Here is a 232,828-nt window from a genome sequence, read left to right as displayed (position 1 = left end):
TGGCTCTCAGTTGTTCTTACACTTCGGGGATCGAACCGGTCCTAAACCTGCTTCTTTAAGCTATGGGTGACAGCTGACCCAGCTTCTGGCCTACTTTCCTAAAGTTTGCATTTAACTTAATGTTTAAAGTCTTAATCAAGACTGGTGTCACTGATCTGCAGTGTCATCAGAATACTCATATGTACAGAGTGAGCATGAAGGAACGTGAGCATGGCGCATGAAACCTGCTTGACTCCTGATAATAGTTTCAAATGAAATTTTAATATGAAAATCGCACTCTCTGTGCTGAGGTACGCAGTATCCCCAAATCATCATGCATTTCATCAAGCAAACCCCTACTGAAGGCCAGAGGTCTGAATCGGTATGTAACCTAACACACCTCTAAAGACAAGAAGAGAGTTTCAACATATACCAAACAGCAGTTCTACAAAATTTACATTTACATAGGAAGAAAATATGTCCCAAGACTTTTGGCAGTATTCGAACGCTAGTCAATGATCAGTCAAGTCTTATATCATGCTCTACTGATCTTTTTCCATTAGAACTGTTGATCTGGGAGCATGCCTATGGCCATACGAATGAAGCTGACAGAATGAAGCTGACGGATGCGTGAAGTAATGGGAGTTCCCTCAACAAACACCACGTGTTCAAGGAAAAACCATTAGGCAATTCCACTCTGCAGTGGACAGTAGATAGGCTGTACATTTATGTTGTATCAGCGTCTGTCAGTCAGTGTTATATCACTCATATGACCACTTCATTTCAGATATTTTAGCCAGAAGCAGTCTGCAAGTTGGCAAGCGGGCTGCAAGTGATATTTAGTACACATCTGACATTCTAGGCCACGCAGTGCAACCAGAGAAAACTTGCATTAGCCAAGAAGTTAGACTGCCCTTTTAACATAAGTATGACAGATTATGAGCTCAACTTCATTTCTTGGGTCTATTTGAGGATTGCAGATTCCTGAATGAAATCATGCCTTAAAAAACACTTTGATTTTGCATTTATGTATTTATTAAGGAAAGATATTCAATATGAGAACCCCCCTTGTGTTAAAACATGATTGACTCCTCTCCCTAAATTGCTTTTTACACCCAATTTAGCAGCAATAACCACAACCAAACACTTTCATTACTTTCCCCCCCCCCTTTTTTTTGTTTTGTAAATTGTTCAAAAATGAAAGATTTAACATTAAGAAAAGCTGTATTTCATCCTTTCAGGGTTCTTGGTTTAGCAGCATTTATGCAAGCTGTTTAAAGTTTAGAGGACCACATATGTCTACCCACCACAAAAGAGGGATGCTGGCGTTTTACCAAAGCAAGTTCAGCAGCTATGAGAGCAGCAAATGTAGAGCAGTGTTTGTTTTCTTCAGTTGTTAGAAAATGCAGACCTGCTTTAGCCTAGTGACATTGGTAGTCCTTCAAGCAGGATGTGTACTTTTCAGGTCCTACAACGACATGACAGTAGGGTTTAGGTCAGGACTTTGACATTACAAGTTCAAATGTCTCATTTTTAAACCATTGTTTAAAATATATAGATATAAAGATATACTTGCTTGTGTGCTTGGATCATTGTCTTGATGCATGGCCCAACTCCTTTTCAGCTTTAACTATTGGACAGATGACTTCATATTCTCAAGGACTCCTGTTGGTGTAGCACAGCATTGCCACCCACACTCACACAATGATAACTTATCTTTAATCCTAATGAACTCTTCAATTTGGTTACATTAGTATTAAACTTTAGTGACAATCTCCTGTAAGACTTTTTCTATATAGAATCCACTATGAAATCAGACTAAATTCTGACATAATTAACCCCTTATGCTCAGTGACTTTTATTGCACCCTAAGGATTAGTAATGGGTAACTATAAACAGCAATGCTGGTTGAGTTGATCCTAAGTTATAGAAGTGGGGGAAAAAACAGGAACCACTGGTGGTTTCAAGAAGTTTAAAAGGATAACATAAATAAACTCAGTGTAAATTCAGTAGTCAAGAGTCATATTTTGCTGCTGGTCAGTACACCTTACTTGATATACTGGTTAGAAGAACACATCTTCTCTATGAACTCCAGTCACTGCATGAATTTGTTCAGTTCCACCAGCAGCTCACCTGACTTACTGACTTACTGTAATGAAGGGCCGATTGGATAAATTAGATACTGGATGATAACTGTAAACACTGGCCTTCCTCCAAGAGAGCTTTGGTAATAGTTTTGAATACAGTAACACACTAACACACCTCTGATTACTAAATGTATTTATTAATTAGTTAGTTTTGGCTCTGTTTTCATAGTTAAATAAAACATTTAATAAAATATTTTAAACGCGATCTGTCCCCAGTTTTTTGATAGATGGCATGTTTTATAATGGGTGAATATTTGTACATGTATTAAGCAGTTTAGTGAACCAGAACGTTACAGTGCTAATCCATACATGAAGCCAGCATGCGTCTCGTTTTGGTGTGTCTACATTCTCTCAATACTGACATTGCATTGCAAGTCACGGACACTGTGTATACAAACATAAGCAGGCGATGCTAATAATAGTCACTATTTAAGTTACTCGGTGGGTCAGAAGTAAAGGTGTTGGCGCCTTGTGAGCGTGCTGGTATGTGTAGCCTCAAGGTCATGATTGGGTTCTGGAAGTGTGTGGCGCTTTGAAGAACTTCTGGAAGAAACAGGGGGTCTCACTCCATCGGAGCAAAAGAAGGTACAGTGTTACACTTGGTTGGTTTACATTTCTTACTTCTCTTAATATTAAGCAAATGTCAAGGCTAATACACTAATAAATGCAACTGGCTAGCCTATCTGGGATCTACAGTGCAAAAATTTGTGACCCTTAACTATAAGTTGTTTATTATTCATATTCTGAGCAGTTCCTCAAAGAATAATAAGTGAAAACAGAGAACAATGGGCCTCTAACAAACGTACAAGACATGATAGCCCAACAAAATGGACCTTAAAGCTTTTTCTTAAACTTTGAGACAAGAGAAAACCACACTGCTTCAGATCTGACAGCATCTACATGTGTTCATGTCCACAGGAAGAACTGCTGAAGCTGCTGCTGTTCTCAAGAAAGTATACTGACCACCCCATAGTCCAGACCTCAACATCACTGAATGTGTTTGGGATACCTGGAAGGTAAGAGGCAGAAAATGACTAAACCTCTAAGACTGAACTTTAAGTCTCCCTGAAAGCAAGTCTCCTGAAAAGAATGAAGGCTGTCATCACAACGCCCGGTGTCCATGAACAGGTGGCCGTGGTCACAACAGGATGAGGGGTGGTCACTGACTTGCTCAGTCTCACCTCAGCCAAACTTCAAACTGAGTTACTGAGCCTCATTTGGATCCTCTGCCTGAGTCATTACTTCAAAACCTTCAGCTGAGTATGTGTTTAGGCTACCTTACACATCCTCTGGCCAAGGCCTGAAGCAGGAGACCTGATAAACCAACCACACTTTTAGGCCCCCTCCTACGAAAAGAGCTCTCAGCTGACCAGTTACGGGACCGGGCTGACACACAGATATAGCAGTAGCGGGACATCTCCGACACTCGTCTCAGGGGCTTACGCACTGTGTGCAAGCATACACACGCACACACCAGCTCTGTGCGTTTGTGCTGACAGATTCCCACAGACACTAGCGGTTCAGAATGTCCGAGTCGACGTCCATCATGGAATTCAGCGGCACACATCAGGCTTTCTGCAACCGCTGGGCCAAGACAGACGACAACATGTGCAGACACAGCATGTCTCTCCATCTGCACAACACTCTGAGGAAGGAGTTCTTCGCCAGCTACCTCTACCTGCTGGAGCAGACCCCCCTGGGTAAAGACAGGGTGCTGTGTGAGTGTGTGTGCATGTGTGTGTGCATGCTGTCTCTTCGGGTGTCGTCAACTTCTGCAAAAATACTGACGACTAGTGCAAGATAAAGCTGGCTATGCAATAATAGAAGTCTATGTAACCCAAAACTGTACTAAGGAAGCAAGCTCAGAACAACGAATGCTGTCTTGGCTGATTAACTACATCTGGGATACAAAATGAACTGGGTAAATTGTTTTCCCCCAATTACAGTCCTACGTATCCTCAAGCAATGTAAAGTGTCTCAGCACTATAGAGTGAACATGCTTTGAACCAATTACAATGAACCTAAACTGCTTTCAGCACATCCAATTGGAGCAAGGTGAATTTCCTGCAGTCTGGATGGTAAATCTGGTGTTTCCAATCAGATTCTAAGTCATATTGGATTGGATTTCCGGATGTGCACATTTTTCTTTGTCTGGGTGTGACAGTTGTTGATGTTGGTGGTGTACATTTCCATATTCTTGCTTTAACATAGAGTGTGGAAGCTAGGGATACTCCTTTCCTGTGTATGTTAAATGTAATTTTACAGAGGCTGTATCTGAATGTTACTATAAGAAGAGCCAGTTAACTAGTTAACCAATGCTATCTACTGATCAGTTCAGTAATGTAATGTCCTGTTCTGCTCAGGTTGTGGTTGATGTTGCAGTGCTGTTGTGAAATATGACATGATTGCTCTGTGGGCAAGTGATAGTGAGCTAATTAGATTAGATAAAGCAGATATAAGAGACAAACCTGGCTTCCCCTGGCGTGGCTGAATAATGAGAGTTCAGTACGTGAAAGTGACATCTTGTGAACTTCCAGCACTGTTGTTTCTTCACTGACAAGAATAATTCATTACATCAATAATGTGTACACCCGCAAAATGCATACACACTCAGCCCTGCTAGCCCTGGTGGAAGCTGGTGAAGCAGTAAAGAGTGATCAGCCACTTCGGATGGTGAAGATGGTGTTTTGGTGAGGGCAAGCAAGCGAAAGCCAGAAAAACAAATGGCTATCCGTGCTAGGCTAAAAGCTAACCCTTGCCAAACAGCTTTACCCTCTGTTCAGTTAGCTAATTGTACACCATGCTGCCAGATATCTATGCAGTGCTATGTTCTAGGGGTAGTACATAAAAAGTCTGGCCTTATTTTCAACATAAATTGTTTAAGATAACAAAAGAATAATGAAATGATTACATTTTTAAAAAGTGGGTCATAGGCAAACCCCCAGATATAAAGGAACCAAAATAAACCTATCAGAAGAAAAAAACGTAAGCCCCTCTCTCTGCTTACTCGTAGCCTGTGTTACTATTTCTGTCCTCCATAGCACCTTCCTCACATTTCAGTATCACACTTCATTCATACTGCCAATCTTGTCACATGGGGCTTGTCATCTCTTTGCCAATTTATCTGCTCAAGCAGCATCTGACTGGAACTTGGTTGGATTGTCCAATTACTCCATTGACCCTTTCCTTCGCTTTGCCATGCTTTGATCCACTGAACTGCTGTTCGAGCTGGGTGAGCACTGCAAAAAGATCTGGAGAGCTTCCAGCTGGACCTTGTATTCCTGTCTTAATGTGATGCTTAGAGTGGGTGGAACCTTGCATCATCATTTGGTCTTTGCCTGGCACAGGCCTGTCTTTTTCAGTCACACTTATCTGTTTCCTCCTGGTGTCGCCAATTTAAAATAAACACCATCCTCAAATCATATTAAATTTAAAATGACAGCGATAAAAAAGTGCATTTTCAATTTCCCCCTTACCCCACATGTAGTTGACCAGCCAGGACATGTTTGGTTGCTTGTCTGGTTGCTTGTATAGGGGCTCTGCCACTATGACCTGAGGATCACTGGTCCTTATTCCAGGTGTGGTTATTTAGGTTTTTACAAAGCTAACTGGTGGGGTATAAGCCTTCTTTACTTGCTAGCTACATTAGCCTAATAGCTGTAGTACAAAATTACATTTTATTTATTTATTTATTTTGCATATGTTAAGTGTTTTGTGACTACTAATTTGTTGTGAATGGTTGTATAATTTAATTCTGCTAATGCTCACTCTGATTATATGCTGAGAACAGGTTAAAAAAATAGTCATGGTGCATCATACTCAACAAGGATTTTTCACCCTTAGCAACGCACATATGCCTCAGTGATTTTCGACTCAACAGCCTTCTTGTCTATAGGTCTAACTATGCATTACCGTCAATACCCTGCAAAGGATTAGCTCATAAAAAATGAGACCACATTATAAATCCCCTAGTAGCACCTGACAGCGCTGTGGCCTGACTTTTTCTATGCATTTCATGCTACAGTGAAGCTATATCCTGTGACCTGTGAGTACATCATGGGGGAGAAGCAGTTCTACTACCGAGCCCAGATTTTTTACAAAGGCATTCCAGCATCAGAGGAAGGCATGATGGGAGATTTTGTGGAGATCTCGGAGGTGGACCTGGAGGGTTCCAGACAGTTTTTGAAGAAGTTTGTGGTATGATGCTTAGGCAGTTTTCACTGTATCTGCTATACCATGCTAATTTGCCAAGTCTTTAAGATTATTATTCCATCTGGGCCTAAGGGGCTTGATGAATGTGCTAACCATGTCTGTATTCTACTAACATCTAACATACAGTTGCACTTGAAATTATTCAACCTCAATTTTTTAGGTTAACCTCAATTAAGTTTATTACTAAAATGTACAAACTTTTAGCTGTTTATAATAAACCAATCAAACAAGACCAATTTAAACAGCTCAACACACAACTTCTAGAAGTACTAGAAGTGCTTCCTCCAAATTCAACACTCAATGAGACTTTTTAATGACTACTGTATTTTCAGAATCACTCAACCCCTTGAAGACAAGTGTCTTTAGTACTTTAGTACTAGAACACCTTTTACTGTTATGACCTGCTGCAGACGTGATGCATAGCCAGACATTAGTTTTTAACAGCTTTCCTGAGGAATCTTAGCCCATTCCATATAGACAGTGGCCTCTAGTTTACTAATATTTCTTGTGTTTGCTGCTGCAACCACCTTCTTCAAATCCCACCAAAGATGTTCTATGGGATTCAGGTCATGTGACTGTGACGACCACTCCAGAATCCTCCAGGACTTCTTCTGAAACCAAGCCATGGTGGACTTTGAGGTATGCTTGGAAAAATTGTCCTGTTGGAAGGTCCAATGATACCTCACACTTCAGCTTCCTCACAGGAAGCATTTCCTGATATTTGATTGAATCCATCTTGCTCTTCACACACTGCAGGTTTTTAGTCCCAGTCACTCGAGCATTTTTGACCACCTCAGGAATCTGGTGACAGCATGTGATAGCTTCCTCTTACTTCCATGTCCAGGTAGTGTGGCCAGTGTTCCTTTATTTTCATATTCCATGCAATCAAATGGCATAGTCTCCAAACCCTGAGCCTGTCCAGGTATTTGATGTGATTTATATCAAGCACACCTAATGCAGCTAGCTGTGAGGCCCTTGATTTGCCACCTGATTTGTAAATTATGAGGAAGGCTATTATGAGAAATTCTGTTCAGGGGGTTGGATAATTCTGAAACTGCAGGTGCTATTTAGTATTGAATGTGGAGAATGATGATTTATTTTTTTATAACTATATTCACTGCCAAATAAATACAGCAAGCCTTTTCCTAATTTTATGTGAGTTAACCGCTAACTCAGTTAGCTTGCTTGCCAGTTGATTAAGCTCTGCCCAAACTTTTTTTTAGCAATGAATTTCATGTATATACATGAATGGCATATTATCCTACATATATATGTCATACCTACCACGACAAAGATGTGGATTAGCATGAACTCCTGGATTAACAATGATGATGCTGGAATCTGGGGGTCTGTTCGAAAAGACATTGCCTTTCAGTTTAGTGAACCCTGCACATGAATTCTCTTAGCAACATCAGTGCAACATCAGAGGATTTTTATGATTGTTTTAGACAGAAGATCTTGGTTGTCCCATCTGTTCTGAAAGACATAACTACTGCAACATGTGCATCAGCTCAGCTAAATGTACTATATTCATATTTATTGCAGGATTTATTGTGCCTGCAAAACATCTGCCTCTGAAAGGGGAAGTAGGCCTCTCTATAATTGGTGTTTGTCTTCTTGGTGTCCAGTTGTCTCTAAAAATGTCTCCACATCACAGCTAGTTCTTACTTACTAATCCTCCTGTTCCAATGGCGCATTCTCCATTTGATATGCTTAAGCCTCAGCAAATACTCCCAGATGGACCTAAGAATTAGCGATAGTCAGGCTTACTTTACATAAACCAGAAGTGAAAGGCTGTATGTCAGCATGCATGTGTGTGTACCATGGAGTCGATCCCATATATATCACTGAGTATCTTAAATGGGGCGATATCTTTGAGCTCCAGGGTGACCTCTCAGGATTTAAAAACGGTTTGCTGGGGAGGTATTGCATATCAGAGATTACTGATAGTTCACAGCAGCACTTTGTGAATGCATACTGACAAAGGAAATCCGTTGGTCTAGTCCCCTTATCTTTCCTTGACTCACTTCTAATGTAATTGACACCAAAGGGGATTAAGGAATATGGAAGACAGTTAATTGGCTATAATCTTTTCTATGTGCTCCCCTGTTCTATGACACATTCTATGTTATGTCATATTATAAGGACATGATAGGCTTGATGACATAACTGACATTTCAACAGTCTCCTTCCAAGATGAATTCCTCGCTGCTCCACCTGTGTCTGTGGTTCTTTTGGTTAATGAGTGGATTTTGTCAACCATGCCTATTTTCCACTTGCATCCAACATATGCCACATTTAGCTGTGGGTATCTATATATAATGGGCATCTCAACAGTTGCTTTCAGCTAACATGGCTACATATATACATACTTATGTACACATGCATACATATGTACACATAAATAGCTGCTTACATGGCATGTTTTGAGTTAACTCAGCTTAGTGTGATCAACAGTTCTCCTAAATCTTTTCAAAAATCCTTAGTTAGTTCTGCATCTCAATGAGGTCAATAATACAGAGTGGCACAACTGTCTAACTGCTTGATCATTGGGATACTATAAGTTTGAAACCTTGCAATAATGCTACCCTCCATGTTCCTTATTTTTCCTCTTTGCAAAATCAACAAAGCCACATGTATCAAGTCTGTTAGGCAATGGACAAAGACCTGATCCTTGAGTTCTTCAGCATGTAGAATCTGTATCTGAATAGGTTATGTGATCCTTGTAGGGTCCAGGGAAGGCTAGTACCAAGCGGGCTTTGGACTGTGGCTGTGGTATCGGACGGGTGTCTAAAGGAGTCCTGTTCCCTGTATTTGAAACCATGGAGATGCTCGACATGATGGAGGACTTTATTCTCCACGCTCACCAGTGTTACCTGGGCGACCACGCCGACCGAGTGGAGTCCTACTATGTCTACAACTTGCAGGACTTCATCCCTCCACCGAAGAGATACGATGTTGTCTGGATGCAGTGGGTAGCCTGTGAGTGGCCAGACAAACACACACGTGTGTGTAAAATAATCAGAAAGCATTGGACAGTTTAGATCATGACATAGTCTCTTCTGGTTGCCCTGTTCTCAGGCCACCTGACAGATAAAGATCTGATGGAGTTCTTGAAGCGAGCAAAGGAGGGCCTGAGGCCTGACGGGGTCATCATCATAAAGGACAACATGGCACGGCAGGGCTGCAGGCTGGACCCTGTCGACAGCAGCATTATCCGCCACCTGGACATCATGAAGGGCATTATCCAGAAAGCTGGCCTGACCATACTGGACGTGGAGAAGCAGGAGGGCTTCCCTGAGGTCATTGTACCTGTTTGGATGATTGCCATGTGCTAATTTATTGATTTATCAATTTATTGATTTCCCTTCAGTCACTCCAACATTCAAGTGCATGAGTGTAGTTTCTATGGTTTTGCCTGTGTCGCGGATATAGTATTTATGTATCACATATATTTCAATATATATTTCATATATTTTTTTGTATTATTGGGAGCTTCAACCCCCTAATGCACAGTTACACTGTCTTTCATAACAATTAAAATCATCAATGGGGCTTGTGCAAAAGTATGGACACCCCAAGTGTTCCAAAGACTTATATTTCTTTTTATTGTCAGCTGAATCCAACTTTCCAAACTCTATAAATTCTATGACTTTTAAAGCCTTAAGATATCCAAGTGTTTTAAGCTTTTACTTTTTACACTGTGGACTGCTATTAAGAAATGATTGTGGAGGTAAAAATGAGATCTGGAAGACCAAGAGCATTCACTTAGAGACATACTGCTGGTATGTTGTAAAACGGCTTATTAAAACCCCAGTCAAGTGGGTGGTGGAGTCATAAGAAGGAAGAAGCCTTGCCTATGACCTCAGCATACAACTCAACATTTGAAGCATGATATGGAAAACTAGACAATCCAGACCAGTCTAGACCCCCCCCCCCCCCAAAAAAAACAAAAACAAACAAAAACAAAACAAAAACAAAAACAAAAACAAAAAAAAAACACACACAAAAAAAACACATGAGCTGATGAAGCCAAAATAGAACTCAGGCAATCAGAAAAGATAAGTTTGGAGCACAAAAAGTATGGATGTGGACCTGTCATGTTTTGGATTTGGCAATATTATACAGGTAGCAGGAAGAACAGATTCCACAAAATTTCAGCAAATCATGGACACCCTTAAACCTCGCAATTATCTAAAAGCTGCTTGTGTGGGACAAGCTTCTGAAGAAGACTTGCAAGCTGTGATTTCTGACAAATGTAATTATTTTTTTGTTATGAAAGACAGAGTAACTCTGCATTAGATTTTGCTGAAAATATTGCGTTTCATGTTTGATTAGTTACACAGGCTAAACAAATATTTTATAATAATAATTTATAATATAATATATTATATTTCAACAGATTAAAATATGGTTATTTGAATTTGTAGAGAAATGCAACTATTATATACTGTCAGTTGTGTTATGGTAACTAATTCTCAGTGGACTGCTTAATTTGCAATATCTTTCAAATAATTTCTTAGAAGACCTAACATAAAAAAACATAAAACAGTTTAGAAAACCTATTCAGGGTAACATCAAAAGGTCTTTTATTTTACTTCATTCATGGTTGATTATTTTGTTTGCATCTGCTTTGCTGATGACAACATTCAAGTTATTTTCATGCATTATAACAGTAAACTTCAAATGCAGATGGATGTATTATGTATATAATTCTATTACTGTCTTTAGCTATATTTGCTTTTTTTTCTACATGATACAGACAAATCTTTTAAAAAAATAAAGTTATCTGTTGTTTTTCTGTTGTGCTATTATTTTTTAGAGCCTGAAACCTTTCACTGTAGTAGCACATACACTGTAGTAGTACAATACTAGTTCACACAGCCTAATTCAAAAGTTTGTGCACCCTGATCAAATAAGTATAACATCCTCTGTAGAAAACATTTACATTTACATTTACATTTAAGGCATTTAGCAGACGCTCTTATCCAGAGCGACTTACAAAAGTGCTTCACTATTTACTCAAGAAAAACCTCAGCTAGTTTAAACAGACTAAAAATTCAAAGATACCTCTAAACTTAGACACTACTAAACTCAAGTCAGATCATAATACTCTACTCTTCACCCAAGTACTCCCGGAAGAGGTGGCTCTTTAGTAAAACAGTTTTGCACATTCTTGACAAAATTACTGTTTTTCTGCAAAAACAAAAATGAAACATTAAATGTTATGTGTTCAAAAGTTAATTAAATATGTTATGTATCACTTTTTCCTATATGTTATATTTGGATTGAATAGGATTTCTGTCTAAAAAAATGTGCAGAATGTTTATTTTAAAGTTTCTTCACTGTAGAGGATAAGTTTAAGTTTACACTTAGAAAATCATCAAAATGTGTCATTTGTCCTGGAGTTTTCATATTTTTTTACATAAAAAATCCTTAACACGACCTCAAGCAAAAGGTATGTATCTTATTCTGCAATCTCTTACTATTACTATATAACATCTCAGTTAAAGCAGATACATGTGGAGAGTGTATGTGTGGGAGTATGAAGACATTAGATTTTGTTTGATTTTTTTAGATATATAATATCACTGGGCCAAGGCATCTCTTTTGTTTCTCATTGGTGCTGGTTGGAGTGAAAAGACACTCAACCACAAATACAGCAGTTATGCTTTTCCTGACCTCAAGCTCATCCTTTCCTCATGACAATAAAGAAACAGAGAGTAATCAAACTCTTCCCCCAGAAAGGCTATGGTAACGGGCCAGAGCTTTTTGTTTTCCTTCCCGAACCATGTAAAAAAAAAAACCCCAAAAAAACCCACATTGTTTAGGTAAATCACTCTCAGATGGTCTCTTTTTGTACAGAGACGGAGAATTGTTGGGGATTTTGACAGAACACTCTTTTGTGTTCTCCCTGGCGCCCAGCCAGACCTGTCACATCCTGTCTGCATAAAAAGCATCATGGCGTCGCCTCAAATATTCGCCATGGAGATGTTTTGAGCGGCTCAAGTTGAAAAGCTCCAGCGGTTCCTCCTTCCCATGAATGGACAGTCTGTCGAGAATTTTAAAAAAAAAAAAGAAAAAGAAATATCGAAGCCCTCTCGGCACGAAGCGCAGTCAGACGACGACTAGATCCAGTTGTGTGTCTGCCGTGGAGTGAACTGAACTGTTTCTCTTCTAATTCCTCTCACATATGAGCTCCCCTTTTTTTTTTTTTAGCATGTTACGACGCCCTCAGGCCATAGAACTGTGTTCCAGGCCGATATTTGAGCAAACAGCGGCCAAGTGTCCAGCCACACGTTCAGGAATAGTTAGCGTGCCTGGCAATCTGTACTATCATTTCTAATCTAACTCACTTTCCTGCCCGGCAGCCTGGCAGCCACTGGGCCACATTAACAGAGCTAACATTAATAAATCCAGTCATATTAGCAGTGAATCGGGCCTCAGTCCAGGTATGGAAAGAGTCAGTGCTAACGTTGACAGGTAAGTGTGGTCTTTGGACTGACACAGATAATTAGAGCGATCACTCGCCGTGTGAGCAGCGTTCAAAAGGCACGACAGAATCCAAATTGACAGAACAATCATATTTCGAGGTTTCAGCAGAAGCATTAGATAAGACAAGAATTCTCCTTTGAAACTCGACAGGATTTTAAACCACAAGTAACACACTTTGAATTTAGTGCAGCTGTTGCGCTCACGCGTTCCTGCACAACTGTAGACCGCAGGCTCCAGCAGCTGCAGGTTGCGCCATTAGTGCACTACACAAGCTCTTGTGGCCAAGAGAGTCAGGTTTCTAAAGATATAAAGTCGTGAACATCTCCCCGTAAATGATAATGAGGAATGGTCTTGAGGATTTGGACTTGGCCACTGTGATTGTAAATAGTCACTTTCCTGTCTAAGGAAAGCCTTAAACCTTCTTCCCCTTGACAGTTGAAGGAGTCCTACTTTTTACAGCAAGCCCCCCCCCCTCCACACACACACACACACACCCACACACACAAGCAGTTCAGCTTAGTCAGGCCCTGTGGATTGTGGACACAGTTCACCAGTGGACGCAATTATGACCAGCGGGGTTGACTGATTTCAAAACTTAAGTCAGTTACTCGTTCATGTAAAACATGGATGAATGAAACTACTAAGTCGGTAGGGTAACTTTGACATTGTTAAAAATGTAATCTGTGACCCAATCTATCAGATTATTATATTAACGTAACATAATCAGATTGCTTTGTGTTACTTTTGAAATACTTCAATTTTTAAGCCAAAAATAAATCCAAGACCAACCTCAGTTACAGTAATATAGTAAGTGCCTTTAACTTAAAGTAGCATTATGTAGAATTATTACCTTAAAAAAGCAGCTTCAATATCACTGACCAGTAACAGGGAGAGGAGGATTGCTATCATTGCTACTCCAGAAACTGTACTATGTAACTCTGGTGAAGCAGACAGGACAAACTATTTGTGTAAACTTTGCATTTTTTAGTCTTATTTATGTACAATCCCATCCTGTTACTCTACCATGCCAGTCCACGTGTTTTTTTTTTCACTTTCAGTGACAGTTCTGTATCTCTCAGCTTTTAAAGTGTGTGTTAAAGTGGGTCCATATTGCTGCTTTAACACAAGGCAAACTCCAAAACAACAAAATGTGCTAGAGGCAACTAGTATTTAGTAGTAGGTAACAACACCACCTTTACCGTGGCAGACTAGGGTTCCATTCCATTGCCTGGAAGGCACACTGCACTACATCAATTCATTCACCTATATGTGTAACATGATTTTAATGTAAGCCACACTGAAAAAGAGCATCAGACAAATTTCATAAATGTAATTGTAAAAATTGCTAAAAAAAAAAAAAAAACAATGGTAAATTAGATTTAAATAAGGCAAGTTAAATTCAAGTGGGGAAATACATAAGGTAAAATGTCGTAACACTGAGATATTTTCCATCTTGGAAAAGTGACAGAAGCACAGAGAGGTTTTCCGCCTCATTCACGGAGCTGATATACTTTATAACTATTCACAACTTAACTCACAACAGCTTGGATGTCCATAACCCGGTTTGACCTGCCCTGGATGATGCAGCACCATATGTGAAGGAGCAGCGGTCAAACTAGTCGTTTTAAATGTTTGTCAAAAAGTATAAATTGCTGGGACACAGCTAGTCAATCAACTTGGCTGTTGCAATGCCAATGCCAGAAACAGCAGGACACTCTAAAAACTAAAGGTGCTGTAAAAGGTTCTTTGAGCGATACCATGGAAGGAGCAGATTTTTGTAAAATAGAGATGTGACCTTTGAATTGATAAAGAGGAGAACGTTTTTGGAGCCTTTTCATTCTTCACACTCACACATCTCTATGGCAAACACGGTTCCTAATGGAGCCAATGTGGTTCTTCTATGGCATTACTCAAAGAACCATTTGTAGCACCTTTATTTCTAAGAGTGTAATCAGTGGGTGAGCTGCATTTTTTGCTCTTTGAAAAGTCACAGGTAATTTATATGTGATTTAATTTAATTTATTCGAGTTTGGACATTGTGAAAATACCCTAAGGTTTGATTGTGTTTCCTCTATGCTATTTTCATAAGGTATCTCTGATCTTATTTTTTTTACAGTAATGTACCTTTTTTAATACATGTATTCTGTTACTACCCATCTCTGGAAATCAATTGCATTTTATTTTAAGGCTACTAAGTCCACAAATGATGACTCTACTCTGTTTGGCTGAATGGAAATGTGAGGCATAATTAAATAAAATCCATTTCAATGAAATGAACAATTTTTGCTCTAGCTATACACATAACCTCAACGGCCATGCTTTTAGACGTAAGGTCTATTGCATGTGTTTTGGAGCTGAAATGTCATAACTTGCAGATGCCATTACTCTAATTGAATTGCCATACTGTGCATAATAGTTTCTGGCTTCGAGGTCTGACCAGTTTTAAAAGAATTAGCTAGGATTCGGGTGGATGTCTTGCTTTTTTGCCAGGGAATTTGTTATGTATTTCAGAGTATGTCCCTATTCCAATACCCTGAGTCATGAATTACGCTCATTCGTGGATTTGGCCTTTACAAAGGGAAAAAAGAAGTACGACCAAGTGCAAACGTTTTCCATAATAAGAGTCACGAACGTTTGCGGTTCTTCACAAAAGCTAAGGAGGGCTTCCAGAAGTTCAGCATGTTCTTGGATCTGGACGAACGGAGCAGAGGCTGTTGAAATACAGGCACCTTTTGACCTTGGCATCTTCTCCAAGAAGCAACATAAAATGATCGTTCTAATGGCAAAAAGGCTGTGAGATACAACACTGTCCAAAGTGTGGATAGACTCCAGTCACTGCAGCACCACACTATAACACGCAGAAGGGTGTAATGCTCGGACTGAGCTGTAAACAGTCAGTAGCAGTTCAGCAGCAGCTAAGCAGTACTGTGATTGGGAAGAGTGGAATTATAACCTCTTGCAATCAACACTAAGCCAGAGGTCTTTCCGTAGCATCAGACACTGTGGCACACTGGCACCAGCCTGGCTGCACTTTACCACTGTGGTCAGATGGGCTGTGCAGGGCAGACCGAAGTTATGGTCACGGTCACCGTAAAACAGCCACCGCAAACCATGGCTGCCCCAACAGCGGGTACATGCCCGTGTCTGGCTTTGGCCTGATGTGGTCGGCTGGCCGGTAAGGCCAGACGTCTGCCTTTGTGATTGCAGCGGCCTTTTTATAGTGTGGGGAAATAATGCTTACCACAAGGGGGCAAAAACTATAAACAATGTAAACAGTCTTACATGCTTGCATATGTCTGCGCTTCCAATCTGCCTCCAGCTTAGTGCGCTCGAATGAACATGTATATAACCAGTATGGCTTGAATGTATGACTTATGGCTTATGGCCTATGAGTTTGAGAGAACGGCTCAACAGACTTTGGGTTTTGCCAAATAATTTTGCCAAAAGTCTTCGAGACAGATCCACACCAAAAATAATGTAAACATTGCTTTCATGAAACATTCAGCAATAGAGGGTATGCACTGACGTCACAGTCCACAGGCTAAAACACCGCCCCTTTTGTATTGGGCCGAGTGACAAAACAGGATAAAACAGGAATGACACAAGCAATTTTCCGCTCAAGGTAAAGGCAGTTAAACTCAACAACAATTCAACCAAATTACCAAAGAACCAATGGTCCATGGACAGCGATGTGTAGCCAGCTAACTGGCTAATCACACCCGTTTATCAAGTAGGTGAATGTCTTAGAAGTGTTCTTAGAAATGGTCTTTTTCACTGTTTTCAGTTTTACATTTAGTAGACTGGTTCATCCAGGTGTACTAGCTTTTCCTCTTACTTGAACTTAGCATGTTGCTAAATTCCACAACTACAGTGGGCTTGCTTTCCCCACCTGTATTCACCACTCAGTAATCTCCTGCACGTTTGATGCCTGGATTCCAGTTGTTTCTGTGAATTGCAGCAATCCATTTGTTTCTCTTCTCTTCTATACAAGGATAGCTCAGAATTCCCACTAAATCTGGTTGTACAGTCTATCACACAACAGCGGCATTCACACTGAACGCTAATGCCACCACTGTCTTTTTGCCACTCGGTGGACTCCCGCCACCTGTGATATCACGCGCATACCCTCTATAAGCAAAGGAAACCTTACAGCCTACCTGCAGGTGGGGTTAATTATAACAGATGGAGAAACAGAAGGTGCAAGCTGTAGTAAAATGAGGCATGTCAATGTCAACTGCATTCTAGACTGTTTGAACTAGACATGCTTTCCAACCTGAATTCCTAAATATATCTGCATCCGAACTCATACAATTAGTGCCAAACATTTCACTGTGAGATAAACGTCTATATATCTACAAATCTGATGAATCCATGCACACAAATGGACTAAACTAAAGAACGTTTTTGAATGGATGTGGAGGAGATATGGGTTTTTTGTGGCTAGACTGTTGAAACTAACCCTGCAGTGTGGAGGCTGCACTTTAGCCTGGCTAGCTCTCAGTGTATGTTTATATACTCAGTGCTTTATTACAGCCATCATAAGAGAGATGAAAACAACATAGAAATAGATTGTGTGGATTAAATTCACCGCTAAGTTATTAAAATAATTAAAAATAATAATAAAAATAATAATACAAAGTAAAAAAGTGATGAAACTGTTATGGTTACTTTTTACTTATGTTTACTTAAGTTTTCATCCCCTTTTCCCTGCACAGTTTGCACGTCTGGTGCTCTTGTGAGAGAAAAGAATGCGCTGCCATTCTTCATTCTTATGTTTCGCCCAGCACGACTCCTCTAACAGAGCTAGAAGGAAGAGGAGGAGGATGGAAATTAATTAAAATTAATTCCCCCTAATTGGCTACAGCACACACCTCATTTAATGACATCGTACAAAGTTTACCAGTACAGCCACCCAATTAGATTCAGGGGAAAGGGGGGAAAACAACACAGAACCTGCTATTGAATTTTTTTTTTTTTTTTTTTGGTCTACTAAAACCATGTGGAACCACCTTGTAGGCATTTCTCTCTCTCTCTCTCTCTCTCTCTCTCTCTCTCTCTATTTCTCTCTCTCTCTCTCAGGCCCTGGAAGAGCCACTCCTCATGCTGGTTTCAATTCCCTAACCTTTCAGATCACGGCGTAATGAGCCAAAATGACTCTCACATGCACTTTATGCCCGCTTGAATCATTTTTCCACCAAAGCAATTTAGGCCCGAGATTCAATATTGTTTTCCAAAGCAAGCGAGTCAAGAGGGACAGTTCTGTGCCTGGTTATGTTTTTTCTTTTTTTTCTTATTTAAGACTTGCACAGGACACCCCCCAATCCATTTTTGCTTGAGAGAAAACAGTCCAAGGAGCAGAGTCGTTCCATCAAATCCACCGAGACTGAAAAAACAACCCCCCCCCCCCAAAAAAAAAAAAAAAAACACCCAATACAGCAAGTACTTCCTGTTTCTTCTTTTGAAGCGTAGCTCATTTTCTCCCTGCTGGGGGTGCAGCCAGGCTTTATAATAAGTTGCGGTTTGCTGCCAGTTTATTATTCATATAATTTTTTTTGTGCTGAGAGGGCAACTTTGAAAGCTTCTGGAAAGAAAAAGACATCATGGGGTGTGGGGAACATAGTGGATATGTGTAGCCAGCTTGCCTTCCAGAGCAATGCTAGGTTTTTATTTTCCTTAAAATCCACTCATGTAATCGCTTCTGTCTTTTGTGTGCTCCCTTCCCACCACTGCATCGCCCTTTTCTCTTTCTGCTTTTCTCAGCCCAACCCCAACACCCCCGATTCCCATTTCTGAGGACACACAGATTCTTCAGTTTCATCTTTTCCGTAATTTAGCCAGCTCATTGCCATCGCCTTCCTGCAAGAAAGTTTTGAAGCTTCACACGCTTTTACGCTAACAGGGACATTTGTTCTCAGGCTCGTAACCAGGGCATACTGATTAGATTCACATGTACAATATGTCAGAGATTTCAGTCAGACTTGACTGCAGATCTTTCGTACCTCATATAACCACATAACAACAAGAGAGATTAGCAAGGAAACGAATGAACGTTTGCCCGCCAACTAGCTTTAATATACTAGGCTACACCACAAAGTTTTCACTTTGGCAGTAATTTACTGCAGCACATACTGTACATGTACTGTACTCATACTGTAAAAGAATGCCCCTCTAAAGACCCTCTGTTTGCTACATTACTTAGTACATATAAAGATAAAGGCAAATCTATCTATATAGCTACCTTGTACTGACAGCAAGAGTCCAGCAAGTGGACCAGTGTTGGTGCAACGATATTGCTTACAATGGCATCACACAGTGGTAGATTATTAGGCCCATTGGCCACACATGTTCAAAAGTGTGACAGCACTGGCTGTCAGCCTATGTTAGCTGGAGACCAACTTGCAGTAGCGTGGTGAGGGCTTGGGAAGTCAACGTTACTCAACTACAAGTTGGCCTGCACCAATATCTTCAGAAAGTAAATGCTGTGAGCTACCATTTTACTTGTGGCATTTAATATGATATCAGATGATAGTTGTAGGCTAACATGTCTAGCATTGTACTTCCACTTTAAATATCCTAGTACGGTCAGAATTCAGCTTGTTGAATAAATATGGCTAATTTATACTGAGTTTAATTTCATTTTCCAAACAACAAAAACACCATATACATTATTTACATTATATAAATTAGATGTAATATTCTGTTAAAATAGTTATATGTGCTTATGCCAGCTGCAAAGCAAGCAGTAACCCAATATCTGATAAACTCAAACACAAAACCATTATGGTTAGCATATCAGTACACACAGAAATCTCACTTTTTGACATAATGGGAATCTGGCTTGAAGAATGGAATAGTAAAAATGATTCAAATTAATCATTTTACATTGTTTTTAATTTAAAGTTAAAATTTTTATTCGCATTGACATTTTGGGGACAGCATGACAGCGACGATATGTAATAGCAATTAAAAATAACTCTGTCTAAACCATTGAGTGCTGGAAAGCTCTACCTCATCACTACAAAATTCAAAGATAGGCACTTACTATCCCAGCGGTCACTATCCCAAATACGCTCTGCTAATGATTTGAAAGTCTGACATTTTAACCTACTAGCTTAAACTGCATCTCCCAGAATGCAGTATTGTGTACAGCAATGATTGTAAGAAGCACAGTAAATCACCATGTTGTTTCCGCTGTAAATTCACCTCATGCAATTCCTTACAGTGTAGCCACTCGATTTGAGAGGAATTAGGACACAGCCGGGTCACGCAGAGCAAAGCTCGATTCTATTCGACTAACAAAGATCACAGCTGCCGTGAAAGGCCCGAGGAACGGGGAGCAGGCAGCTCCCCAGCTCATTTTGAGCAAAGTTTACGACCTAAGCTGAGAAATACGACTTTAATAATGGCTACAAATGGCAGGCCGGTACTGAGCCCGTAGCTTTGCGCGGAAAAAAACCTAGGCCAACCGCCTCTTGGCGGCCGAGAGCGTGAAAATAACTTGTGGCGCGTCAGATAGAGGCACTAGCAGAACCCACCTCCATAAACTCCTGATTAAAAGCACCGTCTCGGCGGTTTCTCCACCATTTTAGCCGCACAGTGACAATGCCGCGACCTTGGCGGGAAAATGAGCCGAGGCGAGAAGCCCTGAGATGGCACCGAGCACATCAGACAGAGCGATGTGGCGGGCAGGCCGGGCGTTACGGCTCTCTCCACAGTCTCATGTGGTAAGCTAAGTGTTTTTAAAGACCCAGAGAGAAGAAAAGCCAGAGATTTTAACGCAGCCCCTCGCCTCGAAATCCCCTTTTACTGTTTCACTGGCTGTGCTAAATTTAGAACGTGTGAAAAATTGAGATATACAGCTGAGATGAAACTGCTCTGACAGCTAAGCGCAGCAGGCTAGTTTCTCTGTAAGTTTTAAAACACGAAAAATCAAACTGACAGTTTCTCATTAAAGCCGAATTTATTGTACTGATGTCACGATAAGGCAGTATGTCCTGTTAGCACCACATTTAGTGTAACGATAGTCTATTTTTTATACATCTATCATAGGTTGTTCTTTAAATTTGACTTTCTGCATCTTCTATTATCTATTATTTCATCTCATCATTTAAAAACAGGCTCCAAAAACAAGCCACTTCAGATTTTACGTCTCCTGGCGTCCTCTGGGATGGAGCTGAGAAATGTTGTTCATTGTCACATGACGTTAAGAATACAGACAAACTCGGCTCTCCCCCTCAACACACCTCCACACCCAAAACCCCCTCAGAGAGCAGCCCCCTGCCACTCTCTCACTCTCACACACACATCTTGCCAGCAGATGTGGCAAGACAGCAGACACTTCAAAGCGGCTGCTCCCAGACCTGCTGCACACTCTGACGCCAACTGTAAAAAAAGAGAGAGAGAAAGAGAGAGAGCGAGAGAGAGTCCGGACGTGTGGCGTGGAAAATATGAAACCGTTCAAATAACCGCTGGCCAGCCACCTTGAAGGAGGCTTTTTTTTTATTGCTCATCGTCCGATGCCATCTGAGAGAGCGGAGGGGCTGAAGTGTGAGTCATCGCGGCTCAGAGAGCCAGACAGTTGCGTTAAGGGGCCCAATTGTCCTTGTGTTTTTAAAAGAAAGGCTTTGACGTCGTGTGAGCAGTCCATGTCGGTCAACAATGCTGCACCAAGAGCCCGTTTGAAATGAATTGTTTATGTGAGGTCAGAAAATCCGGTGCATTTACACCGTTAGGCTCCGCCTCCTCATGTGGAAGTTATAAGCAGTGTTTCAGCAAGTCAAAACGACTGTGTAATTTTAATTTTCAATTTTACATTGCTGTCAAAAACATAATAATCGCACTTCGCAGTTGTGCTTCCCAAGATGGATAGATGTACACATGCATTTGTGGACAAGCTGAAGATGACAGAACTGGGGAAAAAATTTGGGATATAGGCTCTTTAACTCCTTAACACTCTGAGGCTTATTGCACACAGGCATATTACTCAGTAACTACAGGGACTTCTGTACAAACTGGTGGGGCTATTCTCTAGTAATCTAGAGTTTCTAATAACACTTTGGGCCCACCGGCGGTCCATAGACTCAAATTTTCCAATCGCATTTTTTTCCTACAACTGAAACTGGTTGTTTTTGTTATTGTGCTTCAAATGCTGACATATCAAAACTCTGTTCTGATTGGCTGCCCTGTACTGTGCCTCATTCAAATGCAATCTGGGCTGAAACACTCTGTGTAACAGTGTGAATGGGTTTGAAGGGCTGCAGACTGAATTGTGAGATTTATGCACATGCCTTGACTTTCATGACAACACAAAAACTAAGAATTAGAAATGGCCCAGGGAGTGTGTGCAAGTAAGTGTGTGTGGGTGCATTTGTGTGCGTTTTGTAAGCACATGTGTGATGAAGGGTAAAGAGACATTGACAGCCTCAGATATAACTCATGTAGTTTGTAGTAACTTTATCTCTCTCTCTCTCTCTCTCTCTCTCTCTCTCTCTCTCTCTCTCTTTCTCTCTACCCTCCCACACACATTATTCTTCTGTGTAATTAGTGTAATTAGATAATCCATTACTGCTGTCGCAAGGATGCGATGTGAAAGCGGTGGGCTGTTGCAGACGAGTTATGGCCCACTGGGCCTTCATTCTCTCCTAGTATTTTTCCCATGAACATGAAATACATTCTGTCCTGCCCATTGAGAGTTGTGTATGTGTGTTTGCATGTGTGTATATGTTTGTGTGTGTGTGTATGGGGTGGGGGGGGTGGGGGGGGGTTGTGGGGGGGTCAACATTTCATCATTTCCAGTCATCTCTGGAGACGAGGGCCTTTAAGTTTGCCATGTGGAATAGAGAAAACTGCTACAATGCCTGTTGTACAAGTGACTGTGGGGTTTGTTCTGCCCTGGGAGACACATGGGGACCCTGAGAAAGCCTCGCTTGCTTCCTAGGCTGTGATCACAAGGACATTCGAGTATCGTTAAAAAAAAAAATAATACTACTAATAAAGCATTGATGTGTGTGTTGCTTCTGTGTTATGCTGCCATGCTATCCTCAAGCTAGCATGGATTCCACTAACATTTAAGTGCAAGAAGCCTATTCATTTATTAGCCATGAGTACGTGTACATGGATTGTACAGATCTGGATATAAACTGACAACAGAGAGCAGCTTTTTTCCACCTTGCCCAACTTTGCTGCGACTGAACTGAAGTGCACGACTGATACACGGTTATGCTGCCATATGTTCTTTAAAAAAATTTACTCTGAGGCTGTGCTGGGAGTCCGAGAGGGCACAACTTGCCTCGTTCTCTATGGGCATATCCAGGATAGGCCTCCTTCTCCTCCTCTCACTCACAATGCTAGTGCAGGCTGTTCTTTTTTTTTTTTTTTGACTGTCAAAAGATAGTTGCATTAGCGGCAGCTCGAAAAGACGACTGACTTCACATGACTTGGAGGAAGCAAATGCTAGCCATGACCCTCCCAGTTTGGTAGCACTGTGTTCGATGGTGGAGACATAGCTAGCATGTGGAACTGCACAGAGGGAGAAAACTGACTAAATGCAAAAATGCAAAAAAGAGCTCGTATTATAGTAATAGTTATAACATTAGCTCTTCGTTGCTTCAGGCACTGTGGGGCTAGATATAAAAGTGTACAATCGAGTGTTTTTTGTGTATGTATATAAGCAATCCACCAGAAAGAGGATAAGTGGAGTGTGAGTACTCCGAGTGACAGTTGATCAGCGGGCGACCAGTCTCTGGTTTCATTCGTCTCTAATAACCTCACTCATCTCTCATGTAGCTGTAATGAGGGAGGCACTCACAAACTGATATGATCTTATTGGTTTAGTGACGGCCACAACAGGTTTGTTGGCCATTACAGCCCAAAAGGAAACCTGTGTAAGTCAACCATCAGAGAGAGGGGCCAAACGCTCAGTCTCTCAAGCAAAATAAGCATAAAATGATTTAATTGGAGGTGTAGAGTTTCACAGCGCAAGGTTCTGTGGCATATGGACATGTGTTTAGCGTGCAAGCTGACTTTCTGAAGATAAGTAGGCTAGCCCTTTATCTCACGTCAAATTGCTATTTTCCATTCATGTTCCATTCCCAAGACCCTAAGGATTTGGTCTGCAACAAGCTCTCAAAAATAATGGTGCCCAAAAGGATTCTTTGGAGAGAAGCCATAGACAAATTAGTTTTAATTCCTTCCTTAAAGAGAACTCAATTGAAACCACTTAACTGAAAGGCTTTTTAGGGAACCAAAAGTGGTTGTCCTCTGGCATTGCCCCAGAGAACCCTCTATGGCAGCACTGTTTTTTGTTTTAGCCATTCACGTCTACAAACCTGCTATTATCACAGCTTCACAACCTACAACTACCCCTAATTTCCCACATATACTGTACACTCATACAGTACACACATCAGTGATCATGTTCCAAAACAGTGCCATGGATATGGACCCAATTAGACCCAGCCAGACAGCGTTACATGCATATTTAGTCATGTTTTGTATGTATATACATATATAACTTGCCCTAAAATAAAGACAGATGCCTTTATTTTTCCCTCCTCCCCCAAATCCAGCCATGCTAAAACAGAAACACATTTGGAATATCCCCAGTCAGCTGTGTACAGCATCTACTCTAAAGTAGCCAACAAGAGGCGAATTAGCTCTCTAGAACGCAGGGCCTCTTTGCCAGTGTCAGCCAGTTCTAAATGTAATGAGAATTGTCAGAGGTTGAAGGATGACTGGCATTAGATCCTCCATGAGGCAGCCAGTGCTGATGACAACATGCCCATCATGGCCGAAAGGGCTGAAGGACAAGATGATTGGCCACCCACAGTTTTGGGAGGCCCTGCTACTGGTTGGTTTAAATTAGCCTTGGGCTGCCATGGGCTGGAAAGACTGAAAAGGACAAGAATGCAGTTGGCTGTTATATGAGAAGCGTATGGACTAAAATGCAAGTGCATAAACAGTTGTCTTAGTTTATTATATCTGCCTTGTATCGAAGTGCACTGCTTGACCCTTTTATCAGATATATATACGACATATTTAGGTAGGATTACATTTACTGGGCCCACAGGAGCAAGATTGCAGGGGTGTTACATATTTTTTAGAAGAACTTCTCCATAAACTCTCCTATGGTAACGATACAACACTGCCATTGCAGCTGAAACAAAGTGGCTTCTGGAGCGAAGACGATGATGGGTGGACATCTACACTCTTTGGGCTGAAAATAGTCTTAGCCTAACAGCTAACCTCACTAAAGTTTTTCCATGTCAGCATTATGCTGTTTTTTATTATGTATTCATGAGCGGTCTGTCTGCACTAAACACTGAACACATTTGAAGGTTTAGCATGCCAGAAAACCTTATTTCACTCCTTTGAGAAGCCGCCGTTTCAGCTCCCTCATACAAGTAAGCATTACACTCTATAATTGTGAGCCTACAAATTGCACCTACATGGTTGGCGTACCCGATAAAATGGGCAGTAAATGTAGGTACAAGGTAGGTGGACCCAATGAACCAACAACCCACTGCAGAGAATACTCCTTAGGAAGTTGAAAAGCACTGATGTAAGTCCTTTCTTGTTGGTTGTATTACTGTACTTTTGTCCCAACGTCTAGAGCCACCCTCTCAGCTTTGCAGCCTTAGGTCAACAGATTGCGTTGGTGAGAAGTAGAGAACCAGAGAAAGCTAGAGCAAGAGTTCACCCACACATTTTTCGCTAATGGACACACCCTTCGTGCTCCTGACACATCACGGAAACCCTGTGGCCTCCCGTAAAAAAGCCAACAACATCTCTCTCCCCCCACAGTAAACCGTCCACGAAACACACAAGCTGCACTTTCCGCCAGCACAAAATAACTGTAAATGTTTAATTACCTTCATAAAATAGATGGAGGCAGTAAATCAGCCAGGGTGCGCGAGCACGTACTGTACGTGTATACGCTGCAAAAAGCGCAAAAACCCCTGCTAACTGCTAGCTTCGGAGGCACAGGGCCATATGGAGCCTGAACGCAACAGCCAGTGCATTTCAGTAAACGTTCCTTAGATTTGGTGTCAGGTAGGGCAGGGAACATATAAAAGTGAGCTTGTTGCTGTGGGTGGTGGCTGCTTTGACTGTGCCAGGTTCCCCTGTAATAAATGCATTAAAAAGTCCCATATAAACTATTTTAGGCCCCCGGGGGGGCTGGGACTGCATGGGCTTGGGAGTACAGAAGGAGAGAAAGAAAGTAAAAGACCAAGAGGGATCTGCTCATTGGAGCTCAGAGCTCTGGCCAATTCCATCCTGCTGATGGTTACACTTCAATAATTATGACCAGATGTTCATTAATGGGTTTTAGGAGACTGCTGGGTAAGACAGACTAAGAGAGAGGGAGAGAAAGTAAGGAGGAATACTTGTAGTATGTGATCTTTGCTTGGCTGGTACCCATGGTTCCATGCTCTTCCAGTACTAGAACAATAGGTGCCATCATGGGGTCTCTACTGCTGGGCCTCCATAGCAACACTTCTGTTTTCTCGTATTTCATGCCAACAGCTCAGAGAGAGAGAGAGAGAAAAAGAAAGCGAGACACAGCACGGAATATGCGGCCTAATGCCGGCTCTTATAGCCCGAGACATGAGAGAGCCATCAACGCAAACCAAATGGTGATGAAAGAAAGCTTGGCCACTGTTTCACAACGCTTCATTTACCAAATAAAGTCAGAGACGAACAGAATTAAAACAACATTGTGGCGGAGCGACCATGGGAGCCACCTCAAAAAAGCATTTCGCTCCAGAGCAGAGCATGACTGTACACATATGGGAGCTTAGTTATATGGCGTGAGACTCAGGAAACATATGCAGCAGTGTCTGAGATCCAGGATCGGTCCTGCAGTCACACTCACTGTGATGGGAAGTGCAAGCACTGATCCTAGATCAGCATTCTGTCTTCACGATGTCTGCTTATCTGACCCTCTCTGTTGGTTCCCACTGCGTTACCGCTTGCGGTTCTTCTGGTTCTGGGATGAGGTTAATAGTCCGTGTCTCTTGGGGACATTGAGTGGTCGGTTGAGTTTGTCTCAGTACTTTTGCACTTAAGGGTCAGAGTTTTCTATGACCTTCTCGGGTCTCCAGAACACAGCACTATTCCCAACAAAACAGATTTCAGATGCTGCATTATGATCATTGCTACGATCTACTGTATATGACATGGTTATTGTATGGCAGATATGACTGCACATGTAAATATATGTCATTACAATGTAAACGATAATATAACGTTCTCCATGGTCCAATCATTCCCCTATGCCAGACAGCCATAAATAAATCCATATTTCAATTATGAAGTCAACATTTGAAATGGACTTGTGTAGATCGTTAGCGATTATTCAAGGTTTTAAAGCATCAAATAACAATAAAAATTAGACATGCCATGAAAATGAGCCCTTTCCCTCAGAGGATTTTTGCTGCTGTTTTCCCAGTCAGTCCACCAGCCAGATAGCAAATGTCTGGATCCATGATGCCTGTTGGAGGTCGAACAGCAACAAGCACTTTAATTGCGTTTACATGAACGATGACCTCTCTGATGACCTACCGTTTTATGGAGGATAATTTGGCTCATTTAATTAGTCTCTGCAGGCCAGTTCCTAATCCTTCTAAATCCGTAGACCAACCAACATCTCTGTGATTGACTACAGCTTTCCGTCACTGCGAGCAAGCCGAGAGTGAATCAGTGGCTTTAAGGGACGGGCCTGGCAGAGTCGTAGAGGGCTAATGCCTCACCCCACATGCAGTTTGGTAATATTACTGTAATGGAATCTTATAGTAATCATAGCAGCAGTGGAATATGAGTTTTAACAGATTAATCCAACAGCCTTGGACATTTATAGTCTGTCGGTAAATCTCCACTGTCCTCCATGTCTGGAATGATCTCCACTCTTGTGCCAGTGATGATATTTAGGAATGGCATTCATTTGCTCTCTCCTATTCCTGTGCTAATTATGTGCAGATGTGGATACACACACACACACACACACACACATATCCAGACGAGAGACAAGAGGCTATCAGACGGAAAATTTGATAATATGGCTGCAGTAGCAAATTAGGAGAGTGTTTGTCAGAGATCTTTAAGGCCACATGCAGGTTTCTTAACCTTCTCTGTCAACCGAACCACAACTGTAGGAAAAACCATTAAAGGCAAGACAAAGACAAGACCAAAACATGGATGCATTATGCCTGATTCAAGACCAAGACTGTGTAGCAGTTGAGTTTCAGTCAAGATCCAGACCAGGAGCATGCAAGGCTGACACTAGATTAAAATAATTGTAGTTTATTTTCATTCATTTCCGTTTTGCAGGATTGCCCATAACAATGACTGATCAATTATAATATTATATATGATAAAGCACTTACAAAATCATTTAATTAATTAAATATTAAATTACTTAAATTACTTTAAGTTTTTTTAATGGTAAAAAAAGTAAAAAAAAAAATTCATAAGGTATGTCTCAAGTAACAATAGTTGAAATATTTAAAGGTATGATAAGACATAATTTTTGTATTTAAAAAAGTACCCTTTAGTATTGAAATCAAGCTAACATTAAATTAATTTTTTATTATTGAAGTGTTATGGCTTTTAACTAAATGTCTAAATGTCACTCCTTTGTCACTAAATGTCTTTTAAAAAAGCTAGCTTGATATCTTGATATCTTGAGAGCTGCTCAACATCTCATTCACTTTAAACAATTAAGACATTTTTGCCTCAGAATAGTATTGAGCTAGCTCTTAACTGTAGTATACATGAAATTGCCTTGTAGTTGCAATGTTTTTCACATGACATGATCAATTCAGCAATTACTCAGCAGACTGTTGTTAACTTCTGTCATTTTTTGTTACAATTGTGTTACAACACAGTTTTAGTTTTTGATTTGATTAGAATTTTTCTTGCAATATTTTTCTTCAATTTTATTTCATTCTACAGTGACATTTCCATCAAACCCCTAGGGACTCACAAACCCCTGATTAGGAAACCCTGCTTTAGACCAGAGCTGTTTTGATTTTCTTTGCAGTAATTGACTTTTCCGTTCAATTTCAATACGCTCCACCATACAGTGAGTCCAAGAAGTATTTGATCCCTTGCTGATTTTCTTCGTTGGCCCACTAATAAAGACATGATCATTCTATACTTTTAATGGTAGATGTATTCTTACATGGAGAGACAGAATATTAAAAAGAAAATCCAGAAAATAAATCTAAGGAATATATATTAATTGATTTGTATTTCATGGAGTGAAATAAGTATTTGATCCCTTAGTATTCATTAGCAGTTCTGGCTTTTACAGACCAGTTAGACACTCCCAATCAACTTGTTACCTGACCTGAAGCCACCTGTTCTCACTAATCACTTGTGTGAAAAACACCTGTCCACAGAATCAGACAGATCACACAGATTTCAAGTCTCCAACATGGGTAAAACCAAAGAGCTGTCACAGGACCTCAGAGTCAGAATTGTTGACCTTCACAAAGCTGGAATGGGCTACAAAAAGATTAGTAAGGTGTTGGATGTGAAAGTAACAACTATTGGTGCAATTATCAGAAAGTTTAAAGAGTATAACATGACAATCAACAGACCTCGGCCCGGTGCTCCAAAGAAGATTTCGCCTCGTGGGGTGGCAATGATGCTGAGAACAGTCAGAAATCGTCCTGCAACCACTCGGCAGGAGTTAGCAAATGACCTGAAGGCAGCTGGGACCACAGTTTGCAAGGAAACAATTGGCAACACTTTGCGCAACAATGGATTCACATCCTGCAGTGCCCGAAAGGTACCCCTGCTGAAGAGAGCACATGTGGAGGCGCGCCTCAAGTATGCCAATGATCATTTGAAAGATGAACCAAGTTATTGGGAGAAGGTTTTGTGGTCAGACGAGACCAAAATTGAACTTTTTGGCCTCAACTCCACCCGCCATGTGTGGAGGAAGAAAAATGCTGCCTATGACCCCAAGAACACTGTGCCCACCGTCAAGCATGGAGGTGGAAGCATAATGTTTTGGGGGTGTTTCTCTGCCAAGGGTACAGGGCTACTTCACCGCATCACTGGGAAGATGGATGGAGCCATGTACCGCACAATCCTGAGGGACAACCTCCTCCCCTCTGCCAGGGATCTGAAAATGGGCCGTGGTTGGGTCTTCCAACATGATAACGACCCTAAACATACAGCAAAGGCAACAAAGGATTGGCTCAAGAAAAATCACATTAAGGTCATGGAGTGGCCCAGCCAGTCGCCAGACCTCAATCCGATCGAAAATCTATGGAGGGAGCTGAAGGTCAGAGTTGCCAAGCGACAGCCCACCAACCTTCATGATTTAGAGAGGATCTGCAAAGAAGAGTGGGCCAAAATTCCCCCTGGTGTGTGTGCTAAACTTGTGGTTAACTACAACAAACGTCTCACCGCTGTGCTTGCAAACAAAGGCTTTGCCACTAAGTATTGAGTGTGTTTGGCAAGAGGGATCAAATACTTATTTTCCTCATTGAAATACAAATTAATTAAAATATATTCTTTAAAATTATATTCTGGATTTTTGTCTTGATATTCTGTCTCTCCATGTTAGAATATATCTACCATTAAAAGTGCAGAAGGATAGTGTCTTTATTAGTGGGCAAACAAAGAAAATCAGCAAGGGATCAAATACTTCTTGGACTCACTGTATATCTCACAACCGGATCTACCCTATAGACGACCTAGCTGACTGCCCAGGGGCAGCTTATGACTGGGAGGTGGGCTCACAGAAGAAAAATATATATACACGTATTTAAAGTTATTTTATTTAGCTTTTCACATAAAATGTGGTTGGCTTTACCATTCAGTCTGTGATTTACCAGTAAGTCTTATCTGTATGCATGCCTTAAGGACAGTGGTGTCAACATGTGAAAAATACAGAACTTGCTTTCTTCATGTTTTTGTTTAGTACTACTTGTAAATGTAAATCCAAGTGGGTGGGTAAACTGTCTTGGCTAAATTGAGGAGTCAACTGTGTAAAAATAAAAATAAAATACTCCCTGATCTTGCTGAAATAAAGTTGTACTATGCAAATCTTATCTTGTCATGTCATATCTTAACATTTTAAATATTTATTCTATATTTATCTATACACTGTCCATACAAGTCCATATGCATTTTCTGTTTAAATATATTTACCCATTTGCCCTACATGAGTTCAGACCACCCATTCATGCTGAAGTTAGAAGCAGTATTTAAGCCTTGAATACTTTTTTGAAAGAATTACAATACAAGACACCACACAACACACGGGGCAGCATTTCTCAAATATTCAGGAGCATCATCAAGAGCGTGATCTTAAACTAGTTGTAATGTATCTCAGAATCAATCAAACTGACATTCTGACAAACTGAACCTACTACTAACCTGTAAAACATAAAATGCTTTTAAAATGGTAACTCTTACATGGCAATCGTTTTACCTTTAACATTTGAGAAATCTAAAATATACTTTCTTGTTTTTTCTGGCTTAAGTGTCGGACTTCATAATGGCAGGTCTCGTTTCATAAGATACAAACCTCTAATTGTGAGGTGTTGATCTCTGTGGAACATTCTGGCCCTAAGTCTTAAACTCAAGTGTTTTTTGGTCTCATGCAGAGTTTGGAAGACAGCCTCTCCTTGGCCCAGCTCTGGCTCTGTTCAACAGCAGTAGCTCAAAGCCAGATGTGCACTGTTGCTTTGCTTTCCAGAGACAGGTAGTTGAAAGCTTGCTGAGAGCTGGAACTGCTTCCAAGCTGAATCTTCTGAACCAATATCAGGACAGAGATAACAGGAGAGGCTCAGTCCAGGCCTGGCAGGGCATTTGCAGCTTATCTTCAGGATACTTGCAGGATCTTCTAATTGTTCAAACACATGCCACTCTCCCACTTAGCTCTGCATCCTAGGGTTGAGCATACTTTTTGGAGAGCGCACTCTCCAAAAAGATGAGACCCAATGTCATTAGGGTCATACCTTGAATAACACTGGGGTGGTGCCCTCAAGGATACATGTTCAATGCCCTTATTAATGTTGTTTTCAGATGCAAAGCACCTCATGGTAATGGCCTGTGACTCGCTCACTCAATTATCATGCTTAGTAATGCTCATGCTTAGACTGAAGATTTAATAGATCATAGAACCTCTCTATTTCACACACAGTGCACTGGTGATTAGGACAGTGAGATGGCCTGGAGCTGTGGGCAGCCGTTCTCGGAGGTCCCTAACCCTTGCCTATGTGTGCATCAGCCATGGATGCCAGTTCAGTTTCTTTCCACACACACACAAACAGTCTGCCACTGATTGCTCTGATACCAACACTGAGATCCACCAGCTCATCACCAGTTAATACTGACAGCAAAAAAACAAAAAATCTTGAAGCAGAAAATCGGACCAAGCCAAATGCCACAATATTGGGCCAGAAAAAGGGGTCTTCAATAACATTGAAAAAAAAGGAATATGAGGAGGAAACAAGAGGGCGGGGCTACAGACTAGACACAGGCAGGAACAAGGAGGAGACTGAACCAGAACAATAACCAAAGCATATATATATATATATATATATATATATATATATATATATATGCTTTATTTATTGTATATATATATATATGTTATTTTTATATTGTATTATACAAAAATAAAATATATAACTAAATATAATAGTTATATATATAATATATAACTAAAAGGTGTGTTATTCTAGATCTAATTACTCACTAGGGCAGTTTAGCCTAGCCAGTTCACCTACCAGTTGGAGGTTGGAGGGAACCAGAAAACCCAAAGAAACCCAAACTGGCAAGGGCAGAACAAACCACTCTTATCTCTACTAATTTACTTACTAACCCGAAGCAACGATCGAACTCACAACACCAGGCCCCTGGAGCTACACAGCCTTCTGAAAGAGCTATTAGACCTGCTCAGAGTTGAATCTGAGAGCAGGCGGTCCAAATCAAATGTCTTCAGGGGCAACACTTTGGGCTGAACTGTTCTAGAGGCATGGTTGCCTAGCTAGTCATGAGTGTAGAGCACCAAGGACACCCAATGAAGCTCTGTTGTTGATGTTAACGCCTACTATTCAGTAACTTTATGAAAACTATGCAAAATGACTGTGTTATTATTATGTAAGATGAATAAAATGCTTTCCTCAGAAATGAACTATGTGGGATGTCACATTTCACAGCGTAAGGTACTTTGAACCACACACAAGAATATCATGGCTTCAACTCTTTCAACATCTTTTTTCAGCAGTGCATGACATCACACTGACATCATCTGGGCACCATTAAACTCTTTGCAGATGGACGACTCAGGGGTCACGGACAGAACCCGAAGCACAAAAGTGAACCACATCTGCCCCAAGGAGGGCCTGGTGATCAGACATGTGGGGGGAGTGTGACCACGTGGCCTTTCCAAAGAGCCATTAGACCTGCCCCGAGTTCAACCTGAGTGCGCAGGACGCCTCTGACCCCTAATCATCCCCAGGTTGACCTCAACCCGGCGTCCCTTCTGGTCGGCTCCCTGGATTGGCTGTTTATCTTGCCGACATGTTTCCTGCCTGATTACGCAAAGTGTGTTTTTATTGATGGCGCCGAGTCAAAGAAAGGGCACCATGCGCACTTGCTCAGCCTTCACTGACTCCCGGCTAATTGCCTTTGAGTTATATCAGGACCTGATTGGTCCTAATGACACAGACCTGCTTTCAAACATCACATCCACCTAAGGCCTGTCCAATGGACCTGAGCTTGGCTTTGTCCTTGCATAATTCACCACTTCAAGACGCATCACATGGGAATTTGTCTTAGTCACGTAATAAATAGCTCTTGGTTTTGGACGCTGCAGCTCTGCGTTTGTAGAAAATATGTTGCCTTTGGCCAGAGGAATGTCCTCTGGCAGCGTTGCACGTAATGCATCATGCTTTCCTATCTGCTTCGCTTTGAGGGAACCACCTTGTATGATTAACGAGCCTACAGTATGTTACGCTCATGAGAACTCTTTTACTCCGGCTAATTTTAGAAAGGCGTGGTTGAGGTGTTGGGTGATGTTACGGCATCGTTCTCATCCGCTTTCTTAGATATGACAGGATCATAGCATGGCATTTCAGACAGTGGTTATATTAATAAAGATGACTGTGGCTAGAAAATCAGTATCACTGTCCCTAGGGGGCAATTTCCTCAGGCAACCTTCTGTAGAACTGTCTTTCCTCCACACAGAACCCAATCCAAACTGCAGAATTTGTTCCACTAATGGACTGTGCGTGGGATACGCTTTCTTACACGCACTTGCCTTTGTTTCCCTCACGTTTCAACTTATGAACCATAACATGGGTTAGTGTACCTCAAAAGGAAACTACGGCCCACTTCTCAGGTCTCTAAGCAAGCCCCACCTCCACACACATGGGGTTAGGTTCTGACCAGGACCTCATTGGTTCGAAGCATTCATAAGCACACAGCAGTGTATGACCGCTCACTCTTGCCATCTGGAGCCCATGCATCAGGCCGTGTCCCTGCCGGCCTCTGTTCGTCCTCCGCAGAGGTGTTTCGCCTTTTAAGTGCACAAATAATTGGCCCCCAGATGGATGAAAGATGTGGCTCTGCTGAGAGAGGGGTCATTATTGTTTTGCTTGCCCTGAGTGGCCTAGATGGGGACTCTCTCTCACTCTCTCTCTCTCTCTCTCTCTCTCTCTCTCTCTCTCTCTCTCCATCTCTCACACAAACATTCTTCACAGCTTGTTTTAGCAGAGTTTATTAAATACTGCTGAAGGATGAATGGGAGGGCAGAGGCGTAATTGGCCTCACTGCACTTGAACTGCACATTACAATCACTTGTGTTTGTGCTTAAGGGAGACCGGCATCCATTTCAGTCGCAGCTTGTGAAACGATTCTGCTTAAGAAACTTCCCCCCTCGCTGGACTGGTCATTAGGGTAGCTGTAATAGGCTGCGATTACTGTTTGTATATATATATATATATATATATATATATATATATATATATATATATATATATATATATATATATATATATATATATAGACATATGTAGTATTTCAAAATAATACATAATTTATTAAATAATATTAAACATCATATATAAGAATCATTTATAACATGTTGGAGTATATAATATATACAGCACTATAATAGTTTATACTGTAAATTAATATATAATATAATTTACTGCAGCACTTATAACAAATACTTAAGATATATTATAATTAAGAATTACAGGTCAGTTATAACAAATATAAATTATAGTAATAATACACAGTAGTAATTAAAGAAGTAAATAATATTAACTTGGAACACATATCTTGCACTGTCATGCAAAATCCTTGTAGCTCCAAAGATGGCAAAGGAAATCCTTCAAATATTTTATTAAATGGACCAATAAATAATTGAAACAAAAAGTTAAATAATGTCCTATATAACAGTCAGAATGTAACTAATAAATAAAATGGATGCTTGAAAGGAGCAGGGGGAGTAAATGAAAGAGATTAACATGCCGTCAGCTGTGCTCTGGAAGCCCTTACTTCCGGTTCCCTGTCCGATGAAGGATGCGTTCATGACAACCCTCCACCTCCAGGGCAAAAAGGGCCAGCACATCAAATGGGATCTGCCAAAGAAGCCTGCCAATTTGTATGAATTAATAGGTGATCGTTACAAGGAAACACTTTGAGAAAACAGTCATGTTTTATGTGAAGTATTTAAAGCCGAGAACAGTGTTGCTGTTGGCAGGTGGAACCAGCAGCTTCAAAAGAGTGGCTCATATTCAAAAGCTTAGTCATTTCACTGAGAGAGAGAGAGAGAGAGAGAGAGAGAGAGAGAGAGAGAGAGAGAGAGAGAGTAGGAGGGGTGCACCCTCATCTAAAGATGGAAACTTTAGGTTTGTTTGGATTTGTGAAAGAAAATACAAATGCCACCCAGTAGTTTAAAAGATATTCCTTCTGTCTACAGTGTTGACTTCATATTTACTGTAGATGTTTAAGCGCTGGTGGTCTGGATCAGTGAATTGAGGTCTTCACATTGCCTCTGAAGGGTCGTTTGAAATGAAGATTGTTAGCTCACTGTCTTCATTTCTTGACATTTCCATGCGGAGCCTCTGTCAGCGGCCCACAGCAGCTCACCACTAATAAAGCTCAACTCACCCAATATGTGCTACTGAATGACACATGGTTATGGTTATGAGGGGGAATTAGGTGCACCGTTGCATGACATTTATCCTCAGCAATTTCCGAACAAAGTTCTTTTCCATGTTGGCTGAAACACAAATGCTCAAAAAAAGAGGTGCTAGAGTTTTTTTACACTCCTTTTGCTGTTTGCAGGATGTCGTTTTGTCCTCTGTGACCTTCTCAAATGTGGCCGTCCAAACGCTTAGTACCATCCAACCGCTTAGAATCACTTTTCATAGTCATTTTCTTTTGTTATGTTATGTATAGTAACAAAGCAAGTACTCTAAGCTATCACTTTTAGGGATCCTCCTTTGGTAAAGTGGTAAAGTATGACACTCATTTTTACATCTCTTTTTAATATATTTCAAAGCTGAATATATGCTTAATACTAACAACAGTATCATATGAATTATTATATTATATTAATACTATGTTAACACTATGTGCGTGTTTTAACAGAACTATTCCATAATATTTACAGAACATCCCAAATGTTTGGCTGTTTTGCATTTATTTTTTGTAAACATAAACAATATAAACATATTTGAGTGTGCAACATTTTCCTTTCCCATGATTGGTTATGCAGGATTATGCTCCTGGCATCATATATGAGCATACTGGGCATGTCCCCACCCCCATTGCGTAGTCATTCCTGTATTCCTGTAATCCAGGCTATCTTCTACATGGTGTACATTTATATTTGCTGCCTGGCCTCAGTGTTAAATGATCATTTTCTATGCTGTCAGTTTTATATATATATATATATATATATATATATATATATATATATATATATATATATATATATATATATATTTTTTTGTATATCTATTGTTTTCATAGTAATGTACTGTAAACAAAACAGTCCATGACTATACAATTTACAGTTTGCTTACTTATACATTGTGACCATATATTTTATGCTGAAATTCTGGCAACCACAGCTGCTGTTTTTTTACAGTGTATATAGAAGCATGACAACTCAAAGAGCCATGTGGATGCTTAAATGCTATCGCTCCAAGTTGTTAAGAACCTAAATACATCTAAATACAAGATGAGAATTTTAGACATTTTAAACATCTGCACTACTGGGTTCTACGTAGTACTGAAAAAAGGGTTGTTCATCCTGTAACAATAGTGGAGCCCTTTTTAGTGCTATTTAGAACCCTTTAGAAAAGGCCTTCAGTCAAAGACAATGACGTGTTTAGCAAATTTGAAGAAGAAAGCATCAGGAAGAGCCTGTTCATAATGTGAGATAATAACTGACCACAAATGGTCGCTCCTTCGACCTCACAGAGTCTGTCTGACATCTGCCTTCCCTCTTGTCACAATCACTGCCGCTCCCCCGAGAGTAAAAAGTGACATTTGATCAGACTGTTTGACGTTTCCATATTATTGGCATGCACGGCACTGTTTACATCGAGCTTTCTGTTTCACTGACCTTCAACCTCTCTGGCCGCAAGAACAAGAACAAGACGGCTGGCTGGAGGTGAAGAGGGGAACAAAAAAAAACAAATAAACGAAATTAGCCACTGGCTCCAGCACGCTGATTTCTGCTTTCCTGTAGGATTGTTTAAGACATAAACATGTATTTACACACCCAAGCACAACATGGCCTAACCTGATCTAGAAACCACTTACGGTCATTGACCTTTAAAGCTCACTTCAGATTGTTAGCACTGAATTAAAGGTGCAATAAGCAACATTTCTACTTACTCACTGCTGCATGGTGGGCCTGGATGGTAATGTTAAAAAAGGACAGACTGAGGAAAATGTTGCTCTGATAAGGCCTGTTCAGGAGGAATTTTAAAGCTGCTAATGAGGCTTACTAATAGAGAACAGGGAAAATGTGCATTATTTGAAAGCCTTTGTTGCTGCACTACTACAATCTGCTCTGGTTTAGGGGTTTAAGTATTGCCTTAGAACCCATTCCACCTATTTATTACCTACTATTACTATTTACAATTTTTTTATCTTATAATATATATATATATATATATATATATATATATATATATATATATATATATATATATAATTTATATTACATACATATATATATATTTATATTACATACATATAAATTACTTTCACTCAAAGCTGACAGAAATATTACGTATTGCACCTTTAAGTTGTCAGCAGGTTAACTTTAACAGTAATTACATAAGTCTTTACATAGTTTAAGAATTAGTGAAGAAAACCTTTAGTCCGGCCCGTGTGTAATATTGTTTAATTTTCATTAACATCATCTTCATCATCTTTAACTATCATTACTCTCATTACTCTGACCATCACTGCCAGGACTATATTAAGTTATACTACACCATGATTATTATATTATGAATATGATGCACACCTCAGCAGTACAACAGTTTATGTGGTCTGGTGACTTTAATCCTTAATTTACTATAATAGTTCTGATCAGAGGAGGGTGGATGGGTCCCCAATGTGAGTCTTGGTTCCTCTCAAGGTTTCTTCCTCCAGCTCTGAGGGAGTTTTTCCTTGCTACAGTCATCTTTGGCTGCTCACTGGGGGTCTTCGATTTTTCATGTTGTTGATTTCTTGTCTTTTACTAATTACTGATTGTGTAAAGCTGCTTTGTGACAACAACAGTTGTAAAACGTGCTATACACATACATTTGATGTGATGCTTTGATTTGATTTTAGCAATGTAATCAATGACAAAAGTATTGTATGGGATGCACAGATAATATAGGTAAATACAGAAAAGAATAGAAGCCATGACTGGATCAAAAATGCTATTGTAAAGCACTCTTACCAAATACTAATAATTCTACAGACACCATATGATAGTATAATCTGTGCAGAGACATTTCTATTCTGACATTTTATTTGACAGCAATGCTAAACTCATCAAACATGTCCTTAGTTTGTGTTTGACCCCTCTTACAGCTGTAATATCTGAGAGATCTGAGCACACATTTAAGTCATGTAAGGAAATGTACCACTTTTGTTACTCATCTTTTATTCCACTATAGACAGTTACTGGATTTGGACTGGAGTTAGTTCAGGTGTGTTGGTTCTTGCTGTTAGGTCAGGGTCAGGAAACACAAAGCTGTGGGGTTTTGTGCAACTGTTCTTAGGCATATGAGAATCATTTATTTACTTAAAACAATAACAGTAGAAAACAAACTCACATTTAAACACAAATTAACATTTAAAAAATGTAGCAATAAGGAAGACTAGTGCTCCGGTGATTGCTTTAGTTAATCAGTGCTAATCAGGCATGCAGCCAAGTCTTGTTCTACCTTTTTCAAAATGTCCTATGACCTATAGCATATATTTATAGGTACACCTGGGTAAGTTAAACTGTAGGTATGATATTCAGATAAGGCTAAAAGCACCATATCAGAAAATATAAGTATACATTGTAGACAAGATTTTTTTGATAAATCACTGAATCAGAGGTTTGTTGACAAATTTGATTAACACACTTTTGAAACACTCAATAATGAGTGAGCTGGGTTGAGTACTTGACAGAAAGCAGAATAAACAAGAGAACATATATATATATATATATATATATATATATATATATATATATATATATATATATATATATACAGTCATGCCCGAAAGTATTCATACCCCTGTCAAAGTTTGACTTAAATTTACTTTTATTTAACCAGAAATTATATTTTTGCCTGGAAATGACACAGGCATCTCCCAGGAGATAACACGATGATGTACAAGAGGCATCATTGTGGGAAAAAGTATTTCTCAGCTTTTATACACATTTGAACAAAAAGTGGCATGTCCAAAATTATTCATATCCTTCTCAATAATTAATAGAAAAGCCTTTATTGGCTATTACAGCAATCAAACGCTTCCTGTAATTGCTGACCAGCTTTTTGCATGTCTCCACTGGTATTTTTGCCCATTCATCTTTAGTGATGAGCTCCAACTCTTTGAGGTTCGAGGGTCTCCTTGCCATCACCCTGATCTTTGGCTCCCTCCACAGATTCTCAATTGGATTCAAGTCAGGACTCTGGCTGGGCCACTGCAAAACATTAATGTTTTTGTCTGCTAACCATTTCTTCACCACTTTGGCTGTGTGTTTTGGGTCGTTGTCGTGCTGAAATGTCCACCGGTTCCCAAGGCCAAGTTTCTCTGCAGACTGCCTGATGTTGTTGTTGAGAATCTTGATGTATTGCTCTTTTTTCATGGTACCATTTACTGCGATCAAGTTCCCTGGTCCATTGGCTGAAAAACACCCCCAAAACATTAGGTTCCCACCACCATGTTTGACAGTGGGGATGGTGTTCTTAGGGTTGAAGGCTTCTCCTTTTTCACGCCAAATGGTGCACACATCATTGTGGCCAAATAATTCAATTTTTGTTTCATCTGACCATAAAACAGAACACCAGAAGTCTTCTTCTTTGTCCAGATGAGCATTTGCAAAGGTCAAGCGGGCTTTTGTGTGCCTTTTCTGGAGAAGTGGTGTCCTCCTTGGCCTGCGTCCGTGGAACCCAGCAGTGAGCAGTGTCCGTTGAACTGTCTGCCTTGAGATGTTGCCACCAGCAGAGTCCAGATTCACCAGGATGGCCTTGGTGGTGATCCTTGGATTTTTCTTCACCTCTCTCACTATTCTCCTGGCCAGCACAGGTGTCACTTTTGGCTTCCGACCACATCTTCTGAGATTTTCCACAGTGCGGAACTTCTTGTATTTTTTAATAATACTTTGCACTGTAGCCACTGGAACTTGAAAACATTTTGATATGGCTTTATAGCCCTTTCCTGACTTGTGAGCGGCCACAATGCACAGCCGCAGGTCCTTAGTGAGCTCCTTTGTCTTAGCCATGACTGTCCACAAACCAACTGCAGAGAGCTGCTGTTTTTCTCCTGTTGAGTTGATTAAAACAGCTGTTCCCAATGAATCAGGGTAATTAGGATGCTTTAAAACAGCTTGGACTATTTGGAATGGTATAGAACTTTGGATTTTCCCATATACTGTGACAGTTTTCAAAGGATATGAATAATTTTGGACATGCCACTTTTTGTTCAAATGTGTATAAAAGCTGAGAAATACTTTTTCCCACAATGATGCCTCTTGTACATCATCGTGTTATCTCCTGGGAGATGCCTGTGTCGTTTCAAGGCAAAAATATAACTTCTGGTTAAATAAAAGTAAATTTAAGTCAAACTTTGCCAGGGGTATGAATACTTTCGGGCATGACTGTATATATATATATATATATATATATATATATATATATATATATATATATATATATATATGCTACACCTTACAAGTGGGTAGGATGGCTGGACAGGTAAGACAAATTGTTGAAACAACTGAGCCATACTTTGAACATTCATTTATAGTACAATATTTTATATATTTACGACCTATGTTTGAAATAAGATGAATATACACATCTTTGTTACACTTACTAATTAATTATTTAAATAAATAAATAAATAACTAAATAAATGAATTTATTAATGAATGAATGATAATAATAATAATAATAATGATGATGATGATGATGATGATGATGATGATGATGATGATAATAATAATAATAATAATAATTATTATTATTATTATTATTATTATTAGACTCAGAATAAATAGAATAAACTTCGTTTGTAATATTTAAAAGCTGACTGTAAATCTTCAACATTTATCAATGGTGTTTATGTAAAAACGTAGTTTATGGTCAGTTTCGTCCCAGATATCAGTCTTACGAACCCATAGGACTGTTGACGATCTCCCAGCCACAACCTGTTGGCTAGACGTGACTTCCCTTACATTGCCAGTCATTCAACACTGGTGCCTTTCTCGCACATAGTTCGCACATACGAATTGACTTTATTTACACATCTTGCATATGAGAATGAGTCTACTAGGACAGCGTACACATAAAAATAAACGAGGTATATATATATTTTGGGGGGTTTTGTTTTGTTTTAGAATGGCAAACTCTTAGGCTTCCTATTCTGGGTCCCGTCGTGGGTCTTGAACGTGGCATAGGCTGTACACAGACATGGCTGCTGAGTGAATTAGTTTTCAGACCTGCATCTTGGTTTTGTAGAAATGTGACACTTTGTGTTCATTTCAGCGCTGGGGACAAGTGCAGCTCAGAGTGAGACGATACAAGTGAGAGATGGCTTCGTGGGCTGGTTTTTCAGACGAGGAACTGCGGAGATTACAGCAGAAAGGCGAGCCCAGTAAGTTCACTGAGCTAAAGCTAAAGCTAACGCTCAGCCCTCTGCGACCGTAGCTTCAGTGAAACCCGTTAAATATACACATGTGTGTGCATAGCTGACTTGTTATTTAACCTTCAGTTCCACCTTAAATGGTGCAGCAGCTATGATCTGATGCAAGTTGGCTAACTAGCTAAGTTAGCTACAAACTCCACCTGCTGTAGCTACCATTTATGGTGGAAGGGAAAGTTGAATGCGAAGGTAACTTCAGCCTTGTTTACATGCTGCCGTTTTGAACACACACGCTTTCCACCGAGGTAAATGCTGTCCCTCTGGTTCTGGTCATTCTGAACAGATGATCCTGCTGTCCGCGCCGCGCTCGGGCGAGGGCGGAGATCCGCTCCCACCAACCGGAGCAGGCAGCAGCTGCAGCGGGAGAGAGCTCTGCAGTTGGCCGCGATGCAGAACGATGAGGGTGGCTCACCGCTGTCTCCTGACCAGCAGCTCAAGCGTCCTCCACCCCCCAGTCCCAGTCCAAGTCCCAGCCCCAGCCCCAGCACAACGGTTCCGAGCAAAGCATCTCAACCTAGACCCGAGGAGCCCAAGCCCAAGTCAGAGACGGGAGCGGTGAAGCACGAGCCAGATCCACGACCAGAGGATCTGCCAGAGATGGTCAAGGAGCTGGACAAAGTGGAAGTGGAACTGTTAGTAAGTCTAGTGCCTTTTCAGAGAGTGACAGAAATGGAGCAAAGCCCCAATACAGAAGTTACAAGATGCACTTGTGTCCAGACTGCATTTTTTTTTTTGGAGTGAGACAGCCAATCAGGATAGAGATTATGTGTGTCAGTTTAGGTTCAGGTATTGTCACCTAGAAGCTTTACAGAGATTTAAAGCTCTGTCCAAGCTCAGAGTGAGCAAGCCTGAGAAAAAAACACCCTGTTTAGGGATGAAGAGAGAGTGGACATTGTCCTATAGAGGTAAATTAGGCTATGAACAAGTAAATAAATGTCATGACCGGTCAAGCTGTCTACCCGTATGCGATGAAGTGCACTTTTTGCAGCGATCATGTGTATGTTTGATGTTATTCCAAAATGTTCTCCCATGCTGGTCTTTGTAGTTTGGTAGATCTCTTCTATAATGCTGCAAAAGCTTGAGGTACTGCAGACATGAAAAGCACTGCTGTGGTATTATGATTGTTGTCCGGCAATAACTACATAACCACTACGTTCTTTATTTAATCCTTTCAGACGGGAGAAGACTCGTCTGCAGCAGCTTCAGTGGGAGCAGCGGGTGATGGAAGAGAAGAATAAAAGGACGAAAGCCCTCCTTGCTAAGACCATCGCTGAAAAGTATGAGCAACACACTAACCTAAACTATTGGCATCCGTTTCTGAGAATGCTCCGGTACCCCAGATGTGCTGGAAACTGTACAGATTGTTTTAGGTTGTTAAGTTGACCTCCTTGTTCCACAGATCTAAGCAGACACAGGCTGAAGCTGTGAAGCTGAAGAAAATTCAGAAGGAGCTTCAGGTTCTGGATGATTCCGTGTCAAATGACATTGCAATCATCAGGAAGCTGATTGAGCAAGCCAGCCTGGAGTACTCCATAGCATGGTAAAGACCCAGTGTTTCTGTTGCATCTGTCTTGGGTTTTGTTGTAATTGTTTTGAAGCAGCAGTATTGCCAGGTAGACTGAGCACAACCCAGCAACCATCACCAAAGACTGCTAGGTTAGGCTGTATGTTGCTTGTGAATACTTGCTGCACTATTGCTAATGCAGGTAGTTGTGAAACGTAAATGAACCTTCATGCACTTGAGCAAACGTTCAAATGAGCATTCATAAACAATTTTATATAATTTTGGATGTCAGGGCAATCAACACACACTCAGTGAGCACTTTAATAAAAATACTGCACTAAACGTCTCCTTTTGCCTCATTGTGGCATGGATTCCACAACATGATTACGTCCCAAAATTAAGGTGTATACTGGATTCAGAATGGGGACTGGGAAGGCCACTGAAGAACACTGAACTCATTGTCATGTTCATGAAACCAGTTTGAGATGACCAGAATCAGTATGTATATACCAGAGAAATGTTTACAACACTTTGTGGAATCCATGCTACTAGGAATTAAGTCTGGTTTGAAAGCAAATGGAAGCCCTGTTCAGTGAATAGTGTTCTTAATAAGGTGCTCTGTGAGTGTGTATGTATGAATGGTCCTGTTTAAATATTGCATTTTAAGGCATACCAGAGTATGCACTTACTGGGACAGTTATTGGAGGTCTAAAATACTGATCTTTGGAGAGTAATCTTAATGTTATGGAATGGGACAGTCACTAGTCACGTGTTGCTTTATACTGGAGATGAAAATACTGCCCTCTAGAGCATACACTGCTGCTTAAATCAGTATGAATATGAAACACTTACAGTCTTTCACATGAAAAGAACAGTTCACAAACTTTGTGCTTTGGTTTGAACTGTACGCAGTGATCCAGATATCAAAGACAATAAGCAGTGATGCAGATCCACATAGCCCATTGACTTTTTGCCTTCATGTGGCCTGTTCCCTTTGTTTTCAAGCTGAAAAATGCTTTGGGTACCTATGAAAATGAATCATTTAAGTGGATTATACCTCACATCCACTTTCTACTGGTACCAAACAATACAAAATGCAATGCTTGCCCCTACTAGTGCTTTCTTGACCACATATGCCTTTTAGATAAACTTAACTTGTTCTTTGTCCCCTGTTGTACGTGGCAGGAAGCGCCTGGAGAAGGCAGAGGCTGAATATGTGGTGGCTAAACTGGACCTGCACAAGAAGACTGAGGTGAAAGAGCAGCTCACAGAGCACCTCAGTGCTATCATTCAGCAGAACGAGCTGCGCAAGGCCCGGAAGCTGGAGGAGCTGATGCTTCAACTGGAGCTCAACGCAGACGAAGAGGCGGTGGCTCCAGAAGGCCACGCCCAACCGACTGCTCAGGATGGGGACAGAGAAAAGGAGAGTGCAAGCCTCCCTCAGCCTGCTGTGGTGAATGGGCCCACAGTAGAAATGGATGAGAAAACACAGATGGATAGCAACGATGTTAGCAAGGACGGTGCCACAGTGGTTCCAAAAACAAACACAGAACAGGAGAGGGAACTGTGTATAGCTACTGCAGAGGGCACGAGTTAGCCCCCACCTTCCCATCCTCCTCTCTGTACTTTGGGGTCTGTTCGACTATAAAAGAGAATGAATACTCTAGCATTTTTCTTTTCAGCCTAATCTCTTATCTACCACATCTGTAGCATATTGCCACGGACAGTAACTCCGGCGTGTTTCTCTGTACTTGATCAAAGAACTATAAACTCGCTGAGTTGAAGCACATGCCCATTAGCTTCCACTATAAATGTGTTGTTTTTTTTGTTGTTGTTGTTTTTTTTTTTTAAACCAGTGGTTTTCTGTTCTTTTATAATAGTGGAAATTGTCTATTAGTTTACTGTAGGCTGCACACACAGCAGGTACAGATTAGGCTGAAAAATGCTGGAGTATTCCTTTTAAATGGGCCTTTTTTCCCCCTGTGGTTTTATATTATTAGTACAACAGCACTACTCTGACTTTGTGAACATATTAAAGGCCAGCTTTTTACACGAGCCAATGTTTTGCACAAGCTGATTACCAAAAGACAGTACAGATAAAGTCAGTGTGTTATTTATTACAATGAATAATGTCTTGGCAAGCTTCACGGGATGCTGCTCTGAAACCTTAAAGGACCCATATCGTGGAAAATCTGTTTTTCCTGACTAAATAAAAATGTCAGTATAATATATGTAAACACAACTGTTCACTCCACACTCCACTTCAGCATGCTTTTAATTCTCTGTTTTTTGTCATCTCATGCAAACCAGTGCCCTTACATGTATCTGCCTGAACAGCCTACAGCAGTTGAGCTCCGCCCATTTACACAGAAGATATATAAAGAGTTTCTGCCCAGACTGCTATGTAAATGAGAGCAGCCAATCAGAAACAAGATTATTTTACATAAATTGCTTGTTTAAGTCAAAGGGACAGGGGGAGGTCCAGCATGTTAATATGACATACAACAGTTTATGGTGATGGTGTGGTGCATAAACCACGGGAATGTTAAATGAACAATTTTATATATAGGGAATATGGGCTCTTTTTAAGGCTGGTTAGTTTCTTCTCCGTTTAATGTATTTGTTTTATTCTGGCTGAATTTGATGTGATCTCATAAAAGCTCATTAGTGCTGTATAATCTTTCTTTATGGATTCCCATTATGTTCTTGAGGTATTTATGTATTGTTTTGCGGCCTGGCATTCATTTTCCCAACTGCTTCCTTTGGGGACTGTATTCTCAGAAAGAACTGTATTGTATTCTTGTGCAACACTAATTATATCTTTGTGTGCATTTCAGCACCATTATAACTTCCTGAAATGTGACTTTCCTTTTCTTTTTCAAAGTAGCAGTTGTGGCAGATGGTTTGGCTGTGTTGGGGAGTCGAGCACACCAGCTGCATCAGCAACCCAGTGACAGTGTTTAGACTGAACACAGCGAAATCTGCAAATGACGGCAAGAAGTAGCTTAAAGCAACTGTGTCCAAATCGATAATGGCAGATTTAAAAAAAAAAAAAAAAAAAAAAAAGTCGTGCAGGCCTGATTCTGCTTAAGATGAAAGCAGCTCATTTTTTTCTAGGAAAAGGGACTTGGCTTGGACAGTGGAGCGAGGGGCGAGTAGCTGTATGGTATAGGCCTATTTTTGTGCAGCAGCACTGTGTATAACGTGGTGGGGTGTTTTTTTTTTGCGCCCTCTCTGTATGAATTATTCAGAAAAGAAAACTCTCAGTCGACGTGCTCCCAGGAACCCGTAGACTGGGCAGTGTGCTCACAAAAATGGTAAGACGATATCTTCTAATTTATGGAGGTTATTCAGCCGGCTTCAAGTGCTGCTGTCAGCTCGTTACTGGCCGGCCGCAGTGATGATGACTGATGTTAAATGTTAGCTCGCTAGTTCTGACAGGAGGTCGGCGCTTTGAGTGTTATAACGGTATAATTAAAGCAGCGAGAGGAAAGGTTATTGGATGTGTTGTAAATGGCGACAGTTTAATGCTTTTTTTTTTGACGTTTCTTGGATGACTAAGATTCGTCACACCTTTTATATCGTCGTTGTCACGCAGAAACGTCGCGTCTTCATTTGTTGCTTTTTTCACTACGCTGATTTTACACGTAGAATCCATGGACCAATAGGAATGCGCCAAAATAACTGCGACGAGAAAAGGATTAAAAATGATTATTTATTTAGAATTTAAATTATTATTATTATTATTATTATTGCTTTTTTATTTATTTTTTTTTATTTACTTTTTTATTGGACACAGTTACCATTTGGAGAAACGAGATGTATGTGTGACGACGACGATATACAGGCTATAGGCGTATTTTATAAAAAAAAAAATTAAAAAAATAAATAAAAAAGCCATGTTTTTATGTTACATTTTACGTTTTATGTTTATCTTAATATTATTTCAAACAGGCTTATTTTTATATCTCACGTTTGTTGCTAATACATCAGTTTGCTATTAAATGTGAAGTTTTTCATCTCCTTTCCTCAGTATCTTATGCTCTTCTGGAAGATTCACACGATGGTCTTACGATCTTCTCTTTCTGTACAGCTTAAGTTGTTTTAGACGGTTGTCCCAGTGTCCTCACGTTCATGTCTCCAGGCTGTTTCCTCTGCTAGGTCGCCTTTATAGCCCCAATAATGAAGCTAATTCATTTCAATCATTTATCTTTATAGGCACCTGGGACCGATTTGTTCGGCTCCGAAATACAACAAGAACCACGGCGTGTTTAATAGAAGTCATAGCAGTAATCAGGATCAGCTCTCTCATTACTGGAAAGACGGAGAGATCAATAAAACAGTGGATTAGGGCCGCTTCTCCACTCCTCAGCGGAGAGGACGCAAGTACGTTTATAAAGGCTGGGAGGTTTTTGGCCACTGCTGCTCATGGCACTCCTGCTCTGGACCCCCAAGACCCCCAGACGGTTTAAAACAGACTGAGTAACCCGAGAGCTGCGGGGGAAACGGCGAGACGAGCTTTTCTTGTAGGTTCTCCCATGCGGGGTTATAGTGGTCACTGCAGCCCGAGGGTCTCCACTCTGAAGCTCAGTGGACGGACTGGGCGCAGCATCAGGTTATTAACTGAACAGGTAAAAGGATCAGTCACTACTGTCTCAGTCGCGTCGGTGAAGATTCAAACACGCTGAATATTTAAAGATTTGTACTTTTCTTATTTCAAATATCTGCTGGGCTTTTTAACCCATTAATGTCCAGATCTGACATTGCACTCTTGGTTCTAGGCTTGTCTGAACGCAAATCTGAGGAAAAGATTTAAATGGATCAAAACGTGGAAAATGTTTCTTAACTTCTTAACAGAACAGGAACATTAGAATTTGGTTGTGTATAAAAGTATCAAAATTAAATGTAATCAAAATAATAATAATAATAATAATAAGATCAAAAAAAAAAAACGAAAATAGTCTATAACTACACAGACAGAACAAATTCTGTGGCCTTTTCTAGCCTGGACAGAAATTATTATTATTATTATTATTATTATTATTATCATTATCTTATTTGCACCATCATAATCTCGAATAACATTCTGATATCATTCGATTAAAAAAAATGAATACACTATTTTTTAGCTTAAGGTTTTCAAAATTCCTAAAGCTTTTTTATAAAGCGGTTGATCAGGACTTTTATCATTTTATCATTTTAAAGCTTTTTAAAATGTTAGTTATTCCTAAAGACCTGCGTTCGTAGTGTAGTTTATTTCAAATGTGTGGTTTAATAATCTCATTAAAATCATTGTTTTTTGTGATTGTCCGGACCTTCATAATTCTTTTGATTACTTGATTATTATTATTATGTTGAATGCCGCGGTCCAGTTATTGTACTTTGATCATTAATCCCTGCGTTTTATATGTATTATATGAATGACTGTCATTTATTAATATGTTTACATTCATAAAAGTCGGCGAACCTAATGTTGTATAAATGATTGTGCGAGTAATAGCTCTGATATTTCGTATGTGCGTGTTTTGGATGGATTTCGGAGTAGATGTGGTGTATTGATGTGTTTTATGAGTGCGTTTGGCAGAGTGTGTCCGGGCCTCTGCTCTACTGACCCCCTGCTGCTGATTAGAGCACCACCGTCCTCCCTTATTTCCCTAATGGCTCTCTAAGAGGCCTGCTGTTCACTCTGCGCTGATTACAGAGGCTTCAGTCCGCTTTACACACACACACACACACTCACACACACACCAGCCATGCACACGCGCGCAACGTCTGCACGGACGCAATTGAAATAGATCTGATAAATTAATGACTGAATCAAAGGTCGGCGACTTTATTCTGGACTCGCGAGCTTTAATCGTTATTTGGTGAAAGCGGTTGAATTAAGCAGAGCTTCTGTGGGACTGAGTGTACCTCGTTGCTGCAGTTTATGAACACTGGTGAACACTGGTGAACACTGGTGATTTTACACTGATGATTTATTTTCGCTTTACAGTTTAAAGCCCCATATTAAAAGCGCCGAGTTGCCATGACAGCACCAAAACCTCGAGCTGACGTCAGACTCTTAAATTCCTGCACCTCCATAAACACATTCTGTACTTCCGTAATTACCTCGACACAACGACAGTTTGTGTATTACAACATTGTTCAAATAACAAAAGAATAATAATAATAATAATAATAACAATAATTAATATAATGTTATATATATATATATATATACGTGTTGTCCTCATATTATGTACTATTAACATATTCTTATTATTTTATATTAGTGGTATTCGTAATATCGTTACATTACTACTACTACTACTACTAATAATAATAATAATAATAATAATAATACTAAAGTTCCCACATTGTCTTTCTCTTTTGTGTCTGATGTACTCTTTGTGAAAATATTAAAATCTCTGACATGATTTAACATGAATGTTAATGTTAAACAATAAGCTGATTTCTTGAATACAAATATTTATTAAAAACTCGTACAACAAAATGTGCATTTATCATGACAGCGATATTAGTAGGGTTTTTAGTGACGTCATAACCAAAGCTAATTTGTTAAGTCATGGGAACGGCGGCACCTGCCGCGCGCACCTCTATTCGCGGTTCAGAACAGCTGACGTCATTCTCCAGATATTACAACTCTTAAACCTGAGTCTGGCTGATATTCCGGGTTTGTCGTGGGACTGATCGTCAACCCTTTATCTGCTGTGAAACTCAATGCCGTGGAGTTAAAGAGGGATTCGTGACATCATACAATTTTCTAAACAAATTACACACATATAACGATATATTTTTTTTAAGTATGTATCTAATATATATAATACATAATATATATTACATATATTACAATATATATATATATATATATAATTCTCTCTTTATGTGTTGATTTAATTCATGAATTATATTTGAGGGTTTATATAAATTCGTTGCTGTTACTGTATTGTTACTGTAAACAATACTGTTATTGTATTGTTTATGTCTTCTGTATTTGTATTTTGGTTTGGCTACTACAAGCCCCGCCAGTCTGCCTGGTCCAGGACCTGCGTAACCCCCTCACATCTACACAGCATGAAACATGCCTGTCCTCTCTGTTTGCCGGCCTGTTAGCTTTGTCAGCTCCGTCGTGCTGGTGCTGGTGTCGCTTCGCTTCGCTGTCAGGGACGTTTGCGCGTTGCCATGACCACACAGTAACGGTCCTTTGTAGTGCGAGGTAGTCAGGGACGGTGAAACGGTCTCTACGGCAGAGACGGAACACATCAGCCCCGCTCGGAGACTTCAGACTCCTTCAGCTTTGTTCAGGGAGCGATGTCGGAGCTGGAGAGGCCCGCGCGCGGAGGAGGGAATGTGGAGAGAAAAACTAATGATGAAAGAGAGAGAGAGAGAGAGAGAGAGAGGGAGAGAGGGAGAGAGAGAGAGGGAGAGAGAGAGTCGACTCCATCCCAACGGCGGCTTAATTAAATACATGGAAAGAACGAAAGCAGCACATCTGGTTTCAATCTGCTTTGCCTTTGATGGCATCAAGTGTTCTTTTCCCAGATCTGCAGCCTGGAGAGCCGAGAGGAGCTCAGACTGCAGCCACAGCGCACTGATCCCCCCCATACCTGAAACACACACACACACACATGCGCACGTTCCTCTTTCCTTGTTCTAAGTTGTGCACCAAAGTTGAAATCTAACACACTTGACGGTGTAACACTTCATGAAGAGTGAAGGCAGGAGGAAGGGCAGCAGAGTCTGAGCAGGTCTATTGCTGTTGGTTTTATGCTCAGAACAATAGTAACGTTTATGACTTAGTCCACTGACTTGGTCAGTCCTTGGTCAAGTTATTAGTCCTAAATAACAGTAATCCTGCAACCTGGCTTTCTTATTTGGGACCCAGGACTAATAATCCAACATCATTACCTGACTTCATTCGGCATGTGTGGCTGAATGCAATCAGATCCTCCCAGCAATGTTCCAACATCTAGTGCAAAGCCTCCCCTGAAGCTGTTTCTGCAGTAAAGTGATGGGGATGGTTGAGAAGGAACGCTCTCCTCCATTTAGACATTTAGGGGAAATGAGTGTATCAGAGCATGTGGTGGTATTCGTTCAAGGGAAACCCAGATAAGATTAGAATTAATACACATAAACAAATAAGCAGTCCAGTGTGATCTGAAGTGTGTGTGTGTGTGTCTATCTAGTTCATCTAATCAGTCCTTCATTAAAGTAAGTCAGGTGAGCTGCTGGTGGGACTGAACACATCCGAAAAGAGCCAAACAAAGCGCAAAGTGTTCTCTCTTCTAGATACAAACAGAAGAACACTGTCAAGACTGAAAGTGTTACATGTTATTTACGCTTCTGGACGTCTGGCTTTGGTGTTATTTAAATCACTTACCAAAAGTGTTAATTATGAACAGCACTCGTGTGAGGGACATTGGTTAACGCTATTTAGTGATCCTACAGGCACTGTACTGTTTATATGGGCGAGTTTCACTCTGTGGAGTGAGACCTCAATGCATTGCACATCTCTACAATATTCCACATCAACCCCTCTGATTTCATTTCCCCACTTTACACTTTTGACATGTGTAAAAAAGCATTTGATCCATTTACAGACACTTTAATAATCGTGCAAGCTATCAGTGTTTATACTCCAGTGACAAAGTGGTGTTAAAACTGGACTCTACTGGACTTTACTGCGTATATGTCCTCTAACCAGTAGGTCAATAACCATAGGCTAATTTATTCAGTTTGTGAATTCCTAAATTCAGTTTGGGAAGCCCTGGTCAAATTTTCTCGGTTCAGATCCTCTACAGAGACAAACTGCTGCATATTCTAAAGCATAACTGTATTTGCTTCATTCAGCGAAGAATTAAAAAATTAAAGAAAACAATGCTACTACCCAGTGCGTTAAATTGATCAAATATAATCTATTGAAAAGCTTAGGGCACCTATTTATTTATTTATTTATTTATTTATTTACAGTCCAGTACTGGACTGTAAATAAATAAATAAATAAATAAATAAATAGGTGCCCTAAGCTTTTCAATAGATTATATTAGATAATACCCTATATATTTATTTATTTATTTATTGTCCAGTGCGTTAAATTGATCAAATATAATCTTTTGAAAAGGTTTGGGCACCTATTTATTTATTTCTTGTCCAGTGTGTTAAATTGAGCAAATACAGTCACAAATACAAATAAAAAAGGTTTGGGCACATATGTCAATAAAAAAAAAAATATATATATTTGATTGATTTTCTAAAGTGTAAATAAATAAACAAATCATCCACAGGAAACGCATTTCGCATTTCCGTACAGCCTACACAATTACTATTTCTGTGGTTTTATATGTAAGTTATTGGTAACTTATTGGTGGGAAAGTCAAACTTAACGTATTTAATAAGTCGTTACTTTAGCGCGCGCCACCTTTTTTCTTTTCTGCATTGCGTTAAATGAAGCTGCTAAAAGCAGCACTCCTACATCAGAGAGTGCTGGAGCGCGTCTCTGTGGAGGATGTGAACGCATTTACTCTTGAGCAAATGAGCAGCACGTGCCCAAACTTTTGCAGGAGGCTGAACGTAGAGACTGGGCTCTGATCGTTTCCCCAAACTTGCTTCTACGAGTTAATTGCAGAGGATTTTAACACACACAACAAAACGTTTTCATACGACTGTACATAACCAACCAGTCATAATTGACTTGTGTGTGTGTGTGTGTGTGTGTGTGTGTGTGTGAGAGTTTTTTTATTGACAGCGTTTTGTTTTTTTCACAGCCCCGTAATCCCGCCCCCTTCTGATCTGTCACCGCTCATCACCGCGCCCAACACTTCTAATGAGAGAGAGAGAGAGAGAGAGAGAGAGAGAGGAGCCAGCTCAGTTCAACGTCAGAGACACATTCACTCACTCACTCACTCTCTCTCTCCCTCTCCCTCTCTCTGCCACGTAAATGCCGCGCGCCTATTAGCTGCGTCTCTCCTCCGCGGACCGCGGCACAACGCGTCGTTTGAAGACCGTGTATATGCGGGTGAGCGCGCGCGCTTGTGCGTGCAGCATTTCGTGCTTGCGCTCGCTCTCCGGCGCGAGCTGAAACTTTCCTTCCCCCCCTCTCCCTCTCTTCTGTTCAGAGCGAGGAAGCATCCAGCAGCAGCCGCAGCAGCAGCCGCAGCAGCGAAGCAGAGCGGACCTTACGGCGGATCACAGCACACCCCGCGCGCTGCTTTAGGACCACCGTTTGCATCCCCGCTCACACACGCACTGATCTGCGCGTGTGAGCACGCTCTCGTCCGGAACCTGTAGTGCGCGAGGACCCCGGCTCGGCTCGTTCGCCCTCACCCCGGCCGGCGTCCTGCTCGCTGTCATGACCTCCAGCTATGCCCCTGTAATGGACAGACGACTGGAGACGGACAGCCTGCAGGCCAAGAAGAACTTCTCGGTGAGCCACCTGCTGGACTTGGAGGAGGCGGCGGACATGGTGGGCCCTCAGGCCGAGGAGAGCGCGGGGGACGCGAGCAGGACCATGCTGGAGTCGCCCGGACTGACCAGCGGCAGCGACACGGCGCAGCACGAGAGTGAGTGAGCAGGGGCTTTACACCCGCCTTGCGTCCACTGCGGTGGGCTTTAGGTGTTGAACACGCGCACGCGGGGCGTGCTGTAGGAATGAGGAGGGACGCTTCCATTGAGCGCGCGGACAGTTCCCCGCGTGAATGAAGCGCAGCCTTAGGGTCGTTACTCGCGGGCGCTGCAGGTGATTCTCGTGGCAGAGGGCTTTAACCGATTTGGGTGGGATTGAGTGGGGGTGCTTTATTCTATCAAATTCAGACGTAAACGACCCCAATGATAAGCAATGGGGTGGGTTCAGTGAAATCAGCGTTGAAGTATCTGGGATATTATGGACTATATATATTATATATATATATATTATAGACTCTATATTGTAGAGTCTATTTACTGTACATTTCTAGCTCTTAAACGCAGACTATTAAACCTTGGTATGTAGGAAGGTGTCCTCTATCTTACGCAGATCACATGCTGGCCGAGTGTTGAGCGAATGATGGAGGGCCTACCTGTGTCCTCTGAGCGTATAAAGCTGGAACTGTGGGACAGAATGGAGAGAGCGAAGTACACAACACCGACATTCCGACATTCCCCAAAAGCAGTCCAAAAGTGGTTCACAACTGGTTCACAAATGTTCCCACCCAGATCACACCGCCCCCCCCCCCCGTTTAATTCGGTTTCATATTTTTCAATAATTCATTAGTTCTTAAAATTAAACCGATCTAAAAATATACGCCTTAAAATGCATCGTGTGACCCACAGTGCCTTTTTGCTATTTTTTTTTTTCACACGTTCACATTTTTAACAGCCTCGCCCACTAATTAGCAGCAGCGAGGGAATCGAATTCTCATAACAGCGCAGCGAGAGTGGGAACGCTCCCACTGCAGAACTACCAGACTACAGACTGTGCTGGTATTAATACCCAGTAGCCTAAAGAAAAACCTGCTATCTGATATTCTCATACGAATTGAATAGACCTTTGAAATGTCAAATGTGAAATATGTCATTATTTAATTCATTTATATATATAGATATGCTGTTTTGCACGAACTGTAGTAACTTTAATAAGCTGTCGCGTGTTTTATTTTGTTTATTTTATTCTTCATTATTTTGACGGCCACTTATTGTATTGTACAGCACCGCAGCACGTGTTTTAACGGGGGAAATCAGTGGATTTTATTACACTGAATTTGCAATAAAATGCTGGTTTCTAACGACCTCGAACGGGACGGAGGCCCTGCGGCGCCTTCCCAATTATGAGAATAAAAAAAGCCCGGATATACACAGCAGAAAATAAATATAAAGGTGAATAAAATAAATAAGTAAGTAAGTACGTAAATAAATAAATAAATAAATAAATAATAATAATAATAATAATAATAATAATAATAATAATAATAATAAATCTAGTAGTACCTTTGCAAATGAGCCAACACGTCATCATTGAGTTTATTCTAATTAACGCTGTAGCCAATGAAATTGGAGCGTTATTTATTGGGTTGACCAATAGAAGCCGCGTTTCGTCGAATGCGGTTAATAGTAGCGGAATAATTAGGAAAGCGTCTGAAAATGAAAACGTGTTAAAATCTATGATCTATGTTCGAACTAGATATAGTGAAGAATAATATATTAATGTGTGTGTGTGTAAACATTAGACATTAGACAAGAAAAATATTCATTTTTTATTTGGGACTGAAATCTAGCAAGTTGTTGGACACGTGTGCAATTCCCTGACTAATGTGGTCTACAGCTCATATTTCATATTAATCTTAGACAATTTATATGCTTTAACTTCATGTCATTCAGCTTAGCTTGGCTAGGGAGGAATGATGACTGTACTTGTAATAGTGCCTTAAAGTCATTTATGTCATATTTATAATTTAGGCTACCTCAGTCTTCAGAGACAGTAAAACATCACATCACCACAGTGAACATTTAATAGGCCAATCCAGTAATGATTAAGAATCCTATTAACGTTTAATATGTCAGCAGGCTGGACTTTATATGACTTACCTGTACGAAATTAAACACAGACGCAAAGGCCTCAGACAATCCCTGCTATTCTCTCTAGGCAGTTTATTGTCCAGGATACTCATTTCATGACCATATAAAACGATTAAGAGATATGCCCCAGAGGAGAGAACGAGGAAAATAAGGACTGATCTACACTAATTCTTCTTCACTCATAATTCAACTGGCTTATTTCTAATATTTGTTGTATATAACCTATTGCATAAAGCGACATATTACTACAATGATAACTATGTTAACCTTTTAAATAGGATTTCTATTAGACCTTGGCTGACATCGCACCAGAAGAGAATCTTCACATCGTCACCTGCATCTGTTAGGCAGCATTAACATGATGATTTGCAATACAAGATCTTTGCTGACGTGCATTTTGCTTATTACATGTGATGATGCGGACAGACGAGCAGCTAAACTCGGAGGAGAAGAAGAAGCGCAAGCAGAGGCGAAACAGGACCACCTTCAACAGCAGCCAGCTGCAGGCGCTGGAGCGAGTGTTCGAGAGGACGCACTACCCTGACGCCTTTGTTCGGGAGGACCTGGCCCGTAGGGTCAACCTCACTGAGGCCAGAGTGCAGGTAGGCCCATGACTCGCAATGATATTGAAGGTCAGCATTGAGGTTGTCAGGTTGTCAGTACAGCTCAGCATTTTAGGTGGGCAGCTTTTACTGAATGGTCAGATGGTTAATGTGTTTCCTCGATATCTGAGAACTGAGACCAGATCTGGGCCCTGGACACAACACTTAGCTAATGCGTAGTTATGGAGAACGCCGTAATGTACATCTAGTACATGTGTACTAGAGGATATTACAAATATTACATGTCATCGCTGTTGTGCAAAAAACTTGTATCTCCAAAATGCCAACTTTCTTAACATTCAATGGAAGGCGTTGTTAAAGAACTCAAGGAGTCAAGGAGCATTTCTATTGGTCCATTTTGGAAATATTGACAAATTCTAAAGAACAATTCTCTGTTTTAATTAATGGCAAAAAAGTGAAAAACAATGAAAATGGAGATACAAAGTTTTTGTTTTTATCCAAATGAATGTCCTAAAGATTTGAACTGTCCAATCCAATTATAGCCTTCCAGGAAACGACAACTAGCTAAATGTGTCACTGTTCGTCACAATTTTTCTCGATGCATACGGAAGAGCCTGCTCACACACAAATCTCTGAGATATGTGCACGGGCCGTGCTAGCATCCTGAAAATGCTCAGTCAGAATTGTATGTGGCTACGAGCTCTCAGTTCGAATGCTCATGCTCCAGGCCAGAGACGGTCTCCACATGTTGTAATGAGAGGCTTTTTTTCCCTATTTCACCAAAAGATGGGGATTATACCCGTTTATAGATCAAGAGGGAGAGAGAGAGGGAGAGGAAAAGAGAGAAATAAAGCAAGCAAAAACACATCTGTGATTAATGTGTCCCAGAGAGGGCGAACGATTCGGAAAGGCTTTGATAAAAGCGACTTTGAGCTCATTCCTGAGGCGCTGCGTAACCGGACACTGCGCCTCCACCAGGCTTGCCGGTTGCGGCCGGAGCTGGGAGAGAGCGAGCCTGGCTCCGTTACCCCACCGGCGTATAGAGCAAGAGGAATGGCGCTTGACTGAACGGCGAAGTCTACCATAATTTGTGCTTGCATGAGGAGAGCAGGCCGCACCATAGACAGAGCATGTCATATTAAGCTTGTTGGTGTGGGTGATAATACATTAGCAGTATTTTTTAAACAATATAAACACAAGAGGGAGTTATATGAGGGTTTTAGATGTTCTGTTGCTTTGCTGTAGTCAAATACAGAAGCCCTGGAACACTGTTTCATGTATATTGTCGCTGTCAACTTTACAGGAGAAGGAAAAACCTCCTTAACATCTACTGAAAGTGCAGTTTTTATTCCAAGTCATTTTGGAGCATTTTTATTGGTCCATTTATCATTTTTGACAAATTTAGACAAAACGCCTGCCAGATTCACATTATGTCAAAAAATTCAAAATGGTCATACACTGCTTTTGCATGACAGCCAAAATATTTATAATTGTTTCTAATTATGGCATAAAGCAATTTATTGAGATAAAACATTTTTTTATCAACCAGTGGTAGCAAGACTGATACATTTATGATGAATAAGAAACCCTGTTATGAAAGACAACATGGGTACTATGCATTTCAATCTGGCAGTGCGATCACAACTGTTGGTTAATACCTATATCTTTTAACTGCAGTAGGTTCAGCTGTCTGACGTGTCCTGAAGATTTGAGACCCTTTCTCTATGAATACTGCGTAATACCCATTGTGCACAGCGAGGCACCATATTGTCTCGCTACATTTTTTCAAACTTCCATGGTGGTTTCGGGCTAAGAACCGCATCTGAAAACTTAGTCTGAAGTCTTACAAGCACATTTTTAGCTAAAAATAATTTTGTCATGAGAGAAAAGTTGACAGTTACATACTGGTTCATAGAAACCCCAAATTTGCTTAACACAATATTCGGCATCTCCAGTATATTAAAATGTGATCATTCAAAACATCCCCTTTACATTTGTAATGATAAATTTGTTTGTTTCCTTTTGTAATATTTATTTATTTAGTTACGAGAACCTTGACATTTTCATGTTCAAATCAGGTTACATGCACCTCAACCAGATGGAAGGCCACAAACAGAAATACACATGAACCTTCATTAAAGCAATGAATATGTATAGATATTTATGTATTACCCCTCAAACAATAGCTTAGATTTATCAGTGTTCATTCTAAACTACCAAGGTTCCATTGGAGATCCTCTGATCATACCATGTGTCAGAATGTCTACCTTCATTTCATAAGTAGACCGTCATAACAACTGTAGTAAATAACGATTTCTGCCGTTTCCCCACAGGTGTGGTTCCAGAACCGACGGGCGAAGTTTCGCCGCAACGAGCGGGCCATGCTGGCCAGTAAGAACGCCTCCTTGCTCAAATCCTACTCAGGAGATGTAACAGCGGTCGAGCAGCCCATAGTCCCCCGACCTGCCCCCCGGCCCAACGACTACCTATCCTGGGGTAGTGCTGCCCCATACAGGTAACCCTGATTACCTTCTAGCTGCCTGTGTCCCCAGCATGTACCCCTTACTTTCACAGCCTCTCTCTAAATCCCAGCATGCCTCCCAGGTACCCACAGTGTTTTCCTTTCATTTCCTCTCTCGGCCCATTCCTGCTGCCATCCCTGCGTTATTAAGCCAGTTGCTCTGTTCTCTTCATGTCTACCACTTTGCCTGTCTGGCTGTTTGACTACTTTAAAGTGTCCTGGAGGATCATAGTCATCCTGCATGGTTTTGATGCTTTTTAAAATATTTTTCATAGCCGAATGGAATGACTGAAAGGGCCAACCATTTGATTAAGAAGCATATGAAAGTCTATGATGAAATGTCTCGCTAACTGAACTGACAGTACAATAAAGCAGCGTAGACTGTCGTGCATACTCAGCCAGATCTGCACAGTGTTCTCGCTCAGTCAGGAAGGGGTGGGACTGATCCCCTTTGCCATGAGGTGATAATCTGAAAACAAACCGTATTAAATCCACCTCTGAACCTTGTGACCTCTGGGTTATAGGATACGCGCTAACAAACGCATGAGAAAAGCTCTACTGGGCAGGATTTTCTGTGACTCTGGTTACATTGGTTATGATTTACAGTAATCTCCATTTCTTAAGAGCTGTGTAGAATAGCTGACCTGGCCGTCCAGGCCAAAACCTCGGTTCCTGGCAGTCCAAATGTGTTCCTCAAGCGGGAGCACTTTCTGGCACGGCTACGATTATGACTAGCGACCATGCCAGTAAAAAAAAAAAAAAAGGCTAATGCAGATCCAGTTCAGAGGCTCTGCTTTGCAAGTGTAGTCATTGTAGTCATTATGACCTGTTAATAAAAGACATATAAAGCATTAATAACTATTTATATATTCTTAAGCTGGTTCCCAAGGTCGGAGGGAGGGCCAGTGCGAGTGCCACAGAAAATGCTGCCCACAGAAAGCAAGTACTTTTCTTTTTACTATGTGTGATTTCTTTTTAATCCTTGCTAACAATTGAAGCACCAAGTAACTTTATAATGCTGACATATCATATTTAATACATGAATTTATGAATATGTTTCAATTGACCACCTACATTTTTGAACATTTGTTTTCTCAGCATTGGTACCTGACTTTTGCTCTCTTTATTTCCTTTCCTTCAGCACAATGGCAAACTACCCACCCACTTGTGCCAACACCACTTCCACCCAGGGAATGAATATGGCCAACAGCATTGCAAACCTAAGACTGAAAGCCAAAGAGTACAGCCTCAACCAGGTGCCCACCGTTAACTGAGCTTAGAGCGACGAAAGGGGAGTGAGAGCGAGCGAGCGAAGGAGGGGAAAATGGAAGGAAAGAGAAACGCGATGGCCTCAAATGAGTTGGGTGACTTGGAAGGCCTCAAAGGAGCTGGATGAATTGGTCTGAAGCAGAGATCCTTCTTTTGCCCTTTTGCAGAGCTAAGCTCCACTGGGAATGGAACTGCCCCCCCCCCCTGCCAACCCCCCACCCCTCCTCCCCTGGAATTATGCTTCATTCCCCTTCGGCTCTGGCTTTTTTGTGTTACCATCTTCATCATCATTGCTGATGAATGTAACTCCTTTTTTGTTGTTGTTCATATATCTGGACTCTGATATGGAGACTGCGAGGCAGTCATAGTGTCGGGATGATGTAACTTCTCCTTTCTTTGTTGTTCTTCTTTTTGTGGCTTTTTAAATTTGATTCAACTGGATAAAATGTGCTCCTCAGAGAAGCCAGCAGGAGACTGTAGTGTGCCGTACGCTTGAAATGACACAATAACCGAATGAAAAGGTGACGTGGCTGTTAGCACATTTGGAATTCTACAACCCATGGACTCGAACTGGTCGGAAAGCTTGCATTCAATGCAAACAGGAGACTCTTTTTACACACATTTTATTCTTGATACTATACCACTGAGTAGTAACTGTTGGCCCATGGAGCTCTATCTAACTGCTCCACATACTAACACAAATGTAACTCTTTTCCTGAAGAACAACACCTTATAGTTCCTGTTTTAATCTGTATGGCATTTTATATTTGCAAAGCTTATGGGAATAAAAATGATTTCATTTCAAGCAGTAACTTTTAATGCAGTCAATGTGCACATTTGAAAAAAAACGCTTCCATCATCTGATAAGTTGAAAATACACTTCACAATCAAGCTTCGTTTGACTTGAAGACTTAGCTGATCTTGCCTTTATCGCTGACCATTGCTGATATCTGTTGCCGGCAACAGAGCAACCATACTGTTAACATTAAAAAGCATATCTGCATTTTGGTTTCTTGCCATCTTTGATGCTGAGAGTTAATCAGTAATGCTTCCCATCATGGACATCGCCGATTTCTCACTTTCCATACATGTCATTGTACCGTAGTTTTGGTTAGTGGAAGATGGTTAGTATCGAGATTAGTTGGATGTTCCACTTCGTTTCTCTGAGTCCATGTCTGATCATCTCCAAAAGCTGAAATACAGATTTTTAAACTCTGTAATTACAATCCACACAAGCACACCAGGACCTTCAGGACTGGTGATTTAACACCTTTTTGTGTGAAGGCTGGGGATTTACCACCAGCATTTCAGTCTGGTTGTTTTCAGCCATGATTAACACTTGCTGTTTTTAATCCAAGTAATTGAGCTAAAACAAATGATTCCTTGAATTATTCGTTGTACAGTTGTTGAGCGTCCGTGTGTTTACACAGACATTACTTTCCCATTACTCTTCAGATGTTCGCCTGTTATCTGTGTGTTCTTGGCAGGCTCCGACTGCCTCCAGCTTGATAGATGTTCTCTTAATGTAATTCAAGTACTTCCATGGGAGCTTCCTGGACTTAGGATTTGGTCACTGCAGTGGCACAGGCCAGGTTTCTGTTTTTCCTGCCTTGCGTGTTATGTAGATTCAAGCCTTGCACATTATCCCTGACCTGCTGGGACACGTAGCATGATGAACAGTGCACTGTACTTGTTACTTCATATTAATACTATTACAATGCCTCTTTGTGTGGCTATGGCTGCAAATGGCTGATCATGTGATGACAGAGTAGCCTGGACAGTGATATACACAACCATTTTTGCTCCTTTTTTTTTTTTTTTTTTGGTACATTGATGGCAGTATACACCAGTCACTGCCTAGATCATCTATGGTGTACACGTCATAACCCTTTTCTTACACTCCGTTATGGGTTTATATTAGAGCTATGTCATGTAGCTGTTGCTGTACTCTCTAGCTGCTACAGAAAGATGCACAATAGCATGCCTGGAGCAAATGGGTTGTGTTAAATATGTTGAGGTTGTTTTTATTTAAGCAAATCCTGCCTAGTGAGTCTGATTACTCACTGTATTTCATTGGAACGACACAATTGACTCAGTGTTTTACTAAAGTAACATACGTTTGTTAAGTAACTACAAAGACAGAAAATCCGAACCTATCAATTGATCTTTTGTGCTTTAATAGAATTTAATAGAAGTTGTTGCCTGTTATTGCCTTTCAGTTTTTACCATGTTCCTGGTGTTTTATGACTCAGAAACAAATTGCGGGATAAAGACATGAACCTAGTTAGTTGTGTAATTACGTAATTACATTAAATTAATTACGCAAGGTCAATCAGACATACTGGACAAATGCTGTGTGTGGGTGTTTGTGTGTGCGTCAGAACTCCTGCGTGTGTTTTTTTGCGGCGGGCCGGGGCGCGTTGTCTCACCTTTCAGGCTGCCGAGGCCTTGCTGACCTGAAGTGCTTCCAGATGTGTGTAGGCATTGACCCACTCGCCCCAGCACCGGCCCCAGCACCTCGAGCCCCGCCGGCGTCCCCTCGGACGGGCCGCGCACACACAGCGGATGACATACAAGCGCCTCACCCCCTCAGCACCACATCTGGAGCCTATTACAGAGGAGACAGTCCGAGAGAGCGAGGGGGGGAAGAGTCTGAGTGAGCATGTGTGTGTGTGTGTGTATGTGTGTGTGAGAAAGAATGTATATGTGTAGAAAGGAAGGGAGGTGTGTGTGTGTGTATGCCGGGATGTTTACATATGCATCAATTCAGAGAAAAAACCAAATCCCTTCTTTCAGTCCTGTTATTCTTTCTTTTATTCTCTCCCTTTCTTTCTCCTTCATCCCCCCATCCCACTCTCACCCCCACCCATCCAATCACAACCACACTCTCTGTCTTGTCAGACTGCTGGCTGAAGCATTAGGGCCTTGTGATGGTGGAAAATTTATTAATGAGAGCTCTTGGATCGTGGGGCTTTGTAGAAAAGAAAGAAAAGAAACTATTAAATGTTGCACGGTTTGAGTGAAATATGGCCCAGCTGTTAAGAGCGTGCGGTTAGGGTGAACAACCAAAAGAATGTCCTTAGCCCAGTGCCAATGCGGAGTGAACGTGCAAAAGGCGTTTCAGCCATACTAAGCCACGCATTGAGCCACGGCCTGAGCACCATTATCCACCTGCTGTGGGTGAGTGCAGTACGGCATGTGCAGCAAAATTCTATCTAAGCTGTTTAAAGGGGAATTCCAACATGTATTCAAAAGTTGTGCATAATTAAATGCCGGAGACGGAAAACAAAGTCATTCAGAGTGGTTTGACGTGAAAGGCTCCATTAAGGCAAAACCTACCGAGTAAGAATTGTTCACAGCGTTGGTAAATGGAACCAGCCACCTGAAGCGCGTAATATGGCACAGTAAATTACTACATGCAATGGTAATGAATACCCTGCCTGGTGCCTGAGACACTGTTTTACCATTGTTTTTTGGTAAGAGTTGAACAGAAAATGTATGTATATGTACATGTAAGATATTTCCAAATTCCAAAAGAAAATGCACTTTTCAACATAATTTTTCCATAAATAATATCATATATATTGAAATCAATATATAAAGATTCACTAGTGGTTTTGAATAGTAAATAAAATGGCTATATTTGTGCTGTGAATATTGTGACTCCAGGTTCCCATCATTACCACTGCAAAGAAGTTACACCAAAACAATCAGAATGAAAAAAAAATAGATGTATACATTTTGAAACCCCTTGAATTCAACTACTTATACGTGTATTTTCAACAGATTTTATTATCCATATTTTTAAAAAAGGAGGTTCACTGCATATCACTAGTTTCAGAGATGGTGCATGACTTCTTGTTAGCTATACAGGACCCCCTATATATATATATATATATATATATATATATATATATATATATATATATATATATATATATATATATATATATATACCCCAGGAGACCCTACAGGCATATACTCTATGAAACTATATCAAATTCTACTTCATATGGTTTAAAGGTTAATCATTTCCTTATTTTGGAGCCAGAGATATAGGCCAATCTGGAAGTGCAATATGATTTTTTTAACATATGTAACATCAAATATTTTGAACAGTAACTAAGAATGAATATCATTGTTTGTGTACATATTTCCATTCAAACTCTTTTCTCTGGTTGATTTTTTTCCTTGGTTACTTTTATGTGTTACTGTCAAAGTGTCAGTATGGGGAGACCTAATGTTTTTAGTTTTAGCAGACGTTTAGCAGAAGAAAAGTGCTAGTTTCAGTGTTGGGGATAATTTCACATTATTTCACAAAGCTAAATATTGCCCTATTTAAAACTGTGTGTGTCCAGCAGGGCTAGATTTCCCAGAGTATTACATGCATCTGCATTTATTTTCAGCGAAAGCTTTCTGCAGTTCCACACACAGCCATAGAACTTTCTACTTTCCCATTTTCCTCCCACACTCAGCACTCAGCTAGTAGACTGTAATTACGAATCTTACGGCATGTTCAAAGAAAGCTCATTATCGTGTGTTTAAACATTTGGACCATGCTAACTGTCTGTTTGGCATTTTCGGCCCGGGATGAATTTGCATTTTCATTTCCTTAACCTCAAGTAGTCCGCCGAGTAGGAGCAGACCAGAACAGCAATTATGGTGACAGATGTGACATGGGTCCCCAGCCGTCGATGCTATATAATCAACCACAGTTCTACTCAGTACGAAGAGGCACGTGTAGGCTTCCAAAATCCAAACTATTTAAAGTATGTGCCGTTAAAAGGCTTTTATTTATGAGTGAAAAAGATAGAGCGCTGGATTGGGGGTTTTTGGTTTCTAGAGCTTAAAAAGAAAGACATGTGAATGCAAGCCCAAGCCGGTGACAGCTTTCAACTCTCCAGTTTTTGGCGTAAAGAGCAGAGAAGAAACACAGACCAAAACATTGCTTTCCTCCACACCAGCTGCCAAATCGCTCTGGAAAACAAAATCCCTTTCTCTTTCTGGCTCCCCGTTCCTCACTATAGAGCACGGTTAACCATTTGGCAGCCTTGAGGAGGCTCTTGCTGACAATGTGCCTAACTAAGAACAACAGATTGCAGGGATTAATAATACAGACTAGGTCCAGTTAGCCTTCATCCTCTGTTGGTAAACGGTGGTAGTAGTAGAAGTAGTAGAAGTCTAAGGGATGAATTTTTATTGTCACTGCACAGCAGCACTATGACCTTTAACCTCAGTGCTCAGGGAGCAATTGGAGGTTAGGTGCCTTACTCAGGGAGTGTTCCTTCACTCTCACTTTCATTCCTGCAGCTCCAGGGAATCAAACTACCATCCTTCTATGCCTAAGTCCACTTCTCTAACCAGTAGGCCACAGCTGCCTGTGGCCCTTAGAACTAAGGTCTTGGACAGCGGTGCACAGCAATGATGTGCACTGCCGTCATGTAGGCCTATAATGGGTTAGAGGGAATGTTAAAGGAGAAACTTAGAGTTTTGAGAGTTTTCATTAATAATTGAATTGTTGAGATGTAAGCAAGGTTATTTAGAGTGGTTTAATATGAAAAGGAGTATTCACATCATTATTATTATAAATAATTATTAATAATAGAATTATTGTTATTAAATATACATATAAAGGTCTTCTATAAGGTAGTAAAACATGTGAAATCTAAAGTAATCTATGGATGCATCCTTTAATATTAAACTTAAGCTTTGGCATGTCATCGTCAAAGTCTGGCTGGGCTTATGTGATATCAGACTATATTGCTTTTCAGATAGGGGTAGCATATTATTTAATATTAATAATATTCCATATTTTAATATTGCATATTTCCACAAGCTGTTCAATAGGTCTGGTCATTTTCGCAGCACACCTCTGGATCCCCTTAGATGCTCCCCATCAACCTCTCCAATGTTGACCCCCAGGCCTCACCCTCGTAATCACAAGACCTAACTCATTAAAGTCAGCTCTTCAGCACCATCCAGTGGAGTGGTGGAGGCCCTCTCAGGTCAACAAGCGTGAGTTTTCTTCTTGTCAAAGGCCGTAACCTAAGTAGGCTTTACACCAGAATCAGGTCAATATGGCGCTCACATGTTCATTAAACCAAGAGAACATTTTCTCCTGATCTCAGTCGCCGTGCATGACCCAGAACGTCTACGCAATAAAAGAAAACTCAAACAACCTCCTCAAACACGTGAACCTGGAAAAAAGATCAAACCTCAAGTATCCTCATAAGCAGTTGACAGGACCTGAGACCTCTCGGCCTTCCCATGTGTGTTGATATGCCAAGGGGCTGACCTATAGGGGAAAACTATGGCTAATTTAAAGCCGGAGAGCTTCCTGCCCTCATTACTCTTGTCGCCGTGGAAGGGGGATGACTGAGGTCTCGACGGCGCCGCCTTTGCTGGAGAGAAAACAGCACTGCAATGGCAGCGCCCAAGCGAAACGCAAAGGTCAGCAACCTCCACAGTGTCAAAGCCACAGGAGAACACAAACAGACCAGGACTTCCTCTCCGAAAAAAAGTGCCACTTTAAAAAAACATGGTAGTTGTAGAGCGGATGTGGCTAATAATTTTTTTTAAATCAATAATATCTAATATGTGAATTTCCCCACTGCGGGACTAATAAAGGACTATCTTATCTGCAGAGCAATATTCTGACTACATACTTCTCTTCTGAAAACAGTCAGATCTAAACTAATAAAATATATAAGAAAACTGCTCTGAAACACAATATCGCATAAAAAAGTGCCATGCGGATAGTCATGCTATCTTGTTAGCAACCCGATAGAAGGAGTGTAAACACTCGCAAAATTCAGAATTCATAGTAATTTGTAAATAATATAGATAATAGATAATATACATTGTTTACTTGTGGTGTGTCCTGTTAATTTATTCATTATCCAAATTTGCTGTGGGATTCTCTTTTTAAAAAATTGTTGAAAAAAAAATTAATATATAAATATGAAAATATACTATCCAGTGCAGTGGCTCAACTCAGTGATGAAAACAGCTGTAGGCAGCTGTAACAGCTAAACATGAGCTACCATGCTAACCATAAAATAACTACATGCTAATATGCTAACTGTAAACTGACATGCTTACCATATAATAATAAGCTAAACATGATCAAACACCCTAAATATACATTAATATACTAATAATCAACTAAGATGCTGACCACAAAACAACAAATGCTATGTCATGCTAAGAACGAGTTAACGAGCTAACCAGATACTACGCCTGACGTGGTAGCTTTATTTGTTAAACCTCTGCTTGTTTGATCATCTTGACCACGCTGGTTGACCAGCCAGACCATGCGGGTACACAAGTATGACTAGCTTTACCAAACTAGTCAACCAATATGACCAGTTGCTGACATGCTGACAACCCAGCTAGTTCATCAGTCTCAAATGAAAATATATGATGTACCGGTCAGTGGTGAAGCGGGTTAGCCAGCTGGGTAACCAGTGCTAGGTTATTTTTTTTCACCTGGATGACCAGCATTTCAACCACATGGACCATCAAAGACCAGCTTAGACCTTTGGAAACCAGCTGTTCTCGTACGCATACACTACACAGGCAAAAATATTGGGACACCTGCTCATTCATTGTCTCTTCAAAAACCAAGACACCTATTAAAATAGGTGTATCCTGCTTTTGTTGGAGTAACTGATCTACTATCTAGTAGATTTTGTAGGGTCATTGCTGTGAGGGTTTGACTGCGTTCAGCAACAAGAGCATTAGGGAGGTCAGGATGTTGGATGACCTCACCTTACCTTAACCCCATCTCCCCAACTCATCTCAAAAGTACTGAATGTAGCACCATCCATCATTCCAGAGAACACAGTTCCACTGCTCCACAGCTCAATGCTGGGGGGGGGCTTTATACCCCTCTATAGCCCTGACTTGGCATTAGGCATGGGGCCAATAAGTTTATGTTCATCTGTTCAAGAGAGCCCTGTTCCATTGGTAATATGTCTCTGCATTGATTAAACAAGTGATACGCATTTGCTCAGCCATGTTTGAATGCATTCATTAGCAGGGGTGTCCACAAACATTTGGACATATAGTATAGACTATATGACTGAATCTTTTTTTTATGATGAAGCTGAAATACTAGTTGTTTTTGCTTCCATATGCTTAGATATAACTTCACTGCATCACTGCATCACTTCATCGTGTGTGTGTGTGTGTGTGTGTGTGAGACATACTCTAAACCTGTATTCATACTCAAGGTCTTTTAAAGACTGGACAGAAAAATGATCGTAGTCACAGCTACACAGAGCAGCAAGAAGTGGCTGCAAAGCTGCCTGTAAAGATGGCACATACATCAAAAACGCTATGATCAAATAGTCCACTTCTGTTTTTCTGCCATTATCTGTAGTTAGTTCTCGTCTTACATAGTGCAGTGCATTCTTTTAACTTTAGTGAGGAAGTAATCTGGCCATTAATCTTTATTAGAGCAATGATCCATCATATCTCCCCCGAGCAGCTCCAGCTAATGACTTAATGATGTAGGCTTAGATCTACTTACCCTTGCTATATATCTTCCATCAGGTTTTTGGGACAGAGTTTTTTCTCTTGCTCTCTTTGGAGGCAGTTCTCTCAGAGACAGCCCCGGCTTTGTGAGGGGCTTTCGCAAGCGCTTTGTGTAAATGGGGGTGGGGGGTGGGGGGGTACACTGGGAAAGGAATATTACTGTCACATCTCGAGCCAGGCCAAATTCCCCACCAAACGAGCAATTTAGAGGTGTCGCCTGGCAAGGAAAGTCTGCCTTCAATTTTCTACCCTGGCACATACTACACAAACGGGCACACACACAAATGCACAAGAACATTCAGAGAGAGGGGTAGAGAGAGCAAGAGAGTCTGGATGAGAGAGAGAGAGAGAGAGAGAGAGAGAGAGAGAGAGAGAGAGAGAGAGAGAAAGAGAGAGAGAGAGACAGATAGAGAGTAGGAAAGAGGGACACAAATAGTTAAATATATGTAGAGTGAGTGAGAGCAAGAAAGAGAGTGAGAGAGAGAGAGAAATAGCGTGTGTGTGAGAGAGAGACAGAGAGAGAGAGAGACAGAGACAGACAGACAGACAGAAATGGGAAGAGAAAGATAGAGTAAGAGTGAGAGCAAGAAAGAGAGAGAGAAAGAGAAAGTATGTGTGAAATTAGAAGAGAAACAGTGAGCGAGAGAGAGAAAGAGAGAGAGAGAGAGAGAGAGAGAGAGAGAGAGAGAGAGAGAGAGAGAGTGGAGAACATTGATGCTTTACATCACAGGCACATGCAGCACACACACACACACACACAAATGGAGTGAGCTAGTTATGCAGGAAGTGGACCAGAGAGTTTATTTTTCCTAATTATCCATTTAGTCTAAGTGGCAGGCGGTGATGAGATACACGCTGAAAGGAAATGATTTCTATTATGGTTATTAAACAAAGGTGTTAAACTTAATACCTGATTAGCTGCGTACAAATACATTTTAAAGATAACCACCCACAACTGTTTTCTTTCATTCTGATTGAAACAAGGTGTGATTGATTTCCTGTTACACACATGAAAAAAAAAGAAAAGAAAAGAGAAAAAAAGACTTGAGATAGGACTGAGGAAGCAGCCTTGCGCCGCCTCTGCCTGGGGCCTGATGAACACTTCTGTATTTACTTTGCTTTATTCAGAGTTCAGCAGACCTACTCTCAGACCTTAGTGCAGAAGAACTTGCTTATATAGAATAAAGGACAAGTATTATAGTTAGTTCCTGAGTGATTCTGTTTGGGGATGACATCCCACATCCCAAATAAACACACATTACAGTTATTTAAGTTAACCACTTGTCCTTTTCATCATTATTCCTAGAAGTACACGTTCAGACGTTTGGAGAAATCTGAGAAACTGAGAAAACTGTCTACCACTGATAAGAAAGTAAGATCACCATCCAGAGCGCCTCATATCTGTATAGATCATGTATAAAGGGATTACTGTAAATAGATCATTACACTACATGAAAAAAAACAAACATATTAAAATATCTTCTTGTGCTGGTGACTGGTTGCAGATAGTCTATGTGGGTTCGTACAACATGTTTTCTATGGTAACGCACAGCAAAATCCAACACACAGGTCAGACACAGCATGCATGATGGCCGGGAACCTTTCTCTGACCAGGTAAAAGCAGTTTCTGTTTGTCTTGCATTAGAATTCCATTAGAAATATCAGTGTATGGCTTGGTGTGAAAGACTACAGCAGCAGTAGAAGTGTATTCCACACTATTTTGGTTGAACTGTGACATCTCTGGTTTACATGCATGCTTTATCGGCAATGGCTGCAGGCGTGCCGCTAACGTTATCTGCAGCTGTTGTTGGGGACTTGGCTTGTAGAATATCTAATACAGTACACAACTTTCAGCTGGTATTTCTTGTGTTTGACCAGGTGATTTGACAGGCTTGGTTGTGCTGGTCATGGTTATGCTGCTCGGTCAACTACCATGATTATGCTGGCCAACAAGCTTGGTTGTGCTGGTTATGCTTCTTGGTCACTTGCTTGGTTCAGCTGGTCAACTAGCTTGGTTGTGCTGGTTATGGTTATGCTGCTTGGTCAACAAGCTCGGTTATGCTGGTCAAAAAGCTTGGTTATGCTTCTTGGTCACTTGCTTTGTTAAGCTGGGCAATAAGCTTGGTGAACAAGCTTGGTTATGCTGGTTGACAAGCTTGGTTATGCTAGTTAATAAGCTTGGTTATGCTGGTTAATAAGCTTGATTGTGCTGGTTATGGTTATGCTGCTTGGTCAGCTAGCTTGGTTATGCTGGTCAACAAGCTTGGTTGTGTTAGTTATGCTTATGCTGGTTGGTCAACTAGCTTGGTTATGCTGGTCAGCAAGTTTGTGCTGGCTATCCTGGTTGACCAGCTTGGTTGTTCTAGTTATGCTAGTCAGTCAACTACTAGTTACTTGGTCATGCTGATCAACTAACAAGTTGCCCATCATGCTGGTAGACCCAAGCAAAAATGTATCCAAACTAATCAACAAATTAAACTAGCTGGAGGCTGTTTTGTTGGGGATTTTAATTACCCCCCCCCTCCCCAAAAGAAAGCAACAGCAGTTCAAAATCAGGATTCAATCAGGATTCACATTCAATTTTTCAGCTGAATAAATTAATCAAATATATAGATTATACTTATATATAAATAACTTAACTTACAGCTTCGGAACCTTCTTCCAGATATTTAAGTGTTTGAGCATTTGTGATTCAGATAAACAGCATGGCCTGTTAATCTTTGGCTTGTGATGTGAATATATGCATGTGAGTATGCGAGAGGGTCCTATAGGTGTCTTTGGATTGGCAATGATTTAAAAGTAAGGGGCCCGAGCGCGGCAGGCGCACAGTGATTATTCATCTTTTACGGGAGACCCTAATAACCATCTGTTTGTATTTAACGCAAAACATTCCTCTGCTCTTTGAATTAATGAGTTATTGTTCTGGTATGTTTAAGAAGGCCCATTAAAACAGCGCCGACTGCGGAGCGCTTTAGACGTTTAGTTTCCTAGGGATGGAATAATCCCCCGATTTCCTTCAAGTCATCAGTTGCAGGCGCTGAGGAAATCCAACTATCGCTTCCTGCCTTTGTGCAAGAATGGTTCTCTCTCTCTCTCTCTTTTTCTTGGTCAGGGCATCTCGATTTACTCGGTTAAGGCCTCTAGAGAGGGATGCTTCTAATCCCTGGGAGACAGTATCTCCACTTGAGATTGATGTGTGAAGGGCTTTGAGGGCCGGACCTTCATTTGAAACTGTCCCCATGTTCTGAAGTTGGGGAATTCCATAAGAAAGAGAGCAAGGGGCTCTGGTTCTGGGACTTTCTCACAGCTCTGTGCTTATTTTAAGTGAAGGGCATTACTCAGAGGTGTGATTATCGGATAACGTGCACACACACGTTTTAATTTGGACGCCAAATCGGCAAAGCAACTTTCAGCAGCCAGAACATTGTAGGTCTGCGTTAGATCAACATCTCGTCCCTCCACGCCGTCCCTGCGGTAGCATTAAAAACATATCAGAGTGTGTAACGCGCCGTGTGATCATCTCAGTAATGACAGAAAGGGTGGAGGGTGCGTTTGCTGCTGCTTTACAACATTCCAGGATGCCCTCCCCCCTACACCAAACATACCCCCACTCCAACCATTTAACCACCTTATTAAATTAAATTAGACATGAATCACTGCTCTGTTTTGTTAGTGCCAGACCCATTGAAAAAAAAACAAAACAAGCCAATCAGCCAGTTCAGAAAGGTAAGCCAGTCTTACGTTTAAGTAAGAAACTACCTCCAAACAAAGGATTCTTGAGCTGGATGAAGATGCCCAGTTTTATTGCCGGGTAGGATTTCACAAGTAGTGGTCCACAAGAACTGGCACGTGGGCATTTATATCATCATGTCCGCAACTTGTGGTCAAATGCAGAGTTAGTTGATCGATACTAAAGTAATCCATTACTTGAAAATGCAGTCACTAGCAGTCCACTGAATATCTTCTTAACATGGGATTGGGACAGGGGATTTTCGAAATTTCTATAGTTGAGATATAAACAAAGTGACTCAAAGTGGTTTGCTGTGAAACTGTAGAGGATCTTACTGTCTGAGATTTCTGTACAGTGGTGGTGATGATAGGAACCAGGGGTCACAATATCCGCAACTTAAATATAGCTATTTTATTTACTATCTAGAACCACCATAAAACATCTATGTTTTCTGGGGTTTATTTGTAATATTGAAGTTAAAAAGTAGATTAAGGCCCTCCACCAAGAACGCTTTATCTCTGAATGCCAGTGTACTTGTACTTGCTTATAAAGCATCTGTGATGTAGCTTTAAGTGAGGCCTTCAGATGTCTGGCTCCTATCACCACCACTGAGAACAACTCTGGCCAGAATGGTTTCAAAGTTTCAAAACCACTGACCATTCTCTCCCCCTGGTCCATACACTCCAAATATGAACACGAAGCTGCAAAAAGAGCCTACTTTCAAATCACAATTTCTCTGATGTTTCAAGAATAAGCTAAAAAAAATAATTAGATATCTCAACCCATTCAGCCTACCACAGTTTAGCCCCACCCTTTTACAATGTGAGCGCTTTTTGAGCTACAATACAGGATATATTCTTTTAACCCCTTAATGCAGAAAGGCTTGTTACACAGTAAGGTGTAGAAGTCAGTAACTACAGGGACTTCTGTGCAAACTGGTAGGGCTATTCTGTAGTAATGGAAGTTTGGCTTGTCGTCGGGCCATAGGCTGCTAAAGGCGCAGTAACAGAAACAGCTTGTGGGACAAAGAGCATAATAAAGGTGTAAAAACATAACGGAAATACATAAAATACAATAAAAATGTAGGATTTGTAGGCCCTTTAATTCTGCAGAAATGTTAATAAAGGAAAGGAATCCTTTTTAATGCTAAATGAGTGTTTGGTCCAAAGTACATGTGTTGTATAGAAATTGGCATTCAGGCACATGAGGCGGACTAAACAGTTTAGAATGAAAAATAATTTGCAGTTATTTCACGTCAGTGAACAGTCTGTTCTCTGTCTAAGCACATCTGTCTTCGGGAGATTGATTGCCGGTGATGTCACAGCCGTTAGTGACATTTGCATGAGAGCATAACTAGCCTCACTTTCTCTGGGTGGGTAAGCTGGTCCTCTGCCTCCTCCGTCACTCAATGTGATGCTGGCCAGTGTGGACGTCTGTTAGCTGATGTAACAGAATTGGCAGATAGTGTTCTCCTCCAAGCATGTTCAGCTGTTGTGGCAGTTTAAAAAGATTTGATGCTTTCCAGTGCTAGTAGCATTGTGTGACTGGGGATTGGGAAGACCTAGTGGGTGGAGCTTATAACTGGCAATGGCTGAACTGGAGAGAAATCCACAACCCACACCCCAGCCCAACATCATTAGCCAGCTACAATGGAGTTGTACAATTATAAACTCATTAATGATCATCTTATGAACATAATCAGTATAAACTATAAACTAAAATCTGTAGTCTGTTGGGAGGCCTACTTCTGAAAACACAATGCTAAATTACAGACTCTTAAAGGCAATATCAGCTAATGACAAAAAGCTGTTTTCTGCAGACGAAGACAAGGCTGAGTTTGTGCCTCTTGTAAGAATATAAAAAATATCATCTGTGAGCTGTGAGCTACTAATGAGAAGATTTCTGAGCATATAGGCCAAGTCCTCCAGTCTGGCGCGGTCCAGATGAGCCTCGCTTTGCGTGTGGATCAGCCGCTCTGAAGGGAGCTGGGAGGAATGTGGCGCATTTCCCCTTTTCGTGCGCAGGCCTTGTTCGCTAGCTGCCAACCCCCGCATGACGCCTTCCCTCAGGGGTCAGCGGCAGAACTGGTGGTGGGGTTGGGGGGGGTGAGATCAATAATTACAAAAACAAAAGTGGACGATTTGAGGAGGGGGCAGGCAGGGCCAAATATTAACACAGACACTGGAGAATAGCTGACGAATCACAGACTGTTATGACAGCTTCAAACAAACCTGAGGGTTGCTGAGGGACAGAGTGATGATTGGGTGAGTAAAAGGGAAGGATTGGGGAGGAGTTGTGACATCTCTTAGCCTGCAGTCCACTTAGTCTTTCACTGAGTAAAAAAATGGGTTTATTTTTATAACTGTGGCAACTATGTGTATGTGCACACACACACACACACACACACACACACACACACACACACACACACACACACACATATATATATACACAAAATGAACTAAAAACCTCAGGTTCCAAGGTCTGCAGTTTCTTTTCCGACGTTAATATGTTAAACAAAAAAGAGCCATGTGTCCAGATAATGACCGAGATTAATATTAATGGTAATCTGACCGAACAGCTGCAATAAATTGAGATGGGACAGATTCTTAGCATAGGATAGGTGCATCCCTCAGCCGTGGCCACTAGGTGGCCTACAAAGACTCAGCAGACTAAGAGACAGGCACCGGGAAATAGAGCCTGTGTGGGAATCCTATTTTCTGACACAGCATCATTGGTCAACAGCTGATGTTAATGCTCTTGTCTTTAAGCTTTTCGAATGCAAATCTGAAGATGTGGTTGAAGGACCTTCACTGTACCACAGTGCTACTAATGAAAACACATACAGGGAGCTTCTCACTGGTACCAACTGCTCAGAATGAATTCAAATAATTCAGAAGTCAATGGTTGTAAACATGTAAACAATGATATTCAGAGTGGTTTAATGTGAAATGCATCATTGTAAAGCAACTTACCGGATCAGAACTGATCAGTAGTGGTGATAGGAACCAGCACACATCTAGCACAGAAACACAGAAATGTATTAGATTAGGTAGTTCTGAATAATTTGCACTGTTTTGTGACAGGTTGGGGATACAGTGATGGTTTAATGTTCTGGATTATGCGTTTATGCTGTGGAAAAGTCCATTCAAATTTTTTTAAAGCAATCAAACCTGGTACCAACCTTGCAGAAACACTGGAAAACGCTGGTATTTCATTGACACTCTATCTATGTTTTTAATATTTTTATTCAATCATTTTTAATGTTCATGTTACAATTGATCTTAAATGACAGCAGTAGCAGAAATAAAAGAAAAAAAGTCAATTCGGAGATCTGAATGGCAAAAACTTTGGGATAGTCCAGAATGCCTGAAACGATATATCTGAAACACTGAAGGATAAAAGGAATTTCCCTTTAACACCATCCAATGGTAGTAGAGAGAAACAATACATAACTGAACTTAAGTGAAACTATGTGTACTGTCTTGTTCAGTATGAAGGCAAACCAGTGAAAGTCATAAAAATATCTCCATTAAAACATAAAAGTAAAAGATAGTTTGTAAAAGATCGTCTTGTAAAACTCATCGCTACGTTCAGGGGGACCACAACCTCAAGCGAAAACACAAGTTACGACTGAGAATCGACTCACAACTGAGAGTCAACCCGTCCAACCCAACGCTACTGTAGTGATGGCTCAATGGTTAGAGCGCCAGGCTATTGATGACATGGTTGTGGGTTTAACACCTGGGCAAGCTGCCACTGCAGCTGCCACTGTTTAACAGCACTACCAGTGGATGGGTGGATTTTTATTCCGGAACAATCAACCTATATGGACGTTTCTATGTGAGGTTATGTTGCATGCAGTACCGGCCCTAACATACAGATACAGTCCATTAGCATACATGCATGAAGGCTTTTTCTACTGTTCTACATAGAACCGTGACACTCAAAGAACCATGTTCTTTGCCTAGTTAAAAGACTCTTTGGACTGAAGAAAAAATAAAAGGGTGGTCCAAATTCAAACAAATAAAAGTTCCACTTAACATAAATGGGCTACTTTTGTTGATTTGAGCTGCCTTTTTAACATTAACATGCACACTTTTGCACTAATGCTCACACTTTTTAAACTTTTTAAAATATTTTCACTACTATTTTGCACTATTATACACGTTTAAAACCTATTTTTGTCAATTCTGAACAAACGTGCACACTTTAAACTATGGAACAAACAATAACATGTAGATGGAACTATATAATACACCCAAATATGAGGTGACGAATACGTGCACCTTTTACCTTTTTTACCTTTAAATAAAACAATTAACATTAAAAACACAATAATATGTTATATGTTATAAATACAAAGTTCTGACTGCACTAATGAATCGCGATAAGTCCAGGTATGATGAAGTTATGAGTGGACATCCAAGCACAAGAATCAGGATGTAACATTGATGTGCGCATGCGCAGTAACCCTTGGTAGGACAGTTCGATGGATATGAGGCATTGTTGGAAGACCTGATGACATACAGTAAACCTGACATTTTTACCTAGTCATTTTACATTGACTTGTCTTTGAAAGTTAACACGGTTTTTGCCCTCTCATGTAAAGTTGCCATTTTGGAGATACAAGGTTCTTGTGTAACAGCAGAACATAGATTGAAACTGACATTCAGAACCCCTAATGTTGATTATTAAGTTCTGTTCAAGCTTTCCCTAACTGTGTGTGTTCATGTACCATCCCTTTAAAAACACACTACTGCTTGTGTAGTCATGTGATCCCGCCCCATCCAGTCTACAAAACATGGAGAACTCAAACCCAGAGCCAACTGAGTGACTCGAGCAGCTTATGTAATCATTCATTAATCGCAATCGATGTAAAATCAATGAATCAATCAATTTTGATTAATTGATGCACCGTAAATTCAGCCATGTCACTCCACTGCTGCGTTCTCGTCACTGGCTTCCTGTAGCTGCCCGCATCAGATTCAAAACCCTGACTCTGGCCTACAAAGCCAAGAACGGACCAGCCCCTCCGTACTTGATGGCAATGGTCAAAAGCCGATCAGTAACAATAGCCCTTCCAGCTTCAAGTACGGCTCGGCTCAACCCGCCATCCCTCAAAATCCACAGAAGACAAGCGTCCAGGCTTTTTTCTGTCCTGCACCAAAGTGGTGGAACGAACTTCCCCTGGGTGTCCGAACAGCAGAGTCGCTCGCTGTCTTCAAACGCAGACTGAAGACCCTCCTCTTCAGAGAATACTTGGGTGAACAGCAGAGTGGTCTTCTTACTGACTTGTGTTTAGTAGAGTCTAAACTTAGAGGTATCTTTAAACTATTAGTCTATTCTAACTAGCTGAGGTTTTTCTTGGGTAAATAGTAAAACTATTTTGTAAGTCACTCTGGATAAGAGCGTCTGCTAAATGCCGTAAATGTAAATGTAAATGTAATGCGGCCAGCAGTACCATGACGGCCACGTTATTAAAGCCCACCACTTTAGCCAGCTCTGCCACACTGGGGGAAAAAGCCATCCACTGGTTCTACTTGATTCTAACATGTTAATTTCATTTCATAACCCAAACAAAAGACGTCACTAGACTTTCATCATCGTCGTTTAGTTTACTTTCAGAGGTCATTTGTGTTGATGTACTATATTTAGCCGAGTACATGTACTGCATTACTTTTTTCAGTGCTCTACGAAGTGGCTGCGCTGCAGCTACAGCTTCAGGCACGCTGGTCTATTCTGGACTTTTGTTTATGTGAGATAAACATAGACCTGCTTCTACGTCCTCCCTGTTTCTTATGCAGAGCCACAGAGAGTGGAAGAATTCACGTGCACTCACACGAACACACCCGCGCACAGAGGGGAGAGAGAGCGAGAGGGAGAGGGAGAGACAGAGAGAAAAGGAGGATGAGAGAGAGAGAGAGCATGTAATTTTATTCTGAGTCACTTCACTGCTCTGTTCCCTCAGTTATGTAACGGACTGTGTTTTTGTTCCTGGTTAAAGCTCTAAGTAATTCATGCTTACAGCCTTTGTGGATCTGCAGGGCCAAAACAGAGGTTATTTATGGCCTGTGTACTTCAGTGCTACAACACTGCCATGGAGGACCATCATCATCTAACTCCAAACAGTGGCACCACACAAGCATTACAGAGCAACGGGAAGGCTGTATCTATGAAGACCAACATTTGCTAATGGTGTTACTGAGCTGCTCATCTGTACATGCATGTAGAAACCTCTATATGTAAGACCAACTCACAAGGTTACTCGTATTACACAGGTGGGCCAATGCAGTGTTAGGAAGCTGCCCAAGGACTCGTATTGGTATAGCGCAGCTTAGTCACCCAGACTGGGAATCGAACCCCAGTCTTCCACATGGTGCGGTAGCTCAGTGCCAGCTCAGCAATTATTCCATATCTGTTCAGTGGCCCATGTGGTAGCCAGCTATGTGCTGACTTACATCATATTGCTGTACAATATCCTGACAGTTAATGTGAAATTGGCTAACTGTCATTTAGCCCATCCACTTGATGTATATATATATATATATATATACATATATATATATATATACATCAAGTGGATATATATATATATATATATAACCATTATAACCATTAGTGTTGGACACTATTTTCACAGAATGTGGCCTACGCATTTAACCCACCTGTGCAGTGAACACACACATATACACTAGGGATCAAACCCATGGGAGCAGAGATGGTGAAGGGCCTTGCTCCACAGCGGCAGCTTGCTGAGCTCGTTCTCGAACCCACAACCCTGTCATCAATAACCCGGTGCTCTAATCACTGATCATGTCTTTGCTAACATCCTGACAAATACACAAATAAAAGCCAAGTGGTCAAAAGACTGAACAGCTTTAAACAGTCCTACTGACATCCCAACACTGTTCACAAATACTAGAAGAAACTGACCTTATAGTCTTCAATGAGCTCCTCACAGGATTCTCCCAGGGCATGAATTAAGCATAGGATCACAGCATCTCGCCAACATTGCCGTTGCTATGAATAACATAACATAAAAAAAATGACCTGAAGAACGAGATACTTCACAGGTGGTTGCTTGGTTGTATCTAACTGTTACTGTTGGTTGCTAAGTGGTTGGACTAGTTGAGGGTGAGAAGAGGGGGGGCTTTTAGGTGAGGGGTGTCCAAACCTTTGACTTTGTGTGGGTGTGTCTGTGTGTATATGGAAACCTTTGGGAAGAATAAGCATGAGGAGTGTGTGAGAGAGAGGGGACCTGTGTGTGTATGTATGTGTGTGGCAGGTGTGTCTGCAAACGTTTGGGTCCAATAATAAGCACGAGGAGTGAGTGAGAGTGCAGTGAGTTGACGCTCAGCCTGTGTAGAGTACCTGGAAGTCAGTCAGGTTGTATTTGTACATATGTAGTGTAGAATCAAGTGTAGAATATTGTTATAATATAGAGAATAAATATGCACAATTTGTTCAATTTGATTTTGAATTTCAGCAGCTAAAAATAAAAATAATAAAATAAAATAAAATAAACGCACTACAACCTTTTTAAGAGCATATGGACTGTGGATGCTCATTCACTGCTTAGACAAGGTGTCCGGATACTTTTTTTTTTTTTTTTTTTGACGTTCAGTGAATGTTCAGGTCCAACACATCAGAGCTCTTCGTGTATAACAGTTAGTCATTCCCTTCCACGTTATTTCACGGCTAAGCTTCCCGCTCCAGCTCACCGTGTCACGGGGCCTCGGCGGGGCGATCTCTTTGATGTAGAGGCGCGCGCTCGCTAACGCGCAGACAGGCGCGCGCGCGCGCGCTCGCTCGCATCTCATTCCGGCTGCCTGCCAGCGGCACAGTGACAGCGAGCTGAGCATCTTGTGGGAGCAGCCGGGGAGATGCTGGCTGGCTAGCTAACTCCCCTACGCCTCTCTGCCTGGAATAGACGCTCGGTGGGCTCTGGCAGCGTGGGACACGCGAGGGGACACCGTCTCGAGGATGTTTTAATATGGACCGGGGGGAAACGTCAGGCGAGCGATGCTGGAGGATGGCTGAGAGGTAGGAGAGGCTAGGCTGACACTTGCAGACAGAAGCTCGTAGCTGCCCCCCCCCTAAAATCAGTTCTACTCCCTCCGTTTGGTAACAGAGGCGTGTGTGTATGTAGCACTAGCTAATTAGCTCGCTGTGTTGACTAACGGTGGGCTAGGGTCCACTGTTTACATGTGGCGTTGACGTGTAGCATTAGCTTCGCTGCATCCCTGCTTTGTGAAAGTTCACATCTAGAAAAGCCCGGGTTTGTTCACACTGAGGCTGTCAACGCGACCAGTGACGTAACCAGAGCTAATAAATAAATAAATAAATAAATAAGCAAAAAAAAAAAACATAAATCTACATAAATCTAATAAGTAAATAAATAGTAATAAATAAAATAGTAATAAAAAATAAATGTAATATTGTGCTTGTTTGCTCGCAGTTTGGTGTTTGCATTAATTATACATCATATTTTGATTTTTAGGGCATTAATAAGAGTTTGTCCTGCTTTTGTTGGAGTAACGGTGTCTCTACTGTCTAAGGAAGAAGGCTTTCTATTATATTTTGGAGGAGCATTGCTGTGAGGATCTGATTGCATTCAGCAACAAGAGTGTTCATGAGGTCAGGATGTTGGATGCTCACCACCCCACCTCATCCCCAACTCACCCTTAACTCATCCCAAAAGTACTAGACTGAGCCCCACCATCCAGAGAGCACAGTTCTTCCACTGCTCCACAGTTCAATGCCCTCTAGCCTCTAGCCCACGCTTGGCATTAAGCTCACAGCATCTATTAATAAGTTCATGTTTATCTGCTCCAGAGAGTCCTATTCTATTGGCAGCACTTGTCTCCAGGGATTAGACAAGCTATGTGTGTGTGCATGTGCACATCTGTGTCAGCAATAGGTGCAACTTAAAGTAGCTGAATGTAGCTGTACACAAGTAGGATGTGTGTGGATAACTCATTGAGGAGGACGGTAGGCTGCTACACAAGTCAATCTTTCTGAGTTATGGATGTACACAGTATCAGTATCTATATGAGAGACTCAATGCAGATATTAGAGGGGGCCCGTTGCCTCCTGGGACCCTCCTAGGCCCAGGGTTGGGGGTAATGCGGTACAAAATAACACTGCAGTGACATAATTACTTTACTTTTTCCTGTAAGCGCTGTAACACATTACAGATCAAATTCTCATGATCATATTACCTTTACTGGCCTCATATGAACCACATGTGAAACATACATTTCCTCTGTATAGATTATTTGTCCCAGATTTGCGTGTGCTAGAAATGAACATCTAATGATGCTGACATAAAAACGAATGCATAAATGCTCACTCTCGTGCTGGCCTAAACAGGCCAGGCTCTGTTTTCATTCACAAACAGCTCAGTAAGCTTTAGGTTACTTTATTCCTAAAGGCCTTATTTAGAGGCTGATCTGTTTCTGCCTAGTGTCTGGGTTCTCAAACAACATCAGCAATTCATCATTTTAATCAGCATACCGTTCAGATTAAAGGCAAGGCAGGCTATGTTTTACTATGCGCTATTAGTACTATGTTAGGTGTATTATGTTTTACCTACAGTTGTGTCTGGAGAGTAGGAGAGATATAGAAGTAAAGTCATGAGAAGTGATATGACATTCTCCAGGAAGCATAATTAGTGAAGCGATCTCATAAGTCACTTTTTGAATGGTGTTGTTTTTATAACACTGTCGTAATTATATGTCTACCTGCCCAGGGACTGCATTTGGAAATGGGCTAGTTAGCTAAATAATCCAAATATTTTTTCTAATGTGTGATGTAAAATGTTTTTGCACATCACCACTGATTAAATTAAAGCAATAATGGGCTCTCAAGTGGCGCAACAGTCTAAGTGTCATTGGGGAAATCACCAATTTGATCTCGGTTTTGATGCCACAGCTAACACAGTGCATTCATCTGTCCAATGGATGTTGGATGGCAGTTTGTAAAAAGAGGCGGTGCTTTAAGAACATGCTAGCTTTCACCCTTCCTGCTCTGGTAGCATTGATGGTGTGATGGGGAGGCCTAACTACTGGGTGGGAATTGGAAATGGCTTAAATTAGGAACAAGAAAGCCTGCTGGGTTGCAAAGGAATACCTTAAAAAAAGGAACAGTCTTAATTTCAGAGACTGTCCTTCACGCTTCGGCACACTGAGGAAATGGGCCTTGTGCTTTATGCCTCATTGCTTAATCACGTTAGCCGCCTTGTAAAAGTTTTGCTTGGCTCGGCTTTGTTTGTCTTTGTTTATCAAGTGTTTTCTGTGAGGCTCAAGTACCTTTATGCTTTCGCACATCTATAATCTTTAATTAAACTGTTGTTGTTGTTGTTAGATTGTATCTGCTTCCAATTGTTGCAGACAGATGCAGCGCGCCACACGCACGTTGTAAGAGTTAAGGAGTCTCATTAACAGCTTGTAAAAATGTGACAGAGTTAATTAGGGAGTACATCTCCTCACCCCCCCTCACCCCCCCCCCCAACCCACACACAAATGAAGGACAGGTCCTGTTTCTAATCAGGCTGTCCTTTAGCGGCGAGGGGATCGCCTGGCTTTCATTCTCCACACATGGCAGCCCAGCACTCACAGTCAAGTTCTCTATGTTAGATATATGCCACAGATACATGTGGGGTTGCACTCATCACATCCCGAGGAGAACCGTTCCACCTGTACCGTGATGCAAAAGCATCGATTTCACACATCCCACCGCGTGCCGACTACAGCTTATTCTCCGGCTCCTGTCTCTGATTAACCCGGTTTCACAGTTCCATCTGTGTTGTGGTGCAACATATCATCGATGACAGTTAGCTTAAATTTGCCTACTCCAATGCTGCCTGAAATGTGGTGGGGAAAGTGAACACTGATGGGATCTTGTTCCATTATATGGATTTTGTCAGACCAAGCACATCATGATAAGCTTAGTGTCAATAAATCACTTACATCCTCATCTGAAGACCACTACAGCCTTTGCGCGGTTTTACTTCAGGCCTCCCTTTTCACCTTCTTGCGGATGTGTTGGATAAAACATATGATCAGATGACTTTAAAGGGGGACTCCTATCTGTTTTTCAAAATCCTGCAAAGTTGAGGTTTATATAGTTAAGATGTCAAGAACGTAATTTCAAGTGAAACACACCATAGTACAGAAACGTTAAAATTGTTCAAAGTGGTGATGAATGCAACCAGACATTCACAATGTTTAAAGGTTATGAATATGATTTCTGCAGTACTTTGAGGGAAAGTTTTGGCCTTGAATTTTTTTATACAGCAATGAAAGTCTACAAGAGATGGAGGCATCAGTCTTGAATTTTCATTCCACTCACCTACAGTGGCCTCTTTAATAAGAGCCAATAGTCACTGCTGTGGATAGTGGCTTACATTTAGGGGCGTAGAGGGAATTTGGTGGATGCGGGGTGGTCGTGCATCCTGGCTCTCCCTTTCTTCTGCACAGGAAATATATATATATATATATATATATATATATATATAGAGAGAGAGAGAGAGAGAGAGATTTGCAGTGTAGAAGGGAGAGCCAGCTATGTAAGCTATATAAATATCCCCCTCCTTCTCCACTCATCACGTTTTTTTTGCTTGTCTTGCTTTCGATAATTTAGTTTCATGTAAAGAATTTATGAACTTATTTTAACCAAGAAAAGTAAGTGAACAAGCCATTTGAACAAGTAAATTCCATCTTTTGTAGATGACTGTATTTACTTTGTAAACATCATGACCAGTGATAACCAATAAAAAAAATTGCTGGCAAGCTTAGCAAGTATTATTGGTGCTATGAGTACTTGTATTATTATTATCATGTCTTTGTAATTATTTATTTATTCTTCTTATTTAATGTGATTTAATCTTTATTGTTTAGGAAGTGGACTTATTAAAGGGCACTGCTTTACCTGGATTGGGATGCAGCAGCGCAGAAAACCTGGTCTGACTCAAGCTTTTTCGTCAGTAAAATGTCCAGCAGCTGTGTCTGAGCAGCTGTTCAAACACTGAGACTTTGGATGGTGGGTTGGGAGCGCAGTGCAGTCGCCTTTGTAATTACAGGGTCACGGTAGCTCCTGGATTTCACATGCACACGTGTGCAATGCCATAAAAAGACTGCCCTCAAAAGATACTTTAAACCAAGCTCTTCTAGAACGGTTTACCTGTCTTCTCACTCCCCTGTCCCAGAGCATTACTCTTTATTAGAGAACCAGTAAAAGTGCCTTCAGATCAGTATGAAAGAACAGCTCCCATCTGGATTGCTCCTCTGGTAGGTCTGGAGGTGTTTTTACAACGTTGAGAGTTTCGTTGCTATGCACTTCTACGGAGCAATGACAGTAAATTTGAGTCTATGTATTTATCTGTCTAAAAGGGAAAGTCCAGTGATTTTTCAGAAGTCCAGCATAATTAAAGTCCTCACAATTTCTGCCTTTTAATCTACCTTTCCCTGTTCATAACAATAAATGCTTTATGGCTCACGCTTACTTTATACAGTTGCAATCAAAAGTATTCATACCCATTGTATATTAGATTTATCACCAAAATGTACACTTTTTCAGCTGTTAGCAATAACCCAATCAAACTAAAACAATTTAAACAGCTCGTCACAACTAATAGAATTAATAGAAGTGCGTTCTTCACATTCAACACAATGATACGTTTAATGACAACTGCAGTCTCACAATTATTCAACCCCTTCATCACAAACGTCTTTAATGCTTAGTAGAGCACCCTTCTGCTGTTATGACCTGCTGCAAGTATGATGCATTGGTTCAAAGTCAGGCAACTATGACGACTACTCCAGAATCTTCCAGGACTTCTTCTGAAACCAAGCCTTGGTGGACTTTGAGGTGTACTTGGGATCATTGTCCTGTTGCAAAGTCCAATGATGCCTCACGGAAGGCATGGCGTTTTCTCCTAGGACTTAATACTTGATTGAATCCATCTTGCTCTGCAAACGCTGCAGGTGTCCAGTGCCAAAGGAAGCAAAGCAGCCCCAGAGCATCACTGAGGGTTTTCAGCATTCATTCATTCTTCCTCCTCCAGACATACCACTCTTTCATAGGCTTGAAAAATTCCAGTCTTGTTATATCGCTCCGCAGAACAGAATCCCAAAACTTCTGTGGCTTATTGATCTTATTGAGTGTCAGATTGGAGCACACTTTTTTGTTAGTGCATTTGGGATAGTAGAGGTGTCCAGGCATGGACATGTGCCTTACCCTGCAAATCTTGCTGCAGGTCTTTTGCAGTACGTTTAAGGGTTTCTATCCACCTGCCTCCTCAGGAATCTGGTGACAGGCAGCGATGGCTTCCTCTTTGTGCCATGTCTAGGTAGTGTAGCCAGTGCTCTTTTAATTTTGAACTTGTGAACTATGCTTCCAGCTGTATCTCTCCTTTGCTCTCATTTTGAATCCTTTTACTTGTTTGTACATGGCAATAATCTTCTAAACTTTACATTTTCTTGCTTAGTCATTTGAAATAGCCCTATAGCCCTATTTCTAAAATGCAAGTAACCAATCGAAGGCCACAAACCAGTCAAGGTATTTGACGTGTTTTATCTCAAGCACACCTTGATTTGCCACCTGATTTGTAAATGGGTGGCCGTACGAGGGATTCTGTTCAGGGGGTCATTGTGAGACTTGCAGTCGTCATTAAAGGTGCTATTTAGTGTTGAATGTGGAGAAAGCACTTGTTCTATTAGTTGTGTTGAGCTATTTAAATTGTTCCTGTTTGATTGGTTTATTGCAAACAGATGGAAATGTACTAATAAACCTAATTTGCAACAGGTTGAATCATTTCAATTGCAACTGTATGTAATGAATGTAATCTAACAAAGCTGAAAAAATCATAAAATCTCTTACTTTGAACAAGAAACACATGAATAGGAACGTAAATGCACATATCCCTTGTGTTTTAATATTACCGTGATTAAAACAACAAATACCTCAACAATCCAAACTGTGCTCAAAGGCTTAAAAACACATAAAAACACAGTGTACCCAACAAGAATGAAAGCCTCAGACAGCTTTTAGACAGCAATAAAAAAGCACATACACTCTGTGCACTAAACATGCACATGCCGTAACTCCTCTGGCAGTAGATTTTCACCCATAAAAAATGTACTGGTTAGAATGGGTCAGGAGGTATGCATTGTCATTCAGAATGGTTTGAGGTGTTTAGCACAATTTTGCTATCAGCATCAGAAGACACATGTAGGCGACGCTGGTGGTTTTGGAGAGCAATGGCTGGATTTGTGTTGTAGACATGTTGTAGACGTAGCAACCCCTGGCTCCTCCTATCAGCTCCACAAGTTTCTCAGCACATTATTTAAATCTTAATGACTGAAATATGCAGAACGTGTCATTTCCTCTTTGACTCTTAGCAGTCTAGATGTATTATTGTCATGATATTAGATGATTTCATGCCGTACTATATTTACATAATTAATTACATAGATGCATAATGTCCATTTGAAATATGTTCCATAAAGGTACTTTAGGTCAGCAGTCCTGCATTGTTTGCTGAAGGCTTAGAGTGGAGGCTTTGAAGGCCCCTTTGAAGGGTTCTAAGATAAAAAGAGTTGTAAATAATGGATGTAAAATACGGCATGTTTTATTATCACCAGCAATAACTATGGCATCTAACAGTTAAAATACAGCGTTATGGTGGAATTCTGTTTTCCACCATGCTGCTCAGAGAGAGAGAACAGACAGCACAGTATCGTTCTCCAGAGCTGAAGTGTGAGATTCCACAGACCAGCTTCAAACGACAAGCAATGGCCCTAATATGGAATCAGTAAGTAGGCAGTTGACATGGTCAGAATGAAACCACCCTAATCTCATGTTTATAAGCGGCGGGTGAGGACGACCAAGAGCAGACAGGGCCTTTGAAAAGGATTTTTTTTTGTGGTTGCATAACTTTGGCATGTGAGGAACACTTTGTAGCAAGTCGAGCATAATGGTATTCCCCCCTCCTCCTCCTCCCTCGGGAATGAACCTGGGCTGCTGCAGGGAAAATATTTCAGAAAAGAATGGCTTTAAAAAAGCTGTGTGTAAATCCTGTCTTGTCTTGTAGGCAGACCAGTCTACTAGTCTCACATTAAGCATGTACTGTGACCACGTACCACATCAGTCAGTTTGTATCTGAACGTTTCTTTTGTTGTCGGAATGACAACAACAACAGAGCTACAGCGGGAAAGCGTACAGTTACAGTCACGGCAGCCTAACCTTAACCACTCCCTGTATATCTAGAAATCAGGGAGCGGCTTGTTTGTGATGAAATTTCTGTGCTATCTAAAGTTAGTCAGATACTGTAACAACATCACCCCTCCCCCCAGAGAATTATAAACCGCTTATATTGCAGGTACCTTAATTATTTATTAAACTTAAGACCTAACCCCTTAAAATCTAGTATAAGACTCCAGCGCTCACCAATGGCCTGAAGGCTTCTGAGGCTTATTATTGACCTTCTACAATGACTGCAGTCCTCACTCTTATGGAAGTCTGGTCAGGTTTGGGCATTTCTAAGGTGTGTTACAGTGAGTTAAGGCAGCCATGGAGACCTGGAGTTGTAGTCTCAATTCTCGCTCAGTCTCTCTCTGTGAGGATTTTGGTGTTTTCTCCTCATTTCCTTCCAGTAGCCCAGTTTCCTCACACCTTCGGAATACACACATGGTAGATGAATTGACTATGCTAAATTGCTCCCTAGGTGTGAATGTTGAAGTGAATGGATGTGTGTGGTACCCTGTGATGGACTGGCACTCTCTCCAGGGGGTATTCCTGTCTTGTCCAAAGTGATTCCAGGTAGGCTTTGAACTCATGGGGACAAAAAGCAGATGAGACGATGGATGCCTAGAATAATAATGAAAAGCTATATTTTTGACAAACAATGTAGGGTATTAATCACTGTGTTGTCTTAAGGGTCAGAGATGATTCACAGAGAAATTAACCCCCAATTATCTTTTTGTAGCTTAAGAGATCACTTCTGTTCATACTTCCATTAACCCTGTACACCTCCGGGGTACATAGATAGTCTTTAGGTCATTTTTGACCCTCAGGACCAAGGAGAGTATGCAGGATATTAAGACTACACAAGGGTTAACAATAGAGCAACATTAGAGTTAAATATTATTTCAGGATTATTTATAATGTTGCAATTTCAACAGTATTGAAAAAAAAAAACAGGCTCTGTTAAGCAATGCCCCTAGCCCTCCCTGCTTCCTGGATGCCCACCACTCCAGGCATGTGTGCTCACTGTATTACTGTGTGTGTGCTCTCTAATGTATATGTGTGCTCACTGCACGGATAGGTTGAAGGCCAAATGGTGAATATGGGCATCTTTGTGTCAGCAGTCAAAACAGTTCATCCCAGTGCGTCCTATCGGAGTAAAGTGGGAGGGCAGGGGCGGGGCTTATTCTACAGGGACACCCTCACACTCAAATTACTTTTTTTCTGAATCCTGTTGTAAATGTTAGGAATTGGCTTATTCTGTTGGAGAACTGGCACTGAACCTGCAAATTTGAGTATTATTCAAATGCTAAATGGTTGTTTTTAAAGGCTACATATTGAGGAAAACTGAATTGTCCTTTACTTGTACTTTACTGAAATGGAAGAGTTTGAAGTATGTAAACATTGCTAAACTGGCCCACTGGCTTCCCAGTCTATTCAGTGTGTTTATGGAAACTATGCCTTAAAAACAGCCTGTGTTGAATTCACTGTTTTTGTGATGTCAGTTCAGCCTACAGCACCTAACCGCACCTATTCATGTTAAACTTACATTGAGTGATTCAGCCTTGACTGTTCCTTAAATGAACCATTCTTGAAAAAAAACTAGAAACTTGTTCTGACCAGTGTTTTTTGATTTGGGACTTGAGAAGATGTTGATGAACAATGGCCTAATGGCCTAATGTCCTTTGGTGATGTGGATCAGAACTCTCCTCATGGAACAAGTGTGATTCCTCAGCCAGTGGTAAGAGGTAATCTGCGTAAAGCCTGTATTTTACCTGCTACAGACCTGCCTGGACTTGCGTCTTTCTCAGCACTCCTCCCTGCTGTCTCTCCACCCCCAGCACACACCGCCACAGGCTAACAGCTAACACCCAAAAGCGGTGGCCCTCGTGCCTGGGCAGGAAGGCCCTGGATGGGTTGCGCTCACACTTACACACACACAGAATCCTCTCTCTGAGCATACTCGAACAGATCAGTCTTTCAGAGAGAGCCAGGTGCCCTGGGAGTGTGTGTGTGTGTGTGTGCTTTCACCTCTCTGCTGTTTACCTCTCGCCGGTGGCTGTAGAAAGTGTGAGTGTGTGTGCGTGTGTAAGGATAGCCTGCCCAGCGCCTTGCTGACCACTGAGTCTGACTCTGCCACGTCAATTGACCATCTCTGCTCTGCTGTCCTGGGAGAAACACAGGCTTGCACTCCCAGTGTGTGTTTGTGTGTGTGCGTCTGTGGACTCCTGGCTGGATTGCTCTGTGGGAACTGGAAAAGAGAGGTCTTCCCTAAAGAACTGGCCTGAGATCAGACCGGTGGCTGTTCTCTCCCCCTTCTAAAGGAGCTCAGAAGTGAAGTTTGTTCCTGTCTGCTCTTTTTCACCTTTCACACATGTGGTTTGGACACGGCGAAGATGAGTGGCTTTCTGTACCGAGGCAGGTAAGGCATTTACCGTCAACCAGAGAAAGAAACACAGCGCTGAAAGAAAATGACTTAGCGAGGGGGCTTGACTGTTGTGGTTAGGGCTGTGGTTTGCCATTTTCGGCCGTAGCAGTGCCGCGCTCTTGTTTTCTTGGTCAGTTTATGCTTAGTAATAGAAATAACATAGAATGGGAAGCCCTCCGAGAGAGCAAGCTGTTTGAATTCCCACTGCAGATGGTGCCTTTACTCCAGCAGTAAAAGTTGTGGAACAGCGCTGAATCACTCTGTAGAGTCTTCTCACCCTGAACTCTGAAATCATGACGTTTGCTGCAGTATTTGCAGTGGAAGATAACGGGAGTATTTGTTTAGGGATGATGTAACGTTCTGTGAAATTCAGAACGTCTCAGGTGGTTTAAATCAATGTGCAATCCAGGGAACATCTGTGGTACTTTAGCAATGAATTGGTGTCAGTGTTATTATTTAAGCAATAATAGCATGTCTGGCATAGCTTGGTATGAGGGTATGAGGTGTTACTTTGGCTCCATGTGCTGGGATTTCCATCTTTACTGTGAAATTATGAGTTTTACCAAGGTGGTCATGACTAACGGTTGCTGTGGTGGCCTCTACTAGAGTGCATTACTGTTGGCCTTCCAGACGCACGGCAGTGTGTACACGTGGGTTTGTTTTTGTACATTTTCAGGGCACAAATGTCCTGACTTTGTTGGAAAAAGCAACAAGCAACAGCAAAACAGGCCTAACTTACCATATCAGGGCCGAAATCTTTTGTAATCCAGAAGGTACATGTTTATGATTCTGCAACCGTGTGTAAACACACAGGACAATAAATATACAAGACAATCAATACACAACACTAACAAAGCAAGACAAAAAGACCACAAACAGATGTATCTGTTGAGTATATGGGTTGGTGGAAGACGCATACAAGTGGAAGAATTTTGTGCAGGCAATTGTCTGTTAAAAACGGTGGAATCTGGGTTGAAGTGCCTAGTCCTGAACACTAGTCTTGAAGAGGTCATAGTCGTCAAACACCTGATTAAATTTACCTGTTAATTTCCATGTTTAGTTGTTGTGTAGCAGGGAGATTAGCAATCAGCAAACTGTGCTGCACTCAATTTCCCATATATCTATATAAACAATATTGTTGCCATTTACTACAATAGAATAATAACATAGTTACACCCTATAAAAAAGCAGTGAACCTTTAGTTATGTATAGTTTGGGACTAGAAGCATATTTTTAAATGCTGGTTGTTGAAGGCAACATCTCTTGAGGCTATTTAGCGAGTTACGCTATCTGTGATCATCATATTTGTGCTGTCCCGTTTATATATTTGCACTGTCAGCATCCTTAACCCTCAGGAGTTTACGAATGCACTACTCCATCAAATACACCATTTATTGATGTATCTGTTAATATATTTGCGATAATACAGCATGGTCATTTGGGTTAACGTTTCCTGAATCTGTAGAGCCCACCCTTTCCATTGTATCTAATTTCCGGGTCGTACGTGACTCACATCCAGAGTTCTGAAGCTGTTTGTGTGTTTTGCCTCTCATCTGTAATTGGTGAATTGGGGCCTCCGTCAATGGTTTTGTATAGGCTCTGGTAAACCCATTTCAAGCACCACAACAATTCGTCCACATGAGTAAAGGTATGTTTTTACTCAGGTGGACGATGAGCTTGTAGGTTAGTTGTTTTGTCACTTTTCATGGCGACTGTTTTAGTCGACATACGTTAATGGATTGTCCTCGCTCATTAAGCTTAAGGCTAACATGGTCCCACAATGGAGCTGTGGAACGTGGCTTTGAAATCACGTCCATTTAGATTTTCCCCCAACTTTCTGGCTGGAATCATGCAGAATGTGAAAATGATGGGAAAAGCGGTTAAAGCATTTAGCCTTGAGGAACACGTCTTCACCTGTCGCCATCTGCTCTGTGTGTATGGAGGCATCGTTATTGATGTATTGGTGATTGCGCACCCTGAACTCTTTTCCTTTATGATGTTTCAGACTATTAGCATTTTTTGATAACTTTTGGAGATAACGTTTGGAGAATCCTCATGCAAAACTTTACTTCTGTTACACAAGGCCCTTCCCCCGGGAACACACACACACACTATGAGTCACACCTGAGGGGGCAGATGAGCAGACATGCTGAGACTCCTGACAAACACTCAGACACGCCTTTTTTTGTCAGCTGTTGATGGGAGACCATCTGCTCTTGTTCCCATTCTATTCTACTTTCTATCTTAGGCAGCCTGTCTGAGGTGGTCTCCCTGATGCTCCTCAGCTCTGAAGGACCTCCTGTAACTCTTTTTAACACTCTGATAGGGATCATGTAAATTAGGCCTATAGCCTACAGTGCTGCTCCTTTATTAGGCTCTGAGATCAAAGCAAGAGGAGCTAATGGCCGCATCTTTCACACCGTCTGGCCAGCGTTAATGTCTGAGTGCACTTGTCTGCTGAGTGGGACTAATTCACAGCTAATGGCTCTCGTTTAAAAGGAGGAGATGAGAAATGTAAGAGGTTACTGAGTATGGAAGGGTGAGTAGGCTGATAAGTGTAATTGGTAAACATACAGCACACTTACTTTTTATAAAAGTATCTATACAGAACCATCATTTAAGGTATTATTTAAGTACCCAAATGGTTCTATGAGTTGTCATTGTTCTAAATGGAACCACTGTCTTTACAAGAACCCTTTTGCAGAGTGTAGGTGGAGTCTTTGCAGCTCTATTTTTAGCGTATACAATATACAAGGTTAATTACAGGCGTTCAGTAGACAAATACAGTCTTAAAAATACAGCTGCCAAGATAGCTATGGGAGTGATACCGTGGAACTACTTTTGGTTCCCTTCAAGTGGATATTTCTCTAAAGCAGGGGTACTCAAACTTATCCAGCCAAAAAAAAAAAAAAAATACATAGATAATTTGAATGCTAATTTCATGAAGATAATTTTGATGGGAACACAAGCTTATATCCAGTGATGTGCAGTTTTTGGCTTTTAGCAATCCGCTGAACTGCTAAGAGTGTCTAAACTGACTCTTCATTTTTCTCAAAAGTACCTTTGCTTCGCTGGTATAATCAGGGTACTCTGTAATGAGAGAGCCGCATGACTCCGTTTGCTAGAACCTTGAGACACACTACATTTTGGTTTACTATTATTGTTCTTGCTTAAACCAAACCTGATGTAGCTGTCCTTGTACTTTAGGTCATTCTGAGTGATTTGCAGAGTGATGACGAGCGTAATGAAGTTATGCCATATCTGATCTCATATCATGTTTCTTTTGGCTCACGTCAGGATTTGCATTGGCTCTGAAAGTATCTAGGACTCTCTTGCCTGTATGTGATGTACCTCACTTTGACAGCCATGGTTTTAAATGACTGATACAGTGTTTTCAGCTTAATTTCTGCCATCTTTAATCTGTGTGCTGGGTGAACTTGGAAGAAGACCAGGGGTGCACTGATATGGGATAGAAGTATAGCCAGTTTATAAAGCACAGAAAGTTACAGAAAATGTAACTTTTGTTTCTGTAGGATTATAAATGCAGTGAACTAAGGGAAATGAGAAGCATTCTGAACATTTTGCTTTTTTGCAGTTAAATATGTGATCAGATTTAAATAATAGAATTTAATCATCCATCCAGTACCAATCATTTTTTTAAATGACCAGTAAAATTCAGATACCATCGTTATTAGAATGTAGCATTGATCGAACACACTGATATCTCAGTTGAATTGATTGTGGTCATCTGCTTAATGCTAATAATTGTTTCTGAAGGATCTGCTGAGGAAATAATGATAGGAATAGAATTCCTGACTCCACTATCAATCCATAAACAACTGACTTTTCTTTTAAATAATTAATTGAACATTTCAACCTTTTTTAACATCTCTAAAGGATGTTAAGGGAACCAAAAGGGGATTATTTTATGACATCAGTCCAGAGAACTGTTTGTGACTTTTGTTTATTTATATTTACATTTACATTGAAGGCATTTAGCAGACACTGTTATCCAGAGCGACTTACAATAGTGCTTCAGGAAATACAGTTAAAAAACCCTCAGCTAGTTTGTATAGACTAGGATCCAAAAGATCCCTCTAAGCTTATATTCTACTAAAAAAACAAAAGTCAATATGGGCACCCTAATACTCTGTGCTACACCAAAGTACTCTCGAAAAAAAAAGATGGGTCTTCAGTCTGCGTTGGAAGACAGTGAATGACTCTGCTGTTCGGACACCCAGGAGAAGTTCGTTCACCACCTCGGTGCCAGGACAGGGAAAAGCCTGGATGCTTGTCTTCATGGATCTTAAAGGATGGCGGGTCAAGCCGAGCCGTACTCGAAGCTCGAAGGGCTCTTGGTGCAGATCAACTTTTGACCATTTCTAAGGGATACATCTCCTGTGTGCAGGACATCTACATACACTTCTGGTCAAAAGTTTGGAATCACTGCCTACATTAATATGCATCAATTTGTTGCAGATACATGTATAAAATTATCTTATTATTATGCTATTACTCTTTTGTTCAACAGCTTTCAGCAAATTTGTGAACAATTGGAAATTACAAAACACTAAAAACAAAACACTGGCTTCCTGTAGCTGCTGCCCGCATCAGATTCAAAACCCTGATGCTGGCCTACAAAGCCAAGAACGCACCAGCCCCTCCGTACCTGATGGCAATGGTCAAAAGCCGATCAGTACCAAGAGCCCTTCCAGCTTCAAGTATTGGCTCGACCCGCCATCCCTCAAACGGAAGACAAACGTCCAGCTTTTTTCTGTCCTGGCACCATATAGTAAGTGGTAAGTGGTGGAACGAGCTTCCCCTGAGTGTGCGAACAGCAGAGTCGCTCGCTGTCTTCAAACGCAGACTGAAGACCCACCTCTTCTGAGAATACTTGGCCGAATAGCAGAGTGCTCACCTTACAGACTTGTGTTTAGTTGTGTCTAAAGAGGTATCTTTGAATTTTTAGTCTATTCAAACTAGCTGAGGTTTTTCATGAGTAAACAGCAAAGCACTTTTGTAAGTTGTTCTGGATAAGAGTGTCTGCTAAATGCCTTAAATGTAAATGTAAAAAGAGCTGCAGATGTTTCTATAATATTTGAGAAAGCCATGGGTCCAGTGAGAATGAAGCTCAAATGATATTAACATCTTGAAGGCCTCATAATTGAGGTGCGACCCTGATCAGACTTCTTATCAAGACATTACTTTCATAGATTGTGGTGTATTATTTATCATTTACCACCCAAAATATTATATTATACATTTTCTGTCATTGATTATTAATTATGAATGCCGTTATTAATAGGACCCTTTTGCTAGGTGCGACTTTTCGACTTGTAACAATAGTGACAATAACAAAGACCCCTTTTAGGCATTCAAATGGTTCTTAGAGTTGTCCTAGCTCTGTATGGAAACATCACTGTTATTAAGGACCTCCCTAAAGAACCCCTTTCAAATAATGTACTACAAATAATGTATCTTTATTAACAACACACTTTACCCTAGAAAATGTTTGTCTAGCACAGCCACATTCATTCAGGTCTGCTGTGCTCATCTCTCAGGATTAGTCACTCTGCAAAAATAGAACATCCACACCCAGATGCTAACAGCACATGAGGCATGTGACACGTGGGAGCAAAGGAACATTGAACTGATTCACTCGCTGCAGCGATGTCTTTTTTTTTTTTGTCTAGCACCGCTCACAACACAATACTATTCAGCCGCCATGGAGCATGCCGCTCCTGGCCCAGTATCCAGTTTAACATACTTGCGCTTATTTGTGCTGATGATCTGCAATCTGATCGTCTTTCCAGAGCCACTAGGCACCAATCAATGAGCTGGCCAAGCTGGATGAACATTGAGCACTGAATTCTGAGTGCTGAGTAAATAAAAGCTTACCTGTATTTATGGAAACCAATATGATAACCATCCACAGTGCAGACCGATGGAGGTTCGTCATGCTGCCGCTCAGTGAGAAATCCCTTGTTTTGTATATAAGAACCAGTGACCATGGTAGCATGTAGCCTGGTAGGATTTTGTGTAGTTCCATAAGGCTTTGGCAGAACTACCATTGCCCATAGGAATAACAGGAAGATTTCAAGGGATATACTCTATCCAAACCCACCACATGTTTCTTGTGGTTACAATGAAGCCGATTAACCAAGGCTTTACTTGGTTCTGTGAGTACTGCAAAGGTTCTGCAAATGTTCTCCACACTGACATCTCATCTCTATTAGGGTCTCAAAAAGGGTTCTTTATGAAACCATAAGTGGTTCTGTTGTGGTATCGCTCAAAAAAACATTCGAAGCACCCTGGTTGGTACAAAAAGACGGTACACTTAAGTTCAGGTTTTATCCTTAAGGTCTCCTATGTATTATCTCAGAACTGCAGAGAATGCAAACCACTAACTAACCTTTGGCTTAATAGCTATACAATTCTAAAGCTAAAGCTTAAGCTGAAGTGCGCTAGCTAAATAAAGTGAGACCAAGTGGTCCAAAACTAAATATAAATCACTAGAAGCCTCAAAGACAACAGATTAAAATGGGTGTGTTTTTTTGGGCTTGTGTTATAAGGGGCTGTCCCTGGTGAATTAATTAGTCAATTAAAAAACAAAACAAAGCAATCAAAATCAATAAATGTTGGTACATTAAAAAAGATTGATCCTGAGATCATTAACAGACAAAGATGCTGACACTATGGCCAGAGGATTGCAGAGGTTCAGGTCAGTGGTTAATGCTGTTTCGCCATCGGCAGTCGGAGCCAGAGAGAGCAAATTTGGCCATGCTCTCTCTCTCTCGGGGTGAGTAGATGGTGCTCTCTCCATTGTAATGCTGGCCGGCACAGCCGTCTGAGCACTGATGTATCAGAGCTGGGGACCCGGCACTTTCCTCCGAGCACATTGACTGCCTAGTGATGTTGAACTGCCGGCAGTTCCAAAGTAGGTGGTGAAAAACGTACATGTATCGGTGGAGGCATGTGCTTGTCCTTACCCTCCTAGTGCTGGGAGCTTTGCAGGTGGAGTCCTAGTGAGTGGGTGGGTTAATTGGTCAGCAAAATGAAGGCAAAATGAAATATGTGTTATGCATACTCAGTGGTGATTACCTGTTTGACCAACTGTTAATCTCCGTTGAGTTTACTGTGTGGAAACTGCACTGTAAGCACTGTAAGCTTGTATAAATGGTAACAGACTCTGTGACACTGTGTTTCAGACACTGCGGTGGAACCAGAGAGGCCAATAAGAGCAAATCCCATATGAATGGTGAGTACATGGAGGCACCACTGTTTGCATTACAAAGGCATTACATCTCCTGCAAGTCTTGTAGTAGCCTCCAACGCCTGGTGTCAGGAGATGAACTGACGGCTTTTCACATTCGAGCGCAGTTCTTTCACATGCAAGCAATTTAACTTTCCCTTCTTTTTCTGGTCTCTTTTCCTTTTTCTCTCCCTCTCTGTCTTGCCTCATCTTTCTTTCTCTCACTCTCTCACCCACCTACCTCGCTCCTCGCTCTTCTACCTCGCCCCCTTATGTCAGTACATGTTTCTACTTATGTTCATTAAAAAAAGCACAAGGCTAATGGCTCTCTAAACATAGTTAATATGGACGTTCTACCAAAAATGCCCATTTACTGTATGTGCGACTCCAGCGCGGCCAGGTTTGGCAGTTTTCTGGAACGCCGTTGTGCAACGTCTCCTTACCACGCACCAGGCTCCAGGCTCACTTCCAGTACATATCACTGGCACGTATTAAATAAAAGGCCTTTAATAAGCTCTAATGAGGCCCGTGCAGAGATTTTTTAAAGAACTGTAAGAAGTCCCTGCTCTGCCAATACTGCTGTGATTATGCCCTCAGGGACCTCTCCTCTCCTCCTGCTCGGGGAAAAAAAAAGAAACACATCATTGTAGCCCTGTGAGGCCTTTCCTGGAATTTTCCTTGGTAGCTTTTTTTTTTTTTACAGAAATGGTTTGGCACTATTCAGCTGTACCCCCTGGTCCTGTTTTAACAGGGATCTGGATGTGTGTATATGGCTGGTGTGTATACGTGCATTACGCTGAGGAGCTGACCTTTACGTCCCCTTATGAAACAAACCATTAAACCCATTAGGTCTTACAGCATTACACAACCAGTAACCATAAAATAGAAGTGCTTTTACCCAAAATAAACAAGCGTATATGTTCGTGCATTTAAAAAAAAGAAGAAGAAAAAAGTCTTTAATGACATGCTAATGTGTTTCACAGATTTCTCTAGCGGTGAAACTGAGAAAGGACCTCCGCTGCAAACGCACAGCCTGAGGGAGTTTGAGCAGGTAGGTGCTTGCCTCTGCTTCTCCAATCTCAGCCTCAGATGCTCTTTTTTTTGACAGAGGAACAACTCTCTGCATTTCAGCACTGGTTCTTGTGAGTCTGATTGCACACACAAGACAACAACCCTGAAAATTCATAGGTTTTATTTTGCTATTGAACAGGAAAATGAGTAGGAAATAAATGAATAGCAGTGTATGTTGCATTTAGCGCATACTTGGTGGTAGTTGGTGTAGCTTAGTGGTTAACACCATGTGGCAGATGAGAGTTTGGTTTCTCAGCCAGGTGGGCAAAGCTTGCTACACCAATAAGACTCCTTGTGCAAAACCCCTATTCACCTACCTGTGTACACTCTTAAAAACAAAGGTGCTATATAGGGAGCGTTGAGCTATGCCATAGAAAAAACACTGTGATAGTTATGTATCGGTGGAACCTTTTAAACATGATTCTTTATGCCAAAAGTGGCATCCCTCAAAGAGCCATTTGTGGTGGAGAGTGACAGGAGTCTCGTCCAGTAAATCATCCGCCAAATAAGAACATCAGCCAAATGCTCTAAATGTAAGCGTAAGTACATTCAGCACATACGTGCATCTCACTGCAGTATCTATTTGTGTCCGAGGCTGTTCCCACAATAAAGAGGTGTTCCTGTGAAGAACATCAGCACTGGCACATCAGTCCTTTCAAGTGTCCTCCCTTCTGGTCGTACTCCAACATACCATAGCGCAGAGGAACACGCAGGAATCCTTCAAGCTTCCCAGCAACCGAGCCTGCACAAATACAGCCATCCAACTGTATCTGATTTGCTAAGGCCTTTGCAGCTGCGTTGTAAGGCACTCTCATAAAACAGACTCATGAACAGAGGGGGGATCAGCAAAGGTCTGATCCGCTGAGCACACGGCTGGGTCCAATCTGCATGCCGAATGCTTTCTGGGACGGGCGCCAACCTATTATGGCTATGATATAACTTCAGTGTTGCTCCCTTCAATTACCAGAGGCCTTGGTGAAAGACTGCAATTTTTCTTTTCGAGGGGGGGGTTTAGGGTGAAAGGCGTATGCGTGCGTGCGATTTTCTTTGCTTTGTAGAGCTTTCATGACATCAGCTGCAGAAATTTGTATCACATCACATAGGCCGGTTTGTGCAGAAGAGAAAGAGGCCACATTTACATCTTCACGACTCAAACGGCAGCTTTTTCTTTTCTACGTGGTAGTTCTCCAGTTCGACTGACGCAGAGGGTTCTTTGGAGAGATGCCATGAAAGAACCGCTTTTACTGACGCACACAACCTTTCAATTGATGGTTCTGGAATGCCCTCAAAGTCATTGATTAAGACTTATTATCCAGTAACTACTATTAAACTAACGTTTTAATGTTACAATATTAGGACATTTGTAAGTTCTTCACACTCACTTACCTCATTTACAAAAATGTTCTCTAAACAAACTGGCTCTGAAGAAGGCTGTGGGAAGTATTTCTACCGTAAATGACTGTTCAATCTGCCTTTGATTTGTGGGCCAATAGAATCAATCTAGCTGATTTTAATGGCCTGAGCTCCTACAAAACAGTTGTTTGGACAGTGTTTTCTCAGGGGTGGTGAGTTTGCTCTGGATCTCTAAAGACCCATGCATTGAAACAATTTATCATCCATTCTTCAGCGAAGTAATTATGAATCGTCTTTGGTAACTCTCCAAAGAACCAAAGAATTTTTGGAAAGTGAGGACCTGCATACAGTTCCTTTGAGTTTCATTTCAAAAGTATTGTTTTTCTTAAATATGGCTAAAAATGAGTTTGACAAATTTATTTAAAATGTACGTAAATGTACTGTTGGTACCATTGTCACTCCAAATTCAGTCATTTAAATAACACATGTTAAAACAGCTGGAATGAAGCATACTTCCATAATCCAAAAACAGGTAGAAGATCTCTTTTACAAACAGTGGTTCTTAAATGAAGCCACAGAACCGAATGTGGCTCTGCACTTCAATTCCTCACTCTCAACACTGCATAGAAAAGAAGTTCTTTGGAGCATTAGTGCATCGTCCACCATTCTTCAGGGTATCAAATGTGAATCCCACATGGATCTTCAGTATCACGCTTTCACTGACATTACTAGAGGTAGTTGGTGTTGAGCAGACAGTCCCATTCACATAACTGTGGCCTTTTAGCTTAACGTAAGTGACTGTGATGATGTTGCGTCTGAAGGCTGCAGTTATGTGAATAGGGCTTTTAGCTCGACACCATCGAAATAACAATACCAAAAAGGGTTCTTTGGAGCCATGCCACATTAGGACCCACATTTGGTTTCCTGAAGAACGATGGATGAACTAGGCGAGGTTATTTTCTCAATTTTTTTTTATAAGGTTTTATCTGTATGGTTGAGACACACGTGCCAGGCAGCTTTGCTCATTTCACAAGTGGCTGTTTGTGAGTGTGTGTGAGCATATGTGTGTAACATGCCCTAAACGGGCACCGTTGCTGTGGTCCTGTTGGATGATAGAGTGGAATTTTGATTTAGATTGAGCCAGTGTGACATATTCAGTCTGAAGCGTACACTCTACAGATCTGTCAGTTTAAGCAGGCAATCTTTCCCCCTGCTAGCTCAACGAAACACGAACTTGCCAAAATACCATTTGTAACTGTCAAACAACTCTGTGGTGTGTGATTTGGAGGTAGGCTCAGAAAAAAAAAGAAGAATCAAAAGTCAAAATACACTTTCTCAAATAGCACTTATTGCTACGTTTGAAAAATTGAAAGCACATGGCGGCCTACGAGAGCGCTTTGGAACTGACCACAGAAACACTTCAATTGATATAAAGAGAAGGTTTGCATATAATTTCGACTATTAAAACCTCAGGACAAATTACAGTCGCTAATCTGTTATTTTGCCCTTATTACGAAGGTTTGGCAGAAGGGCTACATTTCTGACAGGCTCTGTCAGGACCGGATCACCGCTCGCCTTTGCGGCACGGCCGCAGACTTTTCAGCACAGAGCCGGCGAAATCACAGAGGCTTTCAGGGGCCGACGGTAAACGCAGAATTACTCACAACTGAATCTCTCTGCAGCGCCGGAGCGGGCTCGCCGCTTCATTCTCTCTCTGTCTCGTTTTGTTTGTTATAGGCGTAGAAATTAGGTCAGAATTTTCCGCATCAAGTGCAGCATATGCCTTGCAGCAGTTGGGCTTATTTTTTGCCTTCTGCCTAACGCTTGATCTGTGTCGCAAAACACACAGAAAATGACATGAACTGAGGTTGTAGTGCAAATTATATATAACAATACCAGCCAAATCGGCTTATTATTAGGAGAAAAATGCATCATTGCAACAGTCTAAAGGTACAAAATGTACCTTGCTGTTTCTGGACTGTTAGAATTGATTTCCAAACAATAAAATTCTTGGTGTTTATATTGTCTGTATTCTGCTATTGTATGAAGATTTCCTCTTATCTATATGCTGGTTTTAGATAAATGTTTTTAATAGTTTCAGAAATTTGAGACTTATAATTGACTGAATCGTCAACTAAAAAAATCATAGTTTAATGGGTTAATGCTTGAACCTATTTTCTATTTTCTCATGACTTTGGCCTAAAGATATTAGCTTATTTTCTCATGGTTTAATGTGTTTTATCAAAATAATAGAAATGTCGACCTCTTTTGTAAAAAGATTATTATTTTTAGAGATTATAATCATCATGATTTGGCCTGTTTACCAGCCTGTTTTGACTTACTTTCAATGCTTTGACCACTTTTGTTGTAATAGGAAATTCTATTACTGAATTGTCTTGTAAAAAACTTAAATCTAACTGAATCATTATTACTGAATCATTATAACTAAATCGTCTTGTAAATATCTAAAATCTAACTGAATCATTATTACTGAATCATTATAACTGAATTGTCTTGTAAAGAACTAAAATCTAACTGAGTCATTATTACTGAATCATTATAACTAAATCGTCTTGTAAAGATCTAAAATCTAACTGAATCATTATTACTGAATCATTATAACTGAATTGTCTTGTAAAGATCTAAAATCTAACTGAATCATTATTACTGAATCATTATAACTGAATTGTCTTGTAAAGAACTAAAATCTAACTGAATCATTATGAGTTCACAGACTAACACTTTCAGTAGTCATGAGAGTTAGAAGCTGAGCCGTAGGCCCGTTTACGATCCTGACAGTTTGAGCGATTACTGTTAATGTCATATTGGATGTCATATTGTATAGCTGTTTGATACATCTTCTTGTATGTTGCAAGTCAGCTGGCGTCTTGTAGATCTCCACTGTGTTCTGCGGCAGCCATGGCTAAGTGATGGTGTGGTGCCGGGCTGCCGGGACCGACAACAGTGCCATAACATTCTGAGAATATCCTAACTCCTGCTTATACCAGCCCAGCCCAGAGAGAGGGGGGCATAACGGCTAACATGTGGTCCTGTCTGCAGAACCTCATCTTATACATATGGAAATCTTTCTGTGCCCTCCAGCTTTCATTTTTTTCTTCCTCTCTTTCTCTTTCTTCCGCCTCCCTCAAATTCGCTCGGATTGCCGGGTTATTATTCTCTGACATGAGACTGATACCTGATACAGTTGGTCTAAATTGCTTTCATTTCCAATATCGTGGAGAACTGGAGAGCCACAGAGCGAGCTGGAAAAGACGAAAGCAAGATGACGCTAGGTCTTTGTAGAGGGGGAGTTGCGCCTCCTATCGGCGGACACATACACCGTAGGCCGAAAGACCCAAAGCCTGGTCAGGTTACCCTTTTCTCCAGGCCCTTTTCTTCCTCTTCTCTCTCTCTTTCTTATATTGTGCAGACAGGGGGAAAGAGCAGGACCAGACTGCTTAATTGAAGCCAGAGCCCCACCGTAAATCTGTGGCCTTCATCAAAGGGTCAGAGCCACCATGCTGAGTAAATTATGGAGACAGTCATGGTTGATAATGATAATGTAGTGTTCGGAGCTAATATGGCCTATGGCTCTCTATGGGAGAGATGCACCACAGAGTGTTTCTTCTAACTGTTGACGATTTTCCTGGGTTTACATTCCCTACGTCCTTCCTCCCACCACCATAGAGAAAAAGAACACTGCTGTGTGATGTTCGTTTAGCTTTAAGCCTGTAGTAGGGCGGCATGATATGGGCGAAATTCTAGCGTTTGTATAGACTGTAACTCCGGTGAGCCTTGTAGCATTGACAGTTGCAGAGAGTTTTTTATGGCCAGGGTAGTCATTATTTTGACAAAATCTGTCACAATCATGAGAAAATAGGTCATTATAACGAAAAAAAACAAAGTCGATCAAATTAACAAAATAAGTCATAACCTCAAGTAAAACATTTCATGACAAAACAGGCAAAAATAATGAGAATTTAAGTAATAACTCAAAGGTCATTCTTATGCCAAAATACTAATTGTTAGAAAACCAACTGGCAGGAATGGGATTCCAAAAGTGATCGTTCTGCGGTATAATTTTTAGGTGTATTTCTTATTCTATAATTTCCACTTGAAGTGAGTTATGTTAAACAAAAAGTTAGTAGACTGAGGGCAAAATCTTGCAATTCGACTTTGCTCATTATGCTTATGCCTTGTAGTGTGTTAACTCATTAAAGTCCATTTCAGAAGGTTTATTTTGGTCCATATTAACGCAAATCTACAGCCATTTGACAAAACCATTTGCATAAACACTTCATCATATTCAATATAGTCTGGGGTTGGGTATATGTGGCTGGCTGTTTGATTATGAATGAAAATATGGAAAAATGAAAGTCATCATGTTAGAACAATCTGAACCAGTTCCTCTAGTATATTAAATATAGGTAAAGAACACAAATGAAGTAAAAACATATTGTTCAACCAACAATATGCTGTGGTTAAAGGCTGGTCTGCCAAAAAGTTAAATACTAAAGGTGATACAGAAACTATATACAAACATAAAGAACCATGTTTGTAATAGAGCCGTGTGAGTGTGAACGACCTGTCGAATCGGTAAAAAGCCCTTAACATCAAGTGAGGTTTCTTTAAAGGGTTTGACAGACATGCCATCGCTCGAAGAACCATTTGAAGTGCCTTTAGATTTTAAGAGTGTACACTGTTAAACGTATAAGATCCTTGAGGAACTTTGAAACTGTGGAGGAACCTCTTAAGGTGGTTTGAGGAACCTTCAAGAAAAGGCTTTTAAAAAAAAAAGGTTCTTTGAAGGTTCCTCAAAGCACAGATTTCTCCACAGTTTCAAACTGAAGAAAAAATACTGCCTGGAACTGTGATTGGTCAAGATGCTCACATTAACACAGTAAATAAAACACGTCATTTTTTTTGTGCACGGCAGTATTCTGTGACAGCAGTACTGCAAAGGCCAGCATCGTGATGATAAATACTGAACAGTATTTTGCAGCCTGTGGTTTTCAGAGAAGATCACATTAGTGGTCTTAAAAGGAAATCGTACATAGTGCTCTGTGATGTGAACAGTCCCTGAAACTGACAGTGACCCATTAGAAGCACTTTTGCTCGCTAATGGTTCAGACATCTTTACGATCAGACTCTGGCTTTACACCCTAAATTATGTGATTATATTAGTATGTGTGGGGGAGCTAATCTTAGATTAGCTTTCTCATTCTGAGGCAATTTCTATATGAATAAGGGCCATGACCTTTGAGATCCATTTCCTGTCAGCTGTGCGTGTGTGTGTGTGTGAATTAATAAGTTGTTCTCTGTCCATATTTCAGCATTTTATAGTATTCCCTCTGGTCATATGGGAACAATTATAAACAAAAATGCACTGAGGGAAGAAGAAGAAAAAAACACTCGATTTTTATGAATCGCTTCGGCACTCAGTGGCCAGCTTAATGCTGCAATTACTGTACAGTAAAGCACAGACGCTTACCGAGGTCAAAGAGCCTACAAACCCAGCTCCACTCTGTAAATCTTACCGCTCGCCGGCCAAATTGCTCAGCGATGGTGGGATAATAACGAAGAAACATTTCAAATTCGCAGATTTAACGAGACCTCAGATGATGAATGAACCGCGGTCGAATTCCTGAGTGACGGCGAGATCGGCCCTGGTCTTTTCCCCAATTGCAAATGCCACTAAATCACGAGGCAAACTGCTCTTAATTAAATGTAACCTGTCTCTTTCGCATGCCAGCTTTCATCCATCAGTGTTCTGAGTCAGTGCTCCAACGCTGCAGGCCGGCCTGCAAGCCCTGCGCTGACACACAACTGACCCGACTTCCTCTCGCGCAGCACACTCGCGCCACACTCTGCCACATTTGCTTTTATATTGTCATATTCAGTTCAGTTATTAATGTTTTCTCCCTATCACGATTTCTGTCCAGTTCTCTGTCTACACTGTAAATAATACTTCACCCAAAGAACGCTAACATGACTAACAGTAAATGAAGCCCAAAACATGATCGGTCAACCCCCGTGCTAAGCAGCTGGAGAGGTGTTGTTTTCATGAAATTTGCACCCTTTTTTGTAAACATACCGTTGCTGATTGTGGCCAAAAATACCTTAGTTCACAGGACTTGTTTTGAAAATGCATCAGGCTTATGAAATTTGACTCTGAATTTCTGTGGTGAGGACGCAAAAAGATTGCCTTATGTTAACTTTTCCATGAAGGTCGCATTTCTTCAGGTGCACCACCACCCCAGAGTCTGATACATCTTCCTGTAGCCATTTGTAGCCATTCATTAATCACTTTACAAACTGAAGAAATGGCTTCCTGACAACGCTTTGCGGTCAGTATTTCTAAAGCTTTGAAATTTGCATCACCTGGCCTTTCCTAACGATGACTGTAAATAAGCCATAGCTGTAACAAGCTAAATAAGGTCTGAGACCTTGGTAAAAACTCTGAACAATTGCATGATGCGCCTTAGCTTTTTTATCCTCTGAAATTGTACAAATCAAAAGTAACACACTAATCTTGCTTAAAATGTTAAAAAGAATGCTTCATATGTAACTTTTGGAGATCCGTTCATCTTCTATTCACTATTCACATCAAGTTTGACTGGGGTACCTAAACTTTTGCATGCCACTATATGTGTGTCTAAGCTGTCAGGGGATTTAAGGCTGGATAGATGAAACGCAAGCAGCAGAATGACTCCAGAAGGATATATATATATATATATATATATTTACATTTACATTTACATTTACGGCATTTAGCAGACGCTCTTATCCAGAGCGACTTACAAAGTGCTTTGCTATTTACCCAATCTCTCTCTCTCTCTCTCTCTCTCTATATATATATATATATATATATATATATATATATATAGAGAGAGAGAGAGAGAGATATGTATATATGTTGTGCTAGTCATTTAATGTTAACGTGGCATTTCAAATGACCTCAGTTTAACTCACATTTAGCGAGATATCCAGTTTGTCATTTTGTATGAGGCTGCTGCAAGCTGTAGGATTAAAATTTCCTTTCCGACCAAAGTAAGTTTATGGTTTTAGTCAGCCCGTTTAATGGACTGGACTTGTCAAAAGGTATTCCCGGACTCTTTGTCTTTTTTTGTCCTGTGTTTTGATTCTGTGCTCTTTCTGCTCGCTCCGTTCTCTGACAGTTCCACTCCGACTCGAACCTTTCTCTGACACTGCCAGTAGGTAATGATACTGATTTGACTGGGGACGTTTGTGTCCTGGGGGATGTTTAGCGTGCGTGAGATCATATTTGGAGAAGTCGGCCCAGCTCTGCGTTCACAAGCACTGGTCTGCAGGTCTTTATTATTCTTTTTTTTCCTTCTGTTTTTTTTTTTCCAGACGAGGCAGTAATCCGATTTCGAAAATGTACCTCACGTCTGCTTTTAACGACCACACTCGAGTTGCCCCACACTCCTGTGAAAACGCTCGGCCTGCGCATGAAACACAAGAATTGAACCATCAAACCCCCTCGTTAAATTGCTTAAGCCTGGCGTACGGTATGGTAGCCTAGAGTGGGGGTGAGGAGCCCCATTATGTGTTATGGCAGGTACCTTCAGGCCTGCGCTCAAACAGTGGGCCACGATACAGCCCATGAGGACTGGGGAACAATGTTTGTAAATAGCACTGCAATTATCGGTAATGCGCCGCTAATAGGAACCAGGCGAGTGCTTATTTAATTTGTCAGGAAAGGGTAAGATTAAGGAAAGCGATGGCCGTCCCCTGCCAGAGCCCTGCCGGAGCTCCGCCAGGGCCTTCGCCTCGTTCGTGTTGATATTTTATTAAACCATAACCGAGCGTCCAGCCAATCAGGAAAAGCCTGCGGGTGGATAATCAGATTTCAGCTGGAGAGTTTTCCAAAACTTCAGACTGCAGCAAAACACGCTGCTGGCTCGCAATAAATCAAATCAGTAGGCCTTTTTTGTGTTGTTTTCCGGCGCGATAAATAATGATATAAGATGAAAAATAAAATGTTATCCTTTTAACTCTCAACTTGATTATGATACGTAGCGTAGCACAAAGCTAAATGCCTTCCTCAAACTCAGGCCCTGACATGAGTGTTTACTGTATTTCTGCGTAAATACAATGAAACTTATTGTATCGGCTATTAAACCTAACCTGTTAAACTTAACCTCAACCCATTAATGTTTAGTCCATATATGCCTAGGTAACATTAACAGTAAGCAAGCTGTCCTAGAGGCTCATAAAAAGACAGTGTTTGCTATCTCAGTGTTACCACAAACTTCACAAATGCCACATGGAGCAAGTGTGGTCCAGAGGTTCGTTTCAGAGGCACTGTAACCACTGACCGGCATGAAAGCGCTTTCAGTTTGTGATTAAGCTGCACAATATCCAAAACTGAAGCTTCTCAGGAAATTCAGCTATAATAGGTCTGTCTCAGTGTTTCAGTGTCTCAGGGCTTGAGAGTGCAAAACCCCGAAGTATTGTTCTATAATTATACGTAGTCATAAAGAGCTCTTTGAAAAACAGCTTCAAGCATTGTTCATCCCTCTCCACTCTCCGACAACAACCACAGGATGGTTTATGTGTGTATTTGTGTACTGAAGAGATCTTTACTCTATCCATGCTCTCATTTAAAGCTCGCTATGTAAAGAATCAGCCAGAATGAGACACACCAGTGATTATCACAGGAGTGATTCATACCTGGGATCAAAAGGGATGTCACAATATAGGAATACTGGCCTTTCTTTTTGTGTATGTAGGTATGTCTGCTAATGCTGTTGTTAAAGCAACAGTCCTTAAGTCCTTAGGAGGAGACAACATGACAGTAGTGGCTCAGTGGTTAGAGCACCAAGCTACTGCTGACAGGGTTATGGGTTTGGTACTAGGCAAGCTGGCTTCACCCTCTCTGCTCCCCGGGTGCCGAAGCAATGGCTGGAAGTCAAGTGGTCAGGTGGATTTTTTTCTGGCCTCATCTTTACGTACCTACGTCACATGACCAGTCTCTAGAAGAGAATTTCATTGTGTCATGATTGTTGGGACGGCTTGTATTGACTATGTCTAGAATTGTGTATCTGCTGTGACGTCTCCAGAGCAGAGTGTAAACTTCTGCAGACAGAAACGCCTTGTTCATTAGAGTGGTCTGACAGAATGGGTACAGTAACTCAGATAACCATGGCTCTACTCAGTATAAATGTAGTGTTACTAATAGACAGCTTGGTGAGTGTGTATTGATGAACCAGGAGAATTCAGATATCAGTACAGTACGCTGCAGATGTCCTAGACCACCTTAAAAAACAACACCTTGACCATTTCCAAATTCAGATGGTCAGGAAAGAAGAAGAAGAACCAAATCTTCTTCTTTTTTAATATCATTCATTTTAATGTCATAAAAATGAAGAAATTGTTAAAAAAATATATTTTCGATGGCACAAGACTTCTGTGCTGTGCTGCAGTAACCTGCACTTAAATATAAATAACAGCAGTCTTGGTTGAGCATGTGTTCAGTGTTAGTGCTAACTAACTTCCAGTGTGTAAAACCTCAGAGCCTTTTCTTCTGAGAGCAAAACCTGAACACACCACCGAAACCTGCCTCTCCATAGCGCTAGCGCCTCCTTCTGGTCAAATATTCCTATATTACAATTACGCCTTCACAGCACCATGGACCATAGTACTGTCTCCAAAACTACTGCCAGGTTCCTGAACGGTTGTTCAAGCTTCAAGCATTGCCATTTCCAGAGTGACACTGAACTGGGATCAGTCATTGATACAGAACCAATCCAATGCATCAGATCCAGTGAGGTCCACACGGTTCTGCAGGTAACTGCAGGGCAGCAGGTGGATGCAGATGCAGACAGCACATTCAGAGTCCCTACCTCGTCTGCTGTGCTTCATTTACCATAAGCATTTCCTCTGGCATTTAAGAGGACATCATGCTTTTGTGTCTGCTGCCTGTTTGTTGTGAGACCGCTAGAAAGAGACCCATGGAGAGTGTGCTCTATAGAGAGAGAGAGGCAGAGAAAGGAGAAAGGAGAGAGAGGAGAGAGGTTTTCCGAAGAGATAATGTTACACGTCTGTGGAGGACAAAAGCGCCGGTTGGGAGAAGTTCGTGGCAGTTGGCAGTGGTTTTGGTGCTGGGCGAATCTGATCCCGTAATTTAGACCCACCATAAACACGCTGAATTAGAGGCAGCCTCTGGCCTTTGATGTGTGCCCGAGAAACCAATACTCGGGTTGGCGTCCGCTAAACAGAACTTTGCCTGTAACATGAAATGGCTAAGCAGAGGAGGTCCTGTTGGTCTGTTTATGGTGAGATCTGGGAAAATGCTTTGCTGGACGCACTCAGTACACACCGAGGCGAATGATGACGCACGTCATTTTCATGTAATTTATGCCGGTTTACGGAAGTCGAGAAGTTTCAGACGTGGACCTTTCTGTATATTTATATATATTTTTTCGTAAAATGCAAATAGCCTGCAGTTTTCCACTCAAACGTGGCAATATTCACTGTCATAAGAGTGACAGGGTTTGGATGAAATAACTGGTCCTCTAGAGATGGAAAAGTTGGTGGTTGTAATGATATACCACAGTACAAAACCCAATAATAGTCATATTGCTGAATATTTGATTGATTCTGATAGCCGTGCATGATGACTGTGCTTTAAAAAGTCATATTGGGAGTAAATAACCTGCTATTACAGTCTGCAAGCGTGTTTGCTAGCTAGAGCTGAACACTTCCTACACTTTGTGTTTTTGCTTTGAAGTTTTTAAGCAAGGCTAATTGCACTTTCCCACTAGAAGTGAAAATAAGCCCAAACCTACCATCCATTTGTGAAAGCAGAGGAAGTGCAAAAGTGGCAGTTTACCCTATCAGCCAGGGTTAAGTGTAGACTGAGGGGCTCAATGTAAGTCACTTAAAACTGCTACACTGATGCAAACACAGTTAATTCAGTACAGTTCTTTGAGCATTCCAGCCTTTATGCATAAAAACATCTGCATTCAAAATAATATGATTAATGAAAGAAGGCTGCATCAAATGGAACAAATAGATTTTTGGCAAATATAAGCAAAATATAGGTTTAATTGCATTAATCACAACAATATTATGTGATTAATTATGATTAAAATGCCAGCACATCCTTGAAATGTTTGTCAGGAGAACAAATAAATGTCTAATAAACTGTCCATATTTCTTAGAATATCTCAGAAAATGCAGAAGCAGAAAATGCTTCATGAACTTCATGAGATGAGATAAATGGACGATCAGTCATTGGGCTTTGAGCTAAGAGAAGAGCAGCTGTGAGTGTTTGTAAAAAAGAAAGAGAGATGATGGAAGGGGTAAAAGGATGAGAGTTGATACGTTGATAGCGCTGATACGTCACTAGGCTCTGTAAAGAGAATGACCTAGGGGAGGAAGTTGGATCTAAACTTGGTAAGATGATTCATTTGTTTGTTTGCAAATAATCATATGCGCTAGTATTATATTCTATAGTACGTTTCCAAAGATTAATAACTTTCTTTAAATCTCAATGGTTTACTGTATAAGGCTTAGCTGAAACACTGTATTAAAGCTAACCCCGTCGTGTGGAGGATGTACTCACTAAATGTCAGTTATTTGCATGGATCAAAGTGGTAATAAATTACAAATTAGTTTAAAAATATAAAGTCAATTCCGTGACTCAGTAAAATTACTTATGATGGAAGAATTGTCATAAGATTAGGTTTTCATAAGTCTTCACTATCCAACTTTTCTTTTTGTTTTTACTTTTTCACTGCTATAAACTGCAAAACCATGACAACAATCCAAAGGATGATGTTTCTACAAAACAAGACAAAAATAACTTTCCATAAAACTGAAATCATCAATGGTATTTTCTCTTTCCACACTCTATTCCATTCACATGGGTCATAAACATTACAACATCGTATTTCCATATAACATGTACACCTGTGACTTGTAGGACATGTGGATGGTAAGTTTCTTACTGTCCCATCCCTGAGGGCCACTTACAGTTTCTCGCCTCAGGACTGACCTTTAACCTTCACTCTACCCCAGTCACTTACACACTCAGATGCTTGTGGTTGGTTAACCGTTCTGTGGGCTGAGCGGTCGCTCTCTCTCTCACTCGCTGACGTGCATAACATGCAGATTTATGAGGTGAGAGAGAAGCTCAGAGTTAAAGCCCTCAGTCAGGAGCTCTGGAGGTTGAAGATGTGCTCTGTTTTCCATTGGGAGCTCCACTTCACTCCCAATTTGGCCTCTATTAGCTGATTCAGCTTCATCTGGAAGTGGCAGAGTTTACTGGAATGGATGAGGCCTCCCAGTGACACACACTCACACCTCTGCCCTCATATTTCCATTCCTCTGTTCCCAGCAGGGATGCTGAGGTCACTTCCTGCCTGGCGGACACTCAGAACTTGCACCTCTGAATGTGTTCTGGAGGATGAGGGAAAAAGAGAGCGAGAGAGAGAGATGGAAATGGAGGAGCTCAGGGATGGAAAGCCAAGCCTTAGATGTCCTGCCAATGCAGCACCGCCTTGGCAATACTCTCTCTCTCTCTCTCTCTCTCTCTCTCTCTCTCTCTCTTTCATATGCTCTTTCTCTGCCCAAGATTTAATCTAGTCTTAGGGAAACCATCAGTTCTTCTCTCATCAACTGCCATAGTTCAGACAGTATCACACACAAGAGCTGAGCAATATTGTTTGTTAGTTGTTAGCGTGACGTTGGCTTTTACAGAGGGCCGCAATAAGCAAATGAGCCCCTTGGAGTCTGATTGCAGTCAGCATAATAACTCTGGAAAGTTGTCTGAGACAATAGTGAGCAGCTATTGTAATAGTGCAACCGATTCTGATTATTACAGGCAGCACTAGGGGCAGTGAGCATACACATGCCTGGAGTGGTGGACAGTTTAAGGTTAGGTGCCTTGCTCAAGGGCACCTCATCCGTAAATTATGAGAAAGGAGAATGTGCTATTCGGACCCTCTGGTTTTAATCCTGCTTCCTGCCCCTAAGCGGCCTAAATCCTATATTTTACTACTAATGTAGCCACCTAACGCAGTGAGGTTTGACGCGAGCGAGTGGCGACTTCGCCATGCAGTTAGCACAATGCTAAAGGATAGCTATAGCTGTGGTTCTGGCATAAAAGACTATTTACAGTCACAAAATCATGAACATAGTCCTGCACAGCTGTTACACATCAGCTTTTCATACAGAAACCCTGCAATGCACTAGTGTATAAGGTAATTCTAGCGATGTTGGACAAGCTCTAATTTGTCATAGTGAGATAAATGCATTATGCATGACTCCTGAGACTTTATGTGAAAAGACAAGTGCTGAATGGTTTCTCCTCAACTTGTCCATGGCTAATCATCGGTAGTCATCATAAAACTCAACGTTGCATCACTTCTCTTTTTAAAATTACACACCTTTCTGTTGGTTTCTGGTTTATTCACCACTTACTGGAATGAGCCAAAGAAATCGTGTTTCACTTGGATCCAGCCGCTAACGGGAAGGGCACAGCAGTATTTCCCCGATTTCTAACTGGCCAATTCTGCTGGAGTGGCTGTTCTATTCAAATACATTGTTTTTATTCCAGACCTTCATAAGACCTGCTGGTACTTATACATGGTGTATTTTAAGAAATTTCTGTCTTGTTTATGTTTAATTAAATGTGCTGAAAGTCTAGATTAGATTCTGCAGATTCTGCAGAAGACATGCAGCACTTACCTAAGTCAGACATATGTTTACTGGGAGCTTCAACATGACGGTAGCAAACCGCACTCGAGAATGGCTTGGGACTCTAAGGGTTAAAAGGTACAGCTCTGTAAAAGTGTTGCAAGTGCTGGAAAAAGATGAAAAACAGGGACGATGAGCCCACTGTATTCCCATTCACCACATGATGGAGTAACGTACGCTTCTTCCAAGGACTGAGCGGCTGATCCATTTAAAAACTTATAATATCCCTGTCCTCCTCTCTCATCACTGAAAACAGATGTGCGAGTAATGTATGGGGTGTTACAGGAGACTTTGCGAGGATGTCATATCTGAGATGATGTATGATGGCCCGTTCTGATGTATGAGTCACAGAGCTGATGGTGATCTAGCTCTTGTGGAGAGGGGAAAAAAATGAAGGCAGATGAAAATGAGGGGCAAGGAGAGAGAAGTGAGAAAAGGGTCTATCAGTCCCACTCTGGGCTTGGCACACTGTTAACTGCATGGTCCTGAGATGGGTAATCTGGGTAATTTTAGTTTTTAGGTAACCTGGGTAATACTAGTCAATAATAATATAATATTTGAGTAAAATTCAGTAATAATACTCTACCGCCTCAGTCCAGATGCTCCTTTTACTTTCATTGACAGCTCAGTATATCTCGACTTGTCAAATGCATGTGAAAAGTATGTGCTTTAGTAGTGGCTCAAACTGCTGTGGCTCAAAATTCCAACTGTAAGGAAATTCTCGCATAATGCTGCTTTTTAAATGCTCAACATTTAACATCTATATGCAAGCAAATGGAACATTGTTAGTCATTTTTTCCCTTTTTGGTAGGGAATTTTTCCTAGTTTGGTTCTACCAATTACCCACCCGTTCATAGCTCCCCCTTAGTACTAGCAATGCTCCTGACACTAGGAGGAAAATAACTTTAACTTAACACACGTCTCCTCCAATACATGCGAAGACAACCACAACCTCTTTTCAAACTGCTGCCGATGTGGCATGGCTGGGCAGCCAACATACTCAGCGGTAAGTTAACAACACGCCTGTGCTGGCCAACATCGCATTTAGAGTGATGAGGGGAGAGAGCGACATCCACCCACCCAGAGAGAGGGCAGCCAATTGTGTTCTCTCAGACTCTCAGTTCTCTCATCATAGCTCGGGATTCAAACTCATGACCCCAGGGTGTATGTATTAAAAACAGGCATTGTGTGAACAGGCTTGGATCTGCCCTTTCTGACTTTTTTTTAGGAGCAAATGACAAACATGGCAAAGACCGTAAAGCAAAATGAGTTGGCAAAATGAGACACGCAACAATAACTTCTCATCAGATTCCAATCATAATGAAATATCTCCTTTTCAGCTTATGGACATGTGGTACTGATTGTAAGTGTAGAGTTTGAACTTTCTCAGAGCTACTCTGCTTGTGTCAATGAGCTCCGAGTGAGAACTAATGTGAAATTACACAGTGCTTGTGTTATTTCCAACTAACAGCTGTGACTTGGACTCGTATGTGGACCCAAACTGCAATTCTTTAGCATGTATAACATGAGGAACACTATACATTATGAGTATAGTGCATATACATAAATGGCACTTGGCTGAGGCGACTTCCGTGTAGAGCGACTTACATGTGAATCATGTTACACAGGTAAACCCTTCAAAAATAAAGGTGCTACATATGGTTCTTTAAGTGACACCATAGACGAAGCCCTTGCGATTCCATAAAGAACCGTGTATGTACCAAAGATAGATACATACTTTACATCAGGTGTTCAAGTGGTTCTTTTTACATCAAAAGGTTCCTCACACATCTCTTATTACAAACATGGTTCTTATACAGTATGTGGACAAAAGTATTGGGACACCAGCTTACAGAAGAACTTTTGTTCTTTTTTGCTTTTGTTGGAGTAACTGTCTTTCCTGTCCAGGGAATAAGGCTTTCTACTTGATTTTGGAGCATTATTGTGAGAATTTGATTGCATTCAGCAACAATAGCAATGAGGTCTTTGAGAGAGCACCATCATTCCAGAGAACACAGAGCCACTGCTCTACAGCTTAATGCTGGGAGGGGGGATTAGGCATGGTATTAGGCATTAGGCATTAGGCATAGGCATTAATAAGTTCATGTTTATCTGCTTTAGTGAGTCCTATTCTGTTGGCAGTACTTCTCTACAGGGACTAGACAAGCTGTGTGTATATTTTCACATCTGTGTCTTCAAGTAAAAGCAAAGCAAAATGCATTCATTAGAAGGGGTGTCCACAAACTTTTGGACATGTAATGTACAGTGTTACTCATAACATTTGTAGCACTTTTATTATAGTGTAAAAAAGGTCAAAGAATGTAGTGTTAGGAGTCTTGTCCCTATGACTCTTTTTGGGGTACTATTACGTGCTTGCCCAGCTGGACAATTGAACCCTAGGCTGATATGGAAGATGTTGCAAACCTTTAGGCATACAATTCAGGTCAAAAAGGAAAAGCTCACCTCTCTCACCTCTGCCAGCCCCTCTATGGGAGTCTAGTAGTATTTTAGCTGTAAGCCAGCAGTAATGCACTGGAGCAGTTTTAGCCATTCAAGATTAAACACTGATACTGGAAATAACTAAAGAGCTTGAAGCTCTTGCCTTGTATGTAGCACTTTAACAACGACTCTTTCACTAAAAACTCTGGCATAGAGCTGCCACCAGTGTTTTCCATTTCTCACAACTGACTGAATCTTGCTGTGGCTAATCACAGTCTGTGATGATAGTACTTCCAGAAGGTCCATGTTTTCTCTAATGAGAAAACATGGACTCCAACCTAGTCTCCAACCTAGTGAAAATCAAAACATGATTGGCCTTGGATGCTGAAATTGCACAATGCTGGAATGTGTATACCATGGTAAACAGATTCCTGACTGGGCAGTCTTTGCTTTGGATGTTGAAAATGGTCAAACATGGTCAAACATAGAGCTCCCAACAGTGTTTTCCATTTCTCACAACTGACTGAATCTTGCTGTGGCTAATCACAGTCTGTGATGCATCTAGTACTTCCAGAAGGCCCATGGTGTTATTTTCTCTAATGAAAGATGTCCCACCTAGTGAAAATCAAAACATTGGATACTGAAATTGCACAATGGTGAACTGGGCAGTCTTTGCTTTGGATGTTAAAAATGGTCAAACAATTAAGCCTTCTTTGAAAGTCTAGAAGGCCTTAAAAGTTTCTTGCTACTTATAGTAGTTAATAAATAATGTGTCAGGAGCTGTGGTTTAAGGGGTTAAAATAAGTTTCTGGATAGCAGAGAATTTCAAAAACTGATGCCAAGTCTTTATGGACTGTAACCGGAAGAAAGAGGAAACTGAAAAGATTCAGCTGCCCATTCCTAGAGTGTATTTTGTCTTTTAATGTAGTGTCTGTGTTAGAGCTTACATTCAGAAGCTGCTGAGGCCTAAGCCAAATCCTCGTCTCAGAGGGAGTATCGTTCTGCTGGGTGGATCTGAGCTCTGCTACGAGGGCCATCCGTCACACACCGTACCCACAGACGCATGCTCATCTGGGGATAAAATATCACAGGCCATTGGGCCAGCAAAGCTAGGGGAACCCAGGCGGCCACAACAGATCTCAAGCCAAGAATCTGCTGCTCTGGTTTGGGTTGCAACTTGCAAAAGTTATTTGACTGGTGTAAAGAATGGCTCTGGATGCTTAAATTGCGCCGTGCTGGAATGTGGATTTGTTAGAGCTTTTAACTGGTGGAAAAAAGTAGCAGACAAATAATGGTGTTGTGTTCTGTGTGTCAGTTCTAAATGTAGGATTTCAGTTGAACTGCTTAAAAGTTTTTTTTCTTTTGCATGCTCAAAGAATTTGGTTGGGTGCTGACATACAAATAGAATACAGTAGAATACAAATAGTAAGACAAAAATACACAATTGTGGTCAGAAGTTTACATACACTCATCGTGGATATGAATATCATGGCAACATTGAGCTTTCATGGATTTACTTGCACAGTTTCTAAAACAGTACAGATAGAACAAGTACTTTCTTCAAATTGAACACTTGACGACTGCAGTCTCAGAATTATTTGACCTCTTCACGACAAGCATCTTTAGTACTGAGTATGACCTGCTGCAAATGTGATGTGAAAATCCAAAGATTTTCTATGGGGTTCAACTTAGGTGACTTTGACGGCCACTCCAGAATCTTCCAGGACCTCTTCTGAAACCAAGCCTTGAAGTATGCTTGGCATCATTGTCCTGTTGAAAGATCTGATGGCACCCAAGCTTCTGCTTCCTCAAGGAAGGCATTATGTGGATTTTTTTTTTACTATCCATCTTGCCTCCACACTCTGCAGGTTCCCAGTGCCAGAGGAAGCAAAGAAACACCCGAGTATCACAGAGCCACCGCCATGCTTCACTATAGGCAGGGTCTTCTTTTCAGCAGAGGCTTCATTCTTCCTACAGAAGCCAAGCTGCTATTCCTTAGGCCTGAAAAGTCTATTCTTTGGAGCGATGAAGGAAGAAGTAAGCATACGAATGTATGGAAGAAGTATCACCTTCAGGTCACCTTCAGATGAGAGAACATTGATTCAAATGGTCAGAAACAACCAAAGAACCACCAAGGCACAGGCCCGCCATGAACTGGAAGCTGCTGCTGAAACACCTGTGTTAGTGTCTACAGTCATGTTGGTTCCACTGAGGGGCTGCCATCCAAGAAAAAAGCCCTTGCTCTAAAATCGTCACCTTCAAGTTTGACTAGACAGGTTTTACTGCCATTCTTGAGCACTGTGGTCGTTCAGTGGTTAGAGCACTGAGTTCGAGATCATGGGGTCGTAGGATTGACACTAAGGTGCCATTATTGGGCACTTGAGCAATGACCTTAACCTAATGCATCGAAAACAATTTTGTTGTACAGTGCAAGTATAATGAGTATAAACACCAAACACACCTAATGACTATAGACACCAAACACACATTCAAAGGTGGTTGTGGAATAGATGAAAAAAAAGGTGTATTAAGCTTATGGAAGGGCCTTCCCAAAGTTCTGACCTCAACCCTATTAAAATATCTGGACTGTGCTTAAAATCTGAGTTAGTGCCAAGAAACCAATATATTTAGGCTCTACCAATTCTGCCATGAGTGGTCACTGGTCAGATATCCAACTAAAAATTCCAAGAAGCTTGTTGATGGCTACCAAAACATCTGGACAAAGGGCAACATGCTTATGGCCAGTTAATCAAATTTTTGGTATACTGTTTACTATTTTATGCTTTTTGACTAGCTTTACTCAATGTTGTTTGTCCCCAAAGCAGACTATGTTAAAACAAATGTCAGCGCTCTGTCCGTGGTGCATGACCTCTCTTTTTTTTATGCACACATACACACTCACACACACACAAACACACACACACACCCAACACACATATATGCACTCAATTCTCCCATCTCCCAGCCAGTCGTCACTGCAGGGAACCAGGGTGTTGGTCTCTGAGTCAGACGCTGTTTTTCTGCTGGGTGTTGATGTGTATGTGTGTGTGTGTGTGTGTGTGTGTGTGTTTATACCGCTTTGCAGCTGGCACACTCTTTGGAAAAGCTTTCCCCCCTGTCTCAGTAAGATGCTGGCAAAGGGGCAGAGGGCCCAGTATTGAGCCGTGCTGCACACACATTCACATACACTATACACCACTGGCACCAACTCCTGCCACCACATCTGGGAGCAATTTACCCACTGAAAAGAAAGAGAAATCGTGTGTGTGTATGTGTGTGTGTGGTGGTGGTGGGGGTGGCAGAGAAAGAGAAAAAAGGGGAGTCATGGAGGGAAAGTGTGGAAGGAAAGAGATTCTATAGAGATTAAAAAGAAAAGATGGAATAAGTAATGGATCTCCTTGCTGTTAATAAAACCACTGAAAAATAGAGCGTTGTACATTATAGTCAGATGTCGTGACAGTTACTGGATTAGGTAACATGGTGATGTTATAATAATGGACAGTCTCTTTCGTGAAAGCTCATGACAGTATGTGAAATTTGTCATTACATGTATATGATGTGACTATGTCATGTGTTATATAGCATGTAGGTTGCCAACTTTTCCGCCAACGTTAACAAACATTTAAGGCCAACAAGAAAAGTTTTTGGCTATGAATCTAATTAACATGCTTTCTGTGAGCAGGACGTGTGTGTTTTCATCTACGTTGTGCTATCTGATTGCCATGTAACTCGCTGAGGTCCAACAGTCAGTTATAAGAGCGACAGTACAGACTGCCTTTCATCAGTAGATTTGCCTTTCGTCTCCCTGCATGCTTCCATACAGCGAATCAGGGATATTTTTTCTGAAGTGAGGATCAGGAAGAAATATCAAGTGTGGCGTGAGGGTATCAGTAACAGTGCACCAACATGGAGTATGCTAGCCTGGCTGGAAAATGCTGCTAAGCTTGTGATGGTCAGCCTCTGGCAGTATGGCTAGATGTTGGCTTTTTAGATGCTGCATTGATATTTCAGGACAGCATCAGGATATCAGTGCGCAGCGTGTCTTTCTTTGTAAAAATCTCGGGCACATGACAGCATTTCGCTTAGTTCATGTTTCTTTGCTTCTTCTTCTCTTTTGTGTAAATTTTGTGTAAAGTTGCTGCATTGCTTGCTCAGAAATGACATTGTGCCCCCTGTACAGAAGGTAAAATCAGGATAAAAGGACGCGGCAAAGAACTTCTGCCTAAATCTGCCTAATAGAATTATTATATTTTATAATGTGATTCAATTTCTGAACAACAGTTACTTAAACTTCGATTAATTGCTAACAACACTAGATGGACGATATCCTGGGGGAAGTGAGCGCTTTGGAAATTGGGGGGTTTTTGCTTTGACAGTGGCAATGTGTTACAAAGAATAGAAACACTGTCGCATGAAAAAAGGGAGACACAGACAGTGGGGATCTTCTGCTTTCCCCCTCTCATCCTCCTTTCTGGTTTCCATGGCAACCAGCATAGGGAGACTGTAGTGTGGGATTGCAGCAGTGCATGGGCCTCCATGAATTCGGTCACACTAAATTTTATCTTAGTACCATGAAGAACAATAGATCACCCCAGACCAGAAACAACAGTCCTGGTATTACTGCTAAAAGTGCCCGTTACCAAACACTAAATAGCACAAAGCTATGGTTGCTAGGTCAGTTGCTGAGGCTTGTGTCACACCCAGGCTACTGATTTCCTGCTTGATTTATGTGGCTGTTAAAGAGGGACATAGTGGCCTGTCAGTGTGTGTGTTGTACTTGAGCACATGTGCCTCAGTCGTAAATATATAATTGGAAAACTGACATAAAGACAGAAGTTGGCCAGAAAAAAAAATTAGGCCGCCTTACTGGCCTGTAAAATTTGTTTTAATGTTATTGCTGCTGGATTTAGTTTAGAGTCAGCAGACTTTGGCCTTTTTTTCCCTAAAATATTAGGCTGTCGAATATGTTATTATTTTGAAACGCGTCAACATGCTGTCAAAAAGAGACCTCCCCTTTGAGCCGTTTATGTGAAATTGGCCAACTGCTTCTCATATGCTTCTAAATATGTCCATTTTTCACCATTTACATTTGTGTGTCAACTATGTAGGAATGAGATTTCCCACCCTTATAATTAGAATATGATGAAAATAAGCTCGCTGACATACACAGATGAAACGGCAGCTCCTGTCTGCCTGTTATTATGTCTTTTATTATGACTATTATGGCTGTCATTAACACCAGGCACCATGACCGCATAACAGCAGAGTAGAGCGAATGCAAATGGGGGTGAGAGAGGAGAAGTGTTCATGAAAGACAGAATGATAGCTGGCATGAGGGTGGCTGTTTTTGGCCTGTGAAAGTTAGACTGGATGCATTCACACACAGGGCAAGAGACATTTGAGCAGACTTTTTGTACCCAGACAAGTGTCAGAGAGACCTTCCGTAAATGATTTCGGGAACTGTGAACCATTCAACCATCCACCTTAGTGTTCTTAGTGTAACTCTGCCAGTGAAACTATTCTCAGTCAGTGTTTCCCAGAGAAATCGCTTGTAGAGGTGTAAGGATACACATGCAGATTTGGGTTCATTACAGTTGACGATTCTGAGGTTCACTTATGTACTAAGCACACTTGTTTGGGTCTTAAAAGGACAGATTTAATTTATTTTATTAAAGTTATTCAATTTAGTTAAATTGCATGTAAACTGTAGTGGATATTGTGGAGTCCTAACATTTTGTATACTTCCATTATGTATACTTTGTCAAAGGGACAAAAAATGACCTGAACCCTGGTGGTGTACAGATTTAATGGAACAGAAGCAATGTTTCACTTTCTCTAATGTTGGGCTGGCTCTAGGAAAAGTCATTACAGGAAACATATATATTAAAAATATCATGGGGGGCGGGGTAAACATAGTGGCGGTTCATTTTTGACCTTTATGACAACACAAGGATTAATATACAACCATGTGTATCATTTCTCCACGTCAAATTTCGCTTCTATAAGTTTTAACATTTACTAGATTTCTCAATAATGTCTTGGAATAATTACGCTCTATTACAAGTGACTTGATTCATTTCTCATTCCTGCCCAAACAGCTTATATCATATTATATCATAATGATATGCTCCGGATGCTACGTAGATGCTAAGCAAAGCTATTTTAAAATGTTGAGTGTAAGAGAGGGCGTGTGAGAAGTGAGAGAGTGAAAGTGTGAGATGTCAAGTGTGTGTGTTTTGTCATATATACACAAAAAATAACCATAGAAAAACAGGCCTAACCTACGTTTTTGTTTAAAAGAGCCATCATACCAAACTCTGTATGTCTCACTGGATAAAAACCTTTTCTGATACCAGGATTAAAGTTAGCACTGGAGTTAGGCCTCAAAAAATTTATCTCTATTGGTCACTGATACTTTCAGTATATATGACTACTGTTGCAGCAAAACACAGTTTCTCTAAATACCTTGTAAAATATAGTTTGTAATAGAGAGGTGTTAGTGTGAGGAACCTCAAGTGATGGTTCTTTAGACCTTTAAAAGGTTCTTCACACTTGTGCATATCTTTTACACGAACCACTTTTGGTTTCTTTAGTGTGAAGAACCTAAAATGATGGTTCTTTAGACCTTTAAAAGGTTTTTCACACTCGTGCATATCTTTTTCAAAAGAAAAAGCACCTTTATTTTTTTTTTTTAATGAAGGTGCTACAAATGGTTCTTTGAGGGATGGCATAGAAGAACCACTTTTGGTTCCATAAAGAAGTAGCACCTTTATTTTTAAGACTGATGGTAAGAACACATTCTGAACTTTACTGTACACAACCAAACCTTTTTTATTTATATAATTTGAACTCGATTTGATTTGCGTACAAGGGTAGAGAATGCTTTAACTCCTGACAGTAAGGTTTCAGGTTTCAGATAAGTAGTACATTTACACATACTTGGTGTTTGGCTGATGCTCTTATTCAGAGCAGCTTACATTTCAATCATGTATCTCAGGCGGGAGATTGGAGTGTTGGGAGTCTTAGCCAGGAAGTCTTATTGATGTAGCGTGGTGCGCTTGTCCTTCCACGGGTAGGACGGTGTAGTTATCCACTTCACATTACATTAGCAGAGCTGGGAAGGCTGCATAGCATTGAGAAAGGAACAAAATACATCACAAACTGTTCACATGACAGGTGTTTCAAACTAATGCACATTAATATAGCAAGATCTTATTCAAAATACAGCTGGAGATTCAAAACAGTACAAAGACGGTTTATAAAAACAAAAGTGTGTGTGTGTGTGTGTGTGTGCCAGTGTGTTCTGGTGCCTTGCATGCTCTCTTGTACGTTCATATGTCTGCACATATGTATGTGTGTGTATGTGCACTTCAGCGGTTTAGACAGAAGCTGGCTGTCTGTGGTCGCCTCACGTCAGGCCTGCCTCAGACAGCGATGGAAAGACAGAGTGCAGACACCGACGTGTCTCTTGACGAACAAGTCAAAACGTCCATTTTCCCAACAGAGCGGAAAAGTTCAGCGCTCCCACAGCCAGTGATCCCTCACTGACACACACAAACACACACACACACGCACAGCTGAGTGATCCCACTCTTGAGCCGAAACAGGCAGGAAAAATAACCCCCGCACTAAACAGAATGCCATTTATTCATTCCGGGCCGAGCGCAACATTCTCAGGTGCTTCGCTGGCGTGACTGAAGCCAGAGAGTCATTACAGCACATATTTACATTCGCACACAGCTTGTTCAGGACTTAAGGTCATACATATGTCAAATATGAAAGAAATATATAGTCAGTTGTCAATATGATATCATTTTTATTTCTTCACACAACTTGAAAATGGCATGTTGTTCTGTACATCAGGTCAAAATTTCGTGATGAATGGAGCAAAATGTAACTTCTTAACTTCTACTTCCACTGAAAGTTACAAAGGTTTGTCCTTCTTCTGTAAAACCACAATTATGGAGATATGAGGTTTCATTTCCGACCTATATGTAAACCTATATGTATAATTTTCCAATCCTAACCCTATCCTAACCAGTGGAGTTGAGGGAATCAGCAAACTGGAACCCTAAACTGCCAGACCTCTGAGGCTAAAGCATAGTTATTACCAGAGCAGGCAAATGTCTATGTAGACTCATGTCTTACCTTTGATCTGAGTATACATTGCTAATACAAAAAAACAATAACTTACATTACAACTAGGGGTCTAAGAATATATTGATAAACTAGTATCGCAATATTAGATATTTTGTAATACTGTATTGATTCTCAAACATACAGTATCGGTTTTTAATGAAGTAGTTGTCAGACAGGGGTTCATTTTGTGGTGTGTTTGAACCCCCGACCACTAGATAGCAGTGTTGTACTCTTCAGATCCTGAATAAAAGAAAAATGCACTTTTTATGGACTCCAACTTTTTTTTAAATAATGACTTGATTCAGACTTAAATTTTAGCTGGTAAATTTTAACACCACATCTGCCTCTGGATCGGTTCCCAGTCTGGGTGACTAATAACACTACATTGGCCCACCTCTGTAATACGAGTGCCCTTGTAAGTTGCTCTGGAGAAGAGCTCCAGCTGAATGCCATAAATATATATACGAATGTAATGTAAAATCACAATATATCGTCTTGCTTACAGTACCGCAACATATTGAATCGTAACCCATGTACTGTGATATGTACAGTATTGCAACAGTCTTGTCAATACACATTATAACAGTCTTGCCAATATACATTATTTTTCACCTAATAGCCACCACCATAAACTACAGTAAGCTTTACTCTGGCTGGACAATAATGCTCTACACGTTTCTTTAATCCTTATATGTAACTGTTTTGAGCCTAACCCTAAACCTAACCCTAACCTTTTAGTTTTAGAACATAATAAACTTAAACTCTACAAAGCCAGGGTTGGGTTTTTGGGGCCCTGACATTGTAGGCCTGTTTTCTACTAATCCAAGACAAGAAAAATGTACCACAACAAGCACACATGTAAAAATGTGGAGAAGATCAAGGCAGGCCACTTTATTGTTGCTTACACACACTCTATTACAAAAGACACTACTATCCCGAGAGACATCCTGGATACAGTTTAATCCTGTTACAGAGGTAGGAGAGTGTCTGCCACTTCACCAGGGGTGTCCAGTCTTATCTACAAAGAGCCTGTGTGACAGGCGAGAGTGGTATCACCTGATTCCGCTTGTGTAATCCGTTGGTCTCAGTGCTGAAACAGTTGATCGTGTATGCTCCTGCTTTGTTGGAATGGAAACCTGTACCAAACACACTCTTTTGGTAGAAAAAACATTGCTTTCCTACATATGCATGAAGTATAGAAACTGAGAAGTTACATGGATTTAACTGTTGCTGAAGAATTGCTGTTCCAACAATGTGAAGTGAAACACTTCTTGCAAAATGTATTTCGCAGTGTTGTTATTTTTTTTCCAGTCAGCTATGAGATCATCACATGTGCCGTGAGCAATTTGCTACTATTGCAAATTTTTGTATTGATAAATGTTAGTTAATGTATATGCCGTCGCCTGTGTGAGGAAATGATCCCAGCCCAGGATTCCACACTGACAGCTGAAACAAGACGACTCCCAAAAATAGCCCAGCACTCCTGTTCAGTAGGGCCTAAACCAAAGAACTATACTGCCCCCTATAGTCAGAGAATATCACGAGGAAAGTGATGGGTTACAATCCATTAACAAAGCATTAAGCTCTTATGATAGAAGAGCCTTGAGTCATGCTCAATACCTGCTAGCTGTAGTAAAGAGCTTTGGGATGCTTGCATGAGTGTGCAGTTCAGAACCATCCTAAACTGGGCTGGAATCTGAACCAGAACCTGCGTTGTATGTGAATATCATAATATACAGAACTACGTATCCGGCATGCCATTTGTTTTATGACATATGGTTAATCAGCTGCTTACGTGTAATATGTTATTTTACCATTACTGGAATGGGAACTGCAAGAGACACCATATGTATTTATAACTGAGTCTATTATACATTTGTAAACAGCTACAGTCAGGTCAGACTTCAGCTTATTCCAGGTGTTTATAAAAATATGCATATATTGCATTAACTACTTACAAATTACATTTTTTTGCATAGTCCTTAACAGATGATGCACAGGTTACCACATCATCTGTCAAACATGATGAAGGCAGTGTTATGGGATGGGCAAGTGTGGCTGCCGATGGAACTGGCTTCACTAGTGTTTACTGATGATGTGATTGCTGATAGAGATAGCAGAATGAAGTTTGAAGTGTACAGAGCTGAACTTTCTGCTCAGATTCAGTATAGAATCCTGCAAAACTGTTAATAGGCGCCCCACAGTACAATCAATAAATCAATCAATTAATCTTAATAATTTATTAATCAAACTTTATTTATATAGCACCTTTCAGAAAATAAAATTGAAATTCAAGGTGCTTCACAAGAGATTGACAAAATAAGGATAGGATAAAGAGAAAGCATTAAAAAAATAATAAAAATAAATATTTCATATAAAAATAAAAGGTAAATAATTAAGATAATAAAAGTTATACATTTACAATTTATACACTTAAAGTTACAAATATAATACATTTTAAGTTACAAATATAATAAAGTAAAACACTAAAACATTTCATAAATATTCATAAATTCATAAATAATCAAATAAAATAGTAGAAAAAATAAAATATAAAATATTGCAGATAATATTGTAATATTGTAATGTTCTTAAATGGCCAAGTCAGTCACCTGACCTCAACCCAACTGACCATGCATTTCACTTACTGAAGACAAACCTGAAGGCAGAGAGGCCCACAAACAAGGTTCCAGACTTCAGACAGTCATTGACTGTGAAGTAATCCAAGTATTAAAAATGATAATATTTCTATATCATTTATAAATAGAGGGACTGTGTAAAAATGGCTGTAATTCCTAAATGGTCAATGTAATATAGTAGTAGCCTAAACAATGACACACACACACACACACACACACACACACACACACACACAGTAGAACAGTGAAAATCCTTGCAGAACCGCAGCTGTCAAAGCCTAATAGCTAGACAGACAGGGTGAGTGAAATAGTGTTAGCCCCCCACGACAGTTGTCTTGTGTATCAATGAAGTGCGACTAAGCTGTCCCGGCTCTGTCTGTGCAACGGCTTTAAGAGCTGTATCAGCTGACACCAGTTGTGCCTGTGAACCTACACTGCTTCTGCTTGGCAGAGAGTCCTGCAATAAAAAAAGAACCACAGACACACTGCCCACCCCCCAAAATACACCATGCCCCCTTCCCCCCTACACACGTGCCCCCCAGCGTTTTCAAGCAGGAGGATCCCTCTCCTCTGTGTCACTTTTCACAGTTGAACCCACTGTTGAGGACATTGATTTAGACAGCTTGGGAAATTGCATGCTTTTTCTATTTGTTAGCATTTCTGGTTTTGTTTTGATCAATTCAATACTGACAGCTAGTTTAGCCATGCATGCGAGCAACATAGGAAGTGTGGTGCAGGGATGAGGGGTCCGAGAACCCCGCAGTGAAGAGAAATGGTCATGTCTAACGGCTATCGCACCATTTCGCAGCACCTCAATGACCTGAAGAAGGAAAACTTCAGTTTGAAGCTGCGCATCTACTTCCTGGAGGAGAGGATCCAGCAGAAGTTTGAGGACAGCACCAGCGAGGATGTCCACAGGAAGGTGAGTTAATCCCGGCTTGCAGGGAGCGGGGGTGGAGAGGGAGGCGGGAGGCTTCAAGGCTTGGGGTTGAAGGAACTGATGGTGTTCAGCAAATGTGGAATTTATTGTACCTCAGTAGTGGTTTTGGGAGTCGAAGGAACTTGTGTCCAGCCAGTGTAGAGCTTAATGTGGTGGATTTAAGCTTTGAAGGAACTGGTGGAGCATTCATGTTTAGATACTGTGGAGCTTCTTGTGGACAGATGGAATTTGGGGAAATCTTCCTTTGTCAGGTCAGTTATTATTCTGTGTCTTGTAGCAATGTATACTCTCACACTTGAGGTCCCCCAGGTTATTGGGATGGTTCCCTTAAAGGTATATCTTCAGCACCTCTAGTACCAGAATTTTTTTATATACAAAGCTATGAAAGGGTACAAGAATACACTGTTGCCCAGGAAACGTGAATGTAGTGTTTCTTTAAAACAAACAACTGAGCCCTAAACAGGTCATTTACATTGTTTGTAACTTGTGCCCTTTATTCTGACAGCCTACATGCTTGAGCTTTAGTCTCGCTGAGAGGCCTTGCGAATGATACGTGGAAGGAGCTATGCAGCTACTTGTGCCAAGGGTTTAAATATAGCCCATAGATTGAGTAGCAGCTGAGTGTTCAAGTATAACTTATGCTGGCATGAGCAACTGTAGAAGTGATGCCCTGTGGGGAACAACTTCACGGTTGGAGGAAAAAGAAATGCTAAAACAAAATGTTTTTCTTCTATTCTAATGCTAAGTGATGTCAACAGTACTTAGCTACTGGCGAGTATTATGAGTATTAGTATTAAAAGAATGGTCTAGGTTTATGTACCAAAAACAGCCATACTTTATTTTATACTCAATTTTCTTCAAACTGTCTGTTGATACTGTGCCTTTAACACTAATACAGAGTGTATTAACAAGCTCAATCAAAAGCAGCCCAGGCTGAAACACTTGTTACAAACAGTGTGAATTTAGAAGGGCTAAACTGATATAGTAAATATGTTAGATTTTATTATTTGGTTTATTCTGTGCATTTGATAAGGCTGACAAATTGCCATGAACCTGTAATGTGTAAATGCATATCTGATTTTTGAAGATTTTGCTGCATTCTTTCTGTAATTCTTGATTCTAAGAATTGTGCTTTGGTCCTACATTCTTATTACTTTCTTAGTAATAATGCTGCAGTTGGCCTAAAGCAGAAGACTGGCTATGGCTGGTTCAGTCTAGTAGCTGTGTTGACATTAATATGACTCAGGACAGCTGCTGATGGTGTACCCTGTGGCAGCGTGGCAGTAAAACGTGAGAGACAAGTGAGACGCCAGAAAGACGTCACACTAAATATGCTGTATATCACAACTTTCATGCACAGTTAAGAGTAAGGCAAAGTCACCCACTGTTTATTGTCCTTTCATGTGAATCACTATTTTAACATGGACCTATAATCATCAAGTGAGCAATATAGCAAAAACATCGTTTCTAAGTGAAACAGTAGAATGGAAAATTGACCTGCCGTTTTTGTATGATGCATACAGTTGTTCGGTGGTCCAGAATGACCAATTATACTAAGTGTATTATGGTGTATATTATTGCTTCAGTGACACCACCACTGTGGTCAGTGTAAAAGCCAGAAGTGATCATCTGCTAAACTCTGCTGCTGTATTTTGGAACTGCTGTATTAGGTAGCTTATAATCTTTGGTTTATTCTTAGCTGCAGCAATACAACTCTGTACTGGTATTGTGTGGGAAGGATCCAAAGAAAGCGAGCCAGGAACGCTATATTCCTGTCTGACCTTATCAAACTGACCTGCTCTGACAGAAATGAAATGAGTCCCACTGACCTACATACTAATATCTGAGATCAACTGCAGGAAGGTTGTTCTGATGCGGAACAGTTCACCTGACAGCTCTGGAAGACGTCTGGTGGAAAGTCTGGATATGGGAATATGTGTGTCTACGTGGTTGTATTCACTCCCTTGCAGATTAGTGTGCACTGATCTCCATCCAATTACCAAGAGTTCCTGGCCCAGAGTTTAAAAAAGTCTCTGTTGCTGTGGGCAGAGATCATGTAATGGAGAGCCTGAAGGAGAGAGTAGGTTTATTAGGGGTGCTGAGAGAAAGTGTGTGTGTGTGTGTGTGTTTGGTGGGGGAGGGCGTGCAGCTTTCATTCTATTTTGGGCCCACCTTACTCTTGGGGAGTACAGCTGCACGTGCACAGGACTTCAGTCAGCAGTAAACTGTGCATTAGACTTTGTTTAATCATTGATAGCAACCCTAATCAGGATGCATTTTCTAATTTTTAGTCTGGAAGTGAATTTGCTCAGGTATGATACAGCTTACAGGTAAATTTGTGGTTGTTGTCTGTGAGAACGTAGAGATATATACTTGCTGTATACTTTATTAGGAACACATATGTACATTTATGCAATTTTCTACTCAGCTAATTGTTGGGCAGTAGAGCAGTGTATAAACTCATGCAGATACAGGCCAGAAGCTTAAGCCAATAATCCATCCAAATATGATATGAGTTTTTCTAGAACTGCTACAGACGGGAAATGCCTTAGATGAGAGAGGTCAGTGGAGAATGTCCAGACTGGTTCAAGCTAATAGTAGTAGGGCTACAGTAACTCAGATAACCACTCTGTACATTTGTACAACAGTAGGCTTTTGGGGCTACAAAAGCAGAGGACTACGTTGAGTTCCAGTTTCAGCCAAGAACAGAAAACTGAGGCTGCAGTGGAATCAAATCACCAAAACTAGACAGGTCAAGAAATGTAGCATGGCCTGATGAATCTGGATTTCTGCTGATGTTCACAGAGGGTAGAGTCAACAGTCCAGGCTGGTGGAAGTGGTGTAATAGTGTGGGGAATGGTTTCTCTTTGGGCTGTTAATACCAATCAATCACTTTTGCTAACCGTGTGTATCCCTTCATGGCCCCAGTTTACTTCTAATCTTCCAATGGCTACTTTCAGCATGATAATATACACCATGTCACAAAGCAAAAGTGGTCTGGTTTTATGAGCATGGCAGTGAGTTCAGTGTACTTCAGTATCTTTCCTAGTGAAAATTATTATGTAAAAATAAATTATGACTGTTTTTGGTATGTAGAACCACATAAACAACATATGTGGACCTGTAGAATAAACCAAAATATATGCAATAGAAATTGTAAGTTGCAATTGCAATAGTTAGGTAATAGATTACCAATTTCTGAAAGCAGCTGACAATTGGGACCATGTTAAAGATGTCAGATTAATGTTGTACTACAAACATGTGTTTATTAAAATATACACTTAACATAACTGAATCTACTGTGTTAGAAATGTAAGACACCTTTTTTATTTTTCCCTTATAGAACATTGAGCTGAAGGTGGAGGTGGAGAGTTTGAAGCAGGAGCTACAAGAGAGACAACAGCAGCTGGACAAGGCCCTGTAAGTGCTGTTGAATCTGTGGGTCTTACGTTAATCACACATTACACATGTTATTTATTTAGCATATTATAAGTATATGTGGTTAGTCTATGCAGTGCATTAAATCAACACATTGAGGAGTACTGTTCTCATATAGTCAATGTCCTAAGCCTTAATATCTCCACTGTCCTTGTTTACCTGACTATTTGTTTATGCCACGACCCACACGTAGATGCAGTGGTTGTTCTGTGACCCACCAAGTACTATGAATAAAATACTGGCATTAAATGTGTGACGTACTCATCACTCTTGACTGATGGGAGAGTTGCGGATTTCAATTGTCCAGACACTGCAGTGAAAGCAGTATGGAAACACTGTCTGAGACAGCAATAGTCTGCATATGGCCAAATTCCTATTTTCTCCAGTCTAGTGAGCAGCCCGCACTCAGCTTCTCAGGGTCCTGGACTCTCTCTAGCTCTCTCTCTCTCTCTCAGCATGCTTAGCTGTTTCCCAAAGACACGTTAGCAGTGACCCTGCTGAACTGACAGATAGAAAAGGCTGGTGAATACTGCCAGACCTTTATCAGATACTAGACGTGCTACAGTGAAGTGGAATGCCCTGTAACCTGTGAAACACGTACACAGTCCAACACTCAAGCCCCATTTTTACTTAAAATGTTTATTTATTTAAAGAAATGTTAATTATTTATTTTACAACCTTTAATGTACCTTTGCTTTATTTAGTTAATTTGTTTGACTTTTAATGTACTTTTTAAAGTAAATAATAAAAACTTAATTTAATAATTATCTTAATAAAGTTAATTTAAAAAAAATAAATTATTCATTTTCACAACTCAAAACTTTTTTTGTTTTTGTTTGCTTTAAAAATTAAACTTTTTTTTAAAGAAACAAAGGCAGAGACATGCAGGATATTTATTAATAAATGAAAATAAAACAAAACAAGCACTAGGATTATCACAGAATGGTAAGAAACACACGGAAACAGGCCAAGTCAACAACCCATAAAAGCAACATGCACATGCACAAGACCAGACAAAGGAAGGCTGACACACAGGGGTACTTGGAGACTAACAAGGGAGTCATGAGGAACACCTGGAACTAACAATGGGGCGCGGTTACAAAGGAGACACAGGTGGAAACACAAATGGACAGGTGGGGCTAGGACAGAAGGAGCACATGGCAACACAAAACAGAGGCAGTCATGACAGAACAGGAGCAGGCATGACATGTTGATTTTCTTCTAGTTTTACTACAAAGACAGTTTTACTACAGACTTTCTACATACATACACACCTGCAGAATAACTGGCTGTCCATCATTCTCTCTGAAGTGTTGACCTTCTCTAATGCTTTTAACCACTATGACCACAGAGGGGCTGCTCACAAGCTGTCAGAATCAGACACCCTACAGCTCTGTTTTCTGAGTTGCTCCTGGAAATGACTTAAACACATACAAATGGATCCATTGGACTTAACACGATTGCCTTTCAATGTCTCTACGTCCTCATGTAATCCCGCAGTAATTGCAGGGTTGTAAAAGTGCTTGTTGCTATGTTACGTTTCCAATATACTCTGCATGAAGCACCACTGATGCTGCTGCTGGCAAAGCTACAGCCAGAAAACTCCCAGTCACAATCAGAATTCCCCCTCTGATTTCCCACTATTAGACCTAAGTGTTAAAGCCGAGCTCCATTTCTGATCTCATCTTCTCGCCTGCGGTCAAGCTAAATTACACACCCACAGCCCATGATTACTCATAATGATGTAGTGGCTGATCTGAGACAATAGGTCCAACAGGCGTTGCGTCTCTCTGTCCTAATGGATGTTCTGGGAAATAGTCCCAGAGGTGCTGTTCTGCTCTCTGGTTTAAAATGCTGACAGAAGGGTCAGGACTGCGGGAGTTGTATGGGAGCGGTCAGCAGCAGGTCTGGAGAAGCAGTTAGGCGCAGCGCCGAAGGCCCGCTTTTCAGGCTGAAAAGTGAGTGTTGAGTGAGAAGCAGTCACACATACACACACTCAGAAACACAGAGAGAAACCTCAACCATCGATAACCTCCCACTGGAGGCAAGGGCAAAGCCATGGAGTCATGGAGCTGCAGTTCTGCTTTTGCCCAATAATGAAATTCAAGCCCAGATTTAGTCAGGCCAAGACAAGTTTGGTGTCTGAAATGTCTTTAGGTTAGCAGTGGAGCTGCACGGCTAATGTAGCTAACAAGTACTGGTGCTTTTGTAAACGGCCTAGGTTGTTTTCAGTCCGATGTGATCCTGTGTTTTCTGTTGCCAAGATAGCAATAAGTCAGAAATTGACCTGAACACACCTCATGTCAAGACCACTCGGTGCAGATATATTCGCAAGCACCGTTGCTATTTAAACAACGCAGGCGAAAGGATGTGAAAATAGACTGTTGGCGGGTTGTAAGATATACAGCACTGGTGTTTGTACAGTAGCTTGTACATGATGATTTAGATGTTTATCTGAAAGATAAGGGTTCTTAAGTAAAGGTAATGTTCAGGACAGGACCATGACAACCCGAAGAACCATTTACATGCTAAAAATGTTCTTCAAACACAAGGGCCGAGTCTCATCATGTTTCATCATCGAATATTTAGAACAAAAACGTATGAATTGTTAAGATTAAAATAACAATACTTTTGTCAGATAGAGAAAGATAATACCTTCATGCTAACAACACCCCAGTAACCCTTTCTTAGCAACAATACTTAATGAGAGTCCTCTAATTGTCTGATCTTGTAGGACGACAGCAGAAAGCCTAACCAATCAGAATGAAGTGGAGGTGCAACGGCGCTGTGAGGAGAGGCAGCAAGATGTCAGCCACATGCAGGAGATTCTTGAGACCAAGATCCAGCTACTGCAGGAGGTACGCAAAGCACACACAAGCTACAGTCATTTCCAATGCAGTCATCCAGTTCAGTTTCTTTTCTATATAAGCAAACGCTTCCAATGATGTAGATGTGGAACCTTACGAGCCCAAAGCGTCTGGTGTGACTGGTTGTGTGGTTGTGGTCTGGTCATCAGGAGGCTCACCTTGCCCGAAGTGAAGCTGAGAAGATGGCCGCCCTGGCTAACTCCGAGTCGCAGCGCTACGTGGCTCTAGAGAGGATAATGATGGAGGCTAAAGATGCTGAGAAGGCTGGAGAGGAAACACTGGCAGAAAATGAAAGGTAGGGATTTGTAACTGACAGCCATGTAAAAATACAGAAAGGCTTCAAGCACTTAATGGCCACATTATTAGAAACACCTTGTAGCTCCAACTTGCTGTTGGTGTACAGTTAGAGTAGCTACATAATTTGTGCGAGTCATTCTTTAGCCCTTCATCAGTGGTCAGTTTCTAACCACAGAAACGCTTCTAAGCGTGATACTCTGAAAACTGTGCCATATGCACTAGACCACCTCCGCGTCCTGTGTTGAGAATGGTTCACCACAATAATACCTGGTCAGTGGTGGTCCTGCTGTCAGAAACTGACCACTGATTAATGGTGTTATGAGTGGCTGCCAAAGTTCTGGGCTACATTCAGTATTTATACTCCGGTATAGTTGACCCAGCAGCTCATAAATTGGGCAGTGAGTGGAAGTGCAAGATCTATCTCTCTATATATCTCTCTCTGTCTCACAGGCTGATAGAGGAGCTGAGTGCATCTTTGCGCAGTAGAGAGGAGGAGGTGGTGTCTCTGAATGAGGAGAGATGCTCCCTTACTCACAGAGTGGCTCAGCTGGAGGAACAACTGCAGGTCATGAGCAAGTCTCTGCAGCAGAAAGAAGGGGATGCAAAGGTATATATACTACCATCTCGGTGAACTACAGTACCCATAATGCTGCGAGTGAAACTGTCTGATAATCATATTTAGCATAGTGTGCACCAGGATATGGAGAGGGTACTCTCTGTGTATAAATCTGGGTTTTAATAAATGGTTCTTTGACTCTTTACAATGCATTTACATCTACAAAATGCTTTCCACCATCGTGAGGAACCCTTTAACCAGGCACATAACCATTAAACATTAACTGGTCTTATAAGTAGTAAACATTTGACTTTGGTTAGGGTGGAAAATGCCCAGATACAGTATTAAACTATTATAAACGCTGTTATTTTTGCCTGTGAACAAAAGTTTGTTTTTGAGGGAATGAACACCGGACAGATGAGATGGTAAAAGTGGGCGGGCTAGCATTTTGCTTTTAGCCTAGCATGGATATTTACTTGCTTCTTCGGCTTTTGCATCCTCAAGACCCCTCTGAACCCACAAGGCCTGGTTGGCGTAGCAACATGTTTTCCGATATCTAGAGTCTGGCCATGATTTTCTGCTTGTCTCAGAAAACTGAGCAAGTAACAAATGCCACATTTTCCTGAAGCTAGGCTTTCACTAGTTAACTGGTGTATGTAAGTTGCAGAGGTATATATGAATAAAGTCAAGTCTGTTAAATTGATGCATTTTACAGTTCTTTTCTGTAAAGAAAAGAGGGAGACAGAGTGTCTCTTCCATATTTTCGAATCCTAGCCAAGGTACGTACAGTTTTCCATTCTAGTCTGGCAAGATGGAGTTCTTAATTCCACTGTGTTGACTCTCTTGACATATTAGAAACGACAGCGACGGAAACTGAGCTGATTATGTGTTGGAGTTGTAGCTGTTGTTTACTAAAAGTTCTGCAATAAAAAAGAGAGAAGACGTTAGAAGGAGAGGAGAGTCTATATGGACATTAAACTGAGGCAGAAGAAGGGTGAATTTTCTCTGCTTGTCCGGCCACAGAGAGACATGGACAAGGAAAAGCTGGTACTTGCAGGTACAAGCCATGACCCATGTTTATCCATTTAGAAGTGACGGTGAAGGCGGAAATACAATGCTACCATGCTACCATTTCTGGGGAGGTGCTTGTCAGGCTACAACGTATTGGCCTTTAGACATGCAGTCAGCACAATGCTGATTAGCATACATGAGCTTCCATTATTTGCTATCTAATATCTTTGCGCCAGAGGATTGAAGATCATCACTGTCACATTTCATGCCTTTTGAAACCACCAGCTGCCCTTTGTATTGTACAAACATTCATGGCCTGCTTATATTTATCACCAGCACAGGCCCACATGTTGCTTTATAAATCACTTTCCGTCTGCAGAGATGGCAGCGTGTGCCAGTGATGGAGCTGCTGATAATATGAGCCGGCACGTGAGACATGACTGTACTGTATCTCAGGCAGCCTGCTTACAGTCCAACATCAAACCGGGTCATTCCAGCTCTGCCTCGGGCCCTCTATTGAGCCAAATGGCCACAGAGGTTCAGATATCCGACTGTATTTATAAACAGACACGCGCACACGCCATTATATGTAGGTCAGTGGGCGCCATGGCACATGCAAACCTTCTGCAGTGTTTTTCCACACGAGTTTATACTGTATATAGTCTTTGTGTAAATCAGCAATGCATTATGGGTCATTTTGTTTTCCAGGCAAACTAAGGCACATAAACTTGGTATTGTTCTAGTAAATAAATTGTAGTTGTTGAAAACTTTATAAACAGTGATTATATATGACTCGGGAGGGCAAGTGGTCTGACAGTATGCAGAAAGTCTCTTCCCCTGCATTGTATGCAATAAGCAGAGCTCTCTAAATCTGTTTGTAGAGCCTACAAGAAGACCTGGGTCTTGGGAAGACTCGCAAGCAACTTGAAATGCAGGTAAGAGAAATCATTTGTTTCTTCACTTAGTGACTGTTCTGTATCTCTCAGCTTGTCCAGAAATGCATCTGTAAATCATGTCCTTTAGTGGTGGCTCAAAGTGCGAATTTCACTTGCCGACTGTTGGGGGAGCCCAGGAGCAAGAAATGCCAATTCTCCATAATGCACAGCAGTACAATAAAACTTTGTACCCATCCATAACAGTAAACCCACAAACACCTTTAGTGGTGGGCAGCCATCACCGTCAGCCCAGGGATCAGTTAGGGGTTAGGTGCTTTACTCAGGAGTAGTTAAGTAATCAAAATAGAGGGAGGAGAAATAGCTGTTCCTTCACCTCTCCTACCACCACTTTCTTTTTGCCGGCCCAGGGGATTGAACCAGCAATGTCCTAATCAAACCAAGCCCACTTCTCTAACCTTTAGGCCCCTGCTGCCAATCTATTATTGTTATAATGCTATTTGGGTATTGGGTCATACATACATACATACCCACTCACACATGCAAAACATGTTTAAACAGCTCCGGAAAACATTAAAAAACCACTCTACATGATGAGTTTCTCTGGTTTTACTATTTATAGGCAATGTGTTTAGGGAAATGAACATTTGTGTTGTATTTCATAAACCATAGACAACATTTCCCCTAAATTCCAAATAAAAATATTTGCTATTTAGAGCATTTATTTGCAGAACTGCTTAAAAACAACTGCTCAGATAACACAAAGAAATGATTATAATACTTATGTTGCAAGGAAGTTATTATTGAAATTTAAACACAGTATTAATACCAATATTTGAACTTTGAGAGCATTCAGAAATCACTACAGTAAAATAACCTTGCCTGCCAATCACAGCTTTCCTGTTTTGGCAGTCTCTCCACTATTCTTTCACATTGCTGTTGGGTGACTTTATGCCATTCATAGTTTGCAAATTCAGGTACCTCAGCTTTGTTTGATGAAATGCCTATAATACAATGGCTGCCATACACGTAGAGATGCAAATTAAAGACAAAAAATTAAGATTGCTGTTGTCTTGTTCATTTGTTATTAATGCGTACAAGGGTAAGTGGCATGGAACATGCGGCATTTGAGAAAGCAAGGGAACATTGAGACTCAAGGTAGAGTATTTGTGTCAGGGTCAGGGTCAAGGATCATCAGCAGTGAGAGAGAGACACCTAGTGGAGATGTTCTTTCAAAACAAGCTCAGTCACACACACAAACAGGGTCCCAGACTTGATTGACAGCTGATGTAATGCTGTGCTTAAAGTTTTCTTCTGACTGGTTGTGCAAAATGACAGCATATATTTATAAAATCTTTTACAAAGAGGATTCGAGAGTGAAAGAGTTATCTGTACAGTATGTATTTCAACTGTTTAGCTTACCTATGAGTAACATTTCCACTCTTTCGTGAACTATATTTCATTTGCTTTTCAAACATTCTGCTCTTACCGGTTAGGCCATCTCAGTTCAGGCACACGAGGGGAAATACAGCTCAGTCGAAACCGCCAGTGAATTTCTGTCTTGTGAGGCCGTAAACAGTGACCTAATGCTAGTAAAAGCCGCTGCTACATTTGCCTGATTAGGATAAATAGGTTTTTGATTAGGGGCCATTTATGACTGAGCGCTGTTATGACATCCCGTCTCTTTTGTCTAATACCCGGAGGCTCTTCGGGTAACAAATTCACGTAGGGACACCAAACAAACCTCCCGAACGTCCAAACATTCCTCAAAAACAAATGGGTTCTTGCCGTCTTTTATCAATGGTCGACATGTTTCACCAGGCCGTGTGTGTTTGCTTTGTCAGAAATGGATGTGCGTGCTGTTGGCAGCGGTGTCAATGGGGCTGGCGATAATGAAGTCATTTGTGTGCTGAAGAGAGCTCGAACTGTTGAGCATGAATCAGTCTTCTTGTGGGGAGCGATATAAATGCTGGGTTGGGCCTAAATGAAAGACTTCCAGGGATATTTAGAACCAGGCTGCAGCAGTTTTAAGAAGAGTGCGGATTTCCATAAATCAGCACCTATTATTATAGTGATGATGATAATAATAATGATGATGATGCTTACTGCCCAGGCCTATTTCTTGCTGTACGTAATTAAAGCGGCCACCTAGAGCCTCTGAGCTACTGTGAGTATTAGATTTTTTCAGTCAGTCAGAAAAACTCTATGTTTATAGCTGTAGTTATATTGGAAGGGTTCGGTTTCCAAACACATTAAATTAATACTTAAGAAGCATATTAAAAGCATGTTGCATTACGATCAGCACTTTTATTAGAGTATTAAAATGTAAAAAATTCTGCATTATATGTGATGGTTGATGAAGTGCACAGTGGAACAACACTACCTTCCCTGTTTCAGACTAGGGTTCAACTCCCTGTCTGGGCAAGCACACCACACTGCACATTAGGAGTCCTTGGGCAAGACTCCACTACACTCTCCTATCGAGTCACTCTGGATAAGACGTCAGCCGGACGCTGTTAACGTACACCAGATGTTATTCTATTCTGACCTATTTATATTCAAAATGATTACAAATACATATTTAACATTTTGTAGTGGCAAATGTACTCGGCATGTGTTTGATTTTTATTAGTTCAAAGTTAAAGACATATTTATGAATATAGGGGGCGAGAGGAATGCTTGCCCAGCCATCCCAAAATTGCCCCTCCCAACCAATAAATAAAAAATAAATACATAAAAAGCAATAAAATACTACTACTACTACTAAAATAAATAAATAAATTAATAATAAAATTGACATTAATAATAATAAAAGTTCACATTCTGCTCTTGACCTCAGCGACCTCATACAGGTTTGATCTTAGTCCCAACAACAGCATTTCTCAGCCCCCCTACTGCTTACACTGTTTTCTAAGGACGTCGCCAAGTTTTGGATTAAGAAAATACGAGTTTCCTTGTGAAACGAATAAACCGAGTGGCATAACAAACGCACTTTCACTTCTGTGTGTGAGGAGGAAGCACTGCTGTACACTCTCTGCTCTGGAATCAGCGCCATTCCCGTTTCCCTCTGGTCATCAACGCGGAAAGTCTGGATCCAGATCAGCAGCAGCGGTTTCAGTGCGAGCCGTACCAAAGCCGCCCCGCAAAGGGGGGGGGGGGGGGGGACACAGACCACAAGTATACCGGTTGTTTTTACATGTGGCATTTAAATGTAATATTGGTAAACTTGACATGTTTAAACGTAGTTTCGTCATTTAAAAAAATGCAAACGACATTATTTATATGTGAGCGACTGTATTCTGGAGGGCACACTGGAGTTGTCCGCCCCTCTTGTGCTAATGGTACGGTCCGCTTTCCTGCGTTCTCGCCGGCGTTGCCACATCGCTCGGTCCGTTATCCTCACAGAGGGATTTAGCCAAAAGACACAATCGCCCCACGAGCGCGTGTAATGATGTAAAATGAAGAAAGCGACTAAAAGGACGACCTCGGGTGCGATTAAAGACGGCTTTGAGAGATGACATCTCGCGTTTGACTGGGGTCGCAGCGTGGGATTCAACGTGTCATGTCGGCGCGAGCGCGATGGTCGTACTCGCGCAACATGAAGTTGTCGCGAGAGGACAATAAATAACATTTTTGTGCGGTGCTGAACTGCAGCTGGGACCGAGGTTCACATCAGTCCAGGATGACGTGGATCTGAGAAGGACATCGAGGTTTGCCACTGTTGGCTGGTTGTGCTCCATTGATGCTCACCTACAAGTGAACTGATCTTTAGTCTTTTCATTATATAAGCTGCTTGGCCTGAGTATGCTCAATTACATATCCTCTTTGGCTCTAACACATCTTCCTTTCTCTGGCATGGAGAAATAAGAAACGCGTCAGACTCAGATCACAGACCCGAATCTCTAAGTGCGGGTCACTCAATAGGACCCTGCATCTTTCCACTGCTGTAATGCTGGACTCAAAAACCAAAGACCTGTGCCGTATCTGCGCCCGGGAGCTGTACGGTAACCAGCGGAGATGGATCTTCCACCCGGCAGCCAAGCTGAGCCTCCAGGTTCTGCTGTCACACGTGCTGGGTAGGGAGCTGACCCGGGACGGGCGTGGAGAGTTTGCTTGCAGCAAGTGCGCCTTCATGCTGGACCGCATGTACCGCTTCGATACAGTGATCGCCCGTGTAGAGGCACTCTCCATCGAGCGCATGCAGAAGCTTCTCCTGGAGAAGGACCGGCTTCGCCAGTGCATCGGTGGACTCTACCGCAAGAATAACGCTGCCGACTGTGGTGCCGGAGTGGCCGGTGGTGGGCCCGCAGAGGCCTCGGTTGTGGACATATCTGGCTTGTCTGATTCTAAATACGGCTCACTGATAGAGGAGGACCTGACGTACTCTGTGTATGAGTCTTGGGCTGAGCAGGAATCTCTTGATCCACACCAGCCTCCCATTCATCTCCAACACCAGTGCCATGCTGGGTCAGAAGCCGGCTCAGCACTGCGCACCAGGAAGTGCCGGGGATGCGCTGCGTTGCGGGTGGCCGACTCTGACTATGAAGCCGTCTGTAAGGTGCCAAGGAAAGTAGGCAGAAGCACCTCATGTGGACCCTCTGCCCGAAGTTCTGCCAGCATTCTGAGCTGCACAGACGAAGCCTGCTCTGGGCCAGCCTCAGTGCCTCCAGAGCCGGAACCTCAGTCGACAAGCCTGACAGAGATCATTGAACACACACAGGCCTGTGAGGCAGAGAACAGCAGTCTCAGTCCAGCATCGTCCGCAGAGTCACTGGACACTGCAGTTGATGTGAGTCTGCCCTGCCCTGCAATCCATGTGGACCTCATGCAGGCGGACATGGAAGAGGAGAAGGTCATTGTCCAGAGGCCTGAAACTGAGCACAACCCCAGAGCTGGCTGTGGAGGCGGGCTAGAGCTTGCTCTCAGCCTGCTCAAGAGTTTTGAGTGCCGTCCAGTTCAGGTGCCCCGAGGCAGCCGACTGCCTGTGCCCATCAGACCTGTTGCCACTCTCCAGGGAGAGCCTCTCGCTTTCCTTCAAGTTCCTCAAGGGGGAACAGACTGTTCTTTCTCCCCCCAAACTGTTGGCATGGCTTCTCCTGGCCTCCCGCAGGAAGTGCATCTGGACCTGGCGGAGATGGAGGAGCTCTGGGTGGATGATTATGTGCAGTGTAGGCCTCTTGGCCTTCAGAAGGTAGAGGAGAAGATTTGGAGATGCCGTGTCAATGTCAATCAGTGATTCTGATTGGTCAGGAATCAGTTCAGATCAGTAATTATTTTGAGTTTTCAATTCATCTCTGGGTAGGATCCCACATGATGCTTTGATCAGCATTCTCTTAGCAACACTTTCACAGTCATAGCAACTGTTGTTGTAGGCAACCGTACCTCCTGCTAAAAGGCAGTCCTCAGAGGAATCTTCCCTTCCCACGACATCAAAAAACAGACACACAGGACCAACGGTGCATAGGGGATTAGGACAGCTTAATACACACATGTTTTCAAAAATATTGGTATATGTACTTTAGGAAGCCAAAGGAAAGAGAAAACTGTCATAACATGACAAAGGTGATTCAAACTGAAAACGAAAAACAAGGAAATGAACGGCATGTCGCCCTGGAAAAAGAGACTTCCTCAGGAAGTTGTAGAGAGTGGCCAGAGTCCGTATCAGTTGTGTATGTTATAGCTACTTGTACAGCAGTTTCATATATAGAGAGAAATAAGTGTGTTTGTGCTTTTCAGAAGCTCATCGGGGAACAGCAGGCTCAGCTGGTGCAGTACGAAAACGCAGCGGGTCAGTGTGTGAATGAGCTGCAAAAGGCCCAGCTTCAGGTCCAGTCCCTCCAGACCAAGATCAAAGAAAGTGAAGTGAGCAACAAGGTAACATTCACTCTACAGTGCCCTTCAAGCCATATATATATATATATATATATATTTTAGCTTATCACTATTTCCACTGCTTTTCACCCGTGTCTTTCTGCTGTTTTACTTTTCTGTTGCTATGGAGTTGCAATGTATTGCTGTTTGCTTTGCTCATTGCCATGGAAATACATTGTCTAAGCACAGGAGGTATGATGTCAGTACGCTGTTGAGCTTTGTGTGTGTGTGTGTGTGTGTGTGTGTGTAGAAGTTGCAGCAGAGACTTTCCGAGATGGAGTGTGAACTGCGCTCTGTTCGGGAGGCAGCGCATGGGCAGGAGAGAACTATCCAGACCCTGAGTGACTCTCTTAACACCAAGGACATTGAGGTGTGTTGAGCTCAGACACCAGTATATCCTCTGTATATCACGTGTGAGGTTGTCATAAGTCAACTACTCCACTAAGTTAAATGATCTCTAGAAATGATTCAGTGTCAATGCTTAAGAGTTGTGTCCCAATAATTATGTCCATATAGTTTCCATTAATTATTTTTTCTCCTAATAAAGTATTTTTGAAACCTTTTGAAAGGTGGATCATTTTGGCTTATTAATATTTAGTCATGTCCAGACATAAACTCTCAGGTTGTTAATGCTGTTAGTGCTGTATTGACTCAATAGAGGTGTATCAATCAGTACTAAGTTAATAATAAGATACTTGTGTTTATGCAAATATAATATTTATTGAGAAACTGCTCATTTTGTTTTACTAGGTTGCTGATCTCCAACAGCTCATGATGGAGCAGAAGGAACTTTTATGCTCTCTGAAGCAGCAGAACCAGCGACACCAACTGCAGCAGCTTCAGGTAAGACCCTTTCTCTCCTATTCTCCTATATACACATCCCCAACGATTAGTCTTTAAAATGATCAGTAGCTTAAATTAATACATCATATAGTGATTCAAAATCATATGGTGGCTGAGGTTTGTGGCTTTAGTCTTGCACTGAAGCTATGAGACCTATGTAGCTAACTAGAAATGGAAGCCTACATGTCAGCAATTAACACTGTGACATCCACATTATACCTAAATCTACATCCAAACACACCCTGAGCATGTGTCTTTTCTGTCCCACCGTGTGTGTAGATGTCTGGAGCAGCACCTGGCCGACTGCAGAATGAGTTGCTGGAGCTCCAGGCTTCTCTCTTCTCAGCCCAGCTGGAACTGCAGGACCTTCAAAGAAGTCAGCGCAATGCCCAGCAGAGAGAAAATGACCTGAACCATGCCAATCAGCGCCTGCTCACTGATCTCCAGAGGACACTACATCAGCGCCAGGAGACTGAGAAATACAACCAAGTTAGTGTTGAAAAAAAAAAGCTATTAGTTAAAGAAATGATTTGTTTCCCTCATGTCTTTATCGGCGTGTGAAATGATGAGTGACTGTGGGTTGGTCTCTCGCAGGAACTGCTTGTAGCTCTTCAGAAAACACGCTCTGACCTAGAGGAGATGGAGGAGAGGTGGAAAGAGGGACTGAGGGAGAAGGAGAAAGAAGTGGAGGAAAAAGAGAGGGGCATCCGACAACTAAAGACCACACTACAGCACAAAGGGCATCTCTTAGATGTGAGGGACAAACACAGATTAGATGTGTAATCAAATCGGGCACATTGTTTTTGTAAAACTCACATAATCATTAAATGTGTGCAGGAATACAGCGAGCTGCTGAATGGACAAAAAGAGCCTGGTGGAAACAGAGACGTCGTCATTCACAAACTCAAACAGCGCATTCAGGAGAGAGACCGAGCACTGGAGGTAAACCCTCATGAACAAAAATGCATGACACATGAACAAACTGGACTAATTTCCAGCCTCTTTTACAAGTAAACAGACTGTTTCTGTTACTGCACCTTTAAGATGGATAGAAGATAAACATCATCTGATTGGCTGCCCTGTATTGTGCCTCATTTAATAAGCACTCAGAGCTGAAACACACCTGAGAACTGAATGGGCATATGAATGGGTGGGGCTAAACTGCAGTTGACTGAGTAGGTGGCATGGGCATGGTTTTCTTTAAAGGACCATACCAGCTTGTGAAATATTGGCACACTACATTTCATTGCAAAGATAGCATCATTTTTTTATGAATTACAATAGGAATGAATGCACATTCTAACTGTTGTTTCATTTCTCCAAGCGTGCTGTGGATGAAAGGTTTGTGTGCGTGGAGCAGAAGGTGGACGAAATACGCAAACTGCAGCTGGTCCTCCGAGAGAAAGAGAGAGACATGGAGAAACTGCACTGTGTGCTGTCCAGCAATGAGGAAACCATCACGGTATGAGTTCATTAATGCACATTAATGCACCCAGATACTTGACAACTAGTATGTGAATGTTATTTGAACATGGTGTGTATTTGTCTCTTTGTGTGTTAGAGTTTGGAGGCACTGGTGCGAGGTAAGGCTCTAGAGCTGGAGCAGGTGAGTGAGGCCTGGAGATGCAGCCAGCGGATTCAGCTTGAGGGCGAGGACACACACACCCGCAGCCTGAGAGAGAGAGACACACTGATCAGCCAGTTCCAGACTGCTCTGCACACGCGCAACAAGGAGGCTGAGGTAAACAATGACATGAGTTTAAGGTGCAGTGATTATATTACAAAACATGTGTCCTGATCCTGTTGTTTTTGCCACCCAATCCGTTTCAAGTACCTTAATGTTGAGTATCAGTCGATAGTGGTCAGATTTAGTTTTTCCTTTAAGCAGTACAACCACACAATATAGGTAAAAGATACTGCTAATTAATGCTGAAATACATTCACTGAGTTATTTAGTTTGGTAGCTGACATTTTTGTAGTGTGTCTACCTTCTTATTATCTAGAATATTTTAAGTCTACAGGTTGCTGATTGAAATTATACATAATTTTTTGCATGTAAGCTTGTAAGCCTAAAAGTTCCCTGTTACATTACGTTTGTTAGCTAATGAGTATCTGTATAAACCAGTTTTAATCAATGTGGAATCAGTGGTGCAAGATCTTAAAGCCCTGTTGAGGCAACTAAATTCACTCTATCTATCTTAGGACCTGACGGCGGCTTTGATAAGTAAAGTGGCACTGGGCTCCAGTGATGTAATGGAGGAGCTGAAGTGTCGCCTGCAGCTCAAGGAGCGGCTGTTCCAGGAGCTGCTGGCAGATCGAAGCCGGCAGACACAGGAGCACCACTCACACGTCCAGGATCTGCTCAACAAAATCCACACCAGGGACCAGTACATCAAGGTAACACATCACCACTGACCTCACACCTACTCATGCTTGACTAGAAATTCAGTTTCTTATACAAAGTAATTTCTCAGATGGTTCAAAAATCCTGTTTACACACTATCCCTTATACCCCAAAGCTTAAAGACACATTATCACTGAGATAATTTCCTTAGTCTTTACAGACATACCTCAATCCACACTGAGTTGGCATGTAATCTCAAAATATACAGTACAATAAACTACAGTATCTCTAATCTGAAGTAAAACACACAGCTAAAGGTACATTTCAGTGACCTCTTGGTTCATCTTAAACTCCATCTCCTAGGATTCAGCAGAGCGTATGGGTCTGGTGATGTCTGAGCAGGTCGGCCGGCTGCAGGAACTGCGGAGGCAGGTGGTGTCAGCAGGAAGTGCACAGCAGAGCAGATTAGAGCATTCTGCAGATGCTCAGAGCCTTCAGGAGGAGCTCCGTCTCATTCTTGCCAGAGAGAAGGAGGCCCAAGGCGAGCTGTCCACTCTACACTCCGCTCTGACCTTCAACCACAACCAGCTCCAGACTCAAGCTTCTGAGTTGGAGGCTTTGAACCGGACCGTGAGCATCAAAGATGAGATCATCAAGGTGTGCACTATTTTGTGCATGTGGGTGTGTTTTTTGTGAGTCACTGCGTTATCTCTGTGTGTTTACCGTTGCATGTTTTTTAGGATTTGCAGATGCAGCTGGTGGAGCCTTCAGATCTTCCACTGGTGGAGAAACTGACTCAGGAACTGCAAGAACTCAGAGAAAGGGATACAGTTCTGGACCCTTCCTGTCCTAAGTTCAAGGTCTGCACATGCACTTAAAGCAGGGGCTGTTTTTCAGTCTGCCATTAAACAGAGTGAGAGGCAGTGGTCAGCGAAGATCTCATGGTCTTTAAGTAATGGTTATTAAGTAAAAACAATTGAAGAGATTGAAGTTGCGGGACAGTGACGATACACTACTACAATGTATACTTCCATGTTTTATAGTTAGCAGCCTCTCATACAGTGTCAGAAACCACCTAAGCAGATCTGTTTAAAGGCAAGTGTGGGATGATTTAGGCATGTGGGACTAAACGTGCATCAGTTGCATTATTTTACTACATAAACCACATATGTATGTTTGTTCCTCCCTCTTCAACAGGTTAGCCTGGGACGTCTGGCATCAATGGAGAGTGAGCAGACAGCCACATCTCAGGCTGAAACTGGAGGTGGGCATGGGCACGGCCTCCTAATTGGGCTGTGATTTGGCCCCCTGTACCGCAGGGGGTGATTGTGTGTTATGCCTGACAAGCCTATAGATACTATTAATTCTATCTGCCAAGACAAAATGTTATGCATGTTCCGTGGTAAACGAAACTGCATCCCTAATCTGAATATGCTTAGTATTTTGTACATTTTTTATTTGGGTTTTTAGCCGGGTAGGGCTCATGTATGTGCTGGATTTTGCATGTAGGTGATGTGATCTTTGCTACATTGGATATTCACTGCCTTTAATGTCGCCTTTATTTTTAAGTGCTTTAATCTTTAACAAGCAACGTCTTATACTGCCTTCTATGTGATTTTCAATTCCAACTAATTTATTTTCTTCTGATAATTTATTACATGTACAAGTATATTATGTTTAGTACATTATTGTGACTCATTTACAAAGACTCTAAGGTGACATGCAGGTTTTCGTAATCAGGAGTGGCCACAAATTAATGTATTGAGACCAAAATGAATATATAGAGGCAAAATAATATATTGAGTTTAATTTATTTTTAAGCAGCATTATGCAAGAACTGGGGAGCATCAAGATACGTATAATTTGGACACACTCTGCACATGCATTCCTGACCATCTTAGAGATACAGAACCGTCACTGAAAGTGAAAGAAGCATGTGGACTGAGGTAGCTGAGTAATATTACCGATTCTAAATTTGAATGGTTTTGCAGCATTTACACAGATATCTAGAAGGGGTTAACAATGATTGAGACACTGCTCCCCCTGTTATAGGTCAGTGGAGCATCAATATGATTTTGAGGCTGCTATTTTAAGATAGAAATGCTGCATAATGCCGCTTTAATATTTGTAATTGTTATCTTGTGGACTCTACAGGCCTCTAGAAACTCTAGAAACTTGGCATCAATATATGAATTTGTGGCCTTATATATATATATATATATATATATATATATATATATATATATATATATATATATATATATATATATATAAGGTTTTTATCCTTGTTAAAATAAACATCATGCCACCTTAGAAGCTTGCTACTACTTAGAAATGTACTAAGCCTTTTGTTTTTGCACTAGAGAGAGAGAAAAATTCGACTTGTGTTTGTGACTGTTTTGTAATTGCACATCTAATTATATTTAAAGGTACACTGACAAAGTAGACTTATTTAGTGTATTCTGAAATATGTGAAACGAATGTGTCTTGGTCACTAATGCTTGTTAGTCCATAATAGTGGATGTACACTAATACGCAACTTATCGGCAAAAGTGCACACACATTACTTACTGTACCTTTAAAACTAGTTTCTGCCGTTGTGTGGGGTCAGTGCCAGCCTTAATCTGGTAAACCTGTTAACCTAAGTGTACTCATGCATGTAAAGTAACAGAAACTGTTGTTGCATGCACATACTTTAGTTTAGTACTGTCCACTTGATGCAATAGCTGTGCTTATCAGAAATTCTCATGGAGGATTATTGATAGAAAGCAATAGTGTTTGTGCAATAGATGTAACCCCTTTAATTTAAATGCATTTGATGTTTCTTGTTCTGCTTTATAATATATTGATTTGTACTGGTTTTGTACTGGTCCTTTGGAAAACAAATGAAAAAAAAAATATATCAATGCAATGAGATTATTTTTTTCTTGGTACACACAAGCACATAGCCCCGACACCATAGTACACTGTGTAAGCTTTTAATGCTGATTTGAGAAAAAGCATCAGACATTCCCATTTAAGTATTTAATAAGTGACTAATATATTTAATAAATACCTGGAATTGTGATTAGACCTCATGTCTGTTTTTGTAGTTTTGTAGTACTTAGTATAAAAAAATGCTAAACCCAGTTTGATCAGAAGCAACCAAACCCCTCTCTTTCTCTGACCCCTCCTCCTCTTCCTCTTTTTCTCTGTATCCCTCTCTTTTCTCCCAGTCATAAGCACAATCACTGTCCATGATCAGTAGAACAACTACACTACACTGCAATCAGGGTTGACTCACTGGGTTGTTCTCATGTTCTCAGAGCTAGTTCTTAAGCCCATCATTGCACTTTTGTTCACGCCCAAAATGAGAGGACGTGTACATGCGTGAAGCCAGTCCCTATACACTAATCAGCCATAACATTAAACCCACTGTGGCTGGTATAGGACTGAGGAAAAATGGTCAAGACATTCTTGGTCCCTGTGTGCAGTGGTTAGTGTCTACCAAAAGGGAAGAGGGTGAAGGAAGGACCACCAGTAAACTGACCACAGGGTCCTGGGTGCCCAAGGCTCATTGATGTGATCCATGGCCCCACCTTACAACTTACAGGAATTAAAGGATCTTCTGCTAACGTCTTGGTGCCACATGACATCTTTAGAGATCTTGTGGAGTCCTTGCCTCAATGATCAGCTTTTTTGGCGGCTCCAGTGGGACGCACACTTAATCGGGCGGTTTAAATATTACGGCTGGTGTATTGGAGTAGCCGTACTATGGACAGCACATTCAGAAAGTCAGTAGTATGAATTCACCAGTCACCTAGTATTTATAGTCAATAAGCACTGATGTGCTTAGAAAGCCACTAGTTGAAAGTGTGACACATATGTGTTCACTTAGCCATTTCCAAACCTCTCCTCCCAGAACAGCAGTACCATGTGTAGTTTCCATCTGTGTTCTTCCAAATGGTTCAAAAGATGGAACTTCCCCTTACTTTTTACTGCACTGATGCCTATTCATTATTACTCTGATGGCGTGCAATGTTCTACAAGCCAAAGCACAATTGTAACATTGCTGGTCTCTGACGCATTGGCCGTGAGACCATTTTAAACAACACTTGCCTCCCCCTCAGGATTTTACTGATTAAAACATGTTAACAAACACAGTTGTTACAACACTTATTACATGCAAGAATAAAAATTATATGCAAGAAAAATAAGCCCCAGAAAGTAAAATGCCAGCTATCTGAAGGAATTAGGACCAGCACCCTATCCCTGGTTTATTCAGGACTTAGCCAACCTGAATCTCACTCCAAGAAAATTGTAAAAGTTGGCAGCTCTAGTTTTAAACAGTTGACTGAAGTAACACACGGATTGATGCTGGCTCTTCAGAGCACTTCATCTAAGTCCACAGCGGCTCTGGTTGTGCAGTAAACAGGCCTTTCACAGTCAGTATCTATGTGCTGGGCACAACCTTATCAAAAGTGGTTTATAACCAGCCTTTTTACCAAAATAGCAAGAAAGAGCAGGAAATACTGTAGATTTTGCCTCTGTTTACCCTCCCTCTTCCTGTCTGTCTGGAAACCTCTCTGAAGCCACGTCTGTCATTATCCTGGGTTTTGGTTGCTTATGTTTTTTTTTTGTCTGAAAGGGAGCACAAGGCTCCCCCAGTGTGTGCTGTGCGCTTCAACCCTGAAGTAAGAGGAGATGCCCTGCTGGGTCATGTTTTCACATCTCCATGGCGATAAATGCCATCGGAGTGTCGTGTCTGTGTGCATGTGTATGTCTGTGCTAACGGCACTCTGATGTCTTTCCAGACTCCCTGTCAGATGAGGAGGATGAGGACGACTGTAACAGTGAGTTTGCAGACAGCACTGAGGAAGAGGAGAACTCCAAACTAACTGCTCAGTCTTTGGCAGTTATGCAGGTATGATATGTGCTGCACACACACAGACACACACACACACACACACACACAGTCATCTTATCTCATTTTATGCTTTTAAGAGGCAAATTCTATCTGCTTTAATCATTAGATTCATTATATCTGTTAGACTTGGGTTATCAATTAAATATTATTATTTATATTTTTTTTATCCAAATTGTCTCTAAAACTGAGTAATTTCCAATTCCCATCCAGTAGCTAGGAATTCCTCATCACACAGTACTATCAGTGCTGGGAGGGTGAAGGCTAGCTGTCAACAAATGTCATCTAGGCACAAACATAACTAATTGAAATGATAATAAAGCATCTCTTCTACTGACCAATGCAAATTTTAAACCATTGCAACATTTAGAATACACAATTTCTGCATATCATGAAGCTGCAAGTGAGAACTAAAGTTGCTGACTGACTTCTAAGGGTTAATTCTGCATATTAAATATGGGAATATATCGTTTTCTACAATATATATTTGTCCCACATGGATGCAATTTCATCTCCCCTCCATTCACCTAGCCATCCTCATCTGTCCTCTCTTCTCAGGCCTGTGAGCAGCATGGAGGCCATGCAGCAAGGCCACTATCCCAGGATGCTGCAGAAGTGGAGGGTCAGGGTCTGGCGGAGGTGAAGCAACTGGTGGAGCAGAAGAGGGCAGTGGAACGGGAGCTGTGGGAGCTTAAGGCTCAGCTGGAGAAAGCTGGCTTCTCCTCTTTCTCTCAGATGAGGTATGCATCCACAGGACACAGTGTATGTTCTACCTAAAGCATCTACACAACCAACTTACTATGAGATTATGTCAAGGATAAGAAGAACCTCACACTTTCCAACCAGCTCTTGGAAACTTTAACCGCTGATGAGTTCCTATTCAAGATGTCGATCAGCACATACTGAGTCTAAGTGGCCTGATTGTACATACCCTTGACTTTCTCTGTTCAGAAAGTGCTGAAATTGTGTGATTTTCTACTATAGGAAAGCATTGTTCAGCCTGCGATCTGAGAATGAGGAGCTCAGGGGCTTGGTGAGAATGACAGAGTCAGAAGAAGGTGGACTCAGAGCATCAGGGGTGCTTCAAAAGAAACCTGTGGAGGATTCCTCCAAACCCACAGTAAAACACCTCACCCCTGGCGCTCATCTCCAGCCTCGCAAGAGTGAAAAGACGTGCTCCAGACCACTCTCCCTTGACCTGCAATCACTGCTGTCCTACTCCACACAGGTAGGGGGTGCTCACAGAAAAGTTAGGACGAGGGTTAGGCTTATAGAATAGTTATGTATCATTGATGTCATGTAATAATTTAAAAAATCTATTAATCCATGTATCTGTCAGATTCAGATTAGGTCAAAAACTGCAAATCAATGGAGAACAAAAAAGCAAAAATGGAGATACAAGGTTTTTACAAGACAGGCATCCTGCTATTGAATAAAAACAACCTGTTTGTGCTTGTGTGTGCAGGTAGAGGGAGCACATAAAGAAGAAGCTGGCCTGAGAGAGTGTACAGTGCACCTGAAGTCAGAGCTGGAGCAGGTGCAGCAGGAGAGCCGAGAGCTACAGGAGAGGCTGATGGTGTCGGAGGCTACCGTGCAGGCCCAGGCTGAGCAGCTTAAAGACTACAGAGAACTGCTCAGTAAGTGCTTACATACTTCTATACTTACCAGGCCTAGTTTCAGTTTTCTTTGGAGAATCTCCGAACAGATTGCTGTGCAGTCTAGGATTAAGTGTCCAGTCCTGTCCAGCGTAAAACCAGCCCTGTATTAATTTTAAATACTACTCACAGTCGTTAGTCATAGTGTATAGTCTGTATTATGAAGTTATGCTGTTCTTCCCTCAGCTGAGACGTCTGTGAAGCAGGTCAGTAAGCAGGTACAGGTAGACCTGCAGGATTTGGGCTACGAGACGTGTGGCCGCAGTGAGAATGAAGCAGAGAGGGACGACACCAGCAGTCCAGGTCAGCTCCTATCTCCATACCAGATTTACTGGGTTTTATTGAGCTGTCATTGTTATGTGTTGCCATTAGGGGGCATCAAAGACTCAGTCAATGTTAGTAGGAAAAGCGTTCATGGATGTGTATAACCACTAGGGGGCATCAAAGAACCCCTAAAACATTACACTATGTCTGCATATGATCACTCTAAACCTTATTTGGTTTAATAATAATAACATTTCTGAAAGTAGATCTAAGCCATTTGTCTGCTTTCAGAATTTGATGATCTGGAGCTGTGCACCTCCCTGTCTTGCCGGGACGGTGCCTCCCAGTGGTGGTCCGGAGCAGCCCCTGCGGGTCGAACACAAGGTGATGTGGTGTTCCTGCAGCAGCTGGTGGAGGATCTGCGGGCGCAGCTGTCCCGCTCACAGGCGCAGGTGCGCAGCCTGCAGACTCGCACCCGGGATACCACGCCCGTCTCCACGCCCCGTAAAGTCAACTGGGGTTTGGAGAGTGGGGCAGAGGAGGACGAAGGCTGGCAGTCATCAGACGGCTGCGGATCACTGCCCCGCCGGCCAAGACCTGACGTGGAGCTGCAGGAGCTGGTAGCTCGTGTGTCTTCTCTAGAGGAGCAGCTGAGGAAGGGCAAAAGTCACACGGAGGAAACCAAAAGCAGTACCTGGCCTGGGTGAGTAGCAGACGATATGTGGATTGCAGTGTATGGGCAAAAATGCACTTAGTATATTCATACTTTGTAAATATAAGTCTACGGCTTTCCTGAAGTTCCACCTTACTTTTGCACAGTTAAAGACTTTAGCCTATTTGTTGTCATGCAGAATTTGAATGAAATCCTGGATTGTGTAATCGCTGGTAGGTATGACACACCATGACTATTATAAAATCCAGAAGGGAAAGGTTAAGAGATGATGAGATGGTGTTCCCCTTCAGACCAGTGTTTTCAAATACTGGTCCTGGAGGATCTCCTGCCCTGCACATCTTAATGTTTGCTCTGCTCCCAACCCACCTGATCAGTTAACAAGCTTTTCCTCAGTTAAATGTCTGAGTACCTGTAAAATTTGCAGGGCAGGGGGTCCTCTAGGGTTGGGAACCATTGCTCTAGAACTTTGTTGAAGTCAGTGTAAATCAGTAATTATAATGCAATTATAATGTACCATGCCATATCAGGGCGAGTTAAGTCGTAGTGGTGGAGGGGGGGAGGTGAAACATAATATTAGGGATTAGCAACCAGATTGAGGCACACTATTAAACTATCAGCCACCTGGGAATGGCTTTTCTGCAGAAAATGCTTTTGTCTAGTGTCTGTATGTGATCTCATCCTGCCTGCTAGTACAAGATGATGTAATGGAAAAATCAGAAGATGTTACAGAGGGGGTAAAATAGTGTCAGCTAGTCGTTTTGTTTTAAAGGAAGGTTATGGAGGAACTGTCTAGTATATTATGAAGCTGAGCTATTGAGTGTAATTGTACACCAGTGTAATTGTAAGGCAGATGCAGCATAAAAAGTCTCAAACTTTCCTCAGATTACTGCATAACAAACCTCCCATTCCATCATTTCACCTTAAAGCAAGTCCACTTTATGGGTAATCACTTTTATTTACACAACATTCACCCAAATAATATCTCTTTATAGCCACACAGACTAAGAGGATAGAATAATCCCTTTCAGGCACAATTTACTGGCTGGTTTGACAGACCCAGAGCTGACATATTGTAGCCCTGGAGTTGCCCCGGTAAAGCCATTGGGTGTTAGTAATTTAGGGTCATGTCAGCTGTGGTTAAATGGAGGAAGGGTGTAGATGTCCACTCTGCAAGCAGGATTGTTGTATGACCATGCTATCCCTGGCCAGGGATTCTATGCATATTAGCTGTCTGAATAATTCAAAATCCACTGACCCTCCAACTATTGTTAGCTGAAGGAGGAATTTGTCATTTGCGGTGTAAAAGAACCAGACAGTAGAACAGAGATAAACAAACGCACTAGGCGTAGGTTTTCGAATGTAATGGGCTCCTAAAATCTCTGTCTCTGTATTGCAGTAAGTTTGACGCACTGATTCAAGCTCAGGCTCGGGAGCTGTCTCACCTGCGGCAGCGTATGCGAGAGGGCCGAGGTGTGTGCCACATCTTGAACCAGCACCTGGGGGACACCACCAAGGCCTTCGAGGAGCTTCTGCGGGCCAATGACATCGACTACTACATGGGCCAGAGCTTCAGAGATCAACTGGCTCAGAGCTCCTCACTGGCCCAGAGAGTGGCAGCCAAGATCAGCAGCCGTAAGTAAACACACTTACATTGTTTGGTTGATCAGCAAATATTAAAAACCCATGAGTTTAACAGCATTGGCGGAACTCCCACTGATAAGGCACTGATACAGTGTGTGCAGAATTATTAGACAAGTTGTATTTGAGAGGATTCTTTTTATTATTGAACAACAACTATGTTCTCAATCAACCCAAAAGACTCATAAATATCAAAGCTTAATATTTTTGGATGTTGGAGAGGGTTTTTTTAGATTTGGCTATCTTAGGAGGATCTGTTTGTGCAGGTAACTATTACTGTGCAGAATTATTAGGCAACTTAATAAAAACAAATATATACCCATCTCACTTGTTTATTTTCACCAGGTAAACCAATATAACACAAAATTTAGAAATAAACATTTCTGACATTCAAAAACAAAAACAAAACCAAATCAGTGACCAATATAGCCACCTTTTTTTACAGTGACACTCAAGTCTTCCATCCATAGATTCTGTCAGTTGCTTGATCTGTTTACGATCAACGTTGCGTGCAGCAGACACCACAGCCTCCCAGAGACTGTTCAGAGAGGTGTAAACAGTTGATCCCTCCCTGTAGAGCTCACATTTTATGAGGGACTAAAAGTTTGGCAATTTTTAAGACTGCTGCATCCCTCTGCAAGACCTCTCACAATTTTTGACTTTTCAGAGTCTGTCAAATCTCTCTTCTGACCCATTTTGCCAAAGGAAAGGAAGTTGCCTAATAATTAAGCACACCTTATATAGGGTGTTGATGTCATTAGACCACACCCCTTCTCATTACAGAGATGCACATCACCTGATTTACTTGATTGGTAGTTGGCTTTCAAGCCTATAGAGCTTGGAGTAGGACAACATGTATAAAAAGGATGATCTGATCAAAATACTCATTTGCCTAATAATTCTGCACACAGTGTACGGTCTGGCAATGGGAACAGTGGATAATACCACATCCTATAGCTTTAGTAGGTTCTGTGTTTTCAACATTCCTTCTCTGATGAAGGTATTTCTGGATTTTGTAAACACAGGAGATCACTCTGAACTCCCAGAAGACAAGACAGGTCATGAACTGCTTGCAATTCGGTGAGTCCTTTGATTATAAACACAGTCAGATTCACACACACACACACACACACACACACCTGTTTTCTCACACATGTCTTTTCTTGATTTCTTCATAACAACCTGGAGTAAACTCTTGCTAGATTATATAAATGCATCTCAAATGACCAACCGTTATAACTGTGTACAGGTTTGTTCTGCAACATCTCTCTTTGTCAGCTCACTCTCTCTGTCTCGGTGGTGTCTCGACCGTTTTTGGGCATAGTGACAGACTGCACTGCGTGTTCAGCACTGCTTTGCTCAAGCTTGCGTAATGGCTCGTTATGACGGGCGCTGACGCTCGATGGAAAGATCACCCAGGCTTTGAGGCATACAAATCGACCTGTCTGGTCATCCAGCAAGAGTATAACAGTTTTTCAATCTATGCCCACTATGTACACTGCAATGCAATAGGGAGGATTGCATGTCAGATCAATAAGAGTGATTTACTCATGGTGAGGCATAGCCTGGTCAATAGGTGGTTTGGAAAGAATACTATAGACTGAAGGGGACCTTTTTTCCATCATACAGTTAAGTCCTAGTTGAGATTTATAGGACTACACTTATAGTAATAACTTATCGACACTATCATGCAAAATCTCCTAATTTTGCATGATAGGCTAATTTACAGGTGAAAGGAAAAAATGTCATTGATTTTAATGCAATTTAATGTAAAAAAATATTATATATAATATATATAGTATATATAATATATATATTATTAGTCATTTTGGAGCATTTTTACTTATTCGTTTATTATGAAATTGACACAATGTAAAGAACAACAGCTATTAACTACTTAAACAGCAAAAATAAAGATGCAAAGTTGTTGCGTGACAGGGTCAATATCCTACAGGGCAATATGTTCCAAAATATTTCCAGAATAATCTTTAGCTGCCCCCATTTGTATCGATTTACCACAGACAGTCATTTCAACATGTTCAATCATTTTAAACCTGCACATAAAATCTCATTTGTAATACAAGCCGTTGGGCAGCTGCTGAACTCCCTGTGCAGATTCCAGCTACACCTACATTTATTGGCACACTCTTCCATTTAGTTCAAAAAAATTGTGTGATTCATCTAGACATTTACTTATTGAATGCAGAAGCTGCCCACTTGCTTCTGTTGTGAGTTTGTTTGTGGAGATGGAAAATCACTGTTTCTATGATCTTGAAATGTCCACACTTTCACAAATGTAATATGACCAGCGTTTTAGCATATTGTTTGTTTATTCTTTCTTCTTCTTTCTTCTTTCTTACTGTTCAACATTACCCTACTTTTGTAATGCAAGCATTTTTGTGTATCTTTGCCTTGAGCAATTTTAGCTAATGCCAATTTAATATCATAATGTCACCAGTGGTTCCAGGGCTTATACGGAGAGCTATACGGTACACAAAAAGGCATTTCATTGGCTAGTTCGGCCCTTCTGACCCCACCCACCTTCTTTAGTCGCTTTGACAGCAGCCTGCCAGCCCCTGGGGGAGATGACCCTTATTTTCCCCCATCATGCATCTGTGTGGAGCAGTAAGTGGGTGAAAGCACAGAGACGTGCGGGCAGCGAGCTGTGAAGACTTGCAGTGTTTGTGTGTGTTTTCATTCAGAACAAGGCAGCCTGTGTCTCTGGGAGCGTGTTTACACGTGACAGACAGATGCTAGAGGGAGGCCAAAAGTCATATTCTTCAGATAAACTGACAGAATGGCGTTCACGAGGTAAACACACACCGCATGGGCTCTGAATGGATGTCAGGGTTGCTGCTCAGTGTGGGGTTTGCCCAGCACAACTGGAACTGGCCTAATGATGAAAGGATTTCTGCTAGTGCTCTAAATCTTCATCAACCAAAATGCCTGAATTGGACAGACATGTAGACCACTCACCCCCATCTCCAACCACACATCCACTGCAAAAAATGAAATCTTAAAAAGCCAGAAAATCTTGAAAATAGTTGTTTTTTTTGTTTAGCATTAAAGAATTTCTAAGATCATCAAATCTTTGAACAGCTTATAGCTTATGTACAAGCATCTGCGTCTGAGCACAATCCATTTAATTTGCATCTTAGATGAAAAAGCAGTTTTTGCTAAAAGACTGGACTGGATTTTAGACTACTTCTGGTTTGGATTGGGTGTGAAGTAGTTAGCTGATTTTTATTTTATTTTGTTAGCCAGTTGAAATAAAAGGTCTAAACAAATGGGTAATTTGACCTGTTGGTTTTTGTATACCCATTCTGCAGTAGTTTGCATATTTATACATTTGTTTTAGTTGTGGTGGTTTAAGTTCTCAAAAAAAAACTGCCAGGGAAGCCTCGGGAGGAAAATGTTTGAATACCTGTAGGTGGTTACTAGACACTTGCTGTGGTATCCCATTGTTGTCACAGGTTATGTGGGTTGCTAGGATGTTGCGAAGTAACATCCATTCATTTCAGAGAAGAAATTTTGTCAAAAATGTGCTGCCATTTAGAAGCCGTATGTCCAATCAAGAAGTTGCATACAAGACTAAAACGCACAATCCAACCAAACTGGGGTTGGAATGGTGTTGATATTAATTGTTCATGTTCATGTTCATGAAGAAGTACTTCTAGGAATCTCTTATTTTAAGATGTACAGAGTTTATTTAAGACCATTTTAAGGAAAGTTCCCTACGTTTTGAGCTTGAAGGTCAATGAATGTTCCAAATAAGGTTTTAAGAAAATATTTATTGCAATCTAATGTGTGTTAAATCTGGTCACAGTGCCTTAGACCAGTAGCATATTTACTGAATTTAGGATATAACAAAAAGGTTAATAAATGCAGAGTTAGTCGACAGACAGAATCTTGGTTGAGCGAGAATGCTGTGGCCGATTAGTCGGCTCAGAACGGGCGACCGTGCTCAGCTTTGCCTCTAAGCAGACTATGGTCTTTGGCTGCGTGGCTGAAATCATTAATCTCCTCCAAATCTCAGCAGCAGCTGAGGCTCTCATGCTCTGTGCGTGCAATCCGCTGTGTTTGTGCGAGACCTACTGCCTGGGGTGCTTCTGCGTCATCATCTGGAGCTGGGATGGCTTGGCATACTGGTGGCTGGGAGCCTTGTTATGTTGAGGAGCTGACCTGGAAATGTGGACATAAGGACAGAGCTTGTTTCAGCTCCACACAGCTCTAGCCCACAAATATATCAACTTTCCTCGCTCAGCAGGAACACAGCGGATTGTCGGACGAGGCATTAGACATGAGCACGAGCACGGAAGAGCCCCTTGAGCCTGCTGAATACACGTGGAGTACCATTGCTTCTGAGCTCTTCTCAACAGGACTTAGACCTCTTCTCTATTCATGCTGGATGTGGGGTTGACACAAACCAATTAGGGGCCACTTCTGTCACGACGCATCTGACACCTGCCCAATAGCTTCAATTTGCGGCGCAGAGCCACTTCATCTTCTTGGAGTCATCGTTCCGAGTCTCTGCATGCGTCCTAAGCTGGAGTTAAGCTGAGGATGAAGATTGTGAAGATTCTGCTGTTTTAATCTTTCTCTGAAAACCTCCCCACTTTACTCCTAGATGATGTTCTCTAGCAGGGTGAGAGTAAGTTCAGGCTTTGCTCTGTGGGTAATTAGAGATGCCAAATAAGAGATGATGAGAGAGAGAGAGAAAAAAAGAGGCTAGGAGAGAGAGAGAGAGAGAGAGACAGTAAGGTCTATGGCACAGATGGCTAACCAGATGCGAAGCTGGACTTAGCCGTGTTTTGGTGCCAGTACACTCATTTAGCGTAATTGACTGAAAGGTTGGGGGGGTGGTTGGGGGGATTTGCATCGTTTTGATGTTTGATGTGGTTTTTATTTGTGCTTTTGTCCCCCCCCCCTCCTGCATGAACATTTAGCCCATGGAACGGAGTGGTCACATGGCTAACGCTGCAGCAGTCACGCTGGGACATAGGACGGGGTGTTGACTTAGGCACTAATCAGGTTAGGTTATTAAACCTCGTGAGTGAAATAGGTCAGAGGCAGCTAAAGCGACAGTGAGAGAGGGGTGCGGGGGGAGGGAGAGAGAAGTGACAAGATAACGAGTGAAGAAGAGAACAACTGAGCGGCAGGAACAAGGTCGAAGGAGACCAGAAGATCAGGACTTGTCTTCTGTATCTTTGTGTGTCTTTAACTATTCACTATTCACTATCCACCACTCCAGGGTCGTGACTGTGACTACTCCAAGGATCAGCAAGGTTTCACCTCTCTTCTACGTTTCTTTCCTGAAGAGAGTCGTACTAAGAGCTTCACGAGGCTTGTCTTTATCTTTGACCGCTCAGCCAGTTGAACGGCCCGTCTCTCTGTCCTTTGACTGAAGCATCCTGTTTCCACGCAGAGAACAAACCGGCCCTAGGGCAAGGACTCTACGCCGTTCTACACTAGCCCACACATGGCAACGCACACACTCTGCCACGAGGAGTTCGTTGTGTTTGGGAGCTGATGGGAAAGGACGTTGTGTTTTAGGAAGTGGCCCTCGTTAGCTTTTTCCTCCTTGCGGGAGAACGGAAGTTTCCGGAAGCAGGGTCTGTGAGGGGGAAGGATAAGAGTTGACTAGTGACATTCAGCAGCATTCTCAGTCTGTCTTCTGTTCATGTTGATGGCAGTGAGTAGAACGCTCAACTGATCCCATACTGACCCAACGGAGTCGTGGCACAGGAGGGGAGCTTTGATCAAGATTGATCTCGTGCACTGGCGATCCGCCTGACAGATGGACACCATCCTGCCGAATCTGGATATTTGGGCTACATTCTCTTCTCGTCTGTCTTCTCTTCATGTTGGAAAAAGAATCTCACCCTGGGTGTGGGAATAGGAACTGATCCCATTTAGATCTCGACAGAATCGGGCATGAATGGATTGTCACTCACTGGATAAAAGGGTTGGATTTCATTACTTTTTTATGCCTCCGAATTGCCACAGAATGAGGGAGCTGGAACGGATCAGCCTTTACGGGAAGCCGTCCTGAGTAATCTGGGGATTTGAGCTTGCTTGATTGCTGAAGGGGGATCCTAATATCTACACAGGGGCTTCCTACATTCTCGAACCAGATGAGTTAAAAGCAGTGCGTTACTTCTGTAACAGATCTAGAGGACAATGTACGGACAGTTGAGGACGCTGTACTGTGTTCGAGGCTCTCGCTGCTGACAGCCAGGTTGAACCATAGAGCAGAACCTTCATTGTAAAAGAAGACTCAGTTTAAGAGTGTCAATCATCAAATCCTGTTCCACCAGTTATCGAGTTAATGACCACGACACACTCCAGCTGACCTGCCAGCAAAACGGAGCCCAGCGCCTTGGCCCCAGACCTGCTGCTGTGTGTGTCTCAAGCAGCGCAGGAGGATGGGGGTAGTCCGGGTGTAGCTCGGGTACGAGGACGTGGTGCGGGCAGGCAGCAGACGAGCCGGGTAGCCATGGCTCCCCTGTGGAGGTGCATGCTGTCTAAAAGCAGCCCGCTGTACCGCGACTCACTCTTCTCCTTCTCCCTGTGGGAATGGCGGGCGCAGGAGAGAGAGCTGACCCTGCTGAGGAAACAGGCGGAGAGAGAGAGGAGGGCGCTGCAGCGGCAGATAGAGAAGTAAGAGTAAAGGAGGACAGTGTGTGGAGTAAGAACGAGAAGGATGTGGGGCTGCTTTTTGAGGTTTTTGTTAAGTAGGACTGGCCTGATACCGCTTTCTCTTTTCCACCACTGATACTGAAATCTTGATTAGCAGCTGATACCAATTCAGTGTCTTTAAACAAGCTGTTTCTAAGGATTTAGGATGGAGATTTAATAGTAACATACTTGAACCGATCAAACGCCTTTACAGAAAAAAATATACTATAAATGAAGCCGGTTCTGTCTTTATTGTAGAGTACTGCTCTTCAAGCCTAAACATATTATTTTGTAAGTCTAAACTTGCTATTTAAGGTTAATAAACCTTTATCTTTCCCATGTCAACTAATAATATAATAAAACATTTAGGCTTTACTTACTATTTTATCTGAAATCTTATTTTTAGTGACAAGGATAATTGATTCACTTACTGCAAAGAAATTTGTATAAAAATGTGTTGTAGTAATTACGTAAGTAAGTTAGAAAGTATGTAGTGGAAAACTAAAGTGTGGGCCTACGTACAGACCCTTACAGTCCAGTCTCATCCATGAAGGGCTGGTGTGTATCTTCCCTAATGGTAACTTTACAGGAGAAGGCAAAAATGTTCTTAACTTTGAATGGAATATACTGTAAAGTAATTTGGAGCATTTCTGTTCATGATCTATTCATCCAGAATTACTCACACAATATACAGAACAGCAACAGGGTTCAAACCATGGAGAAAACTAAAAACAGACACAAATGGAGATACATGTTTTTCATTGGACAGCAGCGATATGCAGGTTTTTATTCCAGTCAAGCAGGAGCTCACATGATTAGTTGTTTGAACATGGGATCAGTTGTCAGTCTGTTTGACATGAAACCCTGCAGGGGTCTAAGGGGTTGATAGAATGTTGTTCTTTTGGGGTGCAGGGTAAGTCAGAATGAAGCGTATAACACATGACGACACTTAACCCTTTTTTGTTGGGGTTATTGAACACGTATTGTGCAGTTATTGTGCACTTTGTGTTTTAATTACGTTATATATACATTACTGTGCTACAGGCTTCTGCGAAAGTACTTTATCAGAATGGAAAACATTTATTAAAATAAATACAAGTGTTTACAGTTGTCATCCAGTTCATAGCTTATCTAATCAGTTCCAATCAATGAAACTGAACAAATCCATACAGTGACTGAAGTTCACTGAGAAATCTGCTGTGAAACGTGTTTTTCTGTGGTACTGTAAACAGCACGCAAGTGACTATACTGACAAACTACACACTGGCTACTCTGTTACTGTTTACTCTACAGTGGTTCCTTAGTATTATATCTTATACTTATGACTGTTTCTGGAGAGTATTGTATTAATATCATTGCATTAGGCTCTCAATTCTATCTAATCAACATGAACAACTACAAGAGCTACAGGAACTCACTTCTGTACGTCTGTATAAAAATGTATTTTGGGCTGTCCAAGAGTAACAGAGAATGTGAATGAGATACAATAGAGTCAGGAAGAGTGTGTTTGTGCTTGTAAGTGTGTGTGTGTGTGTGTGTGTGTGTGTGTGTGTTTTTTGGAGGGACGTGAGGCGATGGCGCACGTTTAGGAGCATGTTTTGGCGTCAGCGTGCCGTCAGCTCCATCAGCGCCAAGCCCTTTAATCAAAGAACAATCACTCTGAATTAATCCCACACTGCACACACCGACAGTCCAAAATTAGCCTGATGTTCTGCACAGCAAAGGCAAAGAGAGATGTGCCATTACTGCTGCAGCCTTACCCACTTCCTCAGATGCTCAACAGCAACTGTAAAACACGTTCAGCTTAAGACATGGAGTTTATATCATGGAATCGATTATCACCATTCAATTCACCTTACGTGTTTAAAACAGACATACAAACTTCCTTAATCTCTTAACCCCTTAAAAAGACTATAGTTCGTCCATGGGCCAAAAGTGTTATTAAAAACTTCTATTACCAAAGAATAGCCCAACCAGTTTGTACAGAAGTCCCTGTAGTTACTGAGTAATGCACCCTAGTGTGTAATAAGCCTTGCTGTGTTAAGGGTTTAGGTAGTGGATATGTTCAGAGCGATAAGCTCAGCATCTGTGCTCTACTGGACTCCTGTGTGCATTCTGTGGCCTGCTGCATAAAGTGCAAAACACATAGCTACCCTCTTTAGCCACTTTTGGCAAATTCCACTTGAGAAAAATGTCCGCATTCTCAATAGGATGAGAATTTTATTTCTGCTGTTGTGTTGACCGCTGTCCCTTTCTACCCCGCAGGCTGAGTAAAGAGCTCCAGCAGAAGGACAAGCTCATAGAGTCACTGCGCTCCAAACTGGACCAGCAGCAGCTGCAGCAGCACCCCCGACCAGACACACCTGCCAGCAGCCATGCCCTCTCAGAGGCCACTGACCAATCAGAGCACACGTCCTTCATTTCTGACGAGCAGGGCTCCACTAATGAGGACCTGGAGTTGTGCTCGGAACTGGACGCTGCCAGTGAATTCAGCCAAGTGGAAGCAGCTGAGAGGAACCCTGCTGGTAGGCCAGACTCTCACAGATACACACACACACACATACATAGCATTTATCATTGGTCAGACAAGTAACAGTTTAAAGGAAAAAACAACAGGTTAATAAAGATTAGTTAAGCACACTGCTATATTTATGGTCAAGTTTGCTTATTCATACATGAAGGTGTGTTTTGCTGCTATTACATTTTTCACTTATTTGCATACATCGTTAGGGATCTGTAAAGCACAGATAAGGTAAATGTCCCAAAAAGAAGCTGATAGTTAAATTTAACTTTATCTTGTATTTAATACTGTACTTTCAAACATGTTTGGTCAGTCAGGTAAGTGTTGATGTTCTTACACACATTTGCTGATTAACCAACATATTGAACTAACATATTTAAAAAATGATTTAATACAAAATGGCTTTAAGTGGTGACCCCCAGATTTTCACTTTCTTTTGACACCCAAACAAGTGGTGCATTAGTCATTAATAAGCATGATCTCATTACCATGACAGTTTTGACAGGCTAATACTCAGGTCACTTACAAAACTGCAGTGGTAAAAAGACATCAGTGCTAAAATCATATATGTCAACATAGGTTTCTGTTCTCATATCAATTCTCATTTTTCTTTAATGAGGTCAGATTTTTTTTTTTTTTTTTGTCTTCTTCTTCTCATCTCACTCATTCTCTCTTTCACAGAGTCCCACTGTAAGCAGGGCCCTGCCCCATCACATCCATCTATCCCACCATCACTTTCTTCTTCACATGGTCACCAGTCCTACAACAGCTGCCACAGCATGCACCAAACCCCAGTGCAGACAGGTATGAGCAGAGAGAACACATCGCATTACTTTCTCGCATCAAATGATTTTCTTGAATACACACTGCTGTTCTATCTGTCACTTTTTCCATCATACGCATCTTCTAGCTCCTTTATCAGAACCTACCCAGTATCTCCACATACTATTTTATGAGCTACACCTAACTTATAGATCCGCTGTATAGTACAGTTACAGACTGGGAGCTTATTTGTTGATTCATAGTTTGAAAATCATCATTGGTCAGTTTTTGATGCACCACTCTCAGTGCTGCTGTGCCTAATACACTCAACACACACCACCAAGTCAGTCACTGCCTTAGATATTATATCTATAATAATATCGGGTTAGCAGTGGTAGTGTGATCAGAAACAGGCCAGTGATGTATGGGGTAGAGGGTGGTTGACAGTTAATGCATGCCAGCAGACTAGCACAACTCTATAATTGTATATTATATTAAAAAAAAACAAGTTAGGTATTTCTAATAAAGTGGACAACGCATGTACACAGTTTTTTGCACAGGTTTCGGGACCCTTTGTCAAATTTCAAATAAGACTGTGGCAAGACGTGCCAGCACTAACCAAAAGGATCATGACACATATTAGACAGCAAAGAATACATGTATGCTGCCTTCACAAATTAGCAAGACAAAGGTAGCTAAGCAGGCAACATTTTATAGAAGCATTTGGACATGACTAGGACACGAGCAGGCAGCATTTATTTAAGTTTCAGACACAGCCTGTATATGAAGAAGAGAGTTTGTTTTTATCAACCAAACGTCATCTTGCAAACCTTCACCTCATTCTCCATGTTTCTACCCCCATACCCACCCTCCCCCCTTCACCAAGGGTTTCCAGGAGGACCTGTGTCCAGTCCCTTTACCTTTCCCCAGACCCCCCACTGTCACCCCAGCCTCTCTGCTCAGATGGCCTTTCTGCCATTTGACCCCCAAATCCATCATCTAAGACCTCGTTGCCATGGTGCCACAGGGTTCTCCCTGGCCGAGGTGCACCAGGAGCTGCAGATGCTGCAGAGGCAGCTTGGGAACAGTGAGCGTGCATTTTTTGCTCCTGTTTGCGTGTGTGTATGTGTGTGTGTGTGTCACACAGATTAATGCTTGCCTCATGTTTAAGTGGATTAACATGTGGTCGTCATTACTGTTGAGCTCAAGTGATCTAGTTTACACACTAACATTTAAGAGTTGGGATCATTTGTAGTATTAATGCCCTAATTCGTTGTATTTTGGAAAGAAGAATTAGGTATTTAATGATAAATAATGTGCATACTGGTGGTTGCGAGTTATGAGCAGCAAGGTTGTGAGAAAAGCATGAACAGTAAAGCGTTGTGTACATCACTAATCTGATGTGGAATTTCTTCATTTGCATGGGTAAGTTTGTCTTGCCAAAATAAGGTGACGCTTGATAAGCACAGGATTTACTGTTACGGACAAAAGGAGAGGAAGAAGCATTGCTCACACATGTACACTGACAAATGCAGCCCTTCCAATATGTAATTGCCTAATCTTCCCCAGGCCACTCATGCTAGCTCTTCCATAAATCACAACTAGTAGCAACTGTTGGACTTATGGCAGTGTCTCCCTAATCCATTAACCAAGCTCTTATTCTTTCATTTGATTTGGATTTTTCTGCATTAAGCCTCCAAGACCCAGCGTGTTTGCTTGTTTGTCACTCTTCTAACAAGCCCAAATCACCTAATTCCACCTAAACAACAGATGTCACTTAACGCACTTGTTCCTCTCTGTCTCTGTCTACAGGCTTTAGTGGCACTCCGGTCAAACCATCAGGTTATCCACTGGGCACCAACCCCCAGCCTGACGCCAGCAGCTTCCACCTGCTGTCCCAGCCAGCCTTTCGCCAATCTCCGCTCGCCAGCCTTAATGCCAGCCCTGCTTTGAAGTCGGGTGCAGGACTCCTGGAGAGCAGTGCATTGTGGGATAGGACATATGAATCTCAGACAATGAGGGAAGGTGCTTATGGGGATGTTTCTTCAGGCTCATCAGGGTATCAGTCTGGTGCCAGGCACACAGGTAATAACACTCATGGGGACTTCAGCTTTTTAATATGTTAACAAATCCTGAAACCACAGAGAACATTTACAGCTTTTTGCCTAAACAAACAGAAAATTTAATACAATGTGGCATTTGCATGCTATCACACCTTATATATAATAATTCCAGTATGTTGAATTCAGCAAATTGCACTCTTAAATCTGAAAATACTGAAAAGACGTTTGAACATGTAGAAATGTTTGCTTGTGATTGTACTTGCATGCAGTATGTCTACACATTACTGTTATAATGTCATGATATATGTCTATGTATAGTAACCTTTAGTGATATATAGTAATGTACAGCTTTCTATGCTGTGTCACAGGAACAGACTTGATGGAGGAGCATCTGAGGGAGATTCGCAGTCTCCGCCGGCGTCTAGAAGATTCCATCCAGACCAATGATCGTCTGAGACAGCAGCTGGAAGACAGATTGGCTTCCACAGCACGTGATGGAGGTCTGTCATTTAGATTCATTTTTACAAGTATGGTTAAACACAAAGCCTTGACCTTTCATTTTAAGACTTTGTCTGGGTGTCTGTTTATATTTTACCATTACCTTTTAGGAGGTGCCCCTACGAACATCTACATTCAGGGACTTGATTCAGTCAGTCAGCTCTCCAATGAGGTCCGGATTCTAAAAGAGGACAATCATGCTCTCCAGAGCCAGCTTCAACAGGCCAGAAGAGGTACTGTTTGCATTGCATGCTGCCATTGCAGGCAGTAAAACATACAGTATATGTGCAAATGTTTGGAGACACCCCTTCTAATGAATGCATTTAGCCACACAAGTTGCATCCGTTGCTGACACAGATGTGCAAATGCACACATACACAGCTATAAAGAAGAACGGCCAATAGAGTAGGTCTCTTTAGAATAGGTTCATGTGCATAATGCCAGGTGTCGGCTAGAGGGGTATAAAGCACATATCATAAATTATGATATATTTGGGACGAGTTGGGGATGAGGTGACTGACTCCACTAACTCTCTTGTCGCTGAATGCAATCAAATCGTCACAGCAATGCACCAACATCTAGTTAAAAGCCTTCCCGGCACAGTAGAAACAGCTACTCCAACAAAACCAGGATGAACTATATTTTTAATATTCTTAATTTCAGAAGAAGCAATGAATGAGCATGTGTCCCAATACTTTTGTCATATAATTTGTATAATGTATCCCAAATAAAATGAACTTTGACTTGAGAGCATAGAAACCTTTATGCACATTTTCTGCATTGCACTTATATTCTCTTCTTTTGTAGATGGCATGAAAGAGGTGGAGCAGTTACAAGAGGCGGTCCTATCAGGCCGTGGCAGGGTGAAGCAGGCGGAGCTGGAGACTGAGAGGTGGGCGGAGCAATGCAGACGGCTGCAGGTGCAGGTGCAAGAGCAGACGCAGGCCACTCTGCAGCTCAAGCATGACCGACAAAGCAGCCAGGAGAATGCCAACAGGTACTGCAGGACAGTGGCTATACCATCACTGCTCTCTTACCATTGTTTGAGGGACTAGATATTTTAAGGTCTCAGTGGTAGAGCACCGCTGTTGATGACAGGGCTGCAGGCTCAGTACCTGGGCTCAGCAATCTGCTGCTGTTGGGCGCACTGTCCACGATGTGTGTTTGCTCACTAGTGTGTATGTGTCTGTTTACTGCATTGATGGGATAAAGGCGGAGGCCAACTTCCATATGTGTCCAACAAGGTTGTCTTGTCTTGTCTTAAATAATTAGTGAAAAGAGGCTGTATCAAATGTGCTATGTGACTATTTAATTGATATGACACCAACATATACAGTACAGATGCATAAAACATCCTAATAATGACCTTTTGTGAATTTATATGGGGGATCAGAGAGGATTCTCTGATTGTTTCTTTGGGGAGGCTTAGTTGGAACACTCTGTTTAAGATAACCCCATGGTGTGGAGGCTGCGCTTCAACCTGGCTAGCTAGTGAATTCTCCTGTTTTACCAGGAGGAGTCAGTGATCGGAAAACATGAAAAATTTACTTTTTCAGAGTGAATCTGGATAAATATCTGCCTATATCTAGTCAAAATTCCAAAATGTCAATGCTATGGGTTCTACTTTGCATACATTCTAGCCTGTGTTGGTTTTGCGCCCCGTTTCTCCCTACACATGACTGGCTAGATTTCATCTAGGTTCTGGTTTGGGATTGTGCTAGCTGTATATGGCAAGTGTTGTGCACGTGTATTGAGCAGCAGATTAAATGTCATTGTACACGCAAATACAGGACAGACCATTTCTAGGGATAATTCGGGACACCTACAACTGGAAATATGGGTCACTCTGAGGGAATACGTCACATCGACTAAGCTGTCCTTGTACTGTGTATGTTTGTTGATCAGTATAATTGATGTTAAGCTGGGTGTGTGCTGGTGTGTACAGGCTCCAGCATGAGGTTAACGTTCTCCAGCAGCAGCTGAGTGAGAGCAGACGACTGGTGCACACACTGCAGTGTGAACTGCAGGTGTACCAGAGAATGTGTGGCACTAGCAAGAGTGTGAGCACAGGTAAAACCTCCACACATAAATGCTACACAGAGAATCCTGAGCAGCTCCATGGATTGTTCTGCAACACGATTCGCTCTTTGTCTCTCTGCTCTCAGGACCTTCGCAGGGTTTGGCCTTTGACCTGCGGGAACCACAGTCTCACATGCGCTTGCTGGAGCTGCAGCTGAGTGACAGGCTGGATCCAAACGTACCTCACTCATCTGCCATGAAACAACTCTTCCATGGTAAGCGAGCCGACCCATCAACCAGCTCTGCTGATGACGGCTCTAATTATTACGTTATCATTGTTTTCATTGACATATTCAGTACTGGGTAGTACATACAGTATTGGCACCAAATGCAAATGCAAATTCCACTAAATGATGGAATTGTCCATTTTGTCACGGTTTGTAGATCCAACTCCCTCTCCCCCTGTTCGAGACACTGGACTCTTCAGTCCAGCCTCTCCTATCCCAGCTGAACCAGATGACCTTCAGTCTTCTGCTAACGGTGAGCCATCCCCTCTTAAAAGCCACTCTCTTAGAGGGTGATAGAAATGACAAATCAATGTGTCAGCAAACAACTTAAGCAGCCTAGATATGAACTAAAATGTATTATTTGGGGTCGCCTTTCTAGACATTTATATGACGAGACAATTAATTGGGAACTTATTACTGAGTAATAAACTATGCACTTCCTAAACAGACTCTTCCAAGCCTTGCTCTAGAAGTCAAGGAGAAAGTGAGGTCCCTGATGGCTCCTTTGCCTGCAAGACAGGATCTCACGTTGTGGGCCATGTGGACGACTTTAGCGCTCTACAGCAGCAGCTTCTGGAGGGCAAGGTGCTCATCCGCAAGATGGAGGCTACTCTGCAATCCAGCATAAAGTTCGGCCTGCAGGAGGTCAGTCAGAGAACCTACAGGGGTCAATTGAACTATATGCACACAAAACAAATTAGCTGGTGTTAAATCTGCATGTTGAGTGTTCAGTTTTACACTATGAATGAATTAAATACTCCAAGTGTTTAATTTTGGTAATTTTGGATTTGCTGTGCAGAATTCTTATTTTTTATAGTTTGATTTAACTAAAGCTATTCGAAATGCTTTAATGTGAAATCATGGTGGTGATAAGAGCCAGGGGTCACATTGCCCACAATGTAGCCATTTAATTTACTCTCAAAAGCAGTAATGCTGATAATGGTACAGCATGTACAAGCATTTTTTTGGGAGTATTTGAGAGTATCTTATTACCACCTGCATGTACCTTTTTTTAAGATTTTTTAAAAAATGTTTTTAGAGTACAATCTGATGAATGATTTTATTCACCACCACTATTAACCAATCTGACTGCTCTGAATGATTTTAGGCATGTTTTAAACTTTTAATAATGGACAGATTTTCACTGCCTCACTTTTATCAGTGCGCTAAGGGCAGTGATTATCAGTATTCGCTGTGTGTGTAGTGAATACCAGTTGCTTCATGTTGTTAGTGTGCAACTTCCTTTGTTCAGTAAGCACCTGCATCACCTTTCCAGAAACGGAGTTGAAGTAATTATTCGCCCAAACTTTGTTTACTATAATTGAAAGCTAATGAGGCCCAATTAGCATTATACAAGCGAGCTAGCGCTAGCACTTTTGCTTGCACTTCATTTTAGCCTTGTTCCCATTATCACTTTCTGTTGTTTCCCTCCGTTCAGAGCTGTGTGACGAGCCTGCTGACTAACACCAAAACCTTGAAGCAGATTTTAGAGGAGACGGCTTCTGTCCTCAAGATGTTCTGGAGGGCAGCTCTGCCTAGCGCCGAGGCTACCACACAGCAGCTTCAAAAGGTCAGAACACACAGTGTCCTCTGTGTCCAAAAGTAGGCCCAAAGAATTGCCCTCTCATTGATTTTCTATGCTACCGATGATGCTGACTTCTAGATGAGAGACATGCTTAAATAGACATTGTTGTGTTTATTATCTTCATGTGTGTGTGTGTGTGTGTGTGTGTGTAGGAACGGTCTCTGAGAGAAGAGGTTGTCTCTCTGAAGCGCAGACTGTCTGAACAGGAGCAGGCTCTAAGGGACACCATGGACACTCTGAGAAGCTCCAACCGCACCAAGGACAGCATGGAACAATTCATCGTCAGCCAGCGTGAGCCACTTTAAATTGGCCTCCACTGTCTTTGCCTTCGTTTTTGCCCCTCTGTAAAATTTATCTTCAGTGAAGGAAGAAATTTGCCCAAGGAGGATGACTAACAGAGGGTGACTGTTGTCTTGTGCATGCGTGTCCTCGTTTTCATACAGTTTTAGGAAAACGCATGATTTTGACTATTTAGTAAAGCCTGAGAAAAGCAGGGCTTTGCAAAGTATGTTTCACAAAAGCAAACTACAAGGAAAACCAGGTTAGGTTCAGGCTGAGGCTTAGAAAAAAAATGATATACAGTTGTCGGAAGTTTACAGACACTTTTCCTGAGCATGAATGTCATGGCAATAGTCAATATTTATCTCAATTTATTTATCTATTAACTTAAAGATTGAGTCATACAGCATACATATTTAATAGACAAATAAAGAATTACATTTTGGGAGGTTTCTCAAATCAACATAGGATCACTTTAGAATACTGGTTGGATATTTGATCTGATTCTGCTTGGCAGAATTTGTAGAGCCCCATTTGTTGGTTTTCTGACGGCCCAACTTTTAAGCACATCCCTGTTCCTGATAGGGTTGAGGTTGTATTCTGGGTCACTGTCCTGTTGGAACATCCTGTGTGTCCAAGTTTGAGGTTATGCTGAAGAATTTCCAGGTGGTCCTTCTTTATTATAATAACCACTATATCAATATATAGTGTATATGTACAATATATCAGTTCCAATACAGCCCCAGAGCATGTTACTACCACCATAGTAGGTACAGTTGGCATTCGTGGGGATGAATCCCTCACCTTTACTCCTCCAATCATCTTTGTCTTATCTGACCATAAAAAATCTTTCAGAATCTTTTCAAAATCTTTTCTTTGTCTATGTGGTCAGCTGCAAACCTCAGCCCAGGGTTTCATTTTTGGGGCATGGGCATCTTACTCAGCTGGCAGTCTCTGTCCAGATAGACATCTTTTTAAATAGACATAACTCAGGTACACAGTACTGCACGTATGACCCTATGTCCTCACACTGTATCAAAACAAGCAAAAGTGTGTTAGTGTCTGACTCCCCAACCCTCCAGCGCTTGTTTGTGATGAGGCGGTTTTTGTACACGACTGCACATTGAGGCTCTTTGCTGTTGTCTGTTCACAGTGTCCAGAACGCGAGACGTGCTGAAAAAGGCCCGCTCAAACCTAGAGGTGAGTCCATTCCCTCACACCTTCACCGCAGCTGCCACCATCAATATCCAATCACAGCTTCTCACCCTTCATATCCTCAAGCACCGCAGTCTCTTCTGTTTTTCTGGCATGTTTTTCTCTCCGCTCTCTCTTGGTCTCCCTTCTAATTCGTCTAAGCTTACCCAATGTGCTGTTTCAGCAAGTATGTGGAATTGGGCTTTTCTATGCACTGCCATATGTATCACTTTAAAGAACAAGCAGAATGATACCTTTGTTGTTGGGTGCACTGCACGTTTAACTGGATTTGGATACTGTGGCTACAGGTTTATTTCTGATTTGTGTCACCAGAGCAACAGTAAAAGTTCACTGAAGTGGAGAGCATACTGCTGTGCACTCGTTTACTTTCTCAAAATGGACCAAAGAAATCTTTACATTACCATATACATAAATGTAATGACTGGTTTACAAAATCCCACTATTGAGTAATTAAAATAGGCAGAAATAGACTTTTTTCTTTCTTTCTTTCTTTATTTATTTATTTATTCATGTTGTCTACCATGATGACTATGCAGTGCAGTGCTCTGTCACCTTCCTCTCTTTCACTGGCCATTTCTCCCCTCCTCTTCCTCTCTCTGTGTCTCTGTCTGAGTTCTTCCAGAAGAACGAGCTCAGGATCTCCTCTTTAAGCTGCTCCCTTTCTCCTCTCCCTCAGTCCTTCTCCTCCACTCCTCCCTGGGCTGCTAGAGGTACAACCCTTTGGCCTGCTTTGCCTATGGGAGTGTGTGTATTTGTGTGTGTGTGTGTGTCTGTGTGGCAGATGTCAAAAGCCACTAGGCCTAAAACACTTAACACAAAAAGATAGTACAGCTGTTTTGCCTTTGATTGCTTCATTGTTGCTGTGTGGTTGAAGCAGAGCTAATCCACAGGACTTCACTCTCTCTCTCTCTCTCTCTCTCTCTCTCTCTCTCTCACACACACAGCAGATAACTGCAAATGAAGGAAAACTTAGCTTTTCAAAATGTTCAAACTAATCAGGTTATTTTTGAGTATTTGTCACAGTATTTGTGATACTGCTACCTTGGGAGTAAGGCCAGACATTACACATCTCATGCCAGTAATCAATTTCCCTCAAACTCTTGGAGATGTTTTCAAAACCATCAAGTCGTTATTGAGGCAGAATGTACTCTTCATTTCAAGGGTTTATAACAAAACCCTCTTTTGAAACTTAAAATAATGAAAAATTGCATGCTCCACTGAAACGGAACAGCACATTTGTCCACAAACTTTTGTCAGGCACTGCATCGCCATTCCCTGTCTTTTTAACACGTCTTTCCCTTTCGCCTTTAGGTGAAGTCCCGAGCACCATCTGCAGCTCCTCTGGTGGTGGAAGTGTTGTGACCTCTCCTGCACAGGCACGCAACCGAGCCGTGTCTGTCCCCGAGCCTGCACAGTGCTTTAGCACACGGCGCCCCTTAGAGGCGTTCTCCAGTAACGTGCTCTCAGGATTCAGCACTGCTGTGTCTCCGCTGTGCTGAGTGAACTCGAAGCTCCTCCGTTATGAGACGCTAAAACGCTTTCCTAATGTCGGGGGTGTTTGGCTCAGGTGTCATAAGTAGGTCATTGTAGCTCTTGCTGTAATTTTCAGTTCAACTGAATCTGAATCTCATGTCTGATGTCTTGAGGAGCTCCTCCAGAGTTCCAGAGTATCCCTTGGGACAGTGGTGTCTGGAGAGCTCCCTTCTCGCAGGCTTTGGATCCAACACCGAATGGTTCCTTAATCGGCTGAATGGGGAGTGTTAGGTTTGGGCTTGGATTTGAAACCTGCAGGACGGTAGCTCTCCGGGATCATAGCGTCACTGTCATAACCAAACCTCATAACTCTGAAAATGAGTTAATATTGGTCTTCGAGGTGTTTTTAAATGCTGTAAAAAGCAATGAAAGACTATAGTAGTCTATAAAAAGGAAAAGCTGCTATCTTGGACTTGGGTCTGAAGGTGGTTAAAATGGTACACCAGCCGTATTTGTGTATATTTCACCTTTTACTGTTCATAAGCATGCAGTGCCATTGATGTAAATGACTTCAGCCTAATATGTTAATTACTTGGGTTTTAGACCTGGGCTAACCAAGGCCTTTCAACCCTTATAACGACCTCATGCTCTAAGTTTTTGTTTCACGTTTGCGACGAACCAGCAATATCGAGCGAGTGAGCAGAACTTAAAAATACTACTGATAATCAGCCAGACCTGTTACACTGTAACCATGACAACGAGCAATGGTGCAATGCTATTATGTAGGATTAGCAAAGAGAAAGCAACCTGCTGTAGCTCACTTTTCAACACTGTAACCCCGAAAAGGGGAAAAAAAACAAAAAGAGGAAATGCGTTACTGCCAAAGCTGGACCCCTCCCATTCCTCTTTGTGTTTGTCAGATAAGTTGGAGTTTATTCTGTGGCAGTATTTCCCGGTCTGTGTCCCGAAGTCACCCCTGCAATGCACATTTCAGTGGCTTCCCTGACGTGTTAGAGCAGGGTACACACTGTAAAACTGCGTAGGTACTCTAGGACCAGGACTGAGGCAATGTTATGTGGAGCTGTACCCTCAATTTAGACCCTTTTCTATTGTTTCTATTGAAAAAGAATGATTTTTGGTCCAAAATTAGTAGTAATATTTTCTATTAGCTGTTATTGTGTTATTGGTACGTCTTGTTAATGGACCAGCTTTTTTTATTAATATTATTTCTTTTCTTTTCGACCCAATGCCTGTGCTTGTATTTTTCTTGGAGCATATTAGATGTTGCTCCTAAATGAGACAATCAATGACAGTTTGGTCATTACAGAATTCAGGAGTTAGGTCTGAGCATGCAATACATCTGAACTGTTGCTTTAACATGTACAAGCCGATCACTTGCCATGCTATTTGCCTAGTGTATTTGACTTGCCGGTGGGCTCCCTGCATGACCTGTGACAGTACACTACTGTTTGGTATCGAGTGTGGTGTACTGTACTTTACATAATCCAGTCTTTCAGCTCAGAGTACTTGTAGTGTTCGCTTACAATTAGTTTTGGACCAGTGCTTCTCAGAGTGCTCTTTAGCTCCTCCATGTTTTGCGAGTTGGGCTGGAGCTAGAACATGACTGTCTGGGGCTCCCTGAGGACAGCTCTGAGAAGAAGCACTGCCTTTTAGACAATCAGTCATGTTTTTATGAGCATACAAACTCTCTATTAAAGCTATAAAACAAACAGACCAAAGCGTAAGACAAATCAAGAAGAGTGTTCAGACGCTCAAGCACTGTTCCTCTAATCAAGAGAGAGCAATATTACGGCAGGGCTCGCAGACAAATGTATCCTCATGTGGAAACAGTGGGTGTCAGTATTATCCTGGAAACTGAGGACACAGAGAGGGGTGATGAGTGTTCATCTGTGTGAGCTGGTTCAGTTTGTCTATGCATGTGCGCTTTAGGAAAACGGATGTACGTGTGTGTGTGTGTGTGTGTGTGGGGTGGGGGGGTATTGTATTATAATAAAAAAGGGAAGGATGACAAACACTTGACTGTTCTGTCCTGACTGCAACACCAAATGGGTCTGTGTCCTACTCATGTCTGTCTGTGTGATTTTTTTAACTGCACCAGTATAGGAATAGCGTGTCAATGCTGATATATAATACACATTTGTAAAATATAGAATTAGGGATTATAGGGGTTACTCAGTGAAGTGAATAAAATGTAGATATTTAGTGCAGTAGTCCAGCGTCACAAACACCTCAGCTCTTCCATAGTACAATAAATACACCATCAAATATGAGCTTATAGCACCAGTCAGAACATTTCCCACACCTTTACACCACCTCCACCAGCCTGCACTGTTGACACAAGGCAGGATGCGTTCAAGGATTTATGCTGTTGGCATATTCTGAGAGTAAAGTTTTCCAGGCTTTAAATGTGCAGTTCTAATTAGCCTGTGCCCACTGCAGCCTCAGCTTTCTGTCCTTGGCTGACAAATATTATATATATATATATCATTATCTGCCAATGTGGATGTACTGACTGGTAAATGGTTCAAAATAGACTAGGAGTTGTGTTGGGTATAAGACAGCCATTTCCAACCTCCTCCTGGATATAATCCCTGATGTTTGCTACACAATGGATATGGGCCAAAGACACCATAACCTGAGTAGATTCACAGTCTGCCTTAACATTTATCCTCACATGTTAAACCATTGCTGGAAAAAAAAAATTGGTAAATCCAGATGCATCAGAAAAATCAACAGCTGCAAAAATATTTTTATATAATGGAGATTGTTGCTATGAGCTCTACTGTATAGGCATAGGCATAGCCTATCTTGGTTGACATGAATGATTATTTGGCTGAGCATGGTGGGATTAATTTTCATTAATTGATTACCTTTACTGTCTCTTGAATCAAGGGATTACTCACTTTGCTTACATTGTGTTTCTTATACAAACAAAACTGTCTGTAGGTGTTTCACCCTGTTCAAACACCACTGTCCACATCACCAATACCCAGGTCATTACACCCTGGGCCTTGGAAGTAAATGCTAGGCTACAGAGAATGTCTGATCCCTGCACTACAGTAGGTATAAATTGGCTAATGGTAACAAAAGAACCAACATTTCTGTGTTATTGTTATTATGAATTGACATAGTGAGGTTCATGAAAGCGCAGTAAGTACTGAATATCATGCAAAACAGTCAGAACTGAAGGTTCACACAAATGCTGAACACATAAGTAGAATGCTCAACCAACAGAATCCTTCTGTGTTAATATTCATTGATATGAACACTCACGTTCCTGTCATTAATAAAAACAGCACATAGCAAAGACTTATTTCAACTACAACCTTAAAAAATATCTATCTATCCATTAAATGCCAGTGGTGACTGTCAGTTAGCTCCATGCTGGAACAAAGCCTCAAATGCTATAAAAAGGGTTGCTACTGGCTGTTTCTGCACAATAGAGGAACTCAAGTTGTTGCATCAGAGATCCACATTACATAAGCTTCCTTATAAGCTCTCTGGCACTATTAAGCTTCTGCACGTGACTTCAGGGCAGACCTCTATTTGCTGCTAATGAGTGAATGCTGGCAGATATACAGTGTGTGTGTTATCAGATGCACAGCACGGGATAAAAAGCACCAAGTTTATTGAAATATTTAAAATACTCGCTTTAATGTAAACAGGAGTGTTTCTAATATAACAAAACTTTGGGAGGGAAAGGCAACACAAAGTAATTACCAGTATATCATCAGTCTGCACGCACTGGGCAAATTGTGTAAGGCACATTACCCCTTTCTTTGCAAACAGCGTGCAAAATGCTATCCAGCATGACAACAGTAGGGTCAAATTGAAGTGTTTTCGTTCTTAAACATATAGACATGTCAGTACACACTCTACTCACTGGACATTTTCTGACCTTACAAAGAGGTTTTACATTTGTGCGTATAGCTGCATCTTATGTTATATATATATATATAAAGAATAAACCCCCATTTTTCATTTTCCTGGTGCACCGGGTTGTTTTCCAAATGCACTGCAGCACAAAGGTGGTGTATAGAACAGTACAAATGGTGTGGACAGTAGGGCTGGGCAATGAGGCCTAAATGTATCATAATATTATTTCAGAATATTGATCAGAAATATGACATGTAGGCTGAGCTTACAATAAACTACAATGAACTACATAGTTTCTGTTTCTTGTATAAAATCTCCATATAAAAAGTCCAATATTTTTAGAATACAATAGCAACCTAACTAATAAAAAAAGATTTCATTTGATTCTTAGCTCATACATCTTTAGAACATCCACATGGTGTCAAAACGTATACACCTAATAACTGAGAGAACTCTCAGCCCTCAATTCCGCAGCAGTCACCCAGTAGTGGTATTATCTGTTGCGCCACACTAATGGTTGTTTTCATAGAATTCAGACACAGACCAATGGATTTCAATAAGGACCAGATTTTTCCATTCTAGAAAGTGCACTGACATAAATGTTGGTGGTAATCTATGGTATTCAATTTTGCAGTATTCTTTTAAAAAGGCCAAGATTAGACCATGCTTTGGTATCCTGTGTGAGGATGATCTGACACCAGCCAGCCATCATATTGCCCAACCCCACTGGATAGTCCAAATACAACCTTTCACTAAACACCTGGACACTGGAAGACGCTCCAATCCCTGAACGGTTACAAACAGTATTGGATGACTAAAGATGCACACCTACACCTTCTTGATGTTGGTGCCTTAAGAAACAAACTTTGGCTCATGCAACTTTCCACCACTATTGCCCCTTCAGCCATACACAGAATTCATTCACACACACATACCACCCCCACACACACACACACACACACACACACATATACACACACCTCATTTAGATATGCCTAAGCCCGATTTCATGTACTCATACACCACGTAGCTGATACTGACAGCAGGGATCACTTTCATGAAGTTGGGGACAATGCCGCGGTACAGGCCAAAAAAGCCCTCCTTCTCTAGGATCTTCTTCACCAGTGTTGACATTGACACCTGTTCCGATCCCTCCATAGATGCTAGAAGAGAGAAAAAAAAATGCAAATGGTCACACCCACCCTACGCAGTTCTGCCAGGCTAAATGTAGTGATATTAATTCTCACTCATCTTTGAAACAAGTGGATAAATTCTATTGAAGATGCAAATTTTATGTATGTACTATGTCTCCATATTAAACCATGTTTAGAGCCTTGAGGTGTGTCTGGATTACAAATGACACTTGTACTGATGGGTCTGCAAAGGGTTTATACATTTGTTTTTGTAAAATTTTATGTAAAAAAGCTTTCATTTTCTACATAATTGATGGACCATTGGTCAGTAGGATATACAAATATTTGGTAACTATTTTGTAGTCTTGGAAATAATTATTAATAATAATAATAATTATTATTATTATTAATAATAATAATAATAATAATAAAGCTAATTAATGTTTTTTAGGAAACCATTTGTTAGCAATATAGTCATTTTGTCAGAGAATATGTTTTACATTAAACCAGCATCACTTATTTTTGAGTGTCTTTTAAATAATTCTCCAAGATGATCTCTGTAGGCTACAGAACATCTAGGCAAACCCGATGAGTTGTGTGCTGTGGGCTGATGAAGTCTACTAGAATAGCCTCTTTGGCCACAATCAGCAGAAGTACATGTGGAGACTGAACTGCACTTCATTCAAATAACACATCGCTAGCGACAATAAGTGTCATTTCTTAACGTTGGCATGAGATTATACATAATGAGGATGGAGAGATTAGCATTGTAGGTTTGGTGTGGTCTTTACCTTGGGCCTGCATGCGTGTGCGGATCAGGGCGAGGGGGTAGCTAGCTAGCTGACCACATGTGCTGGACATGGTTCCACAGCCCAGCAGAACCAGCACACCAGGGTTAGCTGTGTCTTTGGCATAGTATGACAACCAGGTATTTTTCAGGGTCTTTTTTAAGGAAAAGAGAGAATCAAATTTTCTTTTTAAAAAAGCAGTACATAGCAATAAAAAAAATATATCATATTAATGTTACATTTGCTCACCCTAAAACATCTTACACAGTCACAGACAGCTAATCAATTAATCAGGTTATATATGTATATGTTATATAAGTAACATGTATTTTAAAAAATCATAGTTCATAACCAAGGAGCTCAAATATGTCTGTCCTGCATTTCTGGTGTTGGTATTTGACTGAACTGGGCGTGTTAGAGCAGGAAAAACACTGACGTAAAAAAGCCACATTCATGACCTTCATGACATGTAGGCTATAGCTTCATAAAAAATGTCCAGAGGTGAAACATCTGGTCTTGCCAACCTAGAAATGTGATTGCTGTCAGTTCTCCTTCTTTGAGCATCCAGCTTATCTCATGCCTTATTATTATTAACATGAGACAAAAGTACAACAAAACAGTTCTATACAGCCCTTCATATCTTTACAACTATTGTTAATTCTGAACTTTCCATTTTCAGCATTGTCTAGTTTCACGTCATTTCCAGTCCCAACACACTTGATCCAGCTCATCAACTGGATTATCAAGCACTTGAGGTGGATCAGGTGTACTGAAGCAGAAAGTAGCTGAAACTGTAATGCGCTGTGGGTTGCTAAGAACAGAATTACAAAACACATGTCAAACTCAAAAGACCTGTCCTGGGAAGTCACAGCACTGCAGACCTCGGCATTCTACCGTGTTAAAACACATCTGATTCAACTCATCAGCTTATTGGGAAGGACTGCATGACTTGAGTCTAGAGCATCAGATAAGGAAAACAAACATGTCTGCAGGACTTGTTCACTTGCAGGGGCATTAATAAATAGCATAAAATGAATGAAGAATTGTTAACTGCTGCTTTGACTCACCTCATAGATGGCCAGGTCGATTCCTGCATATGGGATGATGCCCAGGATGTTGGGGATGTAGCCCTTATAGAAGGCCTTCACTCCCTCTTTCTTCAGAATCTTCTTGGCACAGTCAAACATTCCGGAATACTGGCCGGTCTTCCGCAGCGTGAGCCTGGTCTTCATCACCTGACAGTAAACAAGACCAGTTTACAGCATGCACAAGCCACTAACCGATACTGTAGACCGACTGAAGTCCTTCATCTGAATAACATCACTATTAAAAGCCAAACCTGAACTAATTCTGAACTGACTAATTGATCCATAATGATACATGTTCATTTAATTATCATGATCACCTATTTCTAAGCAACAGATCAAGAACACCCAAGATGTAGGAATGAGGATTTGGCATGAAGGTGTACCACCAGATGTGAAACTGCTGAGCCTCAAGCACAGGAAGGCTAGGTTAAGTTACCTCCATGGGGTAAATGGCAGTCTGAGCTGTGGCTCCAGCCAGGGAGCCTGCCATGAACCTCTCGTGTGTCTGAATCTTTCCTCCTTCCTTGGACAACAGCTTCTTATACTGGCAGGACAGAAGAGAGGAATTCACATACATTAAGTGTATTATTATGTTTTTACTATGAGAAAACAGAAAGCTAGAGCCAATAAAGCATTCCTTTATCACAGTAGCGGTAATACTACAGGTGACTCGCACCCATTATATTTAAATGTCTGGTCTAGGCATTTATAAATTCTGGGCATTGCAGAGGGCTGGACAAACTAATCTGAGACAAATATGTGTCAAGTATAATCAGAGCTCTGTAGAAATTGAGATATTTTAATACAGAATATGTTCAACTTAACCTTGACTTTTTAATTAAAATTATGTATATTGTTCAACCCCTAACATAGCAGTTTTATCACTTGCTATTTACAGTCACAATACAACTTAACTGTGCAAAAATTGGGATGGTCAGTTGTTTTTGTAGCAGCTGTATTAGTGTGCCATTACTTTATGCAAAAGACAGTTAACAAAAATTCTTCTTCTAGAGTTCATTCTAGATGTGGTCTTTGTATATGAATTGGTGTGGTCTTTGTATATCGCAGGAGTCTCACAATATAACATCAAAGAAAAGTTAGAGAAATGGACCAACCTGTGAAGTGAAAAATGCACTAGTGAACTTAGCAACAGCAAACAACCTGAACGACCAGTAGTGCATGTTTAAAGAGTGCTTTAAATAATAAAGAAAAGATTTTGAACTGTTGAGGAATACTGTCCAATATGTGGTGACATGACGAGGAGAAGAACAAGCCACTAAAAACACAGAGGGTTTACCACGAAACGTAAACCACCAGTAAAACCTGGAACAGGAAGGTCAAGTTCCAGTTTGCTAAAAAAAAAAAAAGTAGAACTGACACATCTGGGACAAAAACAACAGAGAAAATCAAGATTAACTTGTACCAAAGTAATGGAATAAGCTACATGTGGAGGAAAAAAAACAGACTGCTCATGATGCAAAGCAAAAAGCTTCTGAAAGAAGTTGGCATTAGCATGTTGTTCTAGCATGTTAGTGGGATATACCTTTAAAACCACTCAAATATAAACAAATGCTTCTACAACAGAAGACTTGATTCCTGATTAGCTGTTTTAGGACATGCTGGACATGGCTGAGGACTTCAGAATTGTCAGATCTGATTACATAATCATAATCACACAAATTATTTGTAGTTTTTTTTTTTTTTGTAGAATGCAGTTATAGAAGAATCTGTCAACCTCCGAGTTCTTGTAGGATATGTTCTTGTTAATTCTGCTCCTTTCACATGGAGTAAAGCAGCTCACTATGCTGAAACACTATGCAGCACTCTTTATGTTTAAATATTTAAAATATTTGTTACTGACAGACTATTAAAGGTGCCTTTTGAGGGGGGTGGATGAAATGGATCACTGAAGAACCAAAACACTGAGAAGCTACAGAATGGGAGTGTTCAAATACAGCATTCTGTTGTTTTCCAGTCTGACAGGTATGGTAGCGTCTGGCTGAAACACATTGGTAGGCCTATTAATTATATATTATATTTACATCTTACCTGCTCATAGGCCATGAATTTGATAGCTGTTTCTGGAGCAATTTTCAGCACGTTGACGCCGTTGCCTCTCCACAAAGATGTGACGCCGCCCTCTTTGATCATCTGCTTAAACCCGCTGACCAGACTGATTTTGTTGGACTTTGAGGCGTGAACCTGTAACCAAAAAAAAAACAGCAGCTACCTCCCACATTCTTTCCCATATAAACTGGATCTTATCTATTTGATCTACAATGCAGCGCGTATATGACTGAATCTTACAGATCTGTCCCTGCAATGAAAAGCAGAGATGGCTAGTACAAACAGGACACAACTCAAGAAGATATACACCTGCATGAAGACTTTCATTCTGTCCAGCGGGGCAGTGCCTGTCCGAGAGACCGCCCCTGCCATTGCGCCAGCAGCCAGCTGCTTCCACCAGAGGCCAGTGGTCTTCTCCTCCTCAGTGAACTCATCTGGGATGGTGAGGCTGTCCCCTATATCCAGCACCTAGACCACAATGCAAGCGTTCAGTTAACACCTACAATTTAACCTACTCAAACAGAAGGTTTAACACCTTTTAACACTCCAAGGCACACTAAGCTGTATTACTATTGTAGTAACTACAGGGACTTCTGTACAAACCGGTGGGGTTATTCTTAGGTAATAGAAGTTTGTAGTAACACTTTCATTAACTATCATTACTTTTGTAATTTGTAATTTTGTACTCTTTAAGCCACGTTAAAATGTGTCCTCCCATGAATAACATCAGCTCAAATCACTGTTTACTACTATACCTGATGCCGTAGTTTGATTAGTGTGATTACGGTGTTTTGCTCATTGTAAAGGTTTATAAAATGCAGTCAGAATTGTAAGCAATACATATTTCCCCATTTTTATTATTTTAATATTTTCCAAAAGACGCTTGGAATCTGTAACACTTATGAAAAGGACAAAGGGTCTCCTTTTGGCTAGTGAAAAAATAAAAAGTAAGCATTCTCCAGATTTGAATTTAGTCATGGGAGTCTGAACCAGATTCTATTGTTCTTTGCTGTTCTTATACAGACACTGCCATTATGACTAATACCACTGAATATTTTCACTTTTAAATATTGTAGCAACTATACACCCACAAAGTAGCAGTATTAAAAAAAGTAGCAGTATTAAATGCCAATGCAGGGAATCCAGGCTGGTCTGGCAACCCTGATCAGCTTGCTAGCACTGCCTGCTGGCACTTTTTGGCCAGTAAACAGGAGTAACCGTATTCTACAGGATGAAGGTTTTAAAGGTATTCAAAACTTGCTTTGCCTACTTTTGCACTCACCTGTGTGTATCTCTAGCCTGGTGTGCAGAGCTCACAATAGCTTGCAGCTAGTGATAAGCTAGCATTTAGCTTGACTGACATTTCCCTAGATTCCCTAGATTTAAATAGATCAACATTTTTTTTTTTTTTTAGAGATGGAATTTAGTGAATATTCCTTGCAGCCCAATTCAACCCACTCTTGTTTTCTCCAGCATTCAGTTCAGTTTGGTCATGTCCCTTCTTAAATCCACCAATTTCAGCTCATTTACCAGGTTGTGCTGGAGTGGAAAACTCACTCAAACTTTCTTGGACTGTGATTCTCCAGAACTGGCGCTGCCTATCTATAGTTGAAGATAAATTGAGACACATGTATACATCCGAGGAAGCATTTACTGGAACCCAGTGTGACTTCAGGTAGTTTGGCCGTGGGTTAGCTATTACGCTGAAAGAGGGTGATGCAACAGGTCATCAGCCTTAATCGCTCCCCCGTGACACTTCCCTTGTACACGCCACCCAGGTATCATGTCCAACCATAGGCTGAACTTAGCTCATATTATAATATCATAAACATAAGCTAACCATGAGTAACTTTCTACCTCTCTGCAGTTTATCTTCCAAAAGACCACAATACCTGAACCACAACCCCAACCCTGAACCTTTACTGTACTGCAACCTTGATCCTAATCCCTGTGCGTTTATGTAATCTGTGGTCTTATGTAATGTTGCAGAGTTTAACAGAAAACCTGTGAGGACTATTCTCAAACTTCACTGACGGCCATCAGTATTCATTTCTCTAGGAAAAAAAAGGGCTGCACAAAATAATTCTTCTTAATCATTATTGCTACATTTGCCTTTGAAATACTTATATTTTGATATTGCAGAAAGTTGCAATATGCAAATGAGCCTCTAAGTGAGCATCCTAGGCAGCCAAAGACATTTTTAATACTTCTATTAACAGCCGATTCTACAGTTCTGTTCGGGAACATTGGTATGCATGTAGAAGCTCAGTGACCACTGATGATAGTTAGAGCAGTGTAATTAGGCAGAATACAACATCACAATCATAAACTATTTCTAACATCATCATCTAATGAGATTCACCATAAAGAAACAATGTAAAGTCCTGGGGTTAGCTGTCTCGTTAATCTTTTTGGACTAGATGTTTAAACTACCGAGCAGAGTTGTTATGACTGTCAAGAGCAAATACATGCACAGATGGTTTTTATCTCTAACAAGAAACAGTGGAGAACATACCATATCCACCTCCACCTCATATATGGCCCCGTCCTCCTCGAAGTCGATGAGGAACCATTGCGCTTTGGGCTGCTGCTGCAGCATAGCCATTCTAACCCAGTGTTGCCAGCTTGCCTGGTCCTGCTTGCATCTGACTGCCGTGGTGAAGATCTACTGTGCCAGCTTCTTCCTCACAGTGTGATGTATCACCCCTACCCTGCCTGATCCTGTCGGTCCCTGCACAATGATGAGCACTTCCCGAACTAATCCCCAGAACAGGACAGGCTTAAATTAGCTTACTGGTGCTTAGCCACCACAGATTCTGTGGTGGGCAAGGCTTCACACGTCAAAAGGTCATCCAGTCACTGCATAATTGTGCAGTGAATAGGCAGTGAATAGAAAGTAATCAAAGGAGGTTTCTTTAAAAGACCTCCAACTCTGGCCTGTATTCTGTGAGACACACAATCTGAAGGTCATGATGTCCTTAACTTTGCATATGATCTTTCCATGTAAAAAAACATGAAAGGTCAGGAGGTTGAGAGTTTAGTCTCCAGCGATGCCACAGTCATCCGTTGCCAGCAGTCCTTGCCTTGACTTACCTTGCCATTTCTGGGTGGGCTAGATTGCTCTCCCTTTCCCTTAAATAATTTCCCCCTACCTAGCAGTTAGGACTCCCACATTCCCCATGCTACGAGTGCTGAGAGGATGAACTCTACTATTTACTTCCTCCAAGTCAAGCGTGAAGCCAGCCAACTGTATCTTTTGAAACTGCAACAAACATAACGTCACTGGACAGCTGAACACATGTGCAGGAAAACACTAACTGCCAATTCAGTAACCTCGACTAACAGATGCCAGCACTGACTATCATCATGCTGAGTGGCTGGGGGTGAATAGATGAAGGGCGGTCCTGCCCACCGAGAGAGACACGGGCTCCTAACCACGGATGACTACGGCATCAACAGAAATGATGACAGGCTTCTCTTTTTCTAGCCCTTACACACTCTCTCCCTCTACCTCAGTTCCTCTACCTGTCAAACAGTGAAAGATATTAATGGCAAGGAAATCTTCTTAGCACCCTGCCTGTGTGCCTGACAGAGAGGAGTGTGTGTGTGTGAGCTGTGAGCTTACAGTGACTTTGTGCTCACAGTGAATCCTCCCTACGGCACTTCATTCATAATATCCCCTTTCATTAACCGCAATCCTCAAGAACTGGTCAATGACTAAAGGCCAACTGGTCACATGGACATGACCATCACCTAATGTTCATGCCACATGAGTCATTTTAGACAGGGTTCAGAATCAAATCAGTTTAGGAGGCATTTCATGAAAAGTGTGTGGGAAGCTTACAGTGGAGTGTTTCCAGTAGCGTATGATCTCCTGCAGGTCGGTGGCTGGGTTGAAGAGGAAGTGATGCCTCCATTCATTCCAATCCACTGTCATAGTGCCATCCACGTCAATGCTGAAAGAGGCACATCAGACGTGGGGATGGGTGAATAATGCAAGATGGTAATAATGCAAGTAATGCAATAATGCAAGTAATAGCCTCTGTCCTCATTATTAGCATTTCTGTATGAACCGTTCTGCCAAAACGTCTGCTGAGGTTCCACAGAGAAAAATGTAACTGGGGTTAATATTTAATTTGAGTCACATTTGTGTGATCTGTTCATGCAGGCCTTCTGTTAATTCTTGATGATGCGAGAGAGAAGGCAGCTGCAGAGGTGTGAAAATATTAAGGCCACATGACCTTTAAGCGTGTGGTCATGGTGCTATTCGAAAATAAGAAGTGATACCCATAGTAGATTTGAGCATATCCATGTAAAAGATGCTAAGAGTCAGGAAATACATGTTGATACAGATATTGCAGTAGATTCTGTCTGGATGAGAGTGCAGCATCTGCACTGTCTCACATATAGTGGCAAGCAAACATTTAGGCACCCTCAGTCACAATTTCAGTGCTGTAAATAGCAAAATGAACAGGAAATGAACTGAGCAGTGATCTCCAACAGGCTTAAAGTTAAAGACTAGACATTCTTTTCAGTAAATTTAAGAAACATTGGTGAATTCAGTTTGACGGTGGATCAATCATGCTCTGGCCTTAGTTTCCACTAAGATTCTAACATTAACCAATGTTTTCTTTTTTGGTATTTGAGGATCAATAATTTTTAAAGCAGAGCTGTGAACAACTCTGCGATTATAAAAACACACCATGAATCTGGAGCAGACGTTTTGTTTGGACTTTCATTGATTTTATAATCTTGGTTGGTGTTTTGGGCACCCCTGGTCTACTATAAAAGAGTATAAAAGCTCTATGTCAGTTTGAAAAATGAATCTTTTAAAGACTGGAGGTCTTTCTGAATTCACTTCTCCTACATCAGCTTCTCTCTGGTAGGAAAATGTCTAACCAAGACCAACAGAGGCAAAGGCACTGCCTTACTTTCGATTCCTGATTCAAATCTCTACCCCTTCGCGTTTACAGCCCAATCCCAGATAATTCACTTTCTATCTCTACGGCTGCCCTTCCGCTCAGGGCAATGAGAGAGCAAGGGGAAATAGGATTACAGACTCAAGACAAAGATGTCCTTCCCACATTAATCTGCTACTCCGTCTCTATTCTATATGCCTCTTTCCCCTTCACCTTCACCGCTTGCCCTCATGTGGTGGGTTTACAATACTTCAATTGAGTGCTATGTATCATGCTTGATTTAGCTTATGGCTTATCACCTACTCTACTTCCTAGAAGCCCGATGGCGTTTTATCAGTGTAGAAGCAGTTACTGCTGACTACGACCTGTGAGTTCACCCCACCCATCAGCACCACACTCTTACAGTGTCAGCCAAAAACACTAAGAGCAAATATACTCATATACAAATGTAAACAGTTTGATTACTTATAGATGCACTTTTAGCTGGGATGGTCTGGCATTTCCAGTCATGACATGAATGACAAAACTTCACAGTGTTATAAAATATATTAAACATATTTAAAAAGCACTCAAGCATACTGAGAGATGACCACAGAAGAGCAGTACTGTAACAGCAATAATGGCAGTTCCTCTGCAAAATCATTCTTAGGAGTCTTGCATACTTAGTGGTTACCTTTTGAGAATCTTCTCCGCATTTTCCTTGGAGACGTTCATACCCAGGTCTTTGAGTGCTTGTTGAATCTCCTTGTAGTCAATGCGTCCTATGGAGAAAAAAATGTCCTGTAGCTGAGTGCTTTAGCTTCCAATGCTGAACTGCTCCTTAACAGAATATCTGTATAATGTGATATGCAGTACTGTGCAAAAGTCGTCTGGCATCTGAGAATGTGATATATAAAGTTATGTACTTAGGTAGAAAATGTGTTTTTAGCATAAATAACTAACATTAGCCTAAATACAATAACAATATATTGTGATTTGATATGTGTGAGTGTGTTACTGTAACCATTTCCAAAGCTACTATCTAAACAGTCCTTCATTAAAGTAAACCAGATTAGCTGCTGGCGGAAATAAACAATAACCAAATGTCCTTCTAACCAACATATTTAAAAACTGACTACCATTCTGACTAGCGTATTATATATTTTCTTTATGTTAAACAGTGTTTCTACAAACAAAATACATGTATGGTAGGTTTGGGCAATAGAGTAAAAATGTTATATCACATTATTTAAAGACATTTTCACTCAATATTTATCGTGATATATGTGAGCGCAGACAAACTGTATCAGTAGGGACTACTATTTGAATACTGTCCCCTACTGAGTACAGAGATTTCTATTTAAAATCTGCTGCACTTCACCCGAGCAGTCTAATGACACGCAGTCTGTAACGAAATGTGCAGTTGATCAGTGTTCTTTAAGCACTGATCACATCCTCTATATGCTTAGAAAAGCACACTGTGTATCAATAATAGAATAACGTCATATCACCCACCATTAACATACAACTGAGATAAACAGCTTGAACTAATTTCATTGCTGCTTTGGACTTTGGCTCAGTGCTGTACAAGCAGCACAATAAATATAAAATATAAGCCTGATGGTACGCAACAAGCACCTTACCATCGTTGTTCTTGTCCAGACTCTTGAAGGTGAGGTTGAGCTTTTTCTCGTGTTCCCTCAGGTAGTTGCAAAATTCCAAAAAGTCCAGCTGCTCATCTTTGTCAGAGTCCCCAGAAGAAACTATTTTCTGGTGAAAGACAGAAAGTACAGAGTGTTCTCATATAGAATCTCAGCACTCATGGCAAGCTAATTTCAGGACTTTAGGATGGGAAAAGCAGTGTGGCTATATTAAGTTAATGAGATCCAGATTCCAGATCGCTGGTATTTGCTTTTAACCCCTTGCGCTTTTGTTAGACTGCCACCAGCTGTTTAACATGAGACAGTGCTACCCCAAAGGCCTACTGAAAAACCTACTGAAACTCGCCATATTAAAATCCAGCTAATGCTGTAATTCTGCATGAGCACACACATATGGCATGTATCCATCTTTATATCCGTTTATTCAACACATTAACGTAAAGCACTCTAAACAACCAAAAACACACCGCAGTTCCTTTTTTTCACGCCATGAACAAGTTCTTCAAATCCACTGCTTTCACTTGAAAACCGAACGGCTATGAACGGAACACTGCATTTCTTAACAGAGCAGCCATCTGTGGCCCATATTTCCAACTGTGAATTACGTAGGGTAGAATGAGGAGTGCCTGCGGGTCAGAGAGCTGGCTGGGCGTGTACAGGAAGAAGGGGCTTGTTTGAGCACCTAAGGAGTGTCTTTCATTCCTGAGTGTAAACCTGATTACACTGCAACATTACCCTACAGGATTCACCCTGTCTGCTATAAAGGTGTAGTCATTGAGAACCTTCAGCCACATTTCTACTACATTGCAATGGCTATATTTAATCACAGACAAGCTGTCTTTTGGGAAAGACAAAAAATAAATAAATAAATAAATAAATATGGACTACCACTAGAGCAAGAGCGTGCAGGCCACAGGCCTTCCTTATGTTTTATGACAGTGGTTTTACATTACTGTTCAAGCACTTAACACAAGTATCTTTCCTAAATGACATTGTTTGCAGTTTTGCTGAAGTGGATAGATCTTATTGATTCGCTCCTAGTAATGCAAGACAGAATCATTACATGTCTTGGGCGACTCAGTAAGTAGGTCAAATATATATATATATATATATATATATATATATATATATATATATATAACTTGTCTTTGTTACAGCCAAAAGAAACAGATGTGAATGTTCTTACATTTGATTGTGGATTCTGGTACAAAAAGAACATTATTATTATAACATTATTATATGTCATAAAAAAATATGCCAGAGGAGTGCAGTATACTTAGCCATAAAGTTAGTTATCTGCTTTACTTTGCTAACTTATTAAAATATAGGCACAGTAATAACTGTCTCAGGTCAAATGTACATTCAACCTTTGATATACCTCATGCAGGAGTTTCGGGGGGGGGGGGTATTATATAATATATATCATAATAATATTAATAATATGCCAGAGGAATGCAGTAGTATACGTGGCCATAAAGTAAGGTATCTTAAGGTAAGGTCTGCTTCAGCATTTGACAGCTAATAATAATACAAAATAAGAGTAGTAACTACCTACCTCAAGTGAAAAGATTATTCTACCTTCCAGATACGTCATCAGGGAGTTTCGGGGGGGGGGGGGGGGGGGGTTCCCCAATCTTCAACCCCTAAAATGTCACTCCAAAAACCCTAGTATGATGCGAGTGGTCATGTTTACGAGTGATACAGCTAGATATGGGTACATTTTCGCTTGTGTCCGAAGTGCCCCTTTAATGGCAGTGGAAGCGGTTAAGAGCGCTATAGGGTGCGGACAGGCCTGGGGTGTGGGGGGATGTTGTAAGGAAACACCAGGGGGAAAAAAGACCGAATAACAACACGGACAGTGGTAAAGGTCTCTGTGCTGGCATTTCTCAGCTGAAACAGTGCAAATATGTGGAGCTAGCTTAGTGTGTCTGTGTGGCGCGTTGTACCTGCGCTGCGTCCGCGCCCAGAGTGAAGCCCAAGTCGGCCAGGCCCGTGCGCAGCTCCGCCACATCCACCTTCCCATCCTGGTTCACGTCCAACTTCTCAAACAGCTTCTCGAAGTTCTTCGTCGCCTCGTCGCTCAAGCAGCGAGCGTCGGTGAAGACGAATTTTCTCAGGACGTGATGAAACATAGCTGGCTGTTACTGCTGAGAGTTTACTGTTAGGAGCGGCTGAGGAAACTGAGGGGTGTATCTAAGACTCGCGGTCCTGCTGCAGCTAGCTAAGCTACTTCTTCAGCAACGCCACTATGTCCTCTGTAAACTGCATGATCCTGTAATCTCGGTAAACTCTGAAAACCCCTGGGTCTCGAGGAGCTGCAGATCTGAGTGTAGTAAAAGGGTGGGGCTAGACGAGGTGGTGGTTTTTTCCCTTAGGTGCCTCCTCATCTCTGTAGACACACCCTGCCGGATAAACAAGCCCATTCGGCCCGAATTATGCTTCTTTAGTTTTCCAGCAGCTGTAGCTAACTGAGACCCGTGCCCTGGGTGCTGGGTTAGAAACATGGGCTCAGGCGTTCATACGTGCTGAGTTTAAAAAATAAAAACACTCTCGAACTAGCTAAAACGAACTAATGAGCTTTCAGAGCCATGAAGGGCGCTATCAGTATATAAACACACAGTACACCTATAATGCATGGCGTTGTGTGCTTTGTTTACTGATCCAGAGCACAGTCTCGATTAGTTGCATTAGTTGCAGGGACTTTGCTAAAGTCTTCCTTTTTCCTCGGCTCAAATAGCTGTGCTGTGAGTCATCTAGCTGCTCCATGGCACGCAGGAGGGGGTGGCTACGTTCAGACTGTGGCGTTGAAGTTTACATGCCAATCAAACCCAGTCTCAGGAGACTCTCTGCAGCAGCTGCTGCATAAAGCGGCTCTATTACTGCAAATGGGAGCGAGTGAGCGCGAGAGTGTGAGGCTGGCTAGCTAGCTACATCTCAAATAGCTCATAGCTCCCTACTCCCTAATCCCTAATTAGTGTACTACACGGCTGCGCCCAAGAAGTGCATACGTTGTTAGCTACCTAGGTAGCTAAATAGTTAGTAGCGCAGTCTATCGCCTCAATCTAAATCCCAATCAAATGGGCGTAGGACTCCTCATTTTACAATCTACATAGTGCGCACTACATAGGGAGTAGGGAGCTGATGGAGATGCAACAGAAAATAAAGAGCGAAACAGAAAGAAACAAAGACAGAGACAGACAATAACAACTGTTGTGCTGTTTTTGGATTATAATACACTTCAGGTCATACTTAATACTCACTCATACTACTATATAATACTCGTAAAATTCAGCGCGACCTGCTGTATTAAACAAGCTCAACTCGAGCTGACCATTACGACACTTAGCTAGCTAGCTGCTGTCCTCCACTGGCCATCAAGAAACGAAACAGGCCACCGCTCCCTTCCTATTCGAAAGCTTTAGTTTATTTCATTTGAGTAAGAGTTTGTGTAATCAGTCTGTCCACAATGTATAACTCACTCTTCTCCTCTCATCACATCTCTGCCACTAGAGGGCCCTCAACTGCCATCACCGAGCTTTTGCGACATGTCCTGTCGACCAGCGGCATGAAGCGTGTTGACGCTTGTGTAGCGCAATGCTAACATTAGCCAGGGGGTTATGTATAGATAAACGCACAGGGATCTAGTGTTTTATTTAGGAAAAAGGACACATATTTAGAGATTTGTCATTTTAACAACTGTCGTCGAGATGGGGAAGCCGAAAAAGAAGAGTAAGTGTTCCCTTAAAACCAAGTGTAGACTACTATTTGCTAGCTCGGTTCAGCAAGGGAAAAGAAGAGCTCGGGGTTCAACATGAACACTAACTTTTTATGTGTTTAAGTGCCGAAATTATTACAACAAATGATTATTTTCCATGCTATAGTAGCTCTAAAGTTAGTGGTTTAGGTGGTTTGTGAACGATAATGTATGTGGTTTAAAAGAAGTATGTCAGGCATTTTTGCGTTTGTCTTAATGCTTGGTTTGAGGATCCAGCTGTCGCTGATGATATGATTGAGTTGATGACAGATCGTTGGTTGCCAGTGCGTGCACTGCTCCTTATTTTGGATACTTACTGGGATTACTGGTTTCATCAGGTGAACTCAGCCGGGCTGAACTGATGATGATGACAATTGCAGATGTCATCAAACAGCTGGTAGAAGCTCATGAGCAAGGGAAAGATATTGACCTTAATAAGTAAGTGATTAATTAGATCAATTAACATTTTTCCTCTTTTCCTCCTTTGTCCTGTCTCTTTCCTGCTGTCGTGTCTCCTTCAGTTTCAATGTCTGATCTGTTCTGTGTAATCAGCTACCACTGATCTTTGATTAGCGCTATGTTTTACTATGTCTTACGTGATGCTAAAATGATTCAAGACTAGACACTTCTACCATTTCTGACTTTTAGACTGAAGACAAAAACCTCAGCAAAGTATGGCCTCTCTGCTCAACCTCGCCTGGTGGACATCATTGCTGCAGTGCCGCCCCACTATAGACGAGCCCTTGTGCCGAAACTAAAGGCCAAACCCATCCGCACGGCCAGTGGAGTAAGTCTCCTGTTAGAAAGACTGGTTTGGCTGTTTCCACAGTTCGCACTGTTGTACCGTGACTACACTGATCAGCCACAACATTAACACTGCATAAGAATTCAGGCCACAATGCTCTAGGCAAAGTTGTGATGGGTCAGAACATCTCCAAAATTTGGAGGGGGGAGTTTTTTGGAATGCAGTGGTCAGTATATACCAAAAGTGGTCCAAGAAAGGACAACCAGTGAACCAGGCCAGGGTAGTGGATACCTAAGGCCCACTTATGTGATCCGTGGTGGCCCCACCTTACAACTTACAGGACTTACAGGACTTGACAAGATCTAACGTTTTGGTGCCACGGGACGCCTTCAGGGGTCTTTTGGTCAGATCTGTTTTGGCGGCGCAAGGTCAGTGTGAGGCAGGTGGTGCTGATGTTATGGCTGATCGGTGTATGCCTTTGTTCTTTTTTTTTTTTTTTTCTTTTTCCATATTTTCATATTTGTTTCTGCGTAGATTGCTGTTGTTGCAGTGATGTGCAAGCCTCATCGATGTCCACATATCAGTTTCACTGGCAACATTTGTGTGTGAGTAGCACAGTGCTAAACAATCATATTTTTTCATATTCACTATTGGATTCACCCACCTAGCTGGATGGGCCAGTGTACCACGTAACATGACTAGCTAGATCATTGTGGTATTGGAATAGGCAGATTTAGCCATTTGTTGTTTGGCCTTTGTGTGATTGCATTCTGTGCATGTTTCTCCAACCAGGTACTGTCCAGGAGGTCCAGACTCTGATTTTGAATACTCCACACAGTCTTATACAGGCTATGAGGTAATTATCTGGTCACACAGTGCAAGTGTTTGTATATATGTGTGTGTGTGTGTGTGTGTGTGTGTATGTATATATATATATATATATATATATATATATTACATACATACATACATACATACATACAGTCATGCCCGAAAGTATTCATACCCCTGGCAAAGTTTGACTTAAATTTACTTTTATTTAACCAGAAGTTATATTTTTGCCTTGAAACGACACAGGCATCTCCCAGGAGATAACACGATGATGTACAAGAGGCATCATTGTGGGAAAAAGTATTTCTCAGCTTTTATACACATTTGAACAAAAAGTGGCATGTCCAAAATTATTCATATCCTTTGAAAACTGTCACAGTATATGGGAAAATCCAAAGTTCTATACCATTCCAAATAGTCCAAGCTGTTTTAAAGCATCCTAATTACCCTGATTCATTGGGAACAGCTGTTTTAATCAACTCAACAGGAGAAAAACAGCAGCTCTCTGCAGTTGGTTTGTGGACAGTCATGGCTAAGACAAAGGAGCTCACTAAGGACCTGCGGCTGTGCATTGTGTCCGCTCACAAGTCAGGAAAGGGCTATAAAGCCATATCAAAATGTTTTCAAGTTCCAGTGGCTACAGTGCAAAGTATTATTAAAAAATACAAGAAGTTCCGCACTGTGGAAAATCTCAGAAGATGTGGTCGGAAGCCAAAAGTGACACCTGTGCTGGCCAGGAGAATAGTGAGAGAGGTGAAGAAAAATCCAAGGATCACCACCAAGGCCATCCTGGTGAATCTGGACTCTGCTGGTGGCGACATCTCAAGGCAGACAGTTCAACGGACACTGCACACTGCTGGGTTCCACGGACGCAGGCCAAGGAGGACACCACTTCTCCAGAAAAGGCACACAAAAGCCCGCTTGACCTTTGCAAATGCTCATCTGGACAAAGAAGAAGACTTCTGGTGTTCTGTTTTATTGTCAGATAAAACAAAAATTGAATTGTTTGGCCACAATGATGTGTGCACCATTTGGCGTAAAAAAGGAGAAGCCTTCAACCCTAAGAACACCATCCCCACTGTCAAACATGGTGGTGGGAACCTAATGTTTTGGGGGTGTTTTTCAGCCAATGGACCAGGGAACTTGATCGCAGTAAATGGCACCATGAAAAAAGAGCAATACATCAAGATTCTCAACAACAACATCAGGCAGTCTGCAGAGAAACTTGGCCTTGGGAACCGGTGGACATTTCAGCACGACAATGACCCAAAACACACAGCCAAAGTGGTGAAGAAATGGCTAGCAGACAAAAACATTAATGTTTTGCAGTGGCCCAGCCAGAGTCCTGACTTGAATCCAATTGAGAATCTGTGGAGGGAGCTAAAGATCAGGGTGATGGCAAGGAGACCCTCGAACCTCAAAGAGTTGGAGCTCATCACTAAAGATGAATGGGCAAAAATACCAGTGGAGACATGCAAAAAGCTGGTCAGCAATTACAGGAAGCGTTTGATTGCTGTAATAGCCAATGAAAGCTTTTCTATTAATTATTGAGAAGGGTATGAATAATACTGTATTTAGTAATACGCTGTGTTTAATTATGTGTCTTTCCTGCCTGCATGGTCATTCTGTTGCTCCTAGCCTACATCTATGAGAGCTATCCGGGCCCGCTACGACCCATATCTGCAGACCAGACACAGAGTGGAACAGGTGAGGCACGTTCCAGAACCATTTACCATCAACTTGTATTTTAGCCACATTTTTGCTAATGATTACACTTGTTGAGCTGTAATAATGCATGGGCTCACTGTTTTTAATATGAATACTTTTAAGTAGGCTACTTATGACCATTGCTGTGCCATGTTTTACAGTTCTTTTAATATGTAATTATACAAGAACATACGTTATGTTTTTCTCTGGTAAAAAAAAAAAAAAAAAAAAACTGTGTGAATGTATGTGCACAGCTGAAGCAGCTAGGCCACAGTGTGGATAAGGTGGAGTTCATTGTGATGGGCGGCACGTTCATGGCTCTGTCTGAGGACTACCGAGACTACTTCATCCGCAACCTCCACGATGCGCTGTCGGGGCACACTTCCAACAACGTGGCAGAGGCAGTCAGGTACAGTACAACAGCCACATGAGGAGAGTGTCTGAGTGACAGAATCAGGTCTCTCCTGTAATAGGCTTTCACCCTCATGGCTCAGGTAATAAGGGTTCTAATGCCACAAGAGGGAGCTCTGAGCTGAGCATCACTAGGTGCGTACTACAGTGCTGTGATGGAGTGAGGAACAATAAGAAAAGGAGTTATTCTGAGTGGGATTAACTTATTAAAATTTGCACGTGAGTGCACAAATATAGGGTGGTGAATCTCTGTTCGGTTTGAGCACGATTTGCATTATAAAATGTGATTTAAAAAAAAAATTAATGATTTGAGGACAATTCAGAATTATAATCAGTGACACTAAATAAACAAATGTGAAAGAATTTGAGAATTTGATGTTGGCCATGAACACATACATCTTTGCACATATAGTAGTTGAGTCGTCATATATAATTCAGTAAATAATGAATAATTTATTGGAAACAGGTGGAATAAAAGTGTGCTTGCAGGCGTAGGACAGCATGGTTGGATGGGTGGGATGTTTCAGCATGGTTTAGGCTCTTCAGTGTGTTTGGGGGCATGTCGTCATCATCAAGCCGAGTAGAATCAATGAATGCAATTTAATGTCAGTAGATCATGGAGAAGAGTCGTCTTACCTTCCTGCATCTATAGAGCAAGGCAAGCTCAGCAGAGCAATGATTTGAAAAGGACAAAGTGAAAATTTTGCTGTGACCTTCCCAGTCTCCTGACTTAAAATATAAGAGAAAATCTCTGGATTGATTTGAACGAAGCAGAGCGTGACAAATGGCCAAGCAGTCTGCTAGAGATAGAGCACATATGTCAGGAAAAATGGGTAAAGATTACAACTGAAAGGATCCGAAAGCCTCTTTGAGGGTGCCCAAAGAAGCTGGAGGAAGTTAACAAAAGCAATGGATAGATGGAGTAGATGTTAGAGAAAACGTAGGCCTGCATTCAGAATGGGGTAGGCAATCATGTTTAGTTCGTGATCTAATCTTTATAGATTAGAACCATGGGACTTCAAATACCCAATTGAATGCTTAAATCATTATTTGTCTGCTTAAATGGTTCTCCTGGTTGGTGGAAAACCTATCTATCAATCTATACAGAACCAAAAAAATTTATATGGGTACCTTTTGGGTACTAAACTATAACTTGCATTGACTGTCTTGTAGTTAATCAATTCCTATTAAATGACAAGCACTATGCAGTCCCAGTAAGTTGATTTTTAAAGTATAGGTGCACTTCAATGTACTGTCTTTGTTTGGTTGTGGGATTGGCAGATATTAAGAGAAATGGGGGACTTCAATTTTGGCCAGCTTGTTTTAACAAGAGCAGCTGCGCTGGCTCCTAACTCATGTAGAAAAAAAAATCACTGGTTACGTCCTCTCCTTAACAACTGACTCATCTCTTGTGGTGCTCACTCATTGTCTATAAAACCCTTATAAATAAAGCAGCATGAACAGAGCTGGGGCCAGTCAGGCCCCTTAGCCAGAACTCATTATAGATGCCATGCTGGAATTAGTGGATATTACAGGTTTCTTGTTGCCAGTCTTTTAGCATAAGAACAGCTGCTTTGGCTTTGCTACCAGCTTATTTTACAGTTCAGTTCTCTGTTCAAATAACAGTTGCTGAGTGACCCTAAACTGGCAAGCATCAGCAATGCATCACTTAAGTTAGGCTTAGAGTTCAGTAGCGCCAGGTTGGGCACCCCTAGTCAAAATATTTTTGCTGTGAATTGCTTAGCCACTATAAGATGACCCAATTTCCAAAAGTTGGAAAATTCCAAGAATTTTCAAAGTTGGGAAATGTACCATGGTAATTAACAGGAATTAATGGGAATAAAATGGGAATCTTTTAAGCTAAAGGTGAGAAATAATACAAATATATATTACCTGACTTTAGACAGTCCTTTTGGTCCAAATGTGTGCTTTCAGTAGTGGTGAATATCAGGTTTCTAGAAATCATCTGGGCATATGCTGTACATGTGATGGAGGAATGAACAGTGTATGTAGGGGGTGTGGTCTCAACAGCCCTTCAGTGTGTAATGTACCATGTGTCTGGAATTAAGGAGCAGCTTTGCTGTTCAACTGTTTTGGTATCATATGTAATTATTTTAGCCAAGATCATGCTTCAGGATATTTTTACCAACCATATGCAAGTTTCTCATTTATTCTTATTAATTTCCATAATTACCCGTTCATTCCTGTTAATTCCCATGGTAAATTTATTTGATTTATTATGCCTTCATGTCTACAGTTGACCAAAAAAATGGTACATTGATGATAGTGTATGATATAGTTCCTTAAAATGATCCAATATTTCATTTTAATCCCATAAGGTTTCCAAATTTTCCATCAAAAGTTTACATTTTGCAATATTTCCAAGGTTTTAGAGCTAAAGTTCAAATGGAAAATTACTGGTAATTTACTGGAAATGTATTGTCAAGTTTTCCACCTTTTTGCAACCCTATATACAATGCCATTTTAAAAATATTTTCTTTATAATGTTTTATTTAGGGAATTTTCACCTATTTTCCCCTTATAAAAGTTAGTTCTGTGAGGTTCTTTGACCGTCTTGCTCTTTTGAGTTCTATCCACAGATTTTCTTTGATGTTTAGGGTCATGGCAAATGAGGTAGTCCGTTGTGGGTTTTGAGGTGTGTGTAGGATCATCATCATGATGCAGAAGTCATCCTCATTTCCTCTTTAGCTCCTTTTTTTCTTCAGATAGTGTGATGCTTGCTTCCTGAATTTGCTGATAGTTAAAGCAGCATTATGTATCATATTTACCTTTAAAATATCAGCTTCAGAATCATGCTGATGCTCCACTGACCTTTTTTAAACTTTTTGCTGATAGTGCAAAGTCCGCTGTGGGAATTTGCTGGTGTTTAATTTCCCTACCAGTAAAATTTTCTCTGTGCCACTGGCTGCAACTCTAATCTAAAGCAATGTTATTGATCCACCCCACACTTAACTTAACTTCATCAATTATCAGGACTATTTTCCAAGATGCATCAGGCTTGTCTAAGCATTCCTTAAAAAACATTGAAACTTTCATTGGTGGTGAGAATGTATGAGGTTTTCTTTTGGTGACTTTTCCCTGATGATCATATTGGTGCAGGGGTCACTGCACAGTAGAACAGTGCCCTCCAGAGTATACTCAGTCTTCCTGTAGGTTTTTTGCAGTTCTTAATGACAACACAAATGAAAAATGAATGCAGCTGAAATGCTCTGCTTTCTTCTTGAAGCCGCCTTCAGGCTAGGTAAAAGCTATCTTAGAGCTCAGGTTTCTTGGGGTGCCAAAACATCTGGATTGTGCCTCATTCATTTTTTTCCACTCTAAAATTTGACACAACAAAAATAATACTATATTATGGCATAAGATGTTCTTTAAGCTTTAATATCATGGCTTTTGGAGAGCAGTACATCTTTTCCTCACCTAACAGTTTACAGCAGCAGAAATATTGACTGCATATTGATCTGATAGGTGATCCTCTTGGTAGATGACACATTACTTGCAGGGCTGCTCATCAGGTCAGTGGCTACTGTGGACAGTGTCTCCAGACAGCTATATCCTATATCAGTCGGACAGTGCAATGGAATTTGGTGATGGAGAACCGAGTTAGAAATAAATGTCAGTCGGTTTCCTCTAACAAATCGAAAACCACAGAGATGTGATAAGATGGGATTTGCTGCCTCCTGCAAAGCTGTATGCTTTCTGTGTGCGCACAGCACATCACTTCACTAAGTGCCACAGCGAACCACCAAATCCAGACATCATCAGTCCTTATTGTTGGGCTGATGGACACTAGCTTGTTGCCATATTTAGGTCCTTCTGGATTTATTTTATTTATTTATTTATTTAATATAGCAACTCTAATGCAAAACGTGCACTGAGGTGTGGTTGGACACTGTCCTGACTGTCCTTTAAGGCTATGCTAATTACTGTGTGCATATTTACATTGCATGTATCATATTAAAGAACGTTAAAATTGCATTGCTTTGGACAAGTATGGGTACTGTTTTGTACGCCATATACTGTGTTATCTGTGATAATATTCCATTTAAGCAGAAATAAAAAAATCTCTTATTTCATCACACAAGTTGTTTTAGTCATGTATTAATTAAGTTTACCTTTAGGTTTTTAATTTTTAGCTTTTTTAAGCTCTGAGAACATTAAGAGCTTATTGTTCACTTTTTACTTCACTTGATCAGTGTACATACTCCATTAATGTATTTATTTCTATTGGTGGTTTATTCTTTTACCAACAATAATGACAGAATTGTGCTATGACGCTATGATTTAAGGCTAGCACTGGAGTTTCATTTTTGGCAGTATGAAATAACATTAGACTGTAGTATCAGTTTGTGAAGCTCTGACACTTTAACATCAGTATCAGTGTAGATGAACCAAATTTCCGTCATATTAGTAAAACACTACTGAAAACTGCAACAGGTGCAGTCTACCTAAAATATACCCCAGACACAACTCCACAAGATCTCTGAAGGTGTCCTGTTGTATCTGGCACCAAGATTTAGCAGATTTAGAATTAGTGAAGCCTAGCCTTCACTCCCCACGTGCATTAATGAGCCGCGGCCGCTGATTATCCTCTCACCAGTTCACCGGTTGTTCTTCCTTGGAGCACTTTTGCTACATTATGTCTAATGCATACCGCAAACGCCTCACATGGCACAACACATGGCATTTTGGAGATGCTCTGAACCAGTTGTTTGGCCATTCTCAAAGTGGCTCAGATCCTTATGTTTGCCCATTTTTTTCCTGCTTCCTACACATCACCTTCAAGAACGTCAAATACTGATTGTTCACTTGCTGCCTAATATTATTCCATCCCTTGATCGGTGCCATAAAATGAGACAGTCAGTGTTACGGACTTCACTTGATCTGTGTACATACCCTACTAATGACTAAGTACTTCTATTGATGGTATAAGATAGTCCTTTATTAGTCCCGCAGTGGGGAAATTCCCAGATTCACTATTCCCAGATTCCCAGATACTATACTATTCACTATGGTTGTATGAGAGTTTTGGATGTAGCCTAGGACTAGTCACATAGTCATAATGCCTGGGCTGAGCTGCAATTCAGCAAGTTTTCTACCCTTCCTGTGTGCTATAGTTAGCTAATCCTTCCAGAATATAGTAGTCTTTCTATCCTCCTTTTGTTGGACTAAACAGAATCTCAGGCCGAGTTTAGAGTCGAGATGTTTTAATGGTTCTTTAAATATAAAACCATGTAAACTTACAGAAAAGCTAAGGTATTCACCCTCTTCCACCCTATGTGACGTCTTATTAGCAAAGACCTTTATACTATGTAGCATACTATGTGACAAATGATCAGATATCTTGTTATTGTTGCACCCTCAAATTGCTTGCTAAAAATATTACTGTTTCTCCATGGGGTTTGGATTGTTTTTCGGCTGCCCACTTTATTTGTTCATTTGTGTAACGCTGTTTATCACCACGCACTATTTCTGTCTTCTGGAGTGGAAGTCGTGACTCGGGCTGCTTACCCATCGGCTTTGTGTAGGGGAGATGGTTTAGCAGCGGGGGCTGCAGTGACGAGAACAAGAGTCAATTGTTCGACACAATCAACCTGCTGCAGACGTTCACTGCTGAGCTCAGTTAGTTTAGATTATCATATGTGTTTATTTACTCTTTGCCTGCCGACAAGAACCCACATGCGTATGTGTACAGGGAAAGGCAAGAGGGTCTTCAGGATTTACAAGGCCACCGTAAGTCTTATCAGTGGGTTTGCTAAGATGACACGATTGGGGTAATTGTTCCGGTTGCTAATCAGGCAAAGACAAGGAAAGCAGCAGTTCGATTTCAGCCACTGTCCTTATCTCTGCAGTGTGTGTGTGTGTGTTGTAGGGCAGAAGAATGTGTGAAAGAGAAATAACTTCTATTTTAGAGTGGTGAGAAGGTGGTGTGGCGGTAATGGCAAGTGATGTTTGCCTTTTATGGCTTGGCTTAAGATCTTATCATGGACTATTAACGCGGCGGATCATATCTCCCAATTTACCACCATTCAAACCCAAACACCAGAAGCGTGACAGCAGAATCTAACAACTGATGGCAAAACTCATCCAGAATGACAAGTAGCCTTGTCTCCAGACACCCCCAAAGTGACATTCTTATCAACTATGCACCTTCTCTTTGCTGAGACGTAATTAACAGTGTCACGCTGTCTGCATTTCTTTAGGAAAAGGTAGAGACAAGTGAACACTGTCCAGTCAGATCTCATCCTAAGATGCCACTGACTCTATGCTCATTATCTGTTTATGCCATTACAAGCCAGAAATGCAGAGACAGACTTCAACAGATTCTGTCAAATTTTCTTTTCAAACTATTTAAATATTGTGTGTGTGTGTGTGTGTGTGTGTGTGTGTTTCCTATAACTCTCTACCAGTCTCGGACATCAACTTGGAGAATGTTTGTCCCACTCCTCTATGCGAAAGTCTTTCAGCCGTGTGACGTTTTAGCTTTAGTGTTTTTAGACAGATGGTCAAACATTTTCCTCCGGGGCCCTCTGATACAGTAAAGAATTTCTTGTGGAATCTACCAAAGCGCTCCAGGCCTTATTGCAGAAAAGCAGCCCCAAGCCATGACCTCTCCACCTCCATGCATCACAGCTAATATGGGTTCTTGTGCTCAAACACTGTGTCTGCTTTACGCCAAACATGCATTTTAGGATTGTTGGAGAATTCTTTATGCATTATGTGGTCAGCTGTTGGACTGAACTTGCTAGGACGGCCTAACCCGGCCATGTTGGCAGTTGTTGCAAATGATTTAGCGGACAGTGGAACAACTGATTTGTAATTGTTCTGAGATGTTTTTAAGTCTTCTTTCTGAAGCCCTCATTTTACAAAATGATTTTAAAAGACATTTCATATTACCTCCATATTCCAATGTAGTTCAAGTGAAGAGCAACACATGTTGCCCACATGTTAAATGATTGAAATGGTGGAGACCAATGTTTGTGGTCACACCTTTCAATGAATGCATTCAGCTTCTTTAAGTTGCACCCATTGCTGACAGATATGTGCAAATGCACACACAGATTATCTGTATTTGAAGTACAGAAGTATAGAATAGGACTCTCTGGAGCAGATAAACATGAACCTATTAGCACAATGCCTAATGCCAGGTATTATAAAGACTATAAAGCTCCCTAGAGGGGCATACAGTTCTCCAGCACTGAGCTGAATGAGTATCTCTACTAGCTGATTCCTAACCTTTTAATATGGGTATTGATATTGGAAAAAACAGGTGTGTTCTCCACCTCCTCTTCCACTCTGCTTTAGTATTTAGCACAACAACAGCCATTGCATGAAGTATATAGACCAGTGAAATGTTCACATTTAGTTAAAGTCTGTATGTATATGTGTTTGTCTAAACTCACAGATCTACAGATATGTTTAAGAGCATTTCCACATTCGTTTAACTATAATCTTTGTAAAGCTTTTTTTTTTTTTTTTTGGACAAATACAGTTTAAGTGATGTTATTTAAAAATGAAATGGTTGTGTTTCTAACGGACCATGAAATTGACATTTTATTACTTTCTCAGTGTGTTAGCAAAGTTTAGAAATGGTCTACCTCCCAGTTTTAACAGCTTAAATTGTGGCCATGGATAATTTACGAGCTGTCCAATTGCTCTTTACAATATGGGTATAAGATGCTCTGAAAAAGAAGCTTGTACCAAAAGCTTTTTCCTAAGTGCCAAATACTTATATACAAACCACTAAGCAATAAATGTAGAGATGTAATTATCCTTCTGGGCTTCTTTCTGTGCTTTGATGTGGTCTTGGACTTGGTTCATGCTGTGTCATTATCATACGTCTTCGACTCATCCAGTACATTATTTTTTTTTTTCGTTAACAAGACTTGGGAGGTGAAGGGTAATTCCTCATGTGATATATGTAGGCTGCATGGAATTCCATGTAATTTTCTTCTAATTATTTTTCTGGGATTTTTTTGTGTGCTCGAGACACGGACAAAGACAATTTCCCTAGGAACACTCGATAAAGCAATTGTGTGCATTTTTATTTTTTGACTCGTTTTGCTTTTTTTTTTTTTTACCAACTATATCTTTACTTGCTTTCAAACTGAATTTGCAATATATAGTCTGCTTTATCTTGTCATATCTAAACCACACAAACTCCCGAAGCCAAGATGTTTGGAGATGTCTTTCTTTGGTTGTACTTTTGCTTCAGGTGGATTGTTGTTAAAGTGCATCTTTGTCTGCATCTTCCAGTACCTCACTGGTGCTAACAGAGCCATTTTCTACACGCTGGTGTTCACACCTGCTGCTTTGGTTGTCATGTTTTTAGTCACACTCCTGCAAATGCTCTAATGCATTTGAGCACCCAGGCATGTCTTTAATGGAAACCGTTAACCTTTTTAGATAAAAAAAAAAAGGTTTTTTAATGTATTTGTTTTTATTTATTAAATGTATTATTAAATGTATAATAAATAAAATGACAAATATAATAATCCAAAGTTATAAAATCTATTACTTGCCAAGTAATATTTTTGGTCGCATTTGCATTTATTTTAGTCACTGACTGGAGCCCTGTATATGCTGTGTAATTAAACTAATCAAGTACAGTCAGGTTTATTCAGTGGAGAGCAGTCAATAAAATAGGATGTTAAAGCCGTTTTACATCTCAAGATTGAATAGTGAAAACAAATACAATACAAATCCAATACTCACTATATTTGTGCAATAAAAAATGGTGTGTTAATTTCAGGTAAAAAAAAAACACACACATCCAAGTCTGTTAAATTGTTGTAGGTTGTATAGGATTGCAAAATGTGAAACAAACAAACAAAAAAGATATAGTTATTATATGAAATTAATTTCTTTTTACAGAAGGAAAACATCTTTTTGGCCAAACCACAAAAAAAAAAAATTCAATCTGTCAGGAAGCTGAAGCAAATTTGGATCATGCAACATGACAGTAGTCCAAACCACACAAAGACACTAAAGACTTTTGCTATGGTCTAGGTCAAGTCCAAACATACAAGTCCAAACCCTATTGTAATGTTGTGGTAGGACCTTAAACGAGCAGTTCACTCATGAAGGCCTGCAAAATCTCAATATAGCTAGAACGTGTTTGGTTGCTTTTTTTTTTTTTATTGCTGCTTAGTCCATTTAATGCATTATTATGTTTTGATTGTGCCATTTAGTATTTACAATGTGCACAATTTAGGAATTAATTTTGAGGAGACACTGTGCAAGTGATGTGAAAAGGGCTTAGTATGTAACGGTCAGGCAAAGTTTGAACTAGAAAAATTGCCTAGTATTCTTGAAGCCCCCCCCCCAAAATGAATGTGTGTGATTTGTTCTTTGGCCCAGTGTGAACTGTAAAGCATCACACATTCTTCTGAAATAAACATCTAATCAGTCAATCATAATTTGTGTGTAATTGAGGATCTCTGACTGACCTGTCACCCATTTGTATGTTGCTTGTAGCCGTCTGAATGTGTTGAACCGTCTTTCTGCAGGTACTCGGAACGCAGTAATACCAAGTGCGTAGGGATCACCATCGAGACGCGGCCAGACTACTGTCTAAAGCGGCACCTCAGTGACATGCTGGCCTACGGCTGCACAAGACTAGAGATCGGTGTGCAGAGCGTTTACGAGGATGTGGCTCGTGACACCAACAGGTCAGGGCTCCTATTGAAATGAAGAAACTTGCTGAATGTCAGTTGAATTGCAGTTCTTAACAGTCATTTGCCTGTATTTTCGCCTTTATTGAACCAGGGGGCACACAGTTCGAGCCGTGTGTGAGTCGTTTCATCTGTCCAAAGACGCTGGCTTTAAGGTGGTGGCCCACATGATGCCTGACCTGCCAAATGTGGGCATTGAGCGAGACATTGAGCAGTTCATAGTGAGTATCCCTGTGTCTGCTGCAGTGAAGAGCATACTTTTTGACTACTTGCAATCTGATTAACTGCTATTTGGCAGAAGTTTATCAATTCAATACTATACATAGTTCATATTGCGCTATGATGTGTTATGTTGTATCTCATTGTGTCTCGACTGGAATCTTGTGGTTTAACTTAAGGCTAACATATTAGCTTGTGACTAGAGAGTTAAATAGAAACCATATGAAATGCACATATATTTAGTATATTTTAAAGTATTTATACCTTTTTTTAAGGCCTTAATATTTACTGAATCAAAAACCTTATTGTATTGCATTATGAATGTAGCGAATTGTTACCCTCGTTAAATACATTTTATATGAAGTCACCCTATTAGGAATGTGGTTTCTGCTAACTTCAGCAGTCAACTCTACTGATAATATTAAAAAAGAAACAATAATAATATAATATAATAATATTCATTCAGATAAAACCAACAAATGTTTCTATTCGTGGACCCAGATTACACATGGCTTTCAGCATTTGCTTGCTGCCTCCAAGTTAGCACATGTTTGATTCTCATTCTCCGCGTTTACAGTAGCTGCTGGGAAACAAAACAGCAAGCCAACTCAATTTGTGGCAAGGTTGTAACACAACTGAGCTGAACTTGATGTAAGGCCACACCCAGTGGTAGACAGTAAAGACACTAAACGGTTATAAACACAAACAAGTCATACTTCTTTCTATTTAGCCTCTCAGCATGCCAACAAATTTAAAATAACCCTATCATAACTCCTTTAGTCCACATGTCCAGTGGTTTGACTCTAAGCAACATAAGCATAACTTTTAGGCATTGGGTCATTCCTCGTTGTGGCATAGCCTGCCAGTGTTCTGGTGCAATTGTCTTATTCTGTAATTTTAAGTGACTTTTTTTTTTTTTTTTTTGGTAATGAAATGAAAAGTATTAGTCACATCTCCACCCAGCAGCTGCCTAGTAGTCCGTGCATTGTGCTGACTTCACTCAGAATTCAGTGTCTGGAAATGACAATAAAATAAAATGGTATGCTGGGAAAGAAAGGCTGTTAATTAAGGAATAGGAAGGTCAGAGCTTCCTCCTTTTAAGTAGTTCATGCTTTGCTCAGGGCACATTTGTTGAATCTGAAGGGCCGAAGCTGTTTTCGTAGTCAGGATCACCAAAGTCATTGACAGACTGTGAGATTGTGTAACGACCCCAAGAGAGATAGGTGGTGAGTAAGACAGGTACTAATAAGCTATCCAACTTGTTGATGCCTTGATGGGCAATAGTCACCCCCCTTGGTGGGAAAAAGGACTGACCAAGAACTAATAGAACCTAACCTGCCAAACTACAATAAATAACATTAATGTGCAAAGCATCTAACTTACTTACCATGATTAACTAAAAATGTACGAAGCAAGGTAAACTCTTATTAAGAGGGTGATGAAATGGGTGTCAGTGTAAGTGATAATCAGGAAAATAGATCTACATACATCCATAGCGTATGTTGCTGTTTCTGTTCCCTAGTTCCCCCATTCTCCTTGATGGCAGGTAAACTAAAGAAACAGTGTTTCCGTTCTCTAGTGTCTGATTTTGGATGCTGACTTAAATGATAAATGATGCCAAATAACTGTAAAAGTAATCATAGTATTTGAAGTGTTTTGAGTATGTCTATACAGTGGCATATAAACATTTGGACACCCCGGTCAAAATTTCTGTCATTTTAAGCCATGTTAGTGTGCATTTCAGTTTTGTACAGTGTTAAAAAGTGGGTAAAAAAAGCAAGTAACACCATGTAAATGTTAGATATTTGAGCTCTCAAATAACTTCTACCAAGATCTCAGAATCTCAGGCCATGGCTTGTTCATGGCCATTGTTAGGAAAGGTCAGGTTATGCAAATTTCAAAGCTTTGATAGTGACTCCTCGATAATCAGCAGCTGTGGGCTTCTCTAAGCAGCTGTCTAGTCTGAACATTAAAATAATTGATGCCCACACAGTAGGAGAAGGCTAAAAGAAGATAGCGACGAGTTTTCAGTGGAGTTGTTTCAATAAGTTCATAATGTATGTGAGAAATGACAGTTAAAAGGAACTGTGGAGGCCAAGTTGAAAAGTAGATCTTTCAGAGAAGTGTTTGTAGGATTGCTATAAAGGCTATTAAAACCTGCACTGGGAGTGATGGTACACTGTTACTGTGCAGCAACACAGATTTGACTCCCTGCATCATACCCACAAAATTCAGCACCAGCATCTAAACAAGTCTGATACATTTTGTGGTTTTTGTTTTTTAAGGTTTTGGATGCAATTTTTGAATGTAACGAGCATGTGTGGTATGTTTGGAGAAAGAAAAGGGTGATCTTTCCAACTGTTAAGCACATTAAAGCAGCGTTATGCTAGTTGGGAAGTGGAATTTGCTTTGAGCCATGCATTTCACACCCACATTTCACAAGCTGAGAGATACAGAACCATCATCTGAAGCAAAAGAGGTGTGTGGACTGAGGTGGTAGAGAAATATTACAGGATTTTACACTAATATGACTCTGGGTTACACAGTATTTGAGTTCTGCTCGCTTTGCCAAAGTTACTCCGAGTCCAGAGTGGCAACAATAGAGACGCGGTTCTCCCTGTTGCAGGTCGGTTAGAGTGTCAGCATGATTTTGAAGCTTTTATTTTAATGTAAAATGTTACATACGGCTGCTTTAAATGCCAGCTGCATCATCTGTTTCTAAAAAAAAACAAAGAAAAAAAAAGAACCAACAAAAAGGACGACTTCCACAGCAGGATAATGATCCTAAACTACAGTTGGGCACTTAATAAAAAATTAACCAAAATTGACATTCATAACCTCTAATCGACATAATCTTGCCCATGGCATTTACTTCAATTATTAAGTACTTTAAATTCTGTGAATACAGTTTTTGGTGTGTTTATGTAAAACGTACTACCGCCTGAGTAGTCACGTAACCCCATCCAGTCTGTGACCTTGAAGCAACATGAAGCCAACTGAGCAACTCCAGCAGTTCATTTAATGGTAATTGAGGTAAAATTCTTAGTTTAAATAGTGATTTGAGGTCATATGGCCAAGCACTATTCTAAACACACCTCAAAGTCCACAATGGACTACCTCAAAAGGTAAAGGTTTTGCTGTGGCCCTCACAGTCCCCTGACCTAAACATTCTTGAAAATTTGTGGACAGACCTCCAAGAGAGCACTGCAAGTCCACAAATCTCACAAAGCTCCTTTTACAAGGAAAAATGGTCAAAAATCCCTCAAACAAAAATGAAAGGATGCTTCACTAGCTACAAAAGTGTTTACTGGCAAAAGTTAGTGTTCCTAATTACCGACCGTGCAGGGTGCCTAAACTTTTGCTTTGTTTTTTTTGTTTGTTTGATTTGTCATCTTAAGAAAATGTTTGACCAGGGGTGCCCAAAGTTTTGGCTTGGTTTTGGCTTTTGGTCTAAAAAGGAAATGTGTTTTTTGTTTATTTATTTTTAGAAGCATGCTCATGCTCACGACCGCTTGCAAAGGATTATGTAAAGTTGTGTCTATTTTTGTTGTTTCTCTTTTTCGTCACGGTTATTCCGTAAGCTCTTCAACTGGAAATGGGTTAAGACCTCAGAAGAAAGGGGATCAGCTCTGGTGTAGTCCTGTGTCATGTCAGAGGCTTATCTCCTAAGGCAGTGAGACGACGAACGCAGCAATGGTAGCAGCACCTCCTGTGCGTCTTGTATGTAGTGTTACCCTGCGTGAAATGCGTGTCACTAGGGAGTTTCTGAACGTCAAAGTTTGTTACAACAGTTGAAATAAAATGTCTGTGTTGGAGTATATGTTTTTATATAGTATAGTAATGTGGTGGTATATAAATTGATTATATTAATATATTGGTAGTATATTCGTATTTTTATTCAGTGGGCTGATGGGCTTCATGGCTAGACCTAGTGAAATATATATCACAAATCTAAAAGAAATGAATATTTAAAGAAGCCACTTTTCATAGACATGTACTGCCAGCAAAGAACCAACGCGAAAGCAGTCTTTACTGAGCCGCTGCGTTTTGGAAAATTCCACCTCCTTCGTGCGCTGTGGCTAATTGGTAAGCAGCAGGCATGACGATGGAATGTAAATGAAGCAGGGAGTGATAGCAGGGGGTGATGGTGGGGGGACTCTTTTATGGCCCTTGTCAGTGTCCAGCTGTGACACATTGCGACGCATTATCAGGGGGTCCATTATAGGAAATGAATAGAGCACTTTTTATTGGGAGCTTCATTAGCAAAGCAAGAAGATCCAATCTGCAGCTCCATTGTGGAGCCTATTGTGCAGGTGGCTCTCGCCAAAAGCCTGTGTGTTAAACACCAGCTGAGAGTGTGGCAGGTATCCAACAGGTTATCCGCCGCAATAAGAGCGCACGTCACTTGTTGTTACAGTTGTATTGATTGCAACGCGTGGAACTGCGTGTGATTTACTGACCATTACAAGCAGATTTTTACATTTTGTTAAAGGGAGCATCAGTGTTGCACCTCACTTGGGTTGGTGACTTGTTTTTGAGTCTTTTTGAGGTGTCAGATGAGGTCAGGGTGCTTTTGTGTATCGGCAGTGTGTGCTAGGTTTACTATTTGAGTAAACAAAGCTTGAAACGGTTGGATATTTGGCACTCTTCGCTCTCACTATTAAATGTCCCTTGAAATATCACATGTAAATGGATTTCTTCAGGGAAATGCATCATATAATAACAATATTGTATCAAATACAATGTTTATTTTGATCTTTTTTTATTATTATTAAAAATAATCCTATTAGAAATTCTAATAATTTAATACCTTAATTTAGTGTTACCTACCTGGGCGTTCTTAGTGAACACAAAGATAATAGATAGATAGAACATAAGTGTTAAAGAGAAGTTGAGGGCAGCTTTTTCACAGCAGGGCTGAATGGTTCCGAACAAGGATGGTAATCGGTCCGGTGGCTTTTCCACACAGACATGGTTCAGGCAGGCTCTGGTTGTCTCAGCACAGCTAGTAGACCCACCTAACTGTTCGGTGGGAGGCCTTAATGCCTTGGTGATTCAGTGATTGGCTTCATATTAGCCTTTCTGCTGCAAGATCTTGGGTGTTTATATTTTCAGTACAGAAAATAGTGGAAAGACTGTATCTAAAAAGGACCTGAATAGTTGTTCCATGATAGTACACATGAAGTGCACTGATTATTAGTGTGGTGACAAGTTTAGCATACTTGAGTATCGGCGTTGCTACCAATGCATTACTGAACAATCTGCCTGCCTGACATGTCCGACAGCGTTGCCGGGCTTGTCCAACATCCATACCGCGACGTTACCACAGCCTGGTTTACTTATTGGAAGCTAGTATTACCTTAAAGGTACATTGCATTGCAGGGTTTCTGTATTAAAAGCTGATGTGTAACAGCTGTGCTTGACTGTGATCATGATTATGTGACTGTATATAGTCTTTTTTTTGCCAGGACCACAGCTATAGCTGTCCGTATCCTGCATGCCGAAGTCGTCACTCGCTCACGTCAAACCTCACAGATGTGTTTAAGTGGATCCCAACATTATTTTGCATACTGCATCAATAAAATGCCCAACCATTTAACCATTTGGCCCTGCAGTGGAAAAGAGGCCAAAGATTGCCTTGCGTTTTGGTTATTTAAGGAATGACTATGTGAAATCACTCAGCAACCTAGATAACTCCCAGCTAGCTAGATTGCTTTTATCTCATTCCCATTTGTGCCTTTTTTTGCAGTCTCAAACCGAATGTGCTTATTGGGAATCGATAAAGTGTACTTTCACATCGCAATGGAGGTAGCATAGGAGGTACGTGTAAGGTATTTATGATGGGTTCAGGGTGTAGGCGTGACTGAATTGGTCTGACAGGCCACATCGCGCAGTTCCAAAGTGTTACTTTAAGCGCAGTAGCGCACCGTCAACCTGGCAGCTTCAGAGCCCAACTGGCCTAACACCTGCCTTCTGTCGACATTTTGCATTCTTGCTGGTGCTCGCTCTTATCTGCAGCTGAAGTTTTGACTCTTGTTTGTGCTCCAACCAATTGCCATCCTCAAGATAACACGAGAGTGGAGTGCTCCTTGATCAAACAATGCCAAGACTGTGCTCTGCAGTTCTATATTTATCAGCTGGTTTGTGGACGTGGGTCCCGTGTAAGCATTTTGCGCCGAGCGCCGAGTCGCCCTCGAGGTGGACCCGTTTGGCATCGCTTCTTTAACTCAACTGCAATCGTTTTCCGAGCAGATGTTTTTTCGATATGCCCACTTTATTTGCCCGCCATCTTCACGGCAGTCTGTTTTGTTAGTGCGGTTGAGAGCCAGGCCCATCGTTGGCTCCTCCGTATTCAGTATCTGAGTATATCTGAGCGATAGTGGCCTATTAGGAGGTGGTGTGTCAGAAGCGGGAGGAAGAGAGATTAATGGCTGTGTGCGTTGGTCTCTAACCCTGCTGCTTATGCCCGCTACTATCAGCCCGGTGACCGCCCGCGCAGCCTTGCCCACGTCACCCACCGCTGCCTCCTCGTCTGTTTATCTCTCTCCTTTAACCTTCCCTCTCTCATGCTCTCTCTCTCCCTCTCTCACTTCCTCTCTCTCTGTCTGTCTCACCTGAGGAGAGGGGAACCTGTCTGTGCTATCTCCAGGACGACTGCGGTGGAGAAGGAAGCAGCGTAGCTGAGTGATAATGGAATCCCATTAGACTCATGCGGCACTCGCTTCACACTTATCTGGCTCAGTGCAGGCTCCTCCACCCATCCCAAAGAGAAAAAAAAAACACACACACTCCCTAGAGAAGAAACGCACACGCTAACACAAAGACTCTCTGTCTAATTTGATTGTGAAAGAGGATGCTATATTCGCACACACCGGAGCTTGGAGTAACTCAAGTAATCCTGTTTTACTTTCTTTGAAAAGTGGGATTTAAGGGAGGGGGGGGGGGTGGAGGAGCTTTAGTTGAATCTGCTGGTGTCTAATCGAATGGCCTTTTCTTCTGATCAATATAGTTGAAGCCAGTTAAATGCAAACCGACACTGTCTTCTTGATTGCCATGGTTCAGTCATCATTATCATGCTATGACTTCCAAAGCTGCTTAAATGACAAGAAGATAATGAATCCCTACAGTTACGGGCAGGCAACACACAGGCGGTGTCATTTACATCCCCCCCTTAATATTAATATAAAACAATCTGCCCGGATTCTCCATTCAGACGCCAAATGAGAGTGCTATAATTCGTTGCATAAGCAGGATCCGGACATTTCCCAGTAACCAAGAAATGGGCCGCAGTAAGATCATCATTTAAGCACTCCAGAAGAAGCCACTTGCACTAATGGTCAGTCAGATGATCATGAATAAAGCTCATTGACCGTGTGAGCATTCTCTTGAATAAGTATCAGTACCAAAAGTTTAGCTGCACAAGCCGTGTAGCTGTATTTCATGGCCAGCCAAATCTCCAATATATGCATTTAGAGCATTTTCCAGATGACACAGCTGAAAGCGTCTCGCTAATGTACCAGTGCTGGAAAGTGCAATTAAGTCTACCGAAGGTTTCTCTGCAACACCCGCTGGATTGAGGCTGACTCGCCTTCAGTTTCTAATATGTCCACTCTTTCTCTCGTTCCGTTCAGGAGTTTTTTGAGAACCCAGCGTTTCGGCCTGATGGGCTAAAGCTCTACCCTACCCTGGTGATCCGAGGAACCGGCCTGTATGAGCTGTGGAAGACGGGCCGCTACAAGAGCTACTCGCCCAGCACACTGGTTGACCTGGTGGCTCGCATACTTGCGCTGGTGCCGCCCTGGACCCGAGTGTACCGCGTACAGAGGTGGGTGAAATAGCTGCTGTAATCTGTGTTTGGTATATTGGATTTCTCCATTTCTCTGTGTTGCTGTTCTAATATTTGAACTATATCTATCAATAGTGCTACAAAACGCATAAAAAAATGCATTAAGAAAGCGTATCCTGGTACATCAAGACACAGTTCATCCGCACTTTTAAGAAAATGTAACCATGGTCGATTTTTATAAATGGGACAGAAAAAAAAAAAAAAAGTCATTGCCGTCAGCAGTTCCATCCTTGAGTTCACTGCAGAACCTCATTTCCTGTGGTGCTTTGCAGAGACATTAGTCTTTCCTGAAGTCATTAACTGCACTGTTGCCCAATATGCATGTAGATATTGTTGTGGCTCAGTGTATTAAAGACACACTTGACATCTCTGATCTTCTTTTCAGCTGCAATATTTAAAATGGGCGCATAGGTAGAGCATGTGAGTTTTTTTTTTTTTTTTACGAAATCCAGTGAGCCACATTGTTTACAGTAGCTGATTTATTAATTTGTCCACTGCTTTTGTGTTCGCATCATTGGCATGACAGGTGCAAGCCACTGGCATCATGTTGGGGCGTCACTGATGGATAAGTGATGTATTCTCACTTACTGAGCTTTAGCTTTCCTATTATCCAAGACTGAGCACCACCCTAGAAAAAGCAGCAAAGGCTGAGGTTCTGCATCAGAAATACAAAGTACCTACATCTGAAACAATTCCTTGTGCTTTTGAGGTGTTTGTGTTTGCTTTACTTTCTGGTAGCACACTTCCTTGCAAAAGATTTTCTAATTTATGAATCACATTTACGTTTTACATTAACATTTGAATGCACTGATGAACATATAAAACCAAATCATTTTCTTTACTGTAGTATAGGATACCAATCAGCACAATCTTTCTCGGTCATGATAGTGACCCACTTTACCTCTCTAACACAGCAAGGCTTATTACACACTAAGGTGTATTATTCCATAACTGTACAAACTGGTGGGGCCATTTCTGGGTAATAGACATTTGTAATAGCCATAGGCTGTTTAAGGGGTTAAAGATAATAATCAAATGATTAATACAGTGATCTATGGTGTGTAATGGTCAATAATCATTTTCAGACCTGTAATGTTTGGCTTGATATATTAGGGATATCCCGATGCCACTGGTGAGCTCTGGTGTAGAACATGGAAACTTGCGAGAGCTGGCATTGGCCCGTATGAAGGACATGGGGACAGAGGTAACCTATCCAGCTTCACCTTATCGCTTTCATTCAGTAAGTAATTGTTCAAGAATGGCCTGAGTTTAAAAAATGTTCTGGTATCTGCTTTTTGTCCATTTCTGCAGTGTAGAGATGTAAGGACCAGAGAAGTGGGCATTCAGGAGATCCATCATAAAGTGCGCCCGTATCAGGTAAGGGTGATTTGCTCTCTGGTTATTGCGGACAAGGTTGTTCTGATGTCCACGTATATACATACAGTGGCATTCAAAGGGTTCAGTTCATGTGAATAATACATTAAGTAGATGATAAACTGATCTCCAAAAATCATAAAGTTAAAGATGAAACACTCGTTTCCACAAATTAAAGACAGAATAATGCCTTAATAAATCACTTTTACCAAGGCCCTTTTTTTTTTTTTTTTACCAAGGACCTTAATTAGCATGTTAGAGTTGTGTCTTGTTAAGAAATGTCTGTGAAAAGGGACTGTAGAGGACAAGTTTAGGTTTGAAAAGCCAAGAAGATTTAAATTATGCAATTTGATGATTTGTCGATGAATGTTAAAATAGAATAAAGCATATTTTTTGGGCTGCAATGAGCAAATTTATGTTTGGAGGCGTGCATAATTTCAAGGGAAAAACGTCTCTCCAACTGTGCACAGGAGTGGATCAGTCATGTTTTGGACTTGTGTTGCAGCCAGTGGCACAGGGAACATTTTACTGGTAAATCAGATTTGAATAATTACTGGAAACATCCCATCTCAAAACCCACAAAGGTTTTGGGGCCATGGCCATAACAGTCCCTGACTTAAATATCATTGAAAATCAATGGACCTCAAAAGAGCTGTGCATGCAAGATAAGCTAAGAACCTGAAGAACTAGAAGACTTTTACAGGGAAGAATAGGTGATCAATAACTGAAGGAATCCTAGCTGGATATAAAAAGCATTTCTAAGCTGGCATACTCACTAACAACTCAATAAATCATTTGGGGAAACTATAAAAGAAAAATAAATAAAGTGTAGTAATGCTTTAAAAGTGTCATCATTAACTTTTACTTCCTTAACTATTTACTGTAATAAACATTTGGACGGGGGTGCCCAAACCTTTGCATGCCACTGTTGACATGCGTTGCTATTACAAGAAAACCTTACAAGAAGTGTTAATCACTGTGTAAGTGGTCATAATGTTTTGGGTCACTAGTGTATGTCCCGCATATCAGTTTAAAAGGGGTTGGGTGTTTGAGAATGATGTGTTAATGATGAACTTGTCACCCCTTGCTCAAATGTCTTGGCAGTTTTGATACCTAAGGTCCAGTTTTAAGTACCTTGGTATCTGCAGGTGGAGCTGATCCGCAGAGACTATGTGGCTAATGGCGGCTGGGAGACTTTCCTATCGTACGAGGACCCTGAGCAGGACATCCTGATCGGCCTGCTGAGGCTCCGCCGCTGCTCAGCGCAGTCTTTCAGGCCCGAGCTGAAAGTTGGAGTATCGATTGTGCGAGAGCTGCATGTCTATGGCAGCGTGGTGCCGGTCAGCAGTCGGGACCCCAGCAAGTTTCAGCACCAGGTAAGAACAGAGGTAGACTTAGAGTATGGAGAAATTGTACCTTAAAATAGCAGCTTCAAAATCATGTAGAAACTCCACTGACTTGTAACTCTGAGAATTGCACCTATATCATTACCACTTGGGTGGTCATTTGTGTAAAATCCTGTAATATTACTCTACGACTCCGTCCACATACTTCTTTCACTTTCAGTGACTGTTCTGTATCTCTCAGCTAGATGCACATGAAAAGAGTGAACTTTAGGGGTGGTTCAAAGGACGAATTCCACTCCCCAACTGTAGGGGAGCCAAGGAGCAAGAATGTTTTTTGCAGAATGCTGCTTTAAGGGATTTATATTATTGACCTATGTGTCAAGCACAGCAAAATAATCTTTCAGATAAAATATCCTAGCTGTCCTGCAAAAAAACATGCATCTTCAAAATGTCAGCTTTATAGAAAAAGGAGAAAAAAAACTTAACTTTCAGTGGAAGTCAATGTGAAAAGATTTCAAGTCATTTTAAAGCATTTCTATTGGTCTATTCATCATGAAATTTTGATCCAATTTAAAGAACAACTGCCAGATTCATGTTATGTAATTTCAAAATTGAAAAACAGCTTGGTTTTTGCAGGATAGAGGCAATATACACATACTGTATATTTTTAATCCCTTTTCAGATTATTAGATATTTATTGGAATCATGTTTTTTTCTATCCAAGTATCTGTTCCATCTTCTTTTTTTTTTGCTGGTCTTCTTCAGCCTCATACTAGTATCATTTGATATCAGTTTTAAGACCATGCACCTTGGTATGTGCCCAATATATCTAAGGGTGGAGCGCTGATCTGGACGTCCTGATTGGCCTGCCATTGGTCAACTCTAGCATTAACCAAAATGGATACAATCCTAGCATCTTCAAAAGCAACCCCCGAGGTCCCAGACATCTGAGAGTATGTGTAAAGGCACTTTTAGTGTTTCAGCACCTGAAATCTGAATTCTGGCAGCAAATACACTATTTGTGATTAGGTGTACATAAACATGGTCAATGGTATTAAGAGACTGAGACCATGAAGCTTATCCATGTGCATAGAACACCCTGTAGCCAAGCTAACAACTGGGTATGCCAGCCTCTGTGATTAGGGCCAAAGCTACCTCATTCAGTGTGTTAATTAAGATATGTAAAGTGGCTGTTGTCAGTTGAACAAAATACAAGCTGCTATTCATTGTTGTTTGTTCATAATTTTTCAGGAATTAATGCCTTGATGTGTCAGTTTTCGGTGTTAGGTCGTCACTTTCTTATTCAGTCCTCCCTTGTCTGTTCCTCTGTGTTGGCAGGGCTTCGGGATGATGTTGATGGAGGAGGCAGAGAGAATAGCCAGAGACGAACACGGCTCAAGCAAACTGGCTGTTATCTCAGGTATCGAGAGTGTATTCTCAGCTTTTCTAATGGAATCCCCACTGGGCCATCTTCTTGAATCACCCTGTTGTCCCAGTGAATAAAAACCCTGTGCACTCACCCCACCAAATCAGCTGCTAGGTTGAGATAACGGCGCAGGGAAAAGAAATGGAATATCTCCATTAATGTTTTGATGGCTGTGAGACACGCTAAACCCAGGATTGCTGCTTTTGTCCCTCTATTTTTGACATTTCTCTAAATTGCAAGTATGGCTTGGAATAAAACAACGCTCTGATAATTCCGTTATCACAGACACGCCCATTCACTGGCTCTGATGCTTTTCTCCTTTCAGGTGTAGGAACTAGGAATTACTACAGGAAGATGGGTTACGAGCTGGAGGGGCCGTACATGGTGAAACGCTTGGACTGAAAGCTTCAGAAAACTGGACAAACGAGGACAGGATGATAATTTGTCCACCTTTGGTGTGTGAAGAGACTAGGAGCAGATTGAAAAGTAAGGACAAAAGAGCTTGGCTGTCAATCCAAAACAAATATAATTTTTTTAAAAGAAGAAAAATGGTTACACAGAAATACATACATGAAATGGTGATGTATTTTTGCAAGCATTTTGGAGGCATCACTGAAATACAGGGGTGGGCAGGAGGGATCTAGGGTATTCCCCGCTGTTATAAAACTAAATATTTATAGTGTCAATTTAAAAGAGAGAATCACAAATCCTTATTAATCCACCTTGTTTTTTGGGTTTTTTCTTTGTCTGAATTCTGAAAATTAATTGCAATTCCATGTGCTGTTCCTGGCACTGAGGGAAACAGGCTCATCTGGTCATTCATGCATTTTTTTTGTTGTTGTCAATAAATAAAGAGTATTTATCTCCAATTTTAGCAACTGTTGTAATTGCACACTGATATAAATGGCACATTGGTGTCATCTGGAAATTCGATCCAGCGCAATAGTAAATTTGGCTTCACTGGGTATAAATGGGTATAATATGTCCATCACTGCCTTCAGCGGAACTGACAGAGCTGAGAAAAAAAAGAAAAAAAGCCAACATTAATAATCAGCGGTGGCCTACTGTCTTCACCAGAAAAGCTTTTAAAGGCTGACACTGAAGTGATCTGAAATTGAATTGCATGCATTCTTGTCAGCAGTAAAAGTTACAGTCCACTTTTATTTTTCACTAAAACTACACTCTCATTTTAGTCTGTCACCACCGCTCTGCCGATTTCCATCCCGAGTCTCCTGGGGTGGTGAAGGCTCTCTTCTTGGCGGGAGAGCTCATGATATTTCTGCTGATGGGTTTTTGCTGCTTCATTTAACACCGCAATACCCAATTATGTCTCTGTCTCAGGCGCCATGAGTCAAGGTGTCACACGAATGATGACTGACCGGCCTTTAAAGCCAAGCTTCCAGGAGCTCAGTCACGCCGCTCTAGTAAGAGGTTTGGCATGTGAAAAATGGTTTCCAATAAACTGGAAAATGTTATCCTGCATCAGGCAGATGTTTTTATTTTTTTCCTGTTCAGTGACCCTCCTCTTACAGCGTGTGATTAAACGCGGGGTGGCCTCGTAATTTCCCGGCAGGGACTTGTTGTCGTGACATTATTGAGCGGCAAAGCCGCCACTGAGACAATGAAGAATATGAAGAACGGCATAATGTCACATGTGCCATCCTTCCAATTTGTAGGCTAAATCTCCACAGGCCTTTCAACCCCTGAGTCGAGGCGTGATGGGTTTTGCACTATGTGCATTTGTATGGTTACTGTTTCGGTTCATCCAATAAAGACGGGCGCTCCTGGGATGATGAGTGCTAAGAAAAGTGTGGCCGATTTGGCGCAGAGGTCGAGGAAAGACGACCCATGGTTTGATCTGCAATTGGCCTGGAAAGGGCAGGGTGGCGGGAGTGGGAAATGTCACGGACTGAGATGTTGTTTAAAAGACACACAGACGTATCGGATCCTTCCTGGGTGGAGGGCATAAGGTTAAACCCCAGCACCCCTTTTAGTTGTGCAGTCTCATCTTTTGCTCACAGGTTCCTGGCCTCTATTAGCTGTATAGTGTGGCCTGCTAAACCTATTTTAGGGGTTCATGCCCTTTACACCTAGGGTTTGTGCCTTTTTTTTTTTTTTTTTTTGGACTCCAGATTAATAGTCACTGTTTTCTAAGCATGAATTTCAATTTCAATTTGCAAAATTCAGTCTACTATTAGCTCAGCCCATTTTTGCAGTATGCATTTTTTTATTCCTTCTCATTTTAGTATGACATGGATCAAGTGCTCTCCTATTTACTAAGTTAAATAAGACAATATTAACCCAAGCAATGCACAGTACACTAGACTCTTGGTTGACTCAAACAATGGATTTCTGCCTCTGCCTCCTGGTAACAAATGAGTTCCACAAGAAGAAATGGGGGGTTTGAATCCAAGCAGGTATCATCAAGAACAATCAAAATGAAAGTTTAATTTCCTGAGAGCGACTGAGCGCAGCCTCCAAACAGAAAAGCCATTTGACGGTCCACACTGTGCAAGCACAGGCCAACAGGAAAGAAAGTGGGCAATAACGTCATGAAAACGGCACCACCAGCCTCTTCAATCTGCAGAAAGGACACAGGCGATCACAGCAAGCGATACGCAGGAAGCTGAATTTCAGCAGCCCCTGGGAGAAAGCCTCTCTCTCCCTTTCCTCGGTCTTGATGTTGGACATGCTCCATCAAACAAGCAACTTCAAAGTCTGCAGTCACTTTGACTGGCTAAAATTAAACCACTGCCTCCATAGTGCAGATTTGTGGTGTGACCATGCTGAATGCTCATCTTCACTGCATCTCAGTGTCTGACAAGATGAATCTATACCTGATTGACATCTAAAGCCACAGCTGTACAAAGAGTTTGTTAACACGCCTAGCAAAAGAAGAAGAAGAAAAAAAAAAAACATTTGAATCATGTGTTCAAATTCCCTGACAAATCCTTATTATACATACAGTACGGAAGCAACTAGTAGTGGAAAGTGGTTACTCCAACTGGTTTTCAGAGGGTCCCTCATATAGTACTCATATATAGGGGAGGGGGGTCTCAAATGACCGGTTTAAAGACCACTGCACTGGGCTGTTAACAGTGAGAAGTAAAAGTCTGAAAGAAAAGTTGGTCAGAGAGGGTCTATAGCTTGTTCAACCCTCTCTTCCAGCTGTAGTGCAGTGGGCCGGGCATCAGGGTCGGATGCCAGCATGTCCAGCAGCAGTGAGCAGAGGGCTGGGCTTGGAGGGGGTGGTAGGGGTGGAGCCCGCCGAGCCTTCATGGGGATGACCAACTCCAGAGCTGGGTTCTGACAAAGGGCCTCTCCGAGTGGGGTGATCCACCGGCCCCTCTCCACATATGCGCCTGCAGGATATACCAAACAAACAAGAACACTGAAACTTGCATATCAAATAGCAATCAACTCCCCACTTGCAGGCAGCATTACAGTTCACCCCCAGTCTTATTTAATGGGGTTCAGTTTTTTATGGATCTCATTTTATGCACAAGAGCTCACCTTCTCCGAACTGCCGCAAAGTTGAAGGAACACTTCTCTAGAATATCACTGTTGCAGCATTATGATTAGGAATTGGCATATCAGCCAAATGTCAAATAAAGTAATGCCAATAGATATACACATTCTTAATAATAATAATAATAATAATGAGTAATGTCACAATGTTACATCATTAAATAATTTTTTTTTTTTTTTTTTTTTTCTGTAGAGGATTTAATTCACTTATTTGCACTAAATCCGTCTCATACATTGTAAAGTGGGAAATTGTTAAACCTCCTAAATAGAAAAATAAAAAATAAATAAAAACTGGCATGTGTCTGGCTGTATAGTGTATTAGTTTCATAATAGGCTCTAACAGTGTTATTAATGGTGAAAACTGATAAATTAGGGGTGCTTCAAGGGTGAGGTTGATGTGCTATGCACATTTACTGAAGAAAAAAAAAAAAAGATGTACAGAAGATAAAACATGGAAAGCTTTTAACTGTCTCTAATAAATAGGCTGAGACATCTGACCTTTCTAATCGCTAGCTTTGGGCAGATAGGAGAAGATGCATGGTAATTACACTGTTGGCTGAACTGCCTGGGCACTCTATCCACCGATAATATACCGTATCAATGGGCTCTTAAGCCATTCAAATTCCACAATTCCCACAACAAGCCATAGCTGTCACACTGATGTAGTTCAGAAGCAGTGGCCAACATTAAAAAAGGGTCACTTTGGGTTCATGCGTAACCAAAATGGACTCAATAAGAGTAAACTAAGGCTCTATTCAGTTACAAAAAGGAGCCTGCTTCAGTAATCATGGGCTTTGGTAGTCATGCTACAGGAAAGGCATAGCTAAAACCTTTACAAATTACATATTCTCCAATGGTCTCTGCTAATTATAAATTAGTACAGATATTAACCTGGTTCAGCTGTTGCGTTTGATCAGAGGAACCCTTGCACTAGGACATGAAATTAGAAATTAGAAACAAAATAGCTACTGACCTAGACTTGACATTGTAGTCAGTTTGAAAAGATTTTAGTATTCTAACCTTCCAAGTAAACCAGCTATTAAAGGCATTGGTTGTGACATTTGACCAGGTCATTCCTCTTTACTTAATGACTTAACTATTGTCAATTGTGGCTCAAATTGGAGGGAAGGAGGAGAGTGATCAGACTTGATAAACAAGACCGAGACTGATCACCAGGGCCCCACAACTCACCCAGCTGCTCCTGGTTGGAGCCGTCCTCATAGAAGGTGATCCTCTCTAACACGGCCCAGAAAAGCACACCCAACGAGAAGATGTCAGCTTGGGCGGTGTAGCTGCGGCCAGCCCACACTTCAGGAGCCATATAGAAGTCTGAGCCACAGGTAGAAGAGAGGGCCAGTCTGCTCTGCTCTCCATCCATGGGGCCTTCCAACATCTTGCTGAGCCCAAAATCTGCCACCTGGAAGACAAATTCAAATAAGCATCAGTACCCAGGTAGATCAGTGGGTATGTTTGGTAATGTGTGAGATTACTAGAAAATGTCTGTTATTAATACCAATAGTGTTATCTGACATCTCTACCCGTTTCAATTCAGTTAAGACATGGTAAAAACTACGTCATAACAGATTGTGGGGGAAGAAAATAATGTGAAATAAAAGCTTATTCATGTTTCCAACTTTAGTAAATGCTTTTTTTCATGCTACTGTAAAATATTTTGACGTTAATATAAAAATAATAATAATAATAATAATAATAAAAAGAAATAACCAAAGACTGTGAGGAATTCATGAAACTCCACCCAGAAAGCAACATTCTTTTTTTATTATCTTATTTAAATTTAGTAAAGTGTCAGAAGTGATGATCATATTAATAAGTGAAGCGTTAAATCTACTGTATTAACTAAACTAACTACACAACCATGCAGTGAACTGTGCCATGAACACATGAACACAGTGAACAGTGAGCACACGTGCCCGGAGCAGCGGACAGCCACTGCTGCGGTGCCCGGGGAGCAGAGAGGGTGAAGGACCTTGCTCAAGGGCCCAACAGCAGCAGCTTGCCGAGCCCGGGTATCAAACCCACAACCAGGTCATCAATAGCCCGGAGCTCTAACCGCTGAGCCTTTTCAATTATTTATTGGATGATGTTACTGGTTGTCAGAATTTTTTCAGTTATGGTATCAGACAAAATTATGAATTTAGGAGCTAACTGAATCATCTTTTTACTGAAGCTGCAACATACTGAATTATATATATATATTTATTTATTTATTTTTATTTTTATTTTTATTTTTTTTTTAATCACCTGCGATGACAATTTGTGGTACAACCCCAAAACATACCTTTACCACTGGCCCAGTTTTGGTGAGACAGACAAGAACGTTGTCTGGCTTCAGGTCTCTGTGCACTATGCCCAGTCCATGCAGGAAAGCCATAGCACTACTAAGCTGCTGTATGACCTGGTGGTTACGCTGGGTATCTGGACACATGGACAGCATATACTGGTTTAAGTCTCCTCCTTCGCAGTACTCCATGACTAGCCAAAGAGCAAAGCAGCGTCTGGGCACCTCTTCTGTTGGTGCTAGCCTTCTCCTCGACCTGGACACGTTCCTCCTTTGGCTTTTCGAGTCCTTGTCAACCACTCTCCCTTTGAGAGCACTCTCTACAAGGTCCAGAGGCAGCCTGCCTGATTTCAGAGGCTGTAGTGTTTTCGGGCCCGTCTGCAAAAAGCAGTTGTAGAGGGCAATGACATTTGGATGGTTCCTGGCTGTGGCTCTCATAGCCCACAGTTCTTGCAGGTACAGTTCAATGCTTTCTGGGCTACAGCAGGGGAGGCGTTTGATAGCCACCGTGTCCCCCCTCTGACCCCACCAGCCAGTCTCTGTAACACGACCCTCAAACACCACGCCATAGCTGCCTCGGCCCACCTCCCGCTGCAAAGTGTACACTTTGTCCATCTTAGTTGTACCTAAAATCCTACTGTCAAATGTGATTCACAGGTGCAGTGGCTGAAGAATGATTCCTCTGCAAAAGAAAACATGGAACAGTTGACGTGGAGATATAATGGAAAAGATCAAGCTGTCAACAACTGCACACCTAAAGTATAGTAATCAACCAATTATTAGGGATGTCTGGATACTTTTGGCCATATTCTGTATATAGGGCTTTTTGTAGTCCAGCTGGTGTCAGACAGACCACGCTAACTCTGTCTTCCCACTAACATCATCACCCAGAGGCTTTCTTTCATTCTGGGTCAACACAAACGGTGGTGTCCCCTAGGTAAGGCAAGACACTCGTGTTTTGAGGCATCTTGCATTCGGTCCAGCAACAGGTTGAAGTTGCATAGTGTAGAATCCCTAGTCGTTTAGTGTGTGATGGACACTGTTTCAATCAGCAAAACTTAATCAGGAAGTACGAAATATCCAGTCTTTTTATAATCTGCTGCGACTTTAAAAGTGCTGTATTAACTTCAATATTCTGTTTGTTGTGGATTTCAATAAATATGTCATCAAACACAGATTAAAATATCTAAAATATCAGTCAAATCTAAAAACCTGTCTGATGTCAATATTTTTTAAAGCAAATAACAACATGATTCCGAGATCACTGAAGATCCCTATAGCTAGCTACATTTGTCTGCATTTTTAATTCAGAGAAAAGTGAGAGTAAAGGTGGGTAATACCACAAATTTTGTGATCATGACAAACAAAGCACTTCTCTGGGCATATCATGGAAATCATCAGCCCTAATGAACACTGACCACCTGGAGCACCTCAGAGCATAATAATTAGTCCTGATTAACTGGATGTGGTGCAGCATGTTTTGTTTTGGTTTTTTTTTTTTTTTTTTTTCATTCTTTTAAAAAATTGCATTTTCTTTGTTCATCAGTATATCATGACACAGATATCGTCAGTAAGTATTGTGATTTTTTTTTTTATATCGACCCACCCCTCAGCATCTGTTTGCGCACCTAACAGTTAGTTAGCTAGCGATAGCTAATGTTAGCTAAAGGTTGTTAGCTAGCTAGTGTCAGAAGAGAGGAGTATTGCCCAATCACACCAAAGATCTTAATAACCAAGCGAATTTATACCATAGCTAGCTTATATACCTAGCTAAATGTTCTGGGTTCTCACAGTGTTCAACTATCAATGGTGTTTTTTTTTATTGATCAGTTCAACACCGGCCAACCGTTGATCAAGACATTAAAACACATTTTTTACGGAACTAGCCAAGCACCAGTTTTCTACTAAGCTATGAACAGAGCAGTGAGGTGAGGTGTAGTTTCAGAAAATAGATGACAGCTAGACAGCTGCCAATTACCTAATGGGATCTCTCGAAACCTGAAACTCACCTCAGCCAACGTTCACTTACAGCACTAGTACTAGCATTAGCTAGCTAGTGCTAACTATCTAGCACTAGCTAGCTACCTTACAAATCACACCGCGTTAACTCGTGAGCTTGCATCAGCTGCAGGACCGAGTTAGCTAGCGAGTTAAAAGCTTGCTTATCTGTACATTAAGTATTTCTCCATTACTCACCCATGAGAGGTTGTTAAACGAAAGCTTTCGCAGCTTCGTTCACTACAGTTAAAGACCTCGGCTAAAACGGCCGCTTGCGATAAGCACGGACTCGCAGCCAAGTCAAATATAAACAAGCAGCCCAGCGTCTCTTCCGTGTTTTCAGACTTTCCCGCTTCGGGCACCATGGCGCGCTCCTATTGGCCAGATCATTCTTTAACTGAATGATTAACGACCAATCAGCATAAAGTTGTCCCCAACGATTCAAAATCAGACCAATGAGATTCATTTCCTATGAAAAGCTTTCTTCGAGAGCGTCCTTCACGTAGCTGATGGCGTGCGGATGTTGTCAGCTGGGAGTGTTTGGTGTGCTGTAGTAGATAGGCAGAGAGCTCACACTCTGATCTCACATAGAGTTCGCTTGCGCCAAGGTCTGCACCAGAGTGGAGGTTTTTGGGACACTGCATCTTTGTCGTTTGTTTCGGTTGATTTCTCACTACATCGACGCGCCACACAACGCCCGCGGTTTCTCACTGTGTTCTTTGGTTGACCAGACTTGGGGAGAGACACTCACTCTGTCACTCAACCTGTTATTGTTTCATTGAAATAAACACCACCTAACACCTACGTGCTTCACGATCAGAGTAATGATCTGTTGGTTTGAGTTTCACCAGTAAGGCTGAGTGGTTGTCCATGTGCTCATTTAATACACATGGACTACTAGATAGATAGATACATACATACATACATACATGCATACTTAAATACATAGATTCAACTTTATTGTCATTGCAAAATGCAAAAATGCCAGTATTGTGCAGTATCATGGTGCAAAGATGCCAGTATTGTGCAGTATCATGGTGCAAAGATGCCAGTATTGTGCAGTAACATGGTGCAAAAATGCCAGTATTGTGCAGTATCATGGTGCAAAAATGCCAGTATTGTGCAGTAACATGGTGCAAAAATGCCAGTATTGTGCATACACGAAACAGTAAATGATAATAGTAATAGGAATTGTTGACATAGTGACATAAAAGTAGTGCATCATAAGTATAATGAGGCATGGGTACACTGTGTGCACAGTTATTAAGCAAGTGAGTATTTTGACCATATTATTATCATTCTTAGGCATATTTTCTAACTCCAAGCTGGATAAACTTGAATGCTTAATGGATTTAAGCATAGCAGGTCATGTGTGTCTGTGTAATGAGGCCTAAAGAGGTCAACACCCTATATCAAGGTGTGCTCAATTATTAGGCAGCTTTTTTCTCTAGGCAAAATGTGCCAAAAAGAGATTTAACTGACTGAAAAGTCCAAAATGACCAAAAGTCTCTCAGAGGGATGCAGCACTCTGCTAAGATATTGGGGCGTAATCACAGAACCATCAAACGCTTTGTTGAAAATAGTCAGCAGGGTCGCAAGAAATGTGTTGAGAAAAAAAGAAGAATCAAGTGTAAAGCTACCAGGAACCCATTATCTTCCAGTTCTGTCATATTCCAGAGCTGCAACCTACCTGGAGTACCAAGAAGTACAAGATGTTCAGTGCTCAGAGACGTGGCCAAGGTGAGGCCGAAGCCCGACCACCACTGAACAAGACACGTAAGCTGAGGCGTCTAGACTGGTCCAGGAAATATCTGAAGACAGATTTTATGGACTGATAAAATGAGAGTGACTCTTGATGGACCAGATAGACGGGCTTGTGGCTGGATCAGTAACAGGCACTGAGCTCCACCTCGAATCAGACACCAGCAAGGTGGAGGTGGGGTACTGGTATGGGCTTGTATTATTACAGATGAGCTGGTTGGACCTTTTCGGGTTGAAAATGGGCTCAAAATCAACTCCCAAGCCTACAGACAGTTTTAAGAAGACACTTTCTTTAAGCAGTGGTAACGGAAGAAGACTTTCAAAAAGACAATGATTTTTATGCAGGACAATACTCCATCACATGCATCCAAGTGCTCCTCTGCATGACTAGCCAGTAAAGGCATTAAAGATGAACTTATGACATGGCCCCCTTCCTCACCTGTCCTGAACCCAATTGAAAACCTTTGGGCAATTCTTAAACGGGAGATTTACAGTGAAGGAAAACAGTACACCTCTCTGAATGGTGTCTGGGAGGCTGTGGATGCTGCTGCACAAAAAGTTAATTGTCAACAGATCAAGAAACTGGCAGACTCCATGAATGGAAGGCTTATCACTGTTATTGAGAAGAAGGGTGGCTATATCGGTCACTGATTTTTGTTATATGTCAGAAATGTTTATATGTAAGAAATGCCTAATAATTGCTGCATAATAATTCTGCACAATAATATATGCCCAATAATTGAGCACATATAGATATTATCCTAAGAAAGACAAAACCTGTTTTTCACTTCTTAAACATTCATGTTTGAGGTTTATTAACTGTAGTTGGTGTAGTTAGTTCAGTAGTGTAATGGATATAGGGAAGAAGCTGTTTCTGAGCCAGGTGGTTCTGGCACAGATACTCCTGTATCTCCTCCCTGAGGGTTGCTTGGGTGAGAGGAGTCCCTAATGATGTTGCATGCTCTGCATACACAGTGCTGACGGTGAAGGTCATTGTCGGGAGGTAGTTGCGCTGAGCAACCTTCATCAACCTTTGTAGGGCATGCCTGTCAGCCACAGTAGAGCTTCCATACCACACAGTCACACAATTGGTCAGTATGCTCTCTAAGGTGCATCTGTAAAAGTTTGTAAGTAAATGGGGAGAAAAGAGGCGTGGTTAGTCCGAGACAGATTCTCTGAGATGTGGATGCCCAAAGAACTTGAAGCTGGAGACACGTTCTACCTGTTGTGTTGGTGTTTGGTTTTCCTGTAGTCCACATTGAGCTCTTTGGTTTTCTCTCTGTTGAGGGAGAGGTTGTTGAAAGAACACCACTCTGCCAGACTCATAACAGGTTTTCCATCATAATGAGATTACAAGTCAATCGTAGATGAAAAATGTATTGTAGCCACTACAAAGCTGCAGACAGCAAAAAAGGAAGTCAGCGGATATTGATACTGATTCGAGTAGCTGGAACCCTAAGGACAGACAGGGAGGTACAGTAGAATAGAGAGAGTGTTTTCTAAAAAAACACTAGTCAAGTAGACTTCAATACATTTGTATTTGAAGTCATTTTACACAGAGAACCTCTACTTTTTTTTTTCAAGTAGCAGTTGACCAAGTCTATTAGTACTTTTACTCAAGTGCAGAAGTTTAGATGCTTAGTACTGAAACATTCAGCTTTAGGCACCTGAAAACAGATGCTACGTCTGTAGTGTTGCTAGAACATGACTCAAAGTCTGATTCTACAGATGCTACATGAATCTTTTCTTGCAGCTCTGAGCTCTAAATACAGCTTCTAATGCTCACATTTCACCACCCTAGCACCAACATCCCCCCTAGCTTGGACGTACCAATTGTAGTCATTTTTTCGCTATTACTAACTGCTAACATGTCATGTCCAGCAGTGAAGCAGGTTAAAAGGTGCAGATGTGATTTGTGTTTTATAGCTGATTTCTACTGTAATAAGATGACTAATGAAGGTTAAAATCTATGTCATAGAAACTCACCAATGGATTGAGTCGACACTTGGTTGGGAAATGGTAGCATGTAAAAGCTCCAACTATATTATTTCTAGCTATTATGAACTCCCTGTGCAGCTCCTATGCAAGAGATCATTTAATATCCATTTTTAATATTATAGGAATTTAAAAATAGGAATCAACTATAGGAATAGTATACACAATACATAATAACGAACAATCTTTATTATTTCTGTCTTATTACTTTTACAAGTAGGCTTGGGATTCCAGAAATTTGGGAATTGGGAATCAACTCCAAAGCTCACATCTGCATTGGAATCAAGACAGTGTCTGATTTCAGAGGGAAAAAGAGCTCCTGCTCTCCCAAACTAGCGCTAGGAATATTGTCTTGCGTAAATATGTGCAGTTAGAATCAGGAAACACCTCAGGGGGAATTCTAAGGGCACACATAAACTCCCATCTCATCTGATGAGATGATGCACTGCTGATAAACAGCCTGTCATGCTTCCCCTTTCTCATGAAATAGGTATTACTCGGTAGTGCCTTTTCTATAACCTATAACCTTATCACATCTGTCGATCACAATGTGGAGTCTTACACTGAATGATGTTTATGACACAGCAGGCAGGAACAGAAGACAATGACATCTGAAGTTGACGTCAGTCCATATCCTTTTTTTTCTTTAATATGGTGTGGCAGAAGCAAGACAAAAGAACTGAAGGTCTAACGAATTACTGTGACACCTCAAAGAAAAGAAAAACAGCAACATTTGAATGTATAAATGATTTTCTGGCTGGTTCAATGGTTCTACACCATACAATGGCATGCAAAAGTCTGGTGAATTGTGAAAGTGAGTGAAAGATAGTGAAAGTGATCTCTAAGAGGCATAAAGCTAAAGATGAAGGTGATGTAAGCAGATGTCTAGCTTTTCCATCTAGCTGTTTCCTTAGTTCGTAATGTAATTAAGAAATGCCAGAAGACCAAGAAAACTGGGTAAGACTGCTAGAAAGGCTAATCAAATCCCTGATTTCATTAAACAAGACTCTTAGGAACATTTAGAAGACTTTGGAGTGGTGGTGCACTATTCTACTGTGCAGCGACTAGGGTTGGGCAATTAATAAACAAAAGACTTTGAGAACCTCAATTTTTTTTTATTCTCTTAATCTTTTATTTTGTTATTGTATTATTACTTTCTCCACTGTGTGTGTTCGTATAATGTTTCTTTTAAAAACATACTACTGCATGTCTTGTAATGTGACGCTGCCCTGTCCAGTCTGCAACATGGAAGCAGCAATGGCGGGAACCTCAAACACAGAGACATCAGAGTAGCTAAAATAATCATTCATTATTGCAATCAAGGTAAAAATGCATCCGCAGAGATACGGCCTTCGTGGAAATATTACCTTCAATACAAAATCCAGCAACAGAAGTTTTCATAGGAATATCGGAACTATTGCCTGATGCAAATGGGAGTCCTGTAGACTGATAAAGTCAAGATTATGACAAAGATATGTTCAGAGAAAACACGGTGCAGTATTTCATGAAAATAACAAGTCTCCAACTGTTAAGCGTTAAGGGCCAGTGGGGGCTTAACTACCAGCAAAACC

At 41.3% G+C, this 232,828-nt stretch overlaps 7 protein-coding genes across 11 annotated transcripts; 5 read left to right on the top strand and 2 right to left on the bottom strand.

Annotated features, from left to right (window-relative positions):
• Positions 1–3,651: 3,651 nt before the first annotated feature.
• Positions 3,652–9,676, top strand: ntmt2 (N-terminal Xaa-Pro-Lys N-methyltransferase). Its single transcript, XM_072672654.1, has 4 exons — positions 3,652–3,826; positions 6,151–6,323; positions 9,068–9,320; positions 9,420–9,676. Exons 1-4 carry the CDS (start codon positions 3,652–3,654, stop codon positions 9,674–9,676), a joined length of 858 nt encoding a protein of 285 aa, XP_072528755.1.
• A 32,313-nt stretch (positions 9,677–41,989) lies between these two features.
• gorab (golgin, rab6-interacting) lies at positions 41,990–46,607 on the top strand. Its single transcript, XM_072695998.1, has 5 exons — positions 41,990–42,197; positions 42,529–42,877; positions 43,421–43,522; positions 43,645–43,785; positions 44,935–46,607. The coding sequence occupies exons 1-5, from the start codon at positions 42,134–42,136 to the stop codon at positions 45,344–45,346; spliced, it is 1,068 nt and encodes a 355-aa protein (XP_072552099.1). The 5' UTR covers positions 41,990–42,133; the 3' UTR covers positions 45,347–46,607.
• Positions 46,608–53,601: 6,994 nt separating this feature from the next.
• prrx1b (paired related homeobox 1b) lies at positions 53,602–61,626 on the top strand. 2 transcript variants are annotated; one of them, XM_072695997.1, is made up of 5 exons: positions 53,602–54,311; positions 56,728–56,903; positions 59,198–59,379; positions 60,263–60,324; positions 60,527–60,661. In XM_072695997.1, the coding sequence occupies exons 1-5, from the start codon at positions 54,101–54,103 to the stop codon at positions 60,580–60,582; spliced, it is 687 nt and encodes a 228-aa protein (XP_072552098.1). In that variant the 5' UTR covers positions 53,602–54,100; the 3' UTR covers positions 60,583–60,661. The 2 variants fall into 2 exon arrangements, with proteins under 2 accessions (XP_072552098.1, XP_072552097.1); XM_072695996.1 differs by lacking the exon at positions 60,263–60,324 and having other exon boundaries at positions 60,527–61,626.
• A 19,031-nt stretch (positions 61,627–80,657) lies between these two features.
• On the top strand, positions 80,658–176,801 carry pde4dip (phosphodiesterase 4D interacting protein). 4 transcript variants are annotated; one of them, XM_072681605.1, is made up of 44 exons: positions 80,658–80,968; positions 97,808–97,857; positions 98,835–98,902; positions 128,029–128,142; positions 131,504–131,580; positions 134,333–134,456; positions 134,615–134,760; positions 135,213–135,369; positions 137,211–137,264; positions 142,959–143,096; positions 143,344–143,463; positions 143,844–143,936; positions 144,216–144,425; positions 144,531–144,689; positions 144,774–144,878; positions 145,261–145,398; positions 145,498–145,677; positions 146,139–146,333; positions 146,644–146,937; positions 147,021–147,140; positions 147,478–147,544; positions 151,074–151,183; positions 151,742–151,923; positions 152,168–152,411; positions 152,649–152,820; positions 153,025–153,141; positions 153,394–153,805; positions 155,172–155,407; positions 156,439–156,493; positions 164,357–164,616; positions 165,294–165,416; positions 167,187–167,459; positions 167,806–167,937; positions 168,046–168,168; positions 168,743–168,932; positions 169,881–170,005; positions 170,101–170,229; positions 170,399–170,494; positions 170,690–170,886; positions 171,680–171,811; positions 171,979–172,117; positions 173,259–173,305; positions 173,943–174,030; positions 174,632–176,801. In XM_072681605.1, the coding sequence occupies exons 1-44, from the start codon at positions 80,919–80,921 to the stop codon at positions 174,817–174,819; spliced, it is 6,429 nt and encodes a 2,142-aa protein (XP_072537706.1). In that variant the 5' UTR covers positions 80,658–80,918; the 3' UTR covers positions 174,820–176,801. The 4 variants fall into 4 exon arrangements, with proteins under 4 accessions (XP_072537706.1, XP_072537681.1, XP_072537690.1 ...); XM_072681580.1 differs by lacking the exons at positions 80,658–80,968; positions 97,808–97,857; positions 98,835–98,902; ... (4 more) ...; positions 135,213–135,369; positions 137,211–137,264 and adding an exon at positions 140,575–142,413; XM_072681589.1 differs by lacking the exons at positions 80,658–80,968; positions 97,808–97,857; positions 98,835–98,902; ... (5 more) ...; positions 137,211–137,264; positions 165,294–165,416 and adding an exon at positions 140,575–142,413.
• Positions 176,802–178,425: 1,624 nt separating this feature from the next.
• On the bottom strand, positions 178,426–192,757 carry slc25a24 (solute carrier family 25 member 24). Its single transcript, XM_072681499.1, has 10 exons — positions 192,272–192,757; positions 190,308–190,434; positions 189,359–189,446; positions 187,611–187,722; positions 184,076–184,234; positions 183,749–183,901; positions 182,136–182,243; positions 181,679–181,846; positions 180,615–180,765; positions 178,426–179,853 (listed from the first exon to the last, which is right to left on the bottom strand). The coding sequence occupies exons 1-10, from the start codon at positions 192,455–192,457 to the stop codon at positions 179,672–179,674; spliced, it is 1,434 nt and encodes a 477-aa protein (XP_072537600.1). The 5' UTR covers positions 192,458–192,757; the 3' UTR covers positions 178,426–179,671.
• Positions 192,758–193,853: 1,096 nt separating this feature from the next.
• On the top strand, positions 193,854–220,545 carry elp3 (elongator acetyltransferase complex subunit 3). Its single transcript, XM_072681485.1, has 15 exons — positions 193,854–194,054; positions 194,418–194,517; positions 194,728–194,866; positions 195,359–195,429; positions 195,617–195,680; positions 197,294–197,362; positions 197,617–197,771; positions 207,301–207,462; positions 207,560–207,686; positions 215,316–215,509; positions 216,644–216,734; positions 216,842–216,907; positions 218,053–218,280; positions 219,589–219,670; positions 220,002–220,545. The coding sequence occupies exons 1-15, from the start codon at positions 194,033–194,035 to the stop codon at positions 220,076–220,078; spliced, it is 1,647 nt and encodes a 548-aa protein (XP_072537586.1). The 5' UTR covers positions 193,854–194,032; the 3' UTR covers positions 220,079–220,545.
• A 2,073-nt stretch (positions 220,546–222,618) lies between these two features.
• Positions 222,619–226,118, bottom strand: LOC140576275 (serine/threonine-protein kinase pdik1l-B). The gene is made up of 3 exons (XM_072695995.1): positions 225,504–226,118; positions 224,396–224,621; positions 222,619–223,038 (listed from the first exon to the last, which is right to left on the bottom strand). Exons 1-3 carry the CDS (start codon positions 226,116–226,118, stop codon positions 222,806–222,808), a joined length of 1,074 nt encoding a protein of 357 aa, XP_072552096.1. The 3' UTR covers positions 222,619–222,805.
• Between the last annotated feature and the right edge of the window lie 6,710 nt (positions 226,119–232,828).

The sequence above is a fragment of the Salminus brasiliensis genome, chromosome 1, assembly GCF_030463535.1.
Source record: "Salminus brasiliensis chromosome 1, fSalBra1.hap2, whole genome shotgun sequence".
Lineage (NCBI taxonomy): Eukaryota > Metazoa > Chordata > Actinopteri > Characiformes > Bryconidae > Salminus > Salminus brasiliensis.
Note: the sequence above shows the minus strand (reverse complement) of the source record. Positions and strands in the feature narration are given on the sequence as shown.

Excerpts from the sequence above, each read along its gene's own strand:
- LOC140576275 (XM_072695995.1), bottom strand. The coding sequence starts at position 226,118 with ATGGACAAAGTGTACACTTTGCAGCGGGAGGTGGGCCGAGGCAGCTAT. Across the intron at positions 224,622-225,503 it reads AAACTGGGCCAGTGGTAAAG|GTGGCAGATTTTGGGCTCAG; the intron begins GTATGTTTTGGG and ends TTTGTCTTCCAG. Across the intron at positions 223,039-224,395 it reads CTCCAACCAGGAGCAGCTGG|GCGCATATGTGGAGAGGGGC; the intron begins GTGAGTTGTGGG and ends TATATCCTGCAG.
- prrx1b (XM_072695996.1), top strand. The coding sequence starts at position 54,101 with ATGACCTCCAGCTATGCCCCTGTAATGGACAGACGACTGGAGACGGAC. Across the intron at positions 54,312-56,727 it reads CGACACGGCGCAGCACGAGA|ACGAGCAGCTAAACTCGGAG; the intron begins GTGAGTGAGCAG and ends TGATGCGGACAG. Across the intron at positions 56,904-59,197 it reads TCACTGAGGCCAGAGTGCAG|GTGTGGTTCCAGAACCGACG; the intron begins GTAGGCCCATGA and ends GTTTCCCCACAG.
- ntmt2 (XM_072672654.1), top strand. The coding sequence starts at position 3,652 with ATGTCCGAGTCGACGTCCATCATGGAATTCAGCGGCACACATCAGGCT. Across the intron at positions 3,827-6,150 it reads GCTGGAGCAGACCCCCCTGG|TGAAGCTATATCCTGTGACC; the intron begins GTAAAGACAGGG and ends TTCATGCTACAG. Across the intron at positions 6,324-9,067 it reads AGTTTTTGAAGAAGTTTGTG|GGTCCAGGGAAGGCTAGTAC; the intron begins GTATGATGCTTA and ends TGATCCTTGTAG.
- gorab (XM_072695998.1), top strand. The coding sequence starts at position 42,134 with ATGGCTTCGTGGGCTGGTTTTTCAGACGAGGAACTGCGGAGATTACAG. Across the intron at positions 42,198-42,528 it reads ACAGCAGAAAGGCGAGCCCA|ATGATCCTGCTGTCCGCGCC; the intron begins GTAAGTTCACTG and ends CATTCTGAACAG. Across the intron at positions 43,523-43,644 it reads GCTAAGACCATCGCTGAAAA|ATCTAAGCAGACACAGGCTG; the intron begins GTATGAGCAACA and ends CTTGTTCCACAG.
- pde4dip (XM_072681580.1), top strand. The coding sequence starts at position 141,172 with ATGCTGGACTCAAAAACCAAAGACCTGTGCCGTATCTGCGCCCGGGAG. Across the intron at positions 144,879-145,260 it reads AGAGAGACCGAGCACTGGAG|CGTGCTGTGGATGAAAGGTT; the intron begins GTAAACCCTCAT and ends CATTTCTCCAAG. Across the intron at positions 156,494-164,356 it reads CATGAACTGCTTGCAATTCG|GCTGAGTAAAGAGCTCCAGC; the intron begins GTGAGTCCTTTG and ends TCTACCCCGCAG.
- elp3 (XM_072681485.1), top strand. The coding sequence starts at position 194,033 with ATGGGGAAGCCGAAAAAGAAGA. Across the intron at positions 194,518-194,727 it reads AAAGATATTGACCTTAATAA|ACTGAAGACAAAAACCTCAG; the intron begins GTAAGTGATTAA and ends TCTGACTTTTAG. Across the intron at positions 215,510-216,643 it reads CGAGTGTACCGCGTACAGAG|GGATATCCCGATGCCACTGG; the intron begins GTGGGTGAAATA and ends TTGATATATTAG.
- slc25a24 (XM_072681499.1), bottom strand. The coding sequence starts at position 192,457 with ATGTTTCATCACGTCCTGAGAAAATTCGTCTTCACCGACGCTCGCTGC. Across the intron at positions 187,723-189,358 it reads GCGGAGAAGATTCTCAAAAG|CATTGACGTGGATGGCACTA; the intron begins GTAACCACTAAG and ends TGCCTCTTTCAG. Across the intron at positions 180,766-181,678 it reads TCGACCTGGCCATCTATGAG|ACCCTGAAAAATACCTGGTT; the intron begins GTGAGTCAAAGC and ends TCCTTAAAAAAG.